Below are 257,473 nucleotides of genomic sequence, written 5' to 3' on the forward strand. Positions count from 1 at the left end.
GTGGCTGTTTCTACACCTACTGGAGTCTAGTGGAGGCACCTTCTCGCAGCCGCAGGCTGGTTTCGCCACTGGACTGCAGGGAGCCAAGTTGCACATTGTGTTGTAAATCAGGGCTCACTGCTTGATTCAAGTTCCGCTCGGGGCCGAGAGCTGCTGCTGTTGGGCCCTGACCTTGCGGGTGGTGGGAACCCTGCACGTGGGGGCCAGGTGTCTGCCTGCCCCTGCAGGCACACGATAAGGCTGTTGAGCACCACGGCCCTGTTAATGGTTAGTGGCGGACAGGCGACCTGGAAATAAGAGATTATAGTATTTTTATAGTACAACAAGATGATGGTAAAACCACAGACCAGTAAAACACAGTGAGAACAGGGTAAAAGCACAGTCTAGTGCAGTAAATCACAGTGAGATCAGGGTAAAAGCACAGTCTAGTGCAGTAAATCACAGTGAGATCAGGGTAAAAGCACAGTCTAGCGCGGTAAATCACAGTGAGATCAGGGTAAAGGCACAGCACAGTGCAGTAAAACCCAGTGAGCTTGCGGTATAATTAAAGTCCAGTGCAGTAAATCACAGTGAGATCAGGGTAAAAGTATAGTATAGTGCAGTAAAGCACGGGGAGATTGTGGTGAAGTTACAGTACAGTGCAGTAATGTCCAGTTAGATCATCAAAGGGGATTGTAAAACTGTGTTTGCCAGTTGTGTGACACAAAACATGATTATTATCTGTCTTATTCAAATGAGTTTTGATACTATTCAGGTCGTAGTCTCCTCTGTCCAGCTATGTGTGAGTAATACAATGTTTATTATTATTAACTGTTACCAATCAGTAGTCATGACGCAGAATGAACCAGACAAAATCAACTAGGACTCTGGGAGTGTGGAACAAGCCCAGCCACGTGGTTGTCACAGTCGATGCTCTGGTTTCACTCAAGACGCTGGGGGACTGAGTGGCCTTGTAACCTTCCTTGTTTTCCTGCTCTCGATGTTTTCTTGTTTTCCTGCGCCCGATGGGCACACGTCCAGCAGAGGAAACCGTGTGTGTGTGTCTGAGCGGGGGGCCCCTCACCTGGGCACACACACACTCTTTCCCACAGGGGCTGGGGCGAGGCGCGGGCAGGTATAAAGACCGCCCTGCCCCAGGGCACACCAGAGGAGACCCTGCGTCTCAGCTATGGCCGCGCTGTGGATCGTCAGCTGCCTGGCCCTGGTGGGCTCAGCCCTGGGTGAGAGTGGAGTCCTGCAGCACCAGCCACAGTAACACTTGAGCTGCAGTTCGGTCATTGTTATCGCATTGCTATGACTAGGACTATGTTCAGTTCAGTTCATTTGCCACATGCATACACGCCACAAAATGCTTATTTCGGGCTGTGAGGCAGAGCCCCTGCTGTCCGGGTGTGACGGTGTGTTAACCCTTTCCCCTCCAGGCTGCGGGGTGCCCAGCATCAGGCCCGTGGTGAGTGGCTACAACAAGATTGTGAACGGCGAGAACGCTGTGCCCGGCTCCTGGCCCTGGCAGGTCTCTCTGCAGGTGAGCCACAGACACACCCCCTCCTGTTCCTGTCACTCTGTCTGTCTCCCTTTCTGCCTGTCTCCCTCTCTGTCTGCCTGCCTGTCTGTCTGTCTGTCCATCCAGTATCAATGACAGTGGCAGGAACAGCAGGCCAAGGCCCGGCTGCATCATCTGCAGCTCTGTGTGTCTGTGCCTGCGAATCCACCCCGAGGGATCTGGTTCTGGACCCTGAGCAGCTGCAAGGTGTTTCCCTGACTGGAGGAGAGAGTGCAGGTGCAGAGCAGGCCAGCAGGGGGGCACAGGGGCACAGCACCTCCTGTCTCTCAGCGGTGGGGTGTCTCTGTGTTTTGCAGCAGTTCTCTGGGTTCCACTTCTGCGGAGGCTCCCTCATCAGCCAGTACTGGGTGGTCACGGCCGCCCACTGCCGCGTCAGGTACGATCCTCACCCCCTGAGCCCCCTGAGCCCCCGCAGCCCCAGTCCTGGTCCTGGAGGGTCTGGTGTGTCCCCAGGGTTTCAGTCCAGCTGGGCTCCTAACGATCTCAACCAGCTCGTTAGAGGCTTATTTGTACTTACTTGATTGCATACCGCGCTGATTCTCGTCGAGAAGCTTCATGATGGGACCAGCGCCAGTGCCCATGTTTACTACCCAGCTCTTGGCTAGTTGAATATTCCTTGGAAAAGGAATTTCCCAGGAGTTTCTGCTGATCAGCTGATCACTTTCAGCAACTAGCGAGCAGGAAGGGCCACTTTCACGTGACAATTTGCGCGAAACTCTCGCTCTCGTCCGTGACGAGACCAGCGGTTTCTCGTCTGCCAGCGACAACATGGCCACCATGAAGTACTCTCACAAAGTTCGTGATTTTGCACTTAACTCAAAATTTTCACATTTGTGCACTCCTGTCTGAGAAATCGGGCGTGCAGTTCCCCCTTCAATGACGTGACAGTTTGGAGAGTGGGAGGGGATGTAGAAATTGATCTTGTCAAACAAGCTGTAGCAAACCCGGCTTCTCCTGCCTGTATCGCCACAGCCCCAGCCAGCACCGCGTCATCCTGGGGGAGTACGACCGCTCCTCCAACACCGAGCAGATCCAGGTCAAGAACATCGCCAAGGTAACGCCCCCCACTCTTCCCCAGTACGACATCGTGTGTCCACGCGCCCCTACATTCAACGAGCTCCCCACAGTGCGCGGCGTCACAGTGCTGGAATCTCCTGCTCGTCCGCCGCCGCTGTAAGGAGCTCTGCTCGGGTGCTCCCCAGGCGAAAGGCGCTATACGGCCTGGGAGCAGTGACCGCAGGAGTGTCTTGACGGCATGCGTTTGCGTTTTGTTCAGGCGATCACTCACCCCTACTACAACGCCAACACCTTCAACAATGACATCACCCTGCTGAAGCTCTCCTCGCCCGCCCAGATCACTGCCCGCGTCTCGCCCGTCTGCCTGGCCAGCGCTGGCATGAGCGTCCCGTCTGGAGCGCCGGTGGTCACCACGGGCTGGGGCCGGACAGCCGGCAGCTGTGAGCATCGCCGTCTGCGTGTCTCCTCTGTCTCTCATCTTCTTCGTCATCATCTGCCTCTGTCAGACTGTCTTCATCTCTTCACTGTCTCTCTGCATATCTCCTCTGTCTCTCTGTCTCTCTGTATATCTCCTGTCTCTCTGTCTCTCTGTATATCTCCTCTGTCTCTCTATCTCTCTGCATATGTCCTGTCTCTCTGTCTCTCTGTATATCTCCTGTCTCTCTGTCTCTCTGCATATCTCCTGTCTCTCTGTATGTCTCCTGTCTCTCTGCCTGTCTGTATATCTCCTCTGTCTCTCTCTCTCCGTTACTCTGAATAACTCTTTCACTGTCTATCCATCTACTTTCTGTCTCTCATTTCACATCCCTCTCTGTTTTTCTGCAGCTTCTCCCCCTCGTCTCCAGCAGGTGGCGCTGCCCCTCCTGACCCCGGCGGCCTGCAGGCAGTACTGGGGAAACAAGATTTCTGACGTCATGATCTGCGCAGGGGCCTCAGGCGTCTCGTCCTGCCAGGTGAACAATATGACGTCACTGACTTGACATCAGCCCCCGCCCCCCGTAGCCTGATTAGATCAGGAGCTCAGCAGCACCTGGCCTACAACATCCTGGGGTGGGAGACCTCTGAGGGACACCAGGTGGCTTCTGTAAGCTGTGTTAGGGGACCAGTAGGAGGCTCTCCTCCCCCTGGTGCAGAAGTTCCAGACCAATATCCCACTGGGAGGACAAGGGACTGAAGCAGCTGTCTTTCAGATGAGGCATCAAACATCTGGCATCAGCTCCTGACCCCTGGATAATTCAAAATCCCAGGGCTGGTTGTAAGAGAAGGGCAGTCTGGGCTGTACAGTCGGCCCTCTGTATACAGTAGCTCCCCCTTAATCCACCTGGTGCTGCAGTTTCTCTCTCCTCCCCCTGAGGAATTCCCTGCTGGAGTAACACTCCTTCCTCCTTGTCTCTGTCTGTGTGAGCAGGGCGACTCTGGCGGCCCCCTGGTGTACGAGAGGAGCGGCACCTGGTACCTCATCGGCATCGTGTCCTGGGGCACCCAGAACTGCAACGTGCGGGCGCCCGGCGTCTACGCGCGCGTCTCCGCGCTGCGGCAGTGGATCGACCAGACCGTGGCTTACAACTAGGACCGCGCCCGCGTTCACGGAGCGTGATGGTTATTGCGACGTCTAAATAAAAAAAAACATGTAATAGGTTTATTCCCTGCTGAAAAAAGAAGAAAGAAAACACGTCTCCAGCAGCCCGAAGAAGGCTCCACGGCCGAAACGTTGTGTTTTCTTTTTTTTTTCAGCAGGGAATACACCTATTGTTCGTTTGCAGCCTACGCATGCTGACGCAGCTACACACCTGAATTAAATAAAAAACATGACCTCTTAAAACGAGCTTCTTTTTATTCGAATAGTCGGCGAGCAGAACGGGTCCGCAAGTGTGGAGTACCAGAAAACGACGAGTGTATTTATTACGATTCTCACAAGGGGGCGTGGGCAAGTACAAAGAAACGTCTCTGTTTTTATATAAACGGGTCACACATTTTCCATCATTCGGTGACTGTTCTTGAACAGAGTTAGGCAAGATAAAACTGTCTGGAGAGGAGCGGGGGTTTGTAGTGGGGGTGGCACTGGAGTGATCCCGAGTTTAAAGGTCACCGTGGCTCAAGTCAGCAATGTAAAGATCAGAAACGCCGCGGAAGCATCTGATTTGATTCATTATCACTGAATGAATGAGTTTATGGGTCTTCAGAAATGGATCTCCTGACACCCTGCAGCCAGAGACCACCGTCGGCTGCCTCTTGGTTCGTGACAGTGGCTCCAGATCAAACCCTCCATTGACTTAATAACTGTTAGATTCATTTGAACAGTTAGTTCCCAGCTCTTAAACACGTCGGAGCTTTAACCGTCGTATTTTGTAAATGGAAAAAAAAACTCAAACTCGTGAAAAAACAAAATGCAAATAATCAATTAAAGCACTTTCTTGGGTCAATTAAGGCTTCTGTACATTCAAGCAATCCGAGCCAGAATGACATCCAAGCAGCCAATACGAGATGCTAACGTCACTCAAAGGATCAGCCTCCTTATTTCCTCCCAATAGGGAAGAAATATGAGCCTCGGGCCCCGCCCATTGGCAAGGTGCCTCCTAGCAGTTAATTGGCTGAGGGGAATCAATGTTCTACGCAATTGGTTAGAAACAGGGAGGCGGGGTGGAGAGGGATGAGTTGCTAAGTGGCTAATGGCAGAAATCGGGAACGAGATATTTGTTTTTGACTCAGCTGTCAGAGGTTCAATTTAAGTGGAAAACAGTTTTGCAATTAACCACATATTAAACTTTAAGAACTATATATATTTTTTAAAATGTTGGGAAGGAAGGAGGTGTTAAAAGATTGCTTTTCTCTTGTGGTCAGGTTGCATTAACAGAGTATTATCAGATGCTTTTTGACTGAACACATATCCAAGTAGCAAAAATCACAGGTTACTGGGTTAAACTACACGCCCCTTCTGCTCAATATGCGTCACATTGAGCAATACTTTTTTAAATAATTTGTAGATCTGTGTTGCGTTTCATAACCCACAGCTCAGTAATCTTGGTTGTTTTAATGTTGCTTTCTTCCCTACCAGTAAAACGTGTGAGACACATTTAGCCATCCCCCTCGGACCACACCTACACCATCACCATCTACCTCTTTATGATTTCTTATCTATCGCACATCTCCAGTCATTGTTTACACGTCTGTATTGTTTACATTCAAACCGTCTACATGTTTACTTGCACATTGTCTATTGTTTGTTTGTACATTGTCTTGATGCACTGTTTGCACTTTGTCTTGTTTTTTACACTTGTTTTACAATCGAGAGGCTTTCTGTCAGTAAGAATTCCTTTGTACCAGTACCGGTTACATATGGCAATAAAGTTCACGTTCAAGTTTTCCATTCAGGAAAAAAGCTTACTTCGCATCCGCAAAGAAACTAAAAGCAGCAAGCAAAGCGAACGGTTTAGCTAGTTTTAGATTTGAAGCTAAAAGTAGGTACAGAGCCGACGAGCGCTGTTTCTATTTCATGTTTCACCCGTTTTCTGTTTCATGATGATAAAACGTGCGAAAATGCAGTAGTTGCGGTATAGGGAGGTAAAAAACAAAACTGTAGCTAAAAAATACCGGATTCTCTGCAGCGTGAGGAAGGGTCAGGTTTTCTTTAGATTAATGTTGGTTTTGCTCCACCTGTTGTTGTTTTTTAACGTTTTATCAAAGGTGTACCTCACCGTATTTTAACTTCAAACAACGTTCACTCTTTCACGATTTCCAGTGGGGTTACTTGTTTTGACCCAGTAAGGGAAACATTCCCACCGCCGTGCCGGCAGTCAACAGTCAGCTGACCCTGACTGAAAGACGAAGCAGGGGGACTGGAGCTGTGTCAAGGAATGTTGGTACCAGTCTCAAAATCCATTTTAGAGGTGACAGAGGCCGCGTTTTGTCTTCCATTTTATTTATTTCAAGCGAGATCCCGCAGAAAAAAAAGAAGGGACTGAGTCAAGAATCCATTTTCCAAAATAAGCAAAGCTTGTCGTCTTGAGAAACAACCGCCGAGGGCTCAGCCTGGAGAGAAAACACCCGAATCTGGTAAAGTTATCGCAAACATGCTCGACCACAGCCACAGGATGACAAAGTTTTTTTTCCCTCTAGTGCGGGATGTGTTTTTATGAAACTACAAAAGCAGGCAGACTCTTTTTGTAGTTTATTTCTTTTCCACGAGATTCAGTTTTTTAGTAGAAATCCCACGTGCTTTTTTTCAGGTGGAGAGACAGGTGGGAAATCAGGACCTCCCGACCAGTATTGTTTCTGAGCACCGTACGCACCGCCGCGCGGCGCTGGCTGTGGCTGCAGGCTGGCGCGTCTTGCTGGGGTTTGATCTAACCAGCCCCCCCGGGGGCGCAGGGGGTGACATCCAGCTGGGCCGCTTGCCCCCTGTCCTGATTTCCAGCCGGTGTGGCGCGAGCCTGCGGGTGGTGAGGCCCGGAGCGGAGCAGCTGGGTTGGACTGTGGCCCGGGGAAGTGTTTGGGCTTTAGCTGCTAGTGTGCCAAGCGAGCTCTGGGAGGGCTGGATGACTTGGAGACCCCCAGCTCGGCGCTGGGTGGGCGAGGCCAGCAGGATCCTGTCTGGCCCGGTGTGTCTCAGTTTATTTCAGTGGTGGAGGGATGTTGTTTTCTGGGTGAAATTGAAGAGGAATTCCAAACCTACAACCGATGTACGGTTTCAGCGTTCAGCCAAAGGTTTCGCATCAGAAGTTCGGTTGTTCAGAAACCACACATGCGTGGAGAGGAAATTTGATTTGGCCCTGATGCCGTCTGAAAAGTGTCTGGATGTCTGTACTGGACCAGGTCTCCATCTGTGGGGGTAGAAGTGTTTTTCTTCTTTTTATTTTTGCACAGACTAGGTGTTTTTGGGGTCCCCCTAGTCCCCCAAAACTGCTCTGCCCTCCTGGCTGTGACTGCCCCTGGTTATAGCTTAGAACTAAAAACCATGTGGTTTGGTTTGACAGAGACGTGCAGCCCTATCTCTTAGGTGATGCAAGCCAGCCTCCTCCACAGTCACACTCACTCACTGGCCTGTGCACACTCAGTCATACTGGTGCATATGTTCTCACAATCAGGCACACTCATGGCCACATGCAGTCGCACTCTTACACTCCACACAGGGGGAAGACAACCTTCATCAACAGCCTTGACAATCTCAGATTTAAAAGATGCACCTTGCTCTATAACAAAAGTCATATCCGGTTGTGGGGAGGTCTGTGTCAGCAGATCTCTCCTGACTCGTCCCCACTCTGACGCACACACAGCACCACACCACACCGCACTGCAGTGCCACCCTGGCTGAAACAGGAAGCAGGAAGCAGGAAGTGATGCCTGGGAGGCTGGACCGTCGAGGCCTCAGCAAGATTCTTTCTTCCTGTCCCCTATAAGGAGGAACGTCCCAGGCTGCTTTGGAGTCTCTCTGGATGAATGTGGATCCTGCAGCCTCTGTGGTTGTCATGGCACCCGAGCTCGAACCTGGACCGGCATCACAGCTGCCCTTGCGGGTCAGGAGGGTGGGCAGAGTGACCACTTGTCCAACTCCATCACTGCAGCTCTCGGCTTGACCTGGACTCTGGAGGTTGCTGGCCTGTGCAATCCTGCACACGTGGGAAAGACAGGAATTCAACAGGAATCAGGATCGGGAGGCTGTGAGCTCAGCTGGAGATGCTGCCAGGCTTGGGTCGGTCCCGAGTTGAACTCGGGTCAAGCTCGGGTCAAGCTCGGGTTGGGCTTGGGTCGGGCTCGGGTTGAACTCGGGTCAAGCTCGGGTTGGGCTCGGGTCGGGCTCAGTTTGCTTGCGTTGGGCCCAGTTCAGGCACGGGTCATGCTCAGGTTTGTCCTGGGTTGGGCTCGGTTCGGTTCGTGCTCAGGTCGGGCCTCCTTCAGAACACTTATTTCCAAGCCCTGGGTCATGAACCCATCCCTGCAACTCTGAAGAGTGGGGGTGGAAGGTCCCCGCTCTCGCGGAAGAGCGCTCTGGGTTTCACTGTCGGACTGCGATCAGGCTGAGGTTCTCGTCGAGAGCCCGGCTCGGTCCTGCTCGGCGCTGGAGCTGATCGCGGGTCGTCCTGATAAGATCCCTCAGCCTGTCCCTCTCACCGCTGCTCTGAGGACTGTGGCCCATCGGGCCAGGAAGAAGCCCGTTTCAGGACACGGACACCTCAGGGGCCTCCGCTGCCTGAAGTAAAGAGATGGTTCTGAAAACAGTCGGGGTTCGAGCCTACGAGGGGGCGCTGGAACAAGCACGGACCCCACGAGCCGGCTGGGCTGAACGGCTCCTCTCGTTCGAACCCGTGAGCCTTTCCTTCTGCTGTGCTGTACAGCTGTCAGGAGTGCCGTGAGTCTCGTGTGCGTTCATCACCTCCAAAACCCTGCACAGCCCCCAGACTCCCCTCCCAGCCCCTCGATCTTCCATCACACGTGCGGTGCCTCTGGGGTGTGTGTGTGTGTGTGTGCACGTGGAGGTGTGTGTGTACGTGCCACTGTGCATGTGTGTGAGGCAGCGAGGGGGGGAGTGTCTGTGTTTCTGAGGCTTGAGGTGGGGGGGGTCACCTCTTCAACCTTCTTTTTGGGGTTTGTGATGCTACTGCTTATCAGGTGTGAAGCTACTGTGTTCTTGACAACTGCACACGTGCCTGACACCCCCCACACCCCCACACCCCCACAGTGGTTTCCTTCCAGCTGCAGCTTGTAAACACCTCGATCACAACCTCATCACGAGCCAAACATCAACACTGCACTGAGAGAGAGAGGGGTTCATACAGACACACTGACTGGACACTCCAGTACATCAACACTGCACTGAGAGAGAGGGGTTAATACAGACACACTGACTGGACACTCCAGTACATTAACACTGCACTGAGAGAGAGAGGGGTTCATACAGACACACTGACTGGACACTCCAGTACATTAACACTGCACTGAGAGAGAGAGGGGTTCATACAGACACACTGACTGGACACTCCAGTACATCAACACTGCACTGAGAGAGAGAGGGGTTCATACAGACACACTGACTGGACACTCCAGTACATGAACACTGCACTGAGAGAGAGAGGGGTTCATACAGACACACTGACTGGACACTCCAGTACATTAACACTGCACTGAGAGAGAGAGGGGTTCATACAGACACACTGACTGGACACTCCAGTACATTAACACTGCACTGAGAGAGAGAGGGGTTCATACAGACACACTGACTGGACACTCCAGTACATTAACACTGCACTGAGAGAGAGGGGTTAATACAGACACACTGACTGGACACTCCAGTACATGAACACTGCACTGAGAGAGAGGGGTTAATACAGACACACTGACTGGACACTCCAGTACATTAACACTGCACTGAGAGAGAGGGGTTAATACAGACACACTGACTGGACACTCCAGTACATGAACACTGCACTGAGAGAGAGAGGGGTTCATACAGACACACTGACTGGACACTCCAGTACATTAACACTGCACTGAAAGAGAGAGGGGTTCATACAGACACACTGACTGGACACTCCAGTACATTAACAGTGCACTGAGAGAGAGAGAGGGGTTAATATGGTAGAGTGCTGATCCACTGCTCTTGACTGGGCACTAACAGGGTTTTGCTTGTGATGATCTGCATGTAAATTAACATTAAGGTGGTTCTGTTTCAAGAAACTGTCGATGTGTCTGCGCAGCGAGCTTTGCAGCCTGAAGAAGTGTTAACCATTTAACCAGCAAACAAACTGTAAACACGGTCCTGTGTTACTCTGGGCCCAAGCATACCGTCACAGCTATTTAAAACACGAGGTAAAAACAGCTGCCTTCCTACAGCGATGTGAAGTGATGAAAACGGCCAAAAATAGTGTTTTTCTCTCTAAGCCAGTTAACATCATATCAAAGCATCTTATCTTTAACGCTCTACAAGTGTTAGGACCAGTTGTGTTTGTGTTCAGTAAATCTATTTGAGTGTGTGTACAGACAGTAAAAAAGACTGAGATGAATTCCCGACATGTGCACCAGCTCCTTGACCCACACACCCCAGCAGGAGACACACAGAGGCGATTCACTTAGCTGAGAGCAATTAATTCAATAATAATAATTAATACAGATTCCTAACACTTATATAGCGCTTTTCTGGACACTCCACTCAAAGCGCTTTACATGTAATGGGGATCCCCTCCAACCCCACCAGTGTGTACCCCCACCTGGATGATGCACCAGTCTGCTCCCCACACACCAGCTCTCAGTGGGGAGGAGAGCAGAGTGATGGAGCCAGTTCAGAGAGGGGGGTGACTGGTAAAGGCCAGGGGGAAATTTGGCCAGGACACCGGGGTGACACCCCTACTCCTTTCGAGAAACGCCCTGGGATTGTTAATGACCACAAAGAGTCAGGACCCCGGTTTTACATCTCATCCAAAGGATGGTGCCTTTTTTACAGCACAGTGTCCCCAGCACTATACTGGGGCATTAGGACCCACACAGACCGCAGGGTGAGCGCCCCCTACTGGTCCCAAATGACAAAGCAGAGGAGAGAGAGCATCTTCATTATCCCCCAGGGGCAACTTGTTCTACAGCAGCAGACAATATAAAGAGAAAATACTAAAGCGATACACATAAACATGAACAAGACAATCTGTGGAGCAAGGTTATAGCCACAGGTATAAGTGAAAACTTGAACCTGTTTGTTCTTAAATGGGGAAAGGTGTACCTGCGCTCTGAGGGGAGTAGGGGGTCGTGAACCAGTCCACTGGGAGGAGCCTGGTGGCGAAGGGCTGAAAGACCAGCAGCAGGGGCGTACTCTCCAGCCTGCTCTCACTGTCAGAGCAGCCAACCAGGGCAAGAGTCAACACAGACGCCATAAAAGACCGATCAACAGCTAACTGTTAGCTTTAAAATGTTTAAGCTTCCTGTTCATCCTTCAAGGAAAATAGACACTGTCGCCCTGTTTTGAAAATAGAATGAATGTTTGCCCCAAAATATAACTTGCTGTCCGGAACAGTCCCCAAATCCTTCAATTTGGCTGCCCTCTCCACTGGTTCTTCCCTGTCGGATATAGAGACCAGGAGGAGAGCTTGGCAACGTTGTGCTGGAGGGAATGGCGAAAATCAAACACAGCCTCTAAATTGAAGCAAGTTAATCAGGCACAGCAGTGCGATCCGCTCCAGGTTTTACCATCTGTCAGTCAGATTCCCAGCTGTCTAATCCGCTCCAGGTTTTACAATGAGCTGCCGTGTTCTCTTCTACAACAGAGGCCTTGTTGCACAGACCCACAGACCTGTTATGTAAAAGATATTGTAATATGAAGTTCACTTGTTTTATTCTGCCTCATCAATAGTTTGCAGTGTATAATATGAGCACAGACAGTCATAACAGAAACAGTGGTTACTTATTGAGTGGTTTTGTTGACAGCAGGTTTGCCTGCCCTTTTCAGATATTTGCAGTATCTGACATGACTTAATTCATTAGAAGACCTGTAAGCCACTTATTGCCAGGAAGAATGAGCAACTCTGGTCTTCTTCTGAACTCCATGAGCTGTAGTGCGTATGTGTGAGGTTTGTGGTGCGTGTGTGTGTGACATTTGTTGCGTGTGTGGTGCTTGTTGAGTGTGTGCGGTGCTTGTTGAGTGTGTGATATTTGTTGTGTGTGTGGTGCTTGTTTAGTGTGTGGTGCTTGTTGAGTGTGTGTGGTGCTTGTTGAGTTTGTGCGGTGCTTGTTGAGTGTGTGATATTTGTTGTGTGTGTGCAGTGTGTTGAAGAGATTGCTCTGAGACTGACAGAAGTCCAGCTACAGTTTCTTTCACATCGGAACTCAGGGGCCTCATTGTCTGCAGCCTCATGGGGCCACAGGCAGTCCAGCAGGGTCCGAAGGTCTCTTTCAAATCCAATGAGCCAATTAAGACCTGCGGAGGAGGGATAAGCTGCTCCAACTAAGCCTCAGTTAGCCTCACAAGTGTTAGGGTTGAGCATCCTTTCCCCTAGCTTGATTGCGGTATTATTTCCAGGTGTTAAGGATCAGTGTTGCTCTATAGGCCTGAAGCGTCTGATACCCAGGGCTCAGCGCTGGGACATGTCCAGAGGCCCGTGGAGTCGTCTGAGGGCACAGGCCTTGCCTGGATTTAGAGATGAGGTGAGGGTCTGCACTGGGAGCGGGAGCTCTCCGATGCCCCGTGTTCTGACTCCTGCCTCTGCCAGGCTGTCCAAGACCTGCATTCCCAGCGGGCAAACAGCTCCGAGTCCGACCCCTTGGAACTAAAGACAGGCGGGGAAGAGGAGCCAGCTTCCCAAATCCCAGCTGGACAGTCCTGTTTTGTGTGTGTGTTTGGTGAGCTGCTCGCCCTCAGGGGAACGGCGCTGAGGGAGCAGGAGGCGTCGGGCTCTGGAAAGCGCCCAGCTCCTTCTGTCCAGCCCGGGCAGGCAGCCAGGGAAATTCCGTTATGGAGCAAAATCCCCAAAAAGGATTCCAGATGGACTTAACTAGGAGGAGTCACTCCTAACCTCGGATTCTTGCCCCATGATAAACGGGACAAATCCTGCAGAATGCAAGAAGGAATAGCCCAAGCTAGACTTTGCCGCGCTCCGGGCAACAAAATAAAGGAAGCCATATCTGCAGGGAAATCTCACCGGGAGACACGGAGCCAAGAACCCGTTCAGGCTGCTGCTGGATGTGAGCGTCTGGAGTCCTGTCTGTGGGGAATCGCAGTGCTGGGAACAGAATATTTCCCTCTTCGGCCGACGGTCCCTGAAGCTCTGACCACTGGGCAGCCTTCGCCTGAGGCGAGCCCCGGTGCTTCTAAGAAAGCTCTTGCTGTGGTGCTCTGCCTCCTGTTTGCCAATGAGTGGAGGAAGCTTTTTTTTCACTTCTTCTTTTTTTTTTCTGCGTGAACAGGAACTGGCTGCAGAGGAGCCGGTGCAGTGCAGTCGCTGCGTTGTCACGGGCGCAGCGAGAGGGCTGGAGGCACGGGGCAGAGGGGCTGAACTCGGGGGCACTGACCACGGCGCTGGAGCTGGGGGCCACACCTTCCCAGAAACCCGCAGGTGAGGGGACCACTGCCTGGGTTTCTATATCGTCATATAGACGTCTATATTTGTTCCTTATGGCAAAGAGTGAGTAACACACATCTGTGCATCACGAGCTCTTAAATGAATTTATTTCTGCATGCATTTAAAGTGCACATACAAAGACAACTTTTTTGCATTAATTGGCTTGTCTAAATTTTTTTCTGAATTGCCTTAATCTCTTTCCTCCTATCCTCTCCCTTTTTGTCACGTTTCGTGCATCACCCGAAGTAAGACATTCATATGTGCACACATTTTATCAAAGCCTTCTACGGTGCACAAAACAACTCGTAATCTGTGTTGGCAAGTATCCTGGGGAGCACCAACTCACTATTGTATTTCCCCGTGAATCTCTGAATCACTAGTGAAACAGAAGTGTGGCTTAGATTGGAGCATTGGTTTTTAGTGCACTTCGACACTGTAAGGGTGTGAATTCATTTCTTATGAGCTTGTTGGTTAATTAGGGACGAAGCTTTCGTGCTGCTGGTGCTCAGATGCGGACTCAGACAGAAACTAGCACAGTCTGGTCCTCGGACGTCAGGGCTGGAGCCGCAGAAACGAGAATTACAGCAGCTGAAAGCCGAGAGAGGTCAGATGTCTCAAAACAGCGCGATCGGGGCTCGTGTCGGGGTGCACAGGGGGGGCAGGGAGAGGTGAGACAGGAGGGTCTCTCACGGCCCACGGCTCCCCCAGGCCTCGAGCTCATTGTTGTCCATTTCCTGGACAGCAGCTCCGCAGTGAAAGACAGGACATGGGAGATGGGTGAACCCCTGCTTGACCCGGCCAGTCAAGGGTTCGAGAGGGGGAGCGCAGCGCTATTGCCCAGGGAGTCTGAGCTGGCGGGGCTGTAGCATGCATTCCCAGCCCTTTCAAGACCTGTGGCTCACTGCCGAAGAGCTAGGCTTAGTGTCGTCTCTCTGGGAAGAAGGGGCTGAGAGATTCAAAGGGTTCAGCCTGTCGTGTTGAGCTGACAGCTGGACGCCTGGTGCTCACGGCTTGGCTGTGTGTCAGAGCAGCTGGCCAGCTGTGACCAGCTGTGGCCGGCTGAGGTACAGTGTCACTGAAAGTGGGACAGATCAGTAGCAGTTAGTAAAAGCAGCACTGGTAGCAGTATCAGAGTAAGTATCAGTAGTAGCAGCATTAGTATTATCAGGAGCTGTATCAGTAGCGGTGACAGTGGTATAAGTAGTGGAAGTAGTATCAATAATCAAGCAGCAATATCAGTGGCAGTAATAGCAATAGTAGCAGCTGTAGTATCCGTAGTAGTGGCAGTAACAGCTGTAGTATCAGTAGTAGTGGCAGTAACAGCTGAAGTATCAGTAACAGCTGTAGTATCAGTAGTAGCAGCTGAAGTATCAGTAGTAGTGGCAGTAACAGCTGTAGTATCAGTAACAGCTGTAGTATCAGTAGTAGCAGCTGAAGTATCAGTAGTAGTGGCAGTAACAGCTGTAGTATCAGTAGTAGCAGCTGAAGTATCAGTAGTAGTGGCAGTAACAGCTGTAGTATCAGTAACAGCTGTAGTATCAGTAGTAGTGGCAGTAACAGCTGTAGTATCAGTAACAGCTGTAGTATCAGTAGTAGTGGCAGTAACAGCTGTAGTATCAGTAACAGCTGTAGTATCAGTAGTAGTGGCAGTAACAGCTGTAGTATCAGTAACAGCTGTAGTATCAGTAGTAGTGGCAGTAACAGCTGTAGTATCAGTAACAGCTGTAGTATCAGTAGTAGCAGCTGTAGTATCAGTAGTAGTGGCAGTAACAGCTGTAGTATCAGTAACAGCTGTAGTATCAGTAGTAGTGGCAGTAACAGCTGTAGTATCAGTAGTAGCAGCTGTAGTATCAGTAGTAGTGGCAGTAACAGCTGTAGTATCAGTAACAGCTGTAGTAGTGGCAGTAACAGCTGTACTATCAGTAACAGCTGTAGTATCAGTAGTAGTGGCAGTAACAGCTGTAGTATCAGTAGTAGTGGCAGTAACAGCTGTAGTATCAGTAGTAGCAGCTGTAGTATCAGTAGTAGTGGCAGTAACAGCTGTAGTATCAGTAACAGCTGTAGTAGTGGCAGTAACAGCTGTACTATCAGTAACAGCTGTAGTATCAGTAGTAGTGGCAGTAACAGCTGTAGTATCAGTAGTAGTGGCAGTAACAGCTGTAGTATCAGTAGTAGCAGCTGTAGTATCAGTAGTAGTGGCAGTAACAGCTGTAGTATCAGTAACAGCTGTAGTATCAGTAGTAGTGGCAGTAACAGCTGTAGTATCAGTAACAGCTGTAGTATCAGTAGTAGTGGCAGTAACAGCTGTAGTATCAGTAACAGCTGTAGTATCAGTAGTAGTGGCAGTAACAGCTGTAGTATCAGTAGTAGCAGCTGTAGTATCAGTAGTAGTGGCAGTAACAGCTGTAGTATCAGTAGTAGTGGCAGTAACAGCTGTAGTATCAGTAACAGCTGTAGTATCAGTAGTAGTGGCAGTAACAGCTGTAGTATCAGTAACAGCTGTAGTATCAGTAGTAGTGGCAGTAACAGCTGTAGTATCAGTAGTAGCAGCTGTAGTATCAGTAGTAGTGGCAGTAACAGCTGTAGTATCAGTAACAGCTGTAGTATCAGTAGTAGTGGCAGTAACAGCTGTAGTATCAGTAACAGCTGTAGTATCAGTAGCAGCAGCTGTAGTATCAGTAGTAGTGGCAGTAACGGCTGTAGTATCAGTAACAGCTGTAGTATCAGTAACAGCTGTAGTATCAGTAGTAGTGTCAGTAGTATCAATTCCTCTGACCTCCTTCTGAGTGCACACTGTGTTTTAAAGATTTAGTCTGCAGGTTTTCCGCAGTGCACAATACAAGAGCCTTAGAGCAGTAAAAGGAGCAGGGCTGTGCCTGTAAGCTCTGCTGCAGAGGGTGAGGGGCGATGAAGAAGAAAACTGCGGAAGACCTCAGGGACTATCAGCCCTGAGGACAAAACAGTCTTCAGGCTCAAGTTATACACAATCACGCTGCCCAGGGAGTTTCAGTTCCCTTTTCTCTTTGATTTCATTTCACTTGCTGCTGTTTTTTAACTTTGTGATTTAGAAACTCAGTTGGTTAAAATGTACAAAAACTGTATCAAGTGTTAATCTTGCCTGGACTCCACACTGAGCACTCTGGCAGTACACCGCAGAGCTACGACAAAGAGAGCAGAGCCCCCTACTGCCCACCCAGAGAGATTAGGAATTGTCCAGGAACAATTATACCATCCGCCCACTTGTCCTCTAACCACTTTATCGAGTACAGAGTCACAGGGGAGCTGGAGCCTCTCCCAGCAAGCAACAGGCGCAAGGCAGGATACGCTCTGGACAGGATGCCAGTCCATCATAGGACACACACACTCACACACCCTGGACAGGACGCCAGTCCATCACAGGACACACACAGACACACACACTCACACCAAACTAAGGAGAGCATACGAACATCACGCAGACAACACTTCAGGAATGGAACCCAGGGGCCCAGAGCTGTGAGGCAGCAGTGCCGACCCCTGTGTACAGGAGGAACGTGAGTCTGTTCGTTACAGTTACTGCAGAGGCACACTGTTCTGCTCTTCACTGTTCCTTCTTGAGGTGCAGTCTCGGTCTGACTGGTGATTACATCAGGTTTGCTACTTTTACCAAGAATCAGCTCCCCAGCCAACACTGCAGAAGGCTCACATCACTTTTATTTTGTTTTATTTTGAGAGAGTGAGAGACTAACCCCTCCTTTCAGATATTCTGAATCGGCTGCGGAGCTCGTCGATGAAGACGAGGGCGGTGGCTGTTTTCACCGTCCGATCCCAGTCCGGCACAAGGCTGGGGGGAGAGGGTTGCAGGTCGAGCTGTGCAGTTGTGTTGGGTCAGTAGCTTGTCTGCACAGAGCTTGAGAGCTGCTGTCCAGGGTTTTGAGCTGGTTTGTGCTGTTGCCCTGTTGTTGCAGGATCATCTGGAGGACTCTGAGCAGTTGAAAATGAAATACACCACTGTCACTCCCACTTCACAATATTATGATTATGATTATGAGGCAGGCCATGCCACAACCATGTACTTCATAATCATAGCCACCGTCATGATGTACTGCCTGGCCTTCGTGCTGGGCACCATCGGCAACGGCCTGGTCATCTGGATCACCGGCTTCAAGATGAAGAAGACGGTCAACACCATCTGGTTCCTCAACCTGGCCGTGGCCGACTTCCTGTTCACCGCCTTCCTGCCCTTCACCATCGCGTACACCGCCATGGGCTTCCACTGGCCCTTTGGCCGGGACATGTGCCGGCTCAACAACTTCGTCATCGTCCTCAACATGTTCGCCAGCATCTTCCTCCTCACCATCATCAGCCTGGACCGCTGCCTGTCCGTGATGGCCGCCGTGTGGGCGGTCAACCGGCGCACCCCCCGCCGCGCGGAGGTGGCCTGCCTGCTGGTGTGGGTCTTGGCCTGCTGCTGCAGCATCCCCTTCGCGGCCTACCGAGACACCAAAGTTAATGAACTCAATATGACAGTATGCTACTATAACGAGTCTGGACTTAAGGCCTACGACAAGCTGGTTCTCTTCCGTTTCTTCATGGGCTTCCTGTTTCCTCTCATCATCATCGTCTGCTCCTATGTGGCCATCGGCTACCGCTTCCACACCATCCAGAGGAAGAAGTCCCTCAAGCCCTTCCGGGTCATCCTGGCCGTCATCCTGACCTTTTTCTTCTGCTGGGTGCCCTTCCACATCTTCCAGCTCCTGGAATTGAAGTTCAAAGAGGTAGAAGCAGTGATGCACGGAGCGACCATCTCCGCCAGCCTGGGCTTCCTCAATAGCTGCATGAACCCCATCCTGTACGTGTGCATGTGCCAGGACTTCCGGAAGAAGTTCCGCAGGTCCTTCCTGCTGGTGCTAGAGAGCGCCTTCCTGGAGGAGCACCTGCTGAGCTTCACCCGCCGGTCCACGGCGCACCCCGACTCGTTCATGCAGGTGCACCAGAAGAACACTCTGTTCACCGACTTCCCCGATGAGGACAACGGCGCCCACGAGTCGCTGTAGAGGAGCGCAGCGATCCCCGTACCCCAAGATCTCCTCGCCCCTTTCCCACGAGGGCAGTATGGGCCCGGAGGAGAGTGTGGGGCAAAGGGCATCACGGAGGGGCAGACAGCAGAAGAGCTTCCCAGCTTCTGAGTGGAGAAGGAGAACTGGACGACAGGACTGAAGCACGGCTCCCTTTAGACCAGCAGGGGGCGCTACACTCCCCACCTTTGCTCCTGTCTCATTGTCTTGAGATCATTCATGTTGCACGTTACTGTTAAGCAAAGCTTTGCGTGTTGAAAACTCGTTGTAGCAGGTGAAGATTGTGTTTTCTGTGCACTCTGTATATGACGAATGAATTCTGTGAGTTCTGAAAGCTCCAGGCTCTAGTGCCAGCAGGGAATTTGCAGGCACAGCTCTGAGTTAATCTTTTTTGTCATTTCCTGTAGTGTTCATTTGTGAAAATATTCAAATATCCCTCTCCTGGTTCAGGGGGATCCTGGCCTGGTGATGGGGACAGCCATTTTTTGTTTCATTAGCAAATGCAATCAGGCTTCGTTCTGTCTTTTATAACGTTTGTAATGCATATAAGGTTGCAAATTCATGTCACACAGCTGTGTACAGTTAGGTACAGATGTGCAATTAAGCTTATTGACAGTTCAATTAAGGATATTAAAATGGAAGTTCATTCAGCACCGTACGGATAACAGCAAACAGACAAAAGGGTATTCCAGAGCTGACAATATTTCTGATCTTTTTGTTATCAAATCAGATTATAGCATCTGACATACTGTTTTTAATTATACAATATTCAGTAAAAGTCTGGAATGTGTTACCCTATATAATGTACGTTTTTACTCTGTACACCCTATACAATGTGCTGTCCATATGTGTGAATGGCCATGAGGGAGAAGTGAGGGAGAAGGCTGACTAATCTGGTTAAATAAAGCTTTATACTCATAAAATTTATTGTGACTATAATCATGTTTAGATTCATGCTGCAGGAACCTGGATCCACACTTACCCAGTCAGCCTTACTTAGCGGAAATCCAGGTGCTGGCTTATAGTCTTGGGGTGAAATGTTTTTGTGCCCAACAGACCCCCCTGCACCCCAAAGTGACTTAAAACCTGAAGCTGGAAGAGATGGAGGGACATTTTGTTGCCAGATCTCTGGTGCTGGACTGGTTCTGGTCTGGGCTGTGGACCTGGACCCGCAGAGCTCTGGTTCTGGTCTGGGCTGTAGAACTGGACACACAGAGCTCTGGTTCTGGTCTGGGCTGTGGACCTGGACCCACAGGGCTCTGGTTCTGGTCTGGGCTGTAGAACTGGACCCACAGAGCTCTGGTTCTGGTCTGGACTGGGAAAAGCCATGTCGTAGGAGCGGATTCCCTGTTTTTTTCCGGAGAAACAGCTGGATGAGATCCTGGGCTCAGTCAACTACCACCTCCTGTCCTCTGCCAGCTGTGAGCTGCGGTTCTGCCCACTGCTCTGGGCCTGCCCTGCGCTCCTTGCTGTCAGCAGTGCTGGGAGCCCGGCCTGCAGTGCAGCTGGACCAGAGAGCAGAGCCTTTCAGTCTGAGAGCGCGCTTGAGCAAGGGCGTCCCCCTGCGAGCTGAGGGACAGGCACCTCCTCCAGACCAGTTTTACTCCGGGCAGGGGAGGTGGGCTGGGAGCTGAAGGACAGGCCCCGCCGCTCTGTCTGAGCGCAAGGCCTGGGTATCAAGGAGACATCTCGCACGCGACCTGTCTGTGATGGGGAAGCTGATCGGTTTCGGCTCGCCCGAAACGGCAGGAGAGTTCACCGCTGAGGGCACGGCGGGAGTTTTTTCTGCCTGACAGGAACTCTGCTGTTTTGGCAGGAACAGACCGGAGGAGGTGTCGTGGTGTGAAATCTTATCTCCTAGATCGATCTAGCCCCAGCGCACTCTGTTAATCAGAAAGAGACAGAGCGAGGGGGGCTTAGGCAGGAGTTCTGGGGGGATTTGCAATCTTCATCACATCCTGTTGTAGCCCACCGCCCCACAGGAAATTAATGGTTTCTGCTTCTTGCTAATTGAAGATCTGGTTTGGCGTGTTTCTCCTGCTCTGTACCTGTGTCTGCGTCTGTGTGTGCCTGTGTGTGGGTGCTTTGTGTGTCTCTGTGTGTGTCTGTGTGTGTGAATGTACAAGTGTGTATGTGCATACATGTCTGCAGGTATGTGTGTTGATGAAATCTGAATTAATGTGTCTCAGTAACCAGACCAGCGAGGAGTTTCTCCAAGACAGTAAGATAAGATAAGATCTAAGATCACTTTATTGGCCATCCACAGTACAATTTCCCACGTTAGGAATTTGTCTTTTCACAGACCCCAACTTTCCCATGAGACACACAGACAGGGAGAGACGCTTGGGGTCAGAGCGCAGGGTCAGCCATTTATACGGGGGCCCCTGGAGCGGCTGGGGTTAAGGGCCTTGCTCAGGGGCCCAACAGAGTAGGATTCCTCTGCCGGCTGTGGGATACAAACCGGCAACCTTCCAGCCACAGGCGCAGAACCTGAGCCGCAGAGCCACCACACCGCCCTCCAGCACAGTTCCTCACACCCTCCTAGAAGCTCGTGAGGAGCTGCAGCCCGTGGGGGCGTAGTCCCTGCAGGGTGCAGACTGAGAGGCAGGGAGCTGGAGTGTGTGTCCGGAGCACATTGCCCACAGTGGCTGTGGACTGTGGACTGTGGAGAGAGCAGGCCAGCAGACCTGACCTCCAGGCACAGCGCCGAGAGAGGAGAGCAGGGAAGTGAAGCACGTGGGAAGACGACCCCAGTACAGTTATTTCAAGAAAACGTTCTGAATAACTTCAGGGCAAAAGCTCAGTTTCACCAGAGAGTGTGATTTTCCTGTGATATAAACCTCTTAGTCAATCTGGTTTCATTGTGAAACTGAAGAGGGTTATAATCACAGCAGAGCTTGATCAATAGTTGTTTCTCTTTAGCTTCAACAAACCATAAATAAATGTCCAGAGGTACTGATCGGGGCATTGATTATTGTACAACATTGGAGCCATATACAGAGCTACTGGTCCACCTGCACATGATTCACTGACAAATAACTTCATTATCACTTCAGCACTGATCTGTCACAGTAAGAAAGGCTGTTCTGAGTCTCTGCTCCAGTCTGCGCTGTGCGGGTCAGGGCTGTTCTGAGTCTCTGCTCTGTCCTGTGTCAGTGGTCCTCTCACTGTTGCAGAAAGAACACCGGCAGTTCCACCCATGTCTCTTTTAGGAAAAGGAATATTTTGATTTTTGAGAAATCTCACTGCACCCCGGAGTAACAGCTCAGGTTACAGTGTGAGAAAACCGCCCTGCGCCCGTGAAGTAACGCCTTTTACCCCGCGACAACCAGGGATCTGCTCCAACAGCCCTCCGCTTGCTCGGCCTGTTTAAGAGACTCGAGAGAGATGCTGGGACAGAGGCACTGGGGCGCTCTGACCTGCAACCACTGTCATCTTTCACTTGACTCTTTTTTTAAAAAAGTGTTCTATTTGGTTGCGAATGACTCGCGGCGTGTCGCAGATGCGGGCACCGCGTGGTCGCAGCTCTGCGTGGAAACTGTGTGGAGGCCTGTGAAGAGCTTAACCACATCGCCTTTGTAAAAAAAACACATTTTCAATCTCTCCAGCAAGAGGGATCGACGTCTTTAATTTTGTTTTCACTGTGCAAACGTCTTGATTTTCCAGCGTCAGGGTTTTTTCTAACTCGCTCGACACCTCCTCCGTCCCAACACGCTCCCTCTCGGGCAGATGAGTTCCCCGTGCGCACATCAGCCAGGCGAGAACCACTGATCTCACTTCTTCGGTCAGGCAGCTCAGAAACCGGGGCGCAGGCGAGCGACAGCCCAGTCGGTGACCACAGGGCCAGACAGAGGGGGCTGTGCGCGAAACAGAAGCCAGAAAGAACAACTCCACAGCGGGCAGACTTAATCCAGGATACGACACCCAACACCACAAGTATCTTAAAAAAGCAGCTTTCTTGTGGGATTTAACAGGCGGGGTGGCACGACGCTTTTCCGATAATGATGCGAGAAAAAACCAACGCATATGTGCAAGAGTAGTTTAACGCATACGGCACACATAGCGGGCTGAGGGGAGATTTCCCTTTGGCTCAACAGGATGGGTCCCTGTTGAGTGACGCTGGAGGCCCGGGTTCGAGTCGCCGCGGTGGGGGGGCCGATCTGAGGCGGCAGCGGCGAGGGCGCATACCCACGTGAACCCGAGAGCGCTACAGTATGAACAAATATACAAAAAAGATCGTAAAAATTAACTTACTTGCAAGGCTTAACCCTCTTCAAGTAACAATAGGGAGTCAAACAAAGTATTAATATAAATTAATTAAGTAATATTATTTGAAGACAAAAAAAAACCCAGTAACCTCTGGGATTTAACACTGCAGAAGGAGAACGAATGAATTTTCTGTTTTGAACTGAGCCTTGGGCAGAAACACGGTACCCCGGGGCAACGGATACCTGAGGCGGCGCGTGGCCGCAGGACGTCCCTTCCCACAGGTGATGTCTCAGGGCGTCCAGAGGCGTCGCCCACCTCACCAGGACACCCTCTGGCTGGCTCTCGCAAGGCAGGAACGTCCCGCTGGGGTGCCGGCCGGGTCTGGACCTGCAGAGACGAGCGGGTCTCCCACACCCCCACCTCTTTCCCCGGGAAGACTGAGACGCAGAGGTGTCTGCAGCGACAGCGCTGCCGAGCTCAGTTCTGGGAGAAAGTGTTCCTAACACCCTGGAGGTGCTGACAAGAGCGTGTTTCTCCAGTGGGTGTGGGCTGTCCCCGCTGCCATCACCCTTCGCCCACGGCGCTGCTGGGGACGTCCAGCTGGTTTCAGGGCTGCTCAGATCAGCTCAGCTTCAGGGCTGCTGCTCCGGAGCTGAGAGACAGAAGGGAGGCGCGTTCTTTAACTGCTCGCACCCCGCTAGCTGATTCTGCACCCCTCTCACACACTGTTCACCCCTCTCTCACCCCTCACACACTGTTCACCCCTCTCTCACCCCTCACACACACTGTTCACCCCTCTCTCACCCCTCTCACACACTGTTCACCCCTCTCTCACCCCTCACACACTGTTCACCCCTCTCTCACCCCTCACACACTGTTCACCCCTCTCTCACCCCTCACACACTGTTCACCCCTCACACACTGTTCACCCCTCTCACACACTGTTCACCCCTCTCTCACACCCCTCACACACTGTTCACCCCTCTCTCACCCCTCACACACACTGTTCACCCCTCTCTCACCCCTCACACACTGTTCACCCCTCTCTCACCCCTCTCTCACACTGTTCACCCCTCTCTCACCCCTCTCTCACACTGTTCACCCCTCTCTCACCCCTCACACACACTGTTCACCCCTCTCTCACCCCTCTCACACACTGTTCACCCCTCTCTCACCCCTCACACACTGTTCACCCCTCTCTCACCCCTCACACACTGTTCACCCCTCTCTCACCCCTCTCACACACTGTTCACCCCTCTCTCACCCCTCACACACTGTTCACCCCTCTCTCACCCCTCACACACTGTTCACCCCTCTCTCACCCCTCTCACACACTGTTCACCCCTCACACACTGTTCACCCCTCTCTCACCCCTCACACACACACTGTTCACCCCTCACACACTGTTCACCCCTCTCTCACCCCTCACACACACACTGTTCACCCCTCTCTCACCCCTCACACACTGTTCACCCCTCTCTCACACCCCTCACACACTGTTCACCCCTCTCTCACCCCTCACACACTGTTCACCCCTCTCTCACCCCAAACCCAGAACAACACCAGCGCTTTGCACTCGTCAGCAGGGAAATACCCAACTGTGGGACCGACAGGCCACTTCCTGTACTGTTCAAACTGCACTCATCCTCTTCATCATCATCAGTGCTCGGAGTGACAGGCCACTTCTCTAGTGTTGAAACCAGGCGGTTAACAGGCTCTCTGTTCTCCACCATCACTTCTCAACTTGCAGGCAGATTGAAGTACACAATCAGGACCGCAGAATAACTGTGGCTGCTCATCACCTCGGACCCGTGTGCGACTCCAGAAGGCAGGACCGCCTGGAGGTTCTGCTCAGGCATGTCCCGTCTTGGGAGATGGCCACGGACATGTGCGTGCTCTGTGCTTGTTCGCAGAGGCGGGGGGGAGGGTATCTGATGTCATCTGTGGCTTCTGCAGTTCTTGTCGCTGTGGGTGTGATGGCCCAAGCCTCTTCAGCAGGTTGTTTGGAGGATTAGGGAAGCTGAGTTTCCCACACAGAGGTCTCAGCCTTGCCCCTGCAGTGCAGCACAAGAGCACAGTGACGGCCTGGTGCTGCGTGGGGGGAGATCATCGCTCTGCACAGCCCCCGCTGGTCTGCCACTGTGGCACAGTGGTGCACGATATTGTACTCTACCTGTTCCAGCTCATCTCTTAGTTCCCCTGGCTGCTTCGGTGCTTTAATTAAACCAATTAAAGTTAGAAGACTGGGAGGGGGCATGCTGTCATGGCGTCCCGTACCAATTCCTGCCCCTGTGCCCCAGTTCGTAATGGGAATTAAGGCCTAATGGGAACTGAAGGAGACAGAGATCATGTGCTGTCGTGGTTTGAGACGAATTATGATCATCACTCACGTATCTCATAATGTGGTTCAAATCTTGTTTCTGCTTTCACCTGAGGTTTTCACAGCTAGCTGGTGCAACAGGCACACATATGTGACATTCACCTCTGATGAGCACGGTAATAAATTTAATTCTTTGCAACTCGGTCTCAGAGGTGCTGATCTCAGGAGATAGCGATGATGATAATGAGGCATTCGGCAGCAAGATAATCAAGTTAAAAACAAGAAGAGCCATTTGGCCCGTGTGTCTGTTTATAGTGCATCATGCCAGGTCAGGTCTCTGCAAAGGCAGCACATGGACAGCTGCAGTCTGCACAGAGTCCATAACACGTGTTTTACTAACTGATAGGGACTACTGCGATGCAGTTTGTATTTGAACTTTGCAGTCCATCTACAGCAATGTCATTAACGTGCAATGGGGCAACAATGGCGTCTGCTGGAATTGTCTGCATGGACTCTGTTCTGTTGTAACGTCCCAGTGTGTGGTCTGTGTGTTTTTGTTGTTGTTCCAAACTTCTGACTTTGATTGTTCTCCCTTCCCCATTGGTTCATCATTGCACCACTGTTTCCGTATGACATCATCTTCAATTAGCTTCCCGACCAATCACAGCTCATCTTATTCAGTATAAAACATGGAGGATTCCAGAAGGAAGGGGCCTTTTGTTTCACTTGGATCCTGCTTGGCTTTTGATTTTGCTTTGGCTTTGCTGTTTTGTTGGTTTCTGTTTGTCTCTTTGTACTGTCGTTTGTGCGTGTTATCATAATTTTGCCATTACCTTGCCCAAACTTGTTACTGTATCAACCTGTGTTTTTTTACCCTGTTACTTGTCTACTCTCGTTTGTGTTCGTAGTTCACTTGTATTTTTGTGTACAGAGTTAGTTCAGGTTGTTGGGTACATTTTGCACACACGTAGTTGATTCTTGTACTAGTCACACTAGTTTAGGACGGGTGAGTGCTGTTTGTCTTGTGTGGTTTTGGGGAGTCAGGGGAGGTTAGCTAGGCTGTTGAAGACGCTGAAGACCGTGTGTTTCGGGTTTTCTTCTGTAGTCAGGTCAGCTTTCCCTCACCTTCCTAGCCAGCTCCATTTTGTGTGTGATTTTCTTTTCTTTGGCACTGCTCTAGCTCCCTCTCCCTGTGTGTTATTGTCTCCAATTACACCCAGTTACTCACCTTAAAATCCTCACTTTTGCACTGACCCTTGTTCTCGCGCTTCCTAGTCCCTCACCAGACCCCACCTGCTTCCAAAAATGATCCTAAATAATAATAATAATAAACTTTATTTTATATAGCGCCTTTAAAGGTGGCTTCTCAAAGCGCTTAAATGTTACACCCCTTTACCCCTAGACACTTGGGGTGGTAACATTATTGGGGGCTCGTCCGGGATCTCACATTCCCATCCTAAGGATTGACGTTCGGTTGCATAATTTTGGTGTTTGTACTTTTGTGCATTCTGGGACTGGTAAGCGTCATTTGGTATTTTCTGTGGGATAAGAGCAGGTTTAGGAGATCTGGATTGTGTTTTGGCAAGGTGCTGTAATTATGTCTGCTTTTGATTTGTGAAAGTTTGTGGAGGAACCTTCCTTTGAGCAGCTGGACAGGTGTAGGAAGGACGAATTGTATTCAGGTATCGGAGAAGCTCTTGAAAGGGCCATCAAGAGAGCTGTGATGGATGGACTGGTGGAGTTAGAGGTCGTTGTACTACCGAGCAAGGATGCCAGTTCTCCTGGGGCTGGTGCTAACCCTGCTAGGACTTCTGAAGAACAGGACCAGGTGCCGGGGGTGGCTGAGGTCAAGGCCATTGCCTCCCTTTGAACCATTCTCTCCAGACTCCACTGGGTCAAAAAGCAACTCGCCCCAAAGTTCGTCTGGCCCGCTTGCACCTGGAGGCGCAGGAAAAAGCCCAGGTGCGCCAGGCAGAATTTGAATTGCGCCTTGGAGATCGAGGCGGAGACAGAGGTCAAGCTCCGACAGCTTGAGCTGGAAGCGAGAAAGAATGCTCCTGGTGCGCAGCCGCCCCACTCCGAGGCCTCTAGTGTCTCCTGTGGAAGATCCACTCTCGACCACCTTCGATGTAAGTAAGCACAGTGCTTTAGTCCCTCTATTCAGGGAGTCGGAAGTTGATTCGTACTTTGAACTTGAAATTTATTGCCGTATGTAACCGGTACGTGCGCTAGTACAATGGGTTTCTTACTGACAGAAAGTCTCTCGGTTGTTAAAAAGTGTAAAAACACAAAGTGCAGATAGTGCATCAAGACAATGTACAAGTAAACAGTTTGAATGTAAACAATGCAGACGTGTAAACAACGACTGGAGATGTGCAATAAATAAGAAATCATAATGAGGTAGATGGTGTAGGTGTGGTCCGAGGGGCATGGCCAAATGTGTTCTCCAATCGCACTGCTTGTGGGTAGAAGCTATTGAGGAATCTGGTGGTCAGTGTCCGTATGCTCTTGTATCTCTTGCCTGAGGGCAGTGGGGTGAAGAGCTCATGCCCGGGGTGGTGACTGTCCTCTGTGATGGCCATAATTCTACCATGGCAGCGGTCCTCATAGAGCTGTTGAATCTCGGTGAGACCACAGCCGATGATCTTCTGGGCCATATTGACCATTCTCTGCAGTGCCTTCCTCTCTCGAGAAGAGGTGCTGCCGTACCACACGGTGATCCCGTTGGAGAGGACGCTCTCGATGGTGCAGCGGTAGAAGTTCACCAGCACAGCGGTAGCACGCTGGTGCATTCGAGCACATTGCCACATCGCTTCGCTGGCCTAAGGAGGTCTGGTCACTGCTGTTGCAGTGTAGACTAGTGGGCAAAGCTCAGGAAGTGTGCTCTACACTTTCCTTAGAAGAAAGTTTGCATTACGCTACTGTGAAGGCTGCTATATTACGGGCTTACGAATTAGTTCCTGAAGCTTATAGACCACGCTTCCGAAATCATTGTGAAGTGTCAGGCCAAACATTTGTTGAATTCGCCAGAGAAAAGGGAATTCTCTTTGATAAATGGTCTGTAGCCAGTGAAGTGAGCGACTTTAACTCATTGTGCGAGTTAATGCTCTTAGCAGAATTTAAGAACTGTTTGCCTGAATGCGTGGTTGTCTGTTTAAGTGAACCAAAAGTGTCTTCCTTGTCACAAGCCACTCTTTTGGCAGACGAGTTTGTGCTCGCGCACAAAAACATCTTCTGCGCATGTGGAAAAGACTTTGTCTACTTTCAGTTCACAACCTCAGTCTACCCCACTAAAAACTAGTTCCTCACGTCCTGAAGAGGAGCGGGACTGTTTTAACTGTCACAGGAGAGGTCATGTTACTGCTGACTGCATGTCCTTGAAACGTGGGCAGCAGCAAGCTGAGTGTAGGGCTTAGCCAGGCTGTCTCCCATGTTGTCGGTCCTTCGACAAGGGACAGTACTCCCCATCCTGGTTATGAGCCTTCCATTGTGAAAGGGTTAGTTTCGTTAACTGGAGAACTGAAGGATCAAAGAGAAATTCAGATAGTGAGGGCTACTGGAGCAGCACAGTCATCTGTTGTTGCAGGCACACTGCCCTTTTCTGATCACTCCTTGTGTAATTCTAGTATCGTGGTCCAAGGGATTGAAATGGGAAATGTGAACGTGCCTCTACACAGGATTAATTTAGATTGTGCCCTAGTTACAGGATTTGTTAGAATTGTAAAGAAAAGATTGAACATCGCGAGCATGGGAGAACAGAGGACTGGGTTACCTTTCCCCAGGACACGGAGCCCATCGTGAGCCGGTGAAGACAGGGGGAGGCTTCAGAACTGAAAGCAAGACGCCACAAAAACAGAAACTGCGGTTTTTATTAAATTGCGTGAAGTTTCTTTATATCGGGAACGATCTGCCCCCAGAGGAAGCAGCTGGCTAGGAAACAAGCCCGCAGTGACGTCAGTAAAACAATAAGCTGTGGCACTAGAGTCTCTGTGGTGAAGACGCTCCCCCGCCCTCCCCCAGAGGAGGCTGGTACAGCCCGTGGTCTGCCCGCGGCCCAGAGTGCCCCCAGGGAGCTGCCACTCCTGCTCGGGGCGAGGGGGCGCCGGTCCGTGCCCCCGGACGCCCCAGGACGCCCTAACGCTCGTACATCTCCTTCAGGACCTTGATGCTCTCGCTGTAGCGGAGCTGGTTCCTTCCGGAAGCTTCCTTCCACCTGCAGGAAACGAGACCGGCCGTGAAAATAAGACCGCGGAGAAACGGAGCCAGAAAGGGCGGGCGGCACGGGTCGAGCTCCGGCCTCCGCCGTCTCGGCGTGGGCAGCCATCGCCCCCCCGCGGCCCCCGCGCCACCGTTCACCCAGCGTCCCAGCAGGCCGAGCGGCCCAGGCGGCCAGACAGTGGCGAGAGCCGCAGGCCCGGACGGGCAGTGGGACGGGGAGTGGGACGGGGACGGAGGGGGATTAAACAGCCAGGAGAGAGAGGGGGGGGAACTCCTTGGGGGCACCGGCGCGAGACCTACTTCTGCCGGACTCTCTTCCAGTGCTCCATGTGGTTGAACATCAGGGCCGAGGGCGCGGGGGGCGTGGCACAGACCTGCAGGCGACAGCGAGCCGAGTCAGAGCAAGAACACGGCGCAGGACAGAGCAGAGCAAGGGAGACACCTGCTGGCCCAACAGGGACATGACACCCAGAACAGCTGTGTGCCGTGGAGGAGTCACCCGACTCGCACCCTACAACATCGCAGAGAGCGGGGCTCGTACCTCGTACCTCCCCCCAGAGAGCGGGGCTCCCATCTGGCGCCCCAGGACTGCGGGGCTCACCTCGCTGACGGGGGCCTTCTCTATCGGCGGGATGCGCAGGCTGATGGGCTCTCTGTGGGCGGCGACGGCGCAGGGCGTGGGCGGGGGCAGGCGGTACACGTTGGTCCCGGTTCCGTTCAGCATGTCCGCCACCTGGGAGACAGGGACACGCCAGGAGGCTCTCAGCTACAGCTAGACAGGGTACCCCTGCAACCTTCCCCCCTCAGGCCCGGACCACCTGGTGACTGGATGGGTTCTGAACCACTGGGTCATCCATTTGGACTGTCCAGCCTGCCTCACTGATCCAGGGAGGTCTTGCAGCTGTTTCACACCCCTGCCACGCTTTGTGTAAAGGGCTGTGACTGTCTCTGCCCCTCCCACCACCCCCCCACCTTGGCGGCTCACCTCTTCCTCCACCAGGCTGGGTGGGGGGCTGGGGGACCCCGCTCTCTCACGGACCGAGGGGTTGTTCCTCATCCAGGCGCGGCAGATGGGGTACAGTGGGGTGCTGCTGGTGAACTGGGCCAGGTCCACGCTGCGGTCGAACAGCTTGATGATGTAGGTGTCTGCCGGGGGGAGAGGGAGAGATGGAGAGAGAGGCCGGCAGTGGGACGTCCCAGGAGAGACGGGGAGAAACACAGGCGGAGACAGAGAGTGTGCGTGAAACAGTGGCCCCGTGGGGCAGAGAGACAGGCGAGACAAAGCCGAGGGCGGAGGCGGGGGTGACGAGGGAGGCGGAGCCAGAGGCGGGGGGTGACGAGGGAGGCGGGGCCAGAGGAAGGGGGTGACGAGGGAGGCGGGGCCAGAGGCAGGGGGTGACGAGGGAGGCGGGGTCACGGGGGGGAGAGGACAGAGGCGAAGGGGGCCGCTCTCACTGGGTTTGTGCTGGCTGCTCTCCGCCAGCCCGTCGTCCATCTCCTTCCTCTTCTTGCGGCGGTGCTGCGGGAGGCGCGAGGAGGGCCTGCGGGACGAGAGGCGCAGAGGCGTGAGCGAGGGGGTCCCGATGACATCATCACTACCGCCACCAGACCTCCCTCTGCAGCGCCCCGCCCGACGGCCCCCACTCCCCCCTGAGCGCAGGCGGCCCACCGCCACAGACTCACCGTTTCCCCGCGGAGGACGGAGACAGGTCCCTGCGGAGCAAAGCACAGCGGAGAACGAATTAGAGGAAATGTGCCGAACGTCTGGAATCTCACCACGGCACAGAAACGACTCCCCCGCGGCTCCCGAAGGGGCTGCCGAGCACCCAATCCCACAAATCCTACGGACAATAAACGCACCGAGATTCCTGTGCTGTTTCTGTCGGCTGCAGGGCATTCCAGAGATTCAGAGGGGAATGATTTAGGAATAAACAAAAGCCTGGAGCTCACTCCTCATCCAGAGTGACGTTACTCTCCAAATGACCGTGCGAAGCATTTTAAACCCTCCCCAGGGAAACAAACTCCTGTCTGACATCAAGAATGACAGATTATTATTCTTAGATTGTTGATTGTGTAGAAAAGAAAGAGAAGGGGATGTCTGCATGGTGCTCAGTGGCTGAAGCAACTTTAATTTTACTTCATGTTTAGTAACCACATGCTCATTAACTCAGATCAACTACCTACTTGCTCAGCGAGTCTGCTCCCATCTTCCCAGAGTCCTCCTCGTTCTGCTCCCTGCAAGACACAGAGTAAAACAGGCACCATTAGTATGCAGACTGGACCTGAACCACCGGACCGGTTGTCCTCCTGGTGTAACAGGACTGGACCTGAACCACTGGACCGGCTGTCCTCCTGGTGTCACCAGACCTGCTCGGAAGCAGCTGGGTACAGCCGTAGTCTTTAAGATGCTGATCTGGCACAAAGTCACGAACCTCTCGCTGTCACTCTTCTCCACCAGGCCCTGCAGGACCGCTTCCAGCCTGCTCCTGGCGCTGACCGCCTCCACATCTGCAAGAGGGGACAGAGGAGATCATTATTCCCTGAGAACAGTGGCTTCCGAATGGTGACCCGTAGTTCATATCTGTCCTGCAAGGGTCTGGCTCCTGGCCTGTACTACAGAGCCAATGACTACAGCGAGTAGCTTGCCGATGGGTTATCCCAAGTGCTTTGCCTTATTTTCACAGGCTACACTAATAATGCCTCTTTTCCGCTGGCACGCCTGAGCCGAGCCCCAGCCCAACGCCCGGCTTGTGTGTTTATTTACCGCGCAGTCTGAGAGGTTAATTTCTTCATGGCCACAAAGGCCAACAGATCAGACTCCCATCCACACAGAGCACGCCGATCTGCATTGGGGCTTATGGGCGACTGGCGCTGGAGGGTCAAACGGCACCAAAGAGGCAGGAAAGTGGACCGGGAACGACCCAGGCCACTGTGGCTGCGTTCCACGTCCCTCACCTGGCTTCTCAGTTTTGATCTTCATGGGCAGCATGGTGGATCGGCCCGAGAGGCTCGGAGGCCACAGCTCCTTCTCTCCTGGAACGCCGGGAAGAAGACAAGTCACTTTCAAGTAAAAAGAGAGCAAAGAGCAGACTTCTTTAAAAGGAGCAGCCCGAGGAACAACGGGGACCAACAGGTCAGAACCTGACTGAACCAGATCGGCTCCGGTTTCCCCGGGGTGGGGGACAGTACCGTGCCCCCCTCCAGGTCTAAAAACATCCCAAAACAGAGAGGGCGACGGGCGGGATCGCCGACATAACCCGATTAAACTTATCACGACTCGATCGGTTAACGAGCGCAATCAAAATCCTGACGGTTTCTGCAGACTTAACCGGAGAGCTACGTTATGGGGTACTCATTTAACGTAGACTTTAAGGCGTCATTTCCAACCCTAGCCAATAGGAGCGGCAGGGTAGTGCCCATTTTAAAGTTTTCAATGCAGAGGAGTTTCATATTATTGTGCACTGTATTCATTTACAGAAATGGTATGACAAAAAAGAAAGAGTCCTGCCGCACGTCTTCCTCCCTGACTAAGACAGTTAATTAATAGACCTGATCCCCTTTCATGGTAGCCGTGCAGATCGCAGCGACATCAAACCCGACCACGTAGGTACGGTTATAAAAAGCAAAGTGATCACATAGACTTTACACGTAGACGTCATTTAGGAAGCAAAACAATTTTCATTTCTGTGTATATCGCCAAGGCTGCATGTGCTATAACAGCAAAAACACCTCGGTAAGGAAACGGTGACAACTTAAAAAGACACCATCATTTTAAAATCAAATATTTTTGTTTACCCAGACAGTTTCCCAAAAGACGTTCCTCTTCCGCGCGCAACCCGATCACTCTTCAGCTATTGGTGGAAACCGAAGGCTGCCTCCCACTTTCATTGCTCAATCATCCTGTCACTCATCGAATTACGTCAATATGATTGGCTAATACGGGGAAAGCGCCTGTCTGTGCTCTAAAACTACATTTCCCAGAATATTAATCAAGCTCAAGATGAATCTTTTTCATTCATATGGAGCCTTAAAAACCATAATTGTGTTACATTAAAGGTGAATTCAGGGTTATTTTTGTTTCCATCTATAATCTAACTTATTTTCTATTTCTCAAAATAGTTTTTTAAAAAAAGCACCTAAATGCATTATGGGAAGCGTAGTTTTCACTGGCTGCATTGGGTGCGGTTGCCGGGCGACGAGCCGGAGCCTCCGGAAGCGCGCGCTGTTTGGTTACGGTTGGGGTGAAATGGAGACTCGAAGAGAGCGGAGGTAAATAACTTGCATCTTATTTTTTACAGCTGACAGCTATTACACGGTATCGCAGTTTGGAGATTAAGGTTCTTTACGTGTACACGAAGGCCTGTTGTAAAATTATTATTTGTCTCCCTTAAACACGGCGTTTTAAAACTCGTGACCGTCTTCGTTACGGATCACTTTTGACAGTCAAAACAACAATAATCGGTTATTATAGTGCTGAAACTTTCATAATACCACACAGTTGAGGGTTTTCAGAGTACAAGCAACAGAAAAGCTCAGTTGTACCTCCACTAAACTAACGCAAGACGCACTGGGTGTTTGTTTCTCATTTTAAGCGAATTCCGGTGACAGCACTGCGGCGATAGATCGGCACCAGGCGTGACGTCCTGGCGTCCAGCCTCCAGCCCCCAGCCGTGAGGTTGTTAGCAGGTGCCTGCGTGGCCGTGGGATCAGCGTGCGGGTCTGCGGGCCTCCTCCGGGCCCGGCCGGCTGCTGGCGCTCAGGAGCAGCGCGGAGGTCGGGGCAGGACAGGGAGAGAAGCCGCCGGCAGCGAGCACGTATCGAAGGAGACATGAAATCAAGGTGAGAAGCTGCCTCACAGCGCTGGGACCCCGGGGTGCTGTCTGTGTGGAGTCTGTATGTTCTCCCTGTGTTCAGGTGGGTTTCCTCCAGGTGCTCTGGTTTCATCCCACAGCTCAAAGACAGTTAATTGCCTTCTGGGAAACTGGCCCTGGCGTGTGTGTGTGGGGGGGGTGTGGGTGTGGGTGTGTGTGTGGTGTGTGGGTGGAGCCCGGTGCTGTATGACACTGACCTGTCCTGCTCTTCCTCTCCCCTCCACAGTGGTGCTGTGTTCTCCAGGCAGAACCCTTTCCCTCCCGATCCGCCCTTGTCCAAGACCCACTACAACCCCTCCCGTGCCAAGACGCTGCCCAGGCCGGAGAGGAGGACGGTGAGCACCGGGTGTGGGAGTTGAGCCGGTCCGCTCCAGCTCTCGCTGCCTGCTACAGGGCTTGTCTGAGTAAACCCGTTGCCGGAACTGGATGTCTGGAGTTTGGTTCAGGCCGTTTTGAATGGGATGGCAAGAGAGACAACCTGATCTGCTTTGGTTGCAGTATTAAAGGGAGCCTTGGTTTCTCCAAGTAATTATACTGAGGAAAGGGCTAATCTATAATAGCCCTCCAGATTTATAACCCTTGAGAGTAAGAGAGAAGATCTGTTGTTTTTTCTGTCTCCTCCCTCCATCCCTCCTTCCCTTCAGACTTATTCTAGCCTATTCCCCTGCCATCTCAGTTTCAATCTCTCGCGCTCTCTGCCCCCCACAGGCCCTCAGCCCCGTCCGTCTCTCCCGGCCCCCCAGTCCCCCCCCACCGCCGGACACGCTGAGCCCCGCAGACGAGCGATTCCTGCTGGCGGCTTCCAACCGCCTGCTCCCGGCCGGCCCCCCAGCCGCAGACCCCCAGCCCAGCTTCTCCGAGTCCTGGCCTTCCACGGACCTCGGCTCCCCCCAGGGGGCCGACTGCGCCCCCTCCCCCGGCGCCGACGCTCCTCCGCCTGCAGCCCCAGCAGGAAAGCCCCAGGCTTGGGCAGGACCTGTAGGCCCGAGGGAAGACTCTGTCTTGGCAAGGTGAGGTGTACGGTGGCCAGTGAGGGTTGTAAACAAGGGGAGGCCGTGGGACCCATCTGGCTCGATGGGTTTCTTAGCAGCTCAGAGGATCCAGTTATCTCATCCAGCTGTTTCCTGAATAATCCCGGGGAACTGTCTTCAAGCACACAGTTCGATACCTCCCACCACCACCATTGGTGTAAAAATAGGCTTTCTGGTTGAAGTCCTGGATGCACGCCCTGTTAGTTTCCACCTGTGTCCACGGTTTCTGGTCCACTGGGCCGAAATAGTCTTCTGGGTCGACTTCGTCAGCAGCCTTTCAGGATTTTTCAATAGGTCCTATGTGTAATCCCTTCCAACCAGGACTAAAACGGGAGTCCTGTTCCTTTCAGCTGTCTGTGTTGCCCTTCCGGAGCGTCTGGCTCTGATTCTGGGATGGGCCTCCTTGTGCCAGAGCTTCATGGTCTGTGGCTGTTCGTTCAGCCCAGCTCCCGGTAACTAATTGGATGGGCTTGACGAGCTGTGGGCTCTGACATCCGAGGCCCATCAGGCTCCGAGTCTGCAGTGCACTAGGCTCCCAGCGGACCTCGCTGACGCCCCTCTGCCCTGACCGCTCCGCGTCTCCTCCCCAGGTACGTCGAGCGCTTCCGGCGCGGGCGGCCGCAGAGCCGAGAGGAGCGCCGGCGCTCCGCAGCCTCAGAGGGAGAGGGGGCGCGGTTCTGGTGGCTGCCCGCCTCGCCGCCTTCCAGCTCCCCCTCTGCGCTGACGTCCGAGAAAGGTGCGCCCCGCTTTCCTCTCCCCTCTCCTGTGCTCTGCCGGCTCGGCGTTCCCGGGGCAGGGATCTTGGGGACTGATTCCTGGGACGGAGCGGAGGGCCGTGGCCTCACTCTGCGTCGCGCTGTCTTTGCAGGCTCCTCGACGGCCCGCCGGGCGGCGCGGTCCCTCTCTCCCTCTCCCCCCAGCCCCGCGGCGCGGTCCCGGCTCAGCCCCCCCGTCTCCCCGCCCAGAGCCGCGCTGGACCTCAGCCCCGCGGTGAGTCCGTCTCCCCGGTCTGCTCCCGCCCTCCTCTGCCCGGCCCAGCCTGACGCTGCGGCCGATTGCAGGAGGCTGGCCTGGGGGCTGAGGGCTGCGAGGTGTTTAATTTCAACCCATTGCCATTAAACAGTCTAGATCCAGCGCAGGGACTCGGGGGATTAAAGTTAAAGCAGGAGCCTCTCGCCACCAAGTGGGCACAGCTGCCACTGCAGGCAGACCTGCTCAAAACAAATTCCTTTTCTGGGCACTCCACTCACAGTGCTTTCTAGGAAACAGGGACCCCCTCCACCACCACCAGTGTGCAGCCCTCACTGCATGGTGAGTGCCCCCTACTGGCCCCACTAACACCTCTTCAAGCAGCAGCCTCGGCTTTCCCAGGAGTCTCCCCTCCAGGTACTGACCAGGCTCACACTGCTGAGCTCCAGTGGGCTGCCAGCTGGGAGCTGCAGGGTGATATAACTGCTGGAGTGAAATTATAGATTGAAGCTGTTTAACTCCTTTCCTAAGGAGAAACAGAATCACAGAATGTAACTTAATACAAAAAATATCAGACTGAATACTGTCCCCCCCATATCCTAACTTAAATTACGATCCCCAGGCAGGATGGTACTGGGGCTATATGCCCCATAACAGCTTTGAGAATTTTTTTTCCTGCTGCCCTGTCTTCATTGCTGAGCCAGTGTTGAGGGTGTGTGAGTACACTGCTGTCTCAGTGATGATGATGATGATGGTGTTGAAGGTGTGGGCCGTGTTCCCTGCCTGTGCTCCCCCAGGCTCTGTCGGACGGCTCCCCACGTGACCCCAGAGACCCGGAGATCCTGCGGCTCCAGGAGAGGGCCAGGCGGCTGGTGCAGAGGAGGTAGGGTGGCTTGGCAGCATCTTGGCACACGGGTCTTCCCTGACGCATCCCAGCGCAACTGCCTCTGGTCTCCGCTACAAACGCATGTCCCGTGTTCTCCTCTCCTGAGCTCGGGTTCGAGAGCCTCTCTCAAGCCCGCTGGGCTGACGTGCACCTGAGGAGTCTGAATCCTTGGACGGGTGGTAGTTTGTCCCACACCCCCCTGACGGCGGTTTCTCCTGTCCGATGTCCCGGCAGCGAGACCTCTCTCAGCAGCAGCTCCATCCCTGTGAGCTCTGAAGGCCTGGGCACCCTGGACTCGTCCTCCCGCTTCAGCATGGATGAGCCGGTCCGCAGGCCCACGGTTCCCAGTCTCCTCGACCCTACCACTGGTAGGTCTGGGGGAGGGGGGTGCAGTTTGAAGAATGGGATTTGGAGGTTCTGAAGGGTTGATGAGAAAGATGTGATTCTGTGTCCAAGCAGGTCCCTTCCATCATTGCTGGGAGTGAAACTGTGGATGTGTTGTGGATGTTGCCGGATCTGTGAATCACAGCTGAGCTCCTTGTTGGACACGTGGCTGTGATTTAAGTGTAAATGAAATAGTTGCTCTGCTTCAGACTGCAGCGCCAGTCTTAGTTCCTACAGCCCCGGTGACCCGGATCAGTGCAACAGTGCATTGTTTTTCTCTCTCGGCCACTCCTCCCCAGCGCTCTCTTCCTGCTGTCCCCCTGCTCCTCCTCCGGCCCTCTGTCTCCCTCTCTCACTCCCCGTCTCCACCCTTTCTTGCTCCTCTCACTCTCTTTCCCTCACACTTTATCCCTTCCCTTCTCTCACTCTCGCTCACCCTCTCTCTCTCTTCACCTGGCTCTCACTATTTCCACCCTCCTCTCTCAACCTTTCTCTCTCCCTCTCTCTCCTGTGTTGAAGGATTGGTGACGCTGGCTCCTCTGCCACGCCCCTCTGCGGGGGGGCGCCCTCGTCCGGAGGACGACATCCTCTTCCAGTGGCGCCTGCGCAGGAAGATGGAGCTGGCCCGAGAGCGCCCCCTGCTGGTGCCCCAGGACATCCTGCCCACCGACCGCATGCAGGTGGGGGTTCGAGTGAATGTTTGGGGTTTTCCTTGGTTAGTGAGCTTTGAACCTGGGCAGCTGTCCCGCTCTCTCCCAACGCTCCCAGACTCCAAGTCTCCAGGGAGACGCGCCGTTCAGTCTGTCCCATCAGGACTCAGGGCCGGAGCCGCTGTTTGATGTCGCCTGACCAGCTTGCAGGCAGTGACGTGTCGTTAACTGGACAGGAAAACCAGACAGAGGCACTTTGTACTGACGCCCGTGACAGACCCAGAGACCCTGGAGTCACTGCAGATCTAATTTACTGGTTCGGTTCTGAGTTTTGACGTCTCCAGCTGATGGAGAAGTGGTTTGTCCTTCCTGGAACAGGACGGCGATTTTCGGGTGATTCTGTTCCGCTTTACCCCCCTGCAAAGGAATCGCACAGCTTTCGCCCCGCGGTGACGTCTCAGCGGGGAGCCCCTCACCTGGACGCCTCCCCCCGAGAGAGCAGGGGTCCGGGATCACCGACGCCGGCCCCCCCGTCCTTCCCCGTCGCCAGCCCGGCCCTGATCGCTTCCCATCCTCCTCCGGGGCACGGCCCGCCCGACGTGCCCGCCCACCTGCACCTGCTCTGCGACATCCTGCCCTGCCCCCTGCAGCCCCCGCACCCCGCCCCGGGGTCCCCCCCAGCGGCCGACCCTCCCCCGTCTGCCGAGCCCCCACCGCCCCCGGGCAGGGGCTCGAAGGGGAGCTCCCAGAGTCCTCCGGGAGTTGGGACGAAGGAGGCCGGAGCGGCAGGGGCGTCCCGCCCGGAGCGGAGGGCGTCTGGACAGGGCAGAGAGAGCGCCAGCGCCAGCGCCCGCCGGGCACGGGACAGCCACAAGCCCCGCGGGCCGGCCCAAGCCCAGAGAGGGGGTCCGGGCTCGAGGAGGGAAGCCGCCCCGGCCTCTCCGGTGCACAGCGCCCTGGGCCAGGTAGGAGAACCGGCGTCCCGGCGACACCGGCCTCGTGACCCGAGCCTCTACCCTTCACGTCTGAAGCGCCGTTTATGCGAGTCCAATAAGAGTCGAAATCCGCTTGTCGCCGTCCGCTGTTGTTCGGGAGTGCGTGTGATTGCGTTGTGTTGCGTGTGATGTGTTGCGTGAAGAAACGCACAAGGGCACAAGCATAGCCCTCCGGAGGCAGCTGGTGCTGTAGCAGGGTCTAAGGCTTCGTGAGGATGCCCGCGGCGGTTCTGAGAAGTTTCTGCCAGTCCGGTCTCTGCAGTGTTTTCCGCTGATGGACTGCGCTGTGCTGTCCTGACCAGGTCGTGTCCGAGGTGCTGTTTTCCCCTCCAAATTCCCCGCCTGGGTCCCAGCGCTCCCAGACCCCGGATCCCCAGAGAGACGCCCCCTCCTCTCTCCCAGAGTCCTCCACTCCTGCGCCAGGAGAGCCTCAGCCCTCCGAGGTCGTCGCTCAGCTGCTGCAGGATGCCGAAGGTAAGAGATCAGCTCCTCCCTCTCGCACCGGAGGCCAGAGAGTCTTCGCAGCTCATTTCTCACTGCGCCGCAGAAAGGGGGCAGCGCTGATCCAGTCCTGCTCCCAGAGACCCACACGCCTGCCGGGCTATACTGCAGCCCAGCTCTGTTACACGGCCAAACCCTGAACTGAGGAGCATCAGGATTAATCTGAGCCGTCTGTGTTTTTCAGGCTCTAAAACGTGATGGAAGTTGCATTTTAACTGTTGCATTAAAAAAAAACTGGCAACTTATTAGTTCAGTTAAAATTCAAATCTCTTCCTTAGGGCTCTCCTGACGTGCTGTGTCTCCTCTCCCTCGTGGGCTCTCCTGACGTGCTGTGTGCCCTCTCCTTTGCGGGCTCTCCTGACACGCCGTGTCTCCTTTCCCCAGATTCGGACGGGCTGGAGTTTGAGGACGACCCCTTGCTGCAGGTGCTGAGGTGGCAGAGGGAGCAGGTGATAGAGCAGCTCAGGTGAGCAGAGTGCAGGCTCCTGCACAGCTCTAATCCAGCACCTCCTCTTTATCTGCTTCTGGAGAAGGGCAGGGATTTCCTGCTTTATGGACTCACATGCCTGACAGTACCCCCCTTTTCACTTGTATCTAAAATATACAGAAGGAGGGAGGGCATATAGGAAATCAGAATAACAGTTAATTGTTTTTTTCTACAAGTTTGAATGCTCTGCTGTGTCTCTGTCACTATCCCATTCCGGAGAGACTTTACATATCTTTAAGAAGGGGAAGGCTTTGTGTGTTATTCATCAGTGAGTAATATTGTTCAGTTGAGGAACCGTGGTCTTTGGAGGCTGAATGATATTATTTTTATCTCATCTCTTGATGATGCCATTTAGCTGATTACAGGTCTCTTAATGGTTCACTATAAAATTCCTGCTGGATTGGAGACTCCAGGTTTAACAAGTCATAGCTGGTAGACTTTAGCCTCTGCAGATCAGTGCTGGGAGCAGGAGGCAGTTGGAGAAGAGATGAGTTTCCAGTAAACTAAACTGTGGCGTTTCATTTTGAAAGGATTAATACACTTGCAAACGGATCAGCATGTGTGCCCATGTCCCTGTCTGCTGTGGCTCAGTCAGACTGCCTGTAGGACGCAGATACTTGTACAAATTCAACGTCTAAGTTTTTTTTGTATTTTCTTGCAGCAGGGTGGACGAGCTCTTGCATGAAGTCCAGGAGGAATCACACTCTCATTAACCATCGCCCATCATTCATACATGGATGTGTTTTTAATAGAATTTGATATATTTAAAAAATAATTTTTCAAAAATAAAATAAGTTTTCAAATAATAAATCAGATTAAACAAAACACAGAAATGATACTGACTGTTTCTTCTTACTACTTAATTAATCTTACTACTTACTATGTTAATTATTGACATACCAAAAAAAATAAACAAGAGTGATTAATGAGTAGGATATCTAACAGAGCTGAGTGTCTGGGGGAAACCGGGTTTGGGGTGTGTGTGTGTGGTCTCCCTTTCCCCACCATCACCTTCACCTCAGAGGGGTGGGTGTGCAGAGACTGATGTCAGGAACGATACTCTTTTGGTGGAATGAAAACGAGAATCGCTATCGCACTTACAGGTTAGTGTTTAATTTGAAGATTAAAGAAGTCAGACAGAGCCTCAGTGTTAAACAAATTGAGAAAATGAAAATGCAACAAAGTGAAAGAAAGAAACAAATACTCAAGGCTTGCAGAATAAAAACTAGTCTGACAATTTCCTGATTTCTCAGCGAATGGAGAAATTCGCAATGTCATTCCTGGAAACGTGCAGCAGTAGGAAAACATGGTCTGTTTCCTTGCATTCCGAGTCTTTGACTCCAACAACACCTTAATTGTTTAATTGATTTAAAGGAGCATGGCAATTAAGGGTCAATTAAACTTAATTAACTAAGCTCCAACCCTTTGTTTAACTGGTCTTCAGGAGTAGGAATAATCACATAATTAAGCAAGTGATCGAGTAAACCATTTAACCGATTCTCAGGAACACGGCCAATTGATCAGTCACAGCTCATTTACAGGGGGCTCCTGTAAAGAGCCGCTGAAACAGCCGGCTGCATCCCTACCTTTGCTATAGCTTGGCATTAGAAGCAAGACGGCAGATTCCTGACTAGTGGAGGTGAGGAGGGATACAAACTGAACCCTTTACATTTCCAGGACAAAGCACCTTTTCTTCCACGTACGTAGTCGCTTACTTCTGTCTGCGCACAAGAACATCGGAGATCGTCAGGCGTGATCCAGTCTAGGGGGAGGGCCGTGAGAGCCGTCTCCACGGACACTTGGTTAAATTTGTACCGTTGGCAGCAGGTGATCAGAGGTGGGCCCCTTTAATCGAGTGAAGAACTCATCTACCGAGCCAGGCCTGAGGTGTCGATAACCAATCTCTCGGGTGTTTGAGCGAACAGTCCGAGGCGTTCCGATTGGTTAGGGTTGCTCTAGCGCAGACCGACCGGACTGCAGCCTCCCGGAAGAGAGGGGCGCGGTTCCCGGTCAGAAGGAGCCCCTCCCTCCGGCGCCGGCGGCGTCAGGGGATGCCCAGCGGGATGGTGAAGGACAGGTAGTCGGCCACCTCGCCCCACTGCGCCCGGAAGTGCTGGAAGATGGTGATCCAGGTGGTCAGCACGGCCACCCACAGCAGCAGCCCCAGCGCTGACCGCTTCACGTCTGCAGGGCGAGAGCGGGGAAGCAGAGAGGCGGTCAGCCGGGACGACGCCCCCAGCGACCGCGAACGGAGAAGGAGATCTCGGCTCGCGGATCGCGGGCTTCACCCGGCTGTTTAAGACACTGCAGCGTTTTCATGTTACCAGCCCCCCAAGAGCGGTGGACGTGCCCCTCCGGCCAGCCCCCCCGTCCCCTGACCGCACAAACTCTCAGAGGGGCAGAGCGTCTCGCCACAGACTGGGGGGCCCACCCCATGGATACTCACACTTCCGGAGGGCCGGCTGCTCGGCGTAGGCAGGCTTCAGGAAGGCCTCCCTGAAGAACCAGACCACGTTGACCAGCCACAGGAAGGGCAGCAGCGCAAAGCCCCCTGAGACACAGGAGAGGAGAGCAGTGAGAGCAGAAAGGAGATGGGAGACGCGTCAGAGGGGAGATGGGGAAGAAAGAAGGGAGAAGTGTTAGAGAGCAGAAAGGAAGAGAGAGAGAGAGGGGGGTAGGGAGAGGAGAGGTCAGCGAGATGGGGAGACAGAAGGGAAAGATGGACAGAAAGGAGAGAGGAGTGGAGTGGATGGGACTCCTTCCAGTCGATCAGCGCCGGTGACCAAGCCGGAGTCAGGCCCAGCACACAGCGCCAGGCTGCACGCTCACCCCCTCACCAAGGTAGTATTTCCTGCAGAGGCTCAGCTTCTCCTCATTGGGGACGCGCTCCAGGTTCATGGCGAGAAATGGCGACGCTCTGACGGCCTCTCCTCCCGATTCCTGGGTGGTCGCCCTGCTGATCGGTCAGTGGCTTTCGGGAGATGCAAAAAAAAAACAACCCAAAAATAAACAAAAAGCAGAATTTGTAAAAGTTTAGCGGTTTAGATATCCGACAACTGGCCCTCGGCTTCAGGGGCCACCTGTAGAAAAACTTCCAGCACAGCCGGGCGCCAGTTTCCTCGCTGATCCGAGTGTCCGGTACTTTCCCATTGTCGGAGTCACCAGTCTCTCTCTCTCGGCTGGTTTGATCGCTCGGAGCCCCGTTAACATTCACGCCATCTCCCAGACCAGCCCACAGATCGCCGCTATATCGCGCTCTGAACCATCTGCTCACCGCAAACCTCCTCAAGAGCAAAAGCAGCCCTTAGGTGAAGGCGTCAACCTCCCGTGGCTGATGTAAAAAAGTATCTTAGACCCGCGACGGCGCTCAGAGCAGCTAAACCCTAGTCGGCTGTAGAAACAGCACCGGCTATATCATGCTTTACTTGAAAAGATTACTCGTTAAAGAGCTTACCTTTTTCGCCCGCTGATGAGTAAAAAGCGAAGATCTCAGGCAGAAAACGAACAACAGCTCCCCACTTCCTTAACACAAAAAACAACACACAGTTCTGGATTCTCAGTTCCGCTTCCTTATAGGCGAGGGCTGAGGGCGCAGTGCAGCCTGGGAGTTGTAGTTTTATTTCTGCTGCCGCAGAGCGCGAGGGCTCTGTAGGTCACGCAGGCAGGGTGTGAGACTCGCTTCCTCCAGGAAGTGTCTCTGAGTTTTCTTCCAACCTCAGTCATCAAATAAACAATTAACCTCAATATTTCCTTAGTCAGACATGCACAGGATGTTAGGTCTATTACAGTTCCTGTAAAGCTCAAAACGCTTTGTTAAAGGCAATGTTACTAATAAAACACATCGGGGCCAAGATATGAATATGCGATCAATCAATTAGTCCCACCAGGAACCTAACGGTTGAGGTTGGAATAACACCCCTGGTCTGGCGTCTTCTGTTTTTCACACCAGGGTCAATTTTCCCCGAAGCCATTTACCCCCCCAGCATGCTTCAGGACTTAAATGAAGGGAGTGTTGGAGTGTTAGTTTCAGCTGTAAGAAGGAAAACCACACACGTGTTGAATAAGAGATAACTGGGCACAGTGGCGCAGGGGTCAGCATTGCTGCCTCGCAGCACTGGGATCCTGGGTTCAATTCCACTGTCTGTGTGGAGTCTGCATGTTCTCCCCAGCCTCGTGTGGGTTTCCTCTGGGTGCTCTGGTTTCTTCTCACAGTCCAGAGGCGTGCTGGTGGGTCTATTGGCTTCTGGGGAAATTAGTGTGAGTGTGAGTGTCTGTCTGTCTCCTGTGATGGACTGGTGTCCTGTCCAGGGTGTGTGTGTGAGTGTGTCCTGTGATGGACTGGCGTCCTGTCCAGGGTGTGTGAGTGTGTCCTGTGATGGACTGGTGTCCTGTCCAGGGTGTGTGTGTGTGTGTGTGTCCTGTGATGGACTGGTGTCCTGTCCAGGGTGTGTGTGTGAGTGTGTCCTGTGATGGACTGGTGTCCTGTGCAGGGTGTTCCCTGCCTTGTGCTCATTGTGTGCTGGAATAGACTCCAGCCCCCCAAGACCCTGTCCTAGAGACCGGGTGGGGGGGAGGGCTGTCAGGTGGTTGGGCGCTCTAGTGATCAGGGACACTGTGCTGGAGGAGATGGCACATATTCCGGTGAGGGAATAAGACAACGTCCTTCCTACTTCATCGGTAAAGGTGCCCTGGCGCTGTTTATAAGAGCAGGCGGCTCCTGGCTAAATCCCACTCTGCCCTCGCCGGATAAATTAAAGATCCCCTTCATTTAATCGACAAGAGCTCTCATGGCACCGTGAAAAGGCCATACGATGGGAAACGACATCACCCGCAAGCCGAAGGAGATTCCCAAACACTCTCGGTGCTTCTCCTGTTTAAGAAACGCCGTCATATCTAATCTTCTATAAAATGATGACCTCTCGAATTTGGACGAGCGCACGGCGGTTGATTAGGCAACGATATAAACGTACATATTTAAACTTGGAATTTCAGGAAATGAAATGACAGCAGGGTACACTCCTTTATTTACTGTGCCCGTGAAGAGCAGATTAACATGAAACTACAGCCCCTCGACTGTCAAACCCGGCACAGCACAGTCTGGGCGCACACAGTGCACTGATGCACGCTGGGGGTTGTAGTTCAGAGGCGTGACGCCAGCTTGAGCGCTGGGCTCGAGCGGGGCCTCGACCGCTGAGGCCACTGGGTAATGAAGTCCATCCGGCTCCGGCGTGCACAGATCTCACCCGTCCCCGGTACCTGGAAGACCGCGTGTTTTATTTATTTGCATGGGAGATCCGGGCGCAGCAGCAACCGGGCGAAGGCGTTTAACCCCCCCAGGTTTTAGTTTCGGTTTGCACTTGAAGGGAAAGAGAGGTACTGGTGTAGATTTCTGGCGTGGTAAGGCCGCCAAAAAAGACTCAGTTTCCCAGTCGACCATTGGCTCCCACGAGCTAACCCCCCCCCCTCCTCGCGCCCTTCCCCTCTAGTCTCCCCCGCGCCGTCGGTTCTCTCTCGAGCTGTTGTTTGTGTTGAAGTTTTAATGATGGCGGCAGCGGTACCTGCGACCGCGGCCGCTGGGGGAGGCCCGAACGGCACGGCCGTGCCCCGGGGCCGCTTCCCGGGCCGGCCGTGGGGTTCCCGCAGCCGGCTGAGGTCGGAGAAGCGCTCGCAGATCGGCCGGGGGGCGCTCGGAGCCGGGGAGGCGGCCGCCGGAGGCCTGAGGCCCGGCAGCCTCGGACCCGCGCCCGCCGAAGACCCGTCCCTCGCCCGCCTGCTCTGCCTGGCGGCGCACCGCGGCCGCTGGCGGGAGGCCGGCTACTGCTCCAGCTCCAGCGAGGAGGTGAGCCGCGGCCGGGGGGGGGCTGCCTTCCTCGGGAGAGGAGGCCGGTGGCGTTTCTGCGGTGCTCATACGCGGTTCGCGCTGAGCAGAGGTGTTGTGTGTGTTTGTGTGTTTGTATGTACCGCTACTGATGAAATCTGCGAGGGCTTTTTTTCCCGCACCAGCACGGCTGTTGTGTGTTTGTGTGTGCCTGTGTGTGTTGTGTCATTTCCCCGCTCAGCCGAGCCGCTGATCTCTCTCTGTAAAGCGCACTGCTGGCTCTCCGGGCGGCCGCGGTGCCGCCGAGCCGAGCGGGGGGCGGTAACGGGGTGAAGGAGGGAAACCCGAGGAGCCCGGAGAGGGCTGCGGGGGGCGGCTGGGTGACCCCCTTTCCGCCCCTCGCCCCTCCGAGAGAGACTGGCCGGTGAGCATGCAGGTGGCCGGCCCACGCCGGTGCGTGGAAGTGGCTCATCGAGGCGGTGAAATGAAAAAAAAAAAACCCACCCGTGTGTTAGCCGCCCAACTCCTCATCAGCTGCCGGTTTGGACCAATGGCACAATGGCACAGAAAAGTTTAGATATCTCGTTGCCTTTTTTTTTATTATTTTGGCGGCTAGCGCGGTGCGATGTTGGTCTGCGGGGGCACACGGCACCCTGCCCCGCGTGTTTTTTTGCCCGGCTGGGAGTGGGCCCCGGCTAGAGCTGGGGATCACGCTTTGACCCGCGGTGACAGCGGTGGTACCGAGCCCCGGTGCGTTTCAGGTCCCCTCCCCACAGGAGAAGCGCAGGCGGGCCCCTGTTGTGGTTTTGCCTGAGCTGCACTCGCTGCATAGCCCTCGGACACGAGTGGCCCGCACCTGGTGTCGTGTTCAGACCGTGGGGTGGTCCGGCTGGTTGTGTTCAGATCGCTGAAGGATTAAAAGAAGGGCGACAACTGAAGTAATAATGCATGTGAGTGCTGTCAGTGCGGCGAATTATCACGCACCTTTCTGCACTGTATTTAGGAGCTGTAAGCACTGAAGGCAGTGTTGCTTGGTGGTGGTGCTGGGGGGTATTTCATCTGTATGACATACTGTAATATTCAAATCCACTCCTCGATTTAGGATAGCTATTTGATATTAAAAAGAAATCCACTCTAGTTACAGCGGGTGATCTGTGCATTCCCGACTGCTTTAACTTTTTTAAAAAAGCTCGTTGGTGTAAGATCCAAATTTCCATGGGAGAGGCAGGTTTTTCCCTGCGGGGAAGGAGGGGAGTCCCCCCCCCAGTCTGAGGTGGAACATGGAGTCAAGGTCAGGGAGTCTGGACTCCGGATCGGGAGGTTGCGGGTTCAAATCCCAGCTGGGAACTTCCTCTTTTGTCTCCTGGGTAAAGCTCTCGGCTCGGCTCGCTCCAGTCGTCTTATGAACGGGGCCCCAGGTTGTCGCTGTTAAGCACTCGTTCTCAGGTGACTTGATGGATTTATAAAGATGGTTACCGTGCTGACATGCAGGCAGCAGTGTGGGCGATCAGTCGGGGCTCTGCACCTGTCACTGGAGGGTCACGGGTTCGAGTCGCAGGTGGTACAGTACTGCACTCTGATCACCCCCGTCAGTGGGTCTGGTTCAAAGGTTGACATGATCTGGTCCAAAACAGGTTCCAGTGTTCACATGCAGGCAGCAGTGTGGTCAGGGGCTCTGGACTGGTAGAGGGAAGGTTAAGGGTTCGAACTCTGGGTGAGGGCACTGCTGCTGTTCTCTTGAGCAGAGTCGTTGCCCAGATCGCTGCAGTCAATGTGCGCCCCAGGTCCCCAGGCCAGCAGATTTAAAGGGGAACTCCAGTCAGCATCTGCTCAGACCAGTTATTAAATCTCACTAACAAACTAAATTTATTGATGGTACAGAAAAGGTTTACAAATGCAATAGGGGCCACTTCACCTCGCGGGAACGTGGCGCTGCGTACACCTGGAAACGTTGTCTATGTTGTGAAGTCAATTTGGAGGTTTGGCAAGTTACAAGTTACTGTGCGTTTAGCTGTTGTTGTGGTTTGAGATGCACTCCTCTTTCTAACCTCGAAGAATAAAAATAGCGTTTCTGTTCCCCTTTAAAGCAGTGAAGAGGAGGCGAGTATTTACATAAAGAGTGGCGACAGGGTAGAACAAGCTGCCCAGCCGTGTTGTTTCGAGACCAGCAGTGTGAGACTCGGGGGTCAATTAGCTAATGAATATCACACAGGCTGGCTGGGCCTAAGGGCTCCTGATCTCACTGGGCTCCTCCTCCTCCTCCCTCCGGCGCTCCTGAGGAAGAGTGAAGGAGTGTGGACCCCTGTGCCAGTTTGAACGGGGCGACTCCGCGGAGTGCCGTGCTTGTCGATCTCCTCCTGTATCCGTGTCTCCTGGAGGTCTCCGGCCTGGCTGCCGGACCGCGCCTGCGGGCGAGATCAGGGCCGCGGTTTGTCCTCGGTCTCGGACGAGCACGGTGGCTCGGCCCGCGGGCCTGTGATTCTGAGCCCCTGGAGAGCTCCGTGGACTCGGCGTCTTAAGGAAGAGGTGCTGGTGAGCTTGCCGGGCCTCTGCTCGCTGGCCGGGTTCGCGGGTTCTCCGGGACCAGGGCTGCCCGTGCAGCCGAGGGAGGGGGGGGCCACATGGGTTGAGATTGTTCGCTCTCTCCTGCATCTTAAAAGTAAGGAAGCACAGCTGGCACTCTTCCTCCGATCGGATTGCAACTTGGCGTTTTTTTTTTTTTACTGGGGAGCTGAAGAGCTTCCTCTCCCCCCCCCCAGCTTGCTGTATGGCTGACACGGGAGGTGGGGCTCTGGCATGTGGGCGCTTTGAGGAAGGACACTGAGGAAGGACGCTCAGTCCGCGAGGGACGGCTCCACACTCCTGCCCCCTCCCTCCACCGTTTGAGACGCGACACAGAAGGGGGGACCCCCTCAGCTCCGTCTCGTAGCAGACTGATCGGGGGTCCCGTCCAGCCGTTTCGTGAAAGAAGCCCGGCGCTCTGCAGGTTGACGGGGCGCTTTGTTCCCCGCTCCCGCACCCCTTTGTGTAAAGAAGCTCTGTCCTTGCCTTTAAAAGCCTTTCCCCTCAATGTCCGCAAACCGAAGAAGCCGCGAGAGCTGGGCGCACTGTGTCGCCGCCCCTGAGGGTTTCGAAGAGTTGAATCGGGTCCCTTCGTGAGCTCATCTGTCCGTGGAATGGAGTGGACGAGAGTGTCCCAGAAGTCCTTTTCCTGAAGCCTTCCCTTATTGTGAAGAGAGACAGCGTGTCAGCTTGTTTTTTTTTTCCCCAATTATGAATAACATTGGGGCGAGTGTTTTTACTACATGGCCCTTGTTGGCTGAAACATTTTTTAAGTTAATGTGTAATTTAAAGAACGGGCTTTTTTAAACTAACATGTTTGTCTGGAAGATTGAATGCTGGATTAAAAGCTTTTATTTTTTTAATTTTTTTTCCCCGAATGGTTGTGCTGCAAGGTGTGGCTGTCCCTCTGTACGCTGCCCCCCTAGTGAATCCAGCCCAGTTCGCAGACAGTCAGTACCTGACCCGGACCCGGTGTCATGCTCAAAGCTTGTCCTCACATTAGCCCCATCTCCGGTCTGTGGTTCATGCTGTGTGGCTGTCTTCTGTACCGTCCTCTGTGTTCTGATGTTGGAAACAGTGCTATTTACACCTTGATGGAAATGAAGTGTTGCTTGATGTTGTCCGTATTGATTGTATTAAAGCATCTCCGCGTCGCCCTGCTCTGCACTGGTCCGGGAGTGGTGTTATTTTAACGCCACGTTTTTTTAGTGCGCTCTTTCCCAGCATTCCCAGTCCAGTCTTACTCGGCGCGCTGTGCGGTTTTAACGCCCTCACTGACGATCCTGTCCCGTCTCTCGCAGGGCGACGAGTTCCGAGGGTTCGAGCCGGAGTGCCTGGCCGCCCGGAGTCCGCTGCGCTCGGGACACCTCCCCAGCAGGGGTAAGTATGATCCCCGGGGCCGGAGCGCGGGAGCTCTTTCCCAGGTGCCCCCCCGATCCGAGGCTTCGTGCCGACGGGTACCCCAGCAGACCGAGAACTTCCTCTTATTAAAAACGTGTTGGAAAAACGGGGAGGCGAGACCTGCTGCTGTTTTGTTCGCTGTTTTATCTGTGAAAATGAAGTGTCATTTGTAATCTGAAGCCTCGGCGCTGCATCTCTATCAGAGGTGTTGTGCAGAAAGTGGTTGGTTTTGCATCCTCTGTGTGGCTGCTGCTTTATCAGTGACGGCACACGTTTTTGGAATGAATTTGCAGCCATGCTGCTGTACGAGATGCATATCGTTCCTTTTGAAGCCGCAGTATAGTAATGTTAATAGTAGAAATTTGATATTTGTGTGTATTGTTAGTTATGTAATAGTGTAATGTGTACCTTTTGTAGCTTTACATCATCATGTCATGTTCCAAGTTAAACAAAGGCTGTTTTCCTCTTAGTGAGTTTGTTGAGAATTGTCATTGGCCTAAGCTCTGATACATTATTTTTTTTTATATGTAAGCATCTTCATAAGAGCAGAAAAAACGCTTGACTCCTTTTAATAAGTTTGCGTCTAGTTTAGTCAGCAACAGAAAGTTATAAAGGAGCATTTCAGAAATTCAGCCCTGAGATTGTGTTTTTGAGGGAAAGTGATTACACTGCCATTAGCTTCAAGTTCAGGGTTTGTTACACCAGGAGGACAGCTGGTCCAGTGGTTCAGGTCCAGTCCTGTTACACCAGGAGGACAGCTGGTCCAGTGGTTCAGGTCCAGTCTTGTTACACCGGGAGGACAGCTGGTCCAGTGGTTCAGGTCCAGTCCTGTTACACCGGGAGGACAGCTGGTCCAGTGGTTCAGGTCCAGTCTTGTTACACCGGGAGGACAGCTGGTCCAGTGGTTCAGGTCCAGTCCTGTTACACCAGGAGGACAGCTGGTCCAGTGGGTCAGGTCCGGTCCTGTTACACCGGGAGGACAGCTGGTCCAGTGGCGAGTTATATGCTCTATATTATTATTCCTGTTATAGGGTCCTTGATTTTAAGGGAGGTATCTGCAGGTTATGTCAGCTGCTGATGAGTATAGCTCAAGCCGTGGGAATCTGACCCCCGATTTCACATCCAGAGCCACGGTGACTCTGTGGTTGGCGAGGGAGGCCACAGTTCAAGCAGCTTGTGGTTTTTTGCATCTTCGGGCTTTTATGCTGAGCCGAATCACAGCAAGGGCTTCTGTCAGAGCAAGGAAGCTGTGTTGTTACAGAGGCGTGTAGTCTAATTATTTTCTACCCCCCGATAACAGCCCTGGACGCCTCAGCACAGCACACCCATCCCTCTGTTTCCGAAAGCTGCGACTTTTCTCGTGAAAAACTGTTCTCGTGGTGTAAATTCATAAACCGAAAATAGAATTTTCAGATTTGTTCCCGAGGTCTTAAAAAAATCGCCCTGTGTTTGCCTTCCTGCTCTTAAGAGAGCAGTGAAGTAAGTGCAGCGCTGGGTGTGTGTGATGATCGCAGTCTACCCCAGCGCAGCCGGGCTAGTCAGTCCTGGACCGCAGCAAATTGAGCGCGGGTGCAGACTCACCCAGGAGAGAGCAGTTCCCTTCGCCTCCCGACGACGCGCTGTCACCGGAGCGGAGACCGGAGCGAACTCCGTCGTTGTAGCGAAGGTTCAGAAGCGGCTCGTCACAGGACAGCCGCACTGGGAAGAGGAGTAGGAGTCCGCGGGGGGGGATGGCGGATCGGGCGCGGCGCGTGCCTCCTGAAGGACCAGCCTGGGCTGGGGGGCGTCCGGCTGGGCGTCCGGCGGGCAGGCTGCTGTGCAGACTCACGCCCGCTCTCCCCCGAACGCCGACTGCCCGGTGTGGTTTTCCCAGACCCTCCTCTGGAGTGTCGCCGTGAGAGGGAGGGAGAACTCGGCTGGTTATTACTTTGGAGGTCCTGTAATTCTTCAGACAGCAGAGCTCTTTGACTTGGAGTTTAAATCGCATTCGAGTGAGACTGAAGTGCTCGAGGGGCTGAGAAGTAACAGGCTGCTGCATCCAGGCTGCCACGGGGTCTGCGATGGGGGGTGGCTCGGTAGGGTAAGAGTAAGTGTGCCTGTGGTTTTGCAAGCGTATAGAGAGCTGAGCTTGACTATCTCGGTCTTGTCTTATGTGCGTGGTAGGCCCGGTTGCGTGCACGTGTCTGGGTTGCCCTGTTAGCGCGCGCGTGAGGGGCGTGTGCGTTCCTGTGCGACCCGCTGTGTGCGTCTCTGAGCAGCTGTGGCTCAAGAGTGTCAGACTTCCCGCGCAGGTGTCTGCGTCTGCGCAGGCGGACAGACCACAGGAGCGGGGCTTCAAAAACGCAGCCCATTCGCTTGCTCTCTACTCAGCACCCCTGTGCTCACGCGATGGGTGGCTTGTTAGAGCTTTACTGGCAGGTCTGATGAATTCGCGTTGCCAAAGATTTATTTCCGGGAGGGCGGTTTGTCTCATCCCAGAGCGTTCCTCGCGCTCGCACCCGTCTTCGTGACGGTGCTGATCGCGTCTGAACGATGGAGTTGGCCTGATTTTGAGGCCGGGATGGAGGGGGTGGGGGGTGTAGAGAAAAGCAGGGATGTCCCGCAGCCTTCCCAGCAGCCGGAGCAGGAGAGAGCCGAGCCGGATCACCCGAGCGGGCTGCTTGGGAGGGGTGGGCTTAGCCTGGCTGCCTGTGAGTTTGGTGGACGCTGACGGTGACTCGTGTACTCGTGTGCGCCAGGGCTCCACATGTAGGCCCCAGTCTCCTTCGCTGCAATGCTTGATGCAGCTTAATAATGATCTTGTTAATTAGTCAACCGGCTTATGAATCAGTTAAATTAAAAGCGCGTTTGTAGCCCGGAGGCCATTGCCCTTCCCGATGGAGGGGAAACTGCAAATAAGTGTTCGCTGTTTTTGAGACTTTTGCCCTTTTCACAAACGCTTTGTTCACTCGCCCCTCCCCTCTCCGCCAGGCAAAGCTCCCCGTGCCAAGTGGTCCAGACAGACGCGCGAGAAACCTCTGCCCACCCCAGACCCGACAGACCCGAGGGCCGCGGCGGCGGCCGGCGCTCCCAGGCGGGGAGCCAGGAAGGATTCTCCGCCCCGGGCTCAGAAGCGTCCGGTCGGCAGGCCGCAGAAGAAGAGCGCAGCCGGAGGGGCGAGAGCTCCCGCCGCGAAGACGGCGAGGAAGTGGGGCTCTTCTCCCCCCGCCGCCGCCTCCCCCCGCCGCCGGGCGCCCAAGGCCGCCGCCGCACCGCCCTACGCGCGGGGGCGGGGCCGCGGCGCGGCGAAGCCCCGGCTGACCATCCGGCTGGTCGCCAGGAAGACGGGCAGGAAGGCGTCCGCGCCGGCGGCCCGCGGCAAGACGGAGAAGAAGCAGAAGCTGAAGGTGGCCGGGTTCAAGTTCGTGTCGAAAGCCAGGAAAATCCAAGGGGCCCAGCTGTCCAGCGCCCACGTGAAATTAAAGACCGGGAGACGGCCGGAGCAGCAGAGGGGCGGCCGCGCCCCCGGGCCAGGCAGGGTCCCGCAGGGGGCGCGGGGCAGGGGCAGGAGGCCGCTCTCCGCGGGGGAAGGCAGGAGCGACAACGCCGTGGGCGTCGCCCAGGCGGTGGAAAGCCAAAGGTTGGAGAGGGGCAGGCCCGGCCTGAAGCTGGACGGCAGGCGGAGAGGGCCCAGGTCCGACCGCCGGAGGACGGACAGCGCCGCGTGTGCCGACCCGGAGATTCTGGGCCGGATGGCCGAGGGGACGTCGGAAGCCGCGAGGCCCGGGCCGAAGTCCCGGTGGAAGAGGGCGAAGTCCCGTCCGGAAGACGGAAAGCCGGAGGCCGTCTCCGAGCTCAGGAGCGCCGATGGTGCCGACAGTGTGGGGGCGCCCCCTCTGGAAGCGGGGGTCAGGAAGACCGAGGGGAGACCGCCGGGACGGAGGGGCAAGGGAAAGCGAGCCGCGAGGGCGCACTGGAGGAGAGCCGGCAGAGAGGCGAGCCTGGCCCCCGCCGCCGCCGCGCTCGAACCGCCGGCCGGGGAGCCCGCAGTCTGCCCCGCAGGACCACCGCAGCCCCCCGAGCCGACCCCCGAAGCCGGCAGCCGCAGCCCGGCCGCGGAGGGCCCCGAGCTGGGGATCCCCGGGCTCAAGCTGAAGCGCGTGAGGAACCCCAAGGCCCTGCTGGCCAGCTCCGCCCGGGCCCGGTCGGGCCGCGACGCCAAGGGCTCCTCGCGGAAGAAGCAGAGCAAGTTCGTCTGGACGCTGACGCTGGTCAAGGGGAAGGGCAAGGCCACGAGGGTGCCGGAGAGCCCGCCCCGGGAGCCCCAGGACACCCAGGAGCCCCAGGACACCCAGGACACCCAGGACACACCGCAGCCCAGCGAGAAGTGGGTGATCGCCTGTCCCGAAGAGGAGGCCCGAGGAAAGGGGTCCGCGGCGCCGGCGAGCAGGCCGGGCCGGAAGCGGCGCTCGTCGGCCAAGAGGAAAGCGAGGACGGCCCGCGGGCCAGAGGGCGCCGGGGAGGAGCCCCTGGGGGAGCCCCCCACCGTCCTCCTGCCGTTCTCCCCGGAGCAGTGCAGCAGGATGCAGCCTTCGCTCCTGATCGAGAGGATCCGGCCCGAGCTCGCGGAGCCAGACACGGGCTCAGGGAGCAGCAGGGAAGCTGCGGGAGAGCAGCCCGCGCAGGTGGAGCCGGCCCCTCTTCCTCCCCCGTCTCCCCCTCCCCCCACCTCCTCCTCCCCTCCCCCTCCCCCTCCCCCCACTCCTCCTCCTCCTCCTCCCCCCCCTCTTCCCAGGGCGAAGCTGGGCTCCCCCGCAGGCTCCCCGAGGAAGAGGCGGGGGCACCGGCCCTGGTCCAACAGCAAGCGCAGGTCCAGGGCGGTGCAGAAGCCACGCGCGGAAAGCCCCCCCGCCCTGCCCGCCGTCCACGTGCTGTTGCCCGCGATCGACGCGCTGGTGGAGAGGACGCACCCCGCCCCCGCGGGCGGCGCCCCGAGAAAGAGGCGGCGCTCCAAGAAAGTGCGCCCCGCGCCCGCGCCGACGCCTACACCTGCACCCCCAGCTCCGGAGGGGGAGACGGGACCCCCGCCGCCGGCAGAGGCTTTGGAGACGGTGGCGCCCGAGCCGCCGGTCTCCACCCCTCCGGAGCCGGAGCACCCAAATGAGAAAGCGGGAGACGAGGAGACGCGGGAGGGAGAGGTCCTGGTTCTGGAGCCTCCTGCGTCGGACGAGAAGGAGGAAGAGGAGGAGGAGCAGCAGCAGCAGCAGCAGCCGCAGCCTGACCTGCCGGCAAAGCCCCTCAAGCACGGCCGGCGGCGCAGGCCCCACATCGGCCGCAGGGTGAAGAGGAAGGCTGCTGTGGCGCCCGCGGCGGCCGGCGAGGAAGGCCTCCCGGCCGCCACGTCCGCGACGACCAGCCCACAGCTGGTGGGCATCCTGAAGGCCAAGTACAGAAGGAAGCCGGTTTCCTCCGCCCTGATGTTCCTGGGCGCCAAGCGGCCCCGCGGGCGGCCGCCGTCCCTGGCCAAGCAGGCGGAGCGCGAGCTGGCCCAGCAGCTCCTCTGCAAGGCGGAGAAGGAGGGCGGGGAGGCGCCGCACCCTGCCTGCAGGGACCTCCAGCGCGGCAAGTCCAGGTTCCTCAAGAACATCCGGCACTTCATCATGCCCGTGGTCAGCGCCCGCTCCTCCCGGGTCATCAAGACGCCCAAGCGCTTCATGGACGACGACGGCATGTCCGTCCTGCCGCGGAGGCACTCCCCGAAGAAAGCCCACCACCCGGGGGGCCATCCGCGCGCCCCCAGGATTAAGCTCGAGGAGGTGGAGGGGGACGGGGCGGCCCCGTTCCTGCCCGATCCGGGCCCTGGAGCAGAAGGCGATGGGGCTGTTTCGGGAGGGGGCTTCTCCGACCCGGGAGCTACGGAGGAGGAGGAGGAGGAGGAGGAGCAGGAGCTGGGAGCAGCGACGCCCGACCCGGACTCCGGGCCCGGTTCGGACAGCCCAGCCCCGGACCACACGCTCCCGGAGAAGCGCAGGTCCCTGCTGCGCGAGCCCAGCTTCAGGTGGAGCGTGCTGACGGCGTCCGGCGGCGGGGAGGTCTACACGCTGGCCAAGCCGAGAGGGGCGTCGCCGGTGCCGCAGGCGAAGAGCCTCCTGGACCCCCTGGCCTCCCCCGACGGCGCCGCGCTGCTGGAGCCGGCGGCCCAGCTCGACCCGGGCTCCTCGCACGGCAAGATCTGCGAGTCCCTGAAGAAGCTGACGGGCCGCGCCGGCAGGAAGCACAGGCCGGCCGGGGAGGGGCCGAGGGGGCGGGCCGCGGACCCCGCCTCTCCCGCCTCCAGCCCCGAGCCGGGGGCGGAGGCGGGCGGGGGCTCCCCGGAGCTGGGGCTCAGCCGCGCCCCCCCCAGCCCGTCCCCGGCGGACGGCTCGGACGGGGAGCCGCAGGAGAGGGCCAAGCTGAAGATCGAGGACCTGGACTCGCCCGGCGTGGTGCGCAAGGTCGCCGTGCGCGTGCGTGTGCGCCCGCTGGGCTGCGACGCCCTGGCGCCGGGAGACGACGACGAGGAGGAGGAGGAGGAGCAGGAGGAGAAGGACCAGGCCGGCGTGGATCCTGCAGACTCCTCCGAGCTCTCAGCGCAAGGAGAAGGTAGGTTTTGTCTTTTGCCTGAGCCGCGCGATGCACTATGCTTGTCCAGAATCCGTGTCTTTGCTTGCCTACGTCATGTCTGTGCATTTCAGAGCTTACTGACAAGATAGTTTCCTGTGCCGTCGGAATTTGGGATACCAAGCACATACCGGGGAAAAGCAGATAAACAAATGCTCAGAATCAGACCTACCTGTGGGAGGGACCATCTTGCGTTTCAGAGAAAAAAGGCAGCAGTGGAGGTGATTATTTCTGAGTGTTGCTGGTTTTGTGTCCTTTTTTTCCTCGTTTTTTTAACCCACGTCTGGGCGAAGGAGAGCCTTGGGCGCCCAGCCTGTCGGGCCCGGCGCCGGGAGAGTCCCAGCAGGACCCGATCACGGAGGGCGACAGGGTGGTGGTGGAGGAGAGCGGCACCTCCCACAAGATCCGGCTCACCGGCGCCAACAAGAGGATGTTCCACCTGCTGAAGAGGGCCAAGGTGCAGCTGATCAAGATCGACCAGCAGAAGCAGCTCAAGTCCTCTCAGGTGTGGGAAGCCGGTGCCACCTCCCCCTGCCCCTCTGTGACCCCAGTGACCTGTCCAGTGGTCAGAATCCCCCCAGCTGAGTGACCCCACCTCCCCCTGCCCCTCTGTGACCCCAGTGACCTGTCCAGTGGTCAGAATCTCCCAGCAGAGTGACCCCACCTCCCCCTGCCCCTCTGTGACCCCAGTGACCTGTCCAGTGGTCAGAATCTCCCAGCAGAGTGACCCCACCTCCCCCTGCCCCTCTGTGACCCCAGTGACCTGTCCAGTGGTCAGAATCTCCCAGCAGAGTGACCCCACCTCCCCCTGCCCCTCTGTGACCTCGGTGACCTGTCTGCTTGTTGGGTAAACGACTGTGAAACATTGAAATAAGCTTTCATGTGAACTAGCGGACAGTTTTTTCCCTAAACTTTTTCTTGTTGAGTTCTAATAAGAATATTTGCATAAAGTGTGGATACTGAAATAGTAATGATTACTTCAGAAGGGGGGCTGCTTCTGAACCTCTCTTCTCTGTTGGCAGCTGCTGCCGGGCTCGGGGACCGTGGGCTCCAGGGACGCCGTGCTGGGGCTGAAGAGGAGGAAGGTGGTGAGGAAGCAGAGAGCGCCTGTGGAGGAGCCGCCCCCGCAGGACGAGAACGTGCCCCAGGTACGAGAGGGGAGGGGGGCCCCTCGCTCGGGGGGGGGGTCTCGGTGGGGCCCGCCGGAGGTGCGGTGCCCCTGACCGCTCTGCTCCCGTGTGTCAGCAGGAGGCGCCGCGGGGAGGGCCGAGGATCAAGCACGTGTGCCGCGACGCCGCGGTGGTGCTGGGGCAGCCGCGCGCCATGGTGCCCGACGACATCCCGCGGCTCAGCGCGCTGCCGCTGCACGAGAGGGAGGGCATCGCGCCCTCGCCCGCTGCCGAAGGTGAGCCGCCGCCGCCAGCGCCGCCCTCCGCGCCCGCCCGCCCTCCTGCCGAGCGCTAACCCCACCCCTCTTCTCCCGACAGATGTGGGGTCCCCCTCGGAGCCGGAGAGCCCCGTGGTGCCGGATCAGAAGCCCCCCCGGCCGCGGCGCTCGGCCGGCGGGCGCGGCGGGTTCGGCCCGCTGGGCCTGCGGTCCCGGCGCTGCGGGACGTGTAAGGGCTGCCTGCACGTGGAGGACTGCGCCAAGTGCATGAACTGCCTGGACAAGCCCAAGTTCGGGGGCCCCAACACCAAGCGCCAGTGCTGCGTGTAAGTGCCGCCGCCCGCGCCGCGCAGGGCAAGGAGAGCGATGGGCTCCCGTCGAGGCGCAGGCTTCCTGCAGGCTGCCTCCCGGGTCGGGGCGGGGCAGCTTGAAGCAGACCGGATCCGCTCCGCCCCGTCCCCCTGGCTGCCAGCAGGGGCCGAGCTGAACTGGATCGTTGACGAGCGGTCTGGCGTGTTATCGAGGGGGCGGGTTCGGAGGTCGCAGGCTGCACGGTGATCCCTGGATGAACGGCTGGTGCAGAAGCCCCTGCAGTCGCAGCAGGGCACGGCGCTGAGGCCGTATTCCCGCGTCCCGAGAGTTCTCTTCCCCACTGCAGGAATGCTGCTTGCCTGCCACCCAGGCCTTACATTGGGGGGAAAAAACGTATCTTTCAAGAAAAACAAAACTTGTTTACACTGTATACAGGCTTAATTCTGCTTTTTTTCCCCCCTTTTTTCTTTCTCCTTCCAGGTTGAAGAAATGTGATCAGATAGAGCAGAGAAAGCTGATGCGACAAGGAACCAGAGTCACCAAGAGTAAGTCTGACAGCTCGCACCTGTGTCGTGTGGCCACTAGGTGTCAGTGTTACTCCAGTCTGGTTAACTGTTTAAACTGCAATTTAGCGTACTATAGTGTCTAGTGTGTCTGTATTAACCCCTCTCTCTCAGTGCAGTGTTCATGTACTGGAGTGTCCAGTCAGTGTGTCTGTATTAACCCCTCTCTCTCTCAGTGCAGTGTTCATGTACTGGAGTGTCCAGTCAGTGTGTCTGTATGAACCCCTCTCTCTCTCAGTGCAGTGTTCATGTCCTGGAGTGTCCAGTCAGTGTGTCTGTATTAACCCCTCTCTCTCTCAGTGCAGTGTTCATGTACTGGAGTGTCCAGTCAGTGTGTCTGTATTAACCCCTCTCTCTCTCAGTGCAGTGTTAATGTACTGGAGTGTCCAGTCAGTGTGTCTGTATTAACCCCTCTCTCTCTCAGTGCAGTGTTAATCTTGTTATGCAGTTAATCCTTTTATAGACCTGCGATTCTTGGGAGAAATGATGACGAAGGCCTGACAGGAGTCTGACATCCCTCTCTCTGTGCTGTGTCTCCCCCTGCAGTCCTAGGGAAACGCCGGCGTTCGTCCCTCAGCGTGTACCAGTCCAGCGAGGAGGAGGGGGAGGGGGCCCGGTCGTCCCCGGCGACGGGGGCCCCCCCTCCGGACGAGCAGGGCGGCTCGGTGAGGAAGCAGCCGCGCCGCTGCGCCAAGCAGCGCTCCTACTTCGACCTGCTGGACTCGGACGACTCCGAGGCCGACCTGCCGGCGAGCCACTCCTCCGCGTCCTCGCCCGGCCGCCGGCGGGCCAGCGCTCACCGCAGCGCAGGTGGGTCTCCGGGGGCTGTCCCGCGGCTGTCGGTGTCCCGAATGTCGCCTTACCGCGGGCTCGTGTGCGAGAGACTCCCCATTCTCAAACCCCCCCCTCTCCCTCCCGCCCCCTTCGTCCGAAAACAGATTTCATCCCCCTGGACGACATCCCGGACGATGACGAGCAGTCGGAGGACAGCGCGAAGCAGCGCCGGGCCGGCCAGAGGGGCCAGCCCAGCCGCCGGCGCTCCGACAAGGTAACCGTGCGCTCCGGGGGCGGGGGCTGCTGGGAGAGGGGGGTCACCTGCTCGGAAAGCACTCCAGGAGTTCCAAAAGATCCCGTTTTCTCTATCCCTGGATTGATCAGCGTTGACCCTTTAATAAGACCTGTTCTGCCTTTTCTCCTGGCATGAACGACACCTGTCCTGGGGGGCAGGGGGGACCCACAGTTCTCACTCTCCACCTGGCGCCGGGGTATTCTGTCATACAGCCGCCCAGCGCCGGCGCTTTCATGACCAGATTGAAGAAGAGGGTTGTGTTGGTTTGGGGAGCCGTGAGCAAAGCAACCCCTCACCTGTGACTCTTGCCTTTTTGTGGGATTGTGAAATGATACACTTCTCTTCCCTTCTTTGAAACTAGCATTGCAAACCTGTTGGAGACCCCTGGAGAGTTTCTGAGTGGGTGGATGTAGCACTCTTTGGTCGAGACACTCTGTGCATCGTGCACCGTACTGACTCACTAACACACAGGGTCGAGAGCTAGCGGCATGTGGCTCAGAACTGTGCTCCTGTTTCACAGTGTTGCTGTACTCATTACCCCCCAGAGGCAACTGGTCCAGTGGATCAGGTCTAGTTCGGTTTGACTAGAAGAACACTGATTGAGACAGAAGTATTATTATAGGAAACGTTATACGACCTGCCTGCGTGTTACTCTGGCTGTAGATGGCGGGGCTGAGTGGGAGTACTGTGACTGGTTGATACAGGAGCACTGGTTCTGTGCTCATCAGTGACTGTGCCTCGGGGATGGAGGGAACTGGCTGATACCATTGAGCTCATCGACGACAGCCTGGATGGAGAACACTGTGTAGTCTTTCCTGAAGACTGTTATTTCTTCAGATATCAAGGCTCTGCGGAAAAGACCTTCAAATGCCCGACATCCGCCTGCGGTAGTAAAGATGTCGGCTGTAGCCCCTGTGAAGCTCTTTGTCCAGAGCCCGCCGGAGAGCCGTTGTTCGGCGGCCCGGTCTCGCCCCATGGTTTTCTTGTCTTCCTGCGACTCCAGCGATTGGTCTGACGATCGAGCCCGGAGGCCGTCGTCTCGAGTCGGATCCCCTCCATCCCTGATCCGGCCGTCTGAATCATTAACCTGACTCTTTCCTTGCATGGACAGGTGCGCACACCTGTGTGTGTGTGGGGGTTCAGTGTTCGGGGGGGCCCCCCTGCTCACCCGCCCTGTGTGTGGCACGCCTGGCTCTGCTTCGCTTTCTCTCACTCTTCAGCTTCCTTCGCTCCTGGGTCTGATCTCTGCGCTGCTTCCTGTCTTCCTGTTTGTTTTGGTTGTTGCTGTGAGCGGCTTTGCTGTGTAACGCCCCTGCTTTGCTTTCGCTTTAACAGTCCATCCCGCAGGCACCTCGGCGAGGACAGCAGCAGCAGGGGAAGGAGCAGCAGCTGGCTCTGCTGCAGGAGCAGTGCCCGCAAACAGAGCGGGATGCGCAGTCAGAGCAGGAGTCTGCGCAGACAGGGCGGTCGTCTGCGCAGGCCGCGCAGGAGGCTGGACCACTGGAAGATGGCCAGCAGACCGAGCCCGAACCCGAGGAGCGGGAGGTGGAGGGAGGTGACAAGGTGGCTAAAGCATCACAGGAGTGCGTGGGGGTGGTGGCAGAGGAGGCGGCGCAGGGTAGCTCTAGGCCTGACGCCCGCTGTCTCCCTCTCCCCCAGAGCCCCCTGGAGCAGACCCCACCCAGTGTGCTGGCAGCTCTGGCCAACGGGTTTGCCCAGAGGGAGAAAGAGCCCTCCGAGCCCTCGCACAAGATCCGCGTCGACTTCAAGGTCAGCCTCTTCCTGTCCCGTCTGCTGTCCGTCTCTCTCTCTCTCTCCCGGCCCGTTTCCTGGTCTCTGGCGTCCATCGGCCCGTCGGATCTGGTTTCTCCCACACGCTGGGGGCTGGAAAATTGCACAGGTTTCGACCTGTGTGTTCTGGCTTATCGCCGGAACTGTAGTAATAGCTGCGGAGGTGAGGTGAACCCAGGTGCGAGGCTGGGCAGGCAGGCAGATATCGGTAACAAGCGGGATCCAGGCCGGGGTCAGGAAACAGACCGAGCTTGTAGCCAGCCGGGGGCATAAGCACACAGGGAGAGTGTTGCCAGAGCACAAACTCGGATCCAAAGCCAGAAAAATCACTAAACTGAGCACAGAGAAAATTCAGAGCCAAGTCAGAATATCTGCCCAGGCTGTGACAGGAGCCTGCGTCAGTTCGTCTGATCTCCTGCACCGCCCAAAGCCCCTGCCTTGCTTCTGTCCAAGACGACGTGATGATTGTTAATCGTTAATCCATCCCCAGGCCCGCTCCATACCGAGACGGTGCCGGAGAGGTTCTAAGGGCGTTCTGTGGACCTCTGTGTTCATGGTACACCAGTGGCACGAGGGGCGTTTGTGTGCCTATCTTTCCTGACTGTCCGTCCATTTTCGCAGCCCAGCCGTCCCCCCCTCTCGGTCTCTCGGCCCGGTTCACCGGCTCGTCTGTGTGTCCGAGCCGCCGGCTCGCTCCCCTCTCCCTGCGTGTGGGGGAGGGGTGCGTGTGTGTACCCAGGAATCCTAACGCTGGGGTGCCCGCCTCTCCTCTGCCCACAGGAGGACTGTAACATCAGGAACGTGTGGCTGATGGGAGGGCTCAGCATCCTCACCTCGGTTCCCATCATCCCTCAGTACGTCTGCCTGCTGTGTGCCAGCAAGGGCCAGCATGAGGTAATCCCCCCGGCCTCCGACCCCATTCTGCCGGCTCGGCTACCGGACCCCTGTTCGGGGCCGTGGTCCCGCTGCGTGTGAAACTAAACCCGGTTAATCCACATGTCGCTAAACCACGGCACGGCGTGTTTTATATCGAATCGTATAACAGTGTGTAAAATACAGAGTCTGGCTTGTGTGTTAACTCCACACGTCTACTGTATACGCACGTCGTGTTTTGTTTTTCGGTGCTGTCTTGTCGCCAATCTCATTGTGCGTGCTCTCCGTTCGCCCTGCCCCCCCCCTCCAGATGTTGTACTGCCAGGTGTGCTGTGAGCCCTTCCACCGCTTCTGCCTGGAGCCCGGAGAGCGCCCCCTGCAGGAGAACAAGGAGAACTGGTGCTGTCGCCGCTGCAAGTTCTGCCATGTGTGTGGGAGGAAGAACAAGCACTCCAAGGTGGGGATTTGTCGTTTGTTCGTGAGGGGGTCCGGCCCGAGAGAGTCCTGTCCTAGGGGGGAGGGTGGCGAAGATCTTCAGTAACTAGAGAGAGAGGGTTCTGTGGGGACGTGACAGCTCTGCGGTGGCTGACCGTGAGCTCGTGGTGTCCTCTTTCCGGTCACCGTGAACAAAGCAGATTCTGTTTCTGGTTTTGAGCGGTCAGGTGCCGGTGGCAGTGCCCGTGATTACGGAGGCAGAAGAAATGAAAGGCACGCGGCAGTTTATTTCAAAAGAGAGTGTGACCTGCTAAGCTCCTGAAAGGTCGATGAAGTGCAAAGCCGGAAGTGGGAAGAGTGTTGGTACTGGAATGAAAGGGTGTCTGATGTCGCGCTGAGCTCCGGCCCGCTGCTCTCTCTCGGCTGCCGGGCCGTGTCCGTGTCCCTGCGGGGTCGAGTGGCTGACGCCGCTGCCGGTCTGCGGGCCGGTCGGGTGGTCCTGCTGCTGGGGGAGGGGCGAGCGAGAGGGGTAGAGGTGTGTCATCACGATGCTTTCCGCCTCTCCGCAGCCCCTGCTGGAGTGCGAGCGCTGCCAAAACTGCTACCACCCTTCCTGTCTGGGACCCAACTATCCCAAACCCAACAAGCGCAAGAAGTCCTGGGTGAGTACGGCACAGGCGCTGCTGAGCCTGGGAGCAGCGCCCCTGGTGGGGGGGGGAGAGGCTGTGAGCTGGCGAGCGATGTCAGGGCTGCTTACCCATTGACCCCATCCTCCCAAAATTCAACCCTTTACCCCCTCATGGTGCAGCTTTCCCACTTGGCCATCAGCCTCGGTCTCATCAACAACCGGCAAATTCCTCTGTGCAGGGAAAGCTGGAACACGTCCAGGGCAGGAGCTTTCTGCCCGGCAGTAAAGGTCTTCGGTTTTACACGTGTTCGTCTCTGCAGTGCCACAGGCCTCAGTCAAGCCCTTGCCTTTTCCTTCACCTGTCGCCCCAGGTGTGCATGACCTGCATCCGCTGCAAGAGCTGTGGCGTGACGCCGGGAAAGAGCTGGGATACGGAGTGGAACCACGAGAAGAGCCTGTGTCCCGACTGCACCAAGCTCTACGACCAGGGTAGGGGCGGCAGAGGGAGCTGGGACTCTGCCGGAGGGCGGAGATGTGTGCGCACACCAGTCACATGTCACACAGACCCCTGGGAGCGCTACTTTCACACCCCGCGCCTGGAAGGCCAGCCAGCCATGCGTTGCCGGAGTCTATCCCAGCAAGCAGCGGGTGCCAGGCAGGGTACACCCCGGGTGGGACGCCAGTTCCTTTGCAGGGCACACACACCCGGGAGGGAACTGGAGCACCCGGAGAAAACGCATGCAAACACAAGGAGAACATAAACAGTAAATTCCACGCAGACGGCACCCCAGGAATTGAACCCAGGGCCTCAGAGCTGTGAGGCAGCAATGCTGACCCCTGTGCTACCATGCCACCCCTCTCTTCTACCAGTACGCTCAAATTCCTTGTGCCCTCAAGCATTGACCACAAAAAAATCTGAATGTTTTTCTTGCACCTGCAACAGTAGTTGTTTGCTCACCTTAGCAGACCTACCCTTTTTGTTCTTGCAGCGAGAGAGTTTCCTGCTATCGTGTTTTTATTCTTTTCCTTCCAAGGTAATTACTGTCCCATCTGCTTCAAGTGCTATGAGGACAACGACTACGACAGTCAGATGATGCAGTGTGTCAAGTGTAACCACTGGGTCCATGCCAAGTGTGAGGGGCTCTCAGGTGAGTCACCTGAACCTTAGCTTGGTTCTGAACATTGTGGGAGGCTAAAATCTGTAAAAATAGCAAATGGACTCCAAGTCAAATCCAAGTTTTGGGAGATTTTGTGTTTTCAGTCACTCTCTCACCACTGTGCGGTCAGCAGGTCGTTAACTGGTGAGCTGACCTGATTGAATTCAGCGCCTCCGATTTGTATCAGTACGCCCTTGTAACTAACACCAGGAAAACCTCCTCCCTCTCCCGCGGCAGACGAGCTGTATGAGATTCTGTCCAGCCTGCCGGAGAGCGTCGTGTACTCTTGCGCCCCCTGTGGCCAGTCCCAGCCCAGCCTGTGGAAGGAGCTGCTGAACGCTGAGCTGCAGGCCGGGATAGAGAAGGTGCTGGCCTGCCTGCTTACCTCCACGCTCACCGGCCACCTGGTGCACTGCGAAGAGGTGAGAGAAGAGCACAGGGGACAGAGGGGGAGTCGGCAGGAGAGCCTCAGCCAGCTGATAACCCCGCCGAGCGGCTGGTCGGCCCACGTTGCTCTGTCTGTAGATTGTAGCTGATTGCTCTGAGGGTCTCGTCCAGCTGCTATATATAGTGCAGTCCATACGTATTTGGACTGTGACACAATTTTTGCTGTTTTGGCTCTGTACTCCACCACATTGGATTTGAAATAAAACAAAGGAACCATCAGGTTAAAGTGCAGAATGTCAGCTTTCATTCGAGGGTATTGACGTCTGTATTGGGTGAACCATATAGGAATTGCAGCCCTTTTTATACATCGTCCCCCCATTTCAGGGGACCAAAAGTAATTCACTGCAACGCAGTAAGAAATGGGAGAAAACATGAAGAGGAGCCGGTGGTGTTATTGGTCTTTAAAAGTTTTTCTTGACAAGTATTTCGTTGAAAGATCTTTAATTTGTTATTTTTAGAACTTTTGTTTCTCGGGTTATCGTCGCCGTCGCCCATTATGAGTCGGGTCTTGGGGATCCGGGGTGAGACGGGGGGCTGTGGTGCCGGGCGGTGGAGTGGCCTGGGCGTGTGCTGAAACAGTCCCGCTGGCTGGGCCTTGCGGCGTCGGCTGACGGCTCTTGTCTCCCCGCAGTGCCAGGTGCTGACGGACGGCGCCAGCGGCGGCGCGGAGGGCGGCGCCATCTGTGACCTGAGGGCTGTGGGCAGGAAGTTCGACAGCGGCCTCTACACCACGCTGGTGAGACCCTTCCCTCACCCTCACCCATCCTTGCTCTCCCTCTCTCCCCACTACCTAAAGCTCTTCCAAGACAAGTTGGTTTGCATTACAGCTCACGAGCCTCAGAAGAAGGCTGTCGCTGGCTCGTCTGTTCTTACATGTCAGGTGCAGGGTTGCTTCTGTTTTGCTGAGGGGCAAACGTGTCTTAAAAGTGGAAGTGTTTCCTAGCCAGGCCTTGTCTGGCTTTTGTTTTTGAATTGAGCCGAGTTGAGAATCTCGCTGTTGCAAAAGCAGACCCTTTAGAAACCAGTCTCCCCTCTCTTCAGAAATCATTCCATGAGGACGTGGTTCAGGTGATCCGGGGGAGGATGGAGGAGGAGAGCAGTCTTCCCGAGGAGAAGCGACCCACCTCCGTCGCCCGATCCTACTACCTGACGGTGAGGGTGCTCTTGTCGCGGTGGGGGGGGGCATTTTTTCTCCGGCCGTTTTGAAGGCCTCCGGAGCTGTTTTTCCGAAAAGGACGTTTTAAGCGGGTTTGCAAAGGTGTGATCCGACCCGTCCGCAAAATGACCTTTAACCCCTGCGGCCCTCCTGCTCCTCCTCTTCTGAAAGTCCTCCCTCTGGGCTCTGGCCCTGCGCTCTCTGTGCGCGCCGTGGGTCGGGGGCTGAGCCTCGCAGTGTGGCTCTCGGGTGGCGCGGGTTCGGGCTTGCGGTGATGTCCGTCGTCGGGGAAACTGCTCAGGCAGGTTACCTGGTCATGGCTCGCGCGGGGGGGTGTAGGAGGAGCACGCCTGCTCACGCTGTCATGTGGGTTTCTCTTGGGCCCCTGCTTGATGTGCCTGTTCGGGTCAAGGCCTTTCGGCTGAGTCGTTCCTGTTATTTTTTCGCTTCGAAGGAGGAGAGCCCTGTGTTGCCCCACACAGCGGGAGCGTCCTGCCACATCGTCCTTTGCCAAGACAGGCGATCGGTTTCACAGCGACCAAAAAAGAAAAAAAACAAGATTTCTTTAATCTGAAACAGGGCTTTTCAATTTGCAGCAATCACGAAAGGGAACTTGAGAAAGAGAAGGTTTGTCTGAATGTCTGAGCGGGGGGCCTTGGTGTACAGAAGGTGCTGATTAAAGACGGGGGGTTGTGGCTGGGGCACCCCGGAGATATTTCCTCCCTTCGTGCGTCTTCCGCTCGCGCCTCGCCGTGGTTACCGCGCCCTTTGATGATGCGGCCGGGGACCTTTCGAGGTTTCGCTCCGCAGATGACTCGGCGTCGGCGCTCGCCTGGCTTTGTGAAACCCTTGTTCGCGGGCCGGGGCGGGGCGGGTCCCCAGTGAATTCCCGGCGGGCAGCTGCGTCGAGAGCGGTGCCGCGCTGTGGAGCGGGGGGTTCTGGGACTGCAAGGCGGCAGTCGAAGGCTCCAAGACCAGATTTACTGCGCTGATGTGTCGCGGGGGCTGCTTGGCTGCTTCGACAGGAAGGAGTTTTTTCTTACGGCACGCGGGAGATGGGAGGCTCTCTCGAGCCGTCATTGCCGCAGACTTTGAATTGTGGGAGTCGCCTTGCTGGGATGCCCCCTCCCTAACCCCCCCCAGCTTATGAGCTCCGCAGTTGTGGTCGTCTGGAGATAACCACTTGGCGCTTAGTCATCTTCTTCACTCGACGGGCCACTGGAAGAGGGGGCGCATGTGTGCTCGGGCGCTGTGTTCTCAGGGAGGTGGTGGTGCTCCGACACCCACAAGTCAGTCTTTTTTTTTTTGTTTCCTCTTCTCTCCCGCAGTTGCTGGGGAAGATCTTCAGCTGGTTCAACGGCCAGGACACCAAACTGTGGGATCCGCGTTCCAAAGAGTTCCCCACGTAAGTGCAGACCCCTCCCCAAAGAAATCATCATCATCATCATCATCATCATCATCATCATCATCACCACCACCATCACCACACCCTCACGTCCTGTCGGGCGGTCGCAGTGGGGCTGATGTTGCAGTCCAGTCAGCCGTGCCCAGCAGCTGCTGGGCGAGACCTGCAGGCAGCTTGAATGTGACCAGCCTTCACCGTCGGAGGGCCTTGCACACACTGTACGATGCTGTAATGGTGCAACAGAATGAGGAAGTATATTTTGGACAAAGTTTTGAGAAGTGTCTATCCAAGAATGACCCTATGTGCTGTAGTTTGTAGGCTCCTCTGCCCTGTTCTGATGAGGAAGCTACATCCCTAGGCAAGTGCAGGAGCAGAGAGGAGCGGGGTTTCTGAGGGGTGAGGCTCAGCCTTGAGTGAGGCGCTTGCCTCTCAGGATATAAAAGGGCTTTTTCGCAGGCTAGGGGGCTCCACAGCTGAGGACAGGTTTAACTGTTAATGACCTAAGGAGAAACTGATAGCTTATCCAGACCCTAAGAGTGGGAAACTATTGTGAGTCCGGTTGTCCTGTGCTTGAAGGAAAGATGCAGGTGAGAGATCCCGGCCAGAGGTGATACAGCAGCCCTGAACTGTCACAACTCCTAATCCTTTATAGCTCTTTCCCCCACAGAGAGAGCAGACACGCCAGTGTTCGCGATAACCCAAGTCCTAGAGTGTGTTGTGACAGACATTCTCAGGAATGCACAAGGACCTGTCAACCTCCTACTTGTCCATAATTATCTTTTGGACTGCTCAGTGCTGGTATTAAAGACGATGAATGCTAGGCCTGCTTTTCATTCAAGGCAGGAGTTAAAGCAGGGCAGGTTTACCTGCCGTTGCACAATCCAAGGTCCTTGTAAATTCCTTAAGATATTTAAGGAGTTGAACCGGAACTCCCCCCCACCCCCCACACCGCCTGTTGGAACAGACATGGTTTTGAAACCTTTTTCACAACATTGACTGTTGTGATAGCTTACGAAAGATGGAAATTTTGAAACCAATAAGCTGTGTCTTATCAGTTCCTCTTTTATTTTCTTGGACTCTTCTGCGTCTTAATGGGCTGTGAACCCACAGGAGGTGATTTTCGCAGATGTGGTGTGTGGTAAATTGGTGGTGGGGGAGTTATTTTTCTCCGATTTCTTCAGCGGTGGTGAATGCCCTCCCTCTGTTGGTGTCCTGAAATTCCCGTCAACACCGCGGGTGTTCCCGTCAACATCCTGGTGGTATAATCGAGGCCATGTTTTCCTTAAAGGACGTTTAGTTTTTGTGGATCTCCAGGTACCCGTAAAAGTGTCTTTGTTAGCCTGAAATTAGTCTGCAGTCTGAGCTGAAAACGGCTCTGATCTGAAACTGATCTGATGCAGCTCCTCTGAACATGCATCCCATCATTCAGAGTGTGGTGAAGTGCGGTCTTGGCACAGATGATTCTCACTCTGCCCCAGATCTTATTTACTTAAGTTAAGCTATTAACTGTCTTGAGCAGCTTCTGATGGAATAGTTCCTGGAGATTTTGGAATAATCATCCCTTCCCATGGAAGGCTGTACCAAGCCATCCTTGATGATTTCAGTTTTGGCAACTACAGCACTGCTGTGACTTCTCTGGTAATGTGCCTTTGGCCGCTGTTTCCCAGTCGGAAAGCTTGAAAGTCTTCCATTTGTGGAATAAGGCAAGCTTCTTCTCACTTAACCACATGGTTTGTCCATTCCCGGTCCTGAATTTCTTTTAAAACCAACTCAACTCTTAGCTCCTAACAAGCTGAATTGGCTAATTATTGGCAGAAGTGGACTGACTTAAAGGGGCGGCACCTGAAGGGCAGAGGGAAAGCTGTGAAAGATCCCAGGAAAACCTGCCACAATCGCAGGCCCTCCGGGACGTATACCTCTGATAAAACGCCCCAGGCCTGAGGGCTCTGCCTCAGGCACAGTGTGCCAATACCAGAGTCCACACGAGAAAGGAAGACCCAGGCTGGGTTTCTGCGTACTGATGGCTGATTGTGTGTGTGTGTTTGGCACCGTTTTTCCGCCTGCAGATAGGTGACGTTGTTGCCGGTTTTCTGGGAATAAGGAGGCCTGTATCCTGAAGACTGAGGACGTTTCCTCATCTGCCTGCTAACATCATCTGGCCTCCCCTCATCTGATTTTACGAAAAAGATCTGTTGCTGACATTCAAGCGCATCCAAGTGTTCTATTTAGTTGTTGCGTGGGAGGTGTGGGAATGGGATTTTGTGTTCCGTCTTTGAGCCGTCGGAGACAGACGGTGTTTCCCTTTCGAGTTTCCGTTGGCTGGCCCTGGACTGTTTTCTCCTCTCGCATCATTTTTTCATGGTTCGTCGGGGCTCCCGGAGGTAGATTTCTGAGAAACTTGCAACAACACAGAGCCGGCCAGAGTGTCGTCTGCTTTGCATTCCTTTGCATTACAAAAAAAGAAAGATCAGGGAACTTCCTGAGCTTTAGCCTGCCGATACTGCCGAGGTTAACCACAGTGTTTACATTTGAAGTGTCATGTGTGTGTGAGGTGATGGCATTGTTCATTTCCTGTTCTTTCTGCTTTCAAATTTCATTGTAGGCCTTGGCTGCAGTGTTGTTTTTCTGAAAAGTTTGTACTGCACAGACTTGGTACATTTCAGGGTACTCTTTTAATAAAGCTTGTTTTACTTTTGGGACTGTTCTACATCTGCCACCCTTAGTCAAGGAAAGGTCCAGTTATCAATCACTCACTTCAGTTCCTATATAGTGCCTTTCAATCCAGAACGTGCTTAAGTCACTTGAAATAATTATACACATAATGTTGAGCAAACAGGAAATTGAATAAAAACCATGTGTAAAGATGAAATAGACTCTGCATTAAAGGCCATGGAAAACAAGTCTAAAGGGGAGATGTGAAAAGAACAGGTTATAGGAAGTCAGGAAGGGAGTCCAGAGATGAAGAGGCTGGGCCCCCTGATGTAGGATGTGAAGAGCTCAGATCCAGGGGCACACAGTGAGTGTATCGGGACAGGAGCTCCTGTAGGCACGCAGGAGGCAGGCTGTGCAACACCTGATAGCCCAACTAGAGAATTTAAAGAGACCGGGAGACGACGCTGGCTTTTCAGCACAGGACAAATATGTTTGGAATTTTTAAACTTAGCCAGTGAAGTAGACCACACCAGCACATGTTCAAGGTCATAGTGTTAAGATGTAAGTGTGGTTGAGTTACTGGAATATGGATCAGTCACCCAGCTGCCTCAAGGTCTGTTAAAGTATAATAAGAACAGACTTTGTAAAAAAAAAAAAACAAGTGGAAGAGTAATCAACAGGGTGAAAACCACCAGAGCATGAAACTAACCAAACTGTTACAGGCTGCACTGAGGCTGTTCTGCATGAAAAGGATCAGAAAACGTTTTCCAAGGTTCTCGGTACGGGATGTGAAAGCAGTCAGGGCTGCTGCTTGTTGAACTGGGGTTTCTGTTCATTTCTACCTGTTTCTCTCTCTCTCTCTCTCTCTCTCCGGCCCTGTCCTCACGCTCTCCGGCCCCTCAGCGGGATGCTCCCGAACGCAGTCCTGCCCCCCTCCACCGAGCACGTCTACGCCCAGTGGCGCGAGCGCGAGGACTGGTGCGGCGCCGCCGGCCTGCGGCGGAGCGAAGCCCAGTTAGAGATCAAGCCCGAGGAGGAAGGGATGCAGATCCCCACCCCGACCAGCAGGAGGCCCCATCCCCGGACCAACACCAGAACCCACCGCCTCAAGGCCAAAGGTGCAGCAAAGCGCAGGGAAGAGAGAAGCAGAGGGAGTAAAACGTGGTGGCTCTGCCGATGAATCTGCATCTTTAAGTCGATATTTTAACAGTTATTAGCGTGACTGTCCAATGGGGTCACTGTCACTGCGGTCGAAATACCAGCATTATTTTTGCAGCTCGCTTCCTGTTGTTTTAAATAAGAGGATGTCAGAGGGCAGTGCGCCGTCTCTATTTATCGGTTTCCCAGAAGTAGGAGTTGAGGTTTGATAAAGCGAACCGAGAAACAGATAACGTCTATCTGGGGGGAGGGGGGGTGATTCACAGGCCGCTGTGATAAGAGATCCCGCCTCTCGCCTGGTGGGAAGATGTGCAGTGGCGAGGGTTGAGCTCTGTAAGGGGCTGGTTCTGGGGGCTCAGGACCCATGTGCTGCTGTTGCAGGGAAGCGGAGCCGCCCGTCCGGGGCCGACGTGGACACCGGCTGGTCCAAGGAGGACGAGAGACAGTGCGCCTTGTGCCAGAAATACGGAGACACCAAGTCCAACGTGAGTCCCGCCCCGGGCCGAGGCCGTCTTGCGTACTGCGTCATCGTATTTACGCCTGCGTATAGGTGACGTTGTTGCCGGTTCACTGGGAAAAAAGCAGGGCTGTGTCCTGAAGACTGGGGACATTTCCTCCTCTGCCTGCTAACGGGGATTGCGATCCGGTCTCCCCTCATCTGATTTTCCCGAAAAAATCAAGTGCTTCAAGCGGGTCTCTGTCTGCCTGCGCTCGCCAGGCTGAAGTAGTTGCCCAAATATCCATTTGCCCCCTTTCCCTGTGCTGTACGGAGAGGCACAAGCTGCTCGGACAGGCCGGGCCGAGCTGTCCTCCGCGTGGACTTCGCCTTGTTGGGTGGGCGGGTGGAAGTCAGTCTCCATCTCAAGCCAAGTGAGGCAGGGTGGCGTCGTTCTGGTATTTTGGCCCGTTGTGGTCATCGACGCCCCTCGCTTGAGGGCTGAGGTCATCCGAGATTGAACAGAACCTGATCCAGCTTGTGAGACACTCTGAAAAGCACTGGTTTTCATAAAGACCACCTAATCCAAACAGTGGTATATTTCTCACACCCACTGCCTGCAGCATGTTCTCTCTTTATTGCCTACATGTGCGAAACATGGAGCTTATATTGCCCATCATGCCCCAGGGCACATAAGACATCCCTCTGGGCATGAAGTAATACAGGCTTTGTGCCCTAGGCAGACTGAAGTTTTGGCCTTTCCCAGAAGAAAGTATTGTTTGAGACCACAGCTTTTAAAGATGTTATTTCGAAAGATTAAGTTAAAGTAACATGATTTACAGTGCTGTGGTGAACAAAAGTTTTTTTTTTTGTGATTGGATGTTTGTGTGAGAATGTAGCATTCATTAAGGTTTCACAGGCATACGTTTAACTTTATTAAATGGAAGTAAAACCGAATAGCGCGCATGAGGAGTCCCTGTGCTCCTGGCTTGGATGAGTGCAGTATTGCATTCCTCATGTCTGAGTTAGAACCGCACTGGCGGGGCATCTTGAAACATCTGGAGCTCTCTGTTCCCGATGGATGGCCTGATGTTCCCCAGCCCCTGACTGACCAGATCTGGACCAGCTGTTTAACTCTGTTTAACACTCAAACTAAAAACTGCTCACCGGAGACCAGGCCTTAAAGCACTGTACACATAACCAGTGACTGGGTGCCCGTCTTGAACTGGCGTTAAACGCATATGAATGCACAGGGCTGGAGACGAGAGGAAATCTCCCTGCTCAGTCCACAGGGCTCGCTGGGAAGCTCGTTGGCGAGCTCACACTGAGGCTCTCGTTCCATCTGATGGCTGTTTCTGAAGGAGACCGATTCTGGGGGAAGGAAAAGTCTGATACAGACCCGAACAGGTTGGGTTTCAGATCCCTGTTCCGGTGCGTCTTTGGACCGTGGAGGGAGCTTGTGGCTTGATCAGGCGCCGGTTGCCGTCGGTGCAGAGTCTTTGCTCCCTGACCCTGCTCTTCGCTGACGCCCTTCTCTCTCGCTCTCCATCCACTCGTCGTGTCCTCCTCAGGATGCGGGCAGGCTGCTGTACCTGGGTCAGAACGAGTGGGCCCATGTCAACTGCTCTCTGTGGTCGGCCGAGGTCTTCGAGGAAGAGAACGGCTCTCTGATGCACGTCCACAGCGCCGTGACCCGAGGGAGGCTCATGGTGAGAGAGGAGGAGTCCGCCGCCTGCTGCTGGATTGTTTTACTCTTATATAGTACAAATACCAAATTGCTCTTGGTGTTGAAAAATAACGTCCTCTTTCCTTTTCGCCCTCCTTTTCCTCTTCCTGCTTTTATTCTGCTCATCTTTTGTTCCCCCACCCCACCCCTCTGGCCTCTGTGCTCCTCCCCCTCTTTACTTGACCGCCTCCTCTCTTCTGACCCCGCCCCTCTAACCCCACCCCTCCATGCCACACCCCCCACCTGACCCCGCCCCTTTACCCTGACCACGGCCTCTCTTCTGGCCCCGCCCCCTCCATGCCACACCCCATCTGACTCCGCCCCCTCTTTGCTTGACCACCTCCTCTCTCTTGGGCCCACCCCCCACTCTGCCAGCGCTGCGAGAGATGCAACCAGCCGGGGGCGACGGTGGGCTGCTGCCTGCCGTCCTGCCAGAGTAACTACCACTTCATGTGCGCTCGCTCCAACAACTGCGTCTTCCAGGAGGACAAGAAGGTCTACTGCCACAAGCACCGGGACCTGGTCAGCGGCAAGGTACGGCGGGAGCGGGGGGAGTTACCGGTCCTGTTTGTCCGCGCCTGCTTCTCGAAGGGGCTCCTGCTCCCCAGAACCGCGGCGGACGACGAGGGGGGATCACTCGGTAGTCCCGGAGCTAAGCGAGTCTTGAAACTTCACCTGCCTGGTTGTTTAGGCTCGGGGGGCTGTTCCCTCGTCTCCATCCCACATCAGATTCCCTTTTAATTTTCCCTCTGTGGCGCCGTGTCCTTGTTTGGACACCCGCTCCCATCAGGATCGTCCGTACCTGGATCCGATCTCTTCTCTGTTTGTTGTGGAACACAGGAGACTGATTCAGTCCCTTTAACCTCTCTGTGACGTGATAGTGCCTTGTGCTCTTCTGTCAGTTCTGTCAGTGGCTGGAATATCCTTTCTGTTTTACCGCCTAAAGCCAAACGCTCTTCTGAATGAGGGTCTTCATTTTAAACCTTCCTTGATTTAAAAATCCGACTGCACTGCAAATTCTTGCCGTATTAAAATTGGACTTTTAAGCATTGCGTCTAGTTCAGATGAGATTGGTTTTCAGAAATGTGACCCCGCTCTATGGGGTGGTTCGAGATGCCCTCAGAGGGCTGCAGGGGCAATTAGAATAATCTTGAGTTGGCTTGCGTAAGGTGTCCTGAGCCAAACGGGTTTTCCTCGTCCCCTCCAGACGGTGTCGGGGGACGGGTTCGAGGTCCTGCGGAGAGTCTACGTGGATTTCGAGGGGATCAGCCTTCGTCGGAAGTTCCTGACCGGTCTGGAGCCGGAGTCCATCCACATGATGATCGGTAAGCAGCTCTTCGCCTGACCTTCGTCCGCGTCGCCTCCGTCTGGAATGAGCCGTGTTCCCCCTGGCTCCCGCCTCTCATCTTCCTCTCCTTTCCCCTTTCCTCCCTCGCTGCAGGCGCCCTGCAGATCGACAAGCTTGGCGTGCTGACGGAGCTGTCCGCTCTCCAGGGCAAGCTCTTCCCGGTGGGATTTCAGTGAGTGTCCGTGGGTCTCGCCTCTCTCTCGCGCCCCCTTCTCGTCGTCAGGTCTGCGCTCTCTCTCTCTCTCTCCCCCCTCACCTTCCTCCCCCTCCTCCTCTGCCTCCCAGGTGCACTCGGTGGTACTGGAGCACGGTGAACCCCAGGAGGCGCTGCAGGTACACCTGCCGGGTGAGGGAGGTGCGCCCCCCGGTGGTGGAGAAGCTGGTGGAGGAAACGCCAGACCAGGGGGATAACCGCACCATCGCGCACAGCCCCTGTCCCCCATCAGGTACCCCAGTTTCCTTGTCCTCATGCAACCCCTGTGTGCCCCAGCAGGTACCCCCGTTTCCTTGTCCTCATGCAGGGCCCCTGCCCCCCCTTGAGCAAATTTGGTGTTCTTATCCAGTAAGTACACCCACATTCTTTCTTACACAGCTTTATTCCACCCCACCCCCCACCTAGAAAAAAAGTACCCCAGATTCCCATTGTGGCAGAGCTGGGGGGCCCTCAGACCACCCCCCAGCCCTGATGGCGCCCCACTCTCGCCATGCCTGCTCGCGCCTTGGGAACGGGGAGCGGGTGTCCGGGAGAGGGGCCTGACTGGAGTCGGAGCTGTTTTTTCATTCTGTCTCTCCTTCGGCAGAGGAGGAGCCCCCCGAGACGGAAGCCGGCGCCTGCCCCCCTCCCGCTGAGGCCCCCGCCAGCGCCCCCACCCCGCTGTCCAAGCCGGAGCCCGGGGCCCGGCCAAAGGCCCCGAGCTACCCCCAGACCCGGAGACCAGCGGGGGGGCTCTCCAGGCCGCTGCCCTCCCCAGGTGAGCGCCGTGCGCCTGGCCGCCGAGAGTCGGGGTCCCCCTGCCACCCCAGGTGCATGGCAAGCTGTGGGGCTCTTCGTGAGGGTGGGGTGAGCTGTGCGTGGGGGGCTGTTATTGTGTTGGCCGCAGAGTACCCCGGCACACGCATGTGGCAAAGGTTGCGGTCGGGTAGCTGTACTGTAAGCGGAGAATATGGAAACGGGCAAATCCTGTTATACTCCTCTGGAAAGTATTCCTCCCACAGTCCCAAGACATGCTGGGAGGGTAATGGGCTCCAGGGAAATCTGGCCCTGGTGTGTGTGTGTGTGTGTCTGCCCTGGGGACTGGGGTGCCATCCAGGGTGCACCCTGCCTTGTGCCTGTGGCATGCTGGGATAGGCTCCGGCTGTCCTGTGACCCTGAGCTGGAAGGAGCAGCTAGAAGAGGGCTGGATTATGAAGTGTTTCTCGGTGGCGGTGCCGCAGTTCGCTGCCGGCTGCTTCCCCTCCTGACGGCTCTTGGTTGCTCTCTCTTGTCCAGGGAGCGCCCTGTCCAAATCTCACCACATCCTGACAATCAGCGACCTGGAGGAGACCCGACGCCCGCGCCGGCACAGCCCGCTGTCCCACGGCCCCGGCCCCCGCGCCCGCATCGCCTCCCCTCCGCTGGGGGTCCCCTCAGGACCAATAACGCTCAGAGCCGGGGGGTCCCTGCACCCCAAGCCCCCAGCGGGGGCCCTGCCGCTCTTCCCACTTGGTGCTACTGAAAACCTGCTGACCTCTGCCCCGCCCCGCCCTGGCAGCCGCACTACCTCGGCCAGGGGGGCTCCCTTGGCGGCGGGGGCCCCCACTTCTACCTCAGGACTCTTTCCGCCCTGGCAAGGCGGCGGCGCCGGCAGCCCGGCGTCTGGGTCGGGGCCCCCCGTCTCCCCGGGCGATCCGCTGTCCTTTCCCCCTCCCGCCCCGGCTTCCCAGCCGCTCCCCCGGCCCAAACTCGCCTTCGACGGGCAGTTCCTCCGCCAGCCGGACTCCGCAGAGGTGCCCCACGACTTCCTGGCCACCCCGGGCCCGGACCAGGCGGGGGCGGCGGCCGCCAACGGCACGGCCTCCCCGTCGCTGGACTCCAGCCCGGGGAAGGGCGCCCACGTGGCGTCGGAGCCGGAGTTCCCCTACGCCCCCTTCGACGTGGACTCGGACGTGGCCATGGCGTCGGTGCTGAACGCCGAGCTGGAGTTCGACGAGAGCCTGCTGAACGAGGACATGGCGCTGCACTGCGGCGCCCAGATCGTGGTGGGCGAGGAGGAGCCCGCCGACGAGTTCAGGGAGGCGGCCGAGGAGACGGGCCGGCCCGCGGCGAAGCCCCTGTGCCGCCCCGGCGTGGAGGACTGGGCCAACACCTCCTCCGACGAGGACATGGACAACTACTTCGACTTCTCCCGCACCGTCGTGGCCGCCCGCGACCCGCCGGACGCCCCGGCTCCCTCCTCGGGCTCCGTCCCGCAGCTGGACGGGGTGGACGACGGCACCGAGAGCGACGCCAGCGTGACGACCAGCGACGGGCCGCAGAACTTGAAGAACGCCGGCCAGAACCAGAACCAGGGCCAGGGCCAGGGCCAGGCGCCGGCGGCGGAGGAGGAGGCGGGGGCTCGCAGCAACGGCCTCTCGGATCCCAGCGCGGCGCCCCTGCTCCTGGACAGGAAGGCCAGCCTGTTGTGCCCCCAGCCTGCGGCGCCCGAGCAGGGGAGCTCGGCACCCCCAGAGGAAGCCGTGGCGACTGACCCTGGTGCTTTGAGACCTTTTGCCTGCGGGGTTGCGGCAACCCCCCTGGAGAGTCGCGCGCCGCTGGCAGGGAACGTCTCGTCTTCCGGATGCCAGTCCCTGGCTCTGGGGGACCCGACGGCGGAGCTGGGACTCTCCCTGGAGGAGCCTGCGCCCCCAGAGCTGTGCCCCCCACTGGTCAGCACCCTGCCATTTGTAGGCGGAGCGGCGGCCGCGTTGCCGCCAGGTGCCCAGGCTCTCGCCGAATCCCTCTGGCCGCCTGTCGGGGCTTCGGGAGAAGCGAAGTCCTTGGCGGAGAGCTACAGATCGGGGGCGGGCGGCGAGCCCGTCCCGGCGGAGGCCCCCAAGGAGGTTTTCCTGGACCCCAGCAGCGGTCACTTCGTCTCGGCGAAGGACGGCACCCTGGTGTACTTCGGCGGTGGCGGCGCGGCGGAGGGGGTCTCCGAGCAGCTCCCGGCGGGACAGCCGCTGCTCCCCTCCACCCCGTGCCTGAACGGCAGCCGCGAGGCCGGGGCCGACCCGTTCAAGGAGGGCTCCCCCCCCTTTGCCCAGCTCCTGAAATCCACTCCCCTTCCCGTCCCGCCGGCGGCGGCGGCGGACCCCCTGAAGCTGAGCCCCCCGGTCCAGATCACCACGCCCCCTTTCAAGCCCCTGCCGGTCCCCTACATCCGTGCCCCCCTGGACCCGGGCCTCGCCGCCCGGGTCGCGCCCGTGCTGCCCCCGATGGAGAGCTTCCGCACCCCGCTGCTCGCGGCCGGGGAGCAGAGTCGGCCCTTGTCCAGCCCAGGCCCGGCCTCCATCACCCACATAACTGTGGCCCCGGGGAGCACCCCGACTCTCCAGACAGGGGTGACCTACGTGTCCCCTTCCAGCTACGCTCCTCAGCCTGAGGGCCCTGGAGTTGCCCTGAGCCAGGCCGCGGGTGTGTCTCTGGGGTCCTACGGGCCCGTGTCCCTCCCGGTCTTTTCCCACTCGCTTCCACCTGGCTCCTCCGCGGTCTCCGTCATGCCTCCATCTTCCTCCTCCTCCTCCCCGTCCCTGCTGAGTCCCAGCCCCGAGCTCAGGGAAGGCCTGTGTTTCCAAAGAAGGGAGGCGGCCCTGTGCCAGCCCATCCGCCCCCACCCCCCCGCTGCCGCCGGGCCTCCCCTCGCCCCCCCCGCCTCCGCCCCCATCCTGATCAACGGGTACAGCTCTGCCGCCCTGCAGAAGGACCCCGCCGCCCCCCGGGGGCGCACCATCTCCATCAACTTCTCGGCCCCCCGGCCGGCGCTGGAGCAGCCCCAGCAGCACCTGGTCAGCCAGGGCCTGCCGGGCCACACGGTGCTGACCGTGCGCGAGGTGGGCGGCCCGAACGTGGACCCCACCCCGCAGGTGCTGCTGGTGAACCGGTACGGGCAGATCTTCGTCAAGAACCCGGAGAACAACACCTTCCAGCTGCCCACGTCCAGCTCCCCGCTCAGCTGCATCGGGCAGATCGCCAGCATCCTGCAGAGCAGCGCGCTGTCCTCCACCCTGGGCGGGGCCCCCGCCGGGGTCACCCACGCCACCTTCCAGACGCACGCCCCCCGCATGGTGACGCCGGTGCCCGCCGCCTCTCACGCCGCGCCCTCCCCGTACCCGCCGAGCGCCGCGGCCCGGGTCGTGGCTTACGCCAGCAACGGAGGCGTGAGCGCCGCCGACCTGCTGGTGGCCCGGGGCCTGGCGCTGCCCGCCGCGAGGGCGCTGGAGGAGAAGAAGCCCAAGAAGAGGAGGGCGCCGCCAGCCGCCAGGAGGCCGAAGCCGCTTCCCACCTCTTCCTCCTCCTCCTCCTCCTCGCCCTCTGCGGCCAACCCCCTCGATCCGCACGCGGCGGGTGTGCCCACCGTGGTGATCCGCACCCCGCAGCTCGGCGCCCGGAGTGGGGCGGCGCTGCCGGCCCACCCCAAAGCCATCTTCGGCCCCTCCAGGTCGGGCCCCCGCGTCCTCGTCCGGGCCGCGCACCCCAGGGGCCCCCCAGCCCTGGGCCGCAACCGCGTCCTGAGCTCTGTGGTGATGCCCCCCGGCCTGCTGATCGAGCCCCAGGCCCAGCCGGGGCCCGCGGCCCCCTCGCCCCGCTCCCAGGTCCGCGTCAAGCGGGTGTCCTCCCTCTCCGACCGGATTGCCGTCAAGAAATCCAAGGTGGACTTCGTGGCGCTGGAGCCGCCCTGCTCCCAGGAGGAGCTGCGCCGAGCACAGAGCTCGGCAGCCAGGTGAGGGAGGACCTGCTGCTGTTCACATCCTCTTTCCTGGCAGATACAAGACGAGTGATCTCTGCACTTCCTCTTCCTGTCCAGTTTTAACTGTGCTGTTCGTGTTCTCAGAGCATGGATATTTTAACAATATTAAAAGTATGTAACTTTGCGTGATAAGGGCTTCCTAGTTTTAAAATTATTGCATCGTTCTCGGCCTAGAAAAGTCCCTAACGGTTGGCCTTTGATCTGGACCTCATGATTTTTTTGTCAAGTCAGTTTTTCTGGCACCTCGTGTTTTGCAATTTCAGTTTTCTGTTCTTATTTATTATCTCTGGCAAAGGGCTGGCTTGTAACGCGAGTCCTGGTGAGGACTTGGGGGAAGTAGTTATTTGCCACATTCCCGAGGGGTTTTATTGCTGAGTTAGCTAGCCGGAGTTAGTTCATAGTAGCGATCCTGTTTCTCGGATTGCTTGAGGGCGCGGTCTGCGCTCCCTGGCCGAGATCAACCCCAGCCTGCTCGGATGACTCCCGATGACCTCGTTGTCATCCTCCGCTGCGCTGTAAGCAGGCAGTAGCGTGTCTGGGGTGAAGGGCAGCAGGCTTTAAGCAGGCCGGAAGATGATGTACAGGGCAGTGAATAGGTCAAGGGTTGTCGTCCGGCCAAATAGTGATGCAAGCAGGCCTGGGTTCCTTTCCAGGCTTCTCCCCAGGTTCGGGTCTGTGGTTTGAACCGCCCAGCGTCTTGCTGTGGGCAGAAGCTGGTTCCTGCATTCCTGTCACCCAGCCGTTATAATAATAATAATAATTGCTTCCACTTATATAGCGCTTTTCTGGACTCTCCACTCAAAGTGCTTTACAAGTAATGGGGATCCCCTCCACCACCACCGATGTGCAGCCCCACATGGTAATCAGATTTCCAGGGGACTGGTGGCACAGTGGGCCAGTGGCAGAGGCCCAGCATGCTCGTAGGCTCGTAGTTACAGTACCAGGATCTGGGGGGAGGATGGGGATCGCTCCGGTAGGCGCTAGACTTTGAATCCCTGGAACTCAGAGCAGCGCATCGCCATCTTTATCTCCAGCAGGTCTGGGGGAGTCCGTATGAAAACTCCGACCGTGAAGGGGGTTCTGGATCTGGACAAGCCCAAGGAAGACCCGTACAGCGACTTGGAGAACAACAGGTGAGGTCTGAAGGAGCCTCTGCATGCTTGGTTTGGCTGCTGGCGAGTTAAATAAAGACGGGACTTTCCCGGGAGGGCCTTCTTGAGTGCCGCTCACCGGGCATGGTGACTCTGCGCATCCCACAAGGCCTCGCAGGACACAAGCCCAGGCTCTCCTCCTGGAGCAGGAGAACTCGGAGCCCCTCCGTGACGAGAGCTCAGGCACACAATGTCTTGGGATTTCGAGAAGAATCGACCTCTTCTTGTTCCTGGAACACAGCAGTCATGTCTCAGGGCTGGGTGGGATGTTCTACAAGAGAAATCCAGCCTGTTTTTTTACTGCACACCCAGCTGGATAGAGGATTCCTCCCTTATTAGCTAGTCAGCGTTGCAGCTGTAACCACTGGGTGTTACTACACTCGCCACCCAGCTCCAACAACCCCCCCCGCTTTCTCATGTTCCAGGCTGGCCTCCTGGGATCAGCTGACGTCCGCGGCCGGGCGGGTGGGCGCCGATCCTCGCCCCGATAGGTCCCTGGCCTGCAGCAGCGTGGGGCGCAGTGCGCTGACGGACTGGAACAGATACTCAGGTACCCCGCTAGCTGTGTTGTGAGTGGGCATAGGAGTAGACTTCTTAGTCAAGCAAGCAGATGACCTTATTTCAGCTTGTCAGGGCTGTGCGTCATAGTCAGTTCTGTCCATGGTGTTGTTAAAGATTATAATCCCTCTCTCCCTTATTCCTTATTCTTTACGTCCCTCTCCTTTCTTCCTCCTTCATGGTTTTCACTGCTCCCTCCCTCTGTCCTCCTCTGCTGCTGTCTCTCCCCTCCCCCCTCCTTCCTGTTGTCTCGCCCAGGCGTGGCGTCCAGCTCGGAGGACGAGCCCCCGCTGCCCGAGCCAGACGAGGAGACGCCCGTGAGCAGAGACCAGCCCCACCTGCTCTTTGAGATCCGCAGCGAGGACGGCTTCCACATCGAGGCCGACAGCATCGAGGGTAAGGCGCAGGCTCCCTGCTGTGTGCTCTGTGCTCTGGTGTGAGGCTGCTCCTCGCTGGGTACTGTGGTGGGTTGTGACCTCTCCCCCTGCTCTCCGCAGTGGCCTGGAAGGCAGTGATTGATGGAGTCCAGGAAGCCCGAGCCAGTGCCCGCCTGAAGCAGCTGTCCTTTGCAGGTGCGGACTCATGCCTTTTAAAGCTTATAATAAAAGTTAATGAGATAGTTAATTTGTGGTCCTTCTCCTTGTCTCTATTCCATCTGTCAGTGTGTGAGATGCAGGGAATTGGTCCTGCAGTGCTGTCAGTGAGAGCTGTGTCTCTCCTCCAGTGGACGGAGACTCTGCTGTGGTCCTGCAGTGCTGTCACTGAGAGCTGTGTCTCTCCTCCAGTGGATGGAGACTCTGCTGTGGTCCTGCAGTGCTGTCAGTGAGAGCTGTGTCTCTCCTCCAGTGGATGGAGACTCTGCTGTGGTCCTGCAGTGCTGTCAGTGAGAGCTGTGTCTCTCCTCCAGTGGATGGAGACTCTGCTGTGGTCCTGCAGTGCTGTCAGTGAGAGCTGTGTCTCTCCTCCAGTGGATGGAGACTCTGCTGTGGTCCTGCAGTGCTGTCAGTGAGAGCTGTGTCTCTCCTCCAGTGGATGGAGACTCTGCTGTGGTCCTGCAGTGCTGTCAGTGAGAGCTGTGTCTCTCCTCCAGTAGGAGAGACAGTTGACACAGACTGTGTGTCTCTCCTCACAGTGGGGCTTACCATGTCAATGTCAGGTGACTTTGATGTGTTTTTTGGATCAAGGGGCAAGTTCCCTCTCCTTTACTAATACAGTTTTTGGTCGGAATTGGCCTTTCTTGCAATCTGCTACAAGCTTTGTAAGCAACCCCCTCAGTCATTAACTAGACGGCTGGTTTTTGTGGTTTATTTTGTGCTCGGAGGGTGAAAGGTTGTACTGGTCTGGGAGATGTGCACAAGGTTGTTAAGCATGTAAAATCCTAGATCTGTCAGTTTTCCTTTTTTAATGCATGTTGGTTTCCAGTTATTGTTACACTGTTCTCCGCCTGTCAGTAGAAGCAAATTCTGCTGAGGGAAGGCGAGTCAGTTCTCTTTGTGCTGAATCAGCAAGTTTCTGTTACAAGTGCCATGAAACCGCCTGCCTTCCTTCCACTTTTCAGAGCACTTGGCAAGAGCATTTGAACTCTCTGCTCCCACCCTGCTCCTACCACAGGAGTAGAGTCCAGTCAGTGTGTCTGTATTAACCCCTCTCTCTCTCAGTGCAGTGTTAATGTACTGGAGTGTCCAGTCAGTGTGTCTGTATGAACCCCTCTCTCTCAGTGCAGTGTTAATGTACTGGAGTGTCCAGTCAGTGTGTCTGTATTAACCCCTCTCTCTAGATAATAGTAACAAAACAACAGTAAAAGTCCAGAGAGCAGCAGGACAGTGCTGAGGAGCTGAGTATCAGTGCTGCTTGACAGAAGCAGCAATATAAGAGCCTACTCGGGCGCAGTCATGGGCCTCTGCAGTCAGGTGTGCTCGGAAGACGTGGGTTTGCAGCATCTCCTGGAAGCTGGCGGGCGAGTCTGCGGTTCTGTGGCAGGCAGGTCTTTCCAGCAGCAGGGGGCAGTGTAGATCATTCAGAGCTGGGACTCGCGGCCCCTCAGCATTGAGATTGCCGGTCAGCCACAGGGGACCCCACGCGCACGGGGGTCTGGAGAGCCTCCGGTGTCGTCCGGCGCCAGGGTCTCGAACCCGGCCGCCGGCTCACCCCCTCGCTCTGCCCCTCTCCCGCAGGGATGAGCGGCGCGCGCGTGATGGGCATGCTCCACGACGCCGTGGTGTTCCTGGTGGAGCAACTCCTGGGCGCCCACCTCTGCTCCCGGCACAAGTTCCGCTTCCACAAGCAGGAGGACCAAGAGGAGGAGCTGCCTGTCAACCCCAGCGGCTGCGCCCGCGCCGAGGTCTACCTGCGGTGAGCACCGGGGCGGCTTCTGTCGTTACTGTAGCAACCCCTTTTATCCCACAGATTTTAAGGGCACCCATCCTATTCTAATCGCCGAGTCCAGTTCAAGGTCACGGGGGAGCTGGAGCAATGGGAACAAAGCAGGGTTCACCCTGGACAGGACACACACCAGGGCCGATAATCCCAGAAGCCAGTTAACCCACCAGCACGTCTCTGGACTGTGGGAGAAAACCAGAGCAAACTCCACACAGACAGCAGCCCAGGAACTGAGAGGCAGTTAATGCTAACCACTGCGCCAGTGTGCCACCATCTCTTTCAAGGATGGTACTCAGTTTGTGAACTAATGCTTTATAGAAGAGTCACAAAGTAAAGGCAGTCAGGACCACGCCACTCGCCTGGAGAAATCAAGGGAGGTCTTCCTGTGGCTGGGTTCCCTCCCACGTGCTTCCAGCAGAGACAGGCCACCCTGAGCGTGTCCCAGCTCAGGCAGCGGTACCGGACTCCCCTGACTCTGTCCCTCTCCCTTTCAGGAAATCCACCTTCGACATGTTCAACTTCCTGGCCTCCCAGCACCGGCAGCTGCCCGACTACGGGCCCTACGACGAGGAGGAGGACGAGGTGCCGCTCAAGTCCACCAGGTCAGGAACAGCAGTTTTAGCCGCAGCTTTAATTGAGCTGCCTGCCGGCCCACGCCGTCCTGGGGTCTGATCAGAGAGATCGGGGCCCCCGGCATCGGCACCCCTTTCCCACCAGGGGGAGCCGCAGGCAAGCGCGAGGGTCGTTCCTGTGCACTCAGGCCTCCTCTTCCTGCTCTGTCTCCCCCCAGGCGGGCTACCAGCCTGGAGCTGCCCATGGCCATGAGGTTCAGGCACCTGGAGAAGACCTCCAAGGAAGCAGTGGGGGTGTACAGGTAAGCCTTCCGGCTGGGGAGGTGTGTTTTGGGCACAGGAAGGGCCAGCTGTTACTGGGCAGGTGTGGAAAAACTGAAACGGGTTATTGTGTTTAAGGCCCTGTTAAGAAAACGGAGCGTTTTCGCTGTTGAGAAGACAAGGATGAGGCTGCGCTGACTGAATTAACCTTTACTGTTCCTCAGGCAATTTCTTCCACATCAGAAGCTCATAAATGTACGACAATAATACAACACCAAGACACAAAACAGCATTCGACAACATCACTCAACCAGAGCTCTTCCAGTTCCCTAAGGATAAAGAACGATTCACTATAAGTCTTATTTATAATTACAATAACTAAGGTCCCTACCTGCAGACAGTGTTTCGTTATGTAACGTTTGAATTGTTGCAGCCTGAAGCTGTAAAGGAAGAGAGTATATCCTGAAAAGATGATGTCGAGATGCATGAAGTCAGCGAGGCTTCGAAGTGAGTTTGAGTTTGTGATGCAAGAAAGCGCCCAAGAGGAGACAAAGTGTCTCCCCTGCACTCTGAAGCCAAGCAGTTCTGCAGGGAGCTTCATACCCTGAGTCCAGCTCTGGCCACCCTCTGCCGTCCCCATGAATGGGGGTTCAGGAGTGACCCTTGACTTCCACACGCAGCACGATGCCCGTTTCCACACTGAAATCGATCTAGATAAGAGTCCTGCGCTGACCGCTGATTTGACAGTGAGCTGAGTTAAGAGAAGGATAGCCAGGCGGCGGGATGAGGTTCATGAAGTCCTGGGCTGCTCAGCGACTGGGGGAGTCCGGCGAGGCGGTGACCCCTGTCCCGTGCGCTCCGCAGGTCGGCCATCCATGGGCGAGGGCTGTTCTGCAAGAGGAACATCGACGCCGGGGAGATGGTGATCGAGTACTCGGGGATCGTCGTGCGCTCCGTGCTGACGGACAAGAGGGAGAAGTACTACGACAGCAAGGTGAGGGGTCAGAGGTCAGGGGGTTCTGACAGAGGGTGGGGTGACCCTGGGGGAGATTCACTGACCAGCCTGGCTCCCTGGCGTGGACGGAGCAATGGAGGGGGTCACTCTGTCCTGCTGACCGGCCCGCATCTCTCTCCCTCAGGGCATCGGCTGCTACATGTTCCGCATCGACGACTTCGACGTGGTGGACGCCACCATGCACGGCAACGCGGCGCGCTTCATCAACCACTCCTGCGAGCCCAACTGCTACTCGCGCGTCATCAACGTGGAGGGCCAGAAGCACATCGTCATCTTCGCCCTGCGCAAGATCTACCGCGGCGAGGAGCTCACCTACGACTACAAGTTCCCCATCGAGGACGCCAGCAACAAGCTGCACTGCAACTGCGGGGCCCGGCGCTGCCGCCGCTTCCTCAACTAGAGGGGTCCCCTGGGACAGCCAGAGTGGGGGGACAGCGGGGGGGGGGGCGGCTCTCTGTACAGAAGGAGGTGGAATGTAGGGAGTGAGGACGAGGGCGCGAGAGGGAAGCTTCCCCGGAATCGGAGAAGAGAGAGGCCTGGGTCACCCCGGATCTCGCTCCGGCAGAGCAGGTCAGAGAGGAACGTGGCGCCTCCAATTCCCCACCCGGAAGAAGACGGCCCTGAGCAGACTTTCCCCAGACCCCCTGCTAGAAACCAGGAGTCAAACACTGTGATTTTTTTTAATGACTTTTTTTTTTAACTCGGATTATGTCGCGCAGATTGAAGGAGCCAGGCAGAGGCCCGAACAGCGCCACCCCTGTTCTCTGGACCGGGCCAAGGCCGGAGAAGGACGGAGGTGTTCCGTCCCGATCCGAGAGGGGCCCGGTCGGTGTGGCTGCAGCAGTTCAGTCCGACCTGGCTCGTAGCGGGGGGGGGCAGGAGGGGAAGATGAGTGCGATGGACAGAGGGAGGGAGGTGACAGCTGCTGCTGGCCGCCACCGTTCGCACAGGTTTCCTCTAGAGTACCGAGCGAGTCCTCGGGGGCCCCTGTACACTGTACACCAGGGCTGGAAATGGAGTCTGACTCCTACGCTAGTCTTTCTTGGAGCCAACACTAAGTACCGTGGTTTTACTGGCTGGGCAAACGAGCACTTTTCTCATTTAAACCATCAGTCAGTCCGTCTGGTTCTCACACAATGGTCAGGATTGTATTTTCAAGTTGGTTTCCGTTTCGCTCTCAGTGGGGCGGAGATGGGTCACCTGTCAGTGTGCTGTGAGCAGGGTCTGGCAGTCGATCTCGGGAAGCTTTGATGTAGTTTTATTCTAAAACGTGCACTCGGCACACCTCCGATGATTCAGGACAGGAAAACGACAGCTCCCTCTCCTGTCCCGAGTCTTAAACCTGCTGTACAGCCGTTAAGCTCAGGCTGTCTTTATCGCCTGCTGTAGTTCAGCGATCCAGTTCAGGTGCAGAATCGCAGACATCTCAGTTCGTCTCATCCTTCTGCCGGACAGAAGGCTGCGTTACAGTTGTGAGTCTTGCGCCAGTTGTGGCTGGGGAACTTCAGGGGAGCCCGTGTTCAGTTCTGGGATCGAAGTACAGTAGCCTCCTGCCCGGAGCGCCGGGATTGTTTCCTTAAGATCCGTTTCCAGCTGCTGGAATTTGACCGCAGACCCTTTCCTGTCGGAGGGGGGACAGGCTGGCTGGTTTTCTTCAACCTGTTCTCACAGTCCGCCCTCTCCTTGGGGTACTCGTGACCCTTGAACCCTCCCCTGTGTTCGTTTGCTTTGCGACCCGAGACTCGGATCCGTCTGTGCGCAGGAGCAAGCCCGTTCCCTCGTGTCCTTGCGCGGACAAGTTCGTCCCTGCGCCTGGCTCGCTCCGCGCACGATCGCGGGCCTGGTTTGTGAAACCACACCGCGCAGATGTTCTCGGAGGTGGTCTATTTATAACCCCAGGGGAGGCGCAGGCCATTTCCTCTGCACTGAACCTGGCCGCTCACCCTGGCGTAACCTTGGGAACGCCAGGCAGATACAACAGCCGGCCAGCCCCAACCCCCCCCCCGCCACCACCACCACCGTGCCCGTTCCTAAAAATAAAAACTCAAAAGTGTAGCAGGCCCAGGTGCCTCTCCTGTGAGATCTGCTAAATGCTCTGGGGAAGATAAGACATCGGAAAATTCTTGCAGTGTTGGAACCAAGTGTTTGCATGGTGCTATTTTTCCCCCCAATCTGAAACCAGAAAGGACCAGACTTGATGCTCTTAAGTTCCTCCACAGCTGGGCAGTGAGCTTCATCCCTCTGCGTAGCGATATTTCAAGACTCGCACCGTTAGTGAGAACCTGAAGGAAAGAACTGCATTCTTGGTTTCTTTGACTTTGGGGGACGAGAGAAGTTGTATTTTTTAGAGCAGCTAACTTTTTTTTTAATTGCGTGCACATAATGTACAATGTTGATATGTTCCTTGTTTTTATGTACTGTTAAAACTAAAACTTTAACTCTTGAGGTTTAGAAGTCTGTACTTGAAGGCTTGATTTACTTTTAGATTTACGTTTACAAGTTTCCTTTTACGTTTTTTGTTTTACTTGAACAGATATAGATCTGCGCAGAGTTGAAAAATCTAAAATTAGCAATATCTTGTGATTTAGCCTTTAGTGGTAGATCTCTGTTATGACTGAGCCACGATTTTAACGTTTTAGCAGACTAAAGTGAACCCCTGGCACGTTCGGGATTCGTTTTTCTGGGGTAGTGGTAGGTGTCCCTGGCAGGCGTCGCGTCTCGGATCTCTTTTCACGTTCAGTACAGTTTGTCTGCTCGTTCGCGGCACCCCTTCGTCACGAGAGGCAGGGTGAGAAAGAGCAGTCCGGGTCTGTAGCAGGAGAGCCCATCTTTCTCCAACGAGCAGTTTCCCTCGATCGTCCTTTCGGTGCTTTGAGGGTTTCCTTTCCTTTCGCTCGGCTCTCTCCGTCTCCGAGGTCTCTGAACAGCCCGGCTGTCGGTGTCCCGCTGCAGCCCTGACCCGGTCCGACAACCAGCACTTTTAAAACACAGCAAACCCCCCTGGCCTGGTTTTACCCCCCTCACCCCTCACTCTAGGCAAGGGAAATCGGGCAGCCTGTCTTTTCCGAAGCCGCCTCTTCATACAGCTGCCAGCGCAGTGCAGGCCCTTGCGACCAACACCCCCCCGAGCGGCCTCCTCCTCCCCCACCTCCTTCCCCGGAGTTCTCTCGGATCAGGGATTCTACCTCAGTAGCTGGAAGAATATGCTGGGCTGTGATCTCCTGTGGAATCTGGTCCACCTGTGCAATGAAGGAGACGAAGTTCCTAACCTTGACACGACCTGCACAACCCTGCCCCCGCTGTGACGCGCTGCATACGTGTGTAGGGGATACTTCAACAAGAGGAAAGAAAAAGTCATAAAACAAGAATTAAAAGTGGTAAACTGGCTTTGTTACCTTGTATAAATAAACCTTCAAGTTTGTACATTTGTATAAATATTTCTAAACCTGTTTAATTTTTCTATGCACTTTTTTATTTATGATGTTATTTGCTTAATAAAGATGTTAAGATGTTTGAACAAAAAAACAGTGTGCCAGTTCTTATTAAAGAGTAGAGACTTGGAACAAAACAGCAGATTCTGACTGCTGGGCCTTCAGAAATGTGCTCTGAGGCAGCTGTTCCCCAGTCACACACCTGCTTCTCATTGCAGCCTAGCTCTTCTGGTTATGGAGCAGCATGACGTGTATCCAGCTGGCCCTCTGGGGAAGGAGTGCTTTTGATGGGCGTTTCTGGTAGTGTCACCCCCTCCTGTTTTCGCCATTGAGTGATCTACTAGTAACAGCTAATAAGGAGAGGCTGAGTTCAGCTCGAGTGCTGAAGGTGTGGAAGAAGTTGAAGAAGCTGACTGAAGAAGTTGAGTCGAAACGAGCAGGCAGGTGAGTGAAGTCGTCGCCCTAGCGATCACCTGGGGCGAAACCCAGCCGGCGCCGTTCCTCCAGGGCCAGAGAGCCAGCGGCTGGAACAGCAAATGCGCAAATATGGGATTAAACTTGACTATACCAGCCAGTCTCTTCCCACAAGCTCATCCTGGTTTTAAATGGGCTTCTAACAGGTAATTAAGACCAGCCTTCACTGCATCACAAGAGAGAGAGACACACCAAAACAACAAAACTGAAAGCAGGTTTTAATTTTCAAAATGCAGGGGGATCACAAGGAGAGCTTGGCCTGTTGTGTAGACGTGACATACTTGAAATGTACATGAAATTTGAAAGGTTGAAATTGATTATATCTCGAGATATACAAGGAGAGTGAGAGAGCTGAGGTAGTATAAATCAGTCTAAATATTCCCGTGTAATGCTATTATCAGAAAGATTATAGTTTTTTTTTTTGCTTGTTAAGTGTTGTAACTATAACTATGAGACCCAGAGGCTAGTTTATACTTAACATATTTTCTTCATGGTCTTCTCGACAGTCTCTACTCAGAATTCTGTGTGAAATCTATAGTCAGATGCTCGTAGTTTCTGCAGCAGCAGAAGTTGGATTCTTACGTGTTAATGGGCTGTTTCCAATTAACAGCTGCCTGAAAACAAGTGATTTGACAGCTGGGACCTCCAGCCCTGGTCCTGGGGAGCCCCCAGAACAGGTTTGATAAGTGTCCCTTAAATTATCAGTCCCTGGAGAGCTGGACCAATTTAACTGTGATCAATTAAAAAAGCATTCAGTTAAGTCACTTAGAGATCAGCTGGAACAAAAACAAAAAGTTCTACTGTCCTCTAGGACCAGTGTTCAGGTCATTGCAATGTTAATTGCTTAATTGATCAGTTGCTTAAATGAATGTTGAATAGGTGGTTTAGGGTGACTTGTAAGACTGACTAATGGGGTTCCCGAGGACAAGGGCTGGAGCCCCCTGTCTTAGGGGAACAAGGAGCACAACTCCCTGTGCCCTGACCTAACCTCATCCTGAGGGGTCAAAGGTCGATGGTAGCTGGCCGTGTGGGAGGGGGGCAGAGGGAGCTTGGCCAGCGCGGCCACGGCGTCGTTGCGCCCGATGTCGGACAGCAGCCGGGCCAGGTGCCCCACGGTCCAGTCCGGCCACTTGGCGGCCACCCCCTCCAGCACGGCCTGCAGGGGGCTCTTGCTGTCGCGCATGGAGTAGGTGTAGGTTATCCAGGTGGCGGGGAAGGAGCAGCGGGCTGCCACATGGCGCGTCGACTTGGCCACGGTGCTCTCGGGGTCCAGCAGCATGATCAGCTCCTCCAGCACGTCCAGGTTGTCCAGGACCGCCTGCAAGGGTGCCTCCTGCAGCTCGGGAGCTGTGGGCGCAGGGCACAGAGAGAGAAGAGAGCATGGCCCAGCCTTCGGGCGGCAGAACTATCCCTGAACCCCAAATCCTGGCCACAGCCGCCCCCCCGTGAAGAGCAGGGGGAACCAGCAGCTGCCAGCCAGTTCAGATCCTGGAGGAACAAAAATGAGACACCTGCACGTCTCCTCCCCCTCGGCAGGCTGGGGCTAGGTCAGGAGCCGAAGACAGATCCTGGGGCAGAGCAACTGACAGGCTTTGCTCACGTATACAGAAGTTGTTAAAGTATTCACTGCCCCCCTGAAACTGTCTCATTTTTACAAGATGGCAATATGGAACTGACACTCTGCTGCAACGTGTGTGTGTGTGTGTGTTCTGTCTCAGCTGTCAAGCCTTGACACACATTCATTCCAACACACCGCCTCCTCTCTGCTCTCAGACTTTCCGTTTTGCAGTTTCCGTCTGATAGCCATCTCTTCTTTTACATTTTGATATGAGTGAAGCTGGTTTGATGCCAAGCAATTCAAAGTGTCTCTGTTCTTCACTGCAGGAATAATTAACACCGCATTTAAAACGGTAACTCCCCCCCCGCCCCCCCACCCCTACTCTAGGTGCCCCCCCAATGCCACCCCAACTCACGCATGATGTCACTGAGGTTTTTGTCTCCAGGAAGCAGAAGAAGGGAGTCTTCCAGGTCACCCCTAGAGCCCACCTTCCCTGGAGAAGCACAGATCCCATTGGCTAAGACCTGCGGGCTGCTGCTCACTGATTGGGTGAGGTAGTGTGTGCCAGGGTCAGCGGGCTCACAGTAACCAGGGCAGCGGCTGAATGTCATCGAATTCCTGTCTCCTAATGCAGAAGAGAAGAACAGAAAGAGCTGATGTGGATTACTGACTCTGTGAGTCCAGATTCACAGTGACCTTTAACCCCTGCCTGAAGACCCCCAGAGCCCCTGCAGGACTGGGACCTCAGGGACTGAACTGAGCCAGTTACTGTCCTCATGAGCCCAGATTCACAGTGACCTTTAACCCCTGACTGAAGACCCCCAGAGCCCCTGCAGGACTGGGGTCTCAGGGACTGAACTGAGCCAGTTACTGTCCTCATGAATCCAGATTCACAGTGACCTTTAACCCCTGACTGAAGACCCCCAGAGCCCCTGCAGGACTGGGGTCTCAGGGACTGAACTGAGCCAGTTACTGTCCTCATGAATCCAGATTCACAGTGACCTTTAACCCCTGCCTGAAGACCCCCAGAGCCCCTGCAGGACTGGGGTCTCAGGGGCTGAACTGAGCCAGTTACTGTCCTTATGAGCCCAGAGTAACCGCTGACTAGAACAGTCAGGATGAAGTACAGAATGTTAAATTAACTGTATTAGGGACTCAAATCTGAACCCCCTGAGGAAAGAGGGGTGTTGTGTACACCCCTGGGGGAGGGGGGGGGGGAGAGGCAACATGGGGGGCCCACCTGTGCACCTCTTCCACTGGCAACAGATCACGATAGTGCACACGAGGAAGACCACGGCCGCCACCACCGCCGGGATCATCACTGGTGGAGAGAGACGTCCGTTAAGACCCCGAGAGAAACCCACGCCGCCGCCCCCCCTCGCTCGTCCCCTCAGCCCGCAGCCCTCGGGGCCCGGCTGCCTGCGTCGGAGCCTCACGCTCGGTTTCCATCAGCTGAGTCGCCCGCCCCCAACACACCGGGAGAGCCCAGGAGGGGGTGTTTCCAGGGAAGAGCTCGGCAGCAACTGGCAGTCGCTTTTCAGTGGCTCAGCAAGACCTCGGACAAGAAGAGTAACGTCACTCCCCACGGGGCTTAAGATCACTCCTGCCAAAGTGTGCATCATGGCAAATAGTTTCATCGTGCCCTCGGGGACAGCTGGCCTTCGAGAGCCTCTGCTCCCAGCCTCTGAGAGGCGTTGGGAAGTGATCGAGTGCTGCCGCTGCCAGCCCAGGCACAGCGTCCGGGTCCGACTCACGTGAACCGTGGCGCTCCACCGCGGCCGGGGTCCTGGCAGGAGTCTACAGGCCGGGGAGAGAAAGAGGGGAGAAAGGCACCGTCAGGCAGGGGGAAGCAGGGAACAGCCGGGAAGGAAGAGTGGGAGTGAATCCCGACGTCACCTCCACCGGCACCCTGGGAAGGTTCCGCCACGCTCATGAAACGAGCGGGCTCAGTCCCCGGACAGAACGGGCTCACTGTGCCGGGTCGGGTTCTAAGGATCAGGGGTTTTTGTGTGTTTGTGATTGGCCTTGACACCATCGGAACTGAGTCCAGCTCAATTTTCATTTCAGCCCTTGTGGTTGTTCCCGCAGAAAGGTGCCTGACCTGTGGAACGCTCTGCCCAGGATCAGTCGACCTTTTAAGGCTCTGATCCTAACCTGCGATCAACGCTGTTCCTGCCAGATCATCTCCTACCTCCACTGGGCAGAGCATCGAGAAGCTCTGAACTGAAAGAAGAAGGTAATTATAACACGACTTCATGATTTTACCAGATGAAGCAGAAGATTTCGCAAACCTGTACAAGAGAGTATTTTACAATATTCCATTTCATCACCAAACAAGCTGACCCTGACTCTCGCACACATCAATGCTTCAGTCTGCGAGCCTGCAGCTGGATACAGCCCAGCTGTACAGTAAAGCCTCCTTCATGTATCCAGAGCAGAACATTACACTGGCAGAGCGACTGCTCCTGTCCTAAGGACATCTGGAGTACACAGAGGAAAAGGCAGTAGAATTCTTTCTTAGGGGGCTAAGAGCACATAATCTGTTTTCAAGTCCCAGCAATGATATAAACAATATGCATTTGCTTCTATGAGTTCTGAATCAGCAGTTATTTCCTTCCCAACAGGAATCATGGTGTCTGACGCACAGCCAATGGCAAGCGGCGACCCCTGACCTGTGCAATGACTTCTGGGAGAGCATTCGCCCACTGCTACCCAGGCTGGACCCAAACCGAATCGGCCTCCAGGGGGCAGCAGAACCGGACAAAGCGAGCAGGACTGGCGACAGCAGGCTTGCCGCTCTCACCTGGGTCACAGGTGCACGTCTCGTCGTCGGCCCTGCGGTTTCCGGGACGGTGCTGGGCACGGGGGTGGGGGTCTCTGTCAGTGGGGGGCTCGTCGTGGTGGTCTGCTGAGCACAGGGAGAGCGGTGACCCCTGGGGCTCTTCAGCAGCCTCAGGAGCTCGGGGGGGCGTTAGAGGTCAGCCCTGGAGCGACCCTGTCCTCGAAGTGACAGCGGCCTGCGGGCGGACTGGGCTCCCGCAGAGCTGGGCCTGACCTGTCCTGCTCCCCGAGGCGGCCAGAACGCTTGAAAGGGTGCCTTCGAAAGAGCCTGCCCTTGAAAAGACCTGTGGTGGCGTCCTGTCAATCCTGTGATTGTGGTGGTGGCAGTGGGATACAGGTGCTTGCCCTCCCCACCCCCCGGTTGTGCCCGGACAGTCCGTCTCTCTTACCCTTCCCTCCTCTGTGCGTTGGCATTGCTCTCCGTCCTTGGGCAGGCAGGAGAATAGAGGCTGTGGGCACTGGTCACTCCGAGACTCTGCCCGGGCGTCGCTGGGGCACAGGCAGCAGGCGGGCTGGCACCTCCCTCCGACCACCCACTCCCTGCGGATGGCAGCGCACTCCGGTCACGGCGAGGTCACCCTGCCCCACCGAGCCCTGACGCGGTCAGTTCGCAGACGCAGGGACTCGGGCCCGTGCCGCAGACACAGGAGAGCCATTTGGACTGACACCCCACCCCCACCGGGAGACGAGACGACGCGCCGGTACCCTCACCCCTCTCCGCAGCAGCACGCGTCCTGCGTGGAGCTGCAGCCTCGCAGCCCCTGCCTGGCCGGGCAGAGGGTGCAGCGCTGGCACCGGGCGCGACTCCCGTCGTTGAACGTCCCTGCCCCGCACTCCTGGTACGGACGGTCCAGCCGCCCGCCGTCGTCCTGGAGGCCACAGTTGGGCGAGAACTCGAACCCTGGGGGCGAGGCACGGGGTCTGAGACACTTGGCCACCGGACCTACTCCAGACCTGGGGTGCTGTCTGTGTGGAGTCTGCACGTTCACCCTTTGCGTGGGTCTCCTTCCACACATCCGTCCCACAGGTAAGTTCACTGTCTTCTGGGAAATTAGCCCTGACCCGACTGTGGGGGGGACGAACTAACCCCATCCCTGTGACAGAAAGGTCTGCTTAAGAGAATGAGAATTCATAAATAAAATGAATTGCGGTGAAGCTCTGCTTGTCTGACGTACAGTTTTCGGAGGTTCGGTCTGTCGCCGCTGAGTCACCAGTTTCTGCAGAAACGGAACAGTGCTCTTGCGACGAGCTCAGCGAGCGATCCTACTCATTCCGGGATGATTCAGGACGGAAACTTGCGCCTGCAAAGGTGGCCTCTCACAGTGCTTTCCGGCAAGTCCCGGTCCTGTCAGCCCTCGGAGGCACCAGGGGTCCCCGAACAGACGCCGGCTCGGCCCAGCGCCGACACGGACCCCCGTGTCAGTGGCGCATTCCCACGCGCGAGCGGGCTGCACAGGACTCGCGAGCGGCTCCACGGAGACTTGAGCTCGGCTCTAACGGAATAAAACCGACACGATCTGATAACGGGGAATTCTGAGTAAAATCAGAAACACCGGGCTTTCCCCGCAATAACGACGAAATGCACGTAAAACAAGTAACTCCACAGGTCTCAGATTCAGGAGTATCAACGGTGCACAACAGGGCAGCGCATTGCTTACGACTGGCGGTGATTGTGGCGAATTTTATGCACCAAATTAATTAGATATATTCAATAAATAGTTTGTATGTTTATGATAAAAAGGCACGGGATCAGCTGTCATTGATTGTGTTGATTGCAATCTTTAAAAAAATAACTGCAAAGGTCCTGTAAGCGTATACAGCACATTTAACATGACATGTATTAATACTAAATATAGTATTAGTACATTTCTCATATAGCAATGTGTTTTCGGGCCGAAAAAGGCTAAAAAAACCGTTATTCGCAATTTGATGCTGAAGGGGAGTCCCTATTGCCTAAAGAAAAGCGCTATATAAGTGTAATGTGTTATTGTTATTATTGGACTTCCGGCAATGACGAACACCCCTCTGGCGCATTCGGCCGTTAACCGAGAGTTTACTGTGTCTATAAGAGCATCGTCTCTCCAAGTGTCTGAGCCGTGTGGTGCGCTGCTCTGTCACGCGTGGGGGAGGGTGAATTGTAACAGCGGGACAGTCACGTCTCGCGCTGTGGAAAGGCCCCACGCCTGGCGAGCGAAGCGGGGTCTGAGGGGTGTCCGTCCGCCCGCTCCCTGTCCCGCCTCGGCCCGGAGCGCCTCCCTCTCTCCTCCGGAAACACAAGGAATCGCATCGGCAGCTGGACCCTCATCTCGACCACTAGCACTTGGAAATCACGAAGGTTTTTCCCCTTGAAGTAAACACGTCCGCAGGCTTCGCGCACGGAGCCCCTGAGCTCCTGTGTGATGTGTGACAGCTTTTTGAAAATTGCCCGTCCACCCCAAGAGGCACCCAAAACCTAAAAATAAAAAACTGATCTACACGCTGAGAGGCATTCAAAATCACTGTTAGAACTTCCAGCCCCGGTTGGTTTTAGTGCTTTTCGTTGTCTTCAAACCGCAGGATGTAAAAGCAACTTGGAACTTTGATTATTTCACACAGAAAAACCCGAAATATTTCGGCCAATACGGGAAATATCTTGAGAAACCTGTAAGACGGGGACAGACAGCACGTTCTTAACATAACGGTGTACTTTATCCAAATGAATTATGTTCTCCTTGAGGATTGACGAAGATAACACGACCCTCTAAGTCAAAGCATGGAGTACAAGTTGGGCTCATAACAATGTGATCAGAGCATTTTCTTCCCTAGGATTTCAGAAAAACACGTACAGTGCAATACTGTCGGAGTGTTATACAGCATCTCCCAGTTAAAGCCATTTCATTACCAGCAACTACTGCTGCATGCTGTATTGTTGTGCATTTGATCAACTTTGATTTGATTTGATTTGATTTAGCGGCGAGGAAACCGGACTCCGGTCAGCAGCTGGCAATGAAAGCGTCTCTCCCCGTCGCCCGTTCTCTGTACCTGCAGCGATGGGATATTCGTCTGCACACAAGCGGCAGCTCCCGGAGTCTCTATGCCAGAACATCAGGGCGTCCCGACACTTTCTGGAGTACAGTCTCTGCCCGCACCCGGCGCCCAGCAGCGCGGCGCCGAGCAGCAGGAGATCCGCCAGCCGCCTCATCTCTCCGGTCAGGCCGGCCGAGCTGACACTACTGACAGCGATGGGAGAGGCGCGACTTTTTTTCCTGGTTTAGGTGGGGGGGGCGGGGCGTATATATAAAGAGCAATTAAAGTTCCGCGCAGATCCAGCCCGCCGGGGGCTTGACTCTCTCGGACAGCCCAGGAAGCACCGACACATCTCCGGCGCGCCCGCCCAGCCCGCAGGGGTTCAGAAACACGTCAGATTCGCCGACAGCCAGGAACTCCGAACTGTCCACTGTCAACCCAGGCTTACAGCGAGTCCGCGTCCCGTACACCAGGGGGGTGAGACACCGAGCCAGCGCGTCCTGTGTCGTTGTTTTTAGAAGCACCACCTTTCGGATGCATCGTCTCCAGGGATATGAAAGAACTTGGGAGACACCCGTCACAGTCGCAAATATCAGTGCTTTGGAAAACTGAAATCTTGTCTGCAGTTGTGATATCCGGCAGACTGCGCTTTCTGCGCCAAAAACAACACGGCCATGTTCGCTGCCAAACCGAGCGCTGGCTTTACCGCGTCTGTTTACCTGCTGCAGATGGCCCTGGGATTCCCCGCGCGCCTGCCGGCTCCCAGTGACGTCGGCGAGACACGCCCCCCTCCTGCAGGCAGTTCCGGTGCCAGTGGGGGGCGCTGCGGGGCCGCCGAGGTGACTCGCAATCGAGTATCAGTAAAAAACCCAAACTCATCCATGCGACCCGCACAGGACCTGAACCTGTTTCCAGCTGCTGTAGCTGCCAGGCTCTTGTTCAGGAGCAGCAGGTTACAAACTGCGGAGCGATGAGCAACGCTATCGGACATGATAACATTGCTGCCTCGCAGGGCTGGGGCCCAGGGTGTGTGTGTGTCCTGTCCAGGGTGTGTGAGTGTGTGTGTGTCCTGTGATGGACTGGTGTCGTGTCCAGGGGGTGTGTGTGTGTCCTGTGATGACTGGTGTCCTGTCCAGGGTGTGTGAGTGTGTATCCTGTGATGGACTGGTGTCCTGTCCAGGGTGTGTGTCTGTGTGTGTCCTGTGATGGACTGGTGTCCTGGCCAGGGTGTGTGTGTCCTGTGATGGACTGGTGTCCTGGCCAGGGCGTGTGTGTCCTGTGATGGACTGGTGTCCTGTCCAGGGTGCGTGTGTCCTGTGATGGACTGGTGTCCTGCCCAGGGTGTGTGTGTCCTGTGATGGACTGGTGTCCTGCCCAGGGTGTGCCTTGCCTTGTGCCTGCTGCTTGCTGGGATAGACTCCAGCTCCCCCACGACCCTGAGCTGGAGGAAGAAGCAGCAAACGGCTGGAGGTCAGACACCTAACTGCACAGCTCACGGGTTCATCACCTGGGGAGCCCCTCTTTCACTGCTGGGGTACCCCTACAGTGCCGGTTCGGAGGGTCCCCCTCTCCTCCTGGCCGGGTGCACAGGTGTGTCGAGGTTGCGGCACGGCCGGTCCAGAGGGCCGAGCTGCAGGCAGGAGCGCCGGGGGGGCGGGGGTGTGATTAAGAAGCTGTCGTTAAGCCGGTTTAAGACGAGAGCAGTGTGACATTGAGAAGACACACGTGCCCTGGCCGGCTGAGCGCTCGGACCGGCTGTGGGGTGCCTGCTCTCTCCCTGCCGCCGGACACCCCGCCTCCTCCGCCAGCGGACCCCGCGACCCGGCTGGGAGGGCCCGCTCTCCGCAGGTAGGATGCCGCCGATCGGACTCTGGCTCGAGCCGCGCGGAGCAGCTCTCTGGGTAATCTCCAGGTCACGCCAGGGCACCTCCGCGCTGCTGCAGAGCTGCGGCTGAGGCACCGCGGCCGGCCACGCCCCTGGGCCGCCTGTTACAGACCCCTCGCACTTCGACCCCCTCTCCACCCCCAGCACCTCCCCTTACCCTCCCTGCACTGGGGGGCTTTACCGGGGTACAGTAGATACCAGAGGAGGCACGGGCACGATCGTCACACTGCCCACACTTTCTTCCACTCGAGATTCGACCAGCTGCGGGGGTCCTGGGGGGGTCCTGTTGTACGGTATAATATGGGGACGCTTTGATGCCGAGTGACCGATCTGCGAAGCTCTAACAGATGTGCTTCTCTCAGGGGAGCCATTACAGTCCTGTGTGAGGAAGTAAACAGCTGTGCCAATAAATTCAAACACAGCAAGACCACGAAGCTGGAGAGTCAAGCCGCGCAGATCTGCGCAGACGCAGTGAACCGCTGGACTGCGCCACTTCTTCGGTTCTGACGTTCCTGGGCCGTAGCGCAAGTCCAAGGATGAGCTCTCTGGAGCTGTCTGTAACCCGGCTGCTCTCCCCTCCTTCACGCAGCAAAGCAGAGATCCGCCCAGCCAGGACACAGCTCTGCAGGTGCTGACAGCCTGGAGCTCTTCTCAGCCAGAGACTCCTGTGGCATTCCTGCATCCTGGCCGGAGCAGAGATAGCAGATGGGCTTTCTGAGGCTGCATTTGCAGGATTAAGCCCGGAAGGGGGGGCAGGGGAGGGAGAGCAGCTGAGCCAGCAGCCAGGGGTCTTACTGTGCTCTCTGGCCAGCAGTGAGCTCCTAAATAACACTCAGGTCAACCACTGGAAGGGTTCAAAACCTCCGAGCCTGTGCTCCTGAGACAGAGGTTGTTATCTGCTCAAGGAGCCGAAGGAGGGCGTTCTGATGCCCTTTTAGAAGGGAGTTAACCTCAAGGCTCCTGACAACACGGAACATATGAGTCAAGCCTCCCTCCTCAAAAGGACAGGCTGTTTGTCACCACAGACCTGAGGCTGAGCTCTGCTGCCCTGTTGCCCTGCTGCCCTTGTCTCCTGCTGCCCTGCTCTTGTTCTGCCCTGCTGCCCTGTCGCCCTGTTCTCCTGCTGCCCTGCTGCCTTGCCCCAGCATGCACAACGCCTCCCCTTGCCTGGTCAGACCACAGGACCACAGTCTACGTCAGACTGAACCTATTGGTTGTGTTTTTTTTTTCCAAAAGGCGGATGTTGAAATGTCATCGCTGTTCCTGCGCTAGTGTGTGAGGAGACGGGGGCACGTGGTTTGGCTAAAAGCGTGGCTTCAGTCAAATAGACGGGACAAAAACGGGGTTCAGAGTCTGTGCAGCTCTCAGAGCTCCAGTATCTGGGGGAAGTGGCTCCCTGCTCCCGCCTCTCTTCCTGCCAGGTCCGAATGACCCGGAAGGACTTCGCCAGCGGAGTGCACACCCCACCCCTCGTCCGAAGCTCTACGGCCACCGCCATGCTCGCCGCGGGGAAAGGGGGGCCAGGGCCCGACGGCCAGGGGCTCACTGGCGCCCCTGGGGCCCCTCCGGCAGTGACCTCCAGGGGGCGCCGAGCCTCTGTCAGCGCCGCCCAGAAACTGAAGTCCACCATGGTGGTCCAGTCACGGGGGCCGGGGGACACCGAGAGACACCCCAGCGCCTTCCACGTGAGTGGTTCTCCCTGGGGATTGGGGGGTTCCCTGAGGCAGTCGGGTGGGGAGAGGGGTCCCTGGGGAGGTCTGTCCTGAGCCGGCTCGCAGGGAGACGCTGCGGGACAGTGGCAGGCTGGGAAACGACTCTCGCCCCTCGGCAGTCGCTGGGCTACCCCAGCTGTGCTCACGAGCGACGTCCAGATTGAGTCACATCGTTACAAAAAGCTCCTGTTCTAAGAAAAAAACGATAAATTGTGCCATCTGTTTTGCGAAGGTCAGTCATTTCAAATCCTGATGCACCAATTCACTCCCCACAGCTTGAGTCATCTTAGTCATCGTAGTCTCTCAGACTTTGTCTCTTTCTACTGTCCTGCAACATCAGGACTTTGGTATCGTGAAAAGGTCTGTTAATGTTTAGTCTCTTCTGCGCGTAAACTTCAGGGAATGGGCTGAAGGAATGCAGTTTAACATGATCACTTGGAAACTTGCTGTATTCAAATAGCAATTCAAGGAAGGAGCTTGTACAAATGTGGTATATACAGAAAGTACAGGAACACTAATGTACACAGCAGGCTGTTGTTCTGGGGTCTCCAGAAGCTGATGATGAATGGATTTCTTCTGCAAAGCAGGGAAATTCCACAGTATTGTGGGGTCAGCATGGAAACATGACACACTCCTGCAAATCCACCATTCTTTTGTTGATGACTGGGACGTCTGAGAATTCTGCAGCATCTTTTTCCACTGTCTTCTGAGCCACATGTGTCCTGCTAACAGCTCTCCAGAGCACACCTCTCACTCCCGGACACTCGACAGTCTCTCTCACTCCCAGACACTCGACACTCTCACTCTCTGACACTCCTGGACACTCGACACTCTCACTTCCATCAAATCATTTTTTGGGTTGTCTCCAAATCTATAGTTTTATTCCTGCCAATTTCCCTGGCTTTAAAGTCCTAGAGGAGTTTCTTTTAGGCAATACAAACAAAGCCCATTCCCTTTCTCAGTTCTGTGCAGTATTACAATCCGGACTGGAATTAAGTAATCAGTTCTGTTAACGTTGTGTTGATCTGCAACAGGCTGACGGAAATGCAACTGCAATTTTTTTCATGATTACATTTCAGACGTTAACATTGAGTGTGTCTGTGAACTTGTCTTTATATGCCCTTAATACAAAACAGGCACTGAGTCGGATATTCATTGTCTTTGGTCTTGCCCAGAGGTTCAGATTCGTGCCTCGGGGCTGGAGGTATGCTCCTCTAGAGACTTGGGTTCATGGGCAGAGCCGAAGCACTGATGCCGCTGTGGGGTGGAGCAGGCAGCCAGGTATGACAGAGGCTTCCTCTCTTGCAGACGGAGACGGTGCTGGTGGCCGACAGCCTGGCGGAGGGGGGGGGGCAGGTCAGCAGCGGGCTGCCCCTCCCTGACATCATGCCCAGCGAGCACAGCCGCCCGCCCCCGCTGCCGCCCCCCTCGCACCCCCCCATGCGGCGGCACAAGAGCACCACGGACATCCCCTACAGCCCCCAGCGGGGCCCCCTGCTCCGCGGCCAGCGCCCCAGCCTCTGCTCCGCGGGGGACCTGCCCGGGTACCGCCGCTGCTCCCTGCGAGAGGCGGCCGGCGCCCACGCCCGCTGGTACCCCCGCCACGCCCTGAGCGTGCCCAACATGGACACCAGCCCCGCGCGGGCCTCCCGGACGCCCACCCGCAGCGTGCTGTCCGCCCCGGTCCTGGAGATGGAGAAGTCGCCCAAGCTGCGCAGCAGGCTGCTGGAGGACGAGGAGGGCCAGGCGCCGCCGTGCCCGCCGGCCGCCCGCGAGCTGCGCCGCTACGTCACCAAGGACGGCAAGTGCCGGGTCAACCTACGCCACATCGCCGAGCCCGGGCGCTTCCTGTCGGACATCTTCACCTCCTTCGTGGACCTCAAGTACCGCTGGTTCCTCTTCGTCTTCATGATGTGCTACGTGGTCACCTGGGTCGGCTTCGCCACCCTCTACTTCCTGGACGCCCTCCTGCGGGGCCTCCTGCGCCCTGCTACCAGAACGTGGACGGCTTCCTGTCCGCGCTGCTCTTCTCCGTGGAGACCCAGCGCACGATCGGCTACGGCTCCCGCATGGTGATGTCCTCCTGCCAGGAGGGCGTGCTGCTGGTGATGGCGCAGTCCATCGTGGGCTCCATGATCGACGCGCTCATGGTGGGCTGCATGTTCGTCAAGATCTCGAGGCCCAAGAAGCGCGCCCAGACGCTGCTGTTCAGCCGCACCTGCGTCATCGCCAACCGCGACGACCAGCTGTGCCTCATGTTCCGCCTGGGCGACCTGCGCGAGAGCCACATGGTGGACGCCAAGGTGCGCGCCAAGCTCATCCAGTCGCGCCAGACCAGCGAGGGCGAGTTCCTGCCCCTGGAGCAGACCGAGATCGACCTGGGCTACGAGACGGGCTCCGACCGCCTCTTCCTGGTGGAGCCGCAGGTCATCCAGCACACCATCGACCCGAACAGCCCCTTCTGGGAGCTGGGGCCGGACCAGCTGCGCCGGCAGCAGTTCGAGATCATCGTCATCCTGGAGGGCATCGTGGAGGCCACCGGTGAGCGGGGCGCGGCGCGGCGCGGCGGGGGGTTCCGCGGGGGTGCTGGCCAAGGGCCCTGGGGCCTGCGGGCTCGAGCCTGGCTCTGTGCTCCCGCTCCACCGGGCCTGGGGCGGGGACGAGGCAGGCAGGCGATTCGTGCTCGTTTCCCTGACCAAGTCCGTCGGTGTCTGCAGGCCGGCTCTTGCTCTCCGGTCTCGCCTCGAGGAGTCGAAAAACCATTGGCTGTTTGGAGGGCGTGTCAGAGGAGGCGGGGCATGTAGGGGGAGGGGGGGCAGGGGCGTTTTCAAATCTGTCCAATCATCACATCCTCTCCCAGGACGTCAGTCCCGGTCTTTCAACAAAGAAAAACCCAACACCAAAGATTTGGAATGATGCGATTACATTTTTTAGAATATAATAGAATATTATTAAATCAAGTTTATTTTAATCTAAGAGAAGCACTTGGGGAAAAAAAAAACATCCCAACCTAAATTGTAAATGAAAGCGCTTTTAAAGGTTTGTGCACAGATTGGAAAGCGGTTCACAGGGGTGACAGCAGCACAGTCCACGGTGTGTGTGGACAAATTCAAAACATTAAGCTCTATAAAATCACAGACACAGTTCGCATACACACTCAGGAACACAAATATCAGTCCTACCGCCTTCTGGATTATTTACATGCAGCATAACAAAATACAATCGTGTTGTAAAACAAAAAAATAGCTCTGGTTGTTCGTCACAGACCCTTCGCAGATACATGTGAACTGGTGGCTTCACTCTGGGTGGCAGTGAAATTAATGAAAGCACTGTGTAGGAAGTCTCTGAAACACCTCAGGTTTTCCGTCTGAGTCTCAGGTGTCAGTTACTCACAGACCAGGTGAGGAAAGATTTGATTGTCCGAAAGGTCAGGACCTTGGTGTTGCTGCCCACACGCTGTTTCTTCATTCTGTAGACAGGCTGTGGAAATGGCCTCATGCCACAGAGTGGACAGGTGTGAGCTCCGGGACCTCTTGCTTTATAAATAGCCGATACAATCAGGTTGTGAATTGAGTCAGGTCACTGTGATGGAAATTGCAAAAAATGAACAGCTCAAAGGCTTAGTCTGCAAACTGCCTCTGCTCCTGTCTCACCTGCAGCACGTCTATACCCCCCACACACACGTCTATACCCCCCACACACACGTCTGTAACCCCCACACACACGTCTGAACCTCTCCCCCCCAGACACAACTTTACCCCACACACAGGTATGGAATATACATGTCTGTACCTCACACAGATATCGGACCCACATCAGTGAGACCAGGACTTCATTCTGTTCAGTTTATTCTTTCATCAGCCGACTGCATCCTCTTTCTTATTTTCATTTCTCTTCACACAAATTATACATATAATACAAGTAAACAGTAAAAATACAACAAAACGATAAATGTAAAAAATGAACTCGAAAACGAAGTCTCCAGGAGAACCTTGCGCTAAGCGAGCTCTACACGGACACAGGCAGCGGACTGTCCAGACAAGCGCGATGCGAGTGTAAGGAATTGGGAATTAATAATCAATTCGAACGTTTTGCCAAACAGCGACTCCGTGTGGCCTCACTGGCTCACTGCTCTCACGGCGACAGAGCAGCAGGGAACACGCGTGTCGTCAGTCCAGCAGACTGCGATCCTAACCCGACACCGTTAAAGCGTTTCATCCCAAACAGGCTTTTAAAAATCGCAAAAAGACTTAAGAAGCTGTTGGTAAAACTTGACTTCGACTTATTTACCTTGCATTATTATGAGCAGAAAGCGTAGGTCTACTCCTCGCCTCGCCGGCAACACCGCCGCTCTCTGAGTTTCTTAGAGATTCGGGCCGATTCGCCGGAAGTGCGTCCTTTGACCACGTGACTCCCCCCCCCAGCATTGAAACGATCGTCCTCCGGACAGGACCAGTGTCCATTTGACCCATCTGGCCCCACAGACACACTCACACTCACATCAGGAGGAGCGTACAGACTCCACACAGACAGAGCTCCCGGGATCGACCGGGGGCCCCAGCGCCGCTGACCTCAAGTTAAACTCATCCCTTTAAAAAGTGATCCTGTTAATTCCACTGAATGTCGCTCCTGCTGTGCATGGGATTTATACTCTTTACCTGGGCGGCTGTGCTGTGCTGGAGTGTCTCCTGTGCTTTCAGCTCCTGGTGCCCGGAGTTCCTGGCTTGTTAACAGCCCGTCGTGGAAACGCTGGTTCCACAGGTTCCACAGGTTCCACAGGCCCGGTGCCGGAGGCACCTGGGGTTTAGGTACAGTGCAAAAGCAGGTATTCTATTCTTCTTTCCCTCACTGACTCTTTCACCTTGTTTTTCTCCTTTTTACCCTCCTTTTGCTGTCTCTGCCCCTTTGTCTCCCACCATTAACCTTCTCTCCCCCTCTCCCTCTCCTCGTGTCTCCTCTCCCCATGCCTCCTACCCCTCTCCTCCCGTGTGCCTCTTCTCCCTCTCCCCGTGTCTCCTCCCCCTCTCCTTGTGTCTCCTCTCCCTCCCCGGCTGTCTCAGGGATGATGTGCCAGGCGAAGACCTCGTACATCGAGACGGAGATCGAGTGGGGCGCCCGCTTCGAGCCCTGCATGACCCTGGAGAAGGGGGCCTTCCGGGTCGACTACCGCCACTTCCACGAGACCTACCAGGTGCCGCTGCCGCGCTGCAGCGCCTGCCAGAGCGCCCAGCTGCAGGGGCAGCTGGACTGGGGGCTGCAGGCGGAGGAGGAGGGGGAGGAGGGGGACAGAGACGACCAGGCGGATGGGGGGGGCCTGGGGCGAAGGCTCTTCTGGGAAGCCCCCGGATTCGGCATCGATCAGATCCAGGAGGAGCGAGCCTCAGAGGTCAACGAGTGCGAGTTCAGCGTGTGACAGTCCGCGTGTGGAGGGAAATAACAGAGCTGCTGGTCTTGGGACATGCCTGTCCGTCTGTGAGCAGCTCAGAGGGAGGCACATGTACCAGTTCAGAGATGTTCTGCTTTCTTTTTATGTCTGCATTAGTGCTGGGGACATTGAGTTAGGTGTCGGCACTGGTTAAAATCTAGGGTCTCTTACACCGGGAGGACAGCTTGGCCAGTGGTTCAGGTCCAGTCCTGTTGTACCAGGAGGACAGCTGGTCCAGTGGTTCAGGTCCAGTCCTGTTATACCAGGAGGACAGCTGGTCCAGTGGTTAGTCCAGTTGTTAGACCAGGGGGACAGCTGGTCCAGTGGTTAAGGTCCAGTCCTGTTATACCAGGAGGACAGCTGGTCCAGTGGTTAGTCCAGTTGTTAGACCAGGGGGACAGCTGGTCCAGTGGTTCAGGTCCAGTCTTGTTAGACCAGGAGGACAGCTGGTCCAGTTGTTAAAGTACTTATCCTCAGTTTTGTAACTCAGATAGTAGTTACATCAGTAGGGTCCTAGTTCAGGGTCCAATGCTCTGTCCACTGCACCCCTGCAGGAGTCACTGAACCCCGTGTTCCATCCCACAGATGAGATTGTCAAGCTAAGGTCCTGCAGTCAGAGACCCTGGAGCCAAGCTGTTGATGAAATAGTTCAGTCTAAGTACTGTACCTTCAAGCTCATACAATGTTATTAGCAATGAGATTTGTTTTGCTTGTTGAGCAGGCTTTGCCAAACCTGTAGATTTAAGCAGTTTCTTTAGGAATGCTGGATGTATCTTTTTTCACTCCGAATTGGAAAACAGTCAGTATATATATTTTTTTTAAAGAAACATCTCCGCAGACTCATCTGTTCATGAACTCTTGTCTAAGGCTTTATACTAGAGTTGCAATACAACAGTGATGAGTTTGTAGAAGTAATGTATCCCTGACTTGAGCAGAGCAACTAAATAGCTGGTTTCATTAAGAGCAAATGTAATCTGTAAAACAAGGCGGTAAGATATAAATGTGTACATACTGTCCGAGAGGACTAAGTGAAAACAAAAAATCAGAGGCAAACTGAAATAAACTTTTTATTTTTCAAGTACAAAAATCCACAGTCCTTACATCAGTCTTTGATCAAAACGTACAAATGATACTAACACACCAGAACCCGTGTTCCACACAGCAGCAGTCCAGATGTGACCAGCTGTTTTCTGGCCTGCAGTAGGACGAGGCGTGTCCAGACAGCCAGTGGATGACCACGCAGCCCTGTCAAGCCAAGGCCGGCTGAGGCAGGACAGGAGCAGTCATCCTAATCACCTCTGGTAGAGTGACATGCTGTAAAGGTTCTTGATTTATTATTGATTAACAAATGGACAAGCGAGCACTTTAATGAATGGAGAATTGCAAGAAACAAAAGAAATAAAACAAAAGGTTTTAAAAGGTCATTACTAGTATAATTATTACATTCATTTCATAGAAATGTACTGTCACGCTGTGCAAAATAAGACGACAATATTCCATTTAGCAAAGTGATGCTCAATTGGCTCATGAAGTTACCAATATTTACAGGCAAACCTGTCAATTATTAGGCATTATGGTCAATCTACAGCCAACATGCAGTGACTGAACTGACCTAGGCACTGACTTTATCCAGATTAACAATGACCTTTAACCCCTGACTGAAGACACCTGGCGCACCCGAAGGACCGGTACTGTACTGGACCAGGACTGTGCTGTGGATACATTCATAGCTTTGGGGTAAAATGCAGCAGTCAGCTAGCTCGGCCTGTGGGCTTGTTTTTCTCCCTGACCATGTTGGGAGGGGGTTAGCATTTGCAAGCGGAGTTGAAAAGCAAGTGGTGATCAGGAAAACAATCTAAGCAGAAGAGGAACAACTGCAAACTCGCAACTGGAACAACAAATGGCCAAAAATACTGGATGGTGTGGCCCACTGACAGCAAGATAACTACCAAAAGTAATCTAACTTCAGAATACGATTTAAAGTATGCAGTAAATTGAAACCCAAGGCTGGTTCATTATCTACATAGTGATCAAAATGATTGTATAGCTCTTCCACACACATAACCTTTACCCTCCATGTGACAACACCCATCACATATTAAAAGGGTTAACTAAGATTTCAGGGGCTTAAAAAGCTTTGGCAGTAACACCACTTAAACCTGCTGAATTATTCTTAAAACGGAACTGATACTTCAGCAATGCAGTGGCTGTCTGGGATGTCCCATTAGAACATGGAACACTGAAGTTGGGCTGTCCCCATGAATGGATCCCAGGAGGCTACAGTCTGGAAGGATTCCTGCATCTCTATAATCTTCAACATGTTATGGGATGTGGGTGGGAAAAAGATCACCTCCACAAACACACACATAAACCTGGGGAGAACGTACAGATTCCACGCAGTCAAAGAGGGAACCCATCTAGCTAGGAAGCATTTTCTCTGCCTCTCCATCCCCTTCATCACTGGCCAGCTTGATCCTCTCCCAGGGCAATGGAATCGGAGTATTTTCTGTCTGTGTGTGCCTGCATGTTGTAACCACAACACAACGGAACAAAACCGACTTGGCTGTTAACGCCTGGTAAGCAAAAGCTCCCTTCTCGTTCCCCTTGATCAGCTTCAGTTTTTCAAAGAGGAAACTCGGGAAGAGCAGGAGCTGTCCGAATGAGCGACACAAAGGATGGAGCTAAAACTGCTCCTTGCATACAGAAGACAAACTGAAATGGGACTAGTAGTTTGTGGCAAGAGTGCTGTCATACACAGAATTGTGCCAGGGGAATAACACCCCAATGACCAACATGATCCATGTTTCTTCAGTTACAGCACACAGTGGGTAATACGTACTGAACTGACTGTTCACTGTTCTTGCTGATGATAACAGCGAGTGAACTGCTCATCATTCATTTTATTCTAGGTTGGAGCAGGGAGAGTCAAGAGCCTGTAAACACACGGAAGGAGCTTGGTTAGTTATCTCAGTAACTAACTGATCTGACAATTGATCTCACTGTTCAACAGCTCTTTGAAGGATGTCACAGACTTCATGATCATGACTGGTTAGCTGGTTCCAGTCTCCAGGTCACCAGCCCTTTAAGTGTGAGTAATTAACAGAAAATAAATACAGTAACTGCTTCAAACATGGGTAACTGCAGCAAGGCCCACAAAATTAAAATGACAAATATATTCAGTACCATATCTAGTATTTAGTAAAAAAGGTTTTTGCATTATCACACCACTCACAGCAATAAAGCAACAGTGCAGCAGAGTATATTCTGGTGCTTTACTAACATGAGTAATTTATTTCCTCTTCAAACTCTCTCTATCCTTAAGGAGAACTGTGATCTCTGTAGATTCACCACTTTCTGTAACTATCAAACTGTTCATTTTAATCCAACGGCGCACTGTACGAACTGCTGAGCTCACACAGCGCCTCTGTGTAAGTGTACAGCCTGTGAGCACTTTGCCGATAGTCAACATTGGGATTTGCTTTGCTACATCATTGCTTTTGCTGAAATTCAAGTGGCAGTTTACAGGGCTTTGTTAAAAAAAATACTCTATAAAAATAAGCAAAAATAAGAATTCTAACAACACTGTGAGCTATAACACAATTAAAAGATGAAAAGTCAAAGGCACTTCTTTATGCTCAATAATGCTTGCGTAGTAAATACTACAGTTATAACCTGACTATAAGCCAGGCTGAAATCCCTGAGGTGTCCCTCTGCAGACGTCGCTCAAAAGGCAAAGTTGAGAGCAGAGGCGTCCCTGAATGTCACTGTCTCCCCCTAGTGCTGGATAATGAAAATTACGCTTAATCCACATACTGTTTAGCATCATGACAAACACAGCTGCTAAGCAGAGCCTGACTTAGACTTGGAGTCCTGTTCTATTGTGTTTTATAGTTTATCCTTAAAACACCGGTTTCTAAAGATTCAGAGTAAATTTCAGACTGCAGCAAATTCAACAAGACGAACTCTGGAGTGCTCTGGCCTCAGTAGACTGCAGGCTGGGTTGTTGTTACTTGAGCCACTCTCAAGAAACACCTGACTTTAGTGGATGATTTAAGGGCAGTCTGTGCAAAACCCACTGGATTGTGGCTCTTCGGGAACAGGATTAGTCATCTGATGGCATCACTGATGTGCGTTTTATTCGCTCTTAAAGCCACCTCTGTGACACTTTGTCCAAGGACATAGACATCTAACGTTCTTGCATTTCTGTGCATCTCTGCATATTTCTCTGTAATGTGTGCTTTTGTCTCTGTGCCTGTCTACGTGTGTGTCTCTCTGCGTCTGTACTTGTCTCTTTGTCTCTCTCTGGGTCTTTATGTACTTATGTCTCTCTACCTGTCTTGTCTGCTTGGATATTCCAGTGCTGACTGGCCAGTCTCTGAACCTTTCTGTCTTCCTGTGAGTACGTGTATGGTTGTGTTTTTTTCCTTGGCCACTACGAGTGCTTATCTGATCTGTCTGTACCTGAGGATGAGTGTGTCTGTGTCTGTTTCTGCCTGTACCTGAGGATAAATGCGCCTGTCTCCTTGCCTGGCACTCAGCTGTGACAGGTGTAAAGGTAGGTGCTGTTGATGCTCCAGTCTGGGGGGAAGTCCTGGGCACTGTGAGTCTTGATGTGCTTCTGCATGGCTGACAGGCTGCAGCAGAACTCCAGGCACACAGTGCACTGGTAGGGCCCCGCCCCGCTGTGGGTGCGCAGGTGCTTGATCATGGCCGAGTAGTCCCGGGAGCGCTGGCCACACAATCGGCACTCGAACGGCTTTTCACCTGCAGGGAAAGAGGTGGCCGGGGGTTAGTGAAGGAGAGAGAGGGGGAGCACATACTGAACAACACTCCCACTCAGACGGTACCCCTGTGCTCTCTGCAGTGTGTTCAGACAGGGAGACAGTACCCCTGTGCTCTCTGCAGTGTGTTCAGACAGGGAGACAGTACCCTTGTGCTCTCTGTAGTGTGTTCAGACACTGAGACAGTACCCTTGTGCTCTCTGTAGTGTGTTCAGACACTGAGACAGTACCCCTGTGCTCTCTGCAGTGTGTTCAGACAGGGAGACAGTACCCTTGTGCTCTCTGTAGTGTGTTCAGACACTGAGACAGTACCCTTGTGCTCTCTGTAGTGTGTTCAGACACTGAGACAGTACCCCTGTGCTCTCTGCAGTGTGTTCAGACACTGAGACAGTACCCCTGTGCTCTCTGCAGTGTGTTCAGACACTGAGACAGTACCCCTGTGCTCTCTGTAGTGTGTTCAGACACTGAGACAGTACCCCTGTGCTCTCTGCAGTGTGTTCAGACAGGGAGACAGTACCCTTGTGCTCTCTGTAGTGTGTTCAGACACTGAGACAGTACCCCTGTGCTCTCTGCAGTGTGTTCAGACACTGAGACAGTACCCTTGTGCTCTCTGCAGTGTGTTCAGACACTCAGACAGTACCCTTGTGCTTTCTGTAGTGTGTTCAGACACTGAGACAGTACGCTTGTGCTCTCTGCAGTGTGTTCAGACACTGAGACAGTACCCTTGTGCTCTCTGCAGTGTGTTCAGACACTGAGACAGTACCCTTGTGCTCTCTGTAGTGTGTTCAAACAGTTAGACAGTACCCTTGTGCTCTCTGTAGTGTGTTCAAACAGTTAGACAGTACCCCTGTGCTCTCTGCAGCTTGTTCAGACAGTGAGTCAGTACCCTTGTGCTCTCTGCAGTGTGTTCAGACAGTGAGACAGTACCCCTGTGCTCTCTGCAGTGTGTTCAGACAGGGAGACGGTACCTGTGTGCACTCTGTAGTGCGTGTCCAGCTGGTGTTTGAGGCTGAACCTCTTGCTGCAGCTCTCACACTGGTATGGCTTCTCTCCGGTGTGCACGCGCTTGTGACTCCGCAGGGAGCTGTCGTCACGGAAACACCGGCCGCAGTAGTCACACTCGCAGGTCAGCTCACCTGCGCACGGGGAGGGTGGGTCGGGGAATCGGTTAGTGCCCAGTCTAGGATGTGACAAGCGTATGTAGAGACGAAGGGAATTCCAGTGTGGCCTGATTGGGGGACGTTAAAGGGGAGGCCAGCCTGACTTGTGTATTACAGTCCTAAAGGCAGGCAAGTTAAGGGGAGCTGGGTTTGACCACAGTGATCTGCGTGCAGGTGGTGTTGAAGGAGATAAGGGCCTGACTACCCTGGCTGATCCCAGGATGTGTGACTAAGTTCAAGGGGGGTGTTTCTGGTAGGAGTGAGGCCCCGCTGACCTGTGTGTGAGCGCTGGTGCCTCCGGAGGGCGGTGTGGCTGGGGAAAGGACGCCCGCACTCCTGGCAGACGTGGTTCCAGCCCCGCGTGTGCTCGGCCAGGTGGCTCTTCAGCGCCCCCTGGCTGTCAAAGGTCTTTCTGCAGAAAGGGCAAAGGGGGGACGGGTTGGGCACTGCAGAGAGAGGAGGAGGGCAGCAGCGGATTAGTCCCAGACCTGCAGTCATAGTGTTTCTCTTCACCCCAGAACTGCCGTTAGAGTTAGGACAGCCCCCTGGGATCACTTCTGATGCTGGAGATCCTCGGAGATCATCTGAGCTACTGTTGATCTAATTGAACCAATTAACACCATTCAACTCATTTAGTGTTGTGAAACCTGTGGCCTAAGACCCTTATAATGGCCCCCAGGGAATGCTAAAACTGAATATTAACTATCCATTTGACTAAAGCCTTTGTCACACTACATGACTCAACACAACGTCTAGTTGGAGAGCATGTTGAATTTAACGACTGCAGTTGCTGAATCTAGCTGCCTTTTCTGTCCTAGAGGGTGTTAAAAATATGACTAGGAATCGCAGGGGGTGACTGATTACACGATTCCCTCACGGCTTTACACCACGGTTCCAAATCTCGCATTGCGCCGAGAAAGAACTGTGAGGTCGCCTCATTTTGGCAGCAGATCAACGTGGAGCACACTGGAATAAGAGGAGCAGCACCACCCACGAGTAAACAGACAACAAACACAAAACGACAACCACGAAACAAGTTCGACAAGCCTCTCCTGCATTTGCACAGTCCAAAACACTGGCTTTCCCTCTTTCCTTGCAGTCGCAGTGTCTGCACTGTACGTCCGGCTGAGCGCTCACTGGCTGTGACTGAGTCGCGGGGGATCACACTACACCACTGACAGTAAGGGGCGCGAGATGCGACTCTCTACAACTCGCTGTGCTTTTATTACGATTGTGTAAATGAGGGCTACGACTGAAAATCCTAGGAAAGTCGTGTAGTGTGACACCGGCTTAATGCTACAGTCATCAGAAGCAAAAGGACACTCATAGTATATCGCTGTAATGCTATACAATAATGATGGTCTCTGAGGGTTTGGGTGCAGCAGTTCTCAAAGCTCTTTACAGGTCACACATGTTATCATCCATAACCTTTAGGTGTCCTACCACCGATAAAACAGTTTACTACTGTACCTTATCCTTCAGCCCCATTTTCAATTGCTGACAAAGGCTGAAAGTTGGTACATCTTTACTACCAGCTAATTAAGGTAATTATACAAAAGGGAACAAAGCCAGCCTGTTGAATTAGGCCAGCAGATATTAGACTTTGTCTGGTTTGGCTCCAAAGCACACAGAACAACCCAGAGAGAGGTTTGCCCCATCTTGTATCTAGGATGTCTGGCAATAATGGTTCACACCGTTGAAAGGCTGAGCAGAGCAACACAATGCACCTCCCTAACACTCTCTAATGAGGGGCTGACCAAGGTGTCAGTAAACCACACTTGTCTACAGACCCAGCTGTGAGCAGTATGAAGTTCTTTAAGTTATATTTGCAGGTCTGTGGGCTAATTGTTGAACACTACGTCCGTTGACAGATCAACCTTAGCCCTTAGCATGAGGATATATATGTCACGAGTAGTATGATATTTGTGTCAATTGCAACGTCCACCACTTGTGCCAGAACAGCGTCTGGTCATTGCTAGACCTGACGCCCAAATAGTCTGTGGCCATACTGAACTGAAACATCACAAAGCCAGACCAAAATGTGCAATACACCCACGAGGGTCATTTTCTCACCTTGTCATGTCTTTGTTTCTGAGCATGCAGTTATCATTTATAGATCTGTAGAAACACGACTATCTTGAGAAGTGCAGTTCATTCGGCCTTCATATCAGACTATTTTTGCGCCCAGTGTCAAAGAGAAGGTGAAAAAACATTGTGTAAAAAATCTGTGTAAAAACATTTTATCTTAACTATTTGGCTTTCATCCACTGTGTCTGCACTCCACTGACTGCACTCTGGGTGACAGACTGCTCGCTCATGCACTCCAATCGACTCCTGAAATTCTTTGCTTGAAGTGTTTTTTCTTCTAAATGTGTATTATTTTAACGAGCTTTAACTGATTGCCCTCACAGACCCTTTTCAGTTCGGTCCGTCTTTCCCATTTCAACACGGACAAAATCAGCCAGAGATACTGTGTTCCGAAAGACGTCACATATTGTCCGGGCCCTCCTGGGATCTGAGCACATAAAGCACATAAAGCTCAAGATGGCACTGGCCTCAAGACAGAACAGTCTCCCAGCTCCCCACTCTTAAACTCTAAGCAGTCTGTCAGAATGCGTCTGAATGCCAGGGAGTTCTGTGCATACACTAACACTTATTATCACCATGTGGAACGCAGAATCGAACCTTTCACTAATAATCTCCACATGCTGAGCCTATTTGTAATGGTGGAAGCTCTATTGCGGCCCCTAGTGGCAGGTTGGTTGTTATTACAGTCCCTTGCAATCCAGGCCAACAGCGATGTGGTTTGCTAAATTGTTGAACAGCCAAGGACAGCTATGAAGGAGTGCTGGCAGCAAACTCCCTGCTTTTCATCACCCTTTCTGCCAGATATCACAGAAAACAGGAAGGCACCCTTTGGCATTTCTTATCATAATATTAATACAGAATATAATATAAATTAAAAGAACATGGATGGCGCAGTGTTCAGCATTGTTGCCTTGCAGCACTGGGGCCCTGGGTTCAGTTCCTGGGGTGCTGTCTGTGTGGAGTTTGTATGGTCTCCCCAGTTTGTGTGGGTTTCTTTTAGGTGCTCTGGTTTCCTCCCACGGTCCGGAGATATACTGGTGGGTTAACTGGATTCTGGGAAAACTGGCCCAGGTGTGAGTGTGTGTCTCATAGGCTCCGGCACTGACCTCCCCCTCCTGACCCCTCGGCTGTGGAAGTGCGCTGGCCCAGCCTGCCCCTCAGGAGGAGGACTCACCCGCAGGGCAGCACCAGGGGCACCGGCTTCTCTGAGAGGCAGGTCTGAAACCCAGCTGGCAGATAAGCGCAGGGCTGGGTGCACACCAACCAGAGGAAGCGGTTTCTATTTGTGTTTGCCTTGCACCCACACACTAGATAATGCTTTTGTTGTTTTGGTACTGTATTTATTTTTACAATATTTATTCTGGTTTTCTTGTTTCTTTAAAACAACTTCTGTGAGTAAATCTGACATCTATGAGTGAATCTTCTCAGGTTCAAAAGTTCACAAACAGAGGGCGCCATTACTGTCAGAAAACTACAGTGTATTAAATGCTTTTCGGGCATAAACAATTAGGACAATACAGCACAGCTCTGACAGGCCTCTTATGCAAGTTTACGATGACACTGAGTCTTTCTTTGAAGTCTTAACCTGCTTCTACCCTGCCTTCAGTTTGCTTTGCTGTGGTTTCCTAAAGCTCTGGGCTTTGGCTCTCTATGATCTTACTATCCCTTTACCCTGACTATGCTCCTGCAGTTCATACCTGCAGAGCTGCCAGCCCTCTCTGCTCTACCTCCCTGCCACACACATCTTTAAACAGAAGCTCATCCTCTCCTGACAGCAGCTCAGAGGCTCAGGGACTTAAGAGGGGAGGCAAACCAAAGGTGCCCAAGCTTCAAGCAAACGATCTAAGGGATCTCACTTATCCGTCTCTTGAGAGATCACAAGGAATCTGCTTTGACAGCAAGCCTGGGCCATTTGCTCCAGACCCCCACAACTCATAGAGTAAACTGGGGTCTCCCAGTCCTGGTCCTGGGGACCCACACTTGCTGGTTATCCTTGCAGCCGAGCTCTGAAGCGAACGATTTCTTGAGCTCACAAGTTGCTCTTTGCAAACTTTGCAAGTTTCACTTATATCACCTTCACCTGCTTCCCTTTGCTGCCCAGGTTCATGGGTATAAGACACAGTCGTGTAGTATAGGACCGCAGGCAGCATGGATTCCTGATTTTGGACTCTGGTTGAGCAAGGTCCAGGGCTAAGATTAGCCAGATGATAACCAGCTTTGACTACACATTTTTTTTCAGAACACCACTATTCGGTCTGTCTTCACCTTGTTAGTGTTAAAGACAGTACGCAGAACAGGAAACGGTATAGAGAGGAAACAGGAGGCCACAACAATTGAAAGACGCTCATTTATCACCTATTTTAGTAAGTGAACAGCCTTGCGGACTTAACCCTTGGAGTGCCAAACAGCTGGCTAACCACTCACACCTCCCCTCCCCCCAGCCTCCAACCCTTTTCAAGAATCAAGGCAGCTTTCTGTTTCCTGACAAAGCCAAGCCGAGAGTCCAGAACCAAAACTAAAACAACACCCAGACAAGGTGATGCTTTTTGCTGGAACGGCCTTGCCTTCCTGCTGGGGGGGGTAACACAGGGTGAGGAGGGGATCAGGAGGTGGGGAGTGGAAATGACACCAGTCTGGGTGCAAGTTGTGTCACTGATGGGCTTCAGAGCACTGTGCTTCAGATAACTGCTTCCCTACCACAGAACCTCTCAAATCCAGATCCTACCAAAGTCGTCTGAGCTGGGCATGAACCGAAACAGAGATGTCAGACTAGATAGACTGTTTACACTGGCTGCTAATCCATGATGCAGTCCGGCTCACTGGAGCAGCAGAGCTGTTCTCGGCTGCAGTCCTTGAGACTAGAGCTGGTAAGATCTGGGACCAGAAAAAGCATGCCGAGAGACGCAGGCGATAACGTCAGTACTGACAAAGCTTCTTGGAAATGCCTTGACAGGACATATAAATTTTGTCCGCAACCCTTAGTGGTTAAATACAGCAGATTTAAAAAATACAAGACTCTATATATATGCATATTACAAGAAAAAGGAGTAGGCGGCCATCAACCTGCATGCACATGATCGCAGGAGTGTGGCGTGCCTGCCCCCTGTCTCTGAACTGTCCCTGACAGGGCTACTGTAACACGGCTCCCACACTGTAACACGCATCAGCTGCTTGCAGCCCTGCACACGCAAGAGCACGCACGCATGCATAAGTGAACGCAACATGCGAACACACGCACCACACACACACACCAAGGCAGTGTTTCTTGGCAGCGTGTCAAAACCACGGCTGTACTCCAGAACACACTGTTCGTTCCGTTCACTAACCGCACCTCTGTGTGTCTCTCTTGCGCACTGCTCGTGCTGACACACATACCTGCTGCTAACGTGTAGTGTCTCTTTCCTGAACACTCTCGCCTGTAAAGCACATTACCTTGTGTTCTAGGCTCCGTTTTACATGCCCAATTTTAAACAAATATAAATCCAGTGAAAAACATAAACACACCTGGCGCAATGCAGGGTATTTAAGGGGATTAAGAAGGAGCTCTGATGCTCTGTGTAACACTGGCGGAAGCGCAGGGCCAACAGGAGCAGCCGGGGAGGGAGAGTGGGACACGGCCCATTCCTTACCGGAGTGAACGACGGAGTGGATCCGCAGGCGCAGGCTGTCCAGGAACTCCTTGCCGCAGTATTCGCAGCGGAACGTCTTGCAGATGGTTGGGTGCTTCCTGTCAACAGGGGGAGCAGAAGGCAGGTTTAGGGTGTGCTCTGCCAGAACCCAAACCGTCTCAACGTCTTCTCCACCCTTCTCCTGGTCTTGTGTACTCGTTTCCCAGCAGCCCCGCACGAACAAAGCTCCACAGGAGCCTCCCAGACCTGTAGCCCAGGCTCTGCAGTTCGCCGTGTGGGCTTCTGCTGTCGGCCCGGATTTCCCCAAGTGAGAGCTGCAGAACTGGCAGAGCACTGCCAGGCCTAGAGTTACTGCACTGTAAGTACCAGTAGTAACAGCAGTGTAAGTATCAGCAGTAACAGAAGTGGTATCAGCAGTAGTAACAGCAGTGTATCTGTAGTAACAGAAGTGTATCAACAGCAATGTAAGTACCAGCAGTAACAGAAGTGTATCAGCAGTATTAACAGAGGAGATATTAGCAGCAGCAGTAACAGCAGCAGTATTAGCAGTGCACTGCCCTGTATCTCAGTGTTCTGGGTGTCACAGGCTTGCTCCTGTTGTGTACCATATTCCTCTTTTGTCTGATGGGTTTGCGTGAGTAGAGTCCTGTAAGCAGTAATGACCACCACTGTACAAACAGGTCAGTGTGTTTTTTTTTCCTATTGTGTCTCATTTCTGAGCCTGACAGGCCCCACTCACTTCCTGCCACCACCACCCCAACCCTCCTGTCCTCACTGACAGGCTGACCGCAGCATCGCAGTGCACAAACACAGTCCAGCCCCTCGTCCGGCTGCACGGCCTGTGCTCCCCTGGGGTCTCCTGTCCCCTGGGGTCTCCAAACAGGACAAGGCACTCAGCGTGTTCAGATTCACAGACCATCCAGACACTGAGCTCAGGAAGCAGAAAAATCCAAAAGAACATGGAATCTTAAATTAAAAGCTTCCTGATAAGGCAACTGCAAAACGTTATTAATACGTTGTTTTGTGTACTGGTCACTGTTTTCTTTAAAAAGTGCCCAATTACTTTCGCAGAATTGCGCATTCTCTCACAGTTTTTCTTTCCCTCTTATGCAGACTCCCCAGTTTGCACCCTTCTTCCTCTCCCTCCCGCCCCCATCCATTCAGACTTCCCTTTCCTGACCGGCAGGGTTGACGTCTCACGGGGCTGAGGCTGGGCGTCAGGCCTGCGCACATGAGACCCCTGCCTGAGCGGGCGTGTGACCCCGGAAGATGGGAGTCACCGGGAGTCCAACGTGGGACCAAGAAGGGGGGGGCAGGCTGGTTCTAGCCACCCTGATGTGACTGTTGGGAGGAGGGGAGCCCAGAAGGACACAGAGGAAGGAAAATGTGAACGGCTGGAGTGCGTCGATCGTGCAGATGGGAATTGCGCATCAGCTATTCAGCAGACGTTGTCTAAGAATGAAAAGGCAGTTCAGCGTGCTCGGAGCAGTGGGCGGCCTGCCTCTGTCTGAGAGCCTTTGATATGCCTGGCTGTGAAGGTGGGGGGAAAGTGAGGGGAGCCCCCAAGTCACTTCTCATATTACTACACCAGCCTGCCAGGCTCGGCCTGTCTGCGTGCACTGCTGTTCACCCCTGCGGTGAATTTGCCTGGTATTTTCGCAGCTTTCCTGCGGTGTTTCACCCTAACTGTACATACACTGGTTTCCGTTTCCCATATTTTCCGGAGGCTAACTGCAGCTTTCAGAGATTGCTCTGTGCTTCATGCGGTCTTTGCAACAGCACGGCACCTCATGTCCTCTGAAAAGCACCACCGCTCACTGTCGGCCACCATCGGCCTCACGCTAGAGCAGGGCTTCCCAGTGGTAGGGAATGCAGGCTGTCACTGCAGCTGAGTGCTTTTCTCAACTCAGTCCTTCACTGAACCAGCTAGCCGCTGGGCTGGAACCTTGGCAAGATCTGTTTCTACTCAAAGGCGTGAGATTTCAAGGTACTAAAGAAACAACTGTTAAAGGACGGAACTGCAACATGTTTAGGAACTGAACACAACTGAAGGGCTCAAACTAACTGTTAAGGGGTCAGTTATTTAACTGAGCGGGGTTCCCCAGGAATAGGATTGGGAGCCTCTGGAATAGAGCAGTCAGACTGGCTTTTTGTACCACTTCAGTCCTTGAATGACCTCAAGGATCTTGAACGATCTGTTAAGCTGATGAACAGAAGCCTTCTGCTGACTCTAAACACAAGTCCGCCTCGCTCCCCACAAGACCCGGTCAGGCCCACTGTGTTTGTCCTTCAGGTGGGCGCGTGCTCTGCTGTTTTCGGGGCAGGTCTTGTTAGATAAACACCCGGGAAATAACGGCTACACACTCCTGAGCGGAACCGTCTTTTTTCAAAACCTAAATAAGAAACCCGAAGCCGGAAGCTGACCTAGGAAATTTTGTGCGCTGGGAACGACTGCTTTTCGACGCCTACTTCAAGTACCAGCTCGCCGAGCGGTGCGTGTCTGCTCCACTCTTGCAGCCCCCTTCCTGAGAAGTTTTTAAAAAAGCCGTTTCTGCCGAAATATGGTATTGAAGTGTCAGCCCGGCAAACACCGGAGTGCGGTGCATGGCAGGCTGCAGAAGACACGCAACGGCGCGGAATGACAAACCTGTGAAGCCATCAAACAGGCCCTTTCGTGACGCGCCGGCGTTCTTTCACAGCCTCCGTGTCTCGCTATTCGGATGACTGTGTGCTCCTCGCGTCAGGCTTTCTGACTGAGTGGCGAGCGACGCTGCTGAAATTAACCGTTTACAGGCCGAGACCCGGAGATCCAGCTCAGGAATCACTCCTTCAGCTAAAGGCTCAACACCACCGGCTGCTCAAAATCATCACTCTGCTGTCGCTCATCCACACTTGCGTCTGTTAACATTATATAATATATCATTACATTCATATATATGAATGTCAATATATTTAGTAGCAAATGATTAGAGGACCAATTAAGCAATTAAGAATCCATTAACTCACAAAGTACTCCTTGAAAGGTACTAACGACTCCCAAGGTTAATTCAAATTAATTCATCATATTAGTGAGATTAACACTTACAGGAGGAGGGTCTTTTTTGACTCATCAGCTAAACAAAAAGCACTGATCTTGGGATTCATTTGAAAAGTAATTTTGGAACAATCTGTTTGAAACCAGGTTGCCAAATGATTTTATATCATGAATCGTTACGTAATAACGCAAGACGTAGAAGGATGTGGGATAAAAGTGTAAGTAGTGTTCGTGTCAAGGCTGAGTAAGTAAAACCTTCACGGACTGTCATCCGGAGAGACGCTCAGTAGTACCGGAAAGAATCAGCAGCAGTATTATTTAATCTGACGGCGCAAGACAATTTTAAGATTGCGGGACAAACGTCCTGAAGTGTAAGTTTTACAGGGGAGTTAGAAAGACACCCCCCACCTAGATCAGGTATTATTGATGCTTTAGGGGACAAAGGCCACAAAACCGCAAAACTTTTAGAAGTGAACCCCCGGCTCGTGCGCAGTTTCTCTCGGGGCGCTGTGCAGCCAGCAGGCTGTCCGGAGCCGGACGCAATCCTGGCTGCCCCGAGGGAGGGAGGGGAATCGGGAGCCGGTGGAGTAACGCCACGGCGAAGGGTGAACCGCCCGAGTCACTGCGAGAGGCCAGCGCTTCGCCCCCTCAGACACGGAGAGAAGGGATTCTCCAAACGTCCGGGATGGAAGGGGGGAAGACCTAGCATGGCGCTCCTGTTCCCCAAGCGTCCGGGAGACAGAGGGGAGACAGCGGCATGGTGCTCAGCTGTCAGCCGGATCACAGAGCGAAGGCATGCGAGTGGAAATTCGCTTTGCTTGGACAACACCGCTTCCTTGGGCTGCACCTAGAAGGAATGTCCGATGCATGCCTAGTTTCCAGTGTTATAACCTGTAGAAACACTACTAAAAACAGCAGCAGAAGCTAATTCGCAGTAGCTGCACTGTTAAATAAACACATCCTGTTGGCAGCGGCAGTAGCAGCAGAATTAGTTACAACCCTGTTACTATTGTTAGTAGCAGTAGTAGTAACTGCTGCAGTAGAGGAGTATTCGTGGCAGTAAAGGTACTGTAAGGGGAAACAGCAACAGCAGTGGTTAGAGGCAGCAGAAGCAGAAGCCGTAGAAGCAGTGACACACTGGCCAAAATGTTAGGAACGCCCACTGAGTAACGCCCACAGTGCTGCTAACAGCTTGTACAGGGTGTCATGTGTTCCAGGGGTCTCCTGAGTACTGGCAGCAAAATGTTTGGCTCTTAAGGTGTCGTTTTTGTTTAGGTTTTGCACTGCATTTCCCGTTTTGTCGTGTGAGTCTTATCACCTGTTTCCGAATTGATTTTTTTATATATGATGCAAGATTCTCGAGGGATCCTAATATCTTGGCCAGTGAGGTGAACAAACAGCAGCAGTGTAGCGTAGACCCCTTCAGTCTACGTCCAGCACTGCTCCGTACACAGGTCCAGCACTGATCTCCTCGAGGCTAGAAACAGCCTTGAGGCACAGAGCACGAGCCGAGCCTGGGCCTGAGGGAGAGTGGAGATCATTCTTTCAGCCCCTGTCTACATAACGCACCTGCCAAGCAGACTGGGTGCAGAATTTGTCTTGTTACAACATCACAACAGCCCAGAAATCCCTCTACACCTGCGCATGGCCTTCCACCCTGTTCTCCAGGCCTGGAATTAAACCTCTCCCTCTCGCTGGCCATTCTTCCCCCGGACGGATGGGGTTGCACACAGTAGGAGTGTCAACAAGCCCGCGCCCTCCTCTCCAGAACCAAGCCTGGGCTTGGACAGGTCCTTTATGCCAGCAAGGGCGGGTGCAGAGCCCCAGTGAGAGTGAGAACCAGTGATTTGATCTGGCTCTTGCCTCATCTAAAAAAAGCGCCTGACCTTCCTCTGAAGGCCGTTCCAAGCAGCGTTGGAACAGGCGGCTTGTGAAAGTGGGCCGGTGGCAGCCGTTGCTCCAGGGCAAACTGTACAGTAGGACCAGGTCAGGGGGGAGGGAAAGTGAAACCGAAGAGGGAAAATTCAATCACGGGAAAGTACAAGAGCAGAGGGGGGAAAACAGCGACACACACCTGTGACTCAGTGAGCTGTGCAGCACTGTAGGCAAATGAGGGACATTCTGAGCACAGCGAGCTACTGTACATGGGAATCGGAGCTCAGAAGGGTTCTCACTGAGGGTGGGCTCTCCAGGCCTGGGAGAAGCAGAGAGCCCAGCACTCACCTGGCCTGGTCTTCCACGGGCACGGAGCCCATCACTGCGCCGCTGGCGGAGCTGCCCTTGCCCAGCTGGCCGTGCTTGAGGCCGAGCTCGCGCGCGCCCACGCCCATGCCGCCCGGGAGGACCGCGTGCCGGAAGGGCTGGAGGAACCTGGAGTAGTCCAGGATGGGCTCCCTCGCCCGCGGCGGGGAGGCGGCCAGCAGCGGGAAAACGGGGGGGGCCAGCTGGAAGGGGTAAGCAAGCAGGGAGGGCGGGTGGTGCGGGCCGCGCGCGTGGAGGCTGTGGAGGGCCAGCCAGTCGGCGCTGGAGAGCGCCACCCTCTGGCCGGCAGGCCACTCGCCCAGCTGGCTGGTGCTGGCGATCACGCTTCCTCTGGGGGGCGCCGCCGCAGCTGGGCGGCCGCGCTCCGGCCTCGCTCTCTTCGGGGAAGGAGGGGAGTCGGAGGGGCTGCTGCTCCCGGGGACGGGGCTCGGCTCTGGGGCGCCGGCCGGTTCCTGGGCCTCCCCCGCCCCGGCCTTCTCCTCCTCCTCCTCCTCCTCCTCCCGAGGGGCGCCCGCCTCCCCCCTGTCTGCCTCCCTGAGGGACTGCAGGTGCATGTGGCACTGGTCCCACAGCTGGTCCATCTGCAGGAGCTGGGCGGCCTGCAGCAGCACCCGCAGGTCCTCCACCGGGGCCTCCAGCGTGTCCGTGTAGGCGTAGTCCAGGATCTGCTGGAAGGTGCGGGGGGACAGGAAGTCCAGGCTGCAGCGCTGCGGCCCGGGCCGGGTCAGGAGGCCCTCCAGCCTCCTGCTGGCGCAGGCGAGCACCAGGCTGTGGGCGTGGAAGGCCTGGCTCTCCACCACGATCACCGCGTCACACAGCGTGCCCGCCTGCCGCAGCTCGTTGGCGCGCCGCAGCATGCGGGAGCAGTGCTGGGGGTTGCGGAGCCTCACTGTCGTCACTGTCGCTGCCATCGCGGGGGGGTCGGGGCCGAGGGGGGGGTCACGAGGGCGAGAGGCCGAAGAGAGAGAGATGGGCTGGGTTCCAAATCTGCGTCAGGGCTCTCCATCCAACCTGAGGGACAGGAAGGGGAAACGGGTGAAATCCAGCACTCGCGCCTGGGGAGGAGAGCGGGGCTCCTGTGGGCAGGCCCGGGAAGGGAATGGGAGCCGTGCGCGGCGATCCAGCTCCCTCCTTCCTCTGTCACGGACCAGAGCAAGAGAGCACCGGGTCAGTGACTGATGATCCATCGGGACAAATCGGGATAATGATCAATTAAAATACATGTCACTGTGAAACATTAACAAATAAAGCTGAGTTGCATTTTATGGAACTGCTGTGCGTCATAAGGTGCACAGTGGTTTACTCAATCTGGAACCGATTTCACGGTTCTACTGCACTGTTCTGTGATTTTACCATGATCTCACAGTTCTACTGCACTGCTCTGTGATTTTACCATGATTTCAGTTTTACTGCACAGCTCTGTGATTTTACAAGGATTTTGCTTATTACACAGAGACTTATTACTATCATACAAAACCCCTCAATTTCATCTGATTTGTTTTGGTAATATTTTAGTGAAGGAGACACAAATGACAATTTATAATTGCAGAAGAAACTAGCTATTCATGAAGTAGTAATAAACATTCACCTTACTCATTAGTAGGTTATGAAGTGTTTATAAATGGAAACTGCAACCCCCTAGCATTAAGCTTTACCCAGATTGCTTTTATCTCTGTAAAGCAATGACACAATATGAGGTCAGAAAATGTACCCTGGTAAACTGTCATAAAGTGATATTACTCCGTAATCATCACTTTCACTATTGCGCTGAAATTCTTCAGAAGATGTTCTTTTCTGAGTGAAACCAGTATCGGAGAAGCAGCTCCTAACACACTTCTTAATCTCTGTTTAATGTAAACCAGTAGGGTGGTTATAATTTCAGAGGCATTGTGAGGAGCTGATTCAAAGAGAAACTGAAAACTAAGGTAGCAGGCTTGTTTTTCCTAGTAACGCAAGGTTTCAGTTTTGAAGAAGATGACTGGGCTGCAGTTCCAGAGAAGGAATGGTACAGTACATGCTTTCTGCAGCCCCAGACGTTTACCATAGTACTCTGTGGTGCAATCAGGTCAAAGACCGAGCTAACACACAGAGACTGGGTGAAGCGGAGCTGATACAAACCTGGAAAACGAGGCAAAGAGCAGGCATTAGCAGAGTTAAGTTTTGGGAAACCATATGGGGAATCTAAAAACTACAATGTCAACTCAGGTGAACTTTCACTAGGAAGAGACCTTTCTTTGGGAGCTGAAAAATACCCATGTAGACTCACAGCTGAAGCTTGTTCCATTGCCTGTGAAGCTGTTGTGAATCGCAAACTCATGAGACCTGTATTTGGAACCACTTACAATCAATTGCAAAGTTTTCATCTTCATTTCCTGGTATTAAAACAGCCCCATCAAGCTGTAAAGTAGGTTCCCCATTGCAATAGGTGACACATGTAAGGTATTTAACTGCTTTATTAATGTGAGTTGCATGACACATTATCGTCGAGAAATAAATACCTAGCTAAGTATATAATTAAATAAATGGCTAACATGTGCCTCTTATTCTAAAGTGCTACCATAGAGCATCTAATTAATCTTTCACTATGAGTCTTTGTGCTGTATGCAGTTATTAAGTCGAATCTCATGTTTTCTTCTTGTGACTGTGGAGTTCTAATGGGTTACTGTTTATTCCAGTTGCGCAGTTTGTATTTGACCCTGTACTGCGCAGGGGAAGGAGGAGGAAGGGCAGACAGGTTTCCGTGACCTGCCCGCCCCGCTGAGCTGATGCGCTTCAGTGGTGGTTCTCCATTCTGGGCCGGCGAGCCCTGTGTCTGAGGGGTCTCATTCCATTTGGACCCTTATCACCTCCACCAGGACTAACTGGGAGATGTAACTGGTCTTCTTGCTTGTTTAGACTTTTATAATCACTTAAACACTGTTTTCAGAAAGAACACACTTAAAGTACATTCTTTAAAACAACTTCAGCACACAGGCAATGTGCACTCCCTCCTCAAACTGCTAATTAGGGATTGTTCCCTTATTTCTGACTTCAGAAGAACAGACACGAGGGGGAAAGACCAGGCATCAAACACTCAACACGGTGATTCTGCTTTTGCTAATTGGTTTACAAACAGGCCTAAATGAGGGCAGGTCTGATTCTCACAAACTGGAGTCACGCACACTAAAGGAACGGCAAAGACATGCAGACCATAGGGGTCACAAAGATCATACAAGACGGCAGCACAAATGCACAGCATGCTATAAAACGCAGAAAATGCATGCTATAAAAACATGGAATGCCAAAATACTGTACAAATTCACCCTGCTAAACCTTCGCCCAGAAAAGGATTTCATCAGCAGGTAGTGATGTTAGTAAATTCCTAGTGAAAGGTGAATTCCTGGTTTGTGAAGCTGTTAGCTGCCAGTCTGCTGTTCCTTGGATGGCCGTTCCCACTGAGAAAAGCACTGGGTCAGGTACCAACGAAAAAAGAAATGCAACAGCAGAATGAAAAACCAAAATTGCAAATACAGCCCGTCAGAGATCAGGGAGCTGATTTACATCAACCCCACTCCTTCGGTTCTTACTGTAACCGGCTTTTTCCATTGATACCTACAGCTTCCAGAAATGACAAAGCCATCTCTCTGCATCTTCGCTGTCTTGTTGTTTCTGCGGCTGGCTCTTTCGGGCCCAGATCTGATGGTGCGTGCAGAGTGGTTGGCCACCTGGCATCTGTGTTGGGGCGCGTTTGCGTCAATAGCGGCGCTGGCCTGATTTATCTGGGTGCGATTTGATGATCTGCTGGGGCAGGGGTGCGGGGGAGGTGGGCATCGCGCCCATCGGCGGTGACCTCACTGCTCCGGAATCTGAACGGTGCGCCCCCGCCCCACACACACAATTCCACGCTAACCCACGCACAGGGACGGGAAATCAGTGCAAGGTGCAGACCTTTAATTTTCCTCCCCTCTTCCTTCGGAAACCCACGCTAGAAACTCTCGTTCTTCCAGAAAACTGTCAGGTCTCCGGCTTGCAAAATTTTCAGATGGTTATCTCTGCGAGGAGCTGTCAAACCTTCCAGAGCTGTGCTCTGTGTCGCAGTCTAACTTTCGAGAGAGCACAGCAGGGAGAAGAGGTCTGCAAAGCGATGAAGATGAAGATTCACATCATATACAGCACCTCTCAAAGTCACTGAACTGCATGCACTTGCACTTGGTGCTCAGCCAAGACACAACCAACCAGACCTCCTTGGTCCCTTTCCCCACTTTGTCTTTCACTTGAAGGTCATCATTGACCGTTTATACTGTTAAATTGCTAGCAGGCGCTGCTGAATCGTTTGGGAAAAGAATAAAAGCATGATGCTATTCCTACTGTGCTGCTGTTTTAATTCCTAATTGCTTGGTGCTCTTATGCTCTGTGAACATGGAGTGTGTCTGCAGGGCTGCTTTGTATTATTTGTGTTTGTGCTGTGTGTAAGTAATACCACACGTGTCTGTGTGTGGAGAAGGGTTTCGTCTCCAGAGATTAGTAGCTCTACACTTCACCTAAAACACTCCTGTAAAATATCCAATAAAATATATTAATGGGTGAAAATGTACATCACCTCAGCCAGATCATTTTGCAATAATGTGCTGCTTGTGTTTCGGTAGTTCTTGCTTTGTGTGTAGTCTTGCATTCACTTCCAGCATCACTGTGCTCGCTCTGCTGTGATGTTACTGACTTGATCTGTTGCACAGGCACATGATCATATCTATTGTTTCCTTTGATTTTACCAGAAGTGTAAACGAAGTGTGTACAATGTAAGTTGTCTGTCTGATGCTGCCTGCTGAGCAAATAAATAACGACAAACAATATTTCTGCTTGTACCTTTATTCATGTTAAGAATCAGAATTACATTAATATGGCTAATGCTACTTTTGTTATGACTAATAATGACTCAGTAGTGTTAGACAAACTAGTGTTAAGAAGATTTGAGTTACAGATTAGGCTTGGCTCCAAGCTGACTGGATGGCCTTCGGAATGAGCCAAGAGGCATGCAGGGAAGGAGGGAGTGATGCCAGGCAGTGCATGCTGGGAAGGTGGTGACTGTTACCTACAGTATATTGATAATTAGTTGGGCGTGACAGAGTTAGAGGTAACCCTTCACTCAGAACATCAGTAAACCCCATTCATAACACTCCTACTGCTAATAACGCGATATGTATAATAATGATTGTAATAACAGTACTCTTCCTAATATTCATCCACTTACGGTTGGAAAGCTGTCTGTTGCTGATAAGAATCCTTGAACACAAAGCTAAGAGGATATGACAGGGAAGAGCAGATGAAAGGAAGAACAGGAGATACTTCTTTACACACAGGATGGTGGGAGCATGGAACATGCTACCTAGCCATGTGGTTGGAGCCGAAACCCTGACTTCGTTCTAGAAAAGTCTGGATGAGATCCTGGGATCGAGGAACTACTCCCAAATGGGCTGGAGGGGTCGAATGGCCTTGTCTATAAAGTCACAGCCACCTGAAGCCAATCCCAGAAGCACAGGGCACAAGGCAGGACGACAGCCTGCACTGGATAACAACCCATCTGAGGTGAATCCCATCCACACAGGAACTGGAGGCTCCAGGTATTCCAGCCAGCATGTCTCTGGGAGACAGCAGGGACCCGGAGCATCAGGAGAAAACCAGTGAAGACATGAAGGGACATGCAAACTCCATACAGAAGGACCCCAGGATCCAAGACCTGCGATGCAGAACTGCCTAACAACCTCGCCACAACAAGGACAACGAACAGTAATAAGCAGCTATTCACAGCGAATCCGCCAGATGTCCATGTCTGTAACCGTGTTCTCTGTGTGCACAGGTGTATGAAGGAAAGCCACAACCTCCTAAATGTATGAAACCATGAGTAATATCAAAACTAAAAAATGTTCTGCAAAGAATAACAGTTTTGTTAATAAGAACAAGAAAAATAACTAAGTTTGATGTTTTTTTCATGTGCTGATTTAACTCAGTGCTGCTTGTGCTTTTCCCAGTTTTCAAAATGCGGTAAATGGTGTTTTTCAAGCAAGGACACAACAAACGCACCTTCACACTGGATGACTAGATCAATTCAAAGCCCAAGCAACTGGAAAATTCACTGAAAAACGCGATTATTCAAACCAAAGCTACAAAATATTATTCTTAAAAATGGTGCACTATACTAGACATTTGGAAAACTGCGAGCATTAAGTCATTAAATGCACTGCAAGCTGCTCTTTTTACTACGAAAAGTTTAAACATCAGTGTGTCAAAAAGACAGTAGGTGTATGTCACTGTTTCTGTTTGTCAGCGTTATTGTATTTCAGTGCCACTGTTTTTGATGCATGTCAGTGTGCTCAATATGTCAATAAGTTCAATTGCTGTAACTGTTTCTAAGTTTCAGCATATCACTGTGATTCCACCACACAGCGTCTTTGTGTCAGTATCAATGATTAATGTGTCACTTCATGTTTTAAACATTGTGTTTAAATCAGTGTCAGTTTGTTATTGTGTTTCAGTGAGTTTGTCTGTGTGTTACTGTGTTTCAGCGAGTGTCAATAACTATGTCACAATGTCATAGTTTGTCAATGCCAGTCATGTGAACTGCTGCTGGCAAACCAACAGATAATAATAATAATAATAATTAATAATAATTGCTTACACTTATATAGCGCTTTTCTGGACACTCCACTCAAAGCGCTTTACAGGTAATGGGGACTCCCCTCCACCACCACCAATGTGCAGCATCCACCTGGATGATGCGACGGCAGCCATAGTGCGCCAGAACGCTCACCACACATCAGCTATCAGTGGGGAGGAGAGCAGAGTAATGTAGCCAGATGGTGCTTTTTTCTGTTTTCTGTCTCTTTCTTTTTTTATATACTGTTCTATGCCCAGTGTAATGACAGGAAAAGGAGAACTCTTCCTAGTGTGTTGACAAACCCATGTGCTGGAAAAAGATTCTGCTACTCTGCTTTAGTAAATATCATCCTTGGAATCAGGGCCAAATCCCCCAGTGAGATACGCACACAGACAGACCGACAGACAGAGGGAGATACAGTCAGATAGATTCATAGGTTTTCAAAATGAGCTTTATTGCTCGTTTATGATCATAAAAAAATGAAACTATTTTCTTCTCCACATTACACAAACCACTTTCACAATTGAAAACACAATAACTAATCAAACACACATTACATGTGAAAAACACAAATGAAAAATCAGATCAGAGTGCAGAGCCTATAAACCCCTTTGATCAAAACCAGAACGAAAGACTAAAAACACTTTGGAACAGAGACAGCAGAAAAATACGTAATACTGCTTTATCACTGAAACACAGTTTGCTGAGTGCTAGTAAATGCCTAATACCCATCTTCCTACAAAATCTCAAAGGGCATATAATATTTATAACCGACAAAAGGTATTAAGTGCCTAGCCAGCCTTTATACGGGGTGCTACAATTAGATTCACACAACACTAACAGAGCTGCAGTGAAAGACCTGAGCAAGGCCAGGACAGGCGAGCCCACCACGCGTGTGCAGAGGCAAACGTACAACAAGAGCCGCTGAGAGACAGAAACGGACACTCAGCAGAATTGCACATTTCGACATGGGGTTTCTTCAGAGCTGCCTCCAATATGTCAACCTGTCTGTTAGTAATGTACAGAAATCACTTCATAGCTATAAATATGAATGGTGAGAGGCGTTTACTCAAATTGGAAGCCATCTACATTTTCCTTTTTTTCTCAGTACCATAAACACAAACGCAAACAGCTTAGAACCAATGACGTGATTTCTCTTTCAGCCGCTGCTGATTCGATGGAAAGAGTGGCGATGTACGACAGGCGACTATTTATTGCCGTGATTACTGGAACTGAAAAGCTCGGGGCCGACTCACACACTTAGCTGCTCAGCAAGAAAAGAAACAGCCGGTTTCACTTTCAAACACAGAGAGAGGGCGAGAGAGCGCCGGCGGTTGCAGGGTTAACTCCTGAAGGCCGGGCCCACGCCGAGCGATCATCGCCTGCGTGGTGTGCTCTGTAGGGAGTGGCGCCCAGCCGAGTTTCAGATAGGAGGTGACACCTCCTAGGGTTGATCTATATCAGATTTCTGTCTCCATCTCCATTTCTCAATTGCTGCACCTCCCAATTCCACGAGTCTCTGATGCTTTACTTCTGCTGAGACTGGCGTTTCCTGTGCTTAGTCAGCCTTCAGACACAATTTCAGTGTTTGTGAATGGGACTCCTGAGGGCCACCCACCTGCCCCACTGTGGTGCTCAGAGTGCAGAATGAGCACTGTAGCCTTTGCTCACAGGGCTCCTGTACCTCCTTCAATCCACTGACGACCCGTTCAGAAAGCACCTATGGCTGGGCACTCTTCACTCCCCTGTTCACACTGATACCTGCAGCTCTGCTGACCCCACACCTTAACTCTCCGACGCACAGACTGTACCTAAAGCTCTAGAGTGTGTCAATGTCATCTTATAGAGCCCTCTGCTCAGATTTAACCAATCATTTGCTCTGGTCTCACATCTACTGACTGCTGTTGTCCCATCCACCTGCATCTGTTTCCTGCACCAAGTGAGTTCCTCTACCGTACTGCATTATGAAAATGAGCTTCACCACTGCATTTGCATGACTTGAGATGGTATTCATGATGCACTGTGTAATCCTGGTAAAGCTCGATGCCTTTGGAATTAATGAATGGAATTTGCCAAAGAGATGACACATCAGTAGCCATTAGCGGGCTCCAAACCCGGCCTGACCTCAGCAGGTGTGGGGCTGCAGTGGAGTGAGGCCTGAGACACGCAGTTCACCATGCCTGGGCGTCTGCGAGGTTTTAGGGAGCTCAGCTAATTAATGCTTAGACCTCTTTTAGCACTTAGCATTAGCATTTTAGGATTACCCCCCACGCCAATTAAGCCAAGTATCAGAAATGCAAGGTACAAGTGTAACTGTCAGAAGACTGCTGACAGTCAGTACATATTTATCATGATAAAAGTGTGTCACAGCTTAATGCTGAACAAAAACAATTCAAGACCCGCAAGACAAAAAGAGGTTTTCTTGACAGATGTACTGGGCTGCACATTGCTAGCCAGTTTTTCTGATGCCTGCTCCTGGTGGGGATGGAGAAAAGCAGTGTTCTCTGCCTCTGCACTGGAGGAGGAGAGTGTGAGGTTTTCAAAACAGTATTGGGGTTTATTTCAAGCTGATCAACAGGAACAGAAGGACAATATAAACACATTAAAAAGTATGAGTTAAATACAGTAGCTCTCCAGGCACAGTGTGATTGGGTCTGTGGTTGGAGCCTTTTTGCTAATCATCAGAGAGAGGATGCGCCTGTAAATGTTGGCTTTTATGAACAAGCATGCCTCTGTCTTACACCCGACCAAGAGTGAAAATTTACAGAAAGACCACATCAAGAGGTCTTCTCTAATGGTACAGTACAGCTAGAGCTTACTTCAGGTGCTCTACAGAACTGTGCGCAGAACGAAACACAGGCGACAGCACAGAAGCCACGGCTCTGGAAAGCCTGTACATCGCGAACCACACAAGCGGCCTCAGCAGATTTCGATGGCTGTGTTCAGGCACGGGCAGCGAATCTTCACATTGCGAGAAGCTTGATTTTTTTCCTTTTAGCTAATGTGAAAATCTGTGCGGCTTTGTGGGAGCTTCTCTCTCTTAGCTGGATGACGTCCAGGGACTGCAGTCTCCTGCTCGGTGAGTTCCTGCAGGCTGGAGGAGCGCTTCCTCTCTGTCCCGTCTGTGATTTCTACGTTATTTACAACATTTAAAGTGTTTGACTTTACTGCTTTGCGGATTCTCCTACAGAGGTCGCAGTACCTATTTTTGCATCTAGTGACCTGCGTGTGCATGTGGTGAAGCACATCAGGTAGAAAAATCTGGAGCAAGGTCTGAAGATAAGAAATGATGCACACATACATGCACGTACACACAGACACAGTGTGTCCCCAGAACAGAAAAAGTCTGACCTTGTGAAAGTGACAAATCCAGTCACCGTCAATCATGCTGATCACTCTTCTCCTCTGTCCTGGTCAAGCCCCCCAACCTCTCCCCCCCATCACTCACTCTGCCTTGCAAACTTTTCTCCTATGGTCTCAGGATCTTGGGTTCATCTTCTTCCACGTAATCACGGCTTAGAATCTGCTACAAGCAGATTCGTTTTTCTTCTAAATGCTAGAGTAAAGGTACAGACGTCCCATTTCTACAGATAAGCTATCAGACTGAGATCACAGAAAATAAAATTTTGTGTTTTGAGCTGTAAGTGGGGGCATTTTTGATACACAGGGCAAGGGTGATATGAAAGTGAGAAAATGAGTACCGTAGTGTGCTAAATTGGATGGACACAACGCGCTGCATGCACACCGTACATCCCAGCGCGGAAATTCCAGAGAACAGACCAGACAGAAATCAGAAAATGTGCACTGAGGTCCGCTAAGTTCTCTCACTCACAACGCTAAATCGATCGCCCACAAGAATAATACTAATAATTCAGCACAAGGGTTCACCACACACAGGTCATACTGCCAAAGAGAGATCACACACACCCGTGGGTTTCTCCGAGCTGTGGCAATGCAGGTTCCGGGGAAACGCAGACAGCTCACCAGGCCAGCGGTGAAGACGGGGGATGTGGAGAGTGAAGGATGAAACTTCAGCGCGCCCGGATACATGACCACAGGGGAATCGAGGGCTGACACAACATGGGGGCAGTGCGTAAGGTGTTGACTACAGCTCAGTGCAGAGCAGGGAGAGAGTGTGGTTCAGGGAACAGGCACAATCTGTCAGTCTAGTGTCAGTCTTTTTATCAGTTTGTATCTTTCAGTCCTGTGTTGATCAGTGTATGACTGGCACTCTTGTGTCAAGGAGTGTGTCTGTCAGTCTTGTTATCTATTTCTCAGTCTATCAACGTAAATTTCGTACTCATTTTCAAGCATATCTGACTCACTTTTCTCTGCTTTCTCTCATGTAACAGTACAACAAAATCAATAAAAAGATATCAACAGCTTAAAAAAATCCTATTTCTGCGTCACTGTGAGAAGCAACCACGCAACCTGCTTTCAACTAAAGAAAGATGCTCTTTGCAAAGATGTGCAATTGTTCTTGCTGATGACATGTTTTTTTCTTATGGAAATGCAATTAGCACATTGGTAACTCGGGTATACCACTGGACTTCTGAGACCACAGTTCAGTTTCGGTTTAACAAATTGCACATTTGTAAATTTCCAATGGTTCATTGTTCTGTAGCATCAAGACAAAAACAGCATCACGATTTTTTTTCCTTACTTCTAACAACTGTTTCTCAAAACTCTCTGTGCCCATAATACATTTTGAATAAGCAGATTTTTCTGCAGATGGAGCCAGCAGGGTGCACCAACACACCACTGACCTCCCAGAGACACCTATCCTAACTAGCACACCTTTGAAAGATGGGAGGAAGCCGGATCCATGCTTGAAAAACAGTATTTCAAATTCAAAATCTAAAAAAATAAACCATTAAACTGTACATTTTGTCATAGCAATTAATAAACAGGTCTGAAAAATGGGCCATGCCTACTTGCAATGGGCAATGCATGAATTCTGAACCCCTTGAAGGGTACAAATCACAGAATAAGTGCATGACAATCACAGTTAACACGGAAGCAGCAAAAAATCAGGTATGTAAAAATGACAGACATCTGACTTGTTAACAGTTAATAAGGATGCAGTTAATACAAATAAGAAGGGTTATAAACGAGAGAAAACTTTTTGTGCCATGGAGCTGGTTTGGTTGCCAGTAGCTGACTGATTTGAGGCTCTCCTCCAGCCTTGGTAGATACTGACACTGTGTTCCTGTCCTCTTCCTGTTGTACAGGTTCCTATGTGAATTTTCAGACTTATGCTTAAGTGTTACCCAAAGCTGCTTGTTTCTCTATTCTTAACATACAATGCTCAAATTACTTACTGTGCGACGTCCCTGTGACAGAGACAGACCAAAGCACAGCACAATACAGTGGAATACTCATGAAAGGGGTGGCAGAAATATCGTTCTCCTGGGAGAAAAATGGAAACATTCTATGCTGCAATCCCTTGGGAATCCTCTTACATGGGGAAACATTGAACTCTTTTAAAAAGCGGTTTCGAGGCAAGCCCACACAACCTGCTGGGAAATTTAAAATCGACTCCCGAAGGAATAATGCAACACTTCACAACTGTACGATGATTATTTTTAATTTAAACATGAAAGGAAAATAAGCAGGCGTCACCAGTGTGGTTGGAAATATTTTCTGAGTATAGCCCCTCACATCACACAGTGCTTCAGAGTCTGACATAACGCGAATTTCAAAAACCCAAGCGACATCGAGGGTTTCTCACTTCTTTTACAAGCTACGAAACCAGAACGTGCAGCAGCAGGCACATTACAGCAGGCTTGAACCCGTTCCATCTCATATGATGTACACGGGCCCAGAGCCCTGACCACTGAAACACAAAATATGCACACACATGCACTGCTGTGCAAAAGTCTGTACAACACAGGACAAATGAAGTTGCAATAAATACTTCGGGCATCGCCAATCTCCTCCAGCATTTCCGCCTATTGTGACAGCTGTGATAAATACAGATCAGCTGGGGTGAGAAGAAGCCAGGCTCGCTCGTCCTCTTCAATTCACACTGATCAGAATCTTTGTCACAGCAACACAGAGGAAACTGTACAAGAGCAGCCAATACGAACTGTTGCAGCTGCGAATCCACACTTACCGATCTGATCTAGTGATTCATCATTAATGTCATGTGTTGCTCTGCACACATCCACAAAGCTGAAAAGGCTGCTATTAATACTACAAAATACAGACCTAACAGGATAAACATTCACATAAAACAAAATGACTAAAATATCATTAGATCACTACAGAACTGCATAAAGAATGACTCAGGTCTGAGAGAAAAGAGTAAATGCAGATTTGCAAAGCAGAGCAGACTGATTATATACTGTATACTCTATGTGGAACTCAACTGTTTTGGACTAGTTTACATGAAAAATGCACTGTAATTTCTTGCAGCTAAATTGTTTTTATTGGCAAACTCATGTTAAACAGCTGCAGTACACCTATTAAGCTCTAAAAAAGTATTAAGAAAAGGCCTAGGAAATACTCTGTACCTCTTGCTAGATGAAACTCAGGAATTAACACTGCGGTTTCAGCTCCCAAATATGTTTCTCAGTCGTTATTTTTGCCGCTAGCGCCTCACAACAGCTTCAGGAAAGAGCAGAACAGAGAAAGGTGATGAAAGCGAAATGGGCTCGATCCTGATCACAGAGATGCCCGACGGTTCGGGCCTCCCTGGTCAGTGCGTTCCGCTTCACCTTACCGGGGACCTCGGCAAACTCAAAATCTGTCAAATCTGCAAATACACATCCAAACTTCGACTCCTGTCACGCACCAGAGGCAAAAACGTTATATTACAAAATTGGAAGGACAAAAAAATGATCCCTTTCACAACAGACATCAAGAGAGTTTGAAAATGTTTTACTTTTAGACTAGAGATACAGAAATCTGTGTCTATTTGAGGATATTTGGATATCATTCATTAATTATTTTAATACTGGATGGAATGTTCTCCCGACCACTTATTACTGACCCTGAATCCCTGAACAGACTGTTTCCCTTATTCCTCTTTATTCTATTTCCCTTTCTTTCCTATGTTCTTGTTTTTTATTGTAGACCTTCTCTATCCTAGTTTATTCTGTTGTTATGGTTCAGTATGTTTTCATTTGTATTTTGTTGACTTAATGTAGTTTTAACACGTTTTGTACTTAAAAAGGTGCCTGTCGAATCCACAGCCATGCCATTTTGCTTCGCGTTACTGAACTGCGATAGAAACATGAGTGTTTGTCGAAGACTCTGTTTTAAAATTCTTTATGCCAGCTCCTCTGGGACACAGCCGGAGACAGCTGGGTTGCTGGAGCTGAGTTTTAACAATATTAAATAAAGATACAGACACTGTAGTAAATGTACTATGCGACAAGATACGACACTGTGTCTGATGCATCTAGCTGAGATTCTTGGGGATACAGAGCATTCCCCCTGCAGCCTGACCAGAACCAGGGCTTGCTCAGGGCTCTGGGGAGAAACACACAGGCCTGTGGCTGTGGACTGGACTCACGGCTCCGGCTCCTGTCCTGGAAGATCTCATTGCTGGACAAATGGACCTTCTGTAGACCCACACCTCTTTTTTCAAAGACTTGGGAAAGCTACGGATGTGCTCAGGAGGCCCTTGAGGACCCAGGCAGGCTGTGCTCCGGCTAGAGATAACACTGTAAAAAACAGGCCTCCCTATATCATCAGTGTGGTAAATATTGTTCTGCCGACGACAGAGGCAGGTTTCACTCCCGACTACCCGCCCTGACCCGAGTCACTGAACTGGTTTTCCTCTTTTAAAAAAAGGTTTTATTTCTGTCTTTTTTTATCCTGTATCTAGGACATAGAAAAAAATCAATTTCGCTCTCATTTCCTGACAAAACTGTCCTTATCTTGAAACAGAATCTACAACCTGAAAACAAACTTTGAAGTCTTCAATCTCATGCGGTTGGACTCTTTTACAGGCTCTTCACGCATTTTTTCATCTTTGGAAAGTGTCAGAGAGTACAAATGCATTATTAACAGCACATAAAAAAGTACTCTGCTTTTAAAACCAAGAGCAGCACAACTTTATTTTAGACTCCTCCACTGGTCACCTCCCTGTGCTGTTTAATGTTCAAAGCACAGCTCGGGCACACAGAATCTTATCTGTACAAGATGCAGTTTCTGCACAATGTCCTGGGATCCTCATCACCCGCACCTATTTCTTATATCTTACTACTGTAAGTTACAGGACGTTGACCTGTTTTAAGATACAGACAAATAAACAGTGCACACAATGAAGGCCGAATCCCCACAGAAAGAGATGTGGAAAACGGCACCTGAACTGTCTGGGAGGTTTGGAGTGTGGAATATGGCCCGTAAACTCAGTGTGTTATCTGTCACGCAGTTTAAATAAAATAATGAATCCATTTTCTGACCACTTTATCCGATTCAGGGATCCGGAACCTATCCTGGCCAACTCAAGGCAGGCTACACCTTGGACAGGACGCCAGTCGGTCACAGGACACACACAGACTCACACCAGGGCCGATAATCCCAGAAGCCAGTTTTCCCACCAGCATGTCTTTGGACTGTGGAAGGAAACTGGAGCACCTGGGGGAAACCTACACGAACACGGAGAGAGCATACAGACTCCACCCAGACAGCACCTCAGGTCTGGAATTGAACCCAATGTTGTGAGACAGCAATGGTAACCTTTTCGCCACCATGCCACCCCATTATGATAAGACAGAAATTAATTCAGTCTTATATGAAGGCTCCTGGAATATTGCATTGTGAGATTCAGAATAATGCATCAAGACAGAGAAAGTGCAGTGTATTTTTTTTTAAATAGAATGCAAAATGACAACCTGATTATCAAAATGATTAATTGAGTGACTGTTACCTTGGAAGCAAGCTGTTATAGAAATCGTTCATACTGTGCATGAGATTTTCATCTCATGAATGAATAAACCAGAACATCCCCGCACACGAACACTGCGCTGGCTGTATGGATTGGAAGCAGCTCTATCGACAAAGTTAGACATTAGCAGGACATGAAGTATCAATCCTGAAAACATGGCAACCACTGGCAAATCAGTAATCTATAGCAGAATTGAAATAAAAACTATGGCTTCTTTGCTACCTGCAGGGGGAAATGCTCAGAAACAACTGTGACACCAGTTTCAGATTTCAACGCGAACAGTTGGCCATGCTTTATAATAATGTATTACAGTCATAAGATAGACGCAGCTCAGCACTGAAACAATCTCCTGGAAAATGCTGTTACATTAGGTGTTACATGTAGATCACTTTGCATCACTACGACCTAAGAGACACAACACAGTCTGCAAAAGCCTTTCAACTGACATCTCTGCGAATGTTACAGATGAGTAATCATTTGCAACTACTACTTGCAAACAGTACTGATACTACCAAGTAACGTACAGCATGTCGCTAATGTTCTTTATCATATTATATCATTTATTCAGAAACTGTTTAACGCTTATTAAGCATGAACTAACACTGTTAATGCACACACTGCTCTAAAGATGGTCAGAGCTCATGACCAAAAGGTTTCGATTGTATTCTGACTTCAGGGATTCCAAATCTATATCTGAGATACATTAAGAAATAAAATGGCAACTATTGCCCTGTGCCCAGAATTCTCATGCACTAGCAAACTGGACACCAATGGAAAGGATTCACGTTTGTAGAAATAATATCTTCACGAGATTAACTGAAATAGCTTACATCTCATTGTTTACTGAAATCGCAAATTATCACAAATTCACGCCAGTAATATCACAAGTCAACACAAAATTGTGCTGTTTTACATAATTTTGAGGCATATTAGAAAGACAAAAAGAATAAAACAATTAAGACAAGCGATTAAAAGAAACTCCAAAAAGTTACTTTCGGAGCACTTAAGTATATAAAATGTATCAAGCTGGCCAGTAATTTAGAATCAGCCATTGGCTATGCAGCAGTACAAGTGTCGATATCGACACTCGTACCCTTGACACATTGACAAGGGAAGGTGAAGTTAATGATGAGAACACATTTATGGCGATTTTTGTGAAGACGGCCAATGTCTTAATTTCCGATTCTTTGCATTCTCATGGGCGAAAAAAAGTCACATTTTACTGTAACATGTGGAAACACAAGTTAAAAAAATAAGATCCTGCCTGCTTTTGCACTGTTCCTCCTCCGTTGTACAAGCTCCTTCGGCGAAAGGCACGACAACAGCAATAATAACATAACAAAGCAATGGGTTTCGAAATGTAAAGGGCTTTGATCTTTTGATGTGTTTGAAAAGGGCTTTACGGCCTGCAGTCCTGGTTCGAGTTATTTGAAGTGAAGGATACGCGGTTAGCTCCGCTGAGCCGGCACACAATTTTGTTTTGCTGTTCATTATAAAAGCAGGAACTGCAATACTACCGACTAACAGAAGAGCATAAAAACTTTAAGAATGAATATTAAATCAAATTCTCTAAAAAAAATCAGAAATGTATAATTCTTGGCTTTTTAAAAACTAAAATACACGCATTTACTGTATGATCTCGACAAGCAATGTGGATTTTTTTTTTACAATTACAGCTCTTTCGTTGATAAATCATCTCACCGCAAACTTGATAGGCGCAATGCTTTTGATCGGAATTTAGGAATAAAATGTTACACAAAAATACACATATTTCAACAGAACGTGTTAAAATAAAAGAAAGTAAAACATGGAACTGCGCCTTCATCGTTTCCAAGCTACATCATTTTAATATAAAAACTAATACCGACTGCCAAAGATAGCATCCCCATTTTCTAAGAACTCATATGCACTTTCTCCTGTATGAACACACCATGCTCAAGTCATTACTACTTACCAACTAAGTTAACCACTATTTTACAACTAGGAACACACAAACGTGCAGAAAATAAGTAAAGGAGAGATCATCACACGCACTGCGCAAATCTGGACAGCACAGAGATGATCACCTTTTTAAGCACAGAAAGGAGTCACTATCTGACTAAACCTGCACCAGTGTAACAACTGAAAATGTACAAACTAGAGGAGGATAAAAAAATAAAATCAATTTTCCTAGCTCTGTGCACGCACATACACAATCAAACACATAGTGGCGTGGCATTTTGTATGGTGCATGAGTTAATGTTGTAGAATATTTTAGCTGACCACTGGATGACTGACTGATTAGCACTTTTTATAAGACAATCTATTGTGAAATCAATCAGCAAACCATCCTGCTTCAGAAACAGGATGTTCAGACAAAATTAAACATTGGGCACCAGATATGCTGTTTTGCTGTATAGGTATGAATGTATTACAAGACTGAGCTGCCTCTCAACGAAATTGCTCACAAAAGAAATTAAATAACAGGTTAATAACTTACCTACAGTATCGTCACGGAATAAGTTCCAGTGTCCAGCTGTGATGTATCCCCTGAATTTATTTCTAGTTATTAATTCTGTATTATTAAAAATACTAACTACACTGCTATAACAATCATATGCTCAGTGCATCGGTGACATGATCAGCAGTTCCTACAACAACTGAAATCTGTAATAAATCCGACCACATAATTACACTGATCTTGTCTATGAGTTCTGCCAAAGTCCGATTCCATTTCTTTTTGAGAGCGATGAACTCTAACCACCTAACTTGTTATGCATCATTCACAGCCTGAAATCACAGTACAGTACCTACAAGGACAAGTGAAGGCAGTACTGGGGCTCTGTACCGTCTCAGGCTTTGAAATGTAAATGCTGTTGGGTCACACCAAAGGGGGAAACATTACTTCAATGACACATCCCCGCATTTTCGTGTCACACGGAAGAAATTAATAAGTATTTACACCTCCAGGAGTGAAAATGCCATTCTCGCTGAACTGAAGAGGGCAGAGGGGAAGAAGGGATAAAGTCAGAAAAGAAAGCAGTTGATTTGTGTGAACAGTGTGTGTGTGTGTGACTCAAGCCCCATGCAAGAACTGCACCACCAGAGAAAAGGAAGAGCACAATGAATTCTCGTGGCAGAAGACAGGGTCACGCCGCAGAGAGAGAGAGAGAGGGGCAAGAGGCTCTAGCAGGGATCGCTGCACTCACCTCCTCATGACGCGCTGCGCCCGCTCTCCATCCTGTGCACAAGACAGACGCGCACCGCGGCTCGGCTGCAAATGACATTGATCTCCCCGGGGCGCCGCTTAGGTAAAGTGACACTCCGGCCACCGCGGAGACAGCCGCTCCCCGCCCCAGCGCGCCTGATTGGTGCGCCGGGGGGTGCGAAGCCCGGCTGGGATTGGCCGGCGGGCCCTTCCGTCAGCACACACAGCGGCGCGGGCGAAGGCTGGCACGCTTTCGCCTGGGGAGACCGAGGAAAACAGAAATTCTGTTAAATGATACAAAAGTGCGTTCTGAGGATTTTTTTTTTGTGTCAAGGACTAAATTAATTTGAGGAGTTTTACATCTGATGCAAGAAAAGCAGACTATTTTTAAAAAGTTAGGTCAAACAAAAATATAGCTAGGAGAGTGCAAATTAACATGTTATATTAACACAAGGTGGATAGCCACCTGAAAACTGCAAAACAAAATACTTTTTAGTATTTCACTGCCAGAACTCTTATCTGTATCTATTATTATGTTAATTGATCAATAATATTTAACTTGTTATAAGTTAGTATTTAAAAGCTAAGATACTTAAGCTGCACATGAATGTCTTCCAGCTTAAGGGGGAAATCTAACCTCCCCTCCTATCTAAAGCTACATTTTCTGACTAAAAAAATAATCTGCAGGTATTAACACTCCTATATCACTTGTCCATGATAAAGAAGAATCTTTTTTTAAAGATGCTGAAAAGAGGAAAGGGTAAATCTGTGAAGAATCATCTAAAAGGCATTCATAATGAAACAACTTGCAAAAAAAAAAAACACCATACAAAAAGATACCAATTTAACACTGAACGCTAACTCTAAAACACAAGATCACTATTTATAAGCAGCTGTCATGTCTGTGCTAGTAATTGGGGAATTATGAGTATTAAAATGGTTTTTGACCTACAGTCCAAAATGGATATTCTGAAATACAAAATACTGTCTAAAATTAGTGGGTGCTTCTTAAAATGCTGCATTCTGGGCAAAATATGTTTAAACGGGACTGTAAAATTCAACTCTTGTACACCATACACGGCTATGCAAAAGACTTTCTTCACAGTTCGACTCCTTTCACTCAGTGTTGATCATCCTTTGGGTAGATACACAAATCTATGACGATCCTCTCATTTTAGACATTTCGATAAGACAAGTTGTTGCTCCTGAAAGGGCTGCATTTTGTAGCCTTTCAGCTTTGCGGATGTGCACAGAGGAACAAATGACGTTAATGACAAGGAGCTTCTGGCAATGACTCAATTTGACCCGATTGGTAAATGTGGATGATCTTCTTTACAACTTTACATTGGCTTCTCAGTTTCCTTGGTGATGCCGTGACAAATTATTTGAAGATTCTGATCAGTGTGAATTAAAGATTTTGCTAAATGACGAGCTTGGTGTCTCCTCACCCCAGCTAAGCTGTATTTTGAGCTGTTGTCACAATAGGCGGAAACACAGGAAATTATTGATGCCCGTAACACACGTCAAGGCTCAAGACTTAAGAAGTCTTTTACACAGCAGCTCAGCTTACAAATCTGATGTACAAAATACAGAAGAGCTTTCACCTTTAAATAAAGCATCCATAAATATTTACTCAAAGGGTAAGAAGGTCAATTGTACTGAAACGCAATGTTGTGTACTGTTATCATCTACAATATCTATATCATGTACAGTATGTGTCTTTTATGTGTCAGCTGAAAATGATATCTATACCACAGTGATTTAGTGTGATTGAATGTGACACTTAACCCATCGTGATGTATTTGATTCTTATGCAGAAGGAGAGAAACCACCCACAAGCTCTTGCACTTGGACACAGACCTTATCTTGAGATCTCACAGCCACAAAGTCACATTAATAAATCAGTAAATCAATAATCAAACAATTAACAATCTGTTCCAAAAATATCTCTTTTTTAAAAACATGTCCTCCATGTCCATAGAAAGGTCCCCTCCCACCTATTTCGGGCAGTGAAGCTGTCAGGTAGCTAATAATACCATACATGGAAATACAACGCGGAATTGCGACTCACCAGACAATCAGCATTTCATTGCGATATAAATCTGGTAATACACCTTCGCCGGTGTCAGGCTGAAGCAAAACAAACGGCTAAAATGTGAAACTGGGTTCTGAATCATCTCCCCCAGAGCTCGGCTTGATCCGCCCACAGCTCTTCTAAATTCCAGAGACGACACCTGGCAGGTGCTTCCTCCAGTCCCTCCGATGACACCAAGGAGTTCGAAAGGCCCTCCAACCGAAGCCAGACCCCCTCGCACAGGGTGCTGATCGAAAGCATTTAAATACGCGCGGCTGGCAGTGAGCGACCAGGCCGCCAGGGCACCCCGAAGTCAGGGGACTTCTCTCGTTTCAATGAAAAAATCAGGGGTCAGCAGAGCAGAAAGATTACCGCGGAGTTTCTTAAGGAGGAAACGACAGAGCCTCATCCCAGATGAGGTGTGACCGAAACAACTACACAGATGCACAGAGAGGTGTTCATGTTCAGTTTTTGAGTGGAGATGCTTTTGGTTTGACGCTGCAAAAAATACAAAGGGGTATTTTTTACACAAGACCAGTCACAAATGGGAAGAGATCATTCAGCACAGGGAAAGAGATGGGTCGTAGCTCTTCTGGTAGTTAGCTGCTACTTGATTGGAGGATCTCATCCAGCTGTTTCTTGACGGCAGTGTGATCTACATGGGGTGATAGCTCGTTCCATACCCTCACAACCCATCTGTCTGAAGAAAAGCCTCTCAGTTTAAAGTGCGCTTCCTTGTAGTTTTTCACTCGTGTTCTCTCAGCTATGTTTCACGGTCCATTGTGAAGAAGTCAAGTTGACTCAGTGTATTTCAGCACATTTGAGGATTTTGAATACTTGTATCAGGTCCCCCCACAGCCTTCTTTACCCGACTGAAAAGGCTCAGTTCTTTCAGGCTGTCAGCGGAGGACACTCCCTTCAGCCCTGGAATACATCTGCTTGCTCTTCTTGGACTGATTCAAGAGAAGTGTGATCATTGTTTGCCAGTTCTTCTAATATCTAAAACATCCTATTATTGGCGCTTTAATGTTCACTGATTCACCAAAGCAGCTCAATGATCCTTTCTGCTTCTGATGGTTAAATATATGATGATCAATAACCATGTGTAATAACAGTTACGGACAGAGTGCTGCTCGAATTAAGGGCTTCATTATACTGTACAACAGATCCTATCAAAGACTAACATTTTTAACATGCTGTGCAACACTGCAGGCTGTGCTTCATAGCCTTGAAGCTACTTAGCAACTTGAAGGTTGGGGTTCAAATCCTGGGTGGGGAAATGCTGCTGTACCCCCGAGGTTCTACACCCAGACTATGCCAGTAAAATGCCCCTCTAGGCGTGATAGTGCAAATAGGTCTCCAGGGGTGACATGGAACATGTATTTTCCAGTGGAGGGAAGACTGGGTGGGGATGGTGAGTGTCCCAGGAACCCAGGACAGGAAAGGAACACTCACCTGGGGGTCCAAATTTGTTTTCTATGGGAAAATGTGGTTTCCATGGACTCTTCCTGGTAATAAAGGTTACAGCAATAGCATTTATGCACTGACAGCAGTGTGCCGGAATGGTTAGAAAGAACTTCAAGGGTTGCGAGTTCCAACCCTGGGAGGGGCAGAGCTGCTGAACTTCACTCAAAAGTGCCCTGTGGTATAAACTGGCACAAGTGGCTTTGGAGAAAACCATCAGCCACGTAAATTAATCAGCTGAGTGGTGACACGCCCGGGTAAAGAGAGAAAAATTACTTGATTTCGTGATCGAATCGTGTATACAATTTGAAATTTGAAAAGGATATTTAAGAAGAAATGCTGGGACACGAAAAAAAAAGATCAAAGCAGAGTTCTTACAAGCCCACGGACGAGTAAAAAATAAGTGTGAACTGGTGAGGAGCGCCGAGATGCTGCTATGATGCAGATGTTATCAGTAACACATTATTTTAGGCATGTGCAGGTACATTTGGGTTACATGGCATGTGCAAGCTGTTCAACACTTTCTACATCAAGGTGAAGAAAAGTACAAAGGCTTTGTTAGTATATATCGCGCGTGTTCAGTAATAAAATGCTTCACATACGCTTTACTCTTACAAAGCAGACATTAGGCATTTGTAACTCACAAGCTGGCACGAAGAAGGTGATCTTCTGCAGTAAAAAGTGACACGCCCGATTCCCCACGCTGAGACACCAGGCAGGGGCGAGGTCCGGAAACAGCACGGAAAACTGAGAAGAGAACAAAAAGAGATGAAATAAGAAATGAAACAGTGGACATTAAGGGAAAAGGGAACAAAGAGAAAAGGGTTTTCAAGCCATTGCTCCAACACCTTCATCAAAAAGAAGACTGACTTCTTCAACTTACTGTACAATTACGAGAGAGCTGAGAAAAAAATGAAAAGGATAGATTGATTATGAACATCTTTTTCCACTACTTATCATTCTGGCCACATGAAATTTAACTGTCACAGCCATGCGACAGAGAATTGACAGAAAAGGAAGATTGCATTAATCAAATACCACACAACAGTCAAAACAAGAAAGCTGGTTTGGTTTATCAATGCACAGGTTTGGAGACTGCAGGAGTTGGTACAAAAAATAAACAAAAAACAAATCAAAAAAAGAAATCAATAACCCTGAAAGCATTAACATTAACAGATCAGCAGAACAAGACATCTTTTTGTGCTCCTCAGTATGTTTTGTCCCCTTAAAGGAGGGCTTATGAATACCGATATGAACTATAGACTGCAACACAGCAGCAATCAGACCGTTTGACTTCAGAGGGATCTGAAAGGGCAGGACGCTGGACACCCTCCTCTTCTGGGACAGCACTGGTCTAATCCTCAAGACACCAATAATTGACAGTTTGGGTCTTGCCTCTCATAATTCTGGCAATTATGTTGTTGCATGACCCACAGAATTAAGAAAGGTGTAATTCTGTAAGTCTTCCAATCAAAGCTCCCTTTTGTAGTGTGATGGTTAGACTGAACAACTGAAAACTAAACCAAAAAAGAGCCTAGTTTTGTATAAACATGTGCCACTGTTGCTCGGGTGATTTGATGACTGATTAATTGGTTAGGCACGGTGAAGTCCTGACAAGGACCTGTTAAAACCATAGCAGGAGGAATGTGAAACCACAGCTGAATTCCCCCGAGGAGATTTCACAGTGCAGAGAGGGCACAGCCTCCACACGCCTCACAGAGCCGGCAGGAGCTTGGAGCGCTTACCTCACAGAGCCGGCAGGAGCCTCCCCCAAGGCACTCCAGAGAGCACACAGCAGGACACTCTCCTTCTGACTCTGCTATCTGCATCCCCCCCCCTTCAGCATGAAGCCAGGCTGCGGCGAGGCGCACACTCAGCACACTGGTAGCTAAATAAGCTCCCACTGGCTGAACTGCTCAAATTAGTCAATAACCCTACTTCAGATACAGGGAGCAAGTTCAAGATGAACCCCTCCTCACGTCTATAAACTGTATAAATAAATACCAATACAGATGTGCATTTCTGATTAGTAGTTGCAGGTTCCATTTCTAAACTGTAACTTCTAATTTATTACATGCAATACCAGTTGTAGAAAAGTCTGCTAATGATGAATTGTTTGGGTATTAGGAAAGAGTTTGTTCTCATTTGTGACTGACATAGTTTATTACATATAACTGATTGTTAATAGCTTGTTTGATAAGTATATTTAGTATAGAGTATGTGTGTTACGACTATACAAATTACTGTAATTATTACAGTATGTAAATTATTTTAATGTACATTCACATCATTTAGTCATATGCTACTGTACAATAGACTGAGAAACGTTGATCAATAAGTTTATCAGTTTGTCAATTATCATGAGTAATACCTATCAAGCACTACACATGAGAACAGAAATATTCATGTTGCGACACTTTCTAAGGCTTAGAGGCAAACTTCCAAGCGCACATGTGTACCCAGCACAGACGCCTCTGTCACTCACCACGGACTCCACAATGCACAAATCACAGAGTGCTCACCGGTTTCACCTCACGCTGTCTGCGTTCTTGTAAGCGTTCTACATCTTGGCAGTATCTCTCGGTTTGGTCTGACATTTAACAGGCTGTGACAAAAGAAAAAAATAAATGTGACTAAGCAGAACAGGGAGCCTTGCGTGATTCCGATCATCACAAACACGCACAAACACGTCTGGGGTCACTTGTGACTGCTCTCCTGTGACGAGGCTTTCAGTACATTTCTTAAAAGGAGCTCAGAAGGGATTTTTTTTTGCCGCAAGGCCCGAATGTCTCAGAGCTCCTGTTGTTTTCTTACAGATCGCCTGCAGGAGCTCAGGCCTGGACACTGAGGATCTCTGTAGATTTCAAACTTCATCAATTCAAAGCATCATCATCACCATTATTATGATGTTTAATATTTGTGCACATTCAAACGCAACCATAAGTAAGCATTTATATATATATATACAGTATATTACAGCTGTATCAGAGGCTGACCTCTGGCCCGAATGGGGCAGAGAGCTGCACAAGAGTGCCTCTGGTGGGTCTTCGCTTGATATTGAGCGTGAAATCATTCAGATATTAAACACATTTCCATTTTTAATAAGTGGTATTTTATTAGGAAAACCAGACAGTAAACAAATTGATCAACCAGTCCAAAAATAATATGCCTCATTCCATCGTAGGTGACCTGACACAAATATTCAAACCCCTCCAAGGCACTGATAAAGTCAAACCAGCGGGTTTCGACAGAATGAACTCTGAAAAATTAACCAGGGGGCACAAGAGGAAGCTGTGACTGAATGCCATGTTGTTGAAGCAGAGACCCTGACGTCTTTCACGAGAAGGGTGGATGAGATTCTGGCACCAAGTACTAATTATGAATCAGGCTTGAAGGGCTGAATGGCCTCCTCTCTTAGGTTCTTAGTGATGCTGTTGAAGCCTGTGGCGAAGTTTCTAGATCTGGCTTTTCAAGGGGAAACACTACCAACAGCAGCAAAAATGTACATCCCAACAACATCCCACTAATCAGGCTCACACAACTCATAAATGTAACTCCTCTTCTGCAGTTCAGAAAAGACAGCTTTCCAACAGACAGCTTGGTTGTGACTACAGTACATCGTCTTGCATTTACTCCAATGTAAGGAGATGTTTTCATTCCTTTCCCAAGCGGGAAAATGTTTTTAATATAAAAACCTTGTATCAAGTCCCAGTTTCAAGTATTAACATTTCATTTAAGTTCCTTTAAATAAAAAATAGCAAGCAAGAAATCCAGCAGTGAAAACGAAACAAGAAAAAAATAGCTATATAAACCCATATATCAACTCCAAGCACCAGTACAGCTCCCCGAGACCACAGGATGACATTACTCATCGGCTGCATGGAGATCAGATAAGAGAGAACCGGGATGGAAAAAGTCTGCGCCCATTGACGCCTCTTCGTGAAGGAGTGGACACTTGGCCAGGCCGTGACTGGGGCTCTGATCGCAACACCCATGGTACTCAGGTGCACAAAGGTCATGGGGCGTCGTGTGGTTAGGAGGAGTGCGCAGCGCACTTCGTCTTTCAGAGAGCACTGTCTAAACCACAGCCACTCACACAGCCCCCTGTCTTTGAACTGGAGCTGTAGGTCTGCCATCACACAACTTTTTTTCTTTCACATGTTTCATCTTATTTGTCCAGCTCCGCGAGGCATTTGTGTTTTCTGTAATGTCACAGGTAGGAAGGCACAACCGCAGTCACCTCCTCGGAAAGCAAAAGCAACAGCTTTAAAAAAAAGGCAACAGAGGGAGAGCAAAATTTTAAAAGCACTTCTGAAACTACAAAAGGGGGCTAGCTCTGGGTGTCAACCTGGGGGTGGAAGGGCAGAGCGAAAGCCATGTTGTAAATCGCTCGACTCCAGCTGGAGGAGGGGAAAGAGATGTGTGCTGTTCGCAGTGATGCCACTCTGGACTGGACCAGAGATCATACCCCATGCCCGAGCAACACGCTGCATTCCCAGCGCGTGTGGCCAGTAACTCCCGTAAAAACAGGGAGACACTTCCCAGCCTGTAAGCTTTGCAGCCGGCCTTCAGGGCCCTGAAGTTATCATTTAGACTGGGCAGGGGACCTTGGAGATGCACCTGGATTTCATGGAAACCAAAAAGGGGAAGTGCATATCTATACTGCTGCAGAACACGATGAGTTATCCACATTTTCTGGGGAAAACAAAAGATGGTAAACTGACTCAGCGATTTGAGGATCGTTTCCTAATATTGATCATTTTGACTTCAGTGTTAGAGCCATTATTACTAAAGCCTTAGTTCTGGCAAACTCCGAGGGGCGGAATGGCCCTGTCCAGTCATGCAGTTCCCACACGGTCGTGTGTGTTGGTAAGCACAGCCGCTGTGAGGCGGGTTATCAAGCGTTTTCAGAACAGTTCATCAGAGAGTACAGTGTCTTGACAGGCTGGAACGGTGGGGTACCCCTGTCTGAGCTGAGCCACAGAAAGTTGCAGAGGAACAGTATTCAGGCTGTAGGCGGACTGCTGTTCGATCTGACTGGCCCAGGGATCTCTGGGAAACCCCAGATACAAATGTCAGGTTTTGCATAACAGCCATGCCTGTGTCCAAAAATTCACAAGAGGATGGGTAACACTCCTCGCGGGATGACTTGGCTGGTGTTTTTCAGGTCCTGTAAGATGTACTTAAAGAATGCCAGCAGTAAGAGTTAATTCACAACAGCTGCTCAACTACCACATGCAATGTTCTCAGAGAGAAAGGTCAGACCTCAGGAAAGGCATCATTGACAAATCTCAATGGCTTGACAAACAATAACAGTTTCAGTGAATAAGCTGGCTATTATGTATTCAAGAACGAGAATGCTTTTAATGCAAGCGAGAAATAACATGATAAACATACAGTTAGGATCAGTCTAGATTTGCATTTAAGATAAAATTAGTCTTTCAATAAAGAGAATCATGGAAAAAGGCTGTTATCTACCTACTCAGCTCTGGTGGCTGAGATTCTTGCCATTTCATTTTCTTTTTCCATAGCTAATCATGTCTCTGTTATTTTCATATATCCTCATTAATGCTTATTCTATGATTGTTCCACTTTTGTATGCATTTTCCAGCCCTGCCTACACGAATGTCACATCCAACACTTTCCTTGGTTTGAATCCGCGTCTCCTCTCTTGCCCGTCACTGCAACACCAAGGGCCACCCGGAAGAACAAGACATTCCAAGTGGTGACTCCTGGCTCTGACTTCTTCCGCTGTGAACTGTTCTCGCTCCTCTTTCAGGATACCAATACTGCAGAAAAGAGGGCGGCAGGCTTGCATTACTGCTACCGAAAGACAGGTGGCGCTCTGCTGGCGGCTGCCACACTCACTTCCCTGGCGCCACTGGGTCCTTGCCCATTTGGGAGTGGTACCCCCGTGTGTGTGGGTACGACGCTGTTGGCCACACCCACACCCATGAGGGGACCATTCCCAATGGGTACAACAACTACTGTTGGCCAGTTTAGGCTCTGGCTCAGCATGGCCCTGACGGGGGCAGAACTCCAGCCTGTTTCAAGACCCGACCGTACGTGATCCAAGGATCAATTCAATGCGTACCACCCAACAGGCCAGGTGGGCTGAATGGCTCCTCCCATTGGTAACATTTCCTAAGTGGTAATTAATTTTACAGGAACGCACATTAATTGTTATAATTGGATTATTATATGCTGTTTACACTCATTTTTATGACAAATTAAGAAATTCAGAAAATTCTCATCTAACCTGTTATGTGTGGTTTTCCAGGACTCCATTCTAGACGGGTCTCAGCTCTCGACAGGTCCCTTTCCTGTCCGAAAATGTGCAAGTTACAATGCAATGTAAAATGTAATAGTTATAACATCATTTAAAAAACAAAATAGTGGGAAAGTAAGAATGTGTAAAAAGAATACTAAAACTGATGTTTGATTTTTCTACACAAAAACACCTACTTGTGACCTCTTTCCCTCCGTGTTTGTTGCTAGCTGCTCATCTCCTTTCCCCTTACCCCCTGCACGGCGCCTTTCTGGTGACGGTCAGGGACGCACAGCTGCATGTGGTCAGAAGACTCTGCAGGCTGCAATGCCTCTGAAAAGAGATGCAGCCGCTCGCAAAGGTGGTGTTATTGAAGGCGAGTGACCACTTAAAAAAAACAAATGACAAGATACAAGCAGGGAGGAGGAGTTATTTGGAAAAAAACAGACTTCACAGCAAGATCTGCGCCAGTAAGTGTGAAGGGTGATTTCCACCCCGGTGTAAGATCAGACCTCGGCGCAAACTGCCCCCTGGCTGTGCAGAAGAGCACAAGAATAAAAGGGAGGTCACTAACGGAGTGGGGTGTCGGGGGTCGTCATCACATCTGGCTCACTGTCCAAGCCAACAATCTCGCCCAGCGGTTTTCTTGAAAGTCGCTACATCAGTGGTGCCGCACACTGTGGGGCTGCGAGATGCTCTGACAGTGCAAGATGTGCCGATTTTTTTTAAGAAGGTATATGATTGAAAACACAAATTGCTTGAATGATTTTTGATAAGGGGTGAGAGAAGCAAAGGGGTGCAGGCTGCAGTGAGGGCTAAGAGCAGCTGTCCTACAACGTGAACTGCAGTTACGCAGTCCACGACCGTGCTTTCTGTCCTGAATTCTCTCAAAGTCAACCCCTCCTGTGTCCCTGGTCCTGGTATCCCAGTGAAGCCGAGCTGACACTGCCCAAACCACAGTCCAGTTTCAATCCAGATCAGCTCTCAGTGATGTCACTGAACCCTCCATTCTCCCAATATCCTGCCATTCAGACTCCTTTAACTTGACAGCTGAAAAGGTTGAGGAGCAGAAGGCTGCATTAAAAAATCTAATTGAAAATAATTATTTGATCAAAGTTTTGACTAAAAGAACTGAAAGCGAATGTTTAACAATGATTCCATATTTTATAATGATGTAAAAGCAAGCCACTGGCACTGGTGGATTCAAAATATTCTATGCATATTTCCAGTTTTGAGGTTTAGGAAAAATACAATTGTAAAAGTCTATTTCAAGTGGCGCCACAAACAAGGTACCATCCAGAAGCCATTAATGTCATCAGCAGTGGAGCACAGCAGCTGTAAGTGGAAATGGGATTAAATAAATTTGTGTTGAGAGTCTAAAAAACTACCGCTGTCAATGTGGAATAGTTTTAAAGCTGTCGAAGTGCCCTGGGAAGTTTTCTTGACATGTGGCAGTGAAACAGCTGGCCAAGCTGTGTACATCTGAGACCAGCCACAAGAGATGAAAGATCAGGGACGAGCGTATTTAGGAAGGGTTTTCTAAAATCCCTCATGATGTTTGGAGATCCATTTCCAAAACGTTGTAGCTTTACTGTACGTCCTGAGAGAGTGTTAGTCGATATCATGTATCATTTTCAGTACAACAGTGCATTTGTATAAGAAGGCAGCTACACGAGTTCCCCAAGAGCTGCTTAAGTATTCTACTTTCCTCTCAGTCTCAGACAATTTCCTTAGGTTAGAAAAAAGAATGGAAAACAGGAGAATGCTTAAATTGGGAGTAATGGTATTACTGGAGTACCTCAGGGATCTATATTAGGAACACTATTCTTGCTAATGTGTATCAACGATCCACATTAGAATTTTGACATTAGAATCCAGAATTGCTAGTAAACTAACCAAGATCACAGATGATAACAAAAAAACAAGATGATTATGAAACACTGTAGAAGAAGCAAAAGACATTCACAAAGACTTGGACAAAATTATGTCCACTTCTATCCTGTGTTACGGATAGTTGCAAAGGACACAAGTAGACGACACGGCCTCTCTGTGCAGCAAGTTTGGACATGAACTTCTCAGTAGACCAACCTTTTCTGTCTTTCATCTGTCTGGTTTTATTCTAATTTAAGAAGGTTTATTTCCTTATTTAATTAATTTTTGTGATGTAATTGGAAAAAAAAAGACATTCAATTACCAGACAAGAGCTAAAAGCTCTAAAAGAGATGAACAACGGCTTTCACTATGTGAAGCCATAGTCTTGGGCTCCAAGCCTGAGCTCAAGCCCAATTTGTGCATATCCCAAGCTGGTATCGGCATCCCTATCCTAAATTCTTTTTGAATGATAAATGTATCAGCTACACAATAACAACAGACTACTCTGTGCATCATGAAAAACTATTTTTCAAATGAATAATATGAAGCTTACAACCTACAGATACAGGAATAGCAGCTGTTAAAATTGTCATTGGAAACTTCTCCTATTGAGCGATGCTCAACACAAGCAGAGTGGAGTGGGGGGCGGCTATCACTTGGCTAGCTGACCCCAGATGTGTGACTCAGAGAGCGAGGGGGCTGCCCGACTGCGGCATCACAGACACAGTGACAAAGTGCCAGACCTCTCCAGCCCTGACGTCAAGCTTGGCACACTGCGGTCCAGAGTGCGACAAGAAATCACCTGGCAACAGACGAGGAAAACGGGTAGGTGGAGGAAGGCTCACTGTGACTGGATGCACATCTTGCTGATTATTGTGGAGGTCACACCACACTGATTATTGTTTGAAACACTGAGCTGTACCTCCAAGTGGCAGAGGGGTGTAAACACCAGGAGAAACCATAAGAAATGAACGCCCACCACATGGATCTAGGAACACAAAGAGAAAAACAAAAGAAAAAAAAACAATCCAAACATTTTTTTTTATCAGGTCTTTTGGCCAGAGGTCTGTGCACTGCTGTGTGGGCCTTGTTTTTCATCCACCCCAGATTACTATCTATATTTCAGTACAAAATGCGTCATAGCTCACCAGCTACCGGTGATCAAACACCACAGTTTCCAGCTCCTCAGAGAAACCCGCCACTCATACCAGCAGTGAAGTATCTGCAGAACATGCATGGCGTTTAAACATCATGGTGATGTCCTATAGTGGATCTGTGTTGTTACAGGAAGAGCAGAACCATATGCCACCCAGATTATACAAGGATTTTAATGAGCACAGGAGTGTGGTTAGCGCTTCTGGCTCACTGGAACATGGTCCTGTGCTCCACCTTGAGACTCACACGTGTCAGAGTGGAGCTCTATACTTGTGCACGTATCCGTGTGGAACTCTGTACTTGTGCACGTATCCATGTGGAGCTCTGTCTATCCTCTTTACATCCTCACAGTTTTCTCCCACTGCCCAGTCACATGCTGAAGATTTCTGTTATGCTTGTTAATCTCGCTGAATAGGACAAAACTGAATAACCAAGCTAAAATGGCTCACTCTTTAGGCTAACACACAAAGGAAATCTTTAAAAAATGTAACAATGTATTGCACACACACTCAGCCCAAACATACAAGGGCAACCACTTGTAAAATAAAATAAGAAAGGCTTACCAGCTGGTACCAGTCGTAAGGTAACAAATACAAATGAAGAGAAGATTGAGGACTACAGCCAGGAGACACCTCTTTACAGCGTGGCATTGTGGTGAGGGGGGGTGAGATGAGCCTACTAGACTGGGGGTGTCCTGGGGTGGGTCTGCTTCTAAGTAAAAGGTCTGCAAACCCAGCCCATGACAGCCTCAGTCCTGTAGGGTTCTGTAAATGTCATGCAAAGATCTGGACTTTCTTCCTGCTCTATTGCCGCCTATTTAAACAACAAACTGACTAAGAAAAGTTGTTCAGAGTTGAGCTGCAATGAGAACCAGCTCCACAGGAACAGGGTTGCAGACCCCCATGCTTAGCAAATTAAAGAGAAGATAACAATCTGAAACCACAGATCCTGGGCTGCCTCATTTCCGCCACTGCGATTCTGTTCTCTTCTTCTCCAGGAGCACAGCCGAGGTCAGATCACGGCAAGGCCAGCGGACGGCCACTGACCGTACGAGCTCTCTGACCGTGGCCATCAGGACTACCAAGTAAACGTTAACTAAATGTTGTGAAAAGGTGTGGGGACTGAGGGGAGTGACGCCGGTTTTAGAAAGTAACACAACAGTTTATTATAGTTTAAAAGCTATTTTTTAAAAACTTTTATGTACTGTGTACACTGTGGTACAGCTCTATATGACGCGATCATGGCTTCCTGTTTCAGAGAGGTGCCAAAATCTGTCTCTGGGAAGAATGACAGAAGTGCAACCTTATTTAAAATCTTTGTGAAGAGGTGCCAACTTTGTTAATTTCTTTATCACGTTTGTAACGTTTTTACCTTTCGGCTTTCAGGAACTGAACTAATAATGCAGAGGAAAGATTTTAAATAATAGGCAGTATGCACTGAACACAGTGTCAAATCATCAGTACCAACAGTCTATCCTACTTTTTGGGCAGTATATACTGAACACAGTGTGACAGCATTAATATCAGCAGCCTCTCCCACCCTCAGGGCAGTATATGCTGGGCAGTGTGACAACACAGTCCCTCAGTGGCACAACACTCTCATTCCCTCTGTAACATTAGACCAGGGTCCAGGTTCCTGCCCTCTGGGGACCCTCACACCTGCTTGATTTTGTTCCAACACACAGTGCAGTAAAGCACACTGAGATCAGGGTAAGAGGACAGTCCAGTGCAGTAAAGCACACTGAGATCAGGGTAAGAGGACAGTCCAGTGCAGTAAAGCACACTGAGATCAGGGTAAGAGCACAGTCCAGTACAGTAAAGCACACTGAGATCAGGGTAAAAGCACAGTACAGTACAGTGCAGTAAAACAGTGTGATCAAGGTAAAAGCACAGTACAGTGCAGTAAATCACAGTGAGATCAGGCTAAAAGCACAGTACAGTACAGTGCAGTAAAACAGTGAGATCAGGGTAAAAGCACAGTAGAGTCCAGTGCAGTAAAACAGTGAGATCAGGGTGAAAGCACAGTACAGTGCAGTAAATCACAGTGTGATCAGGGTGAAAGCACAGTACAGTGCAGTAAATCACAGTGAGATCAGGGTAAAAACACAGAACAGTGCCAAGAGCCTGGTAAAATGTAAAAAGTACACACATGGTAAAGGTTTAAAGATTGTGGTAAAGTTTTGTTACAAATGGTGGGGAGTAAAGTATAAGCAGGGTCCTAGTAAGATGAGAACCATGGGGAATTCAGCACATACAGTATCCGGTGAATTTCCTATAACAACCTGTCATGAGCGCAACTTTAAAACATAGAAGCAGGATGGGCTGTCCTGTCACAAACATGACTGACACATTCCCACACCAGTATGAGAACAGGCCAACAGAAGGACAGAGTCTGCTTCACCTGCTGGGGAATTAAAACAAAAACTACTCAAGAAGTTTCACCCACTAAGTGTGAATTCTCCAGAAGAGTTTTTCTCTTCTTATTTGCGGCACGATCAGGCTGTCTGAGCAAGACGCCGTGAGTGAGTAATCTGAAGATTAACCTGCAAGCCCTTGCTCTTGTTCTGACTATAAAATAAAAAGATGTATACAGAATATTCTGCCATCTTTGATGAAAAAATAAACACAAGCATATCAAATTTTCATACTATCATATCTCTGTAGTACAGAGGTTTCTGCAATCAGTGGCTAAAGATTAAGAGAGTTCAATTAAGAAACTGAGAACTAAGTAGGAATGGAACCCAGAGGTCCCCAGGGCTGTGTGTGTGTACCCTGCATCAGTGTATCCACTCACAGCAAGAGAGCACAGGAAGGCTTAATGTGAAAAAGCCAGTCTGGCTTGCTTCGTTGCCAGTATCTTATTGATCCCAGGATCTCACCCAGAATTGCAGAAAGATCTCTGGGAGCAGATGGATGGACAGCTCGGGCCAGGCTTTGGCATTTTGCTGGATGCTTCAGGTTCCAAGACGGACCTGTCCCAAATCTTACAGCCAGGAATGGATTAGAGTAGAGAAACAGCATTGCACAATAAGTTGCTATATACAACTTTTAACTATCTATTATATATTGCTATGCTGTTAGAGCAACAGTTATATATTTGAATACGTATCAGTACAAGTATGGCTCACCAAAACCAATCCGTGCAACAGTCATATCTTTCTACCACCTCATTTCCTTTACAATAAGTACAGAAATATGAACACAATAAGCCAAATTACAAAAAAACACATTCGACAAACATAAAACAAAATATTTGCCATACAGGACCTTTAAAACAATTTATTCAGTTTCATAACATTCTGCCTTTTTCATCATCAGCTTTTCTGCTTTCAAATGCTAGAATGAGGTTTCTATCCATTAATATATGAGCATTACTGATCAGCATGCTCTTTAAAAGCCTTGCATACATTTCCAAGAAGTTTTAAGTTCTGTAGCTTATTCACTGCTGTCACCTGGTAAATTTAAAATTCTGTGGTGACAAAATCTTTTCTCACATCCTGCTCATCGGTTTCGGATGATTGAAAAATATAAAAATAGGTGTGTAGAACACAAAATGTAACTGAATTTGGAACAGAGCCTAGACGACTTCAGTTTCTCCTGACTCCTACAGGCGATCCCAGTTTTCTCTGCCTCCCCATCGCTCTCCCTCAGGAGTTAGTGACACCGACCGCCTCGCTGACAGGACGATAGCAAGCCTTCCCTTCCACACTTACTAATCATTAGCAAAGCTCCCCTGAATATGAAGAACTCAGCCACAATGAAGAGTTTTAATTCTACGCAGGAAACCAATGGCATCAGGCACAGTTTGCCAAGTTTCGTCAACACGGCAACATCTGTTTAAAAAAAGTTCTCCAAAAGGTGTGAAAAAACAAGAGTAATAAAGGACTCGGAGAACACACAGGTAGAGGAGTGGAACTCTAAGGGTGAGAGAAGATTCTCAGAGGACTCGTGGTCCACCTGCAACTCTGAAAATCACCTAGCGTTTAAGCTGGAGGAACACAACACAGCTAGCGACGAGCAGAGAGAGAAAACGGCAACAACCGCAAAAGGCCACTCTCGTCTCCAGCTCGCGGGCGACAGCTCCAGCTGTGGAGTACCACCTCCCGTTCCTTCAAGACAAGTGCCCACAGGCTTTCGCCAAAGGGCACGGTGCCAGGGCCGCCTGTGTGTGTGTGAGAGTCTGCGAGTCGCACCAGGAGCGCTGCACCACAAGAGGCTGTAAACAAGGTCTCGTAATATCAGTGCACTTTCGCAATGAGTCACCAACTGTATGTACAGTAACCTTAGCGCCGTTCCCTTCAAAGGTAGAGCCAAGCCACCCCTCGCAGCATCCCGCAGCGAGGCTCCGCGCTCAGCTGAGTCATGTCTTGGCACAAGGTGAGCTCGCAAGCGCACAGGCGCGCAGGCGCGCACAAACGCGTTCGCCAATTCGCCTGCGGAAAACGGCTGCGCCAGCCTTGGAAAGCGGAGTGTTTTTTTCCTGCGAAGAGCAGTTTTTTTTCTACACTCAAAGCTTTCTCCCTTGCTCTTCCTTCATCGTTTTAAAAAAACATTCCGTTTCGCGATTCTGCCGCCTTAACTGAGGCTGCGTTCCTCGTCAGCATTCGCAGGGAACATATTCACTCCAAATATGGACATGTGCTCAGCAAAATGCTTTAAAAATAATACAGCCACGAGTTCTCCATCTCTACAGCGGCCTGCAGAAGCCGGCTGAGGTAGATGAACATGGCAGTGTAGCGGCGGTGTGTCTGGTGCACGTTCACCACACAGCTGCCGCGTCTTCACCGGCTCCCTGGCGTCCTGCCCTGGACTGGACTGGACTGCGATGACAGCAAAGACCTGCCCAGTGAAGCTGTGGTTGGACCCAGCACCTGCCTGAGGGGGACATTTATGAAAACCGCTACTGCAAGTCCTCACTCTTCCTTTTTTAGGAAGGGGTGTTCTTCCTGAGAAAACCCTCAACTTTCACATGGAGACGGTAAAACTGCAGGAGCACGCTTAACAATTACAGTGCCATCTGGGACTAATAAACAAGTGGTGGCAACCCTTCAATGATGTCCCCATTAAAGCAAAAAAAAGACCTGCCTGCTCAGAGGGAGGACCTCTGTGCCAATGCCTGTGAGTGAGCAAATCAGACTCCCCTACAGCACACCCAGGGCCCTGCCGCACTGACTTCTATCTTAACAAGGTTCCCCTTCTTCCAAACTCCAGTTAGAAAAAGAACAACAGTAATTAAAACAACCAGCAATGTTATGCTGAAAGAGAACACATGGTAATTTCAAGTGCTTTTAAAAAAAAACCGTAAGCAGGAGTCTCCTGCTACATCTGTAACAGAGCAAACCGTTTGAAACCAGAACTGTTACTACAGTACACACCTCTCCCCTGCACAGCGCACTTGTGTTCGAGCTCAGAGGGGGCTCAGAGGTGGGACGGCATGCTGAACGAGCCGTAAAGAGCTGCAGCCCCAGTAATATCTGAAGTCCCCCCTCCACTCCCCACGTACCACCACCCCCCTCCCCTGAACTGTTGGTCTAACGCTCGTCAGGAGGTTGTTTTCACCCCATATTAATCAGAGCCCCAGCACTGAGTCACCGTGCAGAGACAAGGCAGACGGGAGTGTGGGGGGACGGTGGTCCACAGATGACTAACTGCAGAAAAAAAGACGGACTTGGTCGCCCCGCTGCCATTTCCGAGACCTGCGCTCACTGTCACCTGACCGGCAGGCTGATCTTCTTTCAGTTTTCTCCCTGCCCTCCTCTGCAGACTTCTAGGTAAAATAAAGCATCACGCACACTCAAGACTGACATGGATGTTCAAGATAAAAAACAAGACTAAACCCTGCCTGCTTGCCAGACCTGTAGGAATGAACAAGGTCAAGCTCTCACTGCCACGAATCTACCGAAGCACCGCATAGTCATGCTACTACCGTGTGACACCACCAAAAATCAACGGTGCAATAATGTTACAACCGAATTCAAATTTATTCTTAAACCTTCCAGAAGAATATAAAAAAAACGATGACACAGCTGCCCCTGAGCAGCTCCGAGAACCAGTAACAGTATGAACAATAGAGACTGTGCAAGGGAACAAAGGAGGGAGAGGAAGAGAGGGGCAAGGTGGTGTCTCAACCATGGTCTATTTTAGCAACTGCAAGCACAGATGATTAAAATCTCTGCAAACCTGCAAAATCATCCTGCAAGGATGCAAACTGCATTTTAAGTGCTACATGTTCAAGGCAAAGCGCAGTCACAGGCCCAGATGTGTTGCACACGTTTGGCTGGAGCTGCCTATTCAACTGGCTCCTCCAGCTTCTAACGGCACAGCGTTCTGAGGGGTGCTGTCCTACCCAGGAAGGCAATCACAGCTCATTCAATTAAAACCGGTAAGTCTTCTATCACATCTAAGGCTACTAATTTACAGGACCATCTGGATTCTAGAGGACAGCCAACGATGACTTAGAAAAGGTGATTAACAGCCACAGCAGTAGTGGATACAAACAGAGCACAATTTGGTATATTAAAATGTTCAGAAGACTTCTAATTAGAAAACTGTAGCCAGCAGGCATTACAATATATGTGAGGGTAAGTTATGTATTTGGTATGAGAACTGGTGAATGTATAGTGATGTAAGTACTGTAGAAGAGTGATCTGTATCAGGCTCACCATTTTCTTAATTTACATCAATGTTCTAGATTCAGGTATCATGAGCAAACTATTCAAGTTTGCCGATGATACCAGACCAGGAAGTTTAGTAAACATCACAGAAGCTAAAAAAAAAGCTCATTCAGAGAGGCAAACGGCTGTCCTGTTCAAAAAGATTTCAGGTCTTGCTTTTAAGTATCCCAGATACAGTGGGTCCCGATGCTACAGAACAAGATGACTGCCCTTTTGCTTCTGCATTCTTGCAAAAGCTGCAGGTTTTCTGAATGTTCGTGCCCATCAGAAGCGGTTCTCAGAGTGCCTGAAAGACGAAGCTGTTGTTGTCGTTCCCAGTGGCGGCGGGGCCGACTGCGCCAGCCGAATCACTTCGAGATCGTGGTCTTGCTGGCAGGGCTCCTGAAGTGACTCAATGGCAGAGCCAGCACGCGGGAGCCAGGTCTCGACCGGGCAACAGAGTCCCCGTTTACACTAGAGCACACTCAAAACAGAACCAGGCCCCATCCTCTCCGAGATAAACATCAGTTGACAAAATGTTTCTTTTAAACAAACGTGTTAGTCTTCTGCAGGTCAATGGTGTTTTCATTATTACTAGCGCCTCTTCACTGAAACGCTTGAATCTTATCCCTGCCCCACACATCAAATGACTTTTTTTTAACTCCTGGAATATTTTTCAACCCTGCCTGTCTGGTAAGAAACACAGAGGACCAAGAAACACAATTTATATGAATGGTAATGACTTCAAGCCGATACCATTAGTAAAGGTGACTGAAGATGAGCAGTTGAACAACTTAACAGCATAGAAATGAACAGAGGTAGTACAGACGGACTCCATATGCATTAAGACTCCTGATCAATCAGATCAAAGCAGACATAGTGTATAATTTCAATAATAACAATAAAATGTAATAATGTACATAAAGAGGTACAGAATATATTGTATTCGCATGACTATAAATATTTTTAATTTATTTCTAAAAAATGTTCAGTAGCTCTTTTAATTGCTAGTAAATCTGAAGGCAGACCAAACAGGCTCTTCCCTTGGCCAGCCCCGTGAACAACTCATGTATAAACAAAATAAATCAGCTAATACAATACAGAACAAAATACAATGTCAAAAATAAACCTCAGAGCAAGGCGGAGTAAGGCCATGCATGGCCAATGGGAGAGCTTTGAAAATCAGGACTCCAAGTGTTTGTAAGTTCTGTTCTTTACTCATTCGGTTCTGATATTTTAAAACCTAAAACTAACAAGAACTGATTCACTAAAAATGTAATAGAGGTTGATGTACCAGTAGGTGTGGCTCTTCCTGCTGGACCATAACGCCCACAGTAATGCCTTCGGATGGTGATGCGGACACTGTACTACAGGATGAGCCCTCCTTTGGATGAGGTCATTACAGATCCCGGGGCTGCTGGTGAGAGTAAGGGCGTTAACCCCAGTGTCCTGGCTAGTCCCCAGTCTGGTCTTGTACAATCAGTCAGCCTTGATCCCCTGAATCCAGCTCTCCTCCCCCCCAGTCTGCTGGGGCAGAATGGCAGCTGGGTGTCACCCGGGCCAGGCGGCACTGCAGGGATGACAAAAGTGACGTAAATGTCGTATCACACTTGCCCTGCCACGGCCACGGGCCCCCTCACTGTTCTCTGGCGGGACACGCCTTTGCTCCTGGGGCTGTAACGCCCAGCGCCCCCCCGGGGGGCGCCGACGGACACAAGATCAAATTCTTATACAAAATGCTCGCCATTATTTAAAGGACAACATGCAGAAGCTAAAGCAGTGCTGCATCAATCCAGTAAAAGCTGAAATGATCCCAGCTGTCTGGTGTTTTTTAATTACCCGAAGTGTGGCTGCTTTCTGCTGGTCACGCTGGCCTAGCGGCTCTCCAGCTTGAACCAGTGCCGTAGTTCACAAGGCGAGATCAGGCCTTGTGTCCTGCTCGGGGACAAAAGTTGTGCTGCCAGCTGGATGCCCCTTCAGGGGCTCAGTGACCCCAACAGGGAGAAAGAGAGGCGCGCGAGAGTGTTGGTGCGCGGGGCTGAACGAGCAAGAGAGCGCCGGTGCGCGTGCACGAGAGAGAGAGAGAGAGAGAGAGAGAGAGAGAGAGAGTACGCACAGCAGCAGAGATCAGGGAGCACTACAGGGATGAGTCAGTCCCCATTGAATGAATGAGACGCCTTCGGAAGGCCCTGCCAGAGTAATTTCAGAAGAGAGCCAGCCATACTGCAACCGACGTCTGGATCTGCGGTCGGAAGACTGCAGTAAAAAAAAACAATAAAATAAAAACTGCCTGCGAAATTGGAGTTCAGCTGGGGCTGTGGAAAAGAGAGCAAAAGCAAGAGAGCAAGAGAGCGGGGCTTGAGAAGGAGAGGACGGCTGAGTGAGACCCGGGTGACGAAGATGACATTGAAGCCCCCCCTCTGTCTGCATCTCCTTGTGTCATTTGTCGGGCTGCTGCTCACACTACAGCTGCAGACTCTCCTGACGCGGCCTGCCTCCGCCTTTGCCGTAAAACCCCCAAAAAAATCAAACGACTCCGCCATTGTGACCGCCCTCTGAAAAAGACGGGAGGAAATGAAGTGGGGAAGCGTTTCGGCGCCGCACCTTGGTGCATCTCCTGCAATCTCACTCATGCGCAGGTCCTGCGCGGCTCCCGAGACTATGGCCACGCCACATGACCCTGTGACCCCTCCATCCCCCAGTTCTCCTTTTCCAACAAGCTTCTGGAAATAGGGAGGAGGAAATGGCTGTTTCCATCTCAGATCCCACTTTCCAAATTCAGCTATTGATTATTCTATAAGATATATTGCACTGTACATACCAATACAAATTAGATACAGTACAGCACTACAGTATAGCTAACACCATATTGTGGAATAGTATAGCACGCTATAGTGTTGATTATCGACCTGTTCACCCCCCCAGTTCTTCACCTACACAGCACAGTTCCCCAGACACATGCCATAACTCACTATGCCAAAGGACACTTGTTTCTGGGAAGCTGAATAGAGACATCTGGGAGAGAGATTTCACAGCGACAGTGTTTGACGATACTGTACGGTACGGTACTGACTGGGACACCGTAATGCAGCATCAGGTAGCACTGCTGCACACTAACGTGCATCCTGCACAGGTGTCTCCCTCGTCCTCCTCGATGCGCTCGGGAAAGCCCTTCTGGGACTGGTCCCGGGAGCGGCGTTGTCCTCCCATGGCGCCGGCGAGCCGAGGGAACCCGCCGAGACCGCGAGCGAACCGAGCAGCAGGAGGAGGAGGTCGCGAAGTGGAGATCGTCCACACGGCAAAGTCCCGCTACTTACGGGTCAGAAGCTCAGGGTTCTGCGTCGTTCTCGTTGCGAAAACACGGCGGGCACCCAGGCGCGTGTGAAAAGCGGGGGCGGGAGCACACCTTTGCTGCCACCCTCGCTATCAGATTGCAGTACCTACAGTATCATCCCATAAAAGCAAGAGCTGTCCTCTCCGCCCCTCTTTTTCCACACACCTCCCATCACACCCGACCCCAGTGACGGAAAACGAGCACCTGAGCTGGCTTCTCCGTGGGCGAAACGGCAAGATGTTGAGATACAAGATGGCAGAAACGGGCAGGAGGAGGGCAGGGGGGTGACACTGGCGCCCGATAATGCCACGATTGGCTAGTGGAAAGGAGGTGGGCGGCTGTATGGGTAAGAAGGTATATTTTTTTTCTGCCTCTCTCTGTTTTTGTCTCATGCAATCCTTTTGTTCTGAGACACCAGGTCCAGGCAGAGGGGACCTGTAACTTCTTTGGCACAACCCCGAGTGTGAACGGAGGAGCTGCAGCTGCTGGGCACCCGAGCAAGATGAGTCAATGCATGAGATATGGCCGTTGGGTTTCTGTTAAGTGACACCTTTTGGAAATGAGCACTGCTCCTCACCCCTTATTCAGAAACCCTTTTACTCTCCAGAACCAGAATCTTTGAGATCCTATCCCACCCTACGCTTAGCCACTAACCTCACTAAGAAGCCCAAAAGCAAACCTTAAACATTCTGCAGCCAGCCTTGCAATTGTATTGACTTCTGTAGATGCACTCAGAACTTTTACAGTCACAATATCTGCAAGAACAAGTTCTCCAGAAATCTGAAACTTCCATCTGAGTGGGAATGCCCAGCACAAAAAACTGTGGGAGGATGGGATGGGGGCTGAAGACAAAAACAACCTTGCAAGACATTTCTGCACTCTGCAGCATTACCGTTTTGACGCAAAACGGTGTCCAGTAAGTCGCCCTAGACGTATTTGTACTTCCTATACAGAAACAGCAACAACGGAAAAATAAATTCCCAGTCATGCACCGAGCAACAGCTAGAGGGCCTGTCCTTCCCTCCGCAGAGGGCACAGGGCACACCGCCTGACAGCCCGCGCTGGCAGAGCACCTCAGAAGTACATCGCCTGCGCACACCATGACACCCCTGGTTGGTTTGCTGCAGCTGTACCTCACTTGCATCACGTCTTCACTGCTTTGTCGTGGTTTCCCAGCTCGATCTGCCCTGAGCGCGATTTCATTGGTACAGATCAGGCTTTACTGTGTTTTACTGCACATTCACTGGGCTTTTACTGTGATTTCACTGTTCTTTACTGCACCACACTGTGATTTTACCAAGACTTCACTGTGGTTTACTGCACTGAAGCGCATCCCCACCTGTGTGAAACCAAGCAGCCCCACTGCAAAGCAGGGGGAAGTAATGAGAAACTTCATCAGTTTTATTAATGCAAATCTTTAGGGAGGCCAGATTGGTCAAGCATAGAGTGGAATTTAACCAGGACAACAGGGGTGAACACACATACTGTATGCTTACAGCGCTGGGGAATCTTTAATGACCTAGTATTCAGGACCCCAGATTAACATCTCATCTGAAGATTGGCACCGTACATAAGATGTGTTCCTGGTCATCATACTGCAGTACTGTTTGGAAATTCAGGTCCAGAAGAGCACCACCTACTGGTCCACTAACACCACTTATGGCATTGACCTCGTTTTCCCCAGCGGTCAGCAATCTCAATACTGACCAGACCCAGCCTTGTTTAACTGAGATCTAAAAAATGCTGAAGTTGTAACCTAATGGCTTAAATATTAAATAATGTGGACATTTACAGATTTGATTTTTTGTAATTACAGTACTTTAACTCGTATTCAGATTTTTTCTTTTACCTTGTATTTGATACTCCACGTTAAAAAAAATCTAGTACACAAAGGCTTTGGTAACTGACTTCTAAGAGGTGAAAACTAATTCTGAAAAGCAAATTTAGAACACCGTAAAAAGTACAATCTGTCATAGACAGAAAACAACTTCCTCTGTCAGCAAATACTACAGAAGGTGTGAAGCAATTATTCTTATCAAAAGAACAGTCAATTCTGTATGACATAATGTTCCACTGTGTTTTCAAAAAAAGATAATGCAATCTGGATATACATAATGTGCATTTTTTTCACCATTTCAACCGCAATTCAGCATACAGAACCTTACACGACAGCGATTTTTCCGTTTCACCTTCGCGCCAGAGAGCTGAATGGTTTTCCCTTGAACTCAACAGTGTGGGAAACCTAAAAACCCCGAAACAGAAGCTTCTTTATTGTTAATTTGACTCTTTTTTGGGGGGTTTAAAACAACAATCGAGTGCATTTTTGCGACTCGGTAAACGAGTCAGGGAGAGTAAGGGGCAGCCCCTGAGGTGGGACCTGTGGTCACAGCCTTTTTGATCGACGAACTCAGGGCGTTGTCATCTTCTTCCAAAGAAAGTGGAGATTCTCGGTTTTCCACCAGCCCCTAGAAGCGCTCTCGGTTTTGGGGAAACGAGCTCCCTGCCGAACAGCAGCACCGCGGGGCGGCGCCGGGAACCGTGGGAAGGCTGCTGAGACAGATCTCTGCGTGGTTCGTGGCCTGACCACAGAGCGATTCCACTCAGAACCCACGCATGCACATCGCAATTTTTCGTCTTACTACCCCCCTCCCCCCACCAATTTTATGCTTCTGATTTTGACAAAAAAAAAAAGGCAGAACGAAAACCCGGCACCTGTTTTCCGGATGTACTTGCACGGTGCACGTCTGTTTTGAACTTGTCAGCATCGACCCATGTGGCAAATTAGCCATTGTAAAGTTTTTGGGGGAAAATCTGTATTTTTACTAATGGCTACCCTGTATGTTTTATCACAATTTTACTGTGTTTTATTATATTTCCAATGTATTTTTACCGTGATTGCACTGGTTTTTACTGCTCTTTACCGTGATTTCAACGTGATTTTACTGGCGCTACTGCACTTTACATTAACCCCAATTTCACTGTGCGTTACTGTACTTTACCAGTTAAAAACATCTAAACTGTTAAAAGACACATGTGCTCACATATTGAGAGCATAAGAATATGAGACAGGTTACAAATGACCTTCGTCCACTCGACTGATGTAATTAGTTGCTTGTCTTATTTTCAACATTAACTGTCCTCAGAGCCTTGATTCACTTGAAACATTTGGCAATATTGTAATATTTCAAAATATTAAATTATTGAATTAAGCTCAGTTGTAGTTACCTCTTTTCCAAACCTAACAGATGTTTTGGCTAAACTTTACATTGCTCCTTAATATTATTGACATTATTACTAATGATACCTGTATTAACTGCGGAGCACGTACTGTATTAGATCAATAATGCCTGTGCTGCTGCACACACTACACATACATTATGTGACTTGATATTTTAATATCTACACTGCTTGACAGGTTTGAGCATTTAATTCTCTCCTTAGAAAAGACAGAACAACAGATTGCACATCTTATGAAGAATTGAAGATTCTTATCTGGGGTGGTGAGCTTACAAAACTGAAGTAGACAAACACACGAGACAGATTCCATTATGGCCTTATCAAAGAGCCATCGCTTCTTCATCAAAGTGATGTTTAGTTGACGAGTCTGATAAATTAAGGTTCAGTGTGTAATTAAGATTAAAAATCAGCTTTTGAAGTTCAATAGTGACAATAATTGTAAGCAATTGAACAAGTTTGAATTTAGACGATTTTATTAGTGATAATAATTACAGTTTATCAGTTCTGATTGGTTAAGGAGTTAAGGTCAATAAAGTTATTCAGATTCACTGCAGTGAATTAGCACCTGACAATCAGCTTAAATTAAAAACCCTACAATACAACACCCTGGTTGCATAAGTGCGCACCCCCCAAACAAATACTTTGTGGAAGCACCTTTTGCATGTATTACAGCAGTAGGTCTTTGTGAATTAGTCTCTATCAACTTTCCACACTATTTTTTTCCCCCACACTTGGACAATTTTATCCCACTCTTCTTTGCAAAAATGTTCAAGCTCCTTCAAATTGCCAGGGGACCTGCTGTGCACAGCTCTCTTTAGAGCACGGAAGAGGAATTTCACTGTCAACATGATAACGATACATGCTTTCTGGAAAAGCTCCTTTTCAATTCTAGAGTCAAATCACATCTATCCTGTCTTTGGCCAGAGCATCCTGCTTGACCCTGCATTCTGTCCTATTAAAGACTGCAGTAAAGGTCTCTCAATGCACATCCACATTTTTACTCCAGTCATGTACCAGAACTTAACATATTATATTACTAAACTGGAAAGATAAAAAAAGATTTCCTTTCACAATGGACCTGAAGAATGCCTGAAAACCTTGAGAAAAGTTTTTTTTAATCAAATATCTACACTTCAGGATATTTGGATGGCATTAAATTCATTATTTTAATTTGGGTGGGATGTATGCCTGATCATTATTACTATTTTCTTTCTGACCCTGACTAAATTGGCTCCCTATTCCTCTTTATGCTAATTTTGGCCTTGTCTTATTGTACACTTGGTCTATTCTAGCTTCTTCTGCTATGCGGGATTTGCATTGCCTGTTTTTATACGCATGTTGATGACTTGATGTTTTGCGTGGTTTAAACGTAGGTTTTGTGTATCACATGTGCAAGAGTGGCCTGGAGCAGGCCAGGCCAGGCCAGGCTGCCTCACCCCTGCCCTATATTCTGTTCAGTCTCCCAACAGTGGTAATGATCTGATTTCATGAATGAGCTCTCATAGTGAGAGGCAGCCGTGACAGCACAGTTAAGTTTCGAGTTCCTCAGAAGAGCTTGTGGTTGACTTGCCTGTCAAGGAAAGGCCAAAAAAGAAAAAGAAACGCAGGAAAGACAGAATAAAAAGTGCCGTCATCAAAGCACGAGTGAGCCCCCCCACGCTGTGGTGAGGGCAGCTGGGTGAGAACAGGGAGCTGCCCTTGCTCCCCATCCCTTCCTTTCCCCACCACATCCTGATCCCCCCCCCCCCCTCCGAGACACGGCTCAGCCCGAGACACCTGCTGCTCGCGACTCCCCTCTCCGCCCGAACAGAGCGGCTCACTCAGTCTCAGCAGCGCTGTTTCAGCCAGTTGACTCCTTTCAGGCAGAGGCTGCCAAAGAGGAACTTATATTTACAGAGAGATTCAACTATTAGTACAGAGTCAGAGATTCAAGCATGTAGCTTTAAGACACAGTTAAGTGAGAGCTATTTTGTATCGCACCAGCATTCAGATTTGAAGCAGAAAATGACTTCTCGAGTGCGTCACGCTGAGAAATTACACAGACACACACATACAGGGATAATATCAGGTGCTGTCTCGCATCTTCTCAAAAAGACGCGTCCTCTTTTGTTCTCTGCTTCAGCAAATGACTTAGAGGTGATTTTTTTTTAGAAAAATGGAAAAACGTCAAACCAAAAAAAAAAAAAAACACTGAGACTTTTCTTCCGATGGTGAGAAAGAAAAAAACGTGACACACTTTCCTTCTCTTGCGGTGAAGCTCAGCCTGTGCCGAGCTCCACCACGTATCTGATGCAATCTCTAATCAGAGGGCAAGACAGAGAGTTACAGGGGGAAAGGGGAAGAGAGCTTTGTGATTAAGCCTTTCCCCACCTGCTTTTGAAAACACACCATGTCGTTTTCATGATCCTTAATGATCAGTGTTCTACATTTTTAGTATCTTTTACAAAGACACAAAGCACCTCCCTTTTAAAAGCAACTAACAGCCATTAAATCTGAACTAGATTTAGGATTCAGCTACACTTATCTCTCTCTGGGGATAGCACTTTTTCCAATCACTACAGCACGTTTTTATTCACAACTTCTATTCCAATTCTGTCATTCTGACCTTCAGATGATACTGCAAGAAAGAGTCAACTACTGCATACATATAGGATTAAATCGCCTAAGTTCCGGGTTCTGCCGTTCCTGCCACTGAGAGAGTCTATTTACTTGACTGGAGCAGCAGTGTGTGTGTGTGTGTGTGGGGGGGGGGGGCTCTTATATTTTGGCCTCTGGGTGTAGGAGACCCCAGTGAGGCACTGAGTCAGTAGGAGTAAAGTGAGTGAGGCCAACGTGTCCTGAATCATCGCTCTGCAGTGGCCGCTTGTGCGAGAGGTGACACAATCTGGGAGAGTGCTGGTAGGAGGGAGGGGGGAGGGGGCTTCCCACTTTCATTGGGGGAAAGCACACAGTGACAAACCCCCCCCAGGTGCGCTGAGCAGGACATACCCTGCCAAAGCACAAAGGTTTCATTTCCCCGTCGTGGCTGTGACACTGCAACGCAGCTCAGCGATGAAAACGCGTGTAGGCTCATAACCTTTGCCAGGTTTTCTGAACACTGACAATTGAGTGTTTTACGAGCAATGCTATTTTCTTCCAACCCAATAATGACTGATTTCTGAAAATTTGTGATCTCTAGTGATTTTGTGTTTCTAGTCCAAGTTAAATTTTTGTTCACGATTCATGCAGGTTTCTTTTTCATGATTAAATCTGATCCTTCTTCCACCCCGATTTATAGTGATTGTTTATCCCCAATCAAGAGCCATATTGATATTTATCCTTTTTCCTCTTCAAATTGTGACCTTAAAAAGTAAATATATCCACTGGCTGAGTTTTCAAAGCTTTTGTATTCAGTTACATTTGCTCCATTTTGCAAAACACTCTCTTGGAATGAAAAATTAAATATGAATTTTACACTTCATAAATAAGCTTTGAAAGTCACTCTGCTACTGTAGTTTCTTGTAAAGGTGTGAGTTGAGCAAGTTCTTCAAATTTCAAGAGCTTACAACTGAGTCATGTCCTAATCGTTCGTTAGCGGCTCATCTGAATAGTTTTTGTTGTTTTTCTGAAACCTAACGATTGCTTGATGTACTTTCTATATTACTCGTCTGCTATGTATTTTTTTACTATCGCCCTATTGTGACAAACGCCTTCGCAAAGTGCTTTGAGATGACAATCACTATTGACGAGACACTGATGTGGGTGCTGCTGTATCTGGGGACAGGGGCGCCCCGACCTTGGTCAGGGGGAGCTCCAATAGAACACGTCACTCCTCAAACACTCAACTGCAAAACACCTTTGTTCAGACCACTGCATCTGGTTGCTGTCTAATCAAACGATTTTTAGATGATCTAAAATAAAAATATCAGCTTCCTCCACTCCCTTTAAAAGACCACAAGCAGTCATTACCTGAGTTAACCGAATCAGTTAACTTACTAAATTGTTCAGGATTCACACATTTTCCAAGTCAAAATTTAAACGCGTACGAGGTTCAGGTGTAAAAGAGAGCTGCTGGGCAGTAGCTCTCCAGGCTGGGACTGGGCTGGCTACCCCTGATCTAGAGGAAATGTGTTTGACCCATCATGCACCATGTATGTCTTTAGCACAGAAAGTGGTACCAGTAGGTTCCCCTGGGAACTCCGCTTGCTGGATTCAGTTTCCTCAGACCACGACAGCACAGAACTTACTTGTGAAGTACAGGAGATAATGCCTTTGAATTGCAGATATTTTTTCTTAGATATCTTGGTCATCTCATTCCTTACGTGACTCCCCCTCAAACAGCAAACCTGTTGAAATATGAAAAGAAATGGTACTCAATTTCCTTACAGTTAAGTTCAAGTGAGCTAGTGTAAAGGAAAGTAAAGGAGTGTAAAGGAACCTTTGTGTTTATTCAGTGCTAAAATGTCCAAGGGGTGGCAGATTTAAACAGCTACCTTGTGTCATATATAGTATGAGTTCATCCCCTATTGAATGTCAACTACAACTATATATTAGATGCGTGAAAATTTAGAAAAACCTACCAAAGCTGGTACTTGAAAACCTGTGAAGTTTAACACACATTATTTGTGAGACTTGAAAATACTGTCCGATTTTGAAAGTTGACCTCCTGCTGGAATGTGTCCAGGGACTGACTTGGACACTAGGTGCCTTCACAGTGTTTCCTGTGTTGCTGGTAGGGACAAAGCACAGCACTGTAAACTACAGTGCTAAAACTGTGACAATTCATAAAGAGATATAGTAATGTCATGCCTTGTGTGTCCAATCACAAGGAAACCATGACAAAGCAAGTGTTCAGTTAAATAAACACGATGCACTTGGAACAGCACTGCGCAATGTTCAGGTGGGTGTATGGATCTACTGGCAACCGGAAAGGCTGTTTTGCATATTACTGGATTGCACCCCCAGCCTACCCCGGTGCCCTGCTGAAAAACCAACAGCCCAGCCTGCTTCCGAGAAGCCCTGTCAAGCTACAGTGCAACGGAGCGCATCACCACAGGGGCACCAGATCACTGACTCAGTGTCACTCGAGAGCAACAGAGAAGTCGTTTAAAAAGACGGTTAATGTGTCGTTAATTTCTCCTGTTAATTGTGCGCACTTTGTGTGCCTCAGTAGTGACATTCTCAACATGTTTGGTAGTGATCCATATTTAACATTAGCTGTTTGTTTTCATGCCATTCATTTATCACTGCGATTGACACTCTCACCTCCAGCTCAACTCAACCTGATCAATATTACATATCGATCGGATAAGACCTACTAAATTAGGGCAAATCATTATTTAACAGAGGGATATTAAGAAATTCCATTGTTAGTAAGTGAGAAAAAAACAAGATAACAAAAAAGGTTAGCTTTTACAAAGTACAGGTTATATATATTACAGTAAAATGTGTTAACTGAAATTCATTTGGAGGTTAAGCTTAACTATCCATTTAGAAAAGGTTACATGCTCATTTTGTGACTTCTCCTTTTTTAGTTTTGGGACAATCTCCTCTGTGTTAGTAATTGTGGGGTCATAAGGTCAGCAAACCAAGTGGAATAGCCAGGCTTCAAAAAGACAGATGTGCAACAACGAGGTGTGAAATGACAAGGTATGGCATTACTGTGTGGAGTGTCCATGTGAGAAACGACCAGGAGTGAAGCAGACAGATGTAGAAGAGCCAGGTGTCGAGTGGACAGATGTGGAATGGACAGGTGTGAAATGATTAGGTGTGTTTGTTTGTGGAGAGCTGCAGAATAGTGCAGTGTTAACTTCACTAACCTCTACACAGACTGCTCTCTACAAACAGGCCGGGCACACATGCGGACGCATTTCTAAAAAAGATTCTCCATCTCACCTTCTTATTCCACATCCATTAAATCACTGAGTGGCTTAAACCTAAAGAAATGAAAGATCAGAGGTTAGGTACAAACTCAAAGAACACAAACTGAGAAACTTTTTTGTAAATTGAAGACCACACAGAGAATACAAACTTGATGAAGATCAGTAATGATATTGCCACATGGTTATTTTCAATGTTGCTAAGCTGCTAACTGCAACGATGGCCTGAAACTGTACCTTCACTGGAGCAATTCACTGGAAAGCTCACTGCCGCATGTATAATGTCACATTAGTAAAAGCAGTAGCTGAGGAAGTGATGATCGCCATTATTATCGAAAACGAAAACGTTACAAACATAACTAGCTATTTGGTTGAAAATGGAACACTTTTCAGCATGTCACATGTTTAAATTTTAATCGGCTTCACGTAAAAGGGTATGATTCACAGCAAGGCATGACTGTGTGGTGCTACAATGCAGAACAATTAGGCCTTCGTGATGTCAGAATTCTCACTGTAACAAGGTACACCATTGAAAGCCCATGACCATGACATCCTACACCTATCGCCAATTATAACGAGTGCGGGAACAATGGAAAGCACAGTAGTTGTTACTATGAGATTTATTTTAACTAAGCCAAAATGGTATGATACAGATCCTAATCTATTAAGTGCTGATAACATCTTTTTGATTAACCAGAATGCTGCAATTTTAAAAGTAAACATGACTCATTTAGGTCCAAGGTTGGTTGTTTTCTGTAGTACGGTTATAGTAGTTGGGTTTAATATTTCGCAGCTTTACTGTAAGACAGGAAACAGACAGGAAAATCTAGGCTAAATCTTTTTTCTAACTTTAATATTACAACTGAATTTCCCTTACAAGAAGCACACAAGAGCTCCTGGTGACAAGCTGTGCTTCCTTACAGAGTGATGATGGGGAGTGTGTGGAGCAAACTGCCCAGCTGTGTGGAAAAGCAGCTCTCTGGAATCTTCTGAAAAAGCTGGATGAGATTCTGGAGTCACTGACCTAAATGACGCCTCAGGAAACAAGATGGGCTTCAACTTTGGAGCCTCTATGAAGTTTGTGGTCACATTTGCCCATGTCTTGCGTTCAGCTCTGATCTCACCTCCTCCTTCTCCTGGGGACAACACCATGTGTTCTGTGTCTTATTTCTGACTCTTCTGGCTTACACCCTTGTCAGTTACTGCAATATCAAAAGACTGAGAGGAAGCACCTCTCTTGGTGGAGAGTGGATTAGTGTAATACCATCTCAACTCTGAGCACAGCATTTCGCTCCCATCCAGAAATCACTAACTCTGTGCAGGTATCTGGTACATAACTGTAATGTGAACAAGTCAAGGGCGGGTTTGGTAAGAATGATCCCCAGCCCTAAACGCAACTGCACTCTTAAGAGACTTGAGATGAAGAGAGGAAAGACTGTTTCATCTAAAGATGTGTATGCACAAAAAAAAAAAACACGACAATCTTGTTTACAAATTCTGGAATTTGCTCAGTATGTCAGTAAAATCAAAACTGCGAGGTTTTGACAACCCTATGTTTTGTGCCAGAAAGCACAAAGGAGCACACAGGAGTGGGACAAGATGGGCAGTTCTGCACACCTTGGACTCCTAAATCCTGTGCCAATCCGGTCTGCTAAATGCAATTATCCTGAACAGCTGAGCCTTACTGGCAGGACGTACTCCCGGTAAGTCCATCTTGTGCTGTTAACTATGCGGCACAAATGGTGCAGCTGTCTTCAGGTCAGACCACCAGCCATACCTGCACGCACTAGCTGTCTGGACGCTGTTTGGAGGTTACACTTATTTAGGGCAGTACCTCTCTCGGAGGCTGGAGCGGGTGTGAGCAGGGGGTGGGGGCTCTGGGTTTCGCAGTGTGGTTTACCCCCAAGCTGTAACCCTGATCTAAAAAAGAACCCCTTGCAATACCACAGAGGAAGGTCACGGTCACCGTTTGTCATACAGCCTCTTGCCTAACCACACCTGTCTCCATCTGGCTCTCACGCCCTGCTGCGCCGCGCGGAGCCGAGCCGAGCAGGCGGCGCGCCAACGTGCTCTTCTTCACCGCTGTGGGGAGATGTGAGAAACTGCCACTTTCTACAGCTCAGGTGGAAGGCAGAAGGGCATTTGTGTTTTTTCTTCCTCAATTTCAGAGCTTACCGAAAGCTATAAAACGGACACTTGGTCCCCAGCCTAGTTGCATACATGAACTGCTCCTCAGTGGGGAGAGAAAGTGTTTCAGACCGGCTCTCCCAAATCCAGGTTCTTTGAAAGTCAATCTGATTTCTGCCTCCTGACCTGGCTGGTGAAAGTTTTACAGGTGAATACAGGTGATCTGGGAAGGAGGGTTTTAAAGGGGCTGAATGGCCTCCCCTCACCTGTAACTGACCCCCCCATCCCCAACTGTATCCATCTGTCCACCCATTTTCTAACGGCTTGACCTAAATCGGTTGCGGTGGAGGTGCAGCTTAACCTGGCATACAATGAGAACAAGGCAGGGTACACCCTGGCCAGGACACCAGTCCGTCACGGGACACACGCACCCTGGCCAGGACACCAGTCCGTCACGGGACACACGCACCCTGGCCAGGACACCAGTCCCTCACAGGGCACACGCACCCTGGCCAGGACACCAGTCCCTCACAGGACACACGCACCCTGGCCAGGACACCAGTCCGTCACAGGACACACGCACCCTGGCCAGGACACCAGTCCCTCACAGGACACACGCACCCTGGCCAGGACACCAGTCCATCACAGGACACACGCACCCTGGCCAGGACACCAGTCCCTCACAGGACACACGCACCCTGGCCAGGACACCAGTCCATCACAGGACACACGCACCCTGGCCAGGACACCAGTCCATCACAGGACACACGCACCCTGGCCAGGACACCAGTCCATCACGGGACACACGCACCCTGGCCAGGACACCAGTCCATCACGGGACACACGCACCCTGGCCAGGACACCAGTCCATCACAGGGCACACGCACCCTGGCCAGGACACCAGTCCCTCACAGGACACACGCACCCTGGCCAGGACACCAGTCCCTCACAGGACACACGCACCCTGGCCAGGACACCAGTCCGTCACAGGACACACGCACCCTGGCCAGGACACCAGTCCCTCACAGGACACACGCACCCTGGCCAGGACACCAGTCCGTCACAGGACACACGCACCCTGGCCAGGACACCAGTCCCTCACAGGACACACACAGACACACGCTCTCACACCAGGGCCAATGTTTCCAGAAGCCAATTAACCCACCAGCATGTCCTTGGACTACAGGAGCAAACAGGAGCACCAGGAGCACACCCAGGGCGCAAACGCAGAGGGAAGATAGCACCCCCGGTCTGAAACTGGACCCAGGGCCTGCAGCAGTGATTAGCAATGATAACCACTGTGCCATCGTGGTTCCCCGACAGCAATGGATGTTAAAAAAAAAAGAGCTTATTCTTTTTACTGCCATTCAGAGTGGATTTTAGCATGATTCATCCACGCGATTTGAGAAATGCTTTGGTATGCTTCGGAAATGAGGACACGCGAGGCCTTTTCAGCTTCTTGTAAGCTGCTGCCGTGGGCGTGTGGTCACCACTGAAGCAGCATCGCGGCCACCAGCCTGGCCCTGCGCCCCATTCCGGGCCGGGCGCCCCTCGCCACCGAGGCGCTGAGTCGGCAGGAAAGGCGCACCGCGAGCTGTGTGGGAAGGGACGCCTCCCCCAGTGGCACGAGTCATCCTGCGCTCCGGTCACTTCTGACATCGAGAAAGAACCCCCGAGCCAGAGAGGCGGGTCAGCTCCCGCCCCTCACGTTCCAGAGACGGGGGGCGCTGACAGTAAGTGCGTCTGGTTGCAGGTTCGATTCCCGAGAGACCACGCTTGAGAAAAGCCACAGACCACTGGGGTGGTCGGAGCCCTGCCAGCGCCAGTTCCTTGTAAATGCAATGCTTGAGAATCTTTCTCTCGCTCTGAGTGTACAGTGCGGCAGCCCCACTTCTGACAAGCTGATTAATGCAAACCATTGACATCGTTAAAGGTTACTCTTTTCACACTTCAACCCCAAGTCAATCATGACACAGGATCGGACACTCCCCTCTCGCACAACACATACAACCTTTTGCTATCTGCACGCTGATGCTGTGTATGGTGTGACACACACTGCCCAGCCCTCACAAACCAAAACGATGTTAATCATCATACTGGTAGTGAAAGAAACGTAGTGTAGCTCTTTGGTAATGTGGACGACTGAATTGTAATGCAGCAGGAAAACTGTTAAATGTCTTGCAGCTACAGTTTCTAGGCCTGGTCGGATTTTTGATTTTGTCAAACACAATCATGTGTTCTGCGATAGACTGGAGTCCCGTCCAGGATGTGCCCGGCTTTGCCAGAGCTGGGATAGGCTCCACCTTCCTCACGATCCCGAATTGGATGAAGTGGTTATAAACCAGATGGGTGGAAATCATAATTTCTGTTTCTAAGATGATTAATAAAGTCAAATGTTTTGAAACAGTTCACACTCTCACAAAAAAGATACTGCAAACAAATTCAGAACAGAGCAGGCAGCTGGGTCAGCGTGTGAGCTAAAGAGGAACAAGTAAAGATTAAGTGCGAAATATTTCCACTGTGATGCCTTAATCAGTTGTGTGAAATTACAGTAGAATGGAATGGCAGATCATTTTTGTATTATTTAAATGTTATTTTATTTAAGTGTTACTTTTCATGCTTTGACATCCAACTCTCCACTTGTGAAAATTGAATCTGTACTGTTGAATCTGATTTTACATCAGAGAGACATACAGCTTCTGTAGAAAATGTATCTTAATACATTCGCTGAACTGGCATGCCCCCTGCTTTGAGTTCATTAATAACAATTTAATGAATTTCTGAAAAGGGGAAAACCTTTTCCCTTTTGGAGCTGAATTTTGCTTAATAAAACATTTGACCTTACATTTTAATGCTTTCATGTTCCAGACCTGTACACAAGGGATAGCTAAGGAGATGTTTTGCACATTGTTGCCTTTACTCCTGCAGAATTCTTCTGACCAACTGTCAGCAGATGACAGCAGATCTCCTCCTCAAAGACTCTGCAGCCTGCGCCTGGGGCCCCAGCTCTTCGCAAGCGCCTCTGTATCTGCCGGCTATCACACTGGGGGAAAGCGAGCCGGCTCACACGCGGGTTCGAAAGCCCAGCCGCAGCTCGATGACGTCATGACCCCGATCCACAGGGACACAGAGCGCTGATTAACCCCCCTTTGTCTGAAAAGGCCGCCGTTTCCCCACCGCTCTCATTGGGGAAATTCAGACTCAGATTCTGAGCAGCGCTGATGGGTCCTCCACTCAGCCCTACTTTGACATGACACACACAGGTGGGCTAAATCCCCTGTAGACACCAGTCATCCATCACAGTTCTGAAACTGTCAGACATTCAGTTCTCTCAAGCCAACCCAGAGAGATCAGGCAAGTGGCTAGTAAAAAAAAACTAAACAATGTTAAGGACTTCAATATTTGTTTTTTAAAGATTGAAGGACACTGTCCATAAGAGTAGGGGTATTAACCCCCGTTTCCTGTCTTAACTCCACTCTTTACTATACAATCGGTCCTCCCTGACATCACCCCTTAATCCACAGCAATCTGTCTCCTCCCCCCGATCTGCTGTGCACTGGAGCTGCTGGTACAGAATAGCCTGTGTGTCTCCCAAACAGGGCAGGAATGATGTGGGTCCCCATCTGTGTGTGAAGTGCTTCAGAAACATTCGGATTAAAAGCAGTATATGAACATAATTACTAATTTCAATGTATATGTATATACAATACATACAGTAAATACCTAAATATATTCCTTATTGCTTAAAATGGGGCATATTTAAAATTCAACATAACATTTTTAGAGCAACTGCTGCTAAGGAGGTGACAGTAATTAAACAAAACACAGAGGTATGAATACATATATACAGTAATGTGGTACAAAACCTACCCAATTATAATGGTTCAGAAACATTTGAACATGGGACACATCCATCAACATTTCCATCAACTAAAGATCTTCACTGACAGAACCTGAACTGTTAAGGATTAACAATCTTTTTTCTGTTTCGTTATTGCATATTTATGAACTGGACACAATCTATTCTTATAATATTCCACAATAGTCTGAATTAATTTTCTGCTTCTTGTATACCTGATTACGTCTAATTTAACCCTCTAGCTGATGAGATGTAAACCAGAATTACAGGAGGGCTACAAATTGTATCCAATGTGGTGGCACTCCAGTCCTCTTAAGTCCACTGCTGAAGCCTGGGCCCTGTGCTGAGACTCTACCCTACGTTCTTTTATATTCCTTCCAGAACTTTCAGAACCAAAATGATGTATGTTTTCATTTTATCTCATTTGATGAATTGTTCCAATTTAATTTAAGTGCCGCCTTATTAAAGAGTTCTAGAAACCTGCTGCCAAAATATCAAAGATGGACAATCCCTAATCTATCCTTAATCCATGATCAAATACCTATGATTATGGCACATTAAACCAGTTAAACAAGCTTCTACGAAGAGGAGTTAGATCTAGTCATTCAAAATGTACATCACTGCCCTCGTGTGGCACAGAGTAGTACCACACCTCCAAAGACTCCCAGTTCTAGAGCAGACGTTCTTAGCCTTAGGGAATTCAACAACTGCTCAACAAGTCAATTGATGAATTTATTTTTTTAGGATGTAAATGTCACAACCCAACACCATCACTGCGGTCAAGCACAGTGGCGGCAACACTATCGGGCTGTTTCTCATCAGCAGCTTGTCGAGAGAGAGGGGAAAAGTACAGGCGATTCACTAACACAGGAAAACCTGTTAGTCTGCTAAAGAGCATTGCAACACTTCACCTCGCATGGCTACTGAAAGCTGAGGGCAAGTGGTGGTATAACATGCATTTTCTTCCCTTCTCTGGGGACGAGCCGATGGGACACTGGACCTTGGTGTTGAGAGCAAACTGTGGAGGACAACATGCTGTGATGGCAGATCTTAAAAAGGAGGCAGAAATCTGGTACATTGTGCACGGTTATTTACTAGATGGTACGTGTACATTAAAGAGGCACCCTAAGCAGAAACGTGAACAATTGCACTTCTCGGCGGAGCCATCCTTCAGGGTCTCTGCACTAATGAGCAAGAAAAAGGACTGAAAACCAGAGCTCAAATTTGAACATCCAACAAAACATAAGAAAAAAACACCTAAGCATAGTTTTGAAAGAATTGAAAGCTACTCGTTTAGAGTCATAACAGATTAGCAATTCTAATTAGAGGTTGAAATGACAAAAACAGTTCCAAGGTGCCGACGAGTGGAATTGAAACGTTTTCACGTTGGCGTGCTGTTGGTACTCAGCCCCTGCTGCGTCATTACAGCACGTCAGACCTGGAGGAAACGCCGGATCAACGCCTGTCAGGCATCAAGAAGAAGTCCGAAACGAACTAAGGGAAACAGGTACTACTCCATTCTCAATAGTGCTGTAAACTACAAATTCTCATCCAAATGCGACAATGGTTTTTTTGTATGAATCACCAACAGTATTCAGATGTTTCCAGTTTTCCACAACCCTAGAACCATTACAGGGCGGGCTGTTCACTGGGGACTTACTGTTCCAACACAGTTTTTCAAACTGTTTGATCATTGTTTTTTTTCCTATTTTAAGTGCACACTTCACATTTTGAATAAAACTCTGAACAGGTACCATGACTCGAGTTACTCGTGTTTACAATGAATGTTCTGGACAAAGACATAAGTCATCATTCTGCTCTTTCCTGCATTCGCTCCTCTGTTCTTCAACACTTTCACTGCCTTCAGCTGCCCCACGGCTCAATGCGCCACCTTGTCCCCCTCATTTTAGGGAACAAATGACTGTGTGTTTGAAGGAAAAGCAAGCAATAAAAAACAGATTGTTTGTCCGTTGAATTATCAAGATGAACACAGTCCAGGACCAGTGGTACAACAGGACAATGCATCTTTTTTTGCTTTAAAAGACAGAAATGGTCACACCTCTTTGCGATCGACTTCGGATAATTCCTGCCCAGTCTCAGTCCCCACAGTAATAGCCGTTTTTATTTTGAACATTTATTAATTATTTAAAATGATCTGCCATGCAGGAACCAAGAAATCTGGTTTAGCAGGGCTTTTACCAGGCTGTGTACACTGGTTTGTTATCTCGCAGCCTGACGCTGCAATGGGAGCCCATCCACCGGCCCCAGGAGAAACCCTCCAGCCCCATGAGTGTGCGCGTGGCCGGCTCTCTGTTCTTCCCCCAACCTTTCGCTCAAGCGCCTGATGGATCGGCTTACTTAAGGCTTAACATCCCGCTAGGCCGATGCTCCAGGATTGAGCTTTTCAGAGCGGTCTTTTCCCTATCTCCCGGCCTGCCTCCAGCACCCTCCCCATGGAGCCGCCCGGAAACTCCCGAAGCCCAGCACTTGCGCTCCGACTGTCTGCCTGCCGGGTCGGGGGTAATCAGCTTGAGAAACATCCCTTCTGAAATACTGTGTTGGGCTCGCAGTGCTCAAAGGCAGCCCCGTCCTGCAATCGCCACAGCTTCCCTGGCCATGCGGGCGCCAAGCCAGACAGCACCGTGTCTGGAAATGTAGAGGCTACAGCCGAGCTAAAGGTTACTTCACATTAAAGACTTCACCAGATGCAAACCTTTGTGAATGAATATTTTAAATTTACAGAACAGTCCGGCATACAGTTTTGTACATTATTTGGAATGCAAAAGAAATTGAAACAAAAATGACATTGCACAATCCAGTGAAGTTAAAAACACATATTGCCCTTTTGTTCTCTGTACAAAGTCCTTTGGCTTCCTAAAAGCATTCTTTCTAAAGTCGCTCTATTAATTACAGCTTATCAGCTTAACAAAACGAAACCCAGTACTCCACCTTACTCGCTCAAACTAGTAAAACCACTTATTGAAAAACATCCACAACAAACTCAACATGTAATTCTCTCAGCGCCAGTGTGTAAAACGCAGGACGACAGCTTCACAGAGGCAGGTAAGCAAACTTTAACCCCATATTCAGGGGTGCTTTGAACTGGTATGTGGCTTTACCTCTGACACATGGGGACGAGTTACTTTAAAACAGCAGCAGCCGGGGGCCATGTGCTGGAGTGTGAGCTCAAGACGCAGTCTGGCACTCCACGTCCGTGAACAAGGAGAAATGAAGTTAGAACAGACTAGCTGTTGCCGATTAAAATTCAATAAAGATAACATAGATAAAAAAACACTGCATTAACTGGCACACACTCCTCTGGCATTAATACTCTTATTGCTTACTAAAATCTTATCTCATATATTTGGCTTCAAAAAAAGTAATGCGAATTCATCCCAGTCACCTTCACACACAAAAGAAGCCTGCCTGGGACAAGAGAGCGCTCTTCCGACCATTCTCATTGGGGTGTAAGCTGCTGTAGATGCCACCTGTAAAAGTCTTCTTGACCTGGACCTGTGAGAGTGGATGTGCCTAAGCTGCAAGCTGGTTTCAAACAGTTTTTTAAATGACATGCTGTAACCTGCCTGGCTTAGGCCAACGATAACAAGTAGCAGTTAATGCCATGTTGAAAGGAAATAGCACTACAGCCAAAACAGTGTGCATTTCATTTTATTTCAACATAGAATGAGTCACTACTTGTCCCTCTTCACACAGAATTATTGACAATTCGTGATTTGGTCTTGTGAGAAAGTGGTAAAAAAAACAAACAGAAAGCATCACTCTTTCAATACCTACTCTTAAACATCAGAATGTGTGTCTTGCCAGGTGTGTTACTTATGGCTAAAGACTGAGGAAATGTGCTGTGATGCAAGCCCTTGCTTTGAAGTCTATAATTTACCACAGTTTCCAAAAGCAAACTGCTACTAAACTAAAAGAACAGCCATGCAGGCACAATATTAATGTGGATTTATTTTGAACCTTCTCTGCATGTTCTCCCTGCTCCCAGAGAAATGCACGTTCCCCTCATCCTCACTGCCCTCACGCTGGGGCCAGTATCTGCGGCAGCATGCGAAGGTAAAGCTGAAGACTAATCCCATACTGTACAGCACCATTACACTGGACACTCGGACACCTGCAGCTGAATTCGGTGTTACTGCACATGAAGGGCCAATTAAATCAGAGGATTTCATAGCGTGTACCCTTCAATCTCATTTTAATTTTCATTCCTTTTTAGAACTTTTAAAGACAACTGGTATTACACAATTCACAAGACATTAAAGTGTTTAATAGCTCTGATAACACACAACAGACTCGGGGTCATCAGCCGACTGTAAAGGTTTCTCTTCCCAGGTCCCGACACAGAGTATCGGCTCCAGGAGTTCTCAGCCCGGGAATGTTACGAAATAAATGGCAGAAAGGAACCACTGTGCACGCTTGACCGTTCATCAGAGCACTGCGCCATCTCGTCCACACACGTCAAGTGGTGCTCCAGCGTTCAGCTGCTCTGCTTGCACCGTGTTCCCACAGAAGTGATGGAAGGTGAGACCCTGCTGATCCTTCTGCCTTTGCCTGCTGGGCAGCTTCCTTCTTCATACTGCGCCTGCTCTGTTTTTCACCACACCGGTTTTGCCTGCATCTGGGGTGCTGACTGTTTTTAACCAACGCCACGCAGACAAACAATGTTGACAGCAACACAAGAGGATCTTATAAGCCTGAAGGCTTGTAGGCCGAATTGACGTGCCTCGTCACTCACAATGAGAAGGCTCATTCAAGGACACCTGACAGGATTAAGGCACGGGACACATCACCTCACACTGACTGCAGTGATTCATCCCTGCTCCTTTTTCACTGTTGTGAGTACTGAGGCTCGGAAGAGACTCATGCAGAATGCACTGCAGCTATTTCCAGACTTGCCCTTGGATTCTGAGAGAATCTAGAAGACCCACTTCAGATGGTCTTCCAGAGAGCCCCACTAGACAATAGTGAGGTCGACCTGTAACTACCACATGTTCTTGCTTTCAGAAGCAGTCAACATCTCACTATCACCTTTGCTCCTTCTTCTTCAGGTGCCCCAGCCAGGGATCAAGAGAGTAAGTAATAAGCTCTCTTTTGGTAATTAAACCCAGAATCACATCTGAATTGAAAGATGCAATGGAAAAGCGCAGCACCAATGGTGTAATATTACAAATCTAGTTCCAATTCAAGCCATTTTCCAGTTACCATAATCCATTACTAGCACAATGGCTTACTGTATTTTTTAAAACTCCACTGTTGTAGAAAGTGCAGATCAAACTATGACACTAAACTGAGGTCCAGATGTAATGTTTAATGTGTTCACTAAAACTTCCATGTCAATGCTACCAGACCCCCTTACATTACCACTTGTAGTTCTAGTAAGAGAGATGATATTCAGGAAATGAAACACAGCATGTCTAATCACTGGACAAGGATTCTTAAAACAATTCGTTTTTCCTTCTTAGGATCGTCTAAATCAATCTGGAATCAGAGATATTTCCTTCCGTTCAGGTGTTGAGTTATACAAAATGCTGCACCTGTCAGTGTATCTAGGTTCTCTGCCCTGAGCTCACTTGTGAATTCTTCCAGGTATATCCTTTGAGAAGGAGTTTAATGCCACCCAACCAGGAAAAGGTAAGAGTTCTGTTTCACTTATTTCTGAACTGAGGCAAAGAAAAAGACTACCTACCTATACAAAAAGCACACTTCACATTCAAGAAAAATAATTTTAAAAATGTTCATTAATAAGATGCAGCACAAACTACAGCTATAAGATGCTCTTGAATGATGGAAGACAAGACCCCAGATGTCTTAAACCTGGTGGCAATAAGAACCTGCGCATCTCCAGGTGACTGAGCTTTCCGTAATGATACAGGACACCAACATACTGCATCCTGCCGCCAGTGTAGGAGCTTCCCTTTACAACTCACAATTACAAGTGAGTGCAGCCTGTGTTTCAGGGCTGGGGCACAAGAGGGATTTGAAATCAAACTGTTTGTGAAATTGGCCCCCACTTCATGGAGCCTCCTTACTGTGACACTTGAGAACAATTCCAGAACCCAACCAAGACAGCGCAGAGCAAGACATTTACATTTACAACCATGTCCTGGCCAAGACGCCGACGTTGCACAAAAGACAAAACGGTGAAAGAAAGTAACAATCGATTATAAAACAAATAAAATTACAGGTCACAACATATTAAAGGGGGCAAGGCAGAAAAGATTTCATCATGCAGCTGACAGCTCCCTCCGATAGCAAAGTGAACACTTCCTGCCTGCTCCACAGTTTGATTCATTTGCCGGCAGCAGCAAATTCAAATGGCTTGTGCCTGAAGTGAGAAGTGTCTCTCGGGAGGTTCAGTACTGAGACAGGAAGGTCATTGACATTCTGTAGTTTAATATTCCAACCTGTTCCTGCCCTTATTATTTCAAATGCATAATTAACAGTACATATTTTCAAAGTCTTCCCCCCCCCAATAAGTTAAGCTACTTTCAGAAAACCAAGGAGCTGCTTGTTACCAATGTTTTTGTGCTATCTAAAACAAGTGCTTCACAGCTAACACTGTACTCAATTTTGTTTTAGAATCGAAATTCAGATCAAAGAAGTGGCTCATATTTGCGATCACTGCTGCGTCGGCTGTTTTAGTGGCAGTAAGTCCTGTGATCCTCATGCTGCTGGGCTGCAAGAGCAGCGCCGGCCTTCACCCGCCTGTATGAGCCGATCCTGTAGTGGAGAATCGGCCTTGTGCTTTAGAAACGGCAGGGCATCTTCTATCTGTCACACGTTGTCAAAATGGCCATGACTTTTTGAATTAATGCCATACAGCCAGTTTTCATCTAATCACACATCTTAAAAAACATATATGTTGTTTTTATCACGTCTTGTGTTATGACAAAACTCAAACCCATCAACAAGCTGACTGATACTTTGAGGGTAAGACTGAAAATAAATTTGGTCTTCCCAGTTGTGTAATCGCCCACTCGGATTCACCTCTGCATGACTGCCCGTGGCCTGGCCTCTGACCTCTGACCTCAGTCTAACAGAGACTTGGAGTGACTCTGTTGTACCCCACAGGCCTCATCACTAGATGCTGCCCTGCCTCTTTCTGACACAGCTTTCTGATTTAGTTACATCATTCATGTTACCACTATGTAGTCTATATGTGCATAACAACCAGCAATCACAGAAACTCTTTTTTTAACAGATGTTCTGGAAGATAAAGGAAATTAAGAATTGTCTGGACAGGTAAGCATGCAACTCTTACTACACTTTTCATTCAAAACAGTACTAAATAAACTGAATGAAAAGCTTATTTGAGGCTTATTAAAAGAACCAACCTGTATGAAGCCCTCTGTGACTCTAGGTCCCTATAACCCAGAAGTCAACAAAGCCCCGTAAGGGTAGAACACAGCAGATACATTTACAGCAACCTCCCACCCTACCCTTCACTCTCTTAGCAGGTCCAGCCAGGAATCCAAGCCCATGTGGAGATCACACAAACCCCCAGATTGGGGTCCTCAAACATCTGCTCTGTCTCAGAAACCTGGGTGCACAATGTGTTGAAAACCACCCTGGTTGAGCCTGGTTTGCACACTGGCGGTCCTGTGCAGAACGTGGTTTCACAAGCTCCCTGCTAGACAGTCACAGTAGACACCCAACTTCTTCTCAAACGGCACTCTCACGTTGAATTAGTTCTATGAAGACCGTGACCACGGTTTCCAGGCTCCCAACACCTCAAAGTAGTTCAGAAAGGGTGTTTGCCTACGTAACTCAGCAGGATACATAGAATACAGTGTGTAGCATCAGGACTGAGAAGACAAGTGTTTTATTTCCACCGTAAATGAAAAACTTCCCTCCATCTCTAAAAGGAAAAACCACAGGCCAGTGAGGAAGGAAGAGTGCGGCTCGGACCAGGCCGGGCCGGAGTGAAGGGCAGGGCAGAGGACAGGACCATCAGGAACACAGCAGTCCGTCTAGACCAGAACTACGAGACGCCCAGCTCCTCCAGTCCGCTCCACCACAGACCCCTGTTGACATACTCTTCTCAGCTACTGGACTGATGAGTTATCACACCACATGGGGAACCGGCAAAGCACAAGTTCATTCTACAGCCACTCTTTCTGTCTTTCTCCTCTAAAACGCTAACATTAACTTGCATGATTTTATATCTGTAGCTCATAGGCAGATATGACTTCCAAATACAAACTAAAAATCTAGAAGAGTATAACAGTAAGTAAAGTACGCAGACTTTTTGAATACTCGTGTTACAAGCCAGGACCTGGGAAGGAAAAGCCCAGTCTTACAGTCGCGCCTGAGAGCGCAAGGGCGCCCTCTTGTGGCAGGACCCACGACTGCCAGCGCGGCCCAGCGACCTACATCCTGACTGCAAACCCATCAAGACAAAAACAAGACCGCTTCTGTCGTGGGCTTCCAATAAACCTAAAATAATCAATCGGTTACAATCGGGATTCCTACGAAGTGAATGACAGAAAATCTGTTTTCTGCTGCGACGTATTTTCGTATTTTTTTAAATAAAAAAGGACGATCCTGAGCCAGTTAAGACACTAGGTGTAACACCTGAAAACTAACAGACCAGTACGAAGTACGAAAAATGTTAGTGGGTCAATATTGATATAACTGTCAATATTTGTTAAATATTGTATAGTAAGTCTGGTTTATGCGGCTGTAAAGTGAGGTCGGTGTCGTTCATTAGAAACCCTACCCCCCCAGTACAAGGGTGGAGTGGTGTGACGCTACTGTAATTAACCGCGGTGAGCTGACCCCCTGAACTGGACACAGCCGCCTTAGGACAACAGTTACAGAAAGATAAGGCGACAACTGCTATTTAATTAAACTTCACGACATTATTTTAAAGAATCATTTGACTGCACTTACATTCCGTGTGATAGCTCAGAGTAAGGAATGCCGTCTCCGGTGTGGGTGGGGCCGTGTGAGCCGGCGCGTTGCCGTGGACGCCGATCGATGATGCGGCGCCGATTTTGCCCTGCACACCTGAAGAAGGCTCCACGGCCGAAACGTTGTGTTTTCTTTCTTCTTTTTTTTCAGCAGGGAATAAACCTATTACTTGTTCCTTTGCAAGCCTACGCATGCTGACGCAGCTCCCCACCTGAACTACTAAATATTGTACATACGTTAGCTGTAATACAGCTACTAATAAACAGCTTCATTACCTTCATTCCTGCTGTGAATGGTATTAGCCACTAGAGGGCCCTGTTGTGTAAAGTCTGTGCCAGTTTGGGGGATATTTTTTTAGTGGCAGCAGTGGAAGTTTGTGAGCTTCATCTGTTCAATAAAAGATTGCATAATTATATCCCCAGCGTGGCACCAATTCAAAGGCATCTCACATTAATCTCCATTTATACAGTAGGGAATTTTTCTGGAGCCAGACCAGTTCAGTTTATTGTCATATGCACAAGTGCAATGAAATGCGTATTTGCATGTATGCGCCAATCCAAAGACATTAAGAAAATACCAAAACAAAAACATAAACACAGACCAGCAGCACCAGCAACAACTACAACAACAAGTTAAATAACACACATAAGAGTAAAATACCGTTCTCAAAGGCACTCCATCAATCTGTATGCTCCCAAGAATTCAAAACCATAGCCAACATGTGAGTCCAGAGCCCCTGACCACCTGCTACTTCAGGCGTTTTGGGAAGAAAAAAACAGCTGAGTAGGGTTTGTCAGCAGGGTGACATGTTGGTGCAGTGGTCAGAATTATTGCCTTGTAGCACTGGGGTCTTGGGTTCAATTCCAGCCCTTGTCAGTGTGGAGTTTGAGCAGTATGTTCTTTGTGTCTGTGTGGAGTTTGAGCAGTATGTTCTGTGTCTGTGTGGAGTTTGAGCAGTATGTTCTGTGTCTGTGTGGAGTTTGAGCAGTATGTTCTGTGTGTGTGTGGAGTTTGTGCAGTATGTTCTCTGTGCCTATGTGGGGAGTGCGTGGGGCACAGATGGAAGCCAGGAATGAAAGGGGTGAGACAGTTAGGGAGAGAACAGGATTCACTTGAGTGGGTACGATGAGTGTTAGGAAAAAAACACCTTTTGGAATGAATTGTCTTTTGTAAAATAAATAGCTTTGTGATGCAGAACAGGTGACAATAAGCAGCTTTACCAATGCAAATCACCTGCTTAACTGACCAGCAAGTCTTTCAAAGTCCTTAGAAAATCAGTGATTTTAGGGTTCGTCTGTAAACCCTCAGCATTGGACAACAGTCTTGGAAAGATGAAGCAACAACTGCCAATTAAAATAATTATTTTATTTACAATTTGATTTACAGTGCATGTGGACTCTGTGTGATTGTTTCTAAAGTTGAGGTCTTGCTGTCCACTGGCTACAGATCTCAGAAAAAGATGCCAAAAGACAATAGTGTTTCCAGAGTTGGGGGGAGTGTTTTAATGTCAAACTGTGTTGAAAGCACCAGGGTGAGGGTTAGTGTTGGGATAGGCTACACAGTTAAGGAGGGAGAAGGGGGAGGTGGGATCCTTGTAGTTTTCTGTTTAAAAAAAAAGCTTATTTTCTGATTGTCTTTGGTGGAACAGCTTGTTTCAAATCATGGGTCATTTATAAAAGTAAAGCAAAAACAATCACACTGAATTTCAGTGATACACTGAAAATGAAACTGTAGCACCACGGATGGCGTGGCAGGGGGGCGTGCCATGCTCTGCCACACTCTGCCACGCTCTGCCACACTCTGCCACGCTCCGCCACGCTCTGCCACACTCTGCCACGCTCTCTCCCGTCTCTCGCATGCCTGCAGCTCCCCTGGAGGACAGATCAAGAGCACACTCCGACGTTATCCTCCGCGCAGCAGTTTCCACGGTTACACAGATGTCATTTGTGGACTGATGCCTGAATTTCCGCATTCCTGCCAATTAGCGACTGCTGTCAAAAGAGCTGCCCTCAGAATCTGTTAAAAACTCTAGACTAGATGAACATTCTTCTTTCTTAGTGTTGGCCATTTGACATGATGAAACACGGTTCTGAGACGGTGAAGTTAGGGATCAGGAAGAAGTGAACTAGAGGCGCCGTGCGCTAGAGTGACCAGCCCTTCAGTTAGTCTCCGATTGGCAAGAACGCTGTTTTCCACAGAGCCAGGCGTCTCTACCCTTCTCCTGGATCCCCCAGACCAGCTGGTGGTAGAGGTCACCATGAAATCGCTCAATAATACGGTAAATTCAGCGTTCCTCTAGAACAAGCCTCAGCCTTCCTTTGAAAGAACATATGACTTAATCGACCAATCACTAAGACCCAGTCTTTAAAAACAGGCGATGTCAGTGGTGACCTAAGAGGACCCAGGGTGGGAGACCCCTTATTTAGAGGGCTGTATCAAGCTCGACAAGAATTCAGGTGGATGAGCGCAGATTAAGCATGGAAAGCCATTGTTTATGTCAATAACTATTATATGCCTTGACAAATGTGCGGACAAAATGCTGGCAGTGTATCAGGGTGGAGAGTGGCCTGCAAGAAGGTGCTCCCTTACCTTCCTGCTGCTATCCACAGCTAAGGTCTAGGTCTGGAAGAGAAAACAGAATGGCTGTCAACAGCCACGCCAGCGCGCTGCGGTTCTGTCCTGGAGGTCGGGGCTCCCAGGTCTCTTTGAAAGGCAGCGGCCCCCGAGGATCACCCCTGGGGCTCCTGGGAAAGAGGTCGACTCCAAGCCATCTGCTCGCTTCCGGGAGAGACGCAACCAGCCGGCCTGCCTCGCGCGCGGCAGGACGTCCGGCACGCTCCTGCGGGATGCTCCAGGACTTACCAGCAGCGCAGCGGCGAGAAGGGCTGACAGGACGGGGACAGAGGCCGCAGCGAGCCGGTGTGCTGGAACACAGACAGGGGAAGGACAGCCGTTACCGCCAGGAGGCGACACTCGAGTTGGGCAGTCGATCTGGGAACATCATCAGCTTGCAGGCCCCTGCCTTCCTGACTTTGAGCCCAGACAACATCGAGGCTGCAGGAGGGCTACACACAAGGGGCCCCTCTTTCGGATTCGAATGGCAGCCTTCTCAGTTTTGTCTGATTGTCCGAGGTCTGAAGGAGGAAACGTGACGAGCTCACCTGCCGAGCTGGGCTGAGCCTTGACGGCACTTCCTGAAGTATCCGTGGCCCGGGGAGGAAGTTCAGACACTGTGGGGAAACAAAGAAGTTCATTCTTAATGAAGTTGATGCTCATTTTTCCAGCAACGGAGCTATCGGATTACATGTGATGGTAGTGTAATATGGGCAGAGAGAGACATATAGCTTGTGTACTGTTTGACAGTGTGTCTGTCCTGTCTGGAACTCAGCAGACCTTTCTGAGCACCGTCTGTCGGGGCTGTGGAAATGAGCAGGAGAGCAGTCGGATGATTCTCCCCCCATCCTGGTCTCCAGCCTCTCTGATATCTGGAAAGAACCAGGAGTGGGCACCCAGACTTCGCCTGGGGGTCAGAGGGCTAGAGGCCAGGGAACTTATCCTGAAGTCATTTTACAGAAGAGCCCACAGAAAGAAAGGGGAAAGAGAATTGTGTGTTTTCAGAAATCAAAACAGATCTGCACTACAGCCATTGTTCCCAGAATCCAATTAACCCACCAGTATGTTTTTGGACTGTGGGAGGAAACCCATGCAAACACAGGCAGGATGTATAAACTCCGCACAGACAGCACCCCCGGTCTGGAATTGAACCCAGGGCCCCGGTGTTGTGAGGCAGTAATGCTGACCACTGTGTGTGGGTATCACTCTGTTGCCAACGGGAAGCACAGGGAAATCTAGGAAACCAGTACCTTGTTCAGCGGGATTCTGGGGATGGTTGCCAATAGTGCAGCTGAGACCTAAACGACAAGCACAGTGTCAGCTCCTCAGAAACACATCCGGTGATCCAGGGATCCCAGAGCTCTCCGGAGTGCATTCGTCACTTCGGACACTCACAAGGACACAGCCAGAGGGGCACCCCCAGCCGGACCCTCCAGTCCCAGAATCTCTTCCTGCCCATGTTCCTGAAGCATGGGCTGTTTCAGGCACCTCCTCCTTCGACCCCTGACCCCTGACCTCTGACCCGGCGTCTGCAATAATCTGCCATAACACAGCCCTGACGCAGCGCCCGACTCACTGCATCAGAACCTCAAGCTGCTGCTTGGATTGGAGAACTAGCTGCCTCTTCCAGAATTTCCACTTACCGTTGTGATCCTCCACGCAGGCTCCTGGGAAGAGCAGAAAGGAGGTGGCGGTCAGAGTGTAACCAGTGCACGAGAGAGGAATGCACGTCTGAGACAGGTGTGTGCTGGGTGAAACAGCCCTTTAACACACTCTTACCCATCAAGGTGCCTTCAAATGTCTCGTTCTTGAACCTGATGCTGGCGTTCCGGTCGTGGCGGATGCATAATTCCGTATTGGAAACCCTCTCGATGTTGCAGCCCTTCTGGGATTTGATGCCGGCTTCGCACAGCGGCTTCTGCTCTCCCCTCACGTTGAAGCCGGACATATTTTGACCGTGGACTCTGATCTCCACATACCTGCAGGTGTCTGGAAAGGATAACTAAAATGAGTTTTCCTAAAGCAAAATTATGCTAAAAAGTCAGATTTATTCAGGAACTGACTCATTCTGACCTAACGGGCCTCTGAATCCTGTGTCCACACAGGGACAAGGAAGACAGAGAGGTGGACCCCTGGAGACAATGGCAGCTGACCGTCCTCTACCTCTGCGGGAGCTCCACAGCGCCCGGCAGGTGAGTTGGTGCCGACTGGAGGAGCAGAGCGACCCTCACTGTCGCTGTCCAGAGAGGCTCTTGCAGTAAGTCTCTGGGGCATCAAAAGCTGAGAGGGCCAGGGCACACAGGCACACGCATCCTAAGCCTGTTCCAGAGCAGGACTCGTATTGATGGTGCGAGTGTGTCACCCTCTCGGGGAATCCCGATCCCCGTCAGCTAGGGGCACGTGCCAGGCTGGAACCCGCAGCATCTGGGTCACTGAGCCCAACCAGTGCTCCCCCCACAATATCACATCTCTGGGCTACTAGAGTGATCACGCGAGGAAGGACGATGTGACATTCTTGACAATGCTTCTGCAGTGTTCTATTTGTGGTCAGCGGCCGGCGAACAGATGGGGAGATGAAGCACAATGAGTGGGGACACCACCCCCAGTCCCGCCCCACTCCCCTCTGCCAGGGCTCCCCACTTCTGCTTGAGCCTCTCGGGACCACCCCCCCCCACCTCCACCCCCCTCGACGCTAGGATTTCAGACTGGAGGGTGTTACCTTGGGCGGAGATTATTTCCAAAGTGAGCAGCACAGCTACCAGGACACTCATGTTGTAGTAGCACTTCCTGGGGGAGGGGAAAAGAAAGCAGAGTTAAAAAAAACACATTTTAATTCTCGGCAAGTTTTCTGTGCTCAAGCTTTGTCGACGGCTGCAAATGTAACTCATTGCTTCTGCTTTGGTGTCTGAGCGATCGAGTCTGATCTGAAACGCCTCCTTCCTTTGGTTTCTCTCCCTACCGCAGGGGCGATGATTTCGATCAGATTTGCAAGTCAAAAGCTCTGCTGTCGCTGCTTTAAAGCCTCACCGCCAACACTTCTGGTGAACGTGAGCAAGGGTGGATACCCTGGCACCGCGATCGGGGAGAAAAACACCCACCCCAGGAGCAGGAGAGAGTGATCGGGAGCCAGGGCCCTTTGTCTCTGCTCACGAGCCACAGCTGACACCTCCCTGACCTGCAGAAAGGGTGTGGAAAATAAGAGAACCGAGAGTCACAGGAGTCCCGCTGGCGTTGTCAACCACGTGCCTGTGGGTGACGTTTGCAGGCGATTGGGCTGAGCGATACTCGGAGCGATTGTTTGGCTCTGCAGCCGCTGATGCCTTGTCGGTCACCTTGAAATCTCAGGCGGAGGCGGAAGTTCCTGAGGAAACGGTTATGACGCAATCCCACAATTCCCCGGATTTCCGTGAATGACGAGGGAGACGTCAGTCAGCCTCCCAGACTGCTCTAGTCGGCCCTAATCCGTTTTCAGGTTAAAGAGCGTCTTCCCAAAGTCACTCCTGGTACTTGACTAAAGAGACTGAGGTTGTTATGGACTTTTTTTGTTGTCGCCTGTTCTCCAAAATTCGCTGTTTATTGTAGGTGAATAGAGATATAGGAATCCCTCAGCACCAATACAAGAAATTGTAAATGGCCAATAAAGTGATCTTCTCTTACAGTATGTATAACCCAAATCCATTTTTCAGTCCTTTAACTTATTCTTGGCTCTATCACTTATGTTCTCCTCGTATTTTCAAAACAGCCATTGGCCAGACAAATCTAAATATATTTTTGTAGGCTAGACACACCAAAAACATTTTTCACCAAAAGTAAATATTGCCATATATACAGTACCTGCAAGCAGAGCAGGCTTGTGCAGCGTGAAGACTAACAGAGAATAACTCAATAAGGTTTGCATGGAGGTGAAGAACCGGCTGAAGCCATTAACTGAACAAACATGAAACAGAGGAGACATTTACTGTAACTGTTGGCAAACATGTTTTTCCGGGGAACAGAACCAGGAAGTAGCAGTCTACTGAACCCATAGAACCCGGTTTCATTTCAAATTGAAAAATAAAACAATTGGGTTTTCTGTGGCTAGTCTTCGTGAAAGAAAACAGGAGCCTTAACCAACGTGACCACGGAAACCTATGAAGGTCACAAGATGGCCGACACGAAACCTCACGCCCTGTCGAGATATATTTCCAAACAAGCTGGGCTTCACCCGGCCTACCTTAATGGCAAATCCAGTGTCCCAAGAACGTTCTGATAAAAGTTTTGTGATGTTAGTGGAGAAGAAATTCCCTTTCTGAGGAAGATTCACTTTTTCGACGGAGGTCTTGCTCTGCGCCCTTGCTGGTCTTCTTCCTGTTTGATGTCATGAGCAGACCTGCGCAGTGGAGAGGGATCATCGCTGTGTGGCTTCTTGATGACATACCTGCTGCCCTGCAGTGCATTGATGGCTATATTTGTCTGAGAGCTGTCTTGCCATTGAAACCAGAAAAGATCTCTCAAAACATTTCTGTTCTTCTAGACCACAAGACAGAATCAGTTCAGTCATTGTTAGAAATTAGGTTTTCACATCAAATGAGTAGTAAGATTTATTTTATATGAACTGCGTGACATATGCCTTACATTTGCTTGAGACCAGGGGGACAGCTGGTTTAGTGGTTCAGGTCGAAGGCTTGTTACAGTAGATCAGAAAAACTGGTAATTACTTTTAAAACAAACATAGAAATAAGCATACAATATATTTTTTAATTTTGTGATACTGAAATGGAAATCTAATAAGTAAATTGATTCTTAAAATGTAGAGAGCTTTGCAAAGAATATATTGGTGCTTTTAGAAAATATATTTCAAGGATGTAACTGCTGTGCAACAAGTCCGTGCAGAATTCTAGAAAACAGTGCGTCAACAAAGTACACTGTTTAGGTTACTTTAGAAGACAATGTACCAAAACTATATATGCTGTCTGGGTCGTTAGAATTAGCCGAAAGTAACTGATAAGCTTTGAATAACAAATCTAGTGGTGCTTCTTCTCTCGCTCTATGATGTAATCTGTTTTGTCTTAGGGAAAGGGGAAGTTTTAGAAGGGACAAAGTGCTGAGATTTCTCTTACAGCGCAACGTCTTATAAAAACCCTGTACTGCTTGTAACAAATTGAGTCTCTGATGCACTTTGCGAAGTGGCAGCAGGGCTCCCAATATTGCAATACTGAAATAAAGACCTTACTCAGGTGAGAACTCTCTCTTGTGGCTTCCTTGATAGTTATATTTCCATGACAGTTACAAAAACATCTTTCATCTCTCTCACCCTTTTACAGCATCTTTCAGACTAGCCCAGGTACGTCATTGCTGATTCAAGTCCAGCAGATTTTCTCTTCACAGTGTAAAGGACACGTCACACACATGACAATGCACCAAGAAGTGGGGAACCAAAGGGACTGTGGAGTGATGGGTAGTTTTATCAACGGATCAACTGCAAATAAGATGATTTGTATCCCTTCAGCGCCTTCAAAATAAGCTCCTTTACTAGAAGTCTTACTTTTTTTCCATTTCAAATGCTTCCCACTGTAATTTATGATCGGGGAGAAGAGGAAAAATACTTTGTGCTGGCCAACTGTTGAGTGTGATGGGCGTGAGGTCTGCGTCTGACTACCCCACTGAATGTCTCACCTGTACATCTGTCTCATTAATTTGGAACAGAGGTGGGAGCATTGCAGGTTCAAATCCCAGGAGGGGGCACAGCTGTTGGTGTCTTTAGCCAGGCACTTCTTTCAGACCACTCCAGTTTAATATTAACATGAACTTCACAACCATCAGTTCTTCTCGTTAACCCTGACCCAGTTAATTGAAGGTGATAAAAGCAATGCAAAAGGCCGGGGTCTCGGTCTCGAAGGCCAGAGCTCAGCACAACAAGGGAAACAGGTCTTCGAGGCACGAAAACGAAAACCCCCACGAGCTCCGAGCGCCTGTCTCTGCAGGGGAAGTGGTTGACCATGTTTTTGCAGAGCAGACTGCATTGCAGGAGGAGAAGCTGACTGTGAAGCTCGCGATGCTTGAACAGTGGCCTCACGATCAGTGATGATATTGTTCTCTGTGTCTACCCATGGGACCACTTCACATCTGATTGTACTCCTCAGCTCAAGAAAACTGTGCTGAGCCTTGGAATCCTGTCTCTTCAGCTGGATCAGGCGCTTCTCTGGCTGAAACCGCAGCAGACGTCTGGATACTCCTGGAAACACACAGAGCTCAGGACGAGCAGCTGGTTCAGGGGAGGATGGCTGGATGATTTTTTTTACAAAAAGGCCTAAGTGAGCCAATAATGGGTTCAATTAATCAGGATCTCATTGGGGAATCGCCAGGTCCTGCACATCTGTGCATCGAGGACGACGGTCAGGCGGGATTCTTAATTTTCTTGATGTGAGCGGGATTCTGGGTTCAATCCCGGACCTGGGGTGCTATCTGCATGGAGCCTGTATGTTCTCTTGGGTCTCCTCCCACAGTCCAAAGACAGGCTGGGGGTTAATCAGCTTCTCGGAATATCAGCCCTGAGTGTCTGTGTGCGTCCGGGCCTGTGCCCACTGCTTGCTGAGACAGGCTCCGGCTTCCCAGTGACCCTGAACTGGGAAAAGCATTTAGGAACTGGGTGGATGGATTGATGTCGGCGACAGTTTAACCCCCGAGGAGAGGTAGGGGGTGGGGGGGTAACACTGATCCAGTTATGTTTAAACTGGGAGCGAGGCAGGAACTGAAAGCATGAAAAGCTCAGGGCCTGAGTGGAAAATCCACATCTGGCAGCGAGAGTTCTGGAGTGGGGCTCGTCTTCCTCGGCTTGGCTCGGCTTGGCGCTGCGGCTCAGCTGCGGGAGGCCCCGGCGCCGAGGACGCTCGCGGTGACGCCGGCGAGCACCGCCTTCGCCGACAGGAGGGTGTAGAGGGGCACCGGCACGGAGGCACAGCCAGCGCAGTCCTCCGCCTCTGCTGGAGCAGGAGAGGAGGAGCAGGGGTGAAGAGGGGCAGAGGACAGGGCTGCACGGCGGGCTGCAGGCCAGACTCCCCACAGCTCACACAACACCCCCCCCACACCTGACACCCACACCTGACACCCCCCACACACACACACACCCACACCAGACACCCCACAGCTCACACCCCCCACACCACACCACACATCCACACCACACCCCCCCCACACCACACCCCCCCCCCACACCAGACACCCCCCCACACACACACACACCCACACCAGACACCCCACAGCTCACACCCCCCACACCACACCACACACCCACACCAGACACCCCACAGCTCACACCACACCCCCCACACCACACCACACACCCACACACACACACACACACACACCCACACCAGACACCCCACCCCACACACCACACACCAGACACCCCCACCCCAGGTTCGAGGAAAGAGTTTCGGGGTGTTTGAAATCCCGAGCTCAGGGTCCGGGACAGACAGGAGCCGCACCTCGGACGACGAGCAGCGTGCCGTTGCCGTGGTACTGCAGCATGCGCCCGTCCACGCGGCAGGACTGCGTGCAGTAGTAGACGTCGGTGTCGTTGGGCTGCAGCGGGGCGAGGGTGAGGGCGGCGGCGGTCGTGGCGCTGTCCCGGGACTTCCCGAGCCTGCCGGCGTGCCGGGGAGACTGCTCGACCTCCTGCCACCGGCCCCGGGAATCCTGCAGGTACCAGAAGGCGTTGCAGCCGGAAATGTGCTGCCCGGCGTCGGGATGTATCTGGCACCTGAGCGTAGCGTTTCCGCCCACCACGCCCTTGAGCTCCAGCGGCCACTGGCTCACCCAGGGCCCGCTGCCCACGAGGCCTGGCGGGCGACAGTGAGGTCAGTGCGGATTCACCGTTCCCAACAGCTTCAGCTCGCAGCTCTGTTCTGACTGAACCGCTCTCCACAGGAGATTGTGTCTGAGGGGTGGACACGCCCACAGTGGGAGGGGCAATGCGCTGCAGGATCGGACACGCCCACAGTGGGAGGGGCAATGCGCTGCAGGATCGGACACGCCCATAGGGGGAGGGGCAATGTGCTGCATGATCGGACACGCCCATAGTGGGAGGGGCAATGCACTGCGGTATCGGACACGCCCACAATGGGAGAGGCAATGCCCAGCAGGATAGGACACGCCCACAATGGGAGGGGCAATGCGCAGCAGGATAGGACACGCCCACAATGGGAGGACCAATGCGCTGCGGGATCGGACACGCCCACAGTGGGAGGGGGCAATAGCCAAACGCCCACAGTGGGAGGGGCAACATGGTGCAGGATCAGGCATGCCCACAGTGGGAGGGCTTAAGAGTCATACGCCCATTGTGGGAGGGGTCATGCAGCAGGTTGTAACAGACATGCCCACGATTGGAGTCCGTACATCAACACACTCACAATGGGGAGAGACTAACCTATCGTACACAGAGGGATAATGCAACAGCAAAACCCACAGGGAGAGTGAGGTTATGTTAGGTTTGGTGGGAGTGACATTTGCATCAGACACACAACGTAAGTGTTTTTTTTTCCTTCTGCAGAGGTCAATTTCACTAAATGTCAGGCAACACACCTGAACAGGGGCTGTTTGAACACTGGTACAAGGCTGATCTGGTTTCAAAATTCCAAATCCCGTCCAAATTCATCTTTTTAAGTGCCGACAGCAACTTTAAAAAATGGCATGTTGATCAATCGGTCAAGCTCCACCTGTCTGGGGCAAATCGCAGGAGAGTCAGGGTTCTCCTGGACCAGAAGGGAACCACTGACCTAGAGACCCCGTCTTCTGTGAGCTCTCTGATTCGAGAATCAGTAACAGGTTCTGGTTCCACCGTCGTGATGGATAAGGTCGAAGAATAAAGATGGGAGTGACTCTACCTTGAAGCTGGAAAGTCAAGAAGACCAGCAGAATCTCAGACATCCTTCTAACCTGAGCAGAACGATCCTCACCTCAGCAGGGACTGCATTAAAAAGAAAGGCATTTATAAAAATCTCTCTCTTGATTTCATAATGCAGTACAAAGACACCCGAGTTCCTCTGTAGACAGCTCAGGTGTTTCTTTTATTTAAGTCCTGCCAAACCACTATCGTTGTATGACCGGTAGGCAGGACAGGGCAGACAGACGTGAGCTTGCTAAGCAGCGCTTTGGACACAACCGGCCTGACGGCTCTTCAGACACACAGCTCGCGGCGCGGACGGCCAGCTCAGAGTCGCATCATCGAGTTGACATCCGAGGGCGGCAGCTGGAAAAAGAGACCGTCATCTCCCCACCGCCCGCCCAGGAGGTGCCAAACTGAATCAGACGTCCTCTCCCGGCTCTCGGCTCGACGTCCCTCGGGCCGCGCGCACACAGCGCGTGCCGGCGGGACCCCGAGCCCGTTCCTCTCCGGCAGCTCGTGCCGGGAGCGTTAGCGCACGTCGCTAAACGCAGCAGAGTTTCCTTGGACAACAATCGCTCGTTTAAAAAAAAATAAAATAAAAAAAAAATCGCTCGTTTTCGCAATATCTCCTAAGAGAGTCCCAACGTTCGCTTCCATTTGATTTAATAATGATTTAATACGTATTTCCCCTCGTGACTCAAATGGGCCATTCGTGGAAATAGCAGACCTCAAACTGTACCAACTGTTTAAAAAAATAAACAACAGAAAAAATGATGACAGATTTTAATGACGTTTCCTGTTTTTATTGTCTTATATCAAAGGGAGGAAGATGCATCAGAGACGAAATCGCTAAAAAAAAAGTTCACCCGCTGAGCTATGGTTAAAGGTTTCAGTGTTACTTCGATTTCCGTGTTTCTGTTGGAAATGTGGCGAGTGCGAGTTCAGATCGAGTATCGGCCATCGGCACAGCGCGCAGCCGACGTGCACCACCCGGACGGACTAACGCGCCACAGGAGCCCTTGTCTGCCCCGATTTGCACAGAGCGGCGGCACCGGGCTTTCTGAAAACAAGACGAGAAGACTCACCTGCTTCCCGGAGCCTGAAACCTCAGAGAGTGGAACTGTCGACCGCGCCACCGCGCGCCCGCGTCAGCACAGCTCGGGGGCGCGACCTGCCGCCGGGGGGAGACGCGCTCCACCTCAGCAACACTATTGTAACCACGGCGAAGAGGAAGCAGGAAAAACCCAAGACTAATACACGATAGTCAGAGTCAAGACAGAGACGGATGTTTTCGGATATTTTAAAAGCAATTCTTCGCCTTTATAAAGCTCCTTCTACCGAAGTGTAACCCCACCTGCGAGACACACAGTGTTCATTCTGCACCTGCAGCCCCACCTGGGAGACGCACAGTGTCCATTCTGCACCTGCAGCCCCTCCTGGGAGACACACAGTGTCCATTCTGCACCTGCAGCCCCACCTGGGAGACGCACAGTGTTCATTCTGCACCTGCAGCCCCACCTGGGAGACGCACAGTGTTCATTCTGCACCTGCAGCCCCACCTGGGAGACGCACAGTGTTCATTCTGCACCTGCAGCCCCACCTGGGAGACGCACAGTGTTCATTCTGCACCTGCAGCCCCACCTGGGAGACGCACAGTGTTCATTCTGCACCTGCAGCCCCACCTGGTCATTCTCCCCCCAATCTATGTACAGAGGGGCCGCTGGTGCAGAATGACCCCTGTGTGTCTCCCAGGTGGGGCTGTACTTCTGCAGGGTATTCTTTGAGGTCAAAGGTGCTATTTAAATGAATTATTCTTGATATTCTGACCAATCACAGGGTTGTGTTGATCAGTTCTCAACACATCACAGTAACTATGACAGACCTCAAAGAGGAAGAATTTGCAATGAATCCAAAACTCAGAAAGAAGATGAACAAATACAACTAAAAACAAATGTAAAATGTAAACAGTATTAGTGTAATAAGTGCTTTATTAACTAAAAAACAGGTACCATCCAGTTACAGGAAGAGGGTAATTAAGTCACAGTGCTACCCTGAGTACAGTACTCATTGACACTTCATTTATTTACAGATTTTCACTGTATTAGAGTCAATCTTGTGTCCTTACGTTCACCTATTTCTATACTATATCTAACACCTTCTTCCGAGTAAGATCGCTCCCCGGGCGCTTCACACAGCCAGAATGCAGACGATACCAAGAGCAGAAACACTCCTATTTCAAAGTGAATGCAAACAAAATTAGTCCCAGTCAAAGGTAACACATCCTGTTCCGCAATCGTGTTTGTCACACATAATTCCATCCTGAATATCTCTACGCCTCAAACAACCAAAGCCGTTCCCTGAGATACAGCCGCATGGGCACCATCACAAATCCCCTGACAGGACAGAGACCCATATTCACATTGTTTTTTAACTGTCTGCACCGGGCTCCTCGTGGTCAGTCCTGTGAACAGCCACTGATCAGTCACTCTGCTGCTTCCCATCGGATCACCCGAGTCAGGATGGCAGAACGGAGCCTAGTATGGGTTCCCAGGGTGCAGTGCAGAATGACGGGCCGTGACTGCTCTCGCCTGGAGGGGGCGCGAGTCCAATCACCAGCGCCGACACACAGAGCCTCGCCCTAGACCGAGTGTAAAATAGAACGCACCCGCATCCCCCTCGTTATCCCCCACCTGAAACACGAGGCTGACAGTGCAGACGGTTACAGCAAAAAAATAAAAGAACTATTGCAACATCAGTAGGCTCAATTAACAAAGACATTGTGCAAGAGTAAACAGAGAAGACCGAGTCAAGTACCCGTGTCTCATTGAAGGCAGACGAGAGGGACTGAGGAAGGAGACCCAGCGCTGTGTGGGGCTCTGAGGCTGTGCTCTCAGTCCAGGGGCAGATAGCAGCTTCAGTCAAGCTCCAGGTGGCTGCTAAGCCCACTGAAGACTAAGTTAACTCTCCCAGTTAAAGAAGAGAGTCCCTGTCCAGGTGTAGTTCAGGTGGGCATTTCGATGTGAGCCTGACAAACGGACCGCTATCTCCCCTGCTGGGAGTCCGGAGACGTGCCCACCACACCGCGCTGCCCCCTGCTGGAGCAGGAGGTCCTGAAACAGTAAGAACCGACGCAGGATTGCGGGCAGCCGCAGTGCTCAGAGAGAGGAACAACAAGCTGTGCGTTCAACCCAATAAATACAACAACCATCAAAACAAAATAAAAAATACAGCTCCATTATCCACATTAACACAGGAGCAAGAAAAAAAAGTGCTGTTGAGGGATGCTTTGTGCGTGTATGTGGGGAATGTCTCCCTGTTCTAAGGTTGTGCTCCAGAAGACAAGAGTGATTCGGACTCGGGGCTCCCGAGTTATTCACTACGCGGTTTACTCAGCTGCACCACCTCTGTCTACCAGCAGAGGACAGCCCACGAACGCGCTGTGCTTTCACGCACGACAGCTCGCTCACACCAGAGGGCTATACCGCACCGTGCGCGTTCTCTTCCCAGAGTTCCTTGATTAAACAGCTCTGAGGTTTCACACTTCAGCACTGGAGTGAATGTGGACCCAGATCTCAGCCCGCTCAGCAGGACGGTTTCTCAATTCTATACACATGGCTGAAAGGCAATACAGAACAGCATTTTCTCCATCTGTGAGGAGTGTGCTGGAACAGTCACAAAGCAGAAAACTCACAGCAGGACACTGTCAAAAGGAACAGTTACAGGGAATAACAATTCTGCAGGACAGCAAGCGTCTCAGTCTCAGTTTAACAGCCTCTCCGGCAGTCCGGACCTTCACATGTCACCAGCTTGCAGTGGATCTTCGCTCCCTACTGAACTTTCCAGGTCCCCCCTGGGGAAAAACAGAAACTGCATTAAGCAATGTCTTCTCTTCACAGACCCAGGGCTATAAAGGGATTATTAGGATAAGAAATGACAACTACCTGCTTGTCCTTTTCTGTCGCCTGTATTTCCAGACCTGAGAGAGAAAGAAGGGAATTCCAGTCAGTTACTGCAAGAGGTATGACTGAGGATACAGAGGAGTTAAGGGCATCGGTGCCCAGCTCACTCTCACTGACCACCATACTGAGGATACAGAGGAGTTAAGGGCATCAGTGCCCAGCTCACTCTCACTGACCACCATACCGAGGATACAAAATGTAATTGGAAACAGCAGGCAGATGAAGGGGGTCAAGACTCTGCCTACCCAGTGTTGTATTCGATCCCTCGACCTCGGAAACGTACCAGAACTCCAGCCACAATGGTGACAGCCAACACGCCAACAATCACTCCGACCGAAAGACTCCAGTCTGGAAGGAAGAACGCAGAGGGGGCACACATCATGTCTGACTGACGGACATTCAGTGGTCTGTGAGTCTCTCACAGCATCATGCAGGAGTGAGACATTCTTACTGGACAGTGTCATGTCCTAGGTGTAGATGAAGTGCTTCCAGATATAAATATTGAATAAGACAAACACTTCACATTCAGGCTGCTCATTCTGAAGCCCTTCCCTGAGATAATGAAAATGCCTGTTGGACTTGTTAGAAGACGCTGTTAACAGCAGCTTTCAAATAAACGACAGCAAACTATAGCATTTGAAAAAAAACCCTGATTTTCTCTCTCTTAAATCTGAGCCGTATCTACAGTGAAAGGCTACCTGATAGAGAGCCCCCCTCACTCCCATGAGGGAGAAAAGAGCAGGATGGGAAATCAGTACGACCGTCGTGGTTGCACCCCAAATCTGGAAGACAAGGAAAGACCCAGTTCAGCTTGGAAACCACGCCTCCTGTCTCCCAGGTCTCCCCACTCCTATGACATCACGGCTGTGACTGCTGGAAGAGCCCAGCCCCGTGGAGGACCGACGCACACATGTCTGAAATAGAGGGCTGGCAAGTCTAGACTCCAGGGAGAGGAATAACAGTCAAGTGCTTCCACTTGTCATTAAGGGCTGATGGGGCATCACTGTCTTTCTTAGATGCAGGCTTTCCCACAGCTGTATTCTGCGTGAGGACAAGCAGCTTCCTGTCCCTCTGTTTGGGCAAACGGAGGGCGAGCGCAGCTGGTTTGTACCAGCCCGGGTCTGCGGGAGTCTCCGACGCCCCGTCACCAGACAGCTCACCTTGCTGGACAAACACATGTGTGCACTGCAGGCTGCCAGCTTTAATGCAGGCGGGGCCTTCAGCTTGACTGTTGATTTTCTTCCCACCGTTGTAACATTTGGAGTCCTTCCCCATGGTTACATTAATGCAGTCTTGTCCTGGGAATGAACAAGCATGAAAATACAGTTATCCAATGGCATTCTGCCAGTGCTGGTAAGCAAAATCCTGGACGCTAACATGATCATCCTCATGTTGAATTTACATCTGTCATATCAGAGCGCTGATATACTACTTTCAATACCTACTTACATAAGTGCTGAGGCTAAATTAGGGTACAAAAAGTCTAATATAACCCTACGCTTGTTTCCCTTAATTTAATTTAAAACACATTCACCTGCGGTTTTCTTTCCATTGTCATGTGTTTTCAGAGAAGGTCTTCCCTTGTGTCCACATACTGTTTACATACAGTACCTCTGCAGCACTAAGGACACACTGTTGCCGCGAGACATTGATTCCCAGCCCTAGCGCTGCAGGAGCGTGGCAGCCTCTCACCCACAGCGAGTCAGAACAGTCATGATCCTAGAAACAGTGAACACCGAACCGGATTAAAAGACGGGCTCACCTTCACCATCATAGGTGACCCGGCACTCCACTCGCGTGTAGCCGGGGAAGAGTCCGCACGCCCCGGCCGTCACGTTGCAGTCCCGGATCGAATCGCAGACGTTCGTCTCGTTGAAGGAGCAGCTGATATCGGTGGCGTGTCCGGACAGGCAAGCTAACGCACCCCCTCGCTCTGGAGAAACCGTGTTACAGCGACAGGAGCCGGGATGAGACCAGTGCACGGATTCAGGGCGACGAGAGCAGGAGAGAATAACACGTCAACGAAATGAGCCACGATTCGTTTACCACGAGCCACACCGACCCCCGGCTCGCTCACCTGCGCCCCCCAGCACGGGGCTCAGCAGGAGGAGCAGGTGCGCGTGCAGGCAGAGCGCCCTGGGGTTCATCCTCGCGCCTTGGCCTCGGGTTCGGGTTCGGGTTCGGGTTCGCTCCTGTCCGGCCGGCCCGGGAGCTCCTGCAAAATATAAAAGCGGACACCGTGCGCTCACTCCTCCACCTTCTGTGCAGTTCGTACAAAAACCCCCGCCCCCCTCCAGACAGCGGCGGTTTCACAGCAGTAACAAACAACATCACAGGGAGACGGAATTTTCATTCACTTGAATATTATTTTATTGCAATACCGACAGATGGCAAAACCATTTAGAAAAGACCTGGAACTCAATCTTTAAAACAAACGTTTCTCCACACCACCAACAACACCATGACGAACGCGTGTTTATTGGACTGGGGCTGTAAACTGTTGTTTTATCAGTCATAACTGTGTCATTTCCTTCAGATGTAAAGCGGGTTCAGGCTCACGGAACCCTGAAGGACTCTGCCGCCCTGTAGCCCCTAGTGAGCGCATTGCTGTCGAGCTCTTGTCCATCACAGGAAGGCAACCTCGTTAGGAGCCTCTGATTGGTCGAAACAGCGAAGTGACAGTGACATCAGCTCTATGATTGGCTGAAAAGAAGAGAGGCGTTTGTCCTCTTATTGGTTCAAGGGAAGCATGGCCTTTGTCCAACGAAATTGGAGATGCTCGACTGTGAGATTCTTGCATGACTGGCTTTTCACAAGGGAAACCTCCCTAATGATACTACACTGCAATAAGTGGTATTTGTACCTTCTATTGTGTACTGGCATTGCCTTGCAATAGTTTTTCACTGTTCATATATTTCTCTATCACACATCTGTGTACCACAATTTCACTCTACCTTTACCCTGACCTCACTGGGCTCTACTGCACTGTACTGTATTTTTACCCTGATCTCACTGGGCTCTACTGCACTGTATTGTATTTTTAATCTGATCTCACTGGACTTTACTGCACTGTACTGCGCTTCTACCCTGATCTAACTGTGGTGCCCTGCACTACACTGTCCTGTTAGCAGGGTAAGAGCACAGTGACGTGTCGTGTTGGGAGGTGGAGGCAGAGAGCCTCTCAGTAGCTTCTCACAATGAGACAACAAAGGCCCTCATACATTTTTTAGAATAAGCTTCTGTCACAGTAGAAAGCAGACGAACATCAATTCGACAGGAGCACGTCTCCCTGGGTGGAGCTGGGTGCACTCTCCTCCCTGCAGTACACTCTCTCCTCTCGCCCGACGCCGAACAGACCAGGGACAGCAGTGATAGCACTTTACAGCAAGTCGCTCTGAACAGACTCCCCACTTCTCCACCTTTGATGTGCAAATAATCTTTGGGTTCGAGCTGCTGTAGGCTGGCAGAGAGCACCTGTGTGTCCCTATGTGTCTGCTTTTGAAGAACAAACTGTTCAAGGCTATTAAAGCAGACAGACACAACGTGTTTAAGCTTCTAACTTGACAGCTGTCACCTAGAGTATATGGGAGGCATGTCTTTTTCCTGAATGTCCGTGAACTTTCCTGTTGTGTCTAACCGAACTGAATCTCACAGCTTGCTCTTGCAAATCTGTCCTTTCATGCTGGTTTTCAAGTCTGGCTGGGCACAGATGAGCTCAAGCCGTTACTAAAAAGATGAAGCTGGTGAGTTACTTACGAATTTGGAGAGGTCAAATAAAATCTCAGGTGTCTTCAGTGCTGGAAACAAGTAGAAAGGTCTGGATTAGTAAATTATTATTAGTTAATGATTTTTAAATGCAGGAGGAAGGGATCTGGTTGTTAAATATCCACGGAATCAATTGAAACGAAGACACCAGCAGACACTGAGGTCACAAAGACAGGGACTGGGAATCTCCGATGCACTGGAGAACAGTCTGTTAGTGAACTAGACAGACACCTGGCTGTGAATTTGCAAATGCTGAGAGTAACTATCTGGGCTGGCACAGGCTTGATCTTTGAAAGTTTGTAGTTCAGCAAAAAATAATGTTAAAATAGTGTCCTGCTCCTGAATGTCAGTGCTCTGGAGTTTTCTTTCCTGGAGAGGTGACACAATTTAATCAAGAAACCGATGTCTGACTTTGCAGCCCATTTGCAGATACAGCAAGAAGTGTGTCAAAGGGGCATTTTCTAGGAATCTTATTCTGGTTTCAGCTGAGTATTTCACACCCAGTCCATTTTCATGCTGTGTTATCCAGCAAGACCACACAGTTCTAATGTGAACATGGAGAAATAGCTGCCATTATTATCCCCAATAACTTTTGTAAACTTACAACAATGAGAAATAAAAATAAATGAATAATTAAACATTCCGGATGATGTCATTCCCTGCACTACAAGGACGACTGATATTATGATAATTATCAATATAGAATTATATGAGAGGGCTCTTCCCGTAAACAGCAGTAGATCATGTCGTACCTGATGAGCTTTAAGTTCTCCAGTCCTGTCTCCCTGCAGACAGACCCTTCGCTCTTGCTGCGCTGAGGAGCTCTGAGTCTCTGCTGCGTGCTCACCCTCGTCTTATACCCCGCACAGCCACAGAACCAGTTGTGGTGCACGTCAAAACTTTGAGCGGTAGCTCGCCTCTTGGAGGTTTGAAAAGGGGAACAAGTCAGAGCAGGACAGGAGCTCAATGCAAATCTGTTCAGTGGATGCCAGAGCTGTGAGACGTCTCATTGGACAACATCGGGCCAAGGGAAGTGGATGCACCAGGGCTCCAGGGCTTATGGGACAGCTTGTAAAGAACACAGACAATTGGCTGCTTCAGCAGCTCGTTAGCTTAACGAGCAGCTCGTTAGCTTAACGGTGTCACTTAGAGATCCTCTACCTCAAGGAGCAAAGATCGACACGCTAACAGGCAGACCTGCCATGTTGTGGGAGCCGATACCCTGGCTCCTCTCTAGGCACAGCTGGACGAGATCCTCAGAGCACTTAGCCTCTAGCTGCCAAGTGGGCTAGATGTCTAGCACAACCCCCTGAAAACAAGCCGATGTCACGCAGTGCTATCCTGTCCATAAACTTTGATCTAAACATAAATGTGCAGGCTGCCTCTTGTCTGTAACCTACATTAACCTCAGCTCTGCTGTTGCCATTTCTGTGGTTCTTTCAAGCTATTTAAGATGCTGGAGTGCTCAACCATGCAAGGTCTCTATTCTCCGTCTTTATGCTTTTTGTTTTGTTTTGACAATTGGTGGTGGCATTTGAGGATACACAGCACTTACAGAGACTGGCAAGTTTGAACAGGACGAGCTGTGGGAGTCAGGAATGCTCCCTGGCCTCAGTCCACACTTTCACTCTCTGAGTCACTGATAAAGGCCCTGTTTGTGTGTTTACAGCTCCATGCGAGTCTTACCACTGTCTTCCTAAACAAGCACCAAGTGGAAAGTACTCAGGCACTGGACAAATCTAGTATTTTGTTGTTGTACTGGTAATTTACAGCAACTCTCTGGGAAGGACAGACACTTGAATGGTTCAGCCAGCAAGCAGATTAGGCTCTTGAGCCCTGTTTCATCCCAGGCTGTGGCAATAACTTGTAACTTGAATTCTCCCAGTTGGCTTGATTAGGGTCAGGTGGGCTAGACAAAGTTAGCTAGCGTCCAGTATCTCCAGATTGCCACAGACGTGCCACAGGGTTACCTGTGGTCCTGCAGTGCTGTCAGTGAGAGCTGCGTCTCTCCTCCAGTGGATGGAGACTCTGCTGTGGTCCTGCAGTGCTGTCAGTGAGAGCTGCGTCTCTCCTCCAGTGGATGGAGACTCTGCTGTGGTCCTGCAGTGCTGTCAGTGAGAGCTGCGTCTCTCCTCCAGGGGATGGAGACTCTGCTGTGGTCCTGCAGTGCCGTCAGTGAGAGCTGCGTCTCTCCTCCAGTGGATGGAGACTCTGCTGTGTTCCTGCAGTGCTGTCAGTGAGAGCTGTGTCTCTCCTCCAGTGGATGGAGACTCTGCTTTTGTCCTGCAGTGCTGTCAGTGAGAGCTGTGTCTCTCCTCCAGTGGATGGAGACTCTGCTGTGGTCCTGCAGTGCTGTCAGTGAGAGCTGCGTCTCTCCTCCAGTGGATGGAGACTCTGCTGTGGTCCTGCAGTGCGGTCAGTGAGAGCTGTGTCTCTCCTCCAGTGGATGGAGACTCTGCTGTGTTCCTGCAGTGCTGTCAGTGAGAGCTGTGTCTCTCCTCCAGTGGATGGAGACTCTGCTTTTGTCCTGCAGTGCTGTCAGTGAGAGCTGTGTCTCTCCTCCAGTGGATGGAGACTCTGCTGTGGTCCTGCAGTGCTGTCAGTGAGAGCTGTGTCTCTCCTCCAGTGGATGGAGACTCTGCTGTGGTCCTGCAGTGCTGTCAGCGAGAGCTGCGTCTCTCCTCCAGTGGATGGAGACTCTGCTGTGGTCCTGCAGTGCTGTCAGTGAGAGCTGTGTCTCTCCTCCAGTGGATGGAGACTCTGCTGTGGTCCTGCAGTGCTGTCAGCGAGAGCTGCGTCTCTCCTCCAGTGGATGGAGACTCTGCTGTGGTCCTGCAGTGCTGTCAGTGAGAGCTGTGTCTCTCCTCCAGTGGATGGAGACCCAGTTAGTCCTTGTTCACGGATAAGAAGCATCTGTTCCTGTCTTTACAGATACATATATATAATAAATTCATTACTCCTTTGTTCCAGAAAAAAACAGAATTATTCTAACACTTTTATATGTATATGTTGAAGTATGACAGGCAGGTTTTGCTCCTCCCTGCCTGGTGCACGTTGCTTGCTGGGAAAGGCTCTGACTCCCACACAACCCTGAATTAGAAGACACTGAAAAATGGATCCATAAAAGTTTCGCTCCACAGTTTCCATTACAGTAACACGCAGTCTGCACTGGTACTTTCCAGGTGGAGTGAGTTGTGCAATAGCTCTGTTAGGGCTCAGGGATAATCTGTAAGAGCTGGGTTCGAGGATGCAGGTGTCAAGCTGTGTTTATTACAGCGGGTCCACCTCCAGCCCTCCATCACACCCTATGGAAAGTGACAAATCACCACTGGAAATCAAAGTGTTCTGGAAACACCCTGAGGCTTGTGGTATTTGACCTGATACCTCTGATTAAGAAAACTCCTACAGGAATGTGAGAAACACTCCTGTGATCCAGCTCTGTGCTGTAGCTCCGGGGCAGTCACATTCTGTGACGCAGATGGTTTCTGCATTGGCTCGGAAAGCAGTGTGTGTGTGGGGGGGGGGGTTGGCTGACTAATTCACCTGATTCCCTGGGCACTGTACTCATGGACAACTTTTTTTTTTTGGAGCGTTAAGAGAAACATAAAATTCAGGAATGCTCCTGGAGGGGAGGCAATGGCCCGTACCTGTTTGTACCATTGCGCCTGTCGATACGCTGACTGGAGCGCAGAGCCCGTGGGTCAGGGACACAGCAAGCAGTGTCTGCCACTGTGGGGCGGATTCGAACCTGCCACCCCCTGCGGGGTAAGAGAGCCAGAGCAGAGTCAGTGTCATGCTACACAACGCTCTCAACTTGACGAAAGAGATAATCCAAACTTTTTGATAAGGGAGCAAAGGATAATAATAAACTAAAAAATGAAGTCTGAAACAAATTACATTACTAACATATAAGGAGTCTTGTGTGAAGTATGCATTATCCAGGATTTGCACGCATTCTAACATTTAAAAAAATACTACAAAAGAGCTTATGGTTTTCTTTGAGTAAGTTATAATTAATTTATCCCTCTTGAATTGCGTGCAAAGATTTGTCAGAAAGCTGATACCCCTCTCCCCCCCAACACACACAGAAAGAGGCAGAACTGGTTGTGTGTTTACAGATCTCTGCCTGCACAATAAATCAGAAAGAGAGGGAGTCGAGGCAGAGCAAATTTAAAATCATAAATAAAAATGAACAAAGGAAACATAAATCTGCAGTGCTGGAATAGCCATGTTTCCAATGCAACAGCAGACCTGGCTCATGTGTCACTTCAGACAGCCTCAAAGTCCCTTGGCCAGTGGATGGTGAATCAAACCTCAGATAAAGACAAAAACACTTGCGCAAACAGAAAGGATCGTTCAAGATCACAGCACTCAAGACAAAGGAAATTACAAACTAGAAAAAACAACAATACACGTCATGTCATTTACCAAACCGCTCTATACCATACGGTGTTGTGGGAAGCCGGAGCCTACCCGGCAAGCAACGAGCACAAGGCAGGGTACGCCCTGGAGGGGGCGCCAGTCCATCCCATGGCCAGTGCAAGCCAGTCATACATGGGGACAGTTTAGAGGCCATGGTAAAGGCCAGGGGGAAATTTGGCCCGGACCCCGGGATAACTCCCCATTCTTATCGAGAAATGCCCGGGGATCTTTAATGACCACCGAGAGTCAGGACCTTGGTTTTACGTCTCATCTGAAAGACAGAACAATACACATCTCTTCAGGAAGTAAAATAAACTCTCTGCGGGATATTAAAATGACACATTAACAAAGCAAAGGGAGTCATTTTCCTTTCAGTACTTCAATCGCAGCCAAAACCTGTAGTGTTTCTGCCTGGGAACAGGATCTCAAACACACACACAACTATTTACTATCCAGAGATTCAGAGCAAGGTTTTGTCTTCTCTGATCATAAAACGAATTGATCTTAAAACACTCCTGAACCTAGAAAGCAGAGTGAGACAAGAGGAACTCACAGCGCACAGCTCAGAAGGGGAGTTTCACCCACAGTGCCAGGTCAGCAGGGTAAACACACGTAAAGACTCTGTTCTACATCTTCTTCCAGCAAGCAGGCTGCTCGCCACCCTTATCTCCCTCATCTGCAGACACTTCACCAGCTGCTATCCCTGCACTCATCTGTGAAGACTGCTCATTTTGTCCTCTTCGTAGCTTCAATGAGGTCATCTGATTACACTGAAGTTTAAGAGAGATCGTAAGCAGATTCTCTGTTTTACCCCCTGCTGAGATCACAGTCGCTGATGGCAGGAGTTTTGTTGCTGTTGTTTTGTACAAAATCTCAAAATCTGATACTTTGGTCTGTAGCCTGTTGAAGTTTGGGTTCAGTGAAATCGGCCATGTTGCCCACAGAGAAACAGGGTCGTTGTTATTTTAATTCCAGAGCAGCTCTTAATTAGTTGAATCCAGTTATTGTTTCCCATTCTTTTCCACGTTAACAGTGACCTTTAACCCCTAACTAAAACAATGAGGCCTTGATGAAACTGAGTTTATTCCAAAACCAACAAAAACAGCCCCAGTCTGCCAACAATGCTCGTATTCTTTCCTAAAGTATGTAAACAGTTTCACTTCCCACTTAGGAAGGGTTCCTTGTGATTTAACTCTCGGATCTGCCTGCCTCCTCCGGATTCTCCATCGCTGCCTGTATAATTGCCACCCCCCCGGCAGAGCACATGGTCTCCAACACTGCCCCCTGCTGGACACAAAACAGAACCTTGGAAAAACCCTTTGGCAATTTGTAACCCTCCTCCTCTTCCCCATCTGAGAAAGCTCATTTGTGAAATGGAGAGGAGCGGTGGGGTCTCTTTAACCCCCCGCAAAGAGAAGGAAAGAATTCCACAAGGGGGAGGTTGCAGGTTCGAGGCCGCCTGGCAGGACTGAGGGGCCCCAGGGGAGTATGGGGCTCCCTGTGATGGGCTAGTGTCCCATTCTCTGGTGAGCCTTGAGGGTGCAGTAACTGCTTTTCCTTCCTGAAAATCATTCTTAAGGACACTTCTACAGTTGCAGTTTATTTTTCCTCATTCGCAACACCGCAACAATCGCAGGATGAGTCACAAGAGCCGGTTCATGGTTAGAGTGTCAGAAAATTCCACTATGAGAGTAATGAAAAAGAAAGGAATTTTCCTGGAGTCTCTCTGATTAATCCCCGAAGGACTTCAGAACACAACTGAAACATTTTAGCCCAGTTATACCTCCAGTGCTACATTCTATGATTTAATGACTCCATTCCTCCATATTCTATCTGCTTTATCCAATACAGGGTCATGAGGGATACTGGAGCCTATTCCAGCAAGCAACAGGCAGGGTACACCCTGGACAGGACGCCAGTCCATCACAGCGCACAGAGACACACACACTCACACCAGGGCCAGTTGGACTTTGGACTGTGGGAGGAAACTGGAGCACCTGGGGGAAACCTACATGAACACACAGACTCCACACAGATAGAGCCCCCAGTCCGGGATCAAACCTGGGACCTGAAATGGAAATCTAATAAGTAAATTGATTCTTAAAATGTAGAGAGCTTTGCAAAAAATACATTGGTGCTTTTAGAAAATATATTTCAAGGATGTAACTGCTGTGCTACAGTACGTGCAGAATTTTAGAAAACAGTGCGTCAACAAAGTACACTGTTTAGGTTACTTTAGAAGACAATGTACCAAAACTATATATGCTGTCTGGGTCGTTAGAATTAGCCGAAAGTAACTGATAAGCTTTGAATAACAAATCTAATGGTGCTTCTTCTCTCGCTCTATGATGTAATCTGTTTTGTCTTAGGGAAAGGGGAAGTTTTAGAAGGGACAAAGTGCTGAGCTTTCTCTTACAGCGCAACGTCTTATAAAAACCCTGTACTGCCTGTAACAAATTGAGTCTCTGGTGCACAGGGCTCCCAATATTGCAATACTGAAATAAAGACCTTACTCAGGTGAGAGCTCTCTCTTGTGGCTTCCTTGACAGTTATATTTCCTTGACAGCCCCAGTGCTGTAAAGCAGCAAGTCTGACCTCTGTGTCCCAAGACCAAATGACTTGTAATAGAAAATCATTTGAGCTCTTATTCTGGCATAACCTATCAGTAGGTTTCAAGCAGCCTGTTTTAAAATGACTCCCAGCTTGAGCTCAGTGGCCCCTGTGGTCTGTGATCTCCTGCTTGCGTGAGGGTGAGGACACAAGCAGAGCCACAGGTCTCAGTGCAGGCATGACGGCTCTCGCTGTGCTGCACATTTCCTGGCATCTCGCTCAGATCAATCTCATCAGCTGACTGTTCTCTTATCTCCTCCACCGTTCACATTCTCTTTGCAAAATGTAAAAAAACAAACGCACAGCTTTCTTTCAACTGCACGGGCAGGCCCCGACACTCAAGAGGAAATCGGATCTGGGGTTTTGAAAAACCACGACAGGAAACATTAGTGCTGATGAAGGTCGGGGCTCAGCTCCTCGTTAAATACAGCCAGTCCTGAGAGAACCCTGAATTACAGAACAGGAATCAAGGAGCAACTAAAATGTCCCGGGCTGTCCTGCTGAACCTGCTACTTTTATTTCCAGGTAAGAGAGCTGCGAGGCTCCGAGGAGGGAGCTGAGCTCACACGACGAAGCGATTGGTGTCTGGCGGTTTGGTGGGGGGAGCCGTCAAGCGATGATTCATGTGTATCTTACATGTCTTTATATATAACGTATAACTCTGTCCAGGGACGAGTGGCAGAGACCAGAATAAGGAAACAGTTCCAGACAGCTGTGGAGAACACAGAGGCCGACGAGAGGGAGCAGCAGTGTGGGACCATGGGTAGGGTTCTGGCTGGAGGGTTGCGGGTTCAGATCCTAAAGAGTAACGCAGAGAGAGAGAGGCGAAGCAAATCAATGATAAAGAAAGAAGAGACCTGATTTATAGCGAAGCAGGGGAAAAACAGATCATGAACACATCTCTTAATTCATTCATCCTAAAATACTGATTATTAGAATTTGGTCATCACAGTTAGGGCTTTCTGGCAAAACTGTGAGTTTATACAAGACTTTCCAGACCAATTCATACTGAGCACATAAGAGTGGTTACAAACTAGTCCAGCTCGTTTGGAAGTTACTAACAGATCCCTGGAGCTCATCGAGATCGTCCTTGAAAGAAGCCAGGGTATCAGCTCCAACAATATGGGTAGATGGTTTGCTCCATGCTCCCACAACCCTTTGTGTAAAGCAGACTCGGTTCTCAAGCTTGGGAAAGAGGAGATTAGAGGAGTTATTCCTCAAGAATTGCAGAAGTGGGCGAAGGTGAATCTGCAGGATGAAGTCAGGATGCAAGAGAACTGAAAGCTGTCAGTTCACAGGGCTCTTGTAAGAATCCGAGGCAGAAACCAATGCCTACAAGTTGAGAAAAGGATAAAAAGAAAGCTTGTCTTTACTCGTAAGCAAATTGGCACAAATTCCAAGTAACCGAAGGGCTGTGCGTGGTTAAAGGGCACATGTAATGTGAAAACAACCCACGTTCTTGCTAACGCGCTGATGTTTCACCCTGAAATGTGTTTACTCCCACATCACTGCAGGTGGGAGAAGGATGGTTCCCAATTCGAGTTCCCCCGGCTCCTTTGCCAAGGATAGGCTGAGATCCCACTGCCAGCAGGAGCAGCTGCCAGAGGAAAACCGGCTCATGGCAGCTGCCTGCTGAATCACAGTCCTGTGACTGGGTGCGCTTTGGAAAGAAAGGGCACCAGTAGCACAGTTGCTTAATCCAGTCTCAGACTGTTGTCTTTCAGGTCAGGTACGGTGCACTCATTTGCGTTCAGAAACGCGGCGTTCTGAGACAGTTTCTTGAGCGCTGCTCTCCCGTACATGTCCCGGCAGAAATTAACATGTCGTTAGAGACTTAGAAGCTACAATGAAATTCCAAACAAACTACGGCAAGACGGATTTCTGATGGGATTTCAGAAAAAGGGTCATGATTCAGGTGGAAGGGAATGAATCTCTTTATTCTAAAAAGGCCGTCCCCTTAACAATCCTTTCAAAGGAGTGGATGCCAAGGGCACTGCTGAAAGCCAGCGGTGCAAAAATACCAAGTGCTGCTGGCACAGTGGTTAGCCCTGCTGCCCTCTCAGCATTTGACCTGGGTTCGATTCCTGGCCAATGCACCGACAAACGTTAAGGGTTCCAGGAGTTTAAACCCGATATCCTGGCTTCTCCCAAAAAAAAGTCTGGGTGACATCCTGGGATCTATTAACTACTAACCACTGCCTTGTTCGTAGCTGTTCTTCAGAGAACTTTTATCTAACGAGTTATTTAATGTGTAAAAAAAGTGAGTTTTGAGGCTGCGGCAGGATTGTCGTCACGGGTGCCGGGACAGACCGAGGGACAGGTGCGGGGGGGACAGGGGGCAGGATGGCCTGTTGCTGTCCTGAAAGTCCTGTACTGTTTCTGCCGGGCCGATGCGATCGAATCGCCACGCCTTGTGACTGTTGTGAGCAGCTCCTTCAGACGGCTGCCGGCCCCACAAAGCCCAGACTGCTGAAAACGTTTTTAAACAAGTGAATGAATCTTACAAAGCCTGAGCCCTGTGGCCCTTTATTACAGTGATTTCAGCGCAGACCTGTCCAGAGCTCTTTGTGCACCAGAGTCCAGCTGCTCGTCTGTGCTGCTCAAGCAGACAAGCGAATGTGAAGTTCTGGAGTCTCGCTCACATGCAGAAAGAGCAGATAAAAACAAATACCGATGGCTTTTCATGTGGTGCTGAACACTCCGGTCTTTGGTGTTTAAAGCTTTACAATGAACACCTGACATTTCAGAATACCGATCTGTTTCGATTAGATTACTTGTGTTTTATTGCGAAAAAGGAGTTTGCTACCAAATATAGAAGGAGGGCCCACATGTTTTTATAAGAATTTGATTTAAAAAATGCAAACTAGTCACAATAAAGATGACTTCCGTTTATAACTGGCACACTGCTTGATTAAATTATCAGATTATTTCACAACACCCACACCAGCACGATATGTATGGCACTTTAGCTGACTAGATGTGTGGAGATAAAGTATCTCTGATTCTGACACTTTTTCTCTGAGTGTCCGGGAACTGGCGGCTACTATAAGATTTGAATCTGGAGTTTACACGCAGTACAGATCCAATTAATCAGATTGATTAATTAGGACAGCAGCTACAGATTAGAACCTTCCTGTGCAAAGCAGGTTTTCGGCTTTCAGGCAAGAAGCCAAATTATGGAACCGAGGCTGAACCACAGATTCTCAGGCACCAGGACAAATGTACAGTATAAATAACCACAATGAGTGAAAACCAATAATTAGAGTCTGGAATTTTATTCAAAGTCAACATTATCGCCAAACCAGCCCTGTGGGTTGTTAAGAATTTTTTGTGGTGCTTCTGAAGGGAGATACAAAAAGGCAGAGATTCAAAGAAGAGTATGAAAAAGCATATGTAGCTCAGGGTAGGTGCCCCTGGGGAACCACTCTGTTCTGGATCAGGTACATCTTTCTGAGGGAAGGAGCTCAGACAGGGGGCCTCCTGGTGGAACAAGACCGGACCTGAGAACGATCTCGCTGGAGAAACAGCAATAAATCTGCCCAGACCGCGCCTGCCTGATCGGGGCGCCAGACACAGAACAGCTTCTTTCACAACGAACCCGCTGTTACTGCTCGACCCGAACGGCCCCGTGTCGGCTCTGCCGACTCGACCCACAGGGTCTGAATCCCTTCCCAGTTCTTAAAAGTTCAATGAAGTGACGGCAAGCGGCCTTATCTCCCTCTCCCATCACTCCCCGTCTCTGGTGCGTCCACGGCGATCGGAGACAGACTGGAGTCCAGATGTTTGCCTGTTTTGCTGACCACTGAAGTCCGCAGCTCCCAGACCGGGACGTGGAGCGACTGCCCCCCTGGTCACATGACCACTGAAGCCCATCCCAGCGCAGCAGGACGAGCCTGGAGAGAGGGGGGGATACTCCTCCGGGGAAATGACTGGAAGGGAACTCCAATCTCCTTGAATGCAGGAAAAGGCCAAAGCCTAGTGGTATTCCCGTTTGCTCCAGGTTTCCTCATTTAGTTTTCCCCAAATGTGGTTGGACAGTGCTCTTACCGCCTCCTCCCTCTTCCCGGACAGCTCCTGCTCTCGGCAAGGTCTGGATCAACCAGTCTCCCGGCAGGACCTGCCATCGCGCCGGGGGCTCGGTGACCTTCCACTGCAGCATCCTGTCCGACGGCGAGAAGCTGGAGGACTGCGCGCCCTACTGGTACGTCCCGGGGCCGGCGGGATCGGCGGGGCCCGCGGAGCTCCAGGACGTGACCGGCGCGGAGCAGTTCCGAACCCGGATCAGCGTGCAGGAGGACATGGCCACCTACTCCTTCCTGACCCTCGCCGGGCTGCAGGAGCAGGACAACAACACCTTCTACTGCTCCCTCAAGTGCAGGATCAACGGCAAATTCGAATCGCGGACAGGACCGGGCAGCGTGCTGGGAGTGACCGGAGCACCCACTCAGGAATGCCACGGCGAGCAGGGAGGTGGGTGCCCCCTGCCCTTGTGCCCCCAGATCATGGGGAGGAGGGGCTGTGCCGACCTCCGGCGAGAGCCACGCTCCAGAGGGTTTGATCACAGGCTGCCGACCTGCTGCACTCCTCCACCCCAGCTCCCCGCGTGTTCAGGCTGCTCCTGAACACGTCCCCCCTGCTCCCTTTCCAGCTGCATGGCGCCTGTTTGGCCGTTGAAGGTGTCTCACTGCTGCGGCCGCTGTGTCCGATAGCGCCTGGCCCTTGTGCAGAGCCAGCCAGGTGTGGGACTCCCACTGCCTGGGGGGAGGACAGGAAAGGGGGGTTAAGGGGGAGCTCTGAGGCCAGACGGCACAGCCCAGACTGGAGTTTAGCCAGGGCGCCGCTCTGACACGCCCTGCGATCTTATACATCCAGTCAGAACCTGGGGTTAAAATCTCATCTGAATGACGACACCTCCTACAGCCCCTCTCACAGCCTAGGTGTTGCCTGGTCCAGAGGGGAGAGCGCCCCCTGCTGGTCCACCGACACATCGCAGCAGCCTGGCTGTCCTCAGAGCTCCCCCATCCCCGTGCAGGCGGGCGACGCTCCTCCGCTCCGAGAACACTGACCGCTGTCCCTGTCCTTCCCGTCAGAGCCCTTCCCAGGAGAGCTGAGGGTGGAGCAGTGGGCGTCACCGCGGCCCCACTGCGCCGGCGGCTCGGTCATGCTGCACTGCCAGATCTCGTCCCGCCGCCGCCGGCTGAAGGAGTGCCGCGCCTCCTGGCTCGGCCCCGACCCGGACACGGCGCCGGCGGCGAACGGGACGGGGGCGGGGGGGACCTACAGCTGGCTGCTCCTCACCCGCCTCCGGGCCAACGACAGCGGCGGCTTCCTGTGCAGCGTGAGCTGCAGGGTCGAAGGGCGGCGCTGGACCGTGACCGGGCCCGGCAGCCTCCTCAACGTCACGCCCTGCGGCAGCTGGCAGCAAGGCAGGTGCTCTCGAACCCGCGGCCACGGAGCTCGCCCCCCCCCAGAACCCGAATCTCGGGATCCGCCATTCCGAAGCGCCGCCCGTCTTCCGATTCCGATGTGGCGTGAGCCGGGGGGGCCAGCAGGGGGCGTGTGTGCACCAGCAGACGGCCCAGGCAGTTCAGACAGGGAGGTGCAGGGGCGTTCCGGCTCCGTGTCTGCGATCCGGCACTCGGGCCAAACCACAGAGCCACGCCCTTGGCCTGATTCACGCTGAAGGAATCGGGCAGTTTCTCCTCGCGGGACGGAGCTGACGAGACACTGGGTTGAAGAACGCAGGAACTGCAGGACCCCGGGTTTCAGGCTCACCTGCTCACCGCCGGGCAGAGGCCTGAAGCACAGGAGTCCGCAGTCACAACACATGTTCATCACGTGCTCTGAGCTGCCACTGCTATAGGGACAGCCGGCCCAGGCGTTAACAGAGCTCAGGCGAGGAGTCTCAGAGAGCCGGGGTAAACCGCCCCGGTCACCATACTGGGCCATAGGGATGGGAGTTCTGCTCCAGAGGGAACAGCGCTAGTATGTCTCCAGTCTGCAGGTTTATCAAGATCTTATTCAAGTTCCTCTGCTGCTTCCACAGCACCTGCTGATCCTCCTAACTGGGTACACTGGTAGGTTAGACTGGGCCCTGGTGTGAGTGTGTGAGACGCGTGTCCCACACTCATACAGATCAGCGATAGGAATTCGAAACAGCAGCACCCCTAGTCCAGACCCCTGAGGTACTCCCCTAACACAGCTTCTGCTAGGCTACTACAACATGGCTGCAGAAGACTCAGCAAAAATTGCTTCTCCTAAAAAAGAGTAACAGAAAAGAGCAGAATGTTTAAAAGGCATCTGCATAGCGTGTGTGCTGACGTGGATTATACACTCCGAAAACTGCAGTGCCTATGGCAAACTCTCGCTGTGTCAGTAATTACTGAACATAAACAACCTGCAAAACCCAACCAACAGGAACTGAATATTAGTCACTTCTTACCTAAATACTAATATAGCAAATTCCACAGCTCCACCACATTTTAAAGACTCTTATAAACTTATTTTAATGACTATTAATAACCTACCTGAACTACTTCACTTTAATGACTATGTTTATAATCGCACAAAACAGAGCAACACTAACTTTTTCACCTACAATCTGTGAAGAAAAAAAAGCACCATGTCCCAGTTCAGCCATGGACGTTCGGTGCTGCAACCAAAACTCAACATTTCCGCGTCTTGAAGTCCGAGTCCATGTGAACTGCACAGCCACTAGCGTCGAGAGCCTGGGTCTGGCGCCCTCTGCTGGCGGCTCGCTGGCACGCAACTTGATTTTGGGGGATTTCAGGGAAAATCTATTTTTGAAAAACGGGGTAAGTTATTAAATGCGAAACAGCAGCGCCAACACCCCTCGAGACAGAGTTTCTGGTTCTGTGGGCCCACAGGTCGAGCCCCGAACTGACTTCACGACACGACTCATCCGAACTGTTAGACTGCGCTCAGCTCCGGCTCACACGGAGGTTTGCCTTTTGTCAACTGCATTTCATAAAGTAGAACAAAACATCTGTGTACAGAACACAACTTCAGGCCCGCGGTCTTCCAGCGCCAGGCTGGGGACCCCTGTGCCCGAACTCGCACACAGGAGCGCGTTAAAGCCGGTCTCGGCGCCGCAGGCTGGGCTTTAGCGATGCAAGGGGCGGTAACGCCCAGCAGGTGGCAGCTTGCCATATGTGATCAACTTTCCAGCTGGGCACATAACTTCATCCAGAAATAGCGCTGCAGTGCAGCCGTGCGAGTATTAGCGACACAATCCCACTGAATGCACAGCCGAAACATCCACGTGAACACGACTTCGCTGCAAAGTCCAGCTGTTCTCCGGTAACATTCTGACGTGGCATCAACGCCCCCGCGTGGTGTCTTCTTCCCGGGTGTTTTTGACGCAGGGCCGGCCCTCGCCGCGCAGGCGCAATGACCTTCTCCCCCCTCTCTCGCTCGCGCCAGGTTGCGGCCCCCCCGTGCTGTGGCGCGTGTACTCGCTCTTCGCCGTGAACGGGCTGGTGCTGTGCGCGGCCGCCGCCATGTGCGCCGCCCTGCTGCGGAGGAGGCTGGGCAGCCGGCGCCGCTGGGAGGTGATGTAAGCCCCGCCCCGCCCCGCCCGGAGATGAAGGCGGGTGGGCGTGGACGAGAGGAGCCCCGCCCTCCGTGGCGTCATGGGAACTTCCGGCCGAGGCGCAGGCTGACTGACCGCTCGCGGGTGAACGTCTGGCCGCACTGATGCACTACAGTCCTGTGCCGTCTGGACGTGTCTACATGCTACGGACTGCACCCCGCTGATTCAGCCCATTAACCCTTCCCCTCCCGCTCACGGACACCAGTATCCGGTTACTTCGTTGGCCGTCCTGCTTCCCCCGGCCTCATCATTTGCAACCTTTATCTTAATTTTTTGAATGAAGTTTTTTTTTGTAATAAGGTGCCTCGCGTGTTGTTTCGTTTGTCTCACATCTGCCTTTTTACTCATATCGGTGTCGGCGACGATCCGCGCCTACAGGCCTCTTTCCAGCAGCCAGCAGCCTTTCCTATGGCCAGCAGCTATATCACCCTGCAACTCCCAACTGGCAACCCACTGAAGCTCAGCAGGTGGGAGCCTGGTCAGTACCTGGATGGGAGACCTCCTGGGAAACACTAAGGTTGCTGCTGGAAGAGGTGTTAGTGGGGCCAGCAGGGGGCGCTCACCCTGTGGTCCATGTGGGTCCTAATGCCCCAGTGTAGTGACAGGGACACTATACTGTAAACAGGTGCCGTCCTTCGGATGAGACGTAAAACCGAGGTCCTGACTCTCTGTGGTCATTAAAAATCCCAGGGTGTTTCTCGTAAAGAGTAGGGGTGTAACCCCGGCGTCCTGACCAAATCTCCCATTGGCCCTTACCAATCATGGCCTCCTAATAATCCCCATCTATGAATTGGCTTCATTACTCTGCTCTCCTCCCCACTGATAGCTGGTGTGTGGGGAGCGTTCTGGCGCACTATGGCTGCCGTCACATCATCCAGGTGGGGCTGCACACTGGTGCTGGTGGGGATCCCCATTACCTGTAAAGTGCTCTGAGTGGAGTGTCCAGAAAAGAGCTATATAAGTGTGAGCAATTATTATTATTATTATTATTATTATTATTATTATTTCCGGCTGCACTGCCCTCTAGCGGCAGCAGGAGGAATCCGCTCCTCCGCCGGCTGGCCGAGACGGTCAGTCCTGCGTGTGAAGAACGGGGCGCAGCGGTCAGCGGCGCTGGGGAGCCGCCTGGAGTCTATTCCCGTTTCACGTGGGTTTCCTCCCAAATACATGCGGCTTAATTCGGAAAACTGGCCTGGATGTGATTGGATAAGATAAGATCAGATCACTTTACTGGCCATATACGATTTCTTGTATTAGGAATTTGTCTTTCGCATACTCCAGCTTGCTCTCCATGAGACACACAGACAGGGAGAGAAGATGGGGGTCAGAGCGCAGGGTCAGCCATTTATACAGCACCCCTGGAGCAGTTGGAGTTAAGGGCCTTGCTCAGGGGCCCAATAGAGTAGGATTCCTCTGCCGTCCACAGGAGTGTGTGTGTGTGTGTTTGTCTGGGTCCTGTGATGGACCGGTGTCCTGTCCAGGGTGTGTGAGTGTGTCCTGTGATGGACCGGTGTCCTGGCCAGGGTGGCCCCTGCCTTGCACCCATGCTTGCTGGGATGGACTGCAGCCCCCCGTGAACCTGGACTGGACACGCAGTGAGACAATGGACAACGGTTACCAACGAGAGACCACTCAGTCCGTCTTGTTTTGCAGCCTTTCCCAGCCAACACTTTATACAGCAGCTCTTCTTCCTCAGAGTACAGGACACAGCAACATCACAGGATTTACAGAAGTGAAAACAAGAGTCCAAGAATTCCCGAACGACATGAACACCAGTGAGACAGAAATCTCGTTCCCTGCTGCCAGCAGACACAACTCCGTCCCACTCATCAGTGCTGCCGCTGGTGTGTGCAGCTCTTGGGTAGGGTGTAAGATCTGAGCCGTCAGAGAGCCACAGACACGTGTTTCCGAAGTGACCAGCAGGGACAAGGCAGACACAGGAGTGCAGTCCTTCAGGACCCAGTCTTGTCCAGGCCTCATCTCACTGGCTCTGTCCACTGACAAGTGTCCACTGGCTCCTTGGGTGGCAAAGCAGTCCTGCCATTAGTGGCCATTAGCGTCCAGGCAATCAAGGCACCAAGCCCATTGTAACTGTTACAGATAGCTCCAAACCCTTCCCTGAAACATTACTGTAAAAAATATAATAGAAATATATACATAAAACACCAGCCCAGCTGTTCCAGATACATTTAGGAACTCCCTGGAGAATAAAAAAATAACACACTCTTGGCAGTAAAGCGCCAGCAGGTGTATAGGATGTATGTTCTGTAGGTGCTCATATTGTGTTCAATTCTACTAAGGCAGACCGGCCCAACTGGATTCAAACCCGGGTCTCTGGTGTCGCTGGTGGCTGTGATCAGCGTTTTGTCACATTCAGGTGAAGTGCAGGTGCACCGACGCTTCTGGCCAGCAGAGGGCAGTGTATCCACACGTTTCACCACCAACACAATCGGGTCTCGCAGAGATGGACGGACATGCTACAGTACATTTCGGTCATCCTCTTCCCCAGAGAAAATAGGCCGAATCAAAGGATGGGCTTTGAGCCCGACCTGACCCTTGAGGTCTTCGGAAGCAGCCTCTTCCATATTACTCTCAGTTATTTTACAGAATGGCTAGTCCACAATTCTGAGCAGCAGCAGCCAAACTGCTATCAAGTGAGGTACAACCTATTCAGTAGCGAAGTAGCTCCTAAGAGCAAGAGGTGGAGCAGATTAAAAGTAAGAAACTGAACAGTAGGACAGTGTAGATGAAGACTCCTTTAACGGCTCCCCCTGAACTGTCCCTTACAAAGGCCAGACTTTCAGTTACCAGCAAACAGAGGCTCTCTGCTCTGGTGCATTTCTTCTGGATCATCCCTGGAAACAGAGGAGAGAAAGTCTGATCACAGTCTGACTATACAGCAGCCCACGCGGCACATTCCTATTCCTGAATCGATACAGGAGGTGTATTAAAAAGGACTGTTGGATCAACACTTACTTCCCCATTCCAGCCTAGCGCCTGTATTTCCGGATCTGAGACAGAAAGAAGAGAAATCCAGTCAGTAGCTGCAGGAGGTCTGACTGGAGACACAGTGGGGTCTGCAGTCAGCTCCCTTTCAGACTTCAGACAGGCTCAGGGCTGAAACACAGGCTCTGAGTGCTGGAGCAGCAGTGCTGAACCCCAGTCTGAGTGCACTTCCACTCCCAGCAGGAGGCTCTTCAGGAGGAGCTGGGAGTCCTGGGAGGATGAGGAGAATGTGGGTGGTGGGGGCGGGAGTACAAGGAGACAGGAGGGGGAGAGGGAGGTCGGGTGTGTGTTGTGTGCAGATCAGCACTAAAGCACAGAGACTCACCAGGGTGACAGCAATAGCTGTTATGGCTAACAGACCCAGAGTCACAAACACTCCAACCAGACTCTTCACCCTACCTGGAAAAAAGGAAAACGCACCCTGTTTATTTCATTTCAGAAAATTTGTCAATTTTTCAGATTCAGTAAAGAATACTGTTTTACTGTGAGGCTGGTTTTCACACCTGAAGGCTACACAGCCAAAATGTTGTGTTTCCCCTCTTCTCTTTTTAGCCTGGAATAAACCTTTACTTGTTCTTTTCTACACATTTTTTTCTTTACATTTTCAGAGTCACAGTTTTTTAAAGGTTAAGAGTGAGTGTTCCGACACAGTAGAACTTGAAAGTGGCCACGGTTGTCTGTTTAACAGCGCTGTCTTTCTTGAGAAATGAAAGCTCTGGGTCCTGGAGAGAATCCACTTCCTCCTTTCACTGATCCACGACTCACAAGCCAGAAGATAAAGGAGTAAACTTACTATTAGAGTCTGCTGCTGCGTTTGTGTTCTCTGTGGAACTGTCAGCTAAAAGACAAGATTACTCAAATTTAATAAAAATAATAAAATAAAATAATGGTGAACACTATTTCTTTACCCCAAGTCTGCTATTACAGTTAAAAAGTATTAAATCTGTCATCATGGGCCCTGTGACAGGTTCTGAGTCACTCAGCAGTCAGACAGCCCAGTCTGAACAGGACAGGACACAGCCCAGCCCCCCAGTGTCCACTCAACGCTGGGACAGGACAGGACAAGCCAGGGACTCAAAGACACTGATAATCCACACAGGTCAAAGACTTACCATTGTCTGAATGCACTTCAGTGTGTGTGGTGCTCATGGGTGCTGAGAAAACATCAGAACATATAAAAGGCACCATGAGAAAGACTTATCTTGATCTGGTGGATAAGTAGTGTGAGTGTGTTGACCACAAAATATTGGTCTCTTGCTAAAGGCTGTCAGTTTGTCATCTTCTCAGTTCAGCTGGATAGTTTGTTATCCTCAATGTCCAGAAAGAACAGCCTCCTATTCAATCTTAAGTCCTTCTGTTGCCAATTTCCACTCATGACCCTTGCTGCACTCGATGTTTAGTGTCCTGAACAGTTTTTTTTTGTCTTTGTGGAATTTTAGAAATGGACATACAGTGCAGTCCATACGTATTTGGACTGTGACACAATTTCTGCTGTTTTGGCTCTGTACTCCAGCACATTGGATTTGAAATAGAACAATGACTATGAGGTTAAAGTGCAGAATGTCAGCTTTCATTCGAGGGTATTGACGTCTGTATAGGGTGAACCTTATAGGAATCACAGCCCTTTTTATACATCGTCCCCCCATTTCAGGGGACCAAAAGTAATTAGACACAAAACATAATCTTAAATAAAATTTGCCATGTTTGCAAATCCTTTGCAATTGATGACTGCCCAACGTCTGCAACCCATAGACGTCACCAGACGTTGGGTATCTTTCCTGGTGATGCTCTGAAAGGCCTGTAATAAAGCCATTTTCAGGTCCTACTTGTTTTGGGGGCTTTTTGCTTTCAGTCTTGTCTTCAGTAAGTGAAACGCAGGCTCAATGAGATTCAGGTTGGGTGATTGACTTGGCCAGTCAAGAACATTCCACTTTTTGGCCCTGAAAAACCCCACAGTTGCATTAGCAGTATGTTTGGGGTCATTGTCCTGTTGCAAGGTGAAGTGCTGTCCAGTGAGTTTTGAAGCATTTGGTTGGATCTGAGCAGATAAGATGCTTCTGTACATTTCAGAATTCATCCTGCTGCTGCCGTCTGCAGTCGCATCATCAAGAAAGACAAGTGAGCCAGGTCAACTGGCAGCCACACATGCCCAATCCAGGACACTACCTTCACCATGTTGTTACGAAACCTTTGTTTTGCTGTAGGTGATACATTTTATGTATTGTTGCTGTTTTGTGGTGCAGGAGTCTGAACAGGGACAGATGTGGACAGGAAAAAACTCACCTTCTGGGTTTCTCAGGTAGATGACATCACAGAGTTTTGTGCCACTGTCTAAGTCAGTGCATTTGTTCTTGTCGGATTCACAGGAGATTCTTTTATCTGGCAAACATTTGTATTTGATAATTTCTTCAGAGCAGCACATTCTTTTGCTGAGTTTCACTAAAGGTGAAAACAAGAAACAGAATTTCTAAACATTTGACGTGCATCTTCTGTCAAATGATAGGACATTCTGGCAGTCTTTGAGAATTACTGAAAAGGTGATGCATAAGAGCACTATACTATACAGCATGAACCAGCTTTCTTCTGGAATTTGGGTTCCGTCATTTTTAAGGAACTCCAATATTTGGCCAGGAGAGGTCAAGACAGTGGACACACATCTTCCTAAACTGCAGTGTTAGGTCATTCTGTGAGCTACACAGCTCAGTCTGTATCAGAGGGAAGGCTGACGCAGCTCTCTCTAGAAAGAATGCAAGCCCAGTAAGCTACAGAGATTCATGGTCACCCTTTATATGAAGGTGTATAAATTAAAGGCTTAATTAGGCAACTTTGCTCAGACATAACTTACCATTAAAAGTTTAATTTCAGATCACATACTTCTATAGTATGGTCTGTATACCTATTTAAAGATGTATACTTAAACACAACTTACCATCTTGTTCGAAATAAACAGTACACAGTAGCTTTTCACTGGTCTGCAGCTGGTTACATTGGCCTGGTTGGACACCGCACTGGTCTGAGGAGTTGCAGAAAAATGTGCTGTTGTCAAGGAAAATACATATCGCTCGCCCTGCGTGTTCAGGAACACACAGCCCTGATCCTGTGCAGCAACAGACAACTGAAATCACACAAAAACCATCTGAGTTAATGAAAAACCTGTTGCCCTTTCTCACACCTAAGATTTAGTCTGAATTCATTCAAATCTTTTACCAAAGTACTTATTAAATTCTGATTGTTTTTCCATGCAGAACTTTCAGTGTATCTACAAATGCTGAACTTAGCTTGTGTCACAACAGATCAGTTCAAGTGAGGTAGGCATATTTTCTAAATCTAGAAGCTGAACAAGGAAAACTGATTTCAGAGATCACTGACAGTGGGATGTTACATAGATGTTTTTGGGAGTTTTTCTTTGGTTATCCTTTAAAGCTTTACAGGGAACGCTGTTGTTGTTCTCACTGGCAAAAAAGCATCCCTGATAAGAAACAAAATACCCAAGATTTATGTAGTTTTGTGTAATCCTGCTGGATGAGTTTATTAGGCCAAATCAATACAGTGAAATACACCTGCATTGAAAGTTACAAAAAGCTTCATAACTCGGGCAATGGTAGTAAAATGGAGTATCCTTAGAAAAAGTTAGATACAAAGGAATCGTGGCCACTGCAAATGGTTATATTCACTTTTTCTGACCTCTTAGTTGAACTTATAATGTTGAAGCATCACTATGCAGATTTTGGTAAAGGATACTTTCACACTAAGTCTACATGATCTTACTCTACTCTACAGGTAGAGATGTTAGTGGGGCAAGCAGGGGGCGCTCACCCTGCGGTCTGTGTGGGTCCTAATGCCCCAGTATAGTGACGGGGACACTATACTGTAAACAGGCGCCGTCCTTCGGATGAGACGTAAAACCGAGGTCCTGACTCTCTGTGGTCATTAAAAATCCCAGGGTGTTTCTCGAGAAGAGTAGGGGTGTAACCCCGGCATCCTGGCCAAATTTCCCATTGGCCCTTACCAATCATGGCCTCCTAATAATCCCCATCTATGAATTGGCTTCATCACTCTGCTCTCCTCCCCACTAATAGCTGATGTGTGGTGAGCGTTCTGGCGCACTATGGCTGCCGTCGCATCATCCAGGTGGATGCTGCACATTGGTGGTGGTGGAGGGGATCCCCATTACCTGTAAAGCGCTTTGAGTGGAGTGTCCAGAAAAAGCGCTATATAAGTGTAAGCAATTATTATTATTATTATTATTATTATTATTATTAGTATTATTATTATTATTATTATTACTACTCTGTACCAACTCAAACATCTGACAAAACTCAAGATGGGTGCAGTATGACCTCTTACCTGTAGCCACTAAGCAACAGAAAAGTCCCTTCCTGATCAGTGTCCTCTCCATCTTCTTCCTGTGTGTGAAAACAATACAACAATGAGATAATAATGACACTGTATGGAGCAGCTCTCCAGTTCTGAATTTCTCAGTTATTATTTTTGTATTATATACCCATCAAATACAGAACTGATAATTAGTTCATAAAATCTTGGCTCACACTGGCAACATATTTACACCCATTGTGACTGTATGTGTGTCTTGTGATGGACTGGTGTCCTGTCCAGGGTGTGTGTGTCTGTGTGTGTCCTGTGATGGACTGGTGCCCTGTCCAGGGTGTGTGTGTCTGTGTGTGTCCTGTGATGGACTGGTGCCCTGTCCAGGGTGTGAGTGTCTGTGTGTTTTTAAAAAATGGATGGATGGAACATTAAGAGTTGGAATTAAAACCTGGAGTCCACATCTCCAGGATTTGACTGTGGGAACCCTTTGTTCAGGCCAAGAAAAATATTCTCATTAACTGGTCCTCTATGTAAATTGCTAAGAATTTCACAAAGGCAGTAATCATGAAGAATTATTCCATCAACTGTAATAAATTATATGACAAGGCAGTAGTTAAGTGCATGTCACAACAAATGGATTAAAGTACCTTGTAAATTTCAACAGTAAGCTCACAGATTCCATCATGCCTGTAATTAAAACATGTAAATACAAACTCGTTTTCTGTAATTCTTAGTTTTAGGACAGAATTCAATGAGGAATGCAAAAAAAAACATTTTCAGTAACAGATGGACAAAAGACTGAATTTATTTTACCACTTGAAATTACCGAGTGTTTGTTAAGCACTGACTTGTTTTGCGATGTCAGTCTTGCGCTTTAAATGTTAAAAATACTGAGGGCATTTTCTGGTACATGCCTTAAGGAGACGATTGTTTTTGTTCATCTTCCGAATTCCCAGTAAAGTGGGTGGCTTTAGTTACGCAGGCAATTAGGACCGTTTAGATCTCGCTTTTCTGTTCGATCTGAGCAAAGATTGAACTCAGGTCACGGAACACGTGATCACGAGGCACCTGTGCAAACACCGTTAATATTTTTCGTGTTTTTTTAAGCCGACGAGCCCTATTGATTATGTTTTAAAACATTTAATCTGTAAGTGGTCTATTTACCGAAAAATTCACCGCACACACACAAACAGAAAGTTAGCCGATGTTGTTACAGCAGTTGTAACTATGCAGAATATGAGGCACCGAGGTCCGCATGCTCATACACAGATCAGTACTCGAATCCCTTATATACTCTACAATCCTGTATAATAATCCCTATTTTATACTCTATAATCCCATATATAGTCTACAATCCCCTAAATACTGCAGTAGCCTGCTGGATCTCATCCAGCCGTTTCGTCAATGGCACCAGGGTATCGTTGGCTTCGACAACGTGGTTGGACAGCTTGTTCCACACTCCCACCACCCTTTGCGTAATAAGAACATGTTTCAGAAAATCTTTGTTCAACAGCTACAGGCTCGGGACATGCAGCACACCTGAGACAAACCCGGCACCTGTTTCTAACCACATGGTTAATCATCGAGTCATAATTTAAATCTAGCTATTTTAATAGCGCAATAAAACACCCTGCTTTGAATCTGAACGAGCTCAGCGAATTTGTGTAAATTCCCCTGTTATCATTGTTCGAAGCGTGTGAGCGAGTAAACACCCTCGATTCGAACAATTAACCGTATGTCAGTTGTATGGAGGACCCGTGTCCAACTTCCAGCAGCTTAATCCAGTTCAGGGCAGTGGAGTCTGAGTTTATCCCACCAATCAACGGGCCAAATTCCCAGAACTCCCAGAAGCCAGTTATTCCACAGTATATCTCTGGACTGTGGGAGGATGGGAGGAAACCCACGCGAACACGTGGAGAACGTCCAAACTCCACACAACCAACACTCCAGCTGTTACAGACGAAAAGAAACCGCACACAGTTAAGCTATTAAAATGGTTTAAGAAAGTTAAAGCTTCCTTTAAAAAGGCCCACTGTCTCCCTGAATTACAACCGTGATTCAACCTGTCCCACTGAGATCCCACTTCAGCCTGGACAGGTGTGCTAAACCCCGCCTCGTCACTGCTCATCAACATCTTCGCTCGGCACTTTGTAACTCAGCCTGAATCAAATTAAATCGAAAATCTGTAAAACGGCACAAACATGTCGCAAACACATTCGTGTTTTTTTTGCCCCCGAAAGTAAGAGAAACACGTTTTATTGTTTGCAAAGTGACAGTTTTACCCAAAGAGAGAACGCAACCCGTTCGTCAGGGAAACCTTTCTTAAAGCTGTCAAAAAAATCAAAGGCACTGCGCATCATGACGTTTTCCAAGTCGAGCGTTTTTTTTTTAGGCATCAAAACCTGGACAACGACGAAAGCCCTGTGCTTGATGAAAGCCACAGCCCTACCTGGTGCCAAGCGGTGATCGGGGTGTTCAAGAATCGCTACACTGCGGTCCGAGACTGCCTCCGCGTTCACGCGCTCCCTCCAGTTCATTCACGAGCTCAGACTCGCGCTCCGCCCGGCGCTTTTATCAAGTCCCGTGCAGTCTAGCTACTGGGGCAGGAGCAAGACGCTCCTGATAGGTCATCGCAGCTGGAAAGGTGGGGCATCTCTTCTTATTCTTAGTATTAAACAAGAAGGGCTATTAATAGCTCTTTTTAAACGGACTTTCTCCTTCTTGACTAATTTTTGCATTAAAAAACGTGTGAAGAAGAAGAGTTATGTGACATTTAAGCACCTGCAAGATGATCCTTAGAGTTTGCGGCAGTTTAGGATGATGGGGGTCAATACAGCAGGGTACTGCTGCTATTAGCTTTTAAGAGTGGTACTGGGTTATTGTTTCAGGTGTCTGCAGATCACTTTCACGCCATACATCTGAATTCTGGCTCATCTGACCTCACTCTGACGAACACCAGGCCCCACAGGAGGCGATAAAGCCTTCTTGAGAGTAGTAACGTCCCTGGAGCTCCCTGCCCAAATCCATCACAGACACCACCGATGTCAAAATTTTCATCCATCCCTCCATTTTCTAACCACTTCTACCAAGTCAGGGTCGCAGCAAGCAGGAAGAGTCTATCCCAGCAAGCAAAAGGCACAAGACAGGGCACACCCTGGACAGGACACACACACTCACACACCCTGGACAGGACACACACACTCACACACCCTGGACAGGACGTCAGTCAATCACAGGACACACACTCACACACACCCTGGACAGGACACACACACTCACACACCCTGGACAGGACGTCAGTCAATCACAGGACACACACTCACACACACCCTGGACAGGACACACACACTCACACACCCTGGACAGGACTTCAGTCAATCACAGGACACACACTCACACACACCCTGGACAGGACACACACACTCACACACCCTGGACAGGACTTCAGTCAATCACAGGACACACACTCACACACACCCTGGACAGGACGTCAGTCAATCAGAGGACACACACTCACACACACCCTGGACAGGACACACACACTCACACACCCTGGACAGGACGTCAGTCAATCACAGGACACACACTCACACACACCCTGGACAGGACACACACACTCACACACCCTGGACAGGACTTCAGTCAATCAGAGGACACACACTCACACACACCCTGGACAGGACGTCAGTCAATCAGAGGACACACACTCACACACACCCTGGACAGGACGTCAGTCAATCAGAGGACACACACTCACACACACCCTGGACAGGACGTCAGTCAATCAGAGGACACACACTCACACACACCCTGGACAGGACTTCAGTCAATCAGAGGACACACACTCACACACACCCTGGACAGGACGTCAGTCAATCACAGGACACATACAGACACACACACCCTGGACAGGACGTCAGTCGATCACAGGACACACAGACACACTTATTACCAGAGCCAATTTTCCCACAAGCCAATCGACCCAACAGCATGTCTTTAGACTCTGGTAGAACACACAGACTCCACACAGACAGCACCCCAGAAACTGAGCCCAGGGCCCCAGGGTTTTGAGGCAGCAATGCTAACTAACCATTGCGCCACCATGTGGTGCTTTCAGTATTATAAAACTCTCACATAAAGATCTCACTTTAGATCTGAGTTTAGTATTACATCTGTTAATGTTTTGTCTCACTCATGGCTGCACAAAATCAGTTTGCTGAACTTTATTCTTTTTGTGGGACCACATGCACAGTCTTATGAATTTTTTAATAAGCACCCATTTGTAAAAATCTCATTTTATGGGACATTTTAAATATACACTTTTCTTTGTCCTGCATTGGTGTGTATTCGAGCTTTTGGAGTGTTAGTTTTAAAAGTCTGGTTTCATGTCATGTCAATGCTTTTGAGATTTAGAGGGAACCCCTCCAATTTACAATCCAATTCTCAAGCGGTATAATCAAACAGCAGAATTAGCGGAACCTTATATATATACTCTCTCTCTCACACACACACTGTCACGCCCTCTGCAGCCACCATTTGTGTGAAGAAGCATCTCCTGTTCCCAGTTGAAATCTCTGGTGTAAACCTACAGTAGGTTCTCATTTCTGCATTTAACACTAAATGCTGGTTTCAATACAAATATATGTCAGGTCAGTTGGATGGTCAGGAAACCACTGTTACTGTAAGTACCCAGAAAAAAAGTAAATATACTGTATATGTGATTTGTTTTAGGGTTCATGTCATAGGTATCACACATTGGAGATAGTAAATCTGAATGAGCAAAACTCGTTTCCATTGTTTTTGTGGCGAAATTGCCAGACAAACCAAAACTCCTACTTTTCAAGCCAAACGGGCATCTCACCAAAAATGTCCTGTCTGAACTTGCTGTTGGCTTTAATGTTTCTATGCAAAGTCTTATTGCACATTCAAGCCCTTTGTTGAACTGGTTTCCAGCATTCCTAAAATAATTCTGATGTCTAAAATTATGATGCCGTCCTGTGCCAAACTCATTCAGATGCACTGAAATAGTTTTTTTCACACATTGGCTCTTGTCTAACAAACCCACAGCTACAGTATATCTGTACAGCCCCCAAAGTGTGGCTGTCAGTGATCTCTTCAAAGGCCACAGAATGTGCTTGTAAGCACGTTTGGAAAATTTTCACTTGCCTGCCCCTTTTTACTGTTAAAGTGTTTGAAATTGTAAACAGACACTTTCAAAATAGCAGAAACAAACTAAACGTTTCAATTTGTAAACAGTTACAGTTACAGTATGTAAATTGGAAATTACATACAATTAAAGTGGAAATTAACTTTTTAAACAAATTCAGCAAGTTTCTTCAGTTTTTTTAAAAAATCCATGTGGTTTGCAAACTTGTCATTCTCTCTTTTTTATAAATCATTTCATGATGAGAAGAGGAACTACTTTTTCTGTGGGGTGGGGGGTTGCTGTATTTTGCCTCAGCATATGTAGCATGTACCAATACCTCTAGTTTGGTTTGTGTGGTGAGTAGAGTTGTCTTTTTTATTTCCCTGTACAGGAAATGAAAAAAACAGTAGCTGGGCACAGCTCTGGGCTAGAAACACATTCATATAAGCCTTTTCCATCACAGCACAAACAAGCTGATTTCACATCTCAAAGCCTGCATCTGTACTCTAAAGACTGAAGAATGTCCTGCGAGGTCCGGTTCAGCGTGTTCCTTTTGCTTACAGGTAAGAGAGGTCCAACATGTGAAGGGCTTCTTACTGTTCTGATTTTTTCGAAAATCAGAGAAGTTTTCTAGCTTCAAAACATGAAAAAAAATGTAGTGTGTCATTTTCCAGACCTAAACCTTGGATTTCAGGCTCTGCTGAAATCAAAATGTGTGCTCGCATCATCATTTCAACATCTTAAAGCCATCAGTCATTTCCAGTAGGCTGAAGGTCTATTGCATTTCTTCTGAATAAAAACCAGGAGGACATGGCTTTTGAGATAAAGTTTAGATTAGAAGTTTAGGTTGTGTTGTCTTCTGCTACGCTTTCTAAAAAATTATATTACTAAATTATTTTTAATATGTTTTCTGTGAACTTAGAGCAGAAACCACAGTTTCATCATCAACATGTCTGTACTTTGTTAAAGCGTATAGTGTCATGTATACAGGCATGTTGTACTGTATATTGAGAGGATTTAATCACCTCCATGGTAGCCCTATTGAAACATTGTTTGTTGAAAACAAAGATTTCAGATGAGTTATAATTGTGTTTATAGTATTTAATCAAATTTAATGAAAAGGAGCCAACATAAATCAGAATGAAGACATTCCAAATGTTTTTAAAAATAGCACATTAATATTATTGCAATGAACACATTATTGTTCTTGGTGGAATCCATTAGAAATTTACTATGCAGAAAACAAATTGATATATTCTAGAATCTTTACAGCATCTAAAACAACAGAAAAGTTAAGCAATAAGATGAAGTATATAAAACCTTCTGCAATCCATCTGCTAATATATTTTAGTCCAGTGGTGCATATACATTAATTTCCATTGTGATAGACAATATCATTCAAAATCAACTTGTGTATTCAAGCATCCTCTTTTACAGTTAAACAGGAAAAAACAAAATAATATCTACCTATGTGTAGAAGTTGTCATACACACACATTTATAGCTTACAAACTACAACAATTAGAAATGTTAAAAATACAAAATTTGCTTCTGGCTTTGTTTGTTAATTAATTCTCCTTAAAGATTGATATTGTATTTAACTCATCTCCTCTCCAATCCAAATATCAAGATTATTATGAAATTATCGACAGACTTACAAATCAATTTATTAAGATCAAAATTTGGAGATTTGAAGGTACTTATAAAAAACAATAGTTCAAAGACAGAACTTCAGTAGGTTTATGACCCAAAAGCCATCAGAGATCAAATCAGTTGTGTTAGCTCACACGGGGTAACAGCCAGCGAATGACGGGAATCCTTGTTCTACAGTAGCGATCCTCACCCCATGTCCTGGTCAGCCACATTCTTGTTCTTTTTTCATTCCAACATCTGAGGTTCAACATTACGATTGCTCAATCAAATCAGCTATTGATGCAGTTGGCCTTAATTGTGACTGAAGGTGTTTTGAGTTCACTGTAAAACATGCAGGGCAGTGTTTGAGTGGAACCAGATGTGCTAAATAGTGAGCTGATGAATACCTATACATGAGATGATATCTAGAAAAACGTAGAATCAGACACAGCCTTGCCTGATTTAGGAGATCTGGCCAGTATCTGAGATTGTAACATTATTCTTATTTCCTTTTCTAACACAGCCCCTGCTCTCAGTAAGGTCTTGGTACGTCAATGGCCTCTGGAAGTCCACTGTTGCTCAGGACTATCGGTTACATTTTACTGCGCCTTGCAGACGGGTGAAGAGGAAGTCAAAGACTGCCTGTCTGAATGGTACATCCTCAGTCCAGGGGCTTCCAAGCCTTCGCTGGAAGTAAGTGAGACAGCACAATATACAGATCGCGTACGTCTTACAGATCTGGGTAATTACTCCATCCTGAGCCTTACAGACCTCCATGTGAACGACAGCAACACCTTCTTCTGCCAGATGACGTGCACAAATGAACGCCACAACATCCGCACAGGCCACTGGGGAAGTGGAAGTGTTCTGAACATCACGGAGCCGCCTGAAAGCAGCAGAGGTGTGTAACAGGAATTCACCTTTTATGGTCTGACCCAAAGAGTTTGAGGAAAAACGCAACACAAATGTCAGAGAGTCCAATAGAGTCCAATAAATGAAGGACCAAATACAACAGACCGAGGATGGGTTTTCTGAAAGGAAAATTGTAGTGTTTAAGGACAGAAATACAAAAAAAAACAAATAATTGATGTAGAACAGCTAAACAATACCAGCTGTTTATGATTAATCTCAATAAGTTTTGTATGTCTTAAGATTTTATCCAAAACTGTTTTCTAACTTACATTTGCATCCATTTCTACAGCTGGGTATTTTACTGGTGCAATCTAGGTGCAATAGCAGTGTTTTTCGTAGGTTTTGAATCCACATTCTTCCAGTTCCAAATCTACAGCCTAAACACTGTGCTGCTATAATCTCAAACTTTTATTTTTGTATTTCTGATTCCGTCCCAGCAGAAGGAGCTGCCCTTTTCAAGGAGGATGTTTATGTGAAACTGGATGTGTAACAATTTGTACTTAGCACTTGTGTTACGTTTGTTGTTCAGTAAGAACTGCTGAAGTGAAGTTGCAAGTATAAGATGGAATGTGAAAAACAATATCTCTGTATTTGTTGAATTGATGTGTTAGAAAAATAGTTTTTAATACATTTTCTGTGCATCTAGAGTGCTAACCGTGGGTCTGATAAATATCCATCAAGTGATAATCTAGATAAACGTAGAATCAGACACAGCCTTTTTGTGTCTGATTATACTGTAAACAGGCGCTGTCCTTCGGATGAGACGTCAAACTGAGGTCCTGACTCTCTGTGGTCATTCAAAATCCCAGGGCGTTTCTTGAGAAGATTAGGGGTGTAACCCCGGCGTCCTGTCCAAATTTCCCATTGACCCTTACCAATCATGGCCTCCTAATAATCCCCCTCTCTGAACTGGCTTCATCACTCTGCTCTCCTCCCCACTGAGAGCTGGTGTGTGGGGAGAGTACTGGAGACTATCGCTGCCATCGCATCATCTAGGTGGGGTTCACATTGGTGGGGGTGGAGGGGATCCCCACTACCTGTAAAGTGCTTTGAGTGGAGTGTCCAGAAAAGTGCAATATAAGTGTAAGCAATTATTATTATTATTAATAATTATTACAATAATTATTGCCTGATTTAGGAGATCTGGCCAGTATCTGAGATTGTAACATTATTCTTATTTCCTTTCTAACACAGCCCCTGCTCTCAGTAAGGTCTTGGTACGTCAATGGCCTCTGGAAGTCCACTGTTGCTCAGGACTATCGGTTACATTTTACTGCGCCTTGCAGACGGGTGAAGAGGAAGTCAAAGACTGCCTGTCTGAATGGTACATCCTCAGTCCAGGGGCTTCCAAGCCTTCGCTGGAAGTAAGTGAGACAGCACAATATACAGATCGCGTACGTCTTACAGATCTGGGTAATTACTCCATCCTGAGCCTTACAGACCTCCATGTGAACGACAGCAACACCTTCTTCTGCCAGATGACGTGCACAAATGAACGCCACAACATCCGCACAGGCCACTGGGGAAGTGGAAGTGTTCTGAACATCACGGAGCCGCCTGAAAGCAGCAGAGGTGTGTAACAGGAATTCACCTTTTATGGTCTGACCCAAAGAGTTTGAGGAAAAACGCAACACAAATGTCAGAGAGTCCTGCTGTCCAGACGTTGCATGTGTAGCTTCAAGAGGTCAAATACACTGGTGAGCTAAGAGTGAAAAAAAGTTGCTGTACATTTAGGTCTCTTAGCTCTTTTTGGGGCATAACCATTAGAAAACACACAAGTGAAGTTTATGTGGTCTAAACCACATCCGTACCCCCTGCTGTGGTGACAGACAGTCACATTATCTGAGCAGCTAGCACACACACATCCTCCACACACCGCCACAGAAAATAGCCAGCTCTCCATCACAGCTGCTTCTCTGACTTTCTGCTTCATTCTACTCTTCTCGCTCAGTGTAATTCCTTCTTAAGGCCAAAACACAATTTTACCATCTTCTATAGAAACTGAGACATTTTATTCTAACCCTTAATGCTGACAAAAAAATGTAACATTTCACCTTTGCGGATGTGCACAGAAGAACAAATGGCGTTTATGACAAGGACCTTCTGGTAATGAGTGGGTTCTATCTGATTAGTAAATGTAGGTTATCCTCTATAATACTTCACATTGGCTGCTCATGTATGGTTGCCTTGTGTTGCTGTGACAGTGTTTGAAGATTGCGATCTATGCGCTCTAATAGCTGTGCTGGTGATGTAGGTGGTTACTACAGCTGCCTTCCATACACTTCAATGAGTTAATCTGGGTTCAGTTCCCAACTAGCTCATGGATGCAGGTCAGTTCTTTACAATCAGGGTTGTAGGATCATTGAACACCCTACACACCCTGGCTTCTTTCAAGAAATGACTAGAAGAGACTCTTGGATCAAATAATTATTCTTTTTTTTATTAATTTAGGGCAGAATGGCTACCAATATATTGTTTAGGTCAATTAAAGATCATTAAATAAGATAAGCTTTTTATTTTACCAAAGTTGTTATAATAGACAACACTAATAGAGGCCTCAGGTTTATTGTTGATGTTCAAAAAATATATATATTTTATCTAGGACTTTTGCACTGTGGTGTATATTAATAGTTTACTTTACAAAAATTGAATCCAAAGCCATTATTAAGCAGCTGGTTTCAACAAATCTACACAATACTACAAATATATTTTTTGAAAAAAGCATGCACAAGATATGGTTATGCAGAAAGAGTTGTTTTTTTTTATATGCTATAGTTCTTTCTGCTCTGTGGCCTCTCAGTGGTGTGGTGGGTGTACTCGCTGTTTGCCGTGAATGGGCTCGTGCTGCTTGGGGTCATCGCGCTCTGCCCTGCCGTCCTGCGGAGGACACCGTGGTGCCAACGCCAACAACCCGCGCTCTACGCCAAGCCCTTGAAGACAAGAGCCAGATGACATGGGCCAAGTAAACAAACAAGGATCATGCTAGGGGACATCTTCAATTACAATTACAATACAGCCTCTGCCACAGAGCTGCCCTCCACCAGCCCACTTCCCCACACGACCAGACGCTCTGTGTGCTCCTGTCTGCTGTTTCTGCTGGCCTGCACATCGCTGTCGTTGAGCACACACTCAGAGCCTTGCAGAACCAACCCCCCCCCCATCCACCGATGTCCTGTTTTGATGGGTGAGAAAATGATGTGCTGTGTACCTGTTGTTCTTAAAGTGAATATGTTTAACCATAGCTTGAAGGCTGAAACTGAACACATGTATGAGTGAAAGACATATAATTGTCAGTAAAAACTACAAAGAACAATCAGACACCTCATGACTCAGTAACTTAGTGGAACTGCTGTTGGCAGTAATTACAGCAGTGAGTCTCTACAAGCTGTGCACACCAGGATGGAGCAATTTCACTCGTTATCCTTGGCAAATAAACTCACGTTCTGCCTAGTCGGTACGGGATCCTCAGTGGGCAGCAGTTACAAGCCCTGCTGCAGTGTCTGTCAGATTCATGTCAGGACTGTGACTGAGCTGCTAACTGCAGTAAGGACTCATGTCAAAATGGAGCTACGCCAGACTAATACAGGGGAGGCTTTTTTCGGAAAGAGGTTGCTTTCTTCAGACGGAGAAATGGCCAGGGCTAGTTATTAATTACACATTGCGTGATACATAGCAAAACCTGCTGGACACTGTAAAGGTAAGGTGTGTCTTGTAAGATCCCCACATCAAAGTCAAATAGGGAAGAGGAACAGGACACTATTTGAAGAGCTAGGAGCTTAAATGCTTTTATTTAGCAACAACAAAGGGAAAGTAAAATAATGCAACGTTAAATTGGCACAAATGCGGTCCACAGTGTTGGGTATAGAGGTTTCTGTCCTTGACTCTCCCGGGCTATGACCCCAGTGCCATGCTGGAGTTACTCGCTGTTCACCCTCCACAATAGGATGGATAGACGAATTAAAAAAGCTTAAAGAAAATGTTTGTGATGCACAATGTATACAACATGCGATCCTCCCATCTGACTACATTGATACCAACAGCATCTTCCGTTCTCTACAGATTCTGCTCATTATCAATTAAAATTTTAAATACTTAAGGGTTGCAGCATAACAATGGATTGAGTGGGCTAGATGATGAATATCCCTCGTTGAGATGATGAAAAATAACTTGTATGATAAAAGCATAGAAATAAATACTGCCATGAGGTTTGTACAAGAATACGTTTGTATTATTATTACTCTTATTAGTTAATAATAGCAATTAATAAGACTTATAACTACCAGAACATGCATGTTCTCGTTTCTAACCTCCTGTTATGTCTGAGGCGGATATACTGTATATACCTGAATAACTGCCAATATAAACAATCAAGACATCACAACAGCCTGACCCTGATGGTGCAGTTGCTGCTGAGATACAATCGTCAGTGTGGGCGGCATAATGCAAGGATTGGAAAAGCTGCCCTGACTGGTTACAGCACCGGAAATTCCTACCGAGGAACGAGGACCTAAGGCTGTTGTGTAGGCTGCTGTTATTCTACAATAATCAGTGCTAACTTTCCCAGCAGATCCCCGAGACATGGATCAGCCAGTGGGCAGGACAGAGGAGGGGGGCTGTCCTCTGTGCTCCCTGAATCTGCCCCCGCAGGACAGGGTTCATTAAGATCTGACACAATTAGCAACTCCAATCAAGGGATTCCGAGATAAATGTACTTTTTAGAAATGACCTCACCAGTTATCACTCTACATTATCGATGTGGCCAAACAGAAGTGGAAGAGCAGGTTCCTGATTGAGGTTGCAGGTTCCAGCCCAAGATGGGGCACAGCTGTTGTACACTGAGCAAAGTACGCAACTCGGATCACCCTCAGTAAGGATTCAGATGTGTAAATGGCTGCACGCGAAGCCACTTCAGATACACACAAGACAGTTTATTAATAATAATCTATACAATCAGGACATCAGTTAATTTCTTTTTTTGGAACAAGTAATAGGTTTATTCCCTGTTGAAAAAAAGAAGAAAGAAAACACAACGTTTCGGCTGTGGAGCCTTCTTCAGGTTTGAGCTCAAGAAGTGTTTTCTTTCTTCCTTTTTTCAGCAGGGAATAAACCTATTACTTATTCCTTTGCAGCGCACGCATGCTGACGCAGCTACACACTTGAACTACAGTACATTTGCTTGTTTTGTCAGCTGTCCAGGTGTCTACTCCCATGGTGTGAGTGCAGCTACAGAATAAATCAGCTGTCCGTGCGCTCTGGGTGTCTGGATAAACATGCGCTCCGACGCGTTTCAGATCTGGTCATTTCCTTACAGATTGCGAAAGAGACCAATGGCCAGTGAAGGAGAGGCCGCTGAGCCATAACTCTTAACTCATAAATCGGTTGTTTTTTTGTTTCTGTTAAGTTGTCGTGCCACCTTTGTGTTTCTAAAAAAAAATATGCTGATCGGAGTCTGGTTTTGGGGGTGAAAAGGGGGGAATCGTGGAAAATACAGCTCACTCTTCAGGAATCCGACTCTCGACCGCCTCCAGGAAACGCCTCCTGTCTCCTGTGCAAACTGCTCTTTCCAGTCTGCGTGCCCTAATCTGCCACCAGGATATCAGACACCTTGTTTTTCTTTCTGCAGGTCAATTAGGTTTCCATTGGGGAGGAACTGCAGGGCTGTTGAATAGGACCCTGTGATCTGAGTGGCAGGGAGCCCAGAGTGTGGGGGGGTGGGAAAGGTGATGGGGTGACTGTGCGTGTCCCGGCGTCAGAGATGTTTATCCTCGGTCGGTATGTTTACTTCCTCTGAGCTTTCTCCCTACCTGCCTCTCTTTTGCTTTTCTTTCTCTTTAGCTCTGTGAGTCTCAGTCCGTCTGTCTCGGTTTCTCGGGCTCAGTAACTCTCAGAGAGAGGGGATGGTGGTCTGCTCAGAGCAAGACGAAGGGGAGGAGATTCACTTCCTTTCCATTCTTAAGTAATGTTTGTAAAGCCAGTGCTGTAGCCCTGTTATGTCCAGAAACTGACAGCCAGAACCCTGACCAGTCACGTCACTCCTGTCCTGGAGTCCACGCACTGGCTTCCTGTCGGTTTTCGTGTTGACTTCAAAATCCCCATGCTCACCTGCAAGACTCCACACGGCTCGGCTCCTCAGTACTTATCTGAGTCACTGTCCTTCTACTCTCCACCTCGCAGCCCTCGTTCCTCTGGCCCTGCTCTCCTGTCTGTCCCCCAAGCCCGTCTACACTCTAGGGGTGACAGGGCTTCTCCTGCTGCACCCCAACGCTCCGGACCTCTGTCCCCAAGGATGTCAGAGTCACCGACCCTGAGCGCTTTCAAATCCAAACTCAAAACCTTCTTCTTTAGAGGGGCTTTTATTAACTGGTCCCGTGTCTGCCCCAAAAGTTATAACTTACTGATCAATATAGTGTGAATAACAGAACAAGTAAAAGGTTTATTCCATACTGAAAAGAGAAGAAAGAAAACACAACATTTTGGCTGTGGAGAACTACTATGTCATTTCCCAAAAGGCTTTGAAATAAATTTAGTGTCTAACAGGAGTAACTTGGAAATGTAAGAGATTCTTTTTAAAAAGTAACTGTTCCCCGTGGGTGTCACTAAATTGATTTTGAGACACTGAACCGAAATGGAGTCTAATTATTCAAACGAATTAAACCCAAATCCCAGTACTTTCCGGGTCAGGGTGAAAGGCGCTCGTCCGGATCCGCCGGTTTGTACAGTAGCGCGTCGAGCGGAGGAAACGAAACCGAAAGGAAGAGGATTCTCTTCATTTCACCCGTCTGGAGTCTCGGGTCTCTCGACATTCTCCGCGCATTTCTTTCTACAGACCGGAGAAGGACTGTGCTAACGTCTGGAAAAGACGTCTGCTGGTGGCCGGCTGGTTTCTGGGTTTTGTTATCGGGGTACCAGGGTGACTTAGCGCCTGAGTTCCGCTCAGATGAGCTGGAGCCCCAAGTTCTTACCTGCAGACACACACAGCCGCTGCCCCCCGGCAGAGACCCTCCTCACGAGCCCGACCGGCGCCATGTTGGACCGCCCTCGGGGGCTCGCGTCTTCCACCCCCGCGCGAGCCGGGACTGCAGGGGTTCGTGAGCCCGGCCCGCCCGGTTTCGAATAGCGTGATGGAAACCCTGCACCGTGCGACCGTTTGTTTTGCATGTGCATGTGAGTGTGGCTACTGCACTGAAGCTAAAAAAAAAACATTTCTAGTTTTTTAATGAAATCGTGGTGTGGTTTTCGAAGGGGGGGGCTCGGTGTGGGCGGGTTCGGGGGCTAACTGATGGGTTTGCTTGCTTGTCCCGTTATTTGGTTGTTTCTGCAGCCAGCTTCAAAGGTACCGTTTCAAACAACTTCAGCACAAAGAACTGATACCACCCATTCCTCAACTGACCCTTATTTCAGACCGAACAGCTCTTACAGGTTGATTCACTGTTGAAGGTGGGAGTGACTGCACCAGACACGCTCCCAACAAGCACTGTGACTTCCGCAGAGGTCCAGCTGGTTATAATGAGGGCAGTTCTGAAACTCAGGAACCGGTCCAGGGTTGAAACCAATTACAAATCCCATCTTTAAGAGACTAAGGCAAATTGTTGTCAACAGATAGTTGTCATGGTGACCTATCATGCAGTGAGACTCGACAATAACTTCTGTCACACAGCAGCACAGACATGAGAATTTCAGCTCCTTCTCAGAACAGGTTTCCATAACAAATCCCACATCAAGCCAGTGGGGAAAAAAAAAACTATGACATCATAGTTACATCATAATCGTGGTAGTGAAGTTTATTTAAGGTGTAGTTTTATAGTTGCTGTCAGAATACGTAATTAGCTACCCTCTACGCTACAGACATCAAATTGTTTTTATAAAGTGTCTTTCACCAGCTACCAGTGTAAGCTCTGTACACAGTATACAATACAGTAAGTAAATTAGTGTGTAACAGGTATTTACAAAATTTCTAATGGAACATCTTCCTCATGGATGAATGAAAGGTGTGATCTCTGTCTCACACCACTGAGGGGTGATATATCACTGAAAGATTCTTCCACTTTTCTAATTAAACCTTTTTCCTTTGGGGCTTATTGCTGTAACGAACAGTTCTTTTCAGACCCTATGCGGACAACACAATCCAGAATTGTGAGGAAACACTGGGGAAAAAAGATCACACAGGAATACGGGGATGAAAACAGAGGGGCGTGTCCAAAGTGCGCTGGTGCACGGGGGAGGTGTGGCCGAGGCAAACAATCCAAAAAACGGGCAAAGTCCAAAGCCAAGCGGTCCATCCAAAAACCAGGTATTAAAAATAGGTGCCGGTTCGGGACCGGCCGGGAGGAACAGGAACAAGAGCGGGAAGCTAAAAACATAACGGAGGCAGGCGCAACCAGGTCCGGGGCTCGCACGATGTGGAAATCAGATGCAGAGCCGTGATTAATGTCAGCGCCTGGCTTTTAAGGTGGACTGGGAACAGGAGACAGGTGCACAAAATCAAGTCCAAAGTGAAAGGGCCGGAGCGCCCTTAAGGGGGGAGGGACTCCAGTCGTGACAATTGCTTGTGTAGATGAGGTCTCTCCTCCCTTAAGTTTCCTGTAGTGTGATCATTTCCACAGTCTCAGGATAATCACTCCAGCGAAGAGAGCAGGTTATCACTGTTAGAAAAATTGATCCCACTCTCCATACTCTTATCTAACAGTTTTAGGTGTTTCCTGAAAAAACAGAAGTAGTCTGCTCAGGCAGTGGTATATTACAGGGTCCTCTACTATATCCATCCATCTATTTTCAAACCACTTTATCCAATTCAGGGTCACCTAAACCTATCCCAGCAAGTAACAGGCAAGACAGGACAAGGGCAGACAGACACAGACATGCACTCACACCAGGGCCAGAAACTTATTAACCCTCCTGCATGTCTTTGGACTGTGGGAGACAACCAGAGCACCCAGAGGAAATCCACACAAACAGAAGGAGAACATACAGACTCCACACAGACAGTAACCCAGGTCTGAAATTGAATGCAGGGCCCCAGAGCTGCGAGGCTGCAATGTTGACCACTGTGCCACCATGCCACAAAAGAGTCTTAGTTTGAAAAATGACACTTACTTCCACATTCCAGCCTGGCGCCTGTATTTCAGCATCTGAGACAGAAAGAAGAGAAATCCAGTCAGTAGCTGCAGGAGGTCTGACTGGAGATACAGTGGGGACACTATGTGTAAGATCTGCAGTCAGCTCCCTTTCAGACTTCAGACAGGCTCAGGGCTGAAACACAGGCTCTGAGTGCTGGAGCAGCAGTGCTGAACCCCAGTCTGAGTGCACTTCCACTCCCAGCAGGAGGCTCTTCAGGAGGAGCTGGGAGTCCTGGGAGGATGAGGAGAATGTGGGTGGTGGGGGCGGGGGTACAAGGAGACGGGAGGGGGAGAGGGAGGTCGGGTGTGTGTTGTGTGCAGATCAGCACTAAAGCACAGAGACTCACCAGGGTGACAGCAATAGCTGTTATGGCTAACAGAGCCAGAGTCACAAACACTCCAACCAGACTCTTCACCCTGCCTGGAAAAAAGGAAAACACAAAACTGACATAGCCCATTTTCAAAAGAATCAATTTAATTGAGGATCTCAGATACCAGCAGCAAGAACGAATGAGTCTTAAATACAAGGAACTGTTGGCAAAGAAGTACAGCAGAAATACTGCTTATTTCTTATCTTTTTCCTTTACTGTATGTTTTCACTGAGGTACATTTTCTTAAATGTTAACTGTAAGTGTTCTGACACATTAGAGCTTGAAAGTGGCTATAGCTGGGTTCTGGAGAGAATCCACTCCCTCTTTTCACTGATCCAGGACTCACAAGCAGGAATAATAAAGAGTAAACCTACCGTTAGAGTCTGCTGCTGGGTTTTTGTCCTCTGTGGAACTGTCAGCTAAAAGATTGATAAAATGTAATTAAAATAAAGGTGCACACTGTTTCTTCACTCTGCCTCAGATATTACAGTTAAAAAGTATTAAATCTTTCATCATGGGCCCTGTGACAGGTCCTGAGTCACTGAGTCAGTCTGAACAGGACAGGACACAGCCCAGCCCCCCAGTGTCCACTCATCGCTGGGACAGCAGGACAAGCCAGGGACTCAGGGAAATTAAACTGGACAAAAAGGACAGAATGCAACAAGGGACACAGATAATCCAGACTTACATATGGATGAATCCTTAGGTGGGATTTGATTTTCAGTGGAGGTGGTATTCAGGACTGCATTGTAAACACAAGAACATAAGAAAGGTAACGTGAAAGATCTGTCTTGATCCAATGATGGATTAGTAGCACATTCGTCACAAAATCTGTCTTCTGCCAAAAGCTGCCAGTGTGTTGCTTCACAGTTTGGCTCAGTTTCAATCCCACCCCTTTCAAAGCTATCCACTTTTTAGACTTCAAATATTCATTTGTTGATTGTCAGTCAGGACTCTTGTCCTTTGCAGAGCTGGAAGTTCTGTTTCCTGTGTTATTTTTTCAGTGCATTTTCAGAATTTTAAAAACCTATAAAATTCCTATAACAAGACTAAAGCGATTTTGTTCCTTTAATCTTAAGTGTGTAACATTGCTTGCATAGAAGCAGTTATTCTTGTTTTTTAACTGCTGTTCAGTTGTTCCCTACTATACTACCAATGATGAAAATGACCAGATCTATGACCAATGACTTAATAACCAATTTATCACCATTTATATTCATTTATGAATAAGCACTGTTGCAGTTCGTGTTTCTGAGACGGAGACCAGTTCAGTTTCCTATTTTGGGTATTTTTCCCCTTCAACCCACAGACATGATGGAAAATGACTTGTTGACAGAACCAGGAACAATTCTGCCACCCCTGGACATATTCTGGTGAAAGAGAGCTTTTCCTCAACTGGAGGTGAAGGGGAGAGAGCAGGCAAGCAGCACTGTGACCCCTAAGACAATGTCTTACCTTCAGTGATTGGGGTCACTGTGGTTGTCTTGAATCCTGTAGACGGAAGATCTGTATTGAAAAAATAAACCATAGCACTGTATAAATGAAGACACTGCCAGACAGAAGGCTCAACGTCCTTCAAGAAAAACACAAACCTTTCTGTTTTTGAAAGCTAGCAAACAGAATCATGCCATGACATTTCAGCCTACAAGTCTCACTGCGTTTATATTTCTTCATTGGAATGAAGAGCAGGTCCCTTGGTGTCCCAAGCACTTCAGCAAGAGGAGGAAATTCTGGGAGACCCCATTGAGAACATAGGTGTTATACAGTAGAACAGATATTTAGATGGAACACCTGACCATTCTTACACAGCCACAGTACCTTAATAACTGTAAGTAGTCAGACCCCCATCTGAAAATCAGCACCCCCACTTGAGTGACACCCTCTGTGTGTTAGTTGGAGGCATGAGTGACCCCTGTCCTGTCATCAGCATCTCCTCACCCTCGGCAAGATCCTTTCAGCTTAAGACCACAGAAACCAGGGAAGGACACGGGTAGAGGTGACACAGACTCTTACCTCCGGTGGGTCTTTGGTAGGTCAGGTGACAGTACTCTGTGTCTTCACTAAGGTCCAACCAATTGTTTTGATCACAATACAGTGCAAAAGGCTTCTTTGCCCAGCATCTGACTTCAGCAATCTCTTCAGTGCAGTATATTCTTTTGGAAGCTGAAATTGTAAAACAAACATTTTACAACACTGCAGCTGCCTTTTCCCCAGACTCCTGTCTTCTTCTCCACACCATCAGCCCCATGGCTCTAACAGCACAGGGGGGACAGGTACAGCTCTTGCTGATAGCAGTGCATACCTAGCAACACCAGGCAACACCAGGCAACACCAGGCAACACCAGAGTCCCCTGACTGACTGCTCACCCTGTCACACTTCAGCTCTTTGAGAATCTGAGTCCAGAGAACCAGCGATCTGTCACACGACAGCTCAGCCTGCTTTGAGTGGAGTCTCCACTGGTTGAGAATTAAAGACCTTGTAGGGATTGTCCACACCTGTGTTCCTGCTGCACCAGGACAAGAAGACTCATCATGATGGAAGAGATGGAAGATGAAGATTTCACATTTACACACCTCCTCTCACAGCTCTCTGCACGTATTATATTCTTTAGGCTGGAGTGTCTGATTATTACAATCTGCCAAGAGGAAACGTACCTTCCTTTCTGAATCTGACAGTGCATGCTAGCTTGTCTGGGGTATCCAGCTGTTTGCACTGGCCTGGCTGTGCACCACACTCCTTGAAGGACTGACAGAAAACTCCAGGAGGGTCCATGGTTCTGCATGATATGTTCTCAGTGTGTTCAGGGACACAGAGCCCTGATCCTGTGCAGCAGCTCAAGGCTGAAAAGAAGCAAACAAGAAAACTCTTATCGATTTGTCTTAGTACAAACTATACTCTGGAATACGTCACAACTCTGACAGCAAATACCAGGTGAATAGACAATGAATAGGGTAAAGGAAGTCTGGAAATCTGGACTGGAAAGCTGAAGACAAAAATTCTAAATTCCTTGGTCACTGTGTTAACAGACTTAAAAAAAACTGTGCAGAAAGCATATATCATCTAAAGCCTCAAAATCATTGGCAAATTTAAAGTGCTCATAAAACAGGAGGCACTTCTTTACCTAAAGGGTTGTAGGGGTGGGAAGCAAGCTGCCCTGGCATGCTGAGGTCAATAGAAACAGGACCCAGACATTTAAGAAGCAGCTGGACGAGATCCCGAAATCAATCAGCTATAAATCCAGTGTACATTTCAGTTAAATTTTACAAAATTGCAGCATACTTCAAGGGTAGGTGATCAGGTTTTCATCCCACTGCATCTTTTGATTAATTATTCAGTTTTTGATCTGAGAAATGCATAGAGAATTTGCAATAATCCATCCCCAGGGAATTGTAGTTTATTGTCCATGTGAATAATCCATATAAAAAAGAAACATAACATTCTGAAGGGGACAGTACTGGCTCTTACCAGCAGCTGATATGCAGTAGAAAAGCAAATTCCTGACCAGTGTGCTCTCCATTCTCTGTCTGTTGAAAGAAACAATACCTTGTTACACATGAAGCTGTTTGGAGACATTAAACTGAAATGAGTTTTTCCAGCACAATCAATAATATGGGCATGACAGTATATAGTCACTTTGTTTCATCAGCACAACAATTATAAGTATCACCTTGCACTTTGCATAAATTAGCAAGAGCAATAGTTAAGTTGAGAAATAATTTTGAATAAAATGTAACAAACTCAGACTACAAAGTTATACTTGTGATCTGCTGCGAAAGATCTATACTGAGGCCTAATATAAGCACTGAATTAGTCAAAGTCAGCTGTTACTTACATATGAAATACATTTCTTCCTTTTAGATGGTGTGCCTGTGAATTGCACTGTTTTTGTAAATGTTTTGTAAAATGCACTATTTTTGTAAAATTAAAGAATAAACCTGAATCCTTACAACACAAAGCAAAATTGTTACTAGAGCATTGAGTTTTTAATCAATCCTTAGAACAGCCTTATTTATTTGTAAAACGGCCAATACTGGAAAATAATTTTCCCTGTCTTGCACAGCTGGAAATTTTCCAGTATTGTAATTAGAAAAATAATCACACTGCAGTTTATAATGGCTAAACTTAACTTAAGCACATCATAGGACAAACACAACTGTTCATGAAGCTGCTTACCTAAAAACTAATCCCACTGGGACAAATTCTCTGCAGCTGGTGGTGGTTTGGTTCAGTTTAGGTCTCAACCGTCACACAATCCCAGTTGTCCCACACTCAGGATTCCAGTCTTCCTGTAGCTGAGTCTCGGGGCTGCGTCTCTGTGGGCAAGTCCTGACAGGCAGACTGAGTGGGCGATTCTGTTAGTGAGGCGGAAGTAACTCAATTCAATTCAACTTTATTTGTCATTATACTTACACGGGTGCATAGTATAGTGAAACGTGTTTCTCATTAGTCTCTCAGGTGCAATATATATATATAGGAACAAGTAATAGGTTTATTCCATGCTGAAAAAAAGAAGAAAGAGAACACAACGTTTCGGCCGTGGAGCCTTCTTCAGGTGTGAGAGAGACAGGGCAGTAGGCAAAGGTAAAGTAGCGGGAGAACAAAGGCTGGGAGGGAGGAGGAGTGAGAGGCGGGAGCAGGGGACAGAAAGAGAGGCCAATCAAGAGGTGTGAAGTCAGAATGGGTGCAGAGAGGTGTGAAATGAAACTTCCAATGAATGGAGAAAATTTAAAAGAACAGTAATCTGTCGTTAAGGGAAGGGAGAATGTGTGATCCTAACTGCAGAATAATTTTAGTTTCGGTGGTCTTTCTGATGTATGAGTTCGGAAAACCGTCTTTGAGAACACAAAATATATATATATATTGAGAATATATATATATAGAACAGCAGACAAGACAATAGACAGTAATACAATAACAATAACAGTGTTAACAACAGTATGGTGCCAGTGCAAAATTGTCAAAAAATGTGCAAATACAGTATGCAAACAGAGAAAAGTATACAAACAGGACAAAACAGTGCAAAAATAATATGGTGAATAATAAATAGTACAACTAGTACAGTTTTAAGTACAATTTCGGCTTACATTCAGTTGTCGTGTATGCAGTGGTGTAGGAGTACAGTCATTGTGGGTACAGGAAAAGGGGAGGAGAGATCATAGTATGATGGGAGGGAGTGGGGGCGTCACCAGCTTGACGGCTCCGGGGAAGAAGCTATTTTGGAGTCTAGCTGTGTGTGACTGGAGCATCCGGAACCTTCTACCTGATCGTATGGGGATGAGCAGGTTGTGACTTAGTTGAGTGGAGTCAGTCATAATTCTGGTGGCTTTTTTCAGACTCCTAGTGTTGTATATTTCCTTGATGGATGGTAAGGCACTGCCGATGATGTGTTGGGCAGTTTTGACCACCCGCTGCAGTGCCTTACGGTCAGATGCGGTGCAGTTGCTGTACCAGACTGTGATGCAGCTGGTCAGTATGCTCTCCACCGTACATCTGTAGAAGCTGGTGAGGATCCGTGGATGCAGGCATATTTTCTTCTGCCTTCTCAGGAAGTACAGCCGCTGTTGTGCCTTCTTGATGAGACTGGAGGTGTTGAGTGCCCATGTGACATCCTTAGAGATGTGAACACCTAGGAATTTGAAGTTATTCACCATCTCCACCGCAGACCCTTCGATGTAGATGGGGGAGTGGACTTTTCCTTGTCTCCTGAAGTCAACGATCAGCTCTTTGGTTTTGCTGATGTTGAGACATTGGTTGTTGGTGCGGCACCAGTCTGCAAGTTGTTTTATCTCCTCCCTGTAGGCAGTCTCATCGTTGTCAGTGATCGGGCCCACGACGGTAGTATCGTCGGCATACTTGATGGTGGTGCTTGTGCTGAACTTGGCAGTACAGTCTTGAGTGACAGGGGAGTAAAGCAGAATAGTAGCAGTGACAGCAGGAGTAGCATCAGTTTCTGAAGGTCTTGACTACAAAGCATCATTAACTATTTCTTTTTAATTGTATGTATAAATTCTATCTCATGCAAAGAGCTCTGTCTAAGCAATCTCTGAACTGCAGGAAGACAGAGCATCGGGCACCACAGAGCTCCAGACTTGTGGAAATGGGTCCCCTGAAGTCAGGTGTTTCTGAAACTCAGGAATGACAGAAGAACCTGGTTAAATAACAAGCGGATTCATGAAGTCATCACTTAGCACTGGAGAAGTAGGGCTCAGCTGGAACAGGGCTGAGAGCCAGCGGGTGTACATTCTGCCTCTGGCACAAGGCTCTGAGGGGCAATATCTGAACTGCATGACCACAGAGCTCCAGGACCGCTGGTCTCTGGGTTTGGTCACTGCTGTCCCAAATGGGCAGACAGGTAGACAGATCACGGATAACTCAGCAAGAGGATGTCTGAGTAGAAAACTGTTAAAAACTCCATTAGCAGAGCCAGGGTGGTAAATAAGAACTATGCAGAGGAAAAGTTTTAACCTTATGCTTTTATTGATTACAGGTTCAGTGGCAGAGGTCATGCAAATCAGAGTGGTCATTCATTTCATTTTTTATTAACATGTTATTATACAAGAGTCAGTTCACAACAGGCGTCCCCAGTCCTGGGTCAGTGTGTCCGCAGGGCTGTCCAGTCCTGGTCCTGGAGGGTCGGTCAGTGTGTCTGCAGGTTTTCTAGGTCTCTTTAAAGCACCAGCACTGGAGACCTGAATGATGTGGTTCAGCTGGTCCCAATTAAACCAGTAGAGAGCTGATTCAGGTCTTTACAAGCACCAGTCGGACTGAAAGTCTAGACACACCAGCCTTCCAAGGGTAGACTGCAGACCCCTGGTTTTTATCTTATACTGAGCTCACTGTCAAAATTTGACAGACGGGGAGAGAACAACGCAGCAGGAGGACTTACTCCAGTGCTCCAGCCCCTCTGAGCCACCGCGCGTCCTTGACAAGGAGGTTGAGAGCCCAGGGCACCGGGCAGCTGTCCGGACTGAGGGCCCCGCAGGTCTCGGGGTCGCCCAGGACCCCAGAGCAGTGCGAGGAGTGGGAGGAGAAGCTGCGCCAGCTCCAGGAGGCAGAGCGGTAGACCCGTCCCTCCTGTTCTCACGGCTGCAGCCAGGACATGTTCTCATCGATGTGCGTTCAGGAAGCGGGTTCCTGGGTTAAGGTGACAAGCCTGTACTGGCAGACCTATCTCACGGTCTCAAAGCTGTCTCGTGTCTGGAAACCATGCCAGTGCTAAATTCAGCCCTGGAGCCGAAACTAAAGAAACTATAACCATGTTATACTGTACCTCTTAAAGAACTGGTTACTGTACTGTGCTTTTACCCTGATCTCACTGGGCTTTACCGCACAGTACTGTGCTTTTACCCTGATCTTACTGGGCTTTACTGCACAGTACTGTGATCTTACCCTGATCTCATGGGGCTTTACTGTATTATGATGCAGTCAACCTTTATAAGAGTGGCTACGTCATTTGCCAGCTTCTACTACTGTTCCTACTATCACTTCTGTTGCTGCTACTACTGCTGCTCAGGAAATCCCCTGACTGAACCCAAAGAAAATTCACTTCTCCTCAGGGGCGTCTGGCAGTGTTTTGCAGGCTGTCGGCCTGCTCGCCTGACGCTCTGCTCTGGTTTGCGTGGTGAGACGCGCAGGCAGGAAGTCGAGCCAGCAGGCAGGCAGAGACACACTGTTCGGTGAGCAGCCATCAGCACCAGAGAGAACAGACCCAGGCAGCGGAGGCTTTGCGGATCCCGGCTCCAGCGCTGTCCAGAGCAAAGCATGTTCTTCAGCGTCCTGCTCAGGACGCTGCTCTCCGTGACAGGTAAGAGGGGGACCTCGCAGAGGGTCGATAATCAGTGCTTAGAGGTCGTGTTAATCTGCACCATTTAAGACAACAGGGGCCAAGTCCGGTCCAACAAATGTTTTCATGTATTTGTGTGTTTTATTGAAGTAATTTGCTACCTCAAAACCTAAACATCTGTCACCCTGTTCTTGAACAGCCACAGCATCTTCTGTTATTCCAGCTGAGCTCTTAATGACTTAATAGGATCCATCAACTGCTTAAGTAGGAGGAATTAACATATTTCCCTATTCTGTGCTCATTGAGTATTTAAAAATGAGCTGCCCTAGAGTGTTGTCATGGGGCTAATATATCCCACGAGTCACCTGGGCCCATCCTTGACTACACAGCTGCCAAGGTGTGGCTGAATCTGACACCTGCAGGCCTCACCTGTCCTTCTCAGCGCCTGTTCTTGGGGAAGTCTGGGTGAGCCAGTGGCCCGCGGAGGTGCGCCGTCACGTCGGCGGCTCGGTCACCTTCTACTGCAGCGTGGGGTCGGACGGGGAGGAGGTGGCCGACTGCGTGCCCTACTGGTACGTCCCCGACCCGGAGTCTTCCCCGGCCGGTTCTGGAGGTGAGCAGAGCCAAACAGTACGCTGGGCCGCCTCCGCGTGCTGGAAGATCCGGGCAACTACACGTTCCTGAGCCTCCAGGGCCTCCAGCTGAACCACAGCAACACCTTCTACTGCCGGAGGAGCTGCCACGTCAGTGGAAAGCGCTTGGGCTTCTGGGGGACGGGCAGCACTCTTAACGCCACAGACCCGCCTGTGGCAGCATGGGACACGGGTCAGTAACCTCCACTTTCCCTCGCTCTCCGGCCGGAAGACAGGGCGGTCACCAGACTCCAGTGGTGGGGTGGTGACCAGTACCCCAGCTGGGGATCCTTTGTGCATGCAGGTCCATGCGGTACACTCCCCCATCCTGCAGTACAGCTTCTAGCTAGTACTAACCTGTGAACATGTGCTTCTTTATTGTGGTCCACACACACACACGAAACCAGACACAGAAATAGATCACCTCGCTGCAGTTTTAGATAAACATCTTCACAACGCTGCTATCTCTCTGACAAGGTTTCTCAGCTTGCACTGCAGGACTGGCACAGGTGTTCTGGAGTTTAAATAATAGAAGGTGATCAGGAGGTTAAAAACCTCCTGATTTGGTGTTTTTGTGTTTTGGGGATATTTGTGAGCTTGCAGAAAAGACATTTCATTGCCAGCAACTACTGCTGCACGCTGTATTGTTGTGCTTTTGATAAATAAACTTTGATTTTTATTTGAGACACATGGTGAATGTGTTAACACTAGTTAGAAGCCTTTGGCGGCCCCTGGTGGCGGCTCCCCAGTAATTACAGTCCCTCCAAAGACATCCCTGTTTCCAGCCGCCTGATGTTTTATTTCAGGGGGGGCTCAGGTTTGTGTGCTTTTATCTTTGCAGGGTGTGGTTCGTCAGCACTGGGCCTGGTGTACTTTCTCTTCGCTCTGAACAGCGCGATTCTCTTCTGGATCTGCGCCGCAGTCTGCTTGGTGTTCTGGCGCAGGACGCCGAGCTGCCAATCGGAACCGAGCGGCTTCTACGCCAAACCCCCGAAGACAGCGCGCTGTGGGAGTGGAACTTGAAATAACCATGTGGACATGTGCCCCCCTCCTCCTCCTCAAATAATAAAATCACTGTTCCCCTCTGCGCCTCAAACAACGTGGCCACACGATCCACGACCCTCTCTGACGTAAACTGTCCGAGTGTGGGACGATGTTCATTAAATTGGCTCATCAATAACACCACAGCTGTCCAGGTGGTTTCCCAAAGCAAAGCAGTACACAGTCACACCAGAGCACACCAGAGCACACCCGCGACCTTGACCTGGACAAAGTGGTTTGAAAATTGATGGATGTGTATTGGACACCCCTTGTATAAGGCCTGCTTACAGTAGGTACTTATCGCCTTTGGACGATGGTAAGAAATAAATAACTAATACATATCCATTGTTTCCATAATAAAGCCTAAATTAGACATTTACCATCACTTTACAAACTGGGTTTCATAAACAAATAGTAATCATCTTAAAGCAGCCTTACAGAGGTATTTCCACAATCTGCGTGCTCATATTTGGCGTTGCTGCTATTAAAATTAGTAGACAGCTGGGGACCTGTGTCATCAGAGACAGGGGTCAAAATGCTACTCTTTGATGTGAATTAGAACAGGAAGCACCAGTGCATCTAAATCCTCCATATACAGCTACTGTGGAAGAAACGGACACATAGCGATATGACAGCATGCAGACAGAAGACTGATCCACATGGGAAAGGCCTGTAGCTCGTTCTCATCCCCTTACTTTCCATTCGCTGCCTGACTGTAGGATCTTATGCAGACTATTTCAAATGAACT

The 257,473-nt window shown here is 50.4% G+C and overlaps 12 protein-coding genes and 2 long non-coding RNA genes across 28 annotated transcripts; 6 read left to right on the forward strand and 8 right to left on the reverse strand.

Moving 5' to 3' along the window:
- Positions 1 to 1,143: 1,143 nt before the first annotated feature.
- Positions 1,144 to 4,395, forward strand: LOC102697715 (chymotrypsin-like protease CTRL-1). Its single transcript, XM_006641529.3, has 7 exons — positions 1,144 to 1,220; positions 1,422 to 1,525; positions 1,861 to 1,940; positions 2,537 to 2,618; positions 2,841 to 3,021; positions 3,407 to 3,534; positions 3,990 to 4,395. The coding sequence occupies exons 1-7, from the start codon at positions 1,169 to 1,171 to the stop codon at positions 4,149 to 4,151; spliced, it is 789 nt and encodes a 262-aa protein (XP_006641592.2). The 5' UTR covers positions 1,144 to 1,168; the 3' UTR covers positions 4,152 to 4,395.
- Positions 4,396 to 13,098: 8,703 nt separating this feature from the next.
- LOC102692580 (chemerin-like receptor 1) lies at positions 13,099 to 19,597 on the forward strand. Its single transcript, XM_069185369.1, has 2 exons — positions 13,099 to 13,611; positions 17,565 to 19,597. Exon 2 carries the CDS (start codon positions 17,595 to 17,597, stop codon positions 18,651 to 18,653), a length of 1,059 nt encoding a protein of 352 aa, XP_069041470.1. The 5' UTR covers positions 13,099 to 13,611; positions 17,565 to 17,594; the 3' UTR covers positions 18,654 to 19,597.
- A 9,457-nt stretch (positions 19,598 to 29,054) lies between these two features.
- lin37 (lin-37 DREAM MuvB core complex component) lies at positions 29,055 to 33,302 on the reverse strand. 2 transcript variants are annotated; one of them, XM_006641528.2, is made up of 10 exons: positions 33,217 to 33,302; positions 32,377 to 32,454; positions 31,854 to 31,929; positions 31,606 to 31,656; positions 31,105 to 31,134; positions 30,877 to 30,962; positions 30,407 to 30,567; positions 30,023 to 30,154; positions 29,722 to 29,795; positions 29,055 to 29,416 (listed from the first exon to the last, which is right to left on the reverse strand). In XM_006641528.2, the coding sequence occupies exons 2-10, from the start codon at positions 32,408 to 32,410 to the stop codon at positions 29,338 to 29,340; spliced, it is 723 nt and encodes a 240-aa protein (XP_006641591.1). In that variant the 5' UTR covers positions 32,411 to 32,454; positions 33,217 to 33,302; the 3' UTR covers positions 29,055 to 29,337. The 2 variants fall into 2 exon arrangements, with proteins under 2 accessions (XP_006641591.1, XP_015191880.1); XM_015336394.1 differs by having other exon boundaries at positions 29,963 to 30,154.
- Positions 33,303 to 33,614: 312 nt separating this feature from the next.
- On the forward strand, positions 33,615 to 41,028 carry proser3 (proline and serine rich 3). 2 transcript variants are annotated; one of them, XM_069185307.1, is made up of 13 exons: positions 33,615 to 33,690; positions 34,014 to 34,260; positions 34,519 to 34,627; positions 35,001 to 35,302; positions 35,914 to 36,059; positions 36,192 to 36,313; positions 37,090 to 37,175; positions 37,413 to 37,546; positions 38,082 to 38,242; positions 38,638 to 39,177; positions 39,510 to 39,681; positions 40,093 to 40,174; positions 40,857 to 41,028. In XM_069185307.1, the coding sequence occupies exons 2-13, from the start codon at positions 34,250 to 34,252 to the stop codon at positions 40,906 to 40,908; spliced, it is 1,917 nt and encodes a 638-aa protein (XP_069041408.1). In that variant the 5' UTR covers positions 33,615 to 33,690; positions 34,014 to 34,249; the 3' UTR covers positions 40,909 to 41,028. The 2 variants fall into 2 exon arrangements, with proteins under 2 accessions (XP_069041408.1, XP_069041409.1); XM_069185308.1 differs by having other exon boundaries at positions 40,860 to 41,028.
- Positions 41,029 to 41,286: 258 nt separating this feature from the next.
- On the reverse strand, positions 41,287 to 43,771 carry psenen (presenilin enhancer, gamma-secretase subunit). The gene is made up of 4 exons (XM_069185386.1): positions 43,650 to 43,771; positions 43,033 to 43,166; positions 42,642 to 42,746; positions 41,287 to 42,379 (listed from the first exon to the last, which is right to left on the reverse strand). Exons 2-4 carry the CDS (start codon positions 43,091 to 43,093, stop codon positions 42,240 to 42,242), a joined length of 306 nt encoding a protein of 101 aa, XP_069041487.1. The 5' UTR covers positions 43,094 to 43,166; positions 43,650 to 43,771; the 3' UTR covers positions 41,287 to 42,239.
- A 1,894-nt stretch (positions 43,772 to 45,665) lies between these two features.
- Positions 45,666 to 89,601, forward strand: kmt2bb (lysine (K)-specific methyltransferase 2Bb). 4 transcript variants are annotated; one of them, XM_069185265.1, is made up of 39 exons: positions 45,666 to 46,034; positions 49,877 to 49,955; positions 52,947 to 56,597; positions 56,909 to 57,120; positions 57,638 to 57,763; positions 57,861 to 58,020; positions 58,103 to 58,328; positions 58,795 to 58,859; positions 59,424 to 59,687; positions 59,816 to 59,925; positions 61,282 to 61,509; positions 61,606 to 61,716; positions 62,518 to 62,631; positions 62,921 to 63,067; positions 63,615 to 63,707; positions 64,045 to 64,162; positions 64,708 to 64,821; positions 65,068 to 65,252; positions 65,909 to 66,013; positions 66,319 to 66,429; positions 67,762 to 67,838; positions 71,394 to 71,608; positions 72,030 to 72,133; positions 73,656 to 73,793; positions 74,186 to 74,344; positions 75,018 to 75,135; positions 75,252 to 75,330; positions 75,444 to 75,604; positions 75,959 to 76,129; positions 76,648 to 80,113; positions 81,175 to 81,273; positions 81,717 to 81,841; positions 82,108 to 82,245; positions 82,347 to 82,421; positions 84,024 to 84,201; positions 84,723 to 84,830; positions 85,019 to 85,102; positions 85,926 to 86,055; positions 86,201 to 89,601. In XM_069185265.1, exons 1-39 carry the CDS (start codon positions 45,735 to 45,737, stop codon positions 86,474 to 86,476), a joined length of 12,420 nt encoding a protein of 4,139 aa, XP_069041366.1. In that variant the 5' UTR covers positions 45,666 to 45,734; the 3' UTR covers positions 86,477 to 89,601. The 4 variants fall into 4 exon arrangements, with proteins under 4 accessions (XP_069041366.1, XP_069041368.1, XP_069041367.1 ...); XM_069185267.1 differs by having other exon boundaries at positions 81,178 to 81,273; XM_069185266.1 differs by having other exon boundaries at positions 57,864 to 58,020.
- A 582-nt stretch (positions 89,602 to 90,183) lies between these two features.
- igflr1 (IGF-like family receptor 1) lies at positions 90,184 to 97,648 on the reverse strand. Of its 3 annotated transcripts, none has more exons than XM_069185345.1 (8): positions 97,402 to 97,648; positions 95,092 to 95,281; positions 94,770 to 94,920; positions 94,343 to 94,444; positions 93,294 to 93,336; positions 92,780 to 92,860; positions 91,955 to 92,164; positions 90,184 to 91,328 (listed from the first exon to the last, which is right to left on the reverse strand). In XM_069185345.1, exons 1-8 carry the CDS (start codon positions 97,559 to 97,561, stop codon positions 90,928 to 90,930), a joined length of 1,338 nt encoding a protein of 445 aa, XP_069041446.1. In that variant the 5' UTR covers positions 97,562 to 97,648; the 3' UTR covers positions 90,184 to 90,927. The 3 variants fall into 3 exon arrangements, with proteins under 3 accessions (XP_069041446.1, XP_069041444.1, XP_069041447.1); XM_069185343.1 differs by having other exon boundaries at positions 94,343 to 94,447; XM_069185346.1 differs by lacking the exon at positions 92,780 to 92,860 and having other exon boundaries at positions 94,343 to 94,447.
- A 57-nt stretch (positions 97,649 to 97,705) lies between these two features.
- On the forward strand, positions 97,706 to 107,499 carry kcnj20 (potassium inwardly rectifying channel subfamily J member 20). The gene is given in 4 exon segments (XM_069185322.1): positions 97,706 to 100,956; positions 102,292 to 102,964; positions 102,967 to 103,524; positions 106,044 to 107,499. Coding segments are annotated over 4 exon segments (1,842 nt in total). The 5' UTR covers positions 97,706 to 100,698; the 3' UTR covers positions 106,397 to 107,499.
- A 2,604-nt stretch (positions 107,500 to 110,103) lies between these two features.
- On the reverse strand, positions 110,104 to 148,244 carry zbtb32 (zinc finger and BTB domain containing 32). Of its 2 annotated transcripts, XM_015368858.2 has the most exons (9): positions 148,140 to 148,244; positions 146,262 to 146,364; positions 142,081 to 142,336; positions 123,324 to 124,373; positions 118,067 to 118,164; positions 112,625 to 112,795; positions 112,158 to 112,325; positions 110,908 to 111,172; positions 110,104 to 110,188 (listed from the first exon to the last, which is right to left on the reverse strand). In XM_015368858.2, the coding sequence occupies exons 4-8, from the start codon at positions 124,271 to 124,273 to the stop codon at positions 110,943 to 110,945; spliced, it is 1,617 nt and encodes a 538-aa protein (XP_015224344.2). In that variant the 5' UTR covers positions 124,274 to 124,373; positions 142,081 to 142,336; positions 146,262 to 146,364; positions 148,140 to 148,244; the 3' UTR covers positions 110,104 to 110,188; positions 110,908 to 110,942. The 2 variants fall into 2 exon arrangements, with proteins under 2 accessions (XP_015224344.2, XP_069041436.1); XM_069185335.1 differs by lacking the exon at positions 110,104 to 110,188 and having other exon boundaries at positions 110,858 to 111,172.
- Positions 148,245 to 148,733: 489 nt separating this feature from the next.
- Positions 148,734 to 156,335, reverse strand: LOC138225370 (uncharacterized). The gene is made up of 3 exons (XR_011183861.1): positions 152,083 to 156,335; positions 151,877 to 151,940; positions 148,734 to 151,406 (listed from the first exon to the last, which is right to left on the reverse strand). It is a non-coding gene; the product is annotated as an uncharacterized lncRNA (long non-coding RNA).
- Positions 156,336 to 172,320: 15,985 nt separating this feature from the next.
- LOC138225375 (uncharacterized) lies at positions 172,321 to 189,171 on the reverse strand. Of its 2 annotated transcripts, none has more exons than XR_011183868.1 (3): positions 188,890 to 189,171; positions 174,010 to 174,050; positions 172,321 to 172,460 (listed from the first exon to the last, which is right to left on the reverse strand). It is a non-coding gene; the product is annotated as an uncharacterized lncRNA (long non-coding RNA). The 2 variants fall into 2 exon arrangements; XR_011183867.1 differs by having other exon boundaries at positions 173,934 to 174,050.
- A 13,172-nt stretch (positions 189,172 to 202,343) lies between these two features.
- On the reverse strand, positions 202,344 to 209,008 carry LOC107075382 (uncharacterized). Of its 4 annotated transcripts, none has more exons than XM_015336403.2 (9): positions 208,866 to 209,008; positions 208,105 to 208,145; positions 206,426 to 206,563; positions 206,111 to 206,281; positions 205,509 to 205,646; positions 205,047 to 205,130; positions 204,594 to 204,696; positions 204,331 to 204,365; positions 202,344 to 204,256 (listed from the first exon to the last, which is right to left on the reverse strand). In XM_015336403.2, exons 3-9 carry the CDS (start codon positions 206,493 to 206,495, stop codon positions 204,189 to 204,191), a joined length of 669 nt encoding a protein of 222 aa, XP_015191889.2. In that variant the 5' UTR covers positions 206,496 to 206,563; positions 208,105 to 208,145; positions 208,866 to 209,008; the 3' UTR covers positions 202,344 to 204,188. The 4 variants fall into 4 exon arrangements, with proteins under 4 accessions (XP_015191889.2, XP_015191890.2, XP_015191892.2 ...); XM_015336404.2 differs by having other exon boundaries at positions 202,344 to 204,239; positions 208,866 to 209,007; XM_015336406.2 differs by having other exon boundaries at positions 204,632 to 204,696; positions 208,866 to 209,006.
- Positions 209,009 to 215,338: 6,330 nt separating this feature from the next.
- LOC107075381 (uncharacterized) lies at positions 215,339 to 223,056 on the forward strand. Its single transcript, XM_015336386.2, has 4 exons — positions 215,339 to 215,670; positions 219,217 to 219,615; positions 220,236 to 220,571; positions 222,589 to 223,056. Exons 1-4 carry the CDS (start codon positions 215,628 to 215,630, stop codon positions 222,723 to 222,725), a joined length of 915 nt encoding a protein of 304 aa, XP_015191872.2. The 5' UTR covers positions 215,339 to 215,627; the 3' UTR covers positions 222,726 to 223,056.
- Positions 223,057 to 245,536: 22,480 nt separating this feature from the next.
- Positions 245,537 to 251,833, reverse strand: LOC107076244 (uncharacterized). 3 transcript variants are annotated; one of them, XM_069185379.1, is made up of 11 exons: positions 251,680 to 251,833; positions 251,443 to 251,595; positions 250,735 to 250,793; positions 249,924 to 250,109; positions 249,282 to 249,431; positions 248,724 to 248,774; positions 247,957 to 248,010; positions 247,639 to 247,687; positions 247,245 to 247,314; positions 246,875 to 246,909; positions 245,537 to 246,480 (listed from the first exon to the last, which is right to left on the reverse strand). In XM_069185379.1, the coding sequence occupies exons 3-11, from the start codon at positions 250,784 to 250,786 to the stop codon at positions 246,396 to 246,398; spliced, it is 732 nt and encodes a 243-aa protein (XP_069041480.1). In that variant the 5' UTR covers positions 250,787 to 250,793; positions 251,443 to 251,595; positions 251,680 to 251,833; the 3' UTR covers positions 245,537 to 246,395. The 3 variants fall into 3 exon arrangements, with proteins under 3 accessions (XP_069041480.1, XP_069041479.1, XP_069041481.1); XM_069185378.1 differs by having other exon boundaries at positions 251,443 to 251,607; XM_069185380.1 differs by lacking the exon at positions 247,245 to 247,314 and having other exon boundaries at positions 247,643 to 247,687; positions 251,443 to 251,831.
- Positions 251,834 to 257,473: the final 5,640 nt, after the last annotated feature.

This window comes from Lepisosteus oculatus, chromosome 27 (assembly GCF_040954835.1).
Source record: "Lepisosteus oculatus isolate fLepOcu1 chromosome 27, fLepOcu1.hap2, whole genome shotgun sequence".
Classification (NCBI taxonomy): domain Eukaryota; kingdom Metazoa; phylum Chordata; class Actinopteri; order Semionotiformes; family Lepisosteidae; genus Lepisosteus; species Lepisosteus oculatus.

Excerpts from the sequence above, each read along its gene's own strand:
- LOC107076244 (XM_069185379.1), bottom strand. The coding sequence starts at position 250,786 with ATGGAGAGCACACTGGTCAGGAATTTGCTTTTCTACTGCATATCAGCT. Across the intron at positions 250,110-250,734 it reads CTACTGCATATCAGCTGCTG|CCTTGAGCTGCTGCACAGGA; the intron begins GTAAGAGCCAGT and ends GCTTCTTTTCAG. Across the intron at positions 246,910-247,244 it reads CAGCTATTGCTGTCACCCTG|ATGCTGAAATACAGGCGCCA; the intron begins GTGAGTCTCTGT and ends TTTCTGTCTCAG.
- LOC107075382 (XM_015336403.2), bottom strand. The coding sequence starts at position 206,495 with ATGAACCCCAGGGCGCTCTGCCTGCACGCGCACCTGCTCCTCCTGCTG. Across the intron at positions 206,282-206,425 it reads CCCCGTGCTGGGGGGCGCAG|AGCGAGGGGGTGCGTTAGCT; the intron begins GTGAGCGAGCCG and ends CGGTTTCTCCAG. Across the intron at positions 204,257-204,330 it reads CGACAGAAAAGGACAAGCAG|TTTCTGTTTTTCCCCAGGGG; the intron begins GTAGTTGTCATT and ends TGCTTAATGCAG.
- kmt2bb (XM_069185265.1), top strand. The coding sequence starts at position 45,735 with ATGATGGCGGCAGCGGTACCTGCGACCGCGGCCGCTGGGGGAGGCCCG. Across the intron at positions 73,794-74,185 it reads TGACCCGAGGGAGGCTCATG|CGCTGCGAGAGATGCAACCA; the intron begins GTGAGAGAGGAG and ends CCACTCTGCCAG. Across the intron at positions 81,842-82,107 it reads GGACTGGAACAGATACTCAG|GCGTGGCGTCCAGCTCGGAG; the intron begins GTACCCCGCTAG and ends TGTCTCGCCCAG.
- igflr1 (XM_069185343.1), bottom strand. The coding sequence starts at position 97,561 with ATGAGGCGGCTGGCGGATCTCCTGCTGCTCGGCGCCGCGCTGCTGGGC. Across the intron at positions 92,861-93,293 it reads GGTGGAGCGCCACGGTTCAC|TGATGATCCCGGCGGTGGTG; the intron begins GTGAGTCGGACC and ends TCTCTCCACCAG. Across the intron at positions 91,329-91,954 it reads AAACCTCAGTGACATCATGC|CTCCCGAGCTGCAGGAGGCA; the intron begins GTGAGTTGGGGT and ends CTGCGCCCACAG.
- zbtb32 (XM_015368858.2), bottom strand. The coding sequence starts at position 124,273 with ATGGCAGCGACAGTGACGACAGTGAGGCTCCGCAACCCCCAGCACTGC. Across the intron at positions 112,796-118,066 it reads CCACTCCGTCGTTCACTCCG|TGCCCAACCCGTCCCCCCTT; the intron begins GTAAGGAATGGG and ends CTCTCTCTGCAG. Across the intron at positions 111,173-112,157 it reads GCACTACAGAGTGCACACAG|GTGAAAAGCCGTTCGAGTGC; the intron begins GTACCGTCTCCC and ends CTTTCCCTGCAG.
- LOC102697715 (XM_006641529.3), top strand. The coding sequence starts at position 1,169 with ATGGCCGCGCTGTGGATCGTCAGCTGCCTGGCCCTGGTGGGCTCAGCC. Across the intron at positions 1,526-1,860 it reads CCTGGCAGGTCTCTCTGCAG|CAGTTCTCTGGGTTCCACTT; the intron begins GTGAGCCACAGA and ends TGTGTTTTGCAG. Across the intron at positions 2,619-2,840 it reads AGGTCAAGAACATCGCCAAG|GCGATCACTCACCCCTACTA; the intron begins GTAACGCCCCCC and ends CGTTTTGTTCAG.
- proser3 (XM_069185307.1), top strand. Across the intron at positions 35,303-35,913 it reads GAAGACTCTGTCTTGGCAAG|GTACGTCGAGCGCTTCCGGC; the intron begins GTGAGGTGTACG and ends TCTCCTCCCCAG. Across the intron at positions 38,243-38,637 it reads TGCCCACCGACCGCATGCAG|GAATCGCACAGCTTTCGCCC; the intron begins GTGGGGGTTCGA and ends CCCCCTGCAAAG.
- psenen (XM_069185386.1), bottom strand. The coding sequence starts at position 43,093 with ATGAACCTGGAGCGCGTCCCCAATGAGGAGAAGCTGAGCCTCTGCAGG. Across the intron at positions 42,747-43,032 it reads CTGCAGGAAATACTACCTTG|GGGGCTTTGCGCTGCTGCCC; the intron begins GTGAGGGGGTGA and ends CCTGTGTCTCAG. Across the intron at positions 42,380-42,641 it reads GCAGCCGGCCCTCCGGAAGT|ACGTGAAGCGGTCAGCGCTG; the intron begins GTGAGTATCCAT and ends CTCGCCCTGCAG.
- LOC107075381 (XM_015336386.2), top strand. The coding sequence starts at position 215,628 with ATGTCCCGGGCTGTCCTGCTGAACCTGCTACTTTTATTTCCAG. Across the intron at positions 215,671-219,216 it reads CCTGCTACTTTTATTTCCAG|CTCCTGCTCTCGGCAAGGTC; the intron begins GTAAGAGAGCTG and ends CTTCCCGGACAG. Across the intron at positions 220,572-222,588 it reads CTGCGGCAGCTGGCAGCAAG|GTTGCGGCCCCCCCGTGCTG; the intron begins GCAGGTGCTCTC and ends CGCTCGCGCCAG.
- lin37 (XM_015336394.1), bottom strand. The coding sequence starts at position 32,410 with ATGCTGCCCATGAAGATCAAAACTGAGAAGCCAG. Across the intron at positions 29,796-29,962 it reads TCTCTGGGGGGAGGTACGAG|GTCTGTGCCACGCCCCCCGC; the intron begins GTACGAGCCCCG and ends TGTCGCCTGCAG. Across the intron at positions 29,417-29,721 it reads TGGAAGAGAGTCCGGCAGAA|GTGGAAGGAAGCTTCCGGAA; the intron begins GTAGGTCTCGCG and ends CGTTTCCTGCAG.
- LOC102692580 (XM_069185369.1), top strand. The coding sequence starts at position 17,595 with ATGAAATACACCACTGTCACTCCCACTTCACAATATTATGATTATGAT.